At 42.2% G+C, this 288,358-nt stretch overlaps 4 protein-coding genes across 6 annotated transcripts; 1 reads left to right on the forward strand and 3 right to left on the reverse strand.

The window, feature by feature from the left end:
* Window positions 1-14,110: 14,110 nt before the first annotated feature.
* Window positions 14,111-200,165, forward strand: WDFY2 (WD repeat and FYVE domain containing 2). Its single transcript, XM_025364419.1, has 12 exons — window positions 14,111-14,899; window positions 88,492-88,559; window positions 105,296-105,369; window positions 132,715-132,769; window positions 152,385-152,535; window positions 160,836-160,948; window positions 172,131-172,257; window positions 184,655-184,760; window positions 188,690-188,791; window positions 189,679-189,809; window positions 191,548-191,656; window positions 193,089-200,165. Exons 1-12 carry the CDS (start codon window positions 14,298-14,300, stop codon window positions 193,116-193,118), a joined length of 1,668 nt encoding a protein of 555 aa, XP_025220204.1. The 5' UTR covers window positions 14,111-14,297; the 3' UTR covers window positions 193,119-200,165.
* Window positions 97,313-98,445, reverse strand: HNRNPA1L2 (heterogeneous nuclear ribonucleoprotein A1-like 2). Its single transcript, XM_025364420.1, is given in 1 exon segment — window positions 97,313-98,445. A coding segment is annotated over 1 exon segment (963 nt). The 3' UTR covers window positions 97,313-97,482.
* Window positions 200,166-201,368: 1,203 nt separating the features above from the next.
* Window positions 201,369-237,408, reverse strand: DHRS12 (dehydrogenase/reductase 12). The gene is given in 11 exon segments (XM_025364361.1): window positions 201,369-201,654; window positions 202,513-202,647; window positions 205,175-205,265; window positions 207,305-207,409; window positions 208,427-208,488; window positions 221,365-221,382; window positions 221,385-221,445; window positions 222,519-222,611; window positions 229,589-229,671; window positions 231,267-231,418; window positions 235,809-237,408. Coding segments are annotated over 11 exon segments (942 nt in total). The 5' UTR covers window positions 235,865-237,408; the 3' UTR covers window positions 201,369-201,568.
* An 8,043-nt stretch (window positions 237,409-245,451) lies between these two features.
* TMEM272 (transmembrane protein 272) lies at window positions 245,452-277,242 on the reverse strand. 3 transcript variants are annotated; one of them, XM_025364617.1, is made up of 5 exons: window positions 277,089-277,219; window positions 270,525-270,605; window positions 258,543-258,602; window positions 254,036-254,118; window positions 245,452-249,175 (listed from the first exon to the last, which is right to left on the reverse strand). In XM_025364617.1, the coding sequence occupies exons 2-5, from the start codon at window positions 270,580-270,582 to the stop codon at window positions 248,813-248,815; spliced, it is 564 nt and encodes a 187-aa protein (XP_025220402.1). In that variant the 5' UTR covers window positions 270,583-270,605; window positions 277,089-277,219; the 3' UTR covers window positions 245,452-248,812. The 3 variants fall into 3 exon arrangements, with proteins under 3 accessions (XP_025220402.1, XP_025220405.1, XP_025220403.1); XM_025364620.1 differs by lacking the exon at window positions 254,036-254,118 and having other exon boundaries at window positions 277,089-277,225; XM_025364618.1 differs by lacking the exons at window positions 254,036-254,118; window positions 258,543-258,602 and having other exon boundaries at window positions 277,089-277,242.
* Window positions 277,243-288,358: the final 11,116 nt, after the last annotated feature.

Genomic DNA, 288,358 nt, shown 5'->3' on the forward strand with positions numbered 1-288,358 from the left:
TGGAGGGGGTGTTGGCAGTGTGCTTGGGGAGTGGGCAGGAGGTGGCACATGGCAACTCTGCACTTTCTGCTTAATGGTGCTGTGAATCTAAATCTGCTCTTCGAATATAAAGTCCATTAAAAAGGATAGATAAATAAGCGTTAATTCAGCCCTTTATGTATTTGAAAACCTATTGTTAGCACACACTTGCCTAGGTTAAAGAGGAATGAGGAAGACTGGAAAGGTGGAGAAAGTATAGACGGAAGCCTTGCAAAAACCTTAGGTGGCTTCCAGCACAGGTGAGTAGGGGGAAAGCTGCAGCCTGTGTTGTGTTACTCAATGGTCAACGGGAAAGAGAAACTTGCTGCCAATAGTGGAAAAGCTGGTAGGCTGGCCAGTCCCTCATGCTGGGAAATAAAAGGAAATAAGAGATGTATCCTGTGGTTGGAGGCCTTGCCCTCCATACTGCTGGTCACTCTTCCTGCACACTTCCATTGGATTCCCAGGTCCACAGTTTCCACGTTAGATGAAGCATGGAGATGAAGCCATTTGCATTAGAATAATCTGGAAATACTTTATAAAAATTCAGGTTCTAAGGCCAAGCTCCTGCAAAACCAAATTCAGTCATTTGGAAGAGAGTCCAGGAGTCTGTATTTTCAAAAAGTTCCCAGGCATTCTGGTGTGCAGCCAGGCATCAGAACCACAAAACCTTATTGCTGAAGGAGCTACATGTCTGCTGCCAGAGAACCAGGAAAGGAAGAGGAAGACAAACTGGAAGATGTTTATCTGATCTTCCTGGTTGTAATTAAAAGACATTCTTCTCGAGAAGCATTATTCATCATGATAGTTAAATGCCAAGTGACCATTAGTTTTATACCGTAGGGATTCTGTGGGCACGTCTGAGAACTACCAAGGCATAATTAAGTCAGCAAGAATATTCACCTGAGTTCATTCTAAACACCTGACTTAAAAATGAAGGTGGAAGTTATCTGTAACTCTCTAGTCTCAGAATTTTGATCTTTGGAAGGTTGGGCCTTCCACAGCAAGATGGCCTGGCCTTGACCTATGACTCAGTTCTGATTATTAGATTTCTTCCTAGTTTTGTGACATCATCTCTACTCCCTTTCTTCTCTCTGTCTTCCCCATGGTTCCCTTCCAACTCTTTCTCATATTTCTCCTCTACCCTTGGAGTAGCTATTTGTAGCTATTTGCCAATACTGGGTTTATTCCCTCCAATGAATGATCATATTTATATTCACAATTCTGTAGGATTGGTGCTGTGATTATCCACATGCTACAGATGAAGAAAGGGCGAGGTTCCAATTGAATAAGTGATTTGCTACAGGACACCCTATTAAGTGGTTCTACTCCTACTTTGTTCCTAGTTCTGACCCCTAAGATCATGCCTAGGCCTCCTGCTCAGAACACCAGTTCCGTGAGCCCCAGGGCCCTGCATTGATTTCCTAAGCTATCATCACAGATTTGAATCTTGCCCTTGATCCTAGCCTGGAGGTTGGTGCACAGTCTGCTGACTGACTGCCTAACTGGGTCTCAGAACACTGTCTGCTCCTAGCTTCCTCTTGCTATGTGTGGTTTCATCTGATGAAGCCAGGAGTCCCAGATCCCAGCCCAGCCTTCTGTTGCCAGTTCGGGTTGCTGAGGATGTGCCAGAAAAATGCACGATCTTTACTAGCACCAAGGGCCTTTTACTCTGCTATGGGACTTCTTTTCTCCAGCCTCACACCATTTCCTAATTGGCCTTCCAAGGGCGAGGAGTCGATCCAAAAGCAATTACCTTAGTCCAGCTATTCAGAATAATCCCTTTAGTCTTCCCCCTACCAAAAAGCTCCAACCACCACTAGAACTGCGGCCCCACTTTCTGTTTCCTAGACTAGAGTTGTCCAAACTGTGGCCAGTGTAGTGTGACTCAGGTCTGTGAAAACTTGTCAAGTGGTCCACCAACAAGCCTCATTTTAAGAATATTCATTTCCAGTGCTCGCTTCGGCAGCACGTATTCTAAAATTGGGAAGACAGAAAATTAGCATGGTTTCTGTGCAAAAAAATAAATACAAGCAAATATAAATCTGTTTCCAGATCTTTAATCTTTTTATTTTTATTTTTTTAGACAGAGTTTCTCTCTGCTGCCCAGGCTGGAGTGAAGTGGCATGATCTCAGCTCACTCAACCTCCGCCCCCGGGTTCAAGTGATTCTCCTGCCTCAGCCTCCCGAGTAGCTGGGATTATAGGAGCCTGCCACTATGCCTGGCTAATTTTTGTATTTTTACTAAAGACAGACAGGGTTTCGCCATGTTGGCCAGGCTGGTCTCAAACTCCTGACCTCAGATGATCCACCCACCTTGGCCTCCCAAAGGGCTGGGATTACAGGTGTGAGCCACGTCGCCCAGCCGGATGTTTAATTTTTATCGGTACTTTTTCCTAAAACTAGTTTGCCTGAGGATGTGCTAACATTCACATCAGACATTCTCCCAATTTCATGGCCTTTATCCATCCTAGAATGTACTGTGATGCATTCATTGCCCTGGGTAAGAGAAAAAAAAACCTCTTGGGAAACAACAACAAATACCAAAATATTGATTTGCAGGAAACTGTGATGATTAATAAGCAAATTGAACCTATAGATCTTTCTGGTGTTCCTTGCCTTTTAAATATTTCTGTTAGGGGAGAAAAAAACAAGGATATTCTGACTCTTCCTTGGAGGTTCTGAATATAAGTATAAGGTAAGTAGAGTGGTGAGAATAAAGGCAGTTTTTGTTTAATGACTTTGTTTTCTATTGGTCTGCTGTTAAAAAAAAAAAAAAAATGCATCATTCCGGAAGGAGAGTGCTGTGAGGGTGAAGCTAAGTGACCTGCAGTAGTAAGACTGAATGACCCAAAGACTTTTTCTCAAGTATTTTAAACTAAGCAGCTCTTTTCAGATATTCTCAATACTACTCATCTCTAGCATGAGGAATTAGAAAAAAAAAACTTCACAAAAGCCAAATTAGACAAAATTAGTGATGCTGATTCTTTTCTGTGCAATGGGAAGATATTTTAATACTACCAAGTTTTCAAAATATATTGTAAACAGAACTTACTGTTAAACTTATTATTTTAGATTCAGTTATTTATTCGATAAGGTACAACCTATTTATCAAACCATATGAAATACTTATTTATGATCAATCACCAGCTTATTTTATTCTATAAAATGATTAATAGTTTCTACTTCCTATTAACAAAAAATTAAATTATATGCTACTCCCAGACCAATCACTTTTTTTTTTTGAGACAGAGTTTTGCTCTTGTTGCCCAGGCTGGAGTGCAATGGTGCCATCTTGGCTCACCACAACCTCTGCCTCCCGGGTTCAGGAGCCAATTACTTTTAGTGTATTTATTATTTGGTGAATATATTTATGTGTATATCTTTCCTTAAATATATAAGAAAAGTGTATATCTTTCCTTAAATATATAATAAATATTTATTATGATTTCTAACCAAATTAATGGAATCATTTATGATTTTTATATTTGATACTTATTTAATTATTCATAAAATTACAACACAAGAGTTCAACACACACACAGTTGCTAAAAGAATATCATATCGCGTCTTTTATTTTTCTTGTTTACCAAACATTTATAACTTAAGCCACACATTATATTATATTAAGTAATAAGAAAAGCATATTGGTTTACTATTTTAATAAATTATTAAAAATTGATAATTAATTATTATATATCATTGAAATCTTGACTACATTTAATAGTCCATCTTAAAAGATGCATTCTATTATATTTTTACAGTATTCTTCAAAATGATATTAATATTTTTTGGATGGAAAAAATAAAGTTGGAATTTTTATAACAGAAAATAAATCTGATTTACCTAGTTGGTTTGACAATAGCATTTTGGTAAGTAGGCTACACAGTGGATTTTTCCATAAAAATCTGCAGCTCTAAAATTTGGAGGAAAATATATAAGAATGTGATGCCACCAGGTGTGGTGGCTCACACCTGCAGTCCCAGCACTTAGAGAGACCAAGGCAGTAGTATCACTTGAGCCCACAAGCTCAGGACTAACCTGAGAATGAGACCCTATCTCTACAAAAAATTTTAAAAGTTAGTGGGGCATGATAGTGTGTGCCAGTAGGCCTAGCTACTTGGGAGGCTGAGGTGGGAAGATCGCTTTAACCAAGGAGTTTGAAGCTACAATAAACTATGATTGTGCCTCTGCACTTCAGTCTGGGTGACAGAGTGAGAATCTATCTCAAAAAAGAAAACAAAATTATTTTTATTGCTGAATAATATCACACTGTATGGATATATCACTTTTTTTTGTTTGTTTGTTTAGACAGAGTCTTGCTCTTGTTGCCCAGGCTAGAGTGCAATGGCACAATCTCAGCTCACTGCAACCTCCACCTCCAGGGGTTCGAGAGATTCTCCTGCCTCAGCCTCCTGAGTAGCTGGGATTACAGGCACCCACCACCACACCTGGCTAATTTTTGTATTTTTAGTAGAGACAGGGTTTTGCCATGTTGGCCAGGCGGATCTCGAACTCCTGACCTCGTGATCCACCCGCCTCAGCCTCTCAAAGTGCTGGGATTACAGGTGTGAGCCACCGTGCCCGGCCGGATATACCACATTTTATCCATGTATCAGTTGATGGACATTTGGGTTATTTCTACTTTTTGGCTATTACGAATAATGCTGCTTTGGACATTTACGTTCAGGCTTTTATATGAACCTAAGTTTTTACTTCTATTGGGTATATAGCTAGAAGTAGAATTGCTGGGTCATATGGTAACACTATGTTTAACATTTTGAAGAATTGCCAGACTGTTTTCCAAAGAGGCAGTACCATTTTACATTCCCACCAGCAGTGAAAGAAAGAAATTTCACCATATCCTTTCCAATATTTGTTGTTATGTATCTTTTTTATTATAGCCATTCTAGTAGTTGTAAAGTGCTATCTCATTGGTTTTGACTTGCATTTCCTTGATGGCTAATGATATTGAGCATTTTTTCACATGCTTATTGGCCATTTGTATATCTCCTCTGGAGACATGTCTACTCAGATCCTTTGCCCATTTAAAAACGGGGTTGTCTTTTTATTATTGAGTTGTAAGAGTTCTTTAGATATTCTAGATATAAGAACCTCATCAGATATATGATTTGCAAAAAGTATCTCCCAACTGTGTGATTTTTGACATTTAACTCAAAAAGAGTTCAAAGAACTGAGTGGTGGCCAGGTGCAGTGGCTCACACCTATAACCCCAGCACTTTGTGAGGCCAAGGTGGGTGGATCACCTGAGGTCAGGAATTCGAGACCAGCCTGGCCAACATAGTGAAATGCCATCTCTACTAAAACTACAAAATTAGCTCGGTGTGGTGGCATGTGCCTGTAATCCCATCTACTTGGGAGGCTGAGGCAGGAGAATTGCTTGAATCTGGGAGCCAGAGTTTGCAGTGGGCCAAGATCGGGCCATTGCACTCCACCCTGGGCAAAAAGAGTGAAACTCCGTATTAAAAAAAAAAAAAGAACTGAGTGACATTGCTACACCAAAACTCTCTCCATTCCCTCCATTTATATAAATGAGGTTGCTCAGTCCTTATATTTACAAAATAAAATGTGGGAATAGAATTGATCCTGAATCCTGCTTAATTCATTCTAACAATAAGTTATAATTTACTTTTGAATACAGGGAAATATAAAAACCCAGTCTTGTTCATCTCCAATAAAAATTTTTATTAAAAATTTACTTTTGGCCAGGCATGGTGGCTAATGCCTATAATTCCAGCACTTTGGGAGGTTGAGGTGAGTAGATCACCTGAAGTCAGGAGCTCGAAACTAGCCTGGCCAACATCGTGAAACACTGTCTCTACTAAAAAATACCAAAAATTTTGCCAGGTGCCACTGGTGGTGGATGCCTGTAGCCCTAGCTACTCAGGAGGCTGAGGCAGAAGAATCGATTGAACCAGGGAGGCAGAGGTTGCAATGAGCCGAGATCGCACCACTGCACTTCAGCCAGACTCTGTACCTGAAAAAAAAAAGAAAAAAGAAAAGAAAATTTACTTTTTTGTTTAATAGTTTTACATAAAACTGTAATATATTTTGGTTGTTTTAACTATTGTGAACTAACCATTGTAATGATTAATCTAGAAGAAACTTTGAAAAATTAGAGCTTATGGCCTTAGTATATTAAACAAATTATAGAATTTTAATTTATATATACATATTCACACGTATATATTTTATTTCAGATAGTATTACAAGGGGACTCAATAACATTCTCAAATGTAAAAATCTTTATAATAAATGTTAATATTTACAAGGTGCTAGAATTCAGACTCAAACATTTAAAATTATACTTAATTTCTGCAAGGGGTTAGCAGTTTTTCAAAATTATTTAAAGTGGTATATAAACAAAGAAATTTGAAAATCATTTTTCTAGAAGTCTACTCCTTTCTGTCCTTGATCCTCATCAGAATGCCATTTCTTGTGTGGTGGGGAGTGGGACTAAGTAGTCCTATATTTTCCCAGAGCAGGCAGGAATTCTCAGGCTGGATTTCTGATAGTTGTGTGCCTTCTGAAATTGCATGTAAAATTTAGTTTGTACATGAGTACATGCCTCCTCCTCTAGCAGATGTATAATGTTGATCTGATTTTTAATAAGGTCTGTGATCTAAAAGGTTAAGAACTACTAGGGTAGTCTTCCTCTATCAGGAAGGCCAGAAGCTCTAATTTTTCAAAGTTTCTCCTATCTGTCTATTAGGACACCTCATTTATTTCATGCTATGCGTTTCTCTCGGATACAAACTGCTAACCTGTTGCCTTTACCATACTGATGTTTTCCTATGCCTGTTGGACATACCTGCAGTTGTGTATTTTTTCCCAAAGTCAGCCCCATCCCACAAATTAGGGCAAATTCCAGATTCCAGTGTTTCCATTATGCCTTAATGGAATAGAGTTAAACAAATCTGAACCTGCCTCTGGCTAGTCATTCATTCAACAAATATTTAAAACATGCCTCCTAACATGCCAGGTGCTACTCTAGGGGCTAGGAATACAATGGTGCACAGGCTGTCAAGATCCTTTCTTTCCCGGTGCTTCTCTTCTAGAGAAGGGAGACTAACGAATATGTAAGAAACAAACAAGACGATTTTGGGCAGAGGTAAGTACTGTGAAGAAAATAAAACAGAGTGATATGACAGTGAGTGTTCTGAAGAGGTGGGGTACTTCAGAGGTGGTAGGTAAGGCTCTTTTTTTTCTTGAGATGGTGTCTCACTCACTCTGTCACCCAGGCTAGAGTGCAGTGGTGTAATCTTGGCTCACTGCAACCTCTATTGCCTGGGTTCAAGTGATTCTTATGCCTCAGCCTCTCAATAGCTGAGACTACAGGCGCATGCCACCACGCCCAGCTAATTTTTGTATTTTTAGTAGAGACAGGGTTTCGCCATATTGGCCAGGCTGGTCTCAATCTCTTGACCTCATGATCTACCTGCCTTGGCCTCCCAAAGTGCTGGGATTACAGGCATGAGCCAATGCACCCGACTAGGTAAGACTCTTTTAGGAGCTAACTTTGGAGCTGAAGCCTGAAGGGTGAGAAGAAAATAACTAGGAGGTGCACATAGCTGGTGCAAAGACCACCAGTAGGAAGGAAGTTTGTGTTTCTGTGGACTTTCTAGGCCATTACTGAGCAGGAGGAGAGGTGAGGTTGGTGAGGCATTTTATCCCAAGTGTAATGATAAGCACTGATGAATTGAAAGCACTGGAGGAATATAATATGGTTTACATTTTAAAACAAAAAACACTCTGGCTACTGTGATAAAAATGGATTGTATGGGGTTGATGAGAAGAGTTCAAGAGAAGAAGCAGAGAAACCAGTTGGCTACTGTGCTGGGGCCAGAGATTATGGCAACTTGGACCGAGGTAGAGACAGCATAAAGTAGGACAAGTCAAGATATACTTTGGAGGTGGAGCTGACAGGACTTGTTAATGGTTTGAATATGAGTAATGAGAAAAACAAGAGAATCAAGGATGACTCCTAGGAACTTACTTTTGAAGGATTGGGTGACAGATGCAGTAGATTTAAAGATACGGTTTGGGAACATTTAAAACATCTATTAAACAGTAAGTGACAAAGTGGAGAAGTCATTAGATATATTAGTCTGGAATTCAGGAGTGAGGTCAGAGCTGGAGATGAGAATTTGGGAGTAAGATACTTAAAACCTCGGTTGGCTGAATAACAATTCCCCAAATATGTCTACGGTCCAATCCTTGGAACTTACGAATACAGCAAAAGGGACTTTGCAAATGTGATTAAGTTAAGGATCTTGAGATGAGAAGATTATCCTGGAGAGCTGGGCAGGTCCCATGTAGTCACAACAGTCCTTATAAGAGGGAGGACTGGCCAGGTGCTGTGACTCATGCCTGTAATCCTAGCATTTTGAGAGGCCGAGGCAGGTGGATCACGAGATCAAGAGTTAAAGAACAGCCTGGCCAACATAGTGAAATCCTGTCTCTACTAAAAATACAAAAATTAGCCAGGCATAGTGGCGCAGGCCTGTAGTCTCAGGAGGCTGACACAGGAGAATCACTTGAACCCAAGAGGCAGGGGTTGCAGTGAGCTGAGATTGCGCCACTGCACTCCAGCTTGGGCAACAGAGTGAGACTTCATCTCAAAAACAAAAACAAAAAAAAAAAAAAAAAAAGAGGGAGGACAGAGAAGTTAGAATTGGAGAAGGTGATGTGGTAACAAAGGCAGAGACTGGAGTGACACAATTTAAAGAAGGAGGAAGGGGTTACAAACTAAAGAATACAGATGGCCACTAGAAGCTGAAGAAGGAAAGAAAATGGGTTTTCCCTCAGTGCCTCTAAGGAATTAGCCTTGTTGAAACCCTTGACTTTGGCCCAGAAAGACCCCTTTTGGATTTTTGAGCCCCAGAAATATGAGAGATAAATTTGTGTTGTTTTAAGCTACTAACTCTGTGGCAATTTGTTACAGCAGCAATAGGAAACAAATAGAGCCATTAAAATTAGATAAGATCACCTAGAAAGAGTGTGGATAAAGAAGAGAAGAGGACTGAAGACTGAGTCCTAGAGCACTGCAGAATTGAAGAGTGAAGCCCAGGAGGATAAGCCAGTGAGGAGTACCAACGTCCTAGGAGGAAAACTAAGAAAGTGTGAAGCCGTGAAAACCAAAGGAAGAGTGTCACGGCAGGAAGAGTGGTCAATTGTGCTGAATGCTTCTGAGAAGCAGATTAAGATGAGGCAGAAGAAATGGCCATTGCATTTGGCAAGACAGAGGTTGTTTGATCTTGTCAAGAGAAGTTCTAATAGTGTGTAGATTTAGGAAGGTTCTTAAGATAGTTGAAGAGAGAATGGGAAATGAGGATGTGGAAATTCTAAGTCCAAACAAACTGAGTAGTTTTTTGAGAAGAAGAATGAAGAAATGGAGGAGAATGTGCAGCTAGAAGAGTTTTGTGGGTTTTTTTTTTTTTTTTTTTTTGACCAGGGGGTCTCACTCTGTTGCCCAGGCTGGAGGGCAGTGGCACGATCTTGGTTCACTGCAACCTATGCCTCCAGGGTTCAAGCAATCTTCCCACCTCAGCCTCCTGAGTAGCTAGGCCCACAGTGGCATGCCACCACACCCTGCTAACTTTTGTATTTTTTGAAAAGACTGAGTTTCTTCATGTTGCCCAGGTTGGTCTCGAACGTCTGGGCTCAAGTGATCCACCCGCTTCAGCCTCCCAATGTGCTGGTATTACAGGCATGAGTTACCACACCTGGCCTGTGTTTATTTAAAAAATGGGAGACAGAGTAGTGCATGTTTATACTCCACTGGGAAAGATCCAATGGAGAAGGAAAAAGTGGCGCAACATAGAGTGAATAACTGCAGGAATCTTCAATGAGGAAAGAGAGGTTTACTCATGCTGGCCTCGAATGGGAGCAGACTCTTTTTCCATTGTTACAGAAGAAAGGCAGAGAGTATGGAAGAATATGGGTACAGATTGCAGGCAGGATGATAGATCTGATGACATGAAGATGAGACAGCTTCTGATTGCTCCTTCCTTCCTTCCTTCCTTCCTTCCTTCCTTCCTTCCTTCCTTCCTTCCTTCCTTCCTTCTTTTTTCTAAGACAGAGTCTTGCTCTGTCACCCAGGCTGGAGTGCAGTGGTACGATCTTGGCTCACTGCAACCTCTGCCTCCTGGGTTCAAGCAATTCTCCTGCCTCAGCCTCCCAAGTAGCTGGGATTACAGGCATGTACCATCACACCCAGCTAAGTTTTGTATTTTTAGTCGAGACGGGGTTTCACCATGTTGGCCAGGCTGGTCTCAAACTCCTAACCTCAAGTGATCCGCCTGCCTCGGCCTCCCAAAGTGCTGGGATTACAGGCGTGAGCCACCGCGCCTGGCCAACGTTCTAATTAAAGAGAGATAAGAGAATTACCAGAGACCTAGAGTTGTGAGTCTAGAGTGAGACCAATCAGAATGTTTGTGCAATTTTCTCCTGCCAAGTTCAAAGCAGATATGAAGCAAGTGAAAAGTTGGATTGGTCAGGATTGGGGTTTTGCCTGCCAAGTATGAAAGAGAGGCAAGGATGCTATGGGTGTTTGCAAGAGACTGCTAGGATAATGGGCAATGGGAATTAAGTAGTGAAAGGAGGGAAGTGAGAACATGAGGGGGATAATGGATAATAATAATATAATGGCAAACCCTACATGGTGGTTACTGGGTGGCAGGCACTGGTTTTAGCTTATTACATATAATAACATGTAATCTTATGACTACATTGGACAGTGAAAAAGTGCAATGGTCAGTGAATCAGAAGTCTCCTAGGAAGCCAAAGAATCAATGGGGTGGGAATATTTGAATAAATGAACCTGGAGGCGAAGGAGACAGACAGACTTGGGTGTGTGTAACCGCTGTCATCTGTTATAACTGTGTGACTGCAAGAAAGGCACTTTGCCTCTCTGACTTTCTATGGCATAAGCCAACAATAACCTATGCCTTTCAGTTTTCAGCCAGTTGTGTTTTTGTTACCTGCAACCAAGGGTTCTGACAATTATAATACAATTGTAATTACTCAATTATGAGGATAGAGTGCTGGAGTATGTGGCTCACAGTGAATTTCTACAGTCACTAGCTCTCTTCCTTTTCCCCTTCCAGCAATGACCTCCAAAAGCAGCAAATGTCTCTTGTATTATTCCAGGAGCTTGAACTTGTGCTGGTCACAGCAGAGACGTGCTCTGAGGACACAATAGTTCTCCATCACATAAAGGTTAAAACTCAAGTTCCTAAACAAGGACCTTGTCCACACCTGTCCATATTTCCAGTCCAATATCTTGACCTTCCTCCCTCCTCAAACTTTGCCCTCCAGCTACTAGAGATTCCCAGAAGAGACGACGCAATTCTCCCAACCTCTCACCTCTTGCACATGCTGTTTCCTCTGTCTGGATTTACTAGTTCCAAACTCAAGATGAGCTCTTTCTTCTCCAGAAAACTTCCCTATTTAACAGCCAGACACAGGTGAGGGTCTCCAGTTCTCACTGAACTTCATAGCACTTCCATTGTAGCAGCTGCCACATTGATAGTAATTGATAGTTTGAGTACCCATCCCACCTAAGGATGATGTGGCAGGTGCCCAGGGTGCATCCCTTCCAACCAAGAACAAGGTGCGTCAGGCCATGGTCCATACTCAGCTCCTCTGATGTCTTCACCTTCACCTCTCTCTTCATAAGCCTTTCATTTCCCTAACAAGCATGCGAGGACTGCCCCCACTTTACTCACCCCTCTCCCGAATACTCTTTGAGCTCATGTAACCAGACTACATCTGCTCACCCTTCAAGACTCTGTCTAGTCTCTACCTCCTCTATGCAGCTTTTCCTGCCCAACCCTCTCCACTGCAGGTCCTGTTAGGTATTTCTCCTGTGTTACCCCATCTTCCTGAGTCCCCTATTATAACTCTTGCCATCATCACTTCCCTGTCATGACCCGTTCTCTTATCTGTCTCTAATGATCTGTGAGATTCTTGAGAATGGAGAGGTTTGCATTCAAATCTGTGTTCTCCCTGCCTATCACTAGTAGTTATTAAATATTTCTTGAATGAATGACAAGATAGAGATTCTGGCTCTTTGGAATTGAGGGTCAGACTCAGGGTTATGGTGATGCTATTCAGGTTCTAATTCCCATAAAGCCTGGGGTGGGGGCAGCAGGTGCTACCTCCTTTGTAACTTTAAGAGGATAGGGGAAGGTATCTGGGTCATAACTGTAATTGCCACCAGAACCACCCGATGTAGGTGTTATGCCCTATTTAAATAGATGTGGAACCTGAGACTCAGAGAAGTGGAATGCCTGCAGTAGGTCCTACAGCTGGAAAATACCTCAAGCCTATTTCAAGGTTCTTACAGAATTTCTGCAAAACGGAAGGTGGTAAAGAGTTGCCCTGTGTGCTTTGAGACAGGTTCTTTGCACCTGTTCTCTTATGTCTCTAGTGATCTGTGAGATCCTTGAGCTGTCAAACACCTACCTTAGACATGCATTTCCACAAGGCCTGTCCCTTTCTTTTCCTAGCTATGGCATTATTTCTCTCTCACTTCCAGAGCCCTGCAACTCAATCACACCACATAGACCATGACTACTCTTTAGCTAACTTAATTCTGGGATTGCTCAGTGGAGGTTATCACATAATGACTATTGATGAAAAGAGTTAAACTTTGTAAAATATTTTAAGAAATTTATTCTGAGCCAAATATGAGTGACCATGGCCCGTGACACAGCCCTTAGGAGGTCCTGAGAACATGTGCCCAAGGTGGCCGGGGTACAGCTTAGTTTTATATATTTTAAGAAGGCATGAAACATCAATCAAATACATTTAAGAAATACATTGGTTTGGTTCAGAAAAGCGGGACAACTTAATGTGGGGGTTTCAAGGCTATAGGTACATTTAAACATCTTTTGGTTGACAATTGGTTGACTTTATCTGAAAACCTGGGATCAATGGAAAGGAATGTTCAGGTTAAGGTAAAGGATTGTGGACCAAGTTTTATTGTGCAGAGGAATCTTTTAGATAGCAGCGTTTAGAGAGAGCAGGTTGTAAAATGTTCCTTACCAGATTAAAAGCATGCCTGGTTCTTAGTTGGTTATCTCCCGGGTGTGGGAAGGAAGGAAAACAAAGGAGAAAGGGGATATAGAACGTGGATTTTTCCCACAAGAGACTTTGCAGGGCAATTTTAAGGTATGGCAATGAAATATCATTTGGGGTAAAACATTTTGATTTTCTTCTTTGTTATGCCAGAGACCGATTGGAAAGTAAGTCATGATATACACGGTCAAAACCCATCTGATGAGAATTTATGGTTTTTTTAGGCCATGACTCCCCAGACCCCTTAGATAGGAATTTGGGCAAGACAAAAAATCGGAGCTTAGTCTTCACGATCAACCCCACATGCCAGGCCTTGTGGTAGGCACCTAACATTCATTCAGTAACTACAGTAACTCTGTCCATTGTGTTCGGAGCAAGCTAAAAAGGCTGGATTGCTGGGGAAATGGAAAGAAGCCAGCACTAGGGGACTGGGTTCAAGTCTGGAAGGAAGGAGGGGTTGTTTAGCCCTAACTTTGCACTAAAGTAACCTTGGCTGAGTAATTTAGCCATCTAAGAAAACGAGGCGATAGACACCCCAGATGATCTCTGGGCTCCCTTGAAGATATCTGTATGAAAGATTCTCTCCTTTCCATGTCCCTTCCGTGCCACTATTCCGAGCATCAGCCTGATCCTAGGAGTGGTGACGTCCTGCTCAGCCGGGGGCTGCTCCTCAGTTCCCATAGAGGCAAGTCCGGGTCCTGACTTGGCCAATGGCTCTGGAGGCCGCTGAGCTCCCCAGGCCCACAGCCCAGAGAAGTGGGCGATAGGTCATTCCAGGACAAGGGGGCGGAGGCTCCAAGAAACTACGACTCCCAGGAGGCCACTGGGTGCCATCCGGCAGCTTGGGCCTGGTGCATGTTGGGAGCTGTAAGCGGCCTCCCGCCGCGCTTCATTGTTAAGACCGCTAGGCCAGGTACCCCGCGCGCATGCCCAGTCACGTCCCAACTAATTGTGCTTCTTTCCTTCCTGCAGGCCTCTTCTCTTTCCGGTCTTGCTGAGGCGCTCCTTTCCCCGCCCCGCCTCCGCCCTCTTTTCAGGGAATTTCGAAGGGGCGTGGCCTCCGGCAAGCGCGTCCCCAGGGGTGTGTATACGCGCGTTCACGGGAGGTTAAAGAGGGAGGGGACTAAACCTTGGGTGTGGGAGGCAGAGAGAAGACCGCGGGGAACGCAAAGCGCATGCGTCCTAGTGGTGCTGCAGCGCCCGGGGAGCCGCGGAGGGGGGGGGGGAAAAACGGGCGAGGGGGACTGACGCACGCGCACTGGGACACCAGATCCCCGCCTCCTGCTCCAGGTTTCCCCTCCTCCTTCACCACCCTCCCGGAAGTGGACCCGCCCTCGCGCCCACCAGCGGCCACCCCCCTGCGGCAGGCCCCGCCCACAAGGCTCCGCCCCTCCGGCTCTCCGCCCCCTCCTCTGGTAGTGGCGCCGGCTTGCATCCCGGTCGTGGCGGTTTTGGTGCCTGAAGCAGGGAGCGCGGAGTCGTTCCCGAGAGAGGAGGCCAGGCTATGCTCGCCGGTTTCCGGCGTTCCGCTCCGGCCAGCCAGAGTCTCTGTCTCAACCTGTGTCCGTGCCCCAGCAGTCTCCTCAGCCCGGCCCCGCGGCGCGATTGGCGGCGGCGCCCCAGGCGCGCCCCCTCCTCCGATGGCGGCGGAGATCCAGCCCAAGCCTCTGACCCGCAAGCCGATCCTGCTGCAGCGGATGGAGGGGTCCCAGGAGGTGGTGAATATGGCCGTGATCGTGCCCAAAGAGGAGGGCGTCATCAGCGTCTCGGAGGACAGGTATGGACTGCTGCCCTTCTGCCGCGAGGAGGGGCGGGACGGGCCGACGGTCCCCGAGCCCGCGTCAGGGGCTGTGCCTCCGCGTCGGCGCGAGTGTAGACTTGCTCCCCCAAGTTTTACTGTAATGCGCCTCTTGGCGGTGCCGGTGTCCAGCTGCGCGCAGCCTCCGCTGCGTGGCTCGGGGAGCTGGGACGGCGGAGTGCGCTCCGGCTTCACCCTTGCGGGAGCCAGGTGGCCCTCGGGGTAACGGTGCGCCGTCGGGACTTTGGTCCATCCCTGAGGACAGGAGGGAAAAAGGGAGAAGCCGCCCGGCCCTGCAGGTGTGTGCTTGGGAAACGATGCCCTGAGCCTCCTCTGCAAGATAACCAAGGGGTTGGGGTACTCTCTGCTACAGCTCCCAGGGTTTCAAACGGAGAAAGCAAATGCCACTCCCTTCTCCCAGACATTCCCACCGAATCCAGATAGCCCAGACATCTTAGGCTGAATTCAGTGAATATTCTAAGTTGTGCCAAGAGTAAGTTTAGGCTTCTGTGTGGTGCCTTCTCTCCTTTCCCCTCCTTATCTCTTGGAACTCAAGGAGAAGCACGTAGAACTTGTAACGGATCACTGCTGCAAATAGCTCTTGAGTTCCTTCCCTTTGCCTGTTTCCTTTATTTTTACTTAATTTTGCTTAATTTGCAGAAGTGGAACTAGTTGTTCTGCCTTCACGTATTCTCCCTGTTTTGCGTTTTCGCTTTAACTGAGTGTCCTTTAATAATTGCAGAAATAAAGCTGATGAAGCTAATTTCTAGAGGAATGTTGCTTGAAGATAGTGTTATGATAATGTCTGGAATTGTTTCTCTGCTAAAATCCATATAAGTATTCTTAAAAAAGAACACTGTAGAGGTACATAACACAGGGGTTTTACAGTAGGTAGGTTTTCTTAATATAAGTTCAAATCATGCAGAGGTAAAGTGTCCTTTCTTGGTGACTCTCAAAATTGAGAGGCTAAGCAACAAAGTGCTCATTGCTGTCTTTATAGTCGTTTCAGCACTTTGCATAGTGTGTGGCCTCAAAAATTGAGCTTGATAGGTTTGTTCATGTCTTATTCAGTGTAATTAGGATAAGTATATTAATGACATATTCTTGTCTACATCATGCTCGATACAAATGGCGCCTGATTAATTTCCAATGCAGATCCAATGGAAAACATTGTAAACATACACCAGCAAGCATTCTGCAATGAACAGAAGAAATTCATGGCTGAAATGGAGTACATGGATGTAGGACCCTTTTGAAATTCGCAGAGAAGCTTTACAAGAAAGTTTGATTTTTTTCCATAAAGGCAAAATTTTATTAAAAAGACTGCTTCTGGACCTAGAAATTCTTTGTCACAGTATTGTTTTTATGGGATATATTCCATAAAATATATTGAAGGAATATATTGGTAGATGTCACTTTCCCAGTCTGTAACTACTGGAGATGGAACTAATCAATTTCTAACTGCTGTGGAAAATTCATATGCAAGTTTATGGAATCAAGAAAAGGAGAAAGGTAGTTAAACCTAAGCTCCTTTAATATTTTATTTATTTATTTTTTTAAGACTAGTCAAGTATGGTAGTGAGAAGGGGAGAAGAATAGAACAAGGAGTTCAATCTGTAACTGACTGTGAACAATTGAGATAATAAAACTACCTTCAGACCAGCCTAAGCTCCTTTAATATTAAGTTGTTATTATAGTATTGAAACTTCTGATTCCCATTTCACTACATTTACCTTGAAGTAAACAGCTTTACTGGGGTATATTTTCAAGTGTTTGGAGACGCTGAAGTAGTGTATATGAATGAAACTGAAGAATAAATTTTATTTTATTATAGGATGAAAGAAATGCAATGTTTAGCTATATCTTAGCCTAATTTTCACTTTCCTAGTTTACAGTGTAAATAACAGGAATTATTTTGTCATGGAGTTACTGTTAAATAAGGTTTACCCATAAGCCTGGAATTATTATTATTATTATTTTTTTTTTTTTTTGAGACAGAGTCTCGCTCTGTCGCCCGGGCTGGAGTGCAGTGGCCGGATCTCAGCTCACTGCAAGCTCCGCCTCCCGGGTTTACGCCATTCTCCTGCCTCAGCCTCCCAAGTAACTGGGACTACAGGCGCCCGCCATCTCGCCCGGCTAGTTTTTTTTTTTTTTTTTTTTTGTATTTTTTAGTAGAGACGGGGTTTCACCGTGTTCGCCAGGATGGTCTCGATCTTCTGACCTCGTGATCCCCCCGTCTCGGCCTCCCAAAGTGCTGGGATTACAGGCTTGAGCCACCGCGCCCGGCCTGGAATTATTATTAATATACATTTTTTATTATTCAAGTTGACAAGTCTGCTTCTTTGGGTCATGTACTCAAACATGAACATAACTTTGTTATTTAGAGCTCAGTTTTGGTTATGGTTTTCATTAGAAGAATTGATCTATCTTCTTGCTTTCCAAAATTCAATGTTAATGTCACTTGATATAATGCTAAATATATGAAAATGGAATATTGATTTTCATCACAACCTACAAAGCCATTACCATTCACTGCTTTGGCTAGAAACTAGTAATCTCCATTCCTGAACTCTTAAGGTTAAAGCCGCAAGTAATGTCCCATACCTGAATGGCCGTGTTCCATAAATTCTTATGAAACCCTGGTTCATCTTTTTGACCTTTGACTTTTTCATTGCCTTTACGTGTGCCTTTGAAAACACATAACATTTTCCATTTTAAACAGTGTTATACAGTATATGCTTCATGTCCATTTTATTTTCTCGTCTGTGAGTTCCCTAAGGAGCTTTGTGTGTCTTATTCATTGTATCATCATTAGGGCCTGACATGGTACCTGGCATGCAATAGGTCCTTAATACACATTTGTTGTATCAGTGACTGATGTGTTTTGTTGCTGTTCCAGAAAGCACAGCATCTTAACTATTGTAGGCTTTTAGTTGATATTTGTTGAATTAATTATATGATGACCTATGAAAGCCTTACGTGGACAAATATACACTTGTAGGAAAAGTACTGGACAAGGTGGACTTTAGAGTGCTTCGAAACGCCGAAAGTCCATGAATTGCTTCATTTATTCTGTCAACAAACATTTGAGTACTTACTGTGTTCCAGTCACATGCGTACATGGTAATGATGAAAATGATAAGATCCTTTCAAGATGCTCACAATTTAGTGGAGGAATTTTAGAAGAACATTGCTTAATAAAAACAAAACTACTACTTCCAAGATTTAGTACTGGAAAGAGAATTTGCAGATGGGGAAGAATGGCTGGATTCCACAATCCATGTTGTCCCCTAAATTTTACCTCCCTTTGGAGAATTCTTTCACTCAAATTGCCCTCAATAGTGGCCTGATAATACTCATGTCTTCAAGCCCAAGAGTGGATAAAAACTCTTGCCTTCAAGTTCCTTTTACCTGAGTTCAAACAGCCTTGAACTTTACTCATTATCAATGGAGGAAATATAAAGGAATAGAAGAAATATAAATACAATCTGATTTACAAATATAGATTTCTGGTGCTACCATAGTACAGAGCCTGTTTCAGAAACTCTCCATCCTTGTCTGAGTCTATCTTTGCCTTAGTTGTAGTTGGGTTATATACCCAAAGGGCATACCAAACTTTGACACTTTGGATACCTCATTTCCCCACTTCTTTTTGGACTGTCTTTTCTGAGTGAATGCCATTTTAGCATTCCCTGCCTAGGAGCTTCCTTTCAGATATCTCCACTCTGTTTTGGTCAAGACTTATGTTTAGTCTACAGCTTAGCAGGGGCTCCTTTGTTTAGTGGCAGCCTCTTCAAGTGATGAAATCCAGGAGGGACCTCTCTCCTGGTGGGACCCAGTCCCATGCAGACCTTTGTATCTTCATAAGTTCTTTATAAGCATATCAACACAAGTCAGTAATCTTAGCATTCATACAGAGATTTTCAGTAACTAGGTAGTTTCTATTAGGCAATTATGGGAAATCATTCCCTCCCTAGGAGTTAACAGCAGGTACAAACATTGTCCTCTGGGGTTGCCAATGAACCTCCTGCTTGTGGTTAGAAAACACCAATAATCTCTTCTACGGATGGGTGTTGCAGGGTGAGTAGGAGTTCTTGTGAAAAAGCCTTTCCTGTGGAGGAAAGGGCATTTTAGATAGAGGAGGCAAGAAAACTCCCATTCATTAAGAAGCACTAGAATGTCCTGATTAAGAGTAGACAACGGAACCAATTGGCTTGAGTTCAGAACTCAGCACTCAGTGTCCTCACATTTTGAGGAATCTGGAAATTAGTGCCTGCAGGAAGAGTGACTCTGATAGCAAAAAGTACTGAACCCGTTGGATGAAAGATTTCAGGGTTCTTTTTCTGGATAAAAAGGCCTGTGTTGGTGGTAGGGTGTGGAGAAGGAGGCTGTGAGAGAGAGAACTATAGGGAAGAAAGGTACTGGCGAGGGCGATATGGGGAACTGCCTTTTTATATTATGACTTTATTCAGGGCCAATTTATACAACATAGTTAGCTGTGTTCTCTCTAAGTCCTGAGGGCAGAGCACAAACAATTGTTAAGAGGGGGGTGAGATTTTTATCCCAATATATAGAAATCTGACTCCCAATGCCTAGCACAAAGGAGATAGGCATTATATGTTCCTTGAATGAATTAAGCAATGATTGGTGATCACTTTTTGAATTGAAATGGACCTGAGGATGTTGTGCGATTCTGTCAGCAAAGGTATTTAAGTTGAGCCTGAGAAGCCGGGGTGACCAACAGTACAATATGGGATGGGAGTGGGAATGGGCTGGAACAAGGGGGTTGGATTTTTTTCTACTTCAAGGGCCTTTTTTTTCCAACTCTAAATTACTATGATTCGAAGTGGCCATGACTACTTGACTATTTCCTGAAAAAAAAAAGTTAAAATTTTATTTCGTCTTATGTATCCTCATAGTATTGGTTCATTTACCATTAATTCTTTGTATTATGAAATTGCACTATCTCAGTTCTCTGCTTCAACCATTAGTTTAACTGATAATTAGACCTTGGTGCAGTTCAGTTGAGCTCCTGATAGAGTTTTATGTACCATGTATTTTATAACATTTGCACAATTTTCATAAGAAATGCAAATCAAAGTTTTACAGTGCCAAGCACAGTTCTGAAAGTTGAGGACTCTTCAGAGTGAGGGAGTGAGGGCTCTGAAGTCAGCAAAATTAGAATCCATCTAAACTAATTTTTGAGTGTGTGAAGTCTCTAATAGCATAAAATTAATACACTTTCCACTGCGCACTTGAGACTCGTCACTTGGTGGTAATAATTGTGGATTTCAAGGTCCGGAAGAGGGAACTTGTCCTGTATAATTGTGGAAAATTAGACCTTTACTCCGAATTCAAAACATGAAGCACTCTCTTCATGCTAGCAAATCTTTCTGGAAACAGGCTGTCTCTGTGTCTCTAAAGGTCAGAAACAGACTGACTTTTTAAGGAAAGATCACTATGGGAAAGCTTATTTGAGGAGGCTTACTAGAGTAGGATTAGCTTCAAGTGATCCCAGAGCTCCTGACAGTTCTGAATTTCCTATTTTTATATTATCAAACCAGAGTCTGTCCAGGACTTCACAGATCTTAATCAGTATATATTCATCCAGATATTGCAACACTATGGGAAAGTTAGGGTGGCAATTCCGACACTCTTAAAATGAGTGATTTTTAAATCATGAAATCCTGACCATCTGTCTTACACCTCAAGTGTTACTAATCTTATTTTGAAAAAGAAATATAGGTAAAAAATCATAGGATTTAAGTAGCTAGAAGAAACTTTAGAGAGATGGCCTTTTCCAAACAAACAAAATCAAAACTTTAGAAAAGGAAATGTGAGTTTTTACTTGCGTAGCATCTTTCTCTGGCTGTCTGTTTTCACTTTGCATTTGGCTTTGAGAAAGCATGGAGAATCATCTTCATGTCATTAAAAATAACAGTTCGGGGGAAATTACAACACTTTGTGGCATTTAGAAATCAATAAGTAGATTGTGGTTTAAGACTACTGCAGTTGGTGATTTGTTGATATCTGTAACACTAAACTAAATTGTGTATAGTATATACTTATCTGAGAAGAGAATGACTACCTTACCAAGCTTTTCTTCTCAACTATTGTCAGAATAGAAAGAATTCAAAAAGAGATCACACTGCTTTATTTTTATATGAGTAGGTCTCCCAAGGAGAGTGTTACAATTAACCTAGAAATTCCCCGATAGAGAAACAAACAAAAACAAACAAACAAACAAAAAACCTCCCCTTGTGCAGCTTCAGCAAGCAGTCTTATTAACTCTTTAAAAACTTTTTTAAAATTTAAGGACAGGGGGCCTCTTCATCCAAATATTTTATTTAGTCCTTAGTAAAAATTAATTGAGAAGTATAATAAACTAACCAGTAAGACCAAAAAAGAAAAGAAAATGTTATCTGCTTGTCTCTTGGCAGGGAGTGTTGCTTTATGCTCTCCTGTGCCTTTAATTTAAGGATTCTCGGAAAAGAACTGGGACTGGGAGTCTGATCGCAGCTCTACTTGGCATTGACCTTGGCATTTCCTGGGGCATTTCATCACTCTAAGCCTCAGTTTGTCCATCTGGCAAAGGAGGGGGTTAGATTTCCTAGCTATGACTCTGGTACTGTAATGTGCTTCTGTAGTGACTAGATAAGTAGTCTCCGCAACCATATCATCCTAAAATCTCAAGTGGAGGAAAGCACGCATTAGGGAAAAAGCAGCATACTTGTGTGAAACTGTCAGCACCTCATGGTGCAACCGTAAAACGATGCTTTCTGGAGCCTTTGGTTGGCAGCGGGTATTTATTCCTGGATGAAATATTAAGAAGTATTTGTTTTGTGTTAGTGCCTAACACCCAGTTGAACTGGACTCACTACATTCCTACTTCTAGACCAGTCCTTTAGTTTCAAACAATTTATCTCTGGGTGGTTTTCTAGCACCCAAGTCAGGGTCTGGGTTATCTAAATGAATGCTTTGGAAATTTTTTTGACCACAAATCATAGTAAAAAATATAGTTAGCATTGCTACGCTGACATACTCTTTCACACATATACACACATATGATAGAAACAAAGGTTTTATGAAATGGTATCCTCTTAATGTGACATGCACACCATTTTCTGTTCTGTTGCAGCCCTTATAAGATCCTAGTTGTGACCCTTTCAATTTTGTGACTAACTAGAGGGTTGTGAACAACAGTTTGAATTACTACAGAGCTTTAGAAGGACTGGTAATGTTTCGTACCTTCTTTTTCTCCCGTTATGTAGTTTCGGTTTTTTAGAAGATGAAAATGTAATTCGACTTGGGGACCTTAACCCTACTAGCCTACCCCACCTCTGACCTGGCCTGCTTTTCTGAAATTCCCACTGACATTATAGAATTGACCCAGACTGACTGGAAGCCTTCAAATCGAGAGATAACTGTTCTAAAGCCTTTTAGCCCAGAGCCAGAGAGGGCTCAGAAAAAAAGTAGGAATGTACCAAATTGAGCATTTGCTATTGTTTGAGTGTCTTCATTTTGGCTTCCTGTTATTTATTACTGAGTTAGGACTCAGAAATGATACATCACATCTAAATTATGAATGTCACCGGGTGGGGTGGCTCACGCCTGTAATCCCAGCACTTTGGGAAGTTGAGGTGGGTGGATCACCTGAGGTCAGGAGTTCGAGACCAGCCTGGCCAACATGGCGAAACCCTGTCTCTACTAAAAATACAAAAATTAGCTGGGTATGGTGGTGGGCACCTGTAATCCCAGCTACTCGGGAGGCTAAGGCGGGAGAATCGCTTGAACCCGGGAGGCGGAAGTTGCAGTGAGCCGAGATTGTACCACCAGTGCACTCCAGCCTGGGCAACAGAGGGAGACTCCATCTCAAAAAAAACAAAAAACAAAAAACAAAACAACAACAAAAAAACCCAAAAATAAATAAAATAAAATAAAAATAAATAATAAATGTCAGTTGCTGACTTCTCTGTGTGACTATGCTTTTCTTTTTAGCTGGGCAGATTTACTTATAATACAGAGCTATTTAGAGATTTTATGTATTTTCCATTGGTTATTAAATTATCTTTTCTCTGATTTCTAAGGATCAACTTAAATTTTAAATAATTATCATAATAATCACTCTGGAGTGTGTTTACATTTTAAATAAAGATAATAGGCCAGACATGGTGATTCACACCTATAATCTCAGCACTTTGGGAGGCTGAGGTGGGAGCACTGGCTTGAGGCCAGGTGTTCAAGACCAGCCTGAGCAAGATAGCAAGATCCTGTCTCTACAACAAATAAATAAATAAAAGATAATAACCACAATAAAGAATTAGTGCTCATAAACCCCTTAGCACAATGACTGTTAGTATTTCATATATTTCCTTCTAGCAGTTTTTCTAATGCAGTTTTCAAAAATACGATTGTAACACACTTTTATGTTCTTGCCCTCACTTAAACTTTTGCCAGCACCTACCTAGATTTTAACCATCATTTTAAGTAGCCTTATATTTTTGCTTTCCTTCAGTATTCACTCATATTTATTTAATGATTATGCTGTATATACTTGGCCCCTGATCTCCCATCGTGAACAAGACATATCCTGCTCTCAAGGTACTGGTAATCTAGTCACTACATCATAATTTATCTTTTCCCTATTTATTTACATTATTTTCAGTTTTATAAATGTTACAATGAACATTGTTACATGTACAGGTGTCCCCTTCTATCCCCCACTCTGAGTTTTTTGATTATTTCTTTAGGAAAGATTGTAAGAAGATTGCCATATTATTTTCCAAAAAGTTTATGCCACTTTAAAATGCTTATAGTTATGTATGCATATGAGAATATTAGTTTTGCCATACCTGACCAGCCATGGATATTATTATTTTAAAATTCTTTTTCATGATTTGCTTGATAAATGGTGGCACTTTATTGATGTTTATTTGTATTTTTTTGGCTGACAGTCAGTGAATATTTTTCTGTTCATTTATTTCTAGTTATTTTTCCTTTTTGAGTTGTCTGTTTCTGTCCTTTGTCCATTTCTCAATTGAAGTCTTTTGGTTCTTCTTAATTTCTTTTACATGTGTTCTATAGCTATAGTAAGAATATTAACCCCAGGCCTGTTATATATCCAGATATACCTTACATTTTGTTGTTTGCCTTTTCATTTTTTATATAGAAAACATTTACTTTTAAGTTTAGCTCTCAAAATTTATTTATTTAAACAATTTTAAAATAAGAGACAGGGTCTCACCATGTTGTTCTGGCTGCAGTGCAGTGGCCATTCAGAAGCACATTCCCGCTACTGATCAGCAAGGGAGTTTTGACATGCTCTGTTTCTGACTTGGGCCAGTTAACCCCTTCTTAGGCAACCTGGTGGTCCCCAGCTCACATGAGGTCACTATATTGGCGTCTTACTTAGTGTGGACACCTGATTAGCATAGCGCACTATAGCCCAGAACTTCTGGGCTCGAGTGAACCTCCTGCCTCAGCTTGCTGAATAACTGGGACTACAGGTGTGTGCCACCACACACCTTTTTTTTAATAATTGAAATTTCTTCTGTAACTCCTAATTTTTGAAAGTAACACTTTGCCCGGAGAGCCAGTGATACTCATTTTTCTTTCATCTTAGTTATATAATTTGATGAAAAAATAACTTTTCGATTTGTTTGAAGTGTATTTCATTAAGTGGCATAATTTGGGAAGTATAAATTGATTTTCCTGAAACTTGCTGTTAATTATTTCAACATTACTTATTGAGTGGTCCTTATATTTTCTTTTGTATTTATTTGTGAAACTAATTTTGTCACAAACTTTAAGTTCTCATAATCAACAGGGCCTGCTGTGGCCTCTGCTGTGTCTTAGGGAATCTCTTTGCCTCTTTTAGTGCCAGTTCTACACTTTTAATTATTGTAGCTAATGAGTTTTTCTTGACTTCTTGCCATTATGTGTCTGCAATGATAGCCCTAATCTCTCTGGCCAGGTCATCTGGCTAATGGGAAAGGAATCAGATATTGGCTCTTTCCAAAGCCTTAGGATTTTACAGTCTCAGTTTCCGTGTCTGCAAATTGGGAATAATGACTCTTTCTAGTGTTGTTGGGAGATTTACATAAGATGATCTTCCTGCAGCACCTGCAGCACTTGGAGCATCGATGGTGCTCAGTCAAAGTTTGTTTTATTTTTTGTTTATAACACCAGCACACCTCTAAGCAGGTAAGCTTTTTCTGTTGCCGTGGTTCCATTAAGACTATTTTGAAACTCACTTTGGATATACAGAGTTTGGGCTGTTGAACTTGTTTTTTGTTTTTATAGAGTTCTGAGCCCCTTTTTTCTTCTCTAATATAGAAGGGTGAGGTTAACTCTGTCATCTTTGTACCACCACTTTCCAAATTTGCCCTGTGACAGCCAGTGGTAAGGAGAGGTGTGTGGTGGGTGGGTGCTGTGTTCTCCTTTGCAGGCTTCTCTCTCTCTCTTCATTTGCTATCTTGCCCTGAAATGGTGTGTCCTTTGTCCCCACTGGTCTCCTGGACAGCAAGGGTTTTATCTTCCATGGCTTCCATAAGGAATATATTTAGGGAAGGATAAAAGTTTAACTAAACTGTTCTTAACCAGAAGCTTAGGCATTATAAACTGGCAACTAGCAGACTGAAGTCCACCCTTGGACAGATTTAGAGTGGTCCACACACAGTGTTTTTAGAAGTTTTGAATTTGTCGGCAAGGTTTAAACATATGGACTTCACATAAACATCCAGATTGCCAGCTTCTCTTGACACATGGGAAGACGGAGCTGTGCCAAGCCATGAAATTACCTCCTGCGGACCCCTTGCTCCTGCTGTGCCTGCCGGGGCTAAGGTCCTCTGAGCTGGCTGTGAGAGGTGAAGGTATGCTGCCATGGCTGCCTGCCGGTGGGAAAGCAGCACGTGAGACCCAGAAAGCCTTCATCGAAAATCTGAAATGCTTCCCCTTTTTTGGACTAAGTAGTTAGAGCTTTTTTGATATTTAGAAGAAGAGAAAGAAAAAAGGAAATCAAAAGATAGCCAGAAAGCTCATGTTTCTAGAAACTTAGGTGTGGGCCAAGGGAGGAAGCATATACATAAAAAATCAAGACAGCTTTTATAACAGATGCTGATGTACCCAGTAAATATAAAAATAAAGGTGGGTATTGGTAAATTAAGGATGGCGTTTACCCTGATTCCCTGTCTGGAGGCATTTTTTGGGGGGCCAGGGACTGGAGTCAGAGAAGCCTGGGTTTGACTCTTTGCTCTGCCACTTCGTATTTAAATACATTTAAATTCTAGTTTTAGAAAAGCTTAAATTACATTGTTGCTTTTTATTTTGTGCATCTGGATTAATATTCCTGGAATCAGTTTACATGCCTTGTTAGAATCTCAGTAACCTGTTTCACTGTTCATTGGGGGAGAAGGAGTGTTGGAATGGCTAATTTATTTCATTATATTTTGATTTGGGGGATATTTTTGAATTTATATTTGAATGGTTTAATTAATTCTCTTTACATGTCAAAGCTTAGATTGTTAAACAGTTTTGAAGGATGAATATTTTTTATCTAGAAAATTAAATTAAGGAGGTTAATCTGCATACGTAGTTAGCTGAATTGGCATGCTGTTTGAATGGATTCAATTGGTTTGGAGTTTGGTTGCAGTGTGACTTTTCTGATTTATTTTTCTTATTGAGCTTCCATTTGGGAAATTTCTGTCACATCAGATGTGCAAAATATAAATCTTTGAGCTTGATGTGGATAGGATAGGGCAAAGTTTGAGAAAGTAAAGTTCACTCAGTCTGAAAAGGTTCTGTCAACCTTAAATAATGAGATTCAGAAAATATGATTTAAGTACAGTTTATTTGAGTGCAACGCTTGAGGATGATCACCTGGAAACACTGACTCCAAGTGAATGGGGTCAGTGTTCCAACGTGAAGTTAAGGTTTCACTTACATAGGTAGAGACAGAGAAGTTCCAGCAGGATTACATCGTTCATACAAGACCAGAACATACACCACAGCAATTTGATTGGTTACAGATTGCTACATTCCAGGGAAGATTCCTTACTCCGTGAGAAGGGACAAGGATCTGAGGGGGTCTTATCTCTGGTGCTGCTTGGCATTTTAATTATTTACAGAAAAAATGGCAGAAGTTGCAGCTGTATACCACGTGACTTGGGCTGCGTAGCCATATTCCTCTCAAGGCTCAGAATAAGTTAAAATTCCAACAGCTTTAAGTTGGAGTTATTTTAAGTTTGAACAATTTGATTTCACAGTTCAGTGTAGTATATGGAGAAGAATTGGTCCAGAAAAGTTCTCTTGAGACTCTGGGGGCTTGTGTGGGCTTGTCTACAGGTAGATTATATTTCTCCAGGGTGTGGTCCTCCTCTCACCTCACTTTAATTTTTTGTTTTCTTTTTTAAAATGTTCTACCTTACTCTTCACTAATTTCTTATTATTGAATTAGTGGAAGTATAGATCATTGTCAGGATTGAACCCAGAAGAACTGTATACTATATACCAAGTTGTTGCTTTATTGATCAGTGAACAAAAGATTGAGTTCTTGAGATTACTGTGATGAGATTTCCAGTGCTCATAGGCACTTTTCTAAGGGTCTTTGGCTATAATTGAAGTTCTTATATTTTGGTCATAAGAACTTCAATGATGTCCTTATCATTATATAATTATTGGGAAACTACATTCTTAAGCTTGAAGGACTGAACTTGAACTTGAAAGCTTTTGAAGCGGTGAACTGTGTTCACATTGCACAAGTAAGTTTGTCCTTTGAGAGATGCTGCTATAGTCACTATTTTCAGGACCCAGCATTGCTTATTTCTGCTTTTTCAAAATTTTTGCTTAAAAAGTTGATCCGTCTGTTGCTTTTGTTGCCTAGTAGTTCATGCTTATGTGTGTGGAAAAGTGAGGTTAATGATGGCAACAAATCCTGGATGGATTTGCAGAGAGAATGGGATCTAAATGACAGAAACATTTAGCTACTTGAAATGGAGTTTAGCTAGGAGATTGCAACAATTTGAAATTAAATAATCATAGTACAAAAGAAGTAAGGTTTTAAAAATATTACTTATTTGATAGTTTGTTTCCCTTGATGAAATTCTGAATATTTGAATGAAAAACAGCAGGTAGAAATAGATACTAGCATTTACATTTACAAAATAATCAACCTTGGTGGTTATTAGTTGATGGTACATGTATATGCAAAATTCAGAAGGCTGTGATGAGAAAAGTCTCCTTCCCACTCATGGGTTTTAAGATTTTGTGAAAGGAAAACTGGTAGAATTTGCACAAGCTGTAATGTATATGCCCTGATATGGATCTCTGGGCATTTCTGCTTCAGCTGTGTTAAACTTTTCACTTATAAAACTGCTTTGGTGGGGGCAGGTGCGGTGGCTCACGCCTGTAATCCCAGCACTTTGGGAGGCTGAGGTGGGCAGATCACCTGAGGTCAGGAGTTTGAGACCAGCCGGGCCAACATGGTGAAACCCTGTCTCTACTAAAAATACAAAAATTAGCTGGGTGTCCATCCTGGCTCACATGGTGAAACCCCGTCTCTACTAAAAAATAGAAAAAATTAGCCGGGCGTGGTGGTGGGGTGCCTGTAGTCCCAGCTACTCAGGAGGCTGAGGCAGGAGAATTGCTTGGGCTTGGGAGGCGGAGGTTGCAGTGAGCCGAGATCGCACCACTGCACTCCAGTCTGGGCAACAAAGCGAGACTCTGTCTCAAAAAAAAAAAAAAAAAAAAAGTTAGCTGGGTGTAGTGGCAGGCACCTGTAATCCCAGCTACTCGGGGTGCTGGGACAGGAGAATTGCTTGAACTCGGGAGGTGGAGGTTGCAGTGAGCCGAGATTGCGCCACTGCACTCTAGTCTGGACAAACAGAGTGAGACTCTGTCTCAAAAAAAGATAAAAATACAAATAAATAAAACTGCTTTGGGAGGTCAGGGTCACAGGGATGCTAAGACTGCTGCCTTGGTACTTTTCTGCTGATGCCACAGTGGCCCCCTCTCTGAAAAAAACAGCCCTCCTAGGTCCAGGAGGCATGCAACAAGGATCTTTCACACAGGGCAGCCAAGTCTTACCCCTCTACTATCTCTTCCTGAATATGGAGGAAAAGTTCTTGGCCTGATCCCTGAGGAATTCCTCATTTCTTTATCCTAAAACCACTGTAATAGGACTGTGTGTACTCAGAAATGGGTTTATTTTGTATTCTCTATCCAAAGAAATATATGTGGTTATCCTGGAGAACTTTTCTACTCTATCAGTGGTAGGGATACTTGTCTATGTAATTAAAAATATTCTCCTCTATTAGAGAATTTGCTGATGAACTCAGTGAACAAAAAATTGCCCAATTAGAAGAGGTGAAGCAGGCTTTTCTCAGACAAATTCAGCATGAGATTGATTTGGAGAAGTCACAGCAGGCACTGGTTCAGAAGTGTCATTTACTTTTTTTTTTTTTTTTTTTTGAGATAGAGTCTCGCTCTGTTGCCAGGCTAGAGTGCAGTGGTGTGATCTTGTCTCACTGCAACCTCCGCCTTCCAGGTTCAAGCGATTCTTCTGCCTCAGCCTCCCGAGTAGCTGGGACTACAGGCGTGCGCCACCATGCCCAACTAATTTTTGTATTTTTAGTAGAGACGGGGTTTCACCACGTTGACCAGGATGGTCTTGATCTCTTGACCTCATGATCTGTCCACCTCTGCCTCCCAAAGTGCTGGGAATATAGGCATGAGCCACCGCTCCCAGCCTTAGAGTTGCCATTTATTTTTTTGACACCCAGAGGAATAACATCGCTTTAACCTTGAAGGCTACTTACTGAGAATAGCTGCATAAAGTATAGAAGGCTATAAAGAATTGCCTGACTTTCATATCTCTGTGCAGAGAGATATTATGGGAGAAGCACAAAGTGCAGAGCATCTCTGCACAGCAAGAAAAGGAGACATTTGTCAAGCGCATTGCACAGTAAAGCTGCTCACAAAGAAGGCTCAAGCACAGCCAGCTCTATTAACGTATCTATCCCAATTGAGACAGCTGGAAACAGTTGACTGACTAAATGGAAACTGATCTATGTAACAACAGGTTTTTGTATCGCTGTCTACTGAAGTTACTGTATATGTTTCCTAAAAATGAAAAGTTTGCCTTTCGTGTGATGAGAGAACTAAGTCCACTGGCCAGGCAGATGTGTTTCACCCTTCTTACTCTGGACTTTGAGTTGTTCCAGGATCACTTTTGAATAAGGAGCTTACTTTTGTTAAAACTTGCTACCTTACTAAAGATTATAAGTTATAGTTTAAATTTGTAATTAATTCTGCCATCTTGCAATAAAGTGACAATTGAAACAAGGTGTTCCAAGTTGCGTAATGAAGTACTATTCGACTTTTGTGATGTGGGTGAAAGTTAAAGATGCCATTGAACTACAAAACAAAAACAAAAACAAAAACAAAAACAACAAAACTGCTCTGGGGCTTGCAGTGCTTGCATGTGGCCACCGTGACACAAAAACCTTCTTCCTTCCTCCTTCCCTACTTCTCCCTCCCTCATCTCCAGATAGCTGCATTCTCTTAGCACACTCTTCATGTATTTGTTAAAGCACTGCCTCACATTGAAATTATTCCTCTTCTGCCCTGTGGTCCTTATCATTGTATCTCTCAAGACCTCTAGATCAGGGCTGAGAACACAGTAGGTAAAATGGAAACAATACAGGTTTGCGTTATGTATTAGGTCACACTGTGGGAGAGTTACTTTGAAAATCAGTTGTCTCCTAATGATATATAGTAATGGAGCCCCTTAGGTTTCTTTGATACAGAAACCAGCTCTGGCATTTCCTGGTAGGAGACTCAAGTATCTTGCGGAATCCAAGGGATGCATTTGGTCCTTGGGAATAGAACTGAAGACTGAAGCACACGGACAGCCAGGAAATCTCTTCTCCCTGCTGCTCATCGGTTTCTCTGTATCTGCCTCATTCTCTCTTGCTCACACTGGCTTCCTCCGTTTCTTTCTTAGTCCACATGGCAGAACATGGCTGCCAGCTGCTCCTGAATTTTACATTACAGTCTAGATAAGCAGGGAGAGATTGATCTCAGGCTCCCAGAATTGCAGAATTCCTTGGGAAGGAACCCAGTGGTCTGGCCAGGGTCAGCTGTTCACGCTGGAATTATGGCCAGAAGTAGGGTCATGTTGCAGCGATATGGCAATCCCCGCTGCAGTCTGTGGATGGGGAGAGGACGGAAGGGAGGAGGGGCATGTCTCAGAAAGAGATGAAAGATAAACAATCCAGCAGGTGCCCACTACTGGACCCTATGGGCATGAGATGAGCCCATGCCCTTGTGGCTTGGAGTATCGTTGGTCATTGCTTTGGTGGCAGCAGAATAATGAACACTCACAGACTCTTGTGTTTCTCCTGACCTTCACTGCTATTTTCCTTGAAGTCTGCTCATATTGCAGGTGAAATGTTCAGATGGCCATTTTCTCATTGCTTTATTTGCTGATTTGATGTGTGGACTATTTTCCTGTAGTGGATATAAGATGAAGAATGGGTAGATATTTCAGTATGAGTGTTCTGAGCAAAAGCCATTGTTATGTGACAAATTTTAGCAATGGTGAGTGGACCCCATATGATAACCATATTTTATAAACTCCAAGTAAAAGCACATGGCTCAACAAAATATTTTTTCTTCTGATGGATGAAATTATTAAATTGCATTTTGTGATATATTTAACCAACTGAAATCCAAAAAATAACATGAAACTAGACTGCCAAGCATATATGGGCACAGTATATATCCTATCTCAGGGAGGAAGTGGAAAAGCCTCAAGTATATTAATAGTAATTAATACTAGGTTACTCTTTCTGAATATGTTCCATTGGCCAGACACTGGGTTACTCTGTTTATGTGCCTGTTCTTATTTAATTCTAAGAATGATTGTATGAAGTTAGTAGTTTACTGGGTTTTTTTGTTTTTTTTTGTTTTAGACAGAGTTTCGTTCTTGTTGCCCAGGCTGGAGTGCAGTGGTGCAATCTCAGCTCATTGCAACCTCTGCCTCCCGGGTTCAAGCGATTCTCCTGCCTCAGCGTCCCAAGTAGCTGGGATTACAGGCGCCCGCCACCATGCCCGGCTGATTTTTGTATTTTTAGTAGAGACAGGGGTTTTACCACGTTGGCCAGGCTTGTCTCCAATTTCTGACCTCAGGTGATCCACCCAACTTGGCCTCCCAATGAGTTTACTGTCATTTGAAAGATGTAGAAACTGATGCAGCTAGGAAGAGGCAGAGTGGGGAGGGGTACCCTGATTCATCGGACTCCACACCCCTTCTACTGCACCTTACAATGCCACCTCTCCATGAGGCGCTCTGGAAGAAGATGCAGAGGCACGAGTATGGAGCCTCCATGGAAATCGCAACAGGCTGAACTTGGTTTTTCAGAGGAAAGGCTAGCAAGTCAGCTAGCCAATCAACAAATGACAATACAAATTAAATAGAAGAGGGCAGATACCCCTAAGACATTCCTTTTAAACCCTTGCAACTCCCTTCTTTACTTGCTCTGAGTATTGGCATTATACAATTGTAGATATGACTTTGAGTTATATTAGGAAAAGCTATGCATTTGTTGTTGGAACAGGGTCTTTGAGGAAGTACTTAAGAGCTGGGTGGGGCTTTTTTCAGTGTGGCCTAACCAAGTGTAATTAATGTGTCACATAATAACATTTCTATCAACAACAGACTGCAAGTATGACAGTGGTCCCATAGATTATAATGGAGCTGAAAAATTCCTATTGCCTAATGACATTGTAGCCATCTTAACATTGTAGTGCAACTTTTTCAATGTTTAAATCCGTTCAGATACATAAGTACTTTCCATTGTGTTACAGTTGCCTATAGTATTCAATACAGTAACACGTTGTACAGGTTCATAGCCTAAGAGCAATAGGCCATACTGTACAGCCTGGATGTGTGGTAGGCTATGTACCATATAGGTTTGTATAGATACACTCTATGATGTTTGCACATTGATAGAATAGCAACTCTACTGGTTTATTTTTCTCACATAACAAAACGTCTGGAAATAGGTGCTCTTAATCTCTTTCTTCTCCATTATCCCCAATTTGTGGCTTTCATCCTGCCCCATGGTTGAAGATGACTCTTTGACCTTCAGCTTCGCATCTGCTTATAAATATGTCACAAGACCACCTAGCTACAAGGGATGATGAGGGCATTTATTCTTTAATTATTTTTAAGCAATTGTAGTTTTTTAGCTGAGCGCATTGATAATTGAACAAATTTGGATATTGGAGAGATAAATGACTAGTATGACCTCCCATGAGGCCTTTGGTTAGGGGAAATTCTTTGTACTCATCTGACCAGTGTTCATGCTTTAAGCTTAGGAGTAGCTTTTTCTCCAAATGGGTTCCGTTTGCATTTTGTACCCTGTAAAAGTATTTATAACTCTTCCCCCTACTCCCAGCTCTGCCCCTTCTGCTTATATTGCAGGATTGCCTTTGCTGCTTGGAACATGTTTCCAGATTGGACCGAATGCTGTGATCTAAATCCTTATGCCTGGGGACTTGTGGTTTCTTGAGTTCAAGCATATAGGCCTGGGACTTTTATTACTGATACAAAATGATTTGACCATGGACCACCATAAAGTTAATCCGTTAATATGGCAAATGGAAATACCAGAAAGATTCCCAATTTTTGACTGCCTTTAGGAACCACCAGGAATCATTATTTTGCCCTCTTGTTTAAATACCGCATATTGAACTGCTGGAGGAATTCGTAAGAGCCCAACCACTGCATGTTTCCTACCAAGGTTTTTATTCCAGAACATCTGTAGCAGAAGTTCTCTTGTGGGGGATTGGGTTACAGGTATAGTGAGGTAGTAATGCCTGGTGGGGCCTGGAGCAGCAGGAGCCTCAGGTTGTGTGTTTCCAGCTGTTAGAAGCCCTGGTTAGTTCCTTGGGGTGCTGTAAAAGGGTGAGAGGCTTGTCTCTGGAGATACTCATGACTTCTCACGTTCTGTATACATCAACCTGGCCGTACTTTCTCTGTGACATTTTCAGCAAAATATTGAAGGATGTTTTCTTTACATTCTAATGTAAGAAATTTGCCCGCAATTTAAACCATAGACTTTTTGTTGGGCTATTGTCAAGCATTGTCTTGTGGCAAAAAGAGCATGGAAGAAGGAGTTATAAGACCTGAGTTAAAACCATGCTTTTCCAATGTATACTTAATTTTTCTGAGGGCCACTTTTCTAATTTACAAATGGGAAGAATAATGCTTCCTTCTTCGTAGGATTTTGGTAAGAATTAAGCAAAATAATGGATATGAAAAAAAAATCTTTGTAAAGCTTTTTTATTAGGGGTTGCTGACTCATATGGCCTTAGGCACAAGGCAGGTAACATAAGTGAGTAAAGTGGCATGCTTTACCTGGGTGTCAGAAATACTAGGGGGATTGTGGCACACTGGAGTGTTTGCCTAATGAAAGAGGGCAGCAACTTCTTGGCACTAGCTGATGTTTGCCATCTGGGAATGCGGACCCAGTGTCTCCAGATCACTGGATTTTTGCAGAAGTGCTAGAAATCAATTTTTGTGTGAAATATTTACATTTTTAAAGTTAATGCAAAAACTTTTTTTTTTTTTAAACTTTACAGGAGCAAGCACAGTATTAATGCGCACTGGAGCCAGCCTTTTGTGCTGTAAAGATTAATTTCTTTAGAAAATAATACATGCCAGTTTATAATATTTATTGACAAGGTTTCCAACTAGAAAAGACATTTGTATCTGGGTGGCCTCCCTCATCTTGCCACCTCAGAAATTTCTGCTTCAGATTAGCCACTGAAAGGTTATTCCCCGAATGTGTTGAGAGAAACAGCTATGATTCTGCCTCTGCCAAACAGAAACTCAGAGAAGAGGCCATTTTCATAGGAATCAGACTATGTCTTCATTTTTAGACAAGAAACAGGAATGTCCCAAAAAACCTAAGGAAAGGGGAGTTTATTATGAGCCTACAGGGTAACTCCTGGAAGCCAAGTTCAGAAGGAAGGTCACTAGACATTATGAATGTCAAGGTTTGGGATAGAGAGACTTGAGGACTACGTAGGACAGTGCTGTCCAGTATGGTAGCCACTTGCTGCATGTGGCTATTTAAGTTTACATTTAAATTAATTAAAATTAAATAAAAAATCCTTAAGTGGCACTAGCTGCATTTCAGGTGCTCAGAAACCACTTGTAGCTAATGGCTACCGTACTGAATAGTGCAGATTGTAGAACATTTTCATCATCACAGGAAGTTCCATTGGACATTGTGGATAGAGGGTCGGGGGGCATAAAGTGGGAGATCTAGTTAAAGGTTAAACTCAATGATGGTGGTGCCTGAACTGAAGCATTGTCAGGAGGGCACATTGAGAAGGATTTCAGAGTTATTGAGAGGTAGTATAGTTCAGGGATTAAGAGCAAGGATTGGGTCAGATGGTCCCTGCTTTACCTTTACTTAGCTGTATGCTCTTAGGCAAGGTACTTAAGACTTACTTTCCTAGATGATAAGTGGGGATTATTGAAGCCTTGGGGATGGATGCAATATTGTGGGAAAATACGTAGAATGAAAAGGGAGGAGGGTGAGAGAGCAATCAAAGAGAATGCTGCAGAAGCTGGCACTGAGGAATGGCCATCAGGGAAGGCCTTGGAAGGAGATGGATGCTCACTGTGTTTCAAAAGATGAGTGGATTCTGGATCTCTAAGTTGGTCAGTGTCCACATATGGACAGCACATTGGATCAAGAGCGGGCAATGGAGTCAGACCTGGGTTCAACGTCACCATTTTCTAGCTGTAACTAGATATGCAGCAGTTAGCACACAACGCCCCATTACCTGGACCTTTGTTTTCTTAGGTACAAAATGAGGCTAGTAATAGAATTTATCTCAAAGGTTGTGAGGATTAAGGGATATAATTCATACGAAGTTGTAGTAAGGGGCCTGATAAGTGGTAAATAAATACTCAATAGATGTTAGTGTTTGTTGTTAGAATCCATCCTTGAAAGGTGAAAGTTCAATAGAGTATCATGGTAGACATGGGTTGTATAAATATGAAGAATTTTCACCAAATATATATTATGAAAACACCCTGTCAGAAATTTAGAATGTGAAAGAAATAATTTTGGTAAAAATGAAGAGTTTCACATTACATAATTATTACTCATGAAACTTATTACCCAGAACTTTGTAGAGAAATAAGTTTAAGTAAAGTTTAGAATTTTGAATTCATTGATGATAAAGCCACACTGGGTGATGAAGGAGAATGCAAAGGGTATTTGGTGCTTCTGAGAGAGCATATTAAGATTCAAGAGCCATTGTAAATGTTCTCCTTGGGAACGAATGGTCACATGCCTTACAGGGAATGGGAAGAGGACTTTGCCAGCATTTTATCATGATGAGTTGCTTCCAGGACAATTCCTCTTTCATTGTTACTCTATGAGATTTTCCTTCTCTTTCATTCTAATGTCAATCCCAGTTAGTCTCTACTCACTTTAAATAAAAAAGCACAATGTAGAGATAGCAAAAGGCAGTGTTGGATGGTGAAGAAAGCCAGTAAGATCTACTTGGACTATATCCCAGCTCCTCCACTTACTAGCTGTGGGACTTCCCTCAGAGAAATTAAATCATTTTAGAAATGTGTTCTGGTGTTGTGAGGATTAAAGGACAGAAGTTGTACGTAAAGCTCCTAGCACATGATAGGATTTTTAGATATTACACAAATGCTTTAATTCAGTTGGTATCTCTAATTCAAAAATTTCTATTTGATTTTTGGTGAGGATTTTGTGTCCCTGGTCCCAAGTACAGCGTCAGACATGTTGTAAGCACCTCAGTAACTGTGCATTAGATTAATAATCCAAGAATGTATGTAACTCTTTGTATATTTGGAGAAGAAATTACCTATGCTGTTATTTCTATTGCTTTTTTATCTAAAGTGATATATCCAGGTTAGATGTTTTTATAGCTAGGTATTTGGGAAACAAATACCGTAAATGGGAACTATTGTAATAATCCAGAACTTGGATTTTAAAAGCAACAGTGTGGAAAATTTACCTTTCACAATGAAACTGGCGTTTGACCTTTTATTGACAAATACATTTTGTTCATATCAATGGAATATGAACAGGAAGGTCACAACATGCCTAAACATGCAATATTGTAATAAGTAAATATTATTGTATTTAGAATTGTATTAGTTAAAACGTTGCAAATGTAATAAGTCCTGGAATACACAGTATATCACTGTATTTTCTGCTTTTTAATATAAATATATATTTTATATAGTAAAATGGAAAGACATTTTCCAGTGTTGTCACTCTTAATTTATGTTTCATACTGCCTACCTAAATAACAAAGTAATAATTTTTCACCATTTAATTCTAGAGGTTGCTAGTTTCTTTCCCATTGAATGGACAAGATAATTTATCTTGCTGTAATATTCTGTGGCAGAAAGCAGTATCCCTTCAGTACCAGCTGCCATTTGTTCAGTGACTTAAGCTATATGAAGTGTAACTGAAAACCAGAAAATAAACAAAAATAACCTTTAGCAGCCAAAATGTGGCATAAAAACTCTGTTCCCTAAAATTTGTATGCTTTTCTCCTCTTAGAAACACCCTTTAGATACTTACTTATGTACTGATTCCATAACATAGCATATTTCATTGATTCTAAGATCTATAGTTTTTCACCCTTAAGTATCTCTGAAATCAGGGTTAGTGACTTAAAACAGCAATCATAATTTGTGCAAGATTCAGTGAGTTGTTTAGGGGAGGTTGGGGTAGCTGGCATGGCCACATAGTCTCTTTCCTTTAGTAGACTTGCTTGGATGTGTTCACATGGTAGAAGGGCAGTAGCAAGAGGCCACTTTCGGTGCACCAGCACTTCTCCAGGCTCTGCTCAGATCATGTTTGCTGATATCCTGTTGAAGAAATAGACTGCCTCTTGATAAGAGGAGGACTCCAGTCATGTTGCCAAGGAGTGTATATTTTGGGATGGGAGAGATTTCTGAGAACATTTTTGCAAATAATCCACCATGATATTACAAGGAATATCAAAGTTGAGTGTTTTTTTTTCTTTCAGAGTCATACATAAAATAATGTATCTTATAATCGAGGGCATCTTAGAGTTGATAAAAATATAGTCTGTTGGGTTTTTAATTAAAACAACAAAACATTTGTTGCAGGAAGTCAGGGACCCCGAACAGAGGGACCGGCTGAAGCCATGGCAGAAGAACATAAATTGTGAAGATTTCATGGACATTATTAGTTACCCAAATTAATAGTTTTATAATTTCTTACACCTGTCTTTACTGCAAACTCTGAACATAAATTGTGAAGATTTCATGGACACTTATCACTTCCCCAATCAATACCCTTGTGATTTCCTATGCCTGTCTTTACTTTAATCTCTTAATCCCATCATCTTCTTCGTAAGCTGAGGAGGATGTACGTCACCTCAGGACCCTGTGATGATTGCGTTAACTGCACAAATTGTTTGTAGAGCATGTGTGTTTGAATGATATGAAATCTGGACACCTTGAAAAAAGAACAGGATAACAGCAATCTTCAGGGAACAAGGGAGATAAGACTTGGAGCCTGACTGCCAGTGAGCCGGATGGAACAGAGCTGTATTTCTCTTCTTTCAAAGGCAAATAGGAGAAATATCGCCGAATTCTTTTTCTCAGCAAGGAACATCCCTGAGAAAGAGAATGCGCCCTGAGGGTAGGTCTATAGATGGCCCTCTTGAGGTGGCCGCCTTTTATGGTCAAAGCCGAAGGGATGAAATAAGCCCTGGTCTCCTGTAGTGCTCCCAGGCTTATTAGGACAAGGAAATTCCCACCTAATAAATTTTGGTCAGACAGGTTGTCTGCTCTCAAACCCTGTCTCCTGATAAGGTGTTATCAATGACAATGTGTGCCCAGAACTTCATTAGCAATTCTAATTTCGCCCTATCCTGTGGTCCTGTGATCTCGCCCTGCCTCCACTTGCTTTGTGATATTTTATTACCTTGTGAAGTATGTGATCTCTGTGACTCACACCCTATTCGTGTACTCCCTCCCCTTTTGAAAATTGCTAATAGAAACTTGCTGGTTTTACGGCTCGGGGCGCATCATGGAACCTGCCGACATGTGATGTCTCCCCCCGGACACCCAGCTTTAAAATTTCTCTCTCTTGTACTCTTTCCCTTTATTTCTCAAACCAGCCGAGACGCTTAGGGAATAGAAAAGAACCCACATTAACCATTGGGGGCAGGTTCTCCCGATAAACATTCAATGTAAAAAATAAAAATAATATAGAAGTATCACAATGAAAGTACTCCCCTACTCCTGGATGCTGTGTCTCAGAACTTAGCTGCACGACAGTTCAGCAAATGCTGTTGTGATAGGCTGAATGATGAGGCCCCCCAACACGTCGAATGATGAGGCCCCTAACACATCTATGTCCTAGTCCCCAGACCCTGTGATTATATTACATGTAAAAGAGATTTTGTAGATATGATTAAGTTAAGGATCTTGAATGGGGAGATTTTCCTGGACTCTCAGGATGGGTCCAATGTAAACACAAAGGTCTTTGTAAGAGGGAGGCAGAAGGATTAGAATCAGAGAGGACAACGCAATGCGTAGATGAAAGCAGAGATTGGAGTGATGTGGCCACAAGCTAAGGAGTGCTGGAAGTCTTTAGAAGCTGGACTTCTAAAGGTGAGAAACAGATTCTCCCTAGCAACTCCAAAGGAACCAGCCCTGTTGACACCTTGATTTTACCCCCTTAACACTCGCTTTGGATTTCTGACCTTCAGAACTGTAAGATAATACATTTGTGTTGTTTTAAGCCACAAATTTGTAATAGTTTGTTATAGCAACAAATGGAAATGAATATATTTGTTTATTTAATTTTGATTACTTTAAAAGAAATACATGGTTATTGGCCAGGAATTCAAATAGAATCAAATGGTAGAAAGTAAAATCCCCTATTTTTCCTCATGAACTATTCCTGCATCCTCTAGGTTACCACTGTTAACATTTTCATATGCATTCATTTCTTCAAAAATAGTCATGTTTGGCTGGGCGTGGCGGCTCATGCCTGTAATCCCAACGCTTTGGGAGGCTGAGGTGGGCAGATCACCTGAGATCAGGAGTTTGAGACCAGCCTGACCAATATGGTAAAACCCTGTCTCTACTAAAAATACAAAAATTAGCCAGGTGTGGTGGCGCATGCCTGTAATCCCAGCTACTTGGGCGGCTGAGGCAAGAGAATTGCTTACACCTGGGACATGGAGGTTGCAGTGAGATGAGCTGGTACCACTGCACTCCAGCCTGGGTGACAGGGTGAGACTCTGTCTTAAAAAAATAAAAAGAAAAAGAAACAGTCACATTTTATTTTCTCATTTTTGGACAAGTAAGATTATATAGATATGCATATTTTGTTCTTCAACTTGCTTATTTAATTAAATATATTTTTGAACATATTTTCAATCAGAATAAATTGATCTACCTCATTCAGTACCATAATGTATTTTACCATTTCTCTATTGGGGGCCTTTAGGTTGTTTCCGGGGCATTTTTTTCTGTTTTTTCTTTTCCCCTTTTTCTGTTATCAACAATGCTTAAATGAACTCTCTTCTACAAATATCATTGGCTGTCATCTACAAATATAATTGCAGGCAGTGGAATTGCTACTTGAATGTTGCTCTGTTTGTGTGTGTGTGTGTCTGTGTGTCTGTGTGTCTGTGTGCATGTGCTAAGTGAGAGTAGGGGGAGGTGTATCTTCCTATTCAACTCTTTGCCTATATGTTATTTTTAACTTAAAAAAATTGTGAAATATACAGAAAAGCGCATATGACATAAATGTATGGTTCAATGCACTGTTGAAAAGCGAACACTCATATAATCACCATTCACATCAAGAAATTGAGTATTGTTAGCACCTTGTATACCCTGTACTGATCACAACTCCCAAGAGGGAAGCACGGTTCTGCCTTTTATATCCTGTTGTTATTTTGAGTAGAACTCTAACAAACTTGGTCAAGTGTCTTTTTAGTCCTCAAAAGATTAGACTTGTGAAAAGGGCTGATTAGGGTATTCATAATAATACAATCAAGCATTGATAGTTGACCTTGGAAAAAGTATAGAAAGTAGATACAAGAACTAAAAATAAAGTGAGAGTTTGAGACATTTAGTGTTGGTATAAGCAACCCTCTCTGCAGGACTGTAGCTCCTGGGACATCTGTATTTAAGGCATCACAAAAACAAACAAACAAACAAAATCCAAAAAAACCCAACCTCCCCGCCCCCTAAAAAAACCAGGTTCACATATGTTTAAGAACACAGGAGAATATTTTAGAAAGGAGACCATAAAAGTGATTAAAAGAAAAAAATAGTGTTTGAAAAGCTGTCTGCTTGTTACCTTGAAAATTCAGTCTGAGAGATTGCCTTAATGTACTGAGATGTCAAATATATGCATCTATTATATGGTGCATTAAGCAACCCCATCTTCATCATTAAAAGCTAAATTGATTCTAAGGGAAGTTCCTAGGAGATTTGATTTAGAGCAGCCTTGAAGGTCTAGTTCTTAAGTCTGTTCTGCTTTGTAAACTCCCTGGAGGAGTTCTTTCTGAGCAATGCTGATTGGTCAAAGATGGAACTGAATCCTCGACACATATGATTCTTGTCTTTCTTTTTCTTGATTTATACCTAAGTCCAGAGGGTAGCACTAAAAAAGGCAAGAATGAGCTCCTCCTCTATGAGAGACTTGGCTAGGTTCTGGGGTGAGGGTGGTGAATGTGTGGAGATGGGTGTGCATAGATGGAGAGGTCTCATCCCTCATCTGAAATGGCTTAGAGCTGGGATTGCCTTCTGAGTTGGACTCAGAGTTATCGTCTTTGCTAATTTTGCTCCCAAACTTATTTGACCTTTTTTTTTTTTTTTTTTTTTTTTTTTTTTGCCTAAAAGCCAACCATCTAATCCCTTTTCATTGATGATTTTTATGGATATAAAGTTTCAGGGATTTGGGAAGCATGAAAATAAGTAAAATGGAACGTTTAAAGGAATAGTAACAAGTGTTATGTATTTATAGTATGAAATTTGCTTTATTGTATGAATTTATTGTATGAAATTACTAGAGAAAATTCTTTTGACTAATACCCAGGTGATGAGTATTTGCTTAAGCATATAAATTTCATTCCCATTTTTAAGTTGTGTGACTCTAAGGTATCATTTAACTTCATTTGAAGAATAAGGCAACCAAACTCTCTTTGCATCCAATAATGTTACCTTGTTTAGTAAGGATTGGTAGGAATGTAACATTTACTTGTAAGACTCCCAGATAAGAATATAATGCCAAATCTACTATCTATTAATAGACAACAGTCATGAAAATCATCCATCGTAGTTTGCTCTTATGATTGATTCTCTAGTTGTCTGTATTTTGTGTGCATTTGGTTGTTTTTATACTGTAGATATTGCCGCTATTTCAGTTCTGCCCTTTGCAAGTATCATTTTCAGAAATGATAGCTGAAAGGTGGCCTTCCTTTTTGGCATTCATCTGGAATTGGAGGGAGAAACAGAGGAATTTGAGTAACTCATCCTTTGCTCTGTTGGTGAGCAGCTGTCAATTTCTTTCCCCTAGATTCATGATTTTATTTTTGGGTGCTATAGGGAAGTAAGAGAAGTAAACAAAAACTAAAAGTTATTGGAATTAATTAAAAATTACATGTGTTCTGGTAATTTGAGTTCAGCATATGCTATTAATTAAGAATGTTTGTCTCCAAAAGTATTTATGCAGTTAAGCGTACAGTGTAAGCACCAACAAGGCAGGGATTTTTCTCTGTTCACTGATATATCCCCAGTGCTTACATACTGCCTGGTACATAGTAGTTGCTCAGAAAACATTTGTTGAATGTAAAATGGAGGTATATATTAGCTGTAAAACCTATTGCTGATGCTTCATTTGGTCAGTCTGCATATACTTGAAGAATATATATATTCACAGTTTTTCAAAACCTCACATTTTACTGTGTTAGGAATGGTGGTCATTATAGTTTGCTATTTTGTGATTTTTTTTTTAAAAAAGGAATATCTTTTGTTTTCAATGAATTTATTTTATCATCGAGATTTTGCCTCAACATAAAACAGATCTCCTTAAATGAGTAATAATATCTTGCATCTATAAAGCATTTTATACTTTGCAGTTTTTTTTTTTTCTTTATCATTTGATCCTCACTACAGTACTGTGAAGTAAGAGGTTCACAACACTGTTGGTTATCTGTTCAGTTGTCAGTTTCATTCTTTCTTGCTAGTTGAACCTCAATTTTGTTTAGGTATTTACCCCTACCTCACATGACTCAGGACTGAGTCTTGATGACTCTAAATCTGTTATGGTAAATTCTTTCCCTTTGCCAGGAGTTTGGTTTAGGACAGGCATGAGATCCAACTCTGGCCAGTGATAGGAGCGGGTACGTCTGCTGGGCATAAAGAAGGAGATACCTCTGGGAGGGGAAAGTTCACTCCCTTCTGGGAAGAAATACACAGGAATGATCCCTGTTTTTCTTCTACCTGTTGTCATGACTGGATGTGACTACTTGGAGCTAAAGTCATGTGCCCATAAGGAGAGGTAGCCTGAAAATAAGTTGACTGACTAAATATGGCAGAAAAGAAATATGGAAAGAGCCAGCCATCAAATGAACCAACCTGGAGCTGCCCTGCTGCTTGAGTTCTTGTTACTAGACAATACATTTTCCTTATTGTAGTTGAGAGCATCCTAATTCATATTGGTATCATTATTAACTTTTACAGGCAAGGGAACTGAGAATTATAGAGCTTTACATGGAATGATCATCATTAGATGGTGAATGCACTAGTGAAGCTAGGAGAATTAAGACACATACTGATTTCTAGTCTATGGCCTGTTCCACTGTGTAGCTTCTCTGTAAAGCAGCCCTGCCTCCCTGTTTAGGAGGGAACTGGGTTACCAAATTTAGGTATTTATGTATGAAATCCATTTTAGACAGTTCCTAATTATTTGGTGATTGATTACCTATGACAGATACTGCTTTGGAATTTTTACTGATAATCTTGCTACCTACTTTTCTTAACTTGGCTGACATAAATTAGAACTTTGAACACTTTCAAACAGTGTTTCAAATTAACACTTTGAACAGAAACCTTTTTACAATTAATTTTTTTTTACTGTTTTGTAAATACACATTTCAAAAAGTTTGTTAAGTTCTGTCTATACTTGTAGATACATATGCCAAAAAGTGTATTAAACTCTGAGAAGTGATATGGTCCATTTGTAAAAGGAAGTATTAAAATAATAACTAACCAATGCACTGGATCGGAATAGAGGATTTATGTCTGGCTTTGGCAGCTGTATAGTTCTTTGTTAATGTGGAAAGTTTATGGTTGACCATATACATTATGTTCTGTGCATTGTCCTTCTTTGTTGACTTTCTTCTTTGTACTCTATTTTTTTCTCCACCTTCCTCCCCCTTACAGGTAGAGGGTACAGAGATTGTGATCAGTAGAATGTGGTACATTTCTTCTTATTACAGAGGCAAATCAGGACAGTGTTCAGTGTGAGTAAGGGAGTTTATTCACAGTTGAAGAATTCAATTAAAAAATATCTGATGCCATGTGAAAGACACTTTGATGGGGGAGGGTTAGGTGTTTTTGAAAAGAAAATTATTCTTGGTGGAGGCCGTGGTGGCTGATCATGAAGAAGCTACAGCCATGTGCGGCGGTGCATGCCTGTCGTCCCAGCTACCCAGAAGGCTGAGGTGGGAGGATCACTTAAGCCCAGGAGTTTGAGGCTGTAGTGTGTGATCATCTTGCCTGTGCATAGCCACTGCACTCCAGCCTGGGTGACATGATGAGACCCTGTCTCTAAAAAATAAAAAAGAAGAAGCTGCAAAGATGACAGTGCTAGTCCCCAGTCTTCTGGAGCTTACAGCATATGCCCCCCATCTCCCCTTCTTTCCCAAGCTGAAGTGACTGCTATCCTGGGAGGACCTCTGTCAAGGGCTAAATCTGCTCCTCCTGCGGGGCTTTTGCTCCTTCTTCGGTTCTGAAAGGCTGGCTAGCTGAAGTGAGGACTAAAACAGTAGTTCATTTTGAGTGTTCTCTCCAGTAGCAGAGTGGTTAAATAGTTCCATCAGCTTGTGCGTTTCCTTCCTTATCTAGTGAAATGCTTTGAAAAATGTGATTTTGGACAGTGGTGGGACTTTCCCTGGGCACATTCTGTAATATTTTCTTAATTCTTCATTTTAGGCTGCAAGTGAGCCCAAATTCTTGGGAATGGATTAATGACAAAAATACATACTCAGTCTTGTATAATTGTTAATAATTCCTTCTCAGCTGTGATTTTTTTTTTTCGTTGAAAAGTCCTACGTGCCTAAATTTTATGTCACAGCTAAAACAAGCCATGTAGTGTGCTGATAAGGGTAATTTAACACCAAGTTAGCACAGGTGACACCATATGTTGCTGATTACTGACTTCTCCTTAAGGGTGCTCTTGAATTTTGTACTTGAAGTGCTTAATGATTTGATTTCTCCTATTAAAATTATGTGTGTCTGTGAATAAGGCCGGGCACGATGTCTCATGCCTGTAATCCCAGCACTTCGGGAGGCCGAAGCGGGTGGATCATGAGGTCAGGAGTTTAAGACCAGGCTGGCTAACATATTGAAACCCCGTCTCTACTAAAAATACAAAAAATTAGCTGGGCGTGGTGGTGGGCGCCTGCAATCCCAGCTACTTGGGAGGCTGAGGCAGGAGAATCGCTTGAACCTGGGAGGCGGAGGTTGCAGTGAGCTGAGATCGCGCTCCAGCCTGGGTGACAGTGTGAGACTCGGTCTCCAAAAAAAAATACAAAGTGTATCTGTGAATAGGGAACTTGCCTTTCAAACCAGCATAGCTTTTCTTCAAGAGATTATCTCAAGCTATGAAAATGAAAGGGTTGTTTTAAAATTTATATGAAGATGTTGAGTGAACCCTGATATATAGTTTAGATTCTAGATTTTGCTGCAATGAACAGAAAACCTGACTCATTCATAATGTCTTAAACGAGTAAATGGTTATTTTCTTTTAATACCAAGAAGTCCAGAGGTGGGCATTCTAGGGTTGGTCAGTGGCTCAGAGAAGCTATCAGGGACCCATGCTGCTGCCGCCTTTCCATTCAGCCATCCTTAGTGATCTTGTCACTTTGAAGCCTCACGATGGCTGCTCTCCAGTCAGCATTGCATCTGCTTTCCAGGCAGGAAGGAGGAGAAGGGCAGATGGCAGAAGGCACATGCCAGCTGTGCTTGTTCTCTTTCAAAGAGCTTCCTGGAAGCTCAGTTCAGTGACTTCCGCTTACATGTCATTAACCAGAACTGTGTCACATTGCCACCCGTAGCTGCAGACGAGGCTGGGAAATGTAGTTTTGGCTGGGCACGTTGTCACCCTAAATACAATTGGAATTCTGTTGGAAAATATTTTAAAAAGAATTATGTGTCTGTTGTCTCTAAACTAATGGGACTCAGGAGGAATGAAATAAGTGAACATTTATTGAAAATCTACACACTGAGTGTTGTGCTGAGTTCTTTTGAGTGCTTCTGGGAGATCATATACACTTTGATGTAAAAGAATAAAGTAAGCTCAGAGTGCACATAAAGAGGTAAAAAATGGGATTAATTGTATCCTTTGTGGATGTGTTCTCTCAATTGATTTATTAAGCTTGGAATTAGTTTAAAAACTGTATCTTGAAACCCAGAAATTATAATGGGAAATTTTGACTAATTTAACCATATTCATTTAAAAAATCTATGTGTTGAAAGCCAGCATTCATAAATGAAGGGTTAGAGAGAATATTTGCAACACAAGTTGAAACATCTTAGTATTCATAATAGATTAAAAGCCTCAAATAGTATAAAAAAGCTAACCCTATTAAAAAATAAAAAATATGGGCAGGTAGATATTTCTCCAAAGACAACATACAGATAGTAAAAAAAAAAAAGTTGGAAACAAACAATTAAATCAGTGCAAATTAAAAAAAAAAACCAAACACTGAAACATCATATTTTGATTCCTAGATTGGTAAATATTTTTTAAAATGGATAATAAGGATCTAAGGAGAAAAGGCACTTTCATGTATTTTGATAGTACTGTTGATATCATCACTTTGAAGAACAGTTTGGCAGTACCTGTCGATGTGAAATATACATACCCTTTGATTGTTTAACAAAGGCCCTTTAAACAGGCCCACTTCTTGGGATAAATTTTACTTCTTGGGATAAATCATACATTGCAATTAAATAAAAATGTGGAATAAGCTGCAATGTCCGTCAGTAGAGACATGGTTAAATAAATGATGTTATGACCATACAATATAATTATTAACTGGAAAGCTGTTAAGGTCTTTGCAAAGTATACTCTTTTTGTGACACCGTGTCTCTTTCTTTTTAAAAAAATCTATGTATGCATATAAAGGAATCAAGATAAGAGGTTTGGTTATTTTTTTAATTTTTATACTTAGGAGTTTGACTTTTTTGCTAGGGTGAATTATTCTGTGTGTGTGTGTCTTGCAAGGATGGATTTCTATTTTTTAACCAGTAATGACTTTTTAAAAAGCAGAATATTTGAAAATAAAAGAATAGGCCATATGCGGTGGCTTTTACCTGTAATCCCAGCTCTTTGGGAGGCCCAGGCAGGAGGATCACTTGAGCCCAGAAGTTCGGGACCAGCCTAATCAACATAGTGAGACCTCATCTTTACAAAGACGGTAGTCGAGCACAGTGGTGCATGTTCCTAGTCCCAGCTACTGGAAGGCTGAGGTGGGAGGATTGCTTGAACCCAGGAGGTCAAGACTGCAGTCAGTTGTGATTGTGTCACTGTGCTCCAGCCTGGGCAACAGAACAAGACCCTGTCTTAATGTGAATCAATAAGACACTATGTAAATTCATGATTCTCATAATGCCAAAATTCAGATAGCTATTTTTATGACTTGTTTTCTGGGAGAGTTTGGGGAGCAAATGATATGGTGGGGAGAAAGTCTGGAATAACAAACAATCTGAATTCTAGAATATTGGAAAAGAAATGCTGTCTTCTTTTTCTCAATTACCTAGTACTCACCTGCATCAGTCAGGATAGGCTAGATTAAATTGCAGTAACAGGTAACTCCCAAATCTCAGAGGCTTTTAACCCAAAGATTTATTTCTCACTCATGGTCCCTGTCTCTTGAGAGTTCTGTATATCTCTTCTAACAGAGCTGATAGGCTAACTGAGGCTCTACCAACTTGAGCATTGCCACTCACCATGATAGGGGAAAAGATTTGGCAGATCCTGCACTGGCTTTTAAAAACTTCTGTCACCCAGAAGTGACGCACATCTCTTCCACTTATTCTTCATCAAAGTAAGTCGCATGGTCGTGGCTAAATTTAAGGAGGCTGGAAAATGCTGTCCTATCATGTGCTTAGGAGGAGGAGAATCAGAATATTTGGGGACACTTCAACAGGGTACTATAAGATGAGTTACCATATGTAAAGCTTTTAGAATAGTGCCTGGCACATAGTTTTAAGTGTTTTCATTTTTAGAGATACAGTCACTTACACCAAGCTAGAAGAGTTTCTTAAGAAATGGTTTTCTATTTATTAAATCAAAAGATATTTGTTGAGTTCATGTCATTGTGATAAACCTGTGAAAGATAAAGTGATTTGTATATATTTAGGTGAGATTTTGTGAAAACTTTTCTTAAATTCTTGAAAATCTTCCCCACCTCTCGAACATGTTTATTGCAATTTTATAAAGGAAACTTCTGTGGAATTTTGTTGTGCTTATACAAAACTCTTAGTGTTAACTCTAACAGAACTCTAACTTAATCTATTTAATAATAGCTATCAGATGTGTTTAACAGCAGTAACTCCTTAGGTCTGCTTCTAGGTTTGGCTGAGTGGGAAGGTTCATTCCATTATGAGAAAGGAAATCTTTTTAGATTCTTTATATATGAAGTCCAAGTACAGAATTTTTTGTTTTTTTGTTTTTTTTTGAGATGGAGTCTTGCTTTGTTGCCCAGGCTGGAGTGCAGTGGTGTGATCTCAGCTCACTGCAACCTTTGCCTCCCGGGTTCAAGCGAGAATTCTTATTATGCTGTTCATGGTTCAGTACAAAGTTGTCCTCATCTGGACATCATGAAGTTATTCTTCCCTCTCTGATCTTCTTTTCCCCCGTAATCCTCTGTCTTTTCATTCTTGCTGTCCTCAAGGACTCAGCTCTTGACTGTAAGTTTCATTCTGTTTTCCCATAAATGAGCAGATTTTTCAGGCCTTCAGATTCCTTAGGGTGGAACATCTATAAGACAAGCAAACCTTTCATCTGCAATCCAGGAGGAGGTGGAAAATTCCTCCTGACACTTTAATAAAATGGTGAGTTGTATGTCAAGAAATTTCAAGTCATATGTCCCAGCCTGCTTTGAGATGCAGGCTAACATTCTAGGCCTTGAATTTTCCACACTTGTTTGATTTATTGGTTATATTTTTCTTCTCTAGCCATTGACCACAAAAAGCTAAGTCATTGCCATATTTAAAGAAATTCATTTATAAAAGATAAAGCTGCCCATTTGTTTCTATTTGCTGTTAATTTCAGTCATCATTATTCAGCAGCCTTGGTCTAACTCTAGATACTAACATCTAGTTAAGAGAACCATCACAGCTTTTTTGATGTAGACGTACACATTAATGCCCAAATTTGGGATGCCTGTTAAGTACAGGTGACAAGCACTCTATTAATTCAATAGAATTTTATGTTATTGTCTTCAGGCCCCCTGTTGTTAGTGCTATATTTTGGCAGCACTTCCTGAAGCAAATTAGTATCAACACTTCTTTAAGAGAGGACAGGAAAGAGAATTAGTATTTTTTTGAGCACTGACTATGTGCCAGTGCCATGTTATTACATACCTTGTTAGAAGTTTGCTTTAGGCTCACAGCTGGCCTCATTTCTTCTACTAGTAGCAGTGATATTGATAATAAATGGAGAATTGACAGTTTGGTGCTTTGTCTTTCTCTGCTAGCTTCGGAGCCTGTTGAGTGCAGGGATTATATTTTGTTCTGTGTATCCACAGTGGTGTGGCACAATGTGTTATTAATAAAATTAGTTAATGAATGCCTGTGTATGTGGATGAATAAGTGGACAAATGAGTGGACATAGAATCAGTTATACCACCTGATCCCTAATCTGGATAACTTTATGATTTAGAAATAATTAATGAATCTTGAAAATGATTAGTGAATGTTAAAGGGCTTCCTAATTTATAGAGTGTAATGAAGCTTGCCTACCTTGCATAAGGTGAGTCTACCTCTTCCTGTCACTCATGACACCACAGCAAATCCTCATTGCTGTTACGTTACATCACGGCCTGGGGCTAATTAACCCATATTCTCACAGATTGTTGCTGGGAATTTCTCTGAGCACAGAACATCTCAGTTCTAGAAGATGGGAGGTCTGCCAATGCAAAACAATAAAGGCTTAGAGTCCTCCCTGCCTTTTGCCATTGTGAATAGTGGAGGAGGGTGTGTTGAAGAGAGAGTGGGCAGTACCACATACCTTTCATCAAGCAGCAATCACAAGACTGCTGGAGCTCATCCACCTTTGGTAAGGCTAGGGAAGTGAACCAAATGTGTGATCCCCTTTGCTGCTCTAAAAATGCTATTATTCTAATGGTGAGCTACAGAGCTCCAAGTAGGAAAAGCAAATTGTGTACCTCACTCTCTTTCTTTGATTTGCTCTCACATCTATGTCTTTTCTATTATTCTTCACAAGACCTGCTTCCTCCATCTTCAAAAATAGGCAAATAAAGAACTCAAGGCTGCATGTAGTGGCTCACGCCTGTAATCCCAATACTTTGGGAGGCTGAGGCGGGCAGACTGCTTGAGCCCAGGAGTTTGAGACCAGCTTGGGCAACATGGTAAGACCCCGTCTGTAACAAAAAATGCGACAACAACAAAAAATTAGCCAGGCATGGTGGTGCACGCCTGTGGTCCCAGCAAGGCAAGGCGATTGAGGTTGCAGTGAGCTGTGATCACACCACTGCACTCCAGCCTGGGCAACAGAGCCAGACACTATCTCCAAAAAAAACAAAAAACAAAAAGCCTCCAGAAGGTATCAGAAGATATTTCCATCCCCTATTTAAATTTAGATGATGAAAACTAGGTCTTTCAAATACAGTCGGGGACTATTTTCCTCCTTCTGTCTCATATGTGAACAATTAAAGTAAGGGTCAGAACAAACAATGGTTATTTATGGAGCATGCGGGCAAAGAAAATAAGTCCTGTTAAAAGAAAAACTTTAGACAAATTAAACAGAGCTTGATTGAGCAAGGAATGATTCATGAATTGGGTAGTCCCCAGAACCAGAATAGGTTCAGAATGACTCCAGAACTGCCACATGGTCAGATAACATTTATGGACAGAAAAAGGAAAGTGATGGGTAGAAACAGAAGTGAGGTACAGAAACAGCTGGATTGGTTACAGTTGGGCATTTGCCTTATTTGAACCTACCTTGCATAGTTGGCTGCCTGTAGTTGGCTGCGACTCGCCTACTCGTTCATCAGGTTAGGTTATTGTTCCCTGTGTATGGAGAGACCTTTAGGCCTAACTTAAAGTATGTATGGAGGCAGCTTTAGATCAAACTTAATTTAATAGTCCTTCTTTTCTAATAATCAGGGTTGATCCTCCTTACAAGCTCCTTGCCAGTATGGAAATACAGGAGAAGAGGCAGTGCCCAAATCTGGTTCCACCCAGTAAAATTAGTCTGATGTAACAATTTAATACCTTTTAGATAAATGTTCCTTTTAAAAAATGTAAAATGCTGTGCTTCTCATATTTCCTCACTAAGATGGCATCTGGGTGTGGGGTGGGTGGGTTGGGAGACTGTGTGGGTGGATGGAATCCATAGACCCCCACGGAGTGACCTCAGGTCCTTTTTGGCTCTGCCATGGAACAGCTGCTCTGGCCTGTTGCCTGGACTGGAGATGGCTGAGGATGGCATCTCTCCCTGGTGTCTTCTGTTGAAGACTCTGGCGGGTCCTTGCCTGTCTTTGCTTGGCCATGCCTGGTGGTGCTCTGGCGGGCTCCACTTCACTTCATCTCTTATGGCATGATTCCCTTCTGGGTCTCTGTCTTATCCTTCATCCTGCTCTTGCCCTAGAGGTCCCCTGTAGCCTTTGTAGTGGCATCATCTCTCCCATACTACTGTGGGCTCTCAACCCATCCCAGCCCATCTGCACCTGCTCACTCCCATCCCCTCTATCCAGACAGGATTTTTCTGGGTCTATGTAAACAAAAGTCAGGGCCACAGAAGAAGGATACACTCCAGCCATTGTTCTGTCTGACTTTGCTGTAGCACTGAGTTTTCTTTGATGTAGCTGAGCCGGGCGTGGTGTGGTGTGGCCTGTGAGGCAGTCTTTCCCCAGAATCCTAAATGGGAAGTGTGGCAGAAGCTCTCTCATGTCGATATTTCTCTTACCCGGTGAGCACTCCTTCCAAGAGGGAAGGTGGATGCGCTCATCTCATCCACTTCCTCTCCTGCGTCTGGCTCTCCTCCCCTCTCCCATTTTCCTCTGTGCCAGGCTTTCCCTCTGTCCTCATCCTGTCAGAATAGTACTGCCTGCCCGTACACACAATATATAAAACTCTACCATCAAGTCCTGTTATTTTTAATATGTTTATTGATGTGAAAGGGATTTAGAAGAAATTTTCTCTGAATAAAGCTTGAGGTAAACTTCCTGTCCTCTCCTCTCTTCCTCCTTCCTGCATTTCTGCTGCAGTACAAGCCTTACCTACACAAACGCATACCTTTAATAGATTGGAAGTGCTTATGTGCAGAACAAGTATATTAATAGCTTTTGAAAATACTTTTGGCTGGACGTGGTGGCTTACGCATATAATCCCAGCACTTTGGGAGGCCAAGGTGGGTAGATCACTTGAGGTCAGGAGTTCAAGACCAGCCTGGCCAACATGTTGAAACCCCGTCTCTACTGAAAATACAAAAATTAGCTGGGCATGGTGGTAGGCATCTGTAATCCCAGCTACTTGGGAGGCTGAGGCAGGAGAATTGCTTGAATCCAGGAGGCAGAGGTTGCAGTGAGCCAAGATCGCGCCACTGCACTCCAGCCTGGGTGACAAGAGTGAAACTTTGTCTCAAGAAAAAGAAAGAAAATACTCTCTTCATTAAATCTAGAGGAATTAAAGGGGCATTGGTTACCTGGGAAAGCAGACCTTGATGCAGTTGAGACTATTTTGAATTGAAGATTCTTATGGACTTCATGTCCTAAACAGAGTTGCAAATAATTAAGTGGCTGCTGCCTCACCTCTCTGAAAGTTTTAAAGAATGCAACATGATGCTGGCCAGATTCGTCCTTTTGGTTTCCCTCAGGCCTAAATGGCAGTCAGCATCAGAAAAAATGCAGTTAAGATTAAACTGGTTCTGGAACAGCCATGTGGTACTAATGACTCTACAAGTTGGGTGGAGGATTGAAAAAAAGAACTGAAGTATTATGAGAAACAGTTCCTGTTTCTCCCATTATTGCGATGGGACTTTCTGTCTTTAATTCAATTAAAAATCACGCCTCCATTCTTTTTTCTTTATTTTTTTTAAAACCTTTTTGCTCAATTTAGCTTGATGTAGAAAGATGGGTGTGTGTGTGTGAGACAAGGCGGGAAAGATGGACTGTTTAGCGTCGTCTTCAACATTATATTTTGGGTTTATAAAATTGCCCTGAAATTGGAGGTCATTATTAGTTCTCTTTTCACTAAAGCGCAAGATTAACCCAAAGTACATTTGTGCTGTGATTGTTGCAGGAGGCCTTGTGCCAACAGTGCTAAGCTTTGCAATATTTGTATTCCTGAAGATGGTTTTGAATTTTAAAAGAATGTTTAAGTGGAGCAGTTGACATTCCTCTCTCCCCCCGCCCACCCTTTTTTTTTGGAGTCCCTTCTCCTTTAGTTAATTTCTCTTTGTTTTTATTATTGTTTTTTATTTTAGCCTTGTGAATCTGTCCAAATATTTATAAGCCCACATACATTTCTTTGTAGCCACTGTCTCCTGTGGTTACCCACAGGTGAGTAAATGACTATTCTTTTTTTTTTTTTTTTTTTTTTGAGATGGAGTCTCGCTCTGTCGCCCAGGCTAGAGTGCAGTGGCCGGATCTCAGCTCACTGCAAGCTCCGCCTCCCGGGTTCACGCCATTCTCCTGCCTCAGCCTCCCGAGTAGCTGGGACTACAGGCGCCCGCCACCTCGCCCGGCTAGTTTTTTGTATTTTTTTTTTTAGTAGAGACGGGGTTTCACCGTGTTAGCCAGGATGGTCTCGATCTCCCGACCTCGTGATCTGCCCGTCTCGGCCTCCCAAAGTGCTGGGATTACAGGCTTGAGCCACCGCGCCCGGCCCCGTAAATGACTATTCTTTACTTGGGCAGCAACACACATTCACAGCATTTTCTAGTCCATTGGCTCTTTCTCCAATTTTATTAACCATCTCAGATACAGCTGAAGCAGTTTATAAGTTTCAAATTCTGAGCCTGGTGGATGGCAGATTTCCTCTGTGAAATGAAAATGAACCAGGAGGCAGTTTAGGATAACATTCATGCATTTGTTCATTTATTAAACATTTATTAACAGTATGCCTGACATTATGCCGGGTTGAAAGCATAAAAACACAGGATACACATAACTGTTCTCAAAAAGCTCACAATTCAGGGAGGCAGGTAAGTAAATAGTTACAGTAGAGTAGGGGAAAACAAGGATGATCATGTAATTATAGTTTGAACTGGAATACCTTTAAAAGTGAAGGTAGGTTTAACTGTACACTTTTATTTTATTTTTTTGAGATGGAGTCTAGCTCTGGCCACCCAGGCTGGAGTATGGTAGTACTATCTTGGCTCACTGCAACCTCCACCTCCCAGGTTCAAGCAATTCTCCTGCGTCAGCCTCCCGAGTAACTGGGATTACAAGCACGCACAACCATACCTGGCTAAGTTTTATATTTTTAATGGAGACGGGGTTTTGCCATATTGGCCAGGCTGGTCTTGAACTCCTGACCTCAAGTGATCTACCCTCCTCGGCCTCCCAAAGTGCTGGGATAATAGGCAAGTGCCACTGTGCATGGCCTTAACTGTACACTTTTAAAATGATACATTTTATCTTACGTGTATTTTTAAAGTGTAATTTTTCTAAAAAAAAAAATGGAGGTAGGTGCTATTAATATTCAGGCCAGGCCAAAAGACATAAACCAGGACAGTCCTGGGCAAATGAGATAAATGGAGAAGCTAAGTAAGAGCAATACTACTAGAAAGATGAAAAGGAGGCTGGAGGAGGAGTAGGGAGAACGACAGGGATGTGAAAGAACACTGTGCCTTACTTTCCTCCAGTATAAAATGGGCATGAGTATAGCACCTAATTCATAGCAGTTGTGAGGATTCAGTGAGTTAATTCAAGGTCCTGGATTACTGCCTAAGGTAAGAGTTCCATTAAAAAAAAAAATCTCCATTTTTTAATAACCACCTGTGACTTTCCTTGGTCATAGTTGCTGATTTTTTTTTTTTTTGAGACGGAGTCTTGCTGTGCTCCCAGGCTGGAGTGCAGTGGCGTGATCTCGGCTCACTGCAAGCTCCGCCTCCCGGGTTCACGCCATTCTCCTGCCTCAGCCTCCCAAGTAGCTGAGACTACAGGCGCCCGCCACCACGCCCGGCTAGTTTTTTGTATTTTTAGTAGAGACGGGGTTTCACCATGTTAGCCAGGATAGTCTCGATCTCCTGACCTCGTGATCCACCCGCCTCGGCCTCCCAAAGTGCTGGGATTACAGGCTTGAGCCACTGCGCCCGGCCTGATTTTTTGTGTTGTGTTTTTTACAAGTAGTCTCTCAACAGATGTTTGTGGTTTAATCTTTCAGACCTCATCGTTCTCCTATCAGTTGATACCACCCATCTCTCCAGTGCACCACGTGTCAGAATGCACATCTGTGAACATTGGGAAGCTACCTCGTTTCCAACTTTTTCTCATTCCCATAAGAAATTTTGGTTATTCTGTGGTTCCTGTCTTTCTAATTTTGTGGTCATTTCTATCTTTCCACAACAGGCAGTTTTTACAGACAGTTTTTTTTTTTTTTTTTTTTAAAGGAATAGGCCCTTTTTTAATCTACAGAAGTTATTTCTTCTGTATCTCCACACCATCCCTGCCCTGCACACCAAGCTGTTAAAACAAAGAGGCAGAATAAAGAAACATAACTAGCCGTATTCCCACTTTTGCTCAGCATTCCTTTAAAGAGATGTCTTGGAAGTGATTGACCCCTATTTTGAGATAATAAAGGATGACGAATTAGAGAAAGGACCAGGTTGGGATAAACCCACATACGGTGAAACTGATTCATTTAATCAGAGGCTACTCAAGGTATACACTTTTTCTTGAGGCAGTTTGGACAGATTACTGCTGGATTCTGATAGGGTCAGAACTTGCTGAAAGCAGGAGTTCAGATTTGATTCGATGTGTTCTAACTCTGTGTCTCAGGCCTTAACTGATTAGTTATAGTTCTGCCCCCAAGGACTGTGGTGCTAGCCATTGCTCCTGCACTTTTTCCACCCCTGATTTGCTTTTTCCTGTTCCATTCATTGCTAAAAGGGCAAGAGTTTGTGTGTTGAGTTCTTGATATGACTGTATTATCAGACCACTTTCCCTCTGCTAATTTTACTTTAATTCACCATGTGTTCAACAACTGTTAGTTGAGCTCTGACTCTGCACCAGGCACTATTCTAGTCAGGGGCTAATATTAGTAAACCAACAAAGATCCCTGCCACCATGGAGTTTATGTTCTTGGGGGGAAAAGACATAATAAGCAATGATCATGACTGATAAGCCTATGTTAGAAAGTGATAAGCACTGTGGACACAAATAGAGATCAGGGGTAAAGGACTGAGAATGTAGGTGTGAGTAGGGGAGGAGTGAAGTTTCTCCTTTTAAAAAAGGAATGGCTAGGGCACTTCTCACGGAGGCAACATCTGAGCAAAGATCTGAAGGAGGTGAGGGGGTTTCCTCTGGGGCTATCCGGACATGAGTCTTCTTGGCTGAGGGAACAGCCAGTGCAAAGACAGGAATATCGCTGGTTTTCAGCAGGCTAGTGTGTCTGGGAGGAAGTGAGAGAAAGGAGAGTATTAGGAGGCAAGATTAGGGCGATGTCACAAGACAGAAAGTGTTGTAGACCATGGTGAAGATTTAGTCTTTTGCTCTAGTAACATAGGGAGCCACTGCAGAGTTTTGGTCAGATCAAGATCGAGATTTCACTCATTTTGATAGTATCAACTGACTGTGTGTGACAGCCAACTAGGTGCAGGGTGGGGCGAGTGGGGCCAGAAGCTGGAGGACCAGTTAGGAGGACATTGCAGTAGGAGACGTAAAAGTGGCTGTGACCAAGATGATGTAATGGTGGCCTGGGTGGTAAGAGGTGTTAAGGTCTGGATATACTTTAATAGTTCTTTCATAATTCAGACTTGGCTTGGTATTTCTGGTTAAGTATATCTGATTGGACAGCACTTAAGCCAGACACATTTCTAGTATCTGCATGGTTTCCTTCTCACTTAAGAGTTCATGTGCCCAGCATTTGTGTGTGTTAATGTTTGCACTGTAAAGCTCCTGTTCACCAGTTTTAGTTTGTTCTGTTTTAAAGTGGGAAGGAATGTAGCTATCCTTTAGCCTTAACTAGTAATAAAAAGAGAAAAGGTAAATCTGTTTATCTTAAAAGTAGTATATCCTTTAAAAAACAAATTGATATTTTGCTTTGTTTCCTTGCATCCCAAGGCAACCATCACTAAAATGTGGTACCCATTCTTAATAAGAGTCCGTTAAAAATCCTCCTCAATTCAGAGGGTTTCAGAAATTCGATACAAAGGTGGCAGTCATGTATAGAATAAGTATCTCTGAACTTGAGAGCTAAGCAAAAATATTACTGAGGCCAACTGAAATCCTATGGAATTCAGCCAAGATTAGCCAGTCCAGAGCACTGCCAACACTGGCTGAGGGCGGAATGCTGACAGGGCAGGGATGAGGCACAGCCAGGACTTCGAAAAGGAAACTGCTATCAATGGAGGGAATTTTTCACCTGATGCAGCATTTCAAATACTTAGCACTCCAGTGAGTTCCTCCTGTTTGATTGTTTTAATGTCGTCATGCATTGTTTATATATTTATAAATAAGCCCAGGTAACAATTTTTCACACACCCTTTGGTCATAGTTGGGTGGCCCAGAGCACACTGGCAGCCAAGCATGGCCTGCTGGCTGGGACATCAGTGTCCTGACAGCACAGATCTGAGGGAGGACAGATGCAGAAGGGGAAAGAATATTTCAGATTTCACTTGAAATCCTGAACTCTTAAATAAGTGAGGGAATGAGGCCCAAGCTTGTCTTCAGAACATAAATTCTTCAACAATAAAACCTGGATCTCTTTCCATTTTTTATAAATACTTGAGGCAGCATTTGTACAACAGAAAGAAGATAAGGTTTGGAGTGAGACTGGGCTGGTTGAAATTCCAGTATCTCTTTCTGCTATCAGTGAGGCCTGAACAACTTAACCTCCTAAGCCCCCATTCCCTTCTCTGTAAAAGAGGGGTTTTAAATATCTGCTTACCAGAGGTGTTCTAAGGATCATACCAACATACACAAAAATACAGGAACATACACAAAATACAGGAAGCACCTTCCGTAGCACAAGGCTCAATAATAGCTCCTTTCTCTTTCTCCACCAGTGAGGTTCATTCCATAAATTTTGATGGATGGTTGACAGGTATTTATAGTTTGTTCAGTGTTGTATATCAAGTATAATTAATAAGTTGTGTGATTAATGTGGCAGGGGCTAAAAAAATGAAACACACCTAATATAAATTTTTATTTTAGCATGCTTTTGTTTACTGTTTGATGTTTATAAATTCCTCTCTTCAGTGTTTCATATCACATTTCTGGAGACAGCCACAATAATAAAAAAAGGCAAAGATTTATTTCCATTCCTTGTAGAAGTGTCATGGGATCCTTGGAGTGTTGCTTTGCCAGCCAGGAACCTCTGTGGCCAGTGGTGCCTTCTGCCTGAGTATTGCTCATGCCTGCTGGGCTCATTCCACCCATTCAGCCCGGCAGGCTGTGCTTGGCTCGTGCTGCCAACCCAGATCCCACACCTACCAAGTGCAAGCCAGGTGCAGAGCGATGATGGGGGTGTAAGACAGTGAGCGTGGGATCTGGCCACTGTGCACAGCCAGGCATGCTGGCTGCTGTGGAGGGCGGGCAGCTTCAGGTGTTGGCACGGGTGCTGGCTGCATGCCAGGGTGCGGCTGGAGCAGGTGTACTGCATGCAGCTTCCACTGCAGGCACCTGCATCCAGACGAGGGGAATATGGTGGCACCTGGAAGCTTGGAGACACCAGGAACTGCAGAGCCCCAAAGAGGATGTCACAGCCCTGGCTTGGGGAGCTCCTAGGCCTGGGATTCCAGAAGGGCTGAGGTCTCCTCTCCTTTTCACTGTCAGTATGGTGAGTGGGAAGGGGCAGGGAGTGGGGCATGTTTTAGCCCTGTTTGTTTTGCAGCTTTTTCAGCCCCACCATTCGACGGGTTCATAGTTTGGTTTTTTTTTTGAATGGAGTCTCGCTCTTGTCGCCCAGGCTGGAGTGCTATGGCATGATCTTGGCTCATTGCAGTTGCCACCTGCTGGGTTCAAGTGATTCTTCTGCCTTAGCCTCCCAAATAGCTGGGATTACGGACACGTGCCACCATGCCTGGCTAATTTTTTTTTTTTTTTTTTTTGTATTTTTAGTAGAGATGGGGTTTCACCATGTTGGCCAAGGCTGGTCTTGAACTCCTGACCTCAGGTGATCCACCCACCTCGGCCTCCCAAAGTGCTGGGATTACAGGTGTGAGCTACCATGCCCAGCTGGGTCTGTAGTTCTTGTCCCATGTCCAGGAAGAATGAGGCATGCAGACAACCGGAGGGTTAGCAAGGCAAAGAGGTGCTTTATGCAACAGAACAGCTCAGAGAAGACCTGCAGTAGGTAGCTCTTCTCCACTGGTGGGTCATCCCATTGTCTGCTTAACTCTCAACAGAGAGGAGACCCACAGTGGGTAGCTCCTCTCCACAGGCAGGTGGTCCAGTCATCTGCCGGAGTCTGGCTGAGTCCAGGGGGTTTTTATGGGCTTCAGAGGTGAGGAAGTGCTTGCTGATTGGTTCATGGGCAGCCATGGGCAGGCTCAGAAAAAGCACCATATGTTCTCATTCTGGGTCCCAGACTCTACCTGGAACTGGCAGCCTGGCCCCCAGACTTCAGGCCATCCCTGGCTTGAAGGTGGGGTTTCACTGGGGACCCACCCCTTTCTGCGAATCTGTCTGTGTCCTGGCATCAACACGCCATCCACGGTGCCCAGGCTGTTTGTGCTGAGAGGCACCTGCAGCCCTGCGCTGAGCCGCCCCTCAGCCCCCACTGGGCTCCCTCCCTGAGCTCCTTGGTGCCCATAGTTTCAGAGGGGGCTGAGGTGGCGTTGGGGGCGCTGGTGTGCAGTGCTGCCCCATGTGCATGCACACCCAACCATGTCATGGCAGTGCCCAGGCTTGGCTTCAACTTTGTTCTGAAATCAGAGTGGATGCCGGGAGCTGGGAGAGGCCAGGGTGTGGGGGCAGGCCCTTTTCAGCCTGTGGGGACAGGAGGGCTTCCCAGGCCCCTGAGAGTCCAGGAATGCTCGGGTCTGGAGCTTCAGCTGGGTGACTGCAGCTGCACCCAGGAGCACAGGGTTCCCACCCCATCAACTCGGTAGAAGGCAGGGTTTCCGCCTGTTCCCTGCTTCCGCTGGCCTCACAGAGCGAGCAAGCAACCCTGGTGGCATGGCCCCTGCTGCAGCCGGCCTCTTCCCAGTGGTCCCTCCAAAGGGCCACAGCTGCCATCAGAAGAAGAAAGGCAGGATGAGCTAATAGAGCCCTTGATGCATCACAGATGCCAGTTAGCTGCTTTACTCTGCAAGTCATGTTTAACTAAATGGAATTTTCTAACAGGTGGAATTGCAGTGTCTACAAAGGGCCTTAGAAAAACCCATTTAAAAAATGGTGTCATAACTTTAAGATTGAGTAGCAGACTAAATTCTTCCAGGGTTTAGACCTCTTCTGAAGACATATTTGTGTGCTCTGTGGGACTTTTCTGTTTCTGTGATCCATTTTGATGGTTTTAAACTGTACATTGACAGATTCCTTGTGTGTGGAATGAAGAGTTTGAATAGATTATTTCTCAGGTCCCCTTCAACTTTGAAATTGAAATTCTGACACCCAAATTTTTAGTTTGAAGCTATGGAGAAAACAGTCTTGGAAAATGCCTGTGAAACTAAGGGATAAGTGATACTCCACGTGGGAAGTCTCTCAAGCTGTTCTGTCTCTTCCAGTGAGGAAGGCTAACAGAGGAAGACCATGAAGCACACCAAATGGATAGTGTGGGTTTCTTGTAGCCTGCTTTGGTCTCTAAACGTTCATGTAGATAGATTACAGTAGATTTAGGAATGCAAATGGTTACTGGTATTAATTAGATACCTAAAAGAATTTTAAGTCTTTGGCAATTTATATAACCTTGTATTTGTTTTAATATTGTGTTTATGAAGTATGGTATATGAAAAGAGGATGTTACGTGGGTTGATTTTAAATTTCTCAATTTAATATGACTTTGGAAGAGGTTCCTCACTGCAAAATGGTCTATTTACCTATTTTTAAATTTTCTCTATTTATTTATAAGGGTTGTATTCAGTAATATAAATGAAATAAGGGTGTGTGAAATGCTCTGTGAACTGTTATATACGAGCATTGCACTCTACATAGAGGACAATATTAACAACATCATGAGCTTCCTTTTTGTACAAAACTACTGTGTGTGTGATGGAGAATTTAAAAACCTCATAAACAAATCAACTTGAGAGAATTCTAATTGGAAAACAAGGAGAAAGTACCTATGTCATTGCGGCCAAGGGGTGATTGAGCCTTTTTGTTTTCTTCAGTAACATTTCTCTAGTTCTTTGGGTTCTTTTCTTTTCTTTTCTTTCTTTCTTTCTTTCTTTCTTTCTTTCTTTCTTTCTTTCTTTCTTTCTTTCTGTCTGTCTGTCTGTCTGTCTTTCTTTCTGTCTTTCTTTCTCTCTCTCTTTCTTTCTTTCTTTCTTTCTTGATTTATACATGTATTACATCTGAAAATTATTGAAAGTACAAAAACAGTATATGAAACAGGAGGTATGCAACCACTCATGATCCCACAATCTTGGAGCAACCACCATTAATATGTTTCCTAACTTTGTTTTCTATGATCTTAGTATAGTTAAAATCATTTTATATACACAGTCTTCTAAACCTTGTGTTCACTTAACGTAAGTCACCAGCACATTGACGTGATAGAGCAGAAATATGGAGCCTTAGCCATTAAAGACGTTGAGTTACTGAATCAGCCTGGACCTACCTTCTGGTCCTTTTGTTTAAGTCAGACCCTTTTTTCTTTAAATCACGGAATTAGGTATTGTTATTTGCAGCCCAAATCATCTTAAACTGAGAAAACTGTCCTAAATGTCTTATTTATTCCCATAGTACGATTTCTTACTTTTATAGCATGTGAATGTAGAGTAAATTTCTGTAGTGGAATTTCTGAGTCACAGATTATATACTTTGTTTTTGATTTCTGATGATTTATTTTCCTGTCAGCTCATCATAAGACTTAAAAAATATTATTTTAGTTAATTTTTTTGGTGTTTTAAACTGGTAGAGTTTCTGTTCTTTTTTTTTTTTTTTTTTTTAAATGTTTGGGTCACCACAGTGCCTGCAACATTCTTTCTTTATGCATACTTTTTGAACAACTATATGTGTGGCACTTTTGCACACATTGCCTCATTTAATAACCAAGTAAGATGGGTGGTGTTTTGTTCTTTCATGCAGTTTATGAGGGTTTCTCTTTTAAATGCTTTTAATATAGTATTTAACCCACTTGCATTTACTGATTGTTTGGTCTTACCCTTGGCTTTTTGTGTTACGTTTTCAAATTATTATGCTTCCTGATTGTTTAGCTTTCACTGAATTTTTTTTTTCAAGTTTTTCTTTTTTTTTAGTTTCTCTTTTTTGAGATGGAGTTTTTTGCTCTTGTTGCCCAGGCTGGAGTGCAGTGGTGCGATCTCGGGTCACTGCAACCTCCGCCTCCCAGGTTCAAGTGATTCTCCTGCCTCAGCCTCCCAAGTAGCTGGGATTACAGGTGTGTGCCACCACGGCCAGCTAATTTTTGTATTTTTAGTAGAGACAGGGTTTCACCATGTTGGCCAGGCTGGTCTCGAACTCCTGACCTCAGGTGATCCACCCACCTCGGCCTCCCAAAGTGCTGGGATTACAGGCATGAATCACCGTGCCCGGCAAGCTTTTCTGTTTTTTAAGGAAAGAGAACAAGCTGGGCATGATGGCTTACACCTGTAATCCCAGCACTTTGGGAGGCCGAGGTGGGAGGATCACTTGAGCCCAGGAGTTTAAGACCAGCCTGGGCAAGATGGAGAAATCCGTCTCTACAAAAAATGTAAAAATTACCTGGGTGTGGTGGCTTGCACCTGTAGTCTCAAGTACTTGAGAGGCTGAGGTGGGAGGATCACTTGAGATCAGGAATTTCGGTCAGCAGTGAGCCAGGATGGTGTCACTGCACTGCAGCCTGGTAGGTGAAGCAAGACCCTGTCTCTTAAAAAAAAAAAAGAAATTAAAAAGAAGGAAAACAATTCTCTTTGTGATTTGGAAGTTATATGTCCAATTTTTGTTCTTGTTGTGGGTAATTTAAAATTTGAACTTACTTGTTTATCATTAGAACAGTATCTATGGAGTTCCCCTCAGCCATGTGATCACTTCAGCACATTTTCTTCTTTTCTTCTCCTTACCGTCTAAATTTTGTTGAAATAATGAGAAATATTTGTTCATTTTTTTTACATTATGCTCCTTTGAGCATGCTTACTGAATATTTACATTATAATTTCAACATTGACACACATTATTTAGATGACGATCTTGCCGTGTTGCCCAGGCTGGTTTTGAACTACGCGGCTCAAGGCTGAGCACCGTGGCTCACGCCTGTAATCCCAGCATTTCAGGAGGCCGAAGCAGGCTGATCACAAGGTCAGGAGTTCGAGACCAGCCTGACCAATATGGTGAACTACACGGCTCAAGCAGTCCTTCCATCTTAGCCTCCCAAAGTGCTGGGATTACAGGCATGAGCCACTGGGGCAAGCCTCACCTCTCTAGCTTTGTTAGCTTTATTGCTCACTGCTGTTTCTCTTATACTCCTATTTATCTTTTACTTTCTTGAGTTTTTTATTCTATTTTTTCAATTGATTATATATCCTTCCTTCCTTAAGAATATTTCTGCAGATAAGGTATGTGGAAAGTATACTTTTGATTCCTCTGTTTATTAATATGTTTCTTCTACTTTATAGTAATGATAATTATAGTATTGATAATTCATCTAAATTTAGAATTTGTGTGTCATAGACTATCCTTCCAGAGTCCTGTAAGTCTTACTCCATTGTCTTTTAACACTTAGTGTGGTAGATGAGAAACCCAGTGTTCATCTCATTCATGTTCCTTTTTATTTTTTTAATCCTGGTGGAGGAGCGGATGTCTATTGGATTGTTTTTCTCTCTGACATTCCAAAGCTCTCCTGGGATGAGCATGGTTCTTTTGTGATTAATTTTGCCAAGCTCTGAGTGAATAATTATTTTCTAAAAAACTCATTTTGAGTTCTGTTTTGTTTTTCCCATTATTATTACTTTTTCTTTACTTAAATATTATTTCTCTGTTCTCTCTTTCTGAAATACCTATTAGACACAGACATGGATCTTCTAGATCTATCATTCAGGCACTATCTTTTTCAGTCATAATTTTCCATTTTTCCTTGTTTTCTTGTGCGTTCTGGGAGATTTCATGGAGCAGATCTTTCAGGTTCCCGTTTGGTTTTCTGCAGGAGCCAGTCTGCAATTCAGTGCATCACTTTTTTAGGCTATCCGTTTTGCTTTTTTCTTTCATATGCTATGTCCTATTGCTCCTTTTTCATCTCTCTTCATAATAACTTTTTTATCAGTGATACAGATACAAAAGTTTAAATCTCACTGAGAAAATTTTACAATGTGCAATCTTAAAAATTTTTAAATGTGCAAACTTGTCTTGTTTCTGGCAGTTACCCTAATTATTCAAAAATTTTCACTTCACCTAAAATACTGGGTCTTTCCCCTGTCTAGTTTGCTAGCTTGTCTGTTCACTCATCTGCCAAATAGGTCTAATTTGTTCATTATTGGTAACTGAAATATGCTTTGTCAGAGGTTGTGTTTGTCATTATTCAGTTCTTTTCATTCCAGGCAAAAATAGGGAAAGACGTTAGATTTACTGTGATTTTTTTATCTGCAGCTTAAGAGTTCTAATAGTTTGTGTGGGGTAGGGTTGAAGCTGTAGGCAGTGGGAGACAACTGCAAGGCAGACTTGGTCTTTGTTCAGGAACAGTGTCCCTTTTGTGTCTGCCTTGGCAGCTCCTGGCCCACTGGGGTAGTTTCCCATCCCCCTGAATAGCTGCCTGGCCTAGGCATCCAGGCAGAAACTCCATCCAGCATGGCTGCTTCTCCAGCACTGGCCTGGCCTCCAGCCTCTGCTCCTATCCTAGAGCTGTCAGTAGGCTCTGAAGTGGGGATCCTGGTGGACTTGGCCACCCCGTGTGTAGCAGAGTGATTAAGAGTTTAAACTTGAGTCTGATCGCCTTTGTGTTCCAATCTTGGTTGTGCTACTTGAGAACTGTATAACATTGGTCATCTTGTTCAACTTCTGAGCCCCAGTTTACTCGTGTGTATAATAATATTGAAATTTGTTAACGGCTTAAGGCACTTAGTAGGGTATCTGGGTCTAAATAATTGATGAATGGCAGCAGTTTTGTTGTGGGTGTTCTGGGAACTGGCTGCTAATTGGCCTCTGCACTCACTCTGCTGTTTGCTAAATCATTCCCGTTAGCTCTTCTCAAGGGCTCACTTTTGTGGATGGGTCACTTAGGAAGTAGCCAGTGGTGGAGACTTTTTTTCTCTCGATTAGTTGGATCATTTTAGCAAGAAGTGATGAGGGAAGGGAGTCACAAACATCATCTTGGTTCTAGACCATCACAGGTAATTCTTTAAACCACCTGAAGTTTCTAGAACCAAATAAATAAATAGGGCAGCACCTTTTATTGTGTAATTCGTTTGTCCCCCCATGATTTGTAATACATTTTTAGTATGCTAATTAGTGTATATACTTCAGTAGGTTGCTGGGCTTTCAGTTCTTTTTCCTTGGTCATTCTGTTTAATCTGGTGCAGTGCCACACTCTTTTAGTCTTTCTTCAGTGACAGGAGAGAATCGTTGTTAAGAGCATGAGGTTTGGAGACAGGTTGCCCGGGTTTGAATTCTGGCTCCTTTGATTAATTTCTAAGAGGTTAAATTAATTACTTACCTTAATTACCTAACCTCTTTTTGCCTCAGTTCATCAGCTCCAAAGTGGACATGATGATAATCCCAATTTAGAGGACTATTGTAAAGATTAAATAATTCTCATAATGTCATTAAAACTGAGCTTGGCTTTATGAGAATTATTTGAATTATTACAGGCTTTAACAACCAAGAACTGATAGTGTAGTCTTGCAAAGCCCTAGGAGTGTTTTTTTCAGAGGTAGTGGATGAAAATCTTACTCTGTGGGTTCTGTGAGGGCCAGGAACCCATTTTTACCCTCTTTGTGTTCTTAGTACTAGACCTGATTCATGATTAGTACTCAGTATATATTTACCAAAACTAAGGAAAAGTAGTACTTCAGACTTTTAATACACAAAGATTTAAAAATATATCATGAATCCAGGTAAGAGTCAATTGAACTTTTGTAAATTTATAATACCTATTAGTACTTTAAGATTGAAAAAGGCGGCCAGGTGCAATGGCTGATGCCTGTAATCCCAGCACTTTGGGAGGCCGGGGTAGGTGGATCACCTGAGGTCAGGAGTTCAAGACCAGCCTGACCAACATGGTGAAACCCCGTCTCTACCAAAAGTGCAAAAATTAGCTGGGTGTGGTTGTGCATGTCTATAAGATTGGAAAAGGCTGTTTTTTTCCCCATATATTCACTACTGGGAAAGAACTATAGTAGAGCAAGGAAGACTTTTTTGTGAAGACATTTGTTTATTGATCAAAATAATAGAGTGCATCATGGTTGGGTTAAGTGGATTTATCCATAGGTCAGAGTTGGAGGAGAGAGAAGGGAAAAATGCAGAGTCCCCCCATAAGGAAGCCCTAAACATTTATTTATTTATTTTATTTTTTAATTTTATTTTTTTGAGATGGAGGCTTGCTCTGTTGCCCAGGCTGGAGTGCAGTGGCGCCATCGTGGCTCACTGCAACCTCCGCCTCCCAGGTTCAAGCGATTCTCCTGCCTCAGCCTCCCGAGTAGCTGGATTACAGGTGCCTGCCACCATGCCTGGCTACTTTTTTTTTTTTTTTTTTTTTTTCGTATTTTTAGTAGAGACGGGGTTTCACCATGTTGGCCAAGCTGGTCTTGAACTCCCGACCTTCAGTGATCCGCCCATCTTGGCCTCCCAAAGTCCTGAGATTACAGGCTTGAGCTACTGCACCCCCGCGGGAAGTCCTAAACCTTTTAAATGGCAAGAGTTGAGAGAGAAATTATGATGTGATCATCATTTTTCGTGCCAGCCTGTGAAGAACAGCAGCTTTGCGTAATTGAGAGAATTTCACAGAACAGCATGTATTTTGTCTCCTGTACTTTGAGACATAAATTAGATGTGATCAAATCCAGATCTAGTTAATACACTGTGCAAGGTGCTCTAAATGCCTGTAAGCCGTTTTCTTTGGCTTCCTGTCTTCTGTTTTCTAACTAGTGAAAACTTCACCAAACTTCTTCCATTTCACCTTTTGTCCTCCATGTCTGATTTCTTCTTCTCTCTGAGCATTCAGACAACTTCAGAAATAATCTCATGGTAAGGCTTAGGCTTTCGAGTCAAACTGCCAGAAGGAACTCCTGGTTCTTCTTCTCCATGGCTTGGGAACCACAGACAGGTGAGGGTCTCCACAGTACAGTTTCTCACTTCTAAAGGGAAAATGAAAACAGGATCTCTCTTCCTCCTAGTAGTTTTGTAAGGATTAAATGATATAAAGCAAATAAAGCACAATGTGTCTGAAAATAACAAATGCACAATATGTTATTAGTCCTTCTGCTACTATTATTTAATTTTTTCAACTAATGGAAGGAAAACTGACAGCTTTACTGTAACCATACCCTCATTCCCCATCTCTCTTCTGGTGTCCCTGTATCTCTGCAGTGCCAAAGTGTAATTCCCTTCTCAGATATGGAAGCACCTACATACACTTTAACCTGGCTTGACTCTCTTAATGGAAGCAATGCCCACCAGAAGTTTCATCATCTTTTTTTTCAACTTGCTGGGTGCACAACTTTATCTTCCCTTACATGTATCAGAAACGCCAACAATTGTCCGTTAGGTAATTGGTGGTATTTCTTGAAAGATTTTGGTTTTTGCTGAGTTTTGTTCGTTTTCAGGTCAATTAGTCTGTTAGCTTCAGCTACCTCTGTGACACACATTTATTTATACATGTACATTTACAGTTCACATGCTGGCACACACAGTCTGATTTGTAAACATGCTTTAGACTAAAAAATTCCTCATTTTACAATTTTCTTAGTTACCTTGGTCATGGTTAACTGGTTATTATCAAAATAGGCCTGTAGGCTATTATCAGCCCTCAGTTAACCTGGGAAGTGCCAGTTCTAGCAGAGAGGCAAAGAGGGAATTGACCTTGACCCATTGAGGCATGATGGAGAGCAGCCAGTCCTTGGGCTTCGTGATAAGAAAGGTCTTTTTAATGACAGAAAGCAGAATCACCGCAGCAATTACCCAGGGTCAGTTATGGAAAGTATTCACGAGATGCCACAAAGTATATTTACCTAAGGTTTTAATAAAGATAAAGGATACAGTACAGCGGGGGAAAGAAAACAAGGCAAACGTTCAGGAGGTCTGGGATATTCCAGGTCCTTTGTCATTTGACAGAATGCTCTTTGTCTTTGGATCATGATCCATCTAGATACATGTGAGTGAGATCACTTGACCTAGACAAATAGGTCAGTGGAACAGGATAGAGTCCAGAAAGAGACCCACATGTCTACGGTCACTTGATTTTTTACCAAAAAGCAAAGGCAACTCAGTGGAGAAAGTATAGTCTTTTCAACAAATGGTGCTGGAACAATTGGATACCCACATGTGAAAAAATGAACCCGATCCATACCTCATACCACATGCAAAAATGAATACAAAGCAGATCATAGACTGAAGTGTAAAACCTCAAATTATAAAACTTCTAGAAGAAACACCAGATAAAATATTTGTGGCTAGAATCTGCATTTTAACAAGATCCCTAGGTTATTCTTATGCACATTAAAATTTGAAAAGGACTGCCTGGCCCTGTAAGTTGTGTTAGTTTTGCAGGTGAAAACTGGGGATGGAGGAGGAACACTTGCTTCAGCAGGAGGCCAGCATGTGCAGGGACATAAAAGTATGATGAGTTAGGGAGGGGTTTCACTGAACAAGTTCATGCAAAAGGTTTTACCAGTGTGCAGTGAAATTTTTAAAAAAGGGAATAGGGCAGTGCAATGAGCATTTTATTTCTAGAATTAAGTGTCTTCGTGTTTTAAAATGATAAGATCATGTTTTTCTTCTTATAAAATGGAAGTGCTAGCAAATTATAGATTTTGTTTTCGTTTGAAATAATTTTTTTTTTTTTGGCAAATGAAAAGTTGGCAACCCCGTGTTTCACTCACTACCCTTTTAGTTGTTTTTGTTATTGTTTTTTTGACTTATGAAATCCAAATATTTGTCAGCTACCATGTTAGAGAACTAAGACTGTTACAGGAAAGAGGTCCCGATGCAGACCCCAAGAGAGGGTTCTTGGATCTCGTGCAAGAAAGAATTCAGGGTGAGTCCACAGTGCAAAGCAAAAGCAAGTTTATTAAGAAAGTAAAGTGGTGAAAGAATAACCACTCCATAGACAGAGTAGGGCATTCCTGAAAATAAGAGGAGGAACGCGTCCGCCCTAGGTACAGTGCTTGTATATATAGGATAAAAAAGATCATGGGGGAGATGTGCTCTGCTACAAGGATTTGTGATAAAGGATTGTCTTAATTGCTATATTTTGCAAGAACTGATATTATTCTCTTTAAAGCAAAATTAGGAATGCTTTTGTTCTCAAGATATTGGGATATTAGGACACTCCCAAGTCTGGGTCCGTTTAGTAAACATTATCAGTTTGTTCTCTTAACCGTGAACATCTAGAGGCTAGGAATACCTAACTTTCTGGGAATGCAGCCCAGCAGGTCCCAGCCTCATTTTCCTACCTTTACTGGAGCCTTTACTGGAGATGGAGTCACTCTGGTTTGAATGCCTCTGACAAGAGTAGTTTAGTAGAGGATGGGGCCAGCGTTGGGCAGCTAGGGTGGATAGGGCCAGAGAAGCAGACAGGTCAGATCCTGGAGGGCCTGGTAAACTATAGAGTTAAATATGGTCCTCAAATCTTTGAAGGTTCTGACATAATTAGATTTGGATTTTAGAAAGATGACTTCAGTGGCTGGGTGAAGAAGGGATCAGAGAAGGATGAAAAGGAATAAGGAAACCAGCTAGGATGCCCCTGGGGGTGGGGTATTAATGAGAGTGTGAACTAAGGCAGTACAGATAGTAGAGAAGACAGATTTAGTCACATTAAGGAGGTAGAATTTGACAGGGCTGAGCAACGTATTGGGTGGAAGAGATAACTTTATATTATTTAAATTATTCTCTGCGTTTAAATTTTGGTGAATTTAGTATTCCCAAATAAGTGCAAGTGAGTGCATTTCTTAAAACTCTTAAATGGATTGATTTAAATGACTCTAGAATGATTGAGCTTCCGTGCAGTGTAGTCCCTCAAAGACAGAAAGAAACTCATTAAAATGAGATCAGAGGGTTAATCCATTTGCACACAAAAGTACCCATTCATGAAAAGCTATGCTGTGTGAGTCAGAAAATACTGATTTCATTCATTTTATTACCTACATAACTCCTTGAGAGTATGGTGGCTAGTAAAAATATTAGGCGCTGCTAAGCTTTTTGGATTTTTATTTTTGCAGGGCTTAACTTGATACTGATGCATATTATGCAGAGCAATGATTTACATATTATGCTTCATTACAGAATGGCCTTTGGTGGAGGGACTATGTGGCTTGTCAGCCTTAACTCAAGCTCAAGATTCTTTTGAATTTCAGAATTTTTTTGCAGTTTGATAAATTCTTGAAGAAAATTTTAGAAAATAATTTAGTTGCAGCTATTGCTTCTACCCCACTTTCCCCGCAAAAACAAGGGCTAATAAACAGAAGGTTCTGTTTCTATGGCTTCTCTGTGCATTTAATGAGTTTCCATATATGCTTTTTTTATTGGCACAGTTTAAAATCAAGGGAGGTCAGGAATATAATGAATTGTCTCTGGCAAGAGACTTTTCTCCAACCGAAAATAAAGAAATTTTGCTATCGTGGGTTCATCTCCACTTTTGTACACCATGTACTTTGATGTATCAAGGAACATTGATGCACAATTCTATAGAAGCTTATGGGAAAGGCTCAATGTGGAAGAAAAGGTAATGTGATTTTGATTTATGGGATTTATTAACATTCATGAGTATACATTATGCATCACAAAAACCCACAGGAAGAAAGGTTGATTATGGGAGGAGGGGTTATCTGTATACTGTGGTTTTCCAAGATAACATGAGATTTTTTTCAGCCATTTATTCAAAATCATCACTTTATTCCAAGCAAAATTGTAAAGGGCAGTAGTTACTGTTGTTTGTTTATTTGACTTGGCAGAGGAAAGATATGTTATTGTCTTTTAGATTTTTTTGTGTTATACCTCCTTTGTATTCCTACAAAGCATGTCAGATGTATTTAAAGTTTGTGAGAAATGGTTAGTCTTATTTTTAAATATAGGCTGGATTATGAGGGCTTTTATTATTCCATCTGGAAACTCAGTACTTGCCTCTTTGTCATAAAGGAAAGTAGATGGATATTCGAAATAATGTAGGTTATGTAATGTGGAATCTGAATTATTTTATGCTATTTGGTGTTTTTCAGTAGTGAGGAGAATTTAATCTTCTAATGAAATACATTTAAGCACTGCAGAAGTAGGCATTTTCATCTACTCTGCTAACTTCAAAGACGCCCATATGCTATTATCTCCTTTCTCATTGACATATACTACCATAATATATATGGAGAATATTTGACATGAGAGCTTTTAAAAAATTTCTAGCAGGATTATTCTGATACTGTGTATCAGTTATTATTAGTTTTAACAATTGGGCAAATATGCTAGATAATTAGCCTCAGCTATTCAAATCTTTAAAAGCATAATTTATTCAAGGTGGTTCATTCATTTTAGAAGCACAGAATTTATTATCTAGAAATAAAGTGTTTTATCTGTGAACTTTTTATTAATACCAATAAAGGATATTAAATCAATTCAGATTGCTAAGTAAATGACAAAAGTGTTTAGTACTGCTTGAATTAATAATCACTACTATTTTTCTATTTACAATCTCTTTGTGCTCCCAGAAGAGGCTGTTATATATATTTATACAATTGTTGACATGAATCAAAAGCTGAAGATTTTTAAAAACAGTTTGTTCTGGGCAATTTCAAATATATACAACACACAAATATAGCAATATATCCATCACCCAGCTTTAGTTATCAACCTTTGTCAATCTTGTTTCGTGTTTCTACTCCTTCCACCCTTTGTTGAGTATGGATGTTGGGATTTGCTGTGAACAAATTTTAGATTATCCTTTTACCTGTTAATGCTACAGTACATATCTGTAAAGGATAATTGGTTCCACATACCCCAGTGCCTTTATCATACAGAAATAAAAGAATAAGCCGGGCGCAGTGACTCACACCTATAATCTCAGCACTTTAGGAGGCTTAGGCGGGTAGATTACCTGAGGTCAGGAGTTCAAGACCAGCCTGGCCAATATGGTAAAACCTGTCTCTACCAAAAATACAAAAAATTAGCTGGGCATGGTTGTGCGTACCTGCAGTCCCAGCTAGTCCTGAGTCTGAGGCAGGTGAATCGCTTGAACCTGGGAGGCGGAGGTTGCAGTGAGCTGAGATCACGCCATTGCACTCCAGCCTGGGCAACAAGAAACAAGAAGCCAAACAAATTCTGGACTTCTGAAACGAATGAACCACCTTGAATAAATTATGCTTTTAAAGATTTGAATAGCTGAGGCTATTTATCTAGCATATTTGCCCAATTATTTGGGCATATTTGTCAATTATTACCGACCCTTTCCCCATTTTCTTTCTCAAAAAAAAGGAAGAAACGAATAATAATTTCTTAATATCATTTAACATTTTCAAATTTTCCTAATTTGAACATATTTTTGCTCTTGATTTATTCAAACAAGTGGACAGTCAAAGCTCATGCACTTTATTTAAGGAAAATTTTGATGTGCCTTTCCCCACATTTTCCTATATAACATTTATCAAATCATTTAATTCCTCTACAGTCCTAGCTAGTACCTTCACACATCTGCTGGGGATGATTATATCTTTGTTCTGCTCACTGGGATGATTTCTAAAGGATAAAGAGAAAAAGACAGCACAGGCACAAGAGTTGGACTTTCTGTTTTCTGTTCTGCTCTATTTAATTTTGTTAGTGGAAGTTACTTTCTAAAACCACATTCTACCCAAGTTGGGTCCATCTTATTCATGGAGCATTTCTTTCTTTTTTTTTTTTTTTTATCTGAGATGGAGTCTCACTCTGTCGCCCAGGCTGGAGTGCAGTGGCATGATCTCGGCTCACTGCAAGCTCCGCACTCTGAGTTCGAGTGATTCTCCTGCCCTAGCCTCCCGAGTAGCTGGGATTATAGGTGCCTGCCACCGCGCCTGGCTAATTTTTTGTATTTTTAGTATAGACAGGGTTTCACCGTCTTGGCCAGGCTGGTCTTGAACTCCTGATCTCGTGATCACCTGCCTCGGCCTCCCAGAATGCTGGGATTACAGGCGTGAGCCACCGTGCCTGGCCTATTCATGGAGCATTTCTAGTCACCACTGAAATATAAGAGGTGGTATTGAAAAATGTGTTTGGCATGTTTCTTATGAGACTATAGCAAAGAAAAGTGGTTATAATCTAATGATGCATGATTGGATTCCTCTTTTCTCTGATGAGGTCTGCATGCATTCATAGAGAATATTTTGTCTCATGTTCCTGGATATCAGGAAAATGGGAGTGTAGTTGAGTTACAGTTATCATAATAATCTTATCATTTCATCTGGAAAAGGAAATAAATTTTGATCTGGTATTGAGCTAATTTCCTTGTCATTAGTTGTCTTCATTTTGGGACTGGCATTTCTCAAAATTTGTCTAAGAGTCTGAGATATTATCTCTCAATTATTGACCCTTTCCCCATTTTCTTAGTGGTCTTTCCAGTTATATATATCTTAGACCTTTTCATTCTAATCTTTTTTACCTTGTTTTTCATGTTCAACCTTTCACATTTTCCATATCTTTGTCTCTGTGAAGACCGTTTTCTATTAATAGATTGCTTTTCATTTATCTTACAGTTTATACATTCCTTCTTCACTTGTAGCTAATCTGATTTATTTGTCCATTAAGATTTTTATTTTATTTTATTTTATTTTATTTTATTTTATGTTTTGAGACAGAGTCTTGCTCTGTTGCCCAGGCTGGAGTGCAGTGGCATGATCTCGGCTCACTGCAACCTCCACCTCCTGGGCTCAAGTAATCCTCCCATCCCAGCCTCCAGAGTAGCTGGGACTACAGGTGGGCTCCACCACTCCTGGCTAATTTTATTATTTTTTGTGTGTTTTTGTAGAGATGGGATTTCACCATGTTGCCCAGGGTGATCTCGAACTCTTGAGCTCAAGTGATCCACCGTGGCCTCCCAATGTGCTATAATTAGAGACGTGAGCCACCGTGCCCAGCCAGAGATTTTTATTTCAATAATAACATTCTCAACCAGAATAACTTTTAAAGACCTGCTTCGTGATCAGCCCATGGGCATCTTTTTTTTTTTTTTGAGATGGAGGGAATCTTACTCTATCACCAGGCTGAAGTGCAGTGGCGCAATCTCAGCTTACTGCAACCTCCACCTCCCAGGTTCATGTGATTCTCCTGCCTCAGCCTTCTGAGTAGCTGGGACTACAAGTGCGTACCACCATGCCCAGCTAATTTTTGTATTTTTAGAGATGGGTTTCACCATGTTGGCCAGGATGGTCTCGATCTCTTGACCTTGTGATCCACTCACCTTGGCCTCCCAAAGTGCTGGGATTATAGGTGTGAGGCCCTGCGCCCAGCCATGTGGCCATCTGTAATTGCTGCACCGTTGGCAACTCTATGAACCCTACAGTTTTGGAGAGAGAGAGTCATTCTGCTATTTTCCTTTTTTTTTTTTAAATTGTTGTAAAATATATATAACATAAAGTGTACCATTTTAACTATTTGTAAGTGTTCAACTCAGTGTCATTAGGTATATTCACAATCTTGTGCAACCATCACCACTATCAATTTTTTCATCATCCCAAACAGAAATTCTGTATCCATTACACAATCACTCCCTGTTCCCCTTCCCCCAGGATCTGCTGCGTTTTTAAGATGGCTATCCTGGGAAGGCAGCAGTTAATCCATCTCAGATTCAGAACAGTAGCAGCCAGGGGCATCCTCTGAACCACTGCTCTTTCCAGTTACTATGTCATTATTTCTACTGAGCATTTTTCACATGCCTGCCACTGTAACTGACTGGAGGAATATAGTGGTGAGTAGGATGACACAGACCATGCCCTCCCACTGTGTATGGAGCCAAGAACAATATTTAAATCTATATTATTCCTCTAATGGTATCATCTCCATTTCTCCTGCAGGGTGGTATTGATGAACACTCTCATATTGTTGAATTGCTTAGGCTGCCAGTTCCGGGGTGGTACTCATGTTTCTCTTGCCTGTGAGGGACTCTGGCTGAAGAGCAGATGGCATGGCTGATGCTGATAACCAGGGCCCTGTCCAGCCTCCCTGATCTTCGGGCGCATTGCTGTTCCTGCTGCTTCCTTGTGGGTTCCTCCTCACCACTGCTTGGACAATGTTCATTTTTCTCTTTAATTTCCCTTTCTTTTTTTTTCCCTGTATTTATATGACCTTTTAAAAGCACTTCCTGTATGCTAAATACGGTATGTGATAAAAATGAAAGTATTGTAGGTACTTTAAAAAAATCAAAGATAAAAATGTTTGAATTTTTATTCAAATAAGGAATTATTGATTATTCAAGGAATTTCTTGTATTCCTTACAAGAAGGACTTGCTAACTAACATTGATTAATGTGATGTGTCCTAACACAGGCCTTTGCAAGGTACAGTGGGATTCTGGAGCTTAGTTTTGCCTGAGGAATTGCAAAGGCTTCATAGGGAAAGTGGAGATGTGTGTAACTCTGGGGAGAGACAGAGGGAGTCAGGGAAATATAAAACCCACAGCTATGCAAGGACAGGAAGTCGTGCTTAAGCATTAGTCAGTAAGAGTTAAATTACCGTGAAAACAAAAGCAAGTCTACAATGCAAGGGCACTATCTGCAGACACAAAATAGTGCTGTTTGTAAGAAAACTACTCAGAATGAAGACCTTGTGGCTCATCTTTTCCTTCCCTCTCTGAAGAGTCTTACTACTGACTAAGACAACCATTTCCAGGTATATTGTTTGTAATTTCTCACCTGGTATATATGGGTCCCATTAACCTCATGTTGAGACTTCATTTTATAGATTTTAAAAACGCTGAAAATGTTGTCACTTGACTGTGATTTTAAAAATTCTAAATTGTGAAGGTTTTCACAGCCTTTGGATTAAGAGAAATGACCCAACTGATAAAAACTCCAAGGGGAGATGGCTGGAATAAAGAATACACCTTGCTGATGCAAATGACTGCAAATGACCGGAATGGCGGTGTTTTTAAAGCAAGAGTGCCATTAGAAACCCAAGGTGTGATAATGTAAAATAGCCACACCTCTTCTCTGGCCGCTGACTGCTGAGTTGCTACAGCTGTGAGGAAAAAAAATCCAGGTGTATGATTCAGCAGTTATTTGGATCTGTGGTACCAAGGTCATTAACGTGAGAACTGAGCTCCTTGGCAAGAGGGGACCAGAGGCTGGACAATACTGGACAACACCCAGCTTGAGTCCCCGATTCTTGAAACCCCTGGCCACCTCAATTCACTTGCAATTTCCACACAGTAGCATCTGTCTATCACGGAGGAACCCTGGATACAAAAGATACACAGTGCATTGTGGAAGATTGGGTTTAGTTTATTTACTATATGTAGTTAGAATGCATTTGCTGGGAACCTCTCAGTTTGTTTTTATTACAAGTAACTAAAGAAATCTGATAATCATAGAGAAATCAACTTTTAAAAAATCTTTCAGCTATGTTTTCTAAGAATCTCTGCAACGTTTTCTGCATTTGAAGCGTGTTTTTTTTTTTTTCTCTCTCTCTTTAAACAAATGACTATAAAAACTACATCCTGTTGCTCAAAGTTTTTCTCTTAGTTTGCAGATCGCTGGGGGTTGCCTTCCTTCTGTTTGTATTGCTGTTGCAGGGTGTGATCTGTAGAAAAGTATTCCCTGGAAATTCAGGGTCTTCGAAACACAGTGGGCTTCACTTCTCCCAGCCCCTACCCCAAGTTACTTCAGTGGTGGCAAAAATAACAATTGTCCCCTGGGAAATGAAGCTCATTGCTATGGTAACTAATGAAGGTTGCATCATTCTAGGGCACATTTTTAAAAGCCTGATTTCAACATGGGTAGACGCCCCGTCTTATTTTATTCAGTAGCTTAGCAACCTGTGGTATACTGTTTGTTGCCACCCCCAGCCTTCCCTTTTCTCTCAGAAAAATGACCTATATAGATAGTATTTTATTGTAGGCACGTTTTCACTGTGAATATAGTTCAGCTCTTAGGTGTGCTTATGATGACCTTATTTTCTGGACAAAAATTCAGGACACATTTTGTGTCTGTAAGGTAAAGAAGGATTATTCTTCTGCCTCTCTGCTGGCGTTTTTCTCTTGACTACCCCTTAACTCTTGGTGTTTGTCTTTGTTGTTGGCCTTCTTTTCTTATTCTCTGGTAGCTACTCCTTATATGCTGATGTCTCCCAAATCTTAATTTTCAGCCCGGGTCTTACCCCTGAACTTCATGTAAACCGTTTTCTCTGCAACAGCCCTAACTGGATTTTCCCCACACTCAGTGTATTCAAGATGAACTCAACATTGACTTCCACAAAAATCACTTGTTAATGAATGATACCACCATTCATATGACACCCCACATCCAGCCAGCCCCCAATTCCTGATGCTTCTACTTCCTGACTGCTTTAAAATCTGTCATCCTCTCTCTTTTAGGCCTTCATCGTTTTTTACTTGGTTTGCGCCTACATCCTCCAAACTGGTTACTTCAGGGTAATCCCGCCTTTTCTAGGCTGCCCCCAAACAAAGAAAAACAAGCGTTGGTGGCCTTCTGCCTTTTCTTTGTCCAGGCCGGATTCTCACCACTCCCGCTCACCTTGCCTACCTGGGCGGCAGAGGCAATGCTCCTGCAGAACGTGCTCCTACACCCTCTCCACTTTCCTCTGCCAAATGCCTTTTCACCCTGCATTTCAGGCGCCATCATCTCTGAGAAGCTTTGTCTAGCCCTGCCTGAGCCCGGGCTCTGTAGTCAGAGTTAGATGCCCTCACGTGCTCCTATTACAGCATGGGCATCTCCATACCTTAGCTCTTATCTTGCTGTGTTGTAATGTTCTATGACCTGTCTCCCCCTGTGGACCGTGAGCTTCCTGACAATAGAGGTGGCACTTGTTTTTCTTTGTGGTTCCAGTGTGTTTCACATACTAGTACCAAGTAGGTGTTTGATAATGTTGGTCGAGTAAATTAATGAATCAACAAGTCAATGAATGAATGTATGTAAGTGCACTTGTGGGGCAGTGGGGGAGAATTCCTAACTTCTAGATTTTCATAGTCGTGGAAAATCCAAGTTGTTCCAGAAGCTGTTGTTCATTATCTGCATCACTATAAGCAGACTCCTAAAGATTGCTAGAATATAGCACAAAGGATATGTCTTTGCGGGCTAGGATGGTTAGGGGCATGAACCTGGTGTGGTGCTTCACCATATCCAGTTGGCCCTTCTTAACTGTGGGTTCTGCATCCATGGATTCAACCAAACTTGGATGGAAAATATTTGGGGGAAGTGGGGAGGAAGGTTGGTTGTATCTGCACTGAATATGTATAGACTTTTTTTCCTTGTCATTATTTCCCCAACAATGCAGTATAACAACTGTTTACATAGCATTTACATAGTGCTAGGTAATATAAGTAATTTAGAGATTAAAGCCTACGAGAGGATGTATGTAGGTCATATGCAAATACTGTGCCATTTTGTATTAGAGACTTGAGCATACAAAATCTGGGGGAGATCCTGGAACCAGTCCCCCATGGATATAGTCATGTGTCTCTTAACAGTGGGGATACATTCTGAGACATACGCCATTAGGCAATTCAGTCATTGTGTGATTGCCATAGCATGTACTAACACAAAACTATATGGTGTAGCCTACTACATACCTAGGCTGTATGATACATATAGCCTCTTACTCCTAGGGGACAGATTTGTATATCATGTAACTATACTGAATAATGTAGGCAACTGTAACACAAATGGTAAGTATGTGTGTATCTAAACATAGAAAGCATATGGTAAAAATATGGTATTAGAATCTTAGGGGGACCAGGTTCAGTGGCTCATGCCCGTAATCCCAGCGCTGTGGGAGGCCAAGGCGGGAGGATCACTTGAGGCCAGGAGTTCCATACCAGCTTGGGAAACATAGTGAGACCTCCGTCTCTCTAAAATTTTTTAAAAAATTAGCCATTTATGGTGGTGAGCATCTGTAGTTTAGCTACTTGGGATGCTGAGGTCGGAAGATCACTATTTGAGTTCAGTAGTTCAAGGTGACAGTGAGCTATGATCACATCACTGCCTTCCTGCCTGGGCAACAAAGTGAGACCCTGTCTCTATTAAAAAAAAAAAAAATTTATGGGACCACCATTTTATATGTGGTCCAATGTTGACTGAAACATTGTTATGTAGCCCGTGACTATATATGTATATGCATGTATACACACACACGCACACACACACATACACACACACGTCAGTTTAGCAACTGTGTCTGATAAAACTCTACTGCCAGCTTATGTGTGTCAGCACAGTTTAAAACAATAAAATACAAACTAAAAAATTGGGATCTCAAAAAGGGAATCAAAAACATATGATTCCCTGCTTAGTTGAACATGTGAGTCCCCCTCTGCGTGATCAGACTGGCTACTGTGCTGAGTGCTGTCCCTGAGGTCACACTTGTCTTAGTTGAGGTTGTAACTGAGGCAGGCACTGAATTTAGTCTGAGAGAGTTGGGGTGAGATGGGAGGCATGTGGGAATTCCCTGCCCATCAGTATTTCTTTAGGAAATAAGAGCTGGAGCTGTACAATTAAGGATTCATGGTTCTCTCCCATCATCTTACCCAGCACAATGTATAGACTTCTCAGTATCAACCTAGCTTCCTTGCTGCCATTTTGCACTACATGTCTGTCTAGGTGCAAATCAGAGGACTTCCTGACAGTGGACAAGTAGGTTGGGGTGGCCATGGCCATAGGGAGAGATTTTTGATTGATTCTTTTAATCTTTCACAAACAGTGAGCACCAGTTTTGGATCTGATATAGTGCTTGGCCTTGGGGCAGATATCAAGTATGGTAAAATGTGGCTCCTCCTCTGCTTGCATTTATAGCCCAGACAAGGAGCAAACCAGCACTGATCCTAGTAGAACTTTGATAAACACCACAATTTATCTAACATCTGCTTTAACCTTAAAGAAGCAATTTTGGGGTGAGGGGAGGGAATTTAGGATGGGTCAATAAGTACAGCAAACCACCATGGCACATGTATACCTATGTAACAAACCTGTACGTTCTGCACATGTATCCCGGAACTTAAAGTAAAATAAAAATAAAAGCAGTTTTGTTTTAGGTCTCAGCAATAGGGCTGATATTTAAAAGTAATTTTAACATGTTGAAATGTGATCAGCTATATCCAACATAGAATGAAATTATGCTGGCCGGGTGCGGTGGCTCAAGCCTGTAATCCCAGCACTTTGGGAGGCCGAGACGGGCGGATCACGAGGTCAGGAGATCGAGACCATCCTGGCTAACACGGTGAAACCCCGTCTCTACTAAAAAAATACAAAAAACTAGCCGGGCGAGGTGGCGGACGCCTGTAGTCCCAGCTACTCAGGAGGCTGAGGCAGGAGAATGGCGTAAACCCGGGAGGCGGAGCTTGCAGTGAGCCGAGATCCGGCCACTGCACTCCAGCCTGGGCGACAGAGCAAGACTCTGTCTCAAAAAAAAAAAAAAAAAAAAAAAGAATGAAATTATGCTGCTTTTAAATAGCTCAGGCCAGGCATAGTGGCTCACGCCTGTAATCTCAGCACTTTGGGAGGCCAAGGCAGGTGGATTGCTTGAGGTCAGAGGTTCAAGACCAGTCTGGCCACTATGGTGAAACCCTGTCTCTACTAAAAATACAAAAATTACCTGGGTGTGGTGGCATGCACCTGTAATCCCAGCTACTCGGGAGGCTGAGGCAGGAGAATCACTTGAACCTGGGAGATGGAGGTTACAGTGATCCAATGTCATGCCATTGCACTCCAACCTGGGCAACAGAGTGAGACTTGGTCTCAAAAAATAACAAATAAAAATAAATAGCCCAGTTGCTGAACTACTTGAGACCCACTATGGGCTACCTCATCTTGGTATTTTTTAGATGAGCATTGTCTGTCTCCCAGTGTTGGTTTATGCCTTGTGCTGGGAGCTTGGGAGAGAGGAAGAGGCAGGGAGAGAAGAAAACAGCACGTGCAAGATGGACTGTGCAATGCATTTGGCCCTGTCCTGTTCCTGCGAACTCAGGGCTTTGTGTGGGGGAGGTGAAAGGACACTTTATCTGCGTTTCAGCGGTCGGACATTTTTCCCCCCCAATACCCTGACCTCTGCTGGCTTAATATGACTCTTAATCACAGTTGTCATTTTCTGAAAATTTTCTTCAGGGAAAAATGTTTTTTGTGTTGCTCTTAAAATATAATTTTCAGAAAAATTAAAACTTACTTCTAAGGCTTTGTATAGTAAAATTTACATTTATTTAGGAAATTCCTAACCATCCAAATAGCACTTTTGATCTCTAAGATGCAGAACCTTTTTTTTCTTTTTAAAACTGCTCTTGTACCTGGAGAGAGAAGAGAACAGATATTTTTATATACTGTACTTTTATTTTTAGGTGTAAAGAGTTGATGTAAGGAGGGCAGTACGTTTAGTGAAGAGAGCTCTATTTAATAGGGTATTGTAAAGATTAAATATATATGTAAAGTGTTTTGGGGGCTGTAATTTCTTTAGAAATGTTTGTTATTAGAAACACAAATGGTTTCTGTTTGCTGATCTTGCACCTTGTAACTTTGCTTAATTTATTTAATTAGCTTTAGTCGTTTTTTTCTTGAGTGGATTATTTAGGATTTTCTGAAAGTAGAATTATGTCATCTTCCAATAAAATAGTTTTACATCTCCCTTTCCAGTGCGGATGCCTTTTATTTCTTTTATTTGCCTAATTACTCTGACTGGGACTTCCAATAATGTTGAATAACAGTGATGAAATTGAGCATCCTTATTTCTGATTTTAGGGAGTATGTTTTCACTTTTTATTGAGTATGATGTTAAGTGTGGATTTTTCATGAATATCCTTTATTAGGTTAAGGAAATTTTCTTCTATTCCCAGTATGCTATGTTTTTTTTTCACGAAAGATTGTTGAATTTTGTCAAAGGCATTTTCTGTGTCTATTGGGGGTGTGTGTGTGTGTGTGTGCGTGCACGCGCGCGCGCATTCATGCTATTAATGTGCCATATCACATTGATTGATTTTCTTATATTGAACTACGCTTGCATTTCTGGGATAAATGACACTCGGTCATGGTATATAATCCTTTTAATGTGCTGTTGAACTTGGCTTACTAGTATTTTGTTGTGGAATTTTGAATCTCTCTTCATGAAGTTTTAAGTCTGTAGTTTTCTTGTGTTATCTTTGTCCAGCTTTCATAGAATGTGTTATAAAGTATTTTCTCCTCTTCTATTTTTCTGAAGTTTGAATAGGATTGTTGTGCATTCTCCTTTAAATGTTTGATTGACCTCACCAGTGAAGCCGTCTGGCTTTGCACTTTTCTTTGTTGAGAAGTTTTTGATTATTGATTCAATCTCTACTTGTAATAGATTTGTTGAGATTATCCATTTCTTCTTGAGTCAGTACTGGTAGATTGTGTGTTTCTAGGAATTTGTTTATTTAATCTAGATTATCTAATTGGCTAGCATATGAAATTTTCTCGTATAATCCTTTAAATTTCTGTTCTGCTAAAGGTTTGTTACTTTTGCTGATCTTTTCAAGGAACTGACTTTTTGTTTCATTGATTCTCTATCTTTCTCTATCTTTTTTTTTTTTTTTCTGCTCTAATCTTTGTTATTTCCTTCCTTTGCTGGCTTTCGGTTTAGTTTGCTTTTCCTTAAGGTATAAAATTAGGTTATTGATTTGTGATCTTCTTTTTTAATATAGGCATTTACAGCTATACATTTCTTCCTGAGTACTGCTTTCACAGCCCCTAATACATTTTAATGTGTTGTGCTTTTGTTTTCATTCATCTGTAAGTATTTTCTAATTTTCTTAGTAACTTCTTCCCCAGTTTTTTTTTGTTCCTGATTTTAGCCTCATTCCCTTATAGTTGGGGAAGATCCTTTGTATGATTTCAATCTTAAAATTTATTAAGGATTGTTTTACAGCCTAACAGCTGATCAATCCTAGAGCATGTTCCATGTGTACTTCAGAAAAACATGTATGTTCTGTTGTTGTTGGTTGGAGTGTTGTTTATATATCATTAGATCTAGTTGGTTTGTAGTGTTGTTCAAGTCTTCTGTTTCCTTATATGTGTGAATGTTCTTTTATTGCAAGTGAAAGTCTTCAATTATTGTGGAACTCTCTCTTTCTCCCTTCAATTCTGTCAGTGCTTATTATTTTTTTTTTTTTATTTTTGTTGAGATGGAGTCTGGCTGTCACCCAGGCTGGAGTGCAGTGGCGCGATCTAGGCTTTGCCTCCCGGGTTCACACCGTTCTCCTGCCTCAGCGTCCCAAGTAGCTGGGACTACAGGTGCCTGCCATCAAGCCCACCTAATTTTTCTATTTTTAGTAGAGACAGGGTTTCACTGTGTTAGCCAGGATGGTCTCCGTCTCCTGACCTTGTGATCCACCCGCCTCAGCCTCCCAAAGTGCTGGGATTACAGGCGTGAGCCACTGTGCCCGGTTACTTTTCATATATTAATATTTTGGGGGCTCTATTCTTTGGAGTATATGTATTTGTAATTATTATTTTTTTGATGAATTGACCCTTGTGTCAAAACATAGTGTCCTTGTCTCTTGTAATAAACTTTGACTCAAAATCCATTTTATCTGTTATTAGTATACCCACCTAGCTCTCTTTTGGTTACTATTTGAATAGAATGTCTTTTTTATTGTTTCGTTTTCAACCTATTTGTGTCTTTGGGTTTAAAGTGAGTCTCATTTAAGTAGCAAAAAGTTAGACCGTATTTTTTTAAAATCCATTCTGCCAGTCTCTGTTTTTCAATTTGTGAGTTTAATCCATTTATATTGAAAGTGATTACTGATAAGGAAAGACTTCTGCCATTTCGCTGTTTTTTTTTTGTATTAAATCTCTTTGTTTTTTGTTTCTCAATTTCTCCACTATTGCCTTCCTTTATGTTTGAATTTCTCCACTATTCTTTTACGTTTGAATTTCTCACTATTGCCTTCTTTTTTTTTCTCATGTACCATTTTGATTCCCTTATTTTTCTCTTCTGTATGCCTAAATTTATATAATCTAGTTTGAATTGATATCAATTCATTTTTACTAGTGTACATTAACTCTGCTCCTAGTTAGCTCTGTTCCCACCCCTTTTGTTGCCCATTTACATAGATAGACTTAAAATTCTTGTTTTATGCATATGTCTTTTAATCCATTTAGGAAACAGAAAGAGGAGTTATAAACAAAACATACAGTGATACTTGCTTTTATATTTACTTGTGTAGTGACCTTTACCAGTAATCTTTAATTCTTGTATGGCTTCAGGTTACCATCTAGTGTCCTGTCGTTTCAGCCTGAAAAACTCCTTTTAACATTTCTTGTAAGGAAAATCTACTAGTAATGAATTTCATTCACTTTTGTTTATCTGAGAATGTCTTAATTTTCCCTGCATTTGGAAGGATAGTGTAGCTAGATAGAGAATTCATCTGTCATTCCATATTGCAGATGTTGGTACACTTGATGATGTCCCATAGGTCTCTTATGCTCTGTTTGTTAATCTTTTTTCTTTTTACTTTCTCCTCCTCAGACTGGGAAATTTCAATTGTCCCATCTTCAGGTTTGCTGGCTTTTCTGACTCTCAAACCTGCTGTTGAACCTCATTATGGAATTTTTCATTTCAGCTATTGTACTTTTCAGTTCCAGAATTTCGCTTTGATTCTGTTTTGAAATTTCTATCTCTTTATTGATATTCCCCATTCTTTCATACAAACCTTGCCCAAATTTCTTTTGTTCTTTATCTATTTAAAACTGTTAAAGTCTTGGTATAATAAGCCTGTTTTAGTTTCTTCATGGATGGTTTCTGTCAATTTCTTTTTTTTTTCTGTGAATTTCTGTCAATTTTCTGTAAAATTTTGTCAGTTTATTTGTTTTTCTTTTTCTTTTTCTTTGTATACTTTGCAACTTTTGTTAAGAACTGGACATTTTGAATATTATAATGCAGTAATTCTGGAAGTCATATAATTCTCCTTCTCCAGAGGTTGCTGTTCTTACTTGTTGAGTGCTGTAATGATCCATTTGTTTAGTGACTTTTCCAAACTATTTTGGCAAAGACTATATTCTTTGTTGTATGTGATCACTGAGGTCTCTGTTCTGTTATGTCTGTCAGCCAGTGATTTCCTTAAATGCCTGCATCCGACAAGGATAAAAAAGTTTCTGTCTCTAATTTCTTTTGAGAGACACTGCTTGGGAAGCCCTTCAGCCCTAAGGGTTTGAAACAATAGCCAGCCTTTGCTCCAATGTCTCAGTGAATTTCCAGGCAAATCAAAACACCTCCTACAAATTGTGGAGGACGATGTTCACTTCCTGGTACAAGCAGGCCACTCAAGGAATATGAGCTACAGTCTCCATGGCTGCCTGCCATAGGGATGGGGCTGACAGTTCTTGCCAGCTTAGTAGTTGATTTAGTGGAGGGACTGATTTTAGAGTGTCTTACTCCACTATCTTCTGTTACTCTGGTATTGATTCTTATTGAGGTAATAATCTCAATATAACAATGTTGTATTAACATGTACTATAAAAAGAACTTGTTTAAGAGAAGAGTGAATGCTGATACGCATATCGCTGTATTAGTATGTGTATGCATAGATTTAATTCTTATAGGTTATTTACCATTGTATCTATTCACTTCACAAATTAATATAATTGACCAAAAAGACTGAATTTTGCATGTATATGTAGTGGTGCCACTACATATCATTACATCGTAACTTCTGGCTGTGCAGAGAAAATGTTCTTTATTATATCTGTAGTTGGTTTAGTCTTTTTCCTACTACTTATTTATTTATTTATTTTTAAATTAATTTGTTGTTTTTGAGACAGAGTCTTGCTCTGTCACCCAGGCTGGAATGTAATAGCTCCATCTCAGCTCAGTGCAACCTCCGCCTCCCAGGTTCAAGTGATTCTCCTGCCTTAACCTCCCGAGTAGCTGGGATTATAGGCATCCACCACCACATCCTGCTAATTTTTGCATTTTTAGTAGAGACGGGGTTTTGTCATGTTGGCCAGGCTGGTTTCGAACTCCTGACCTGAGGTGATCCGCCCACCTTGGCCTCCCAAGGTGCTGGGATTACAGGCATGAGCCACTGGGCCCGGCCTACTTATTTATAGAAGACCTCTTGATTAGCTGGAGTGGCGCAGGTGGCAGATATCCAATATAATTTAAAACTCAGTCCAGTGTCTTTAGGAAGTATCCAGCTCTCTCTGAGATAAAAGTGCTCACTTTCTCACTCTGCTTTTAACCCTGGGATGGCTTAAGCGTGTGGGGTGAGATGTGTGACCTATGATCCCCTGGCAGTGGGACACTGACTTTTTCCAACTGTTTGATGTTCACTATCTCCTCTGGTCTCCGGAATAATACCTTTCAACCGCCTACTTGTGTTTGCCTTGCTGGCATATGCTGATGATGCTATGGCTAGTATAATTCATGGTCAGGCCTTTCTGTTTGGTCAGAACCTCATGATACTTCCCAGCTAGTTGAGTCTTTGGCGCCTGCTCTCTGACTTCTCCTGGGTGTCTGCATTGTCTCTCTACAGCTGCTGGCCTGGAACTTCATGTGCAGCCTTTGGTGCAGTATCACTCTGTTCCACAGCAAGCCCCACGGACACCACTAGCTCAGAAAATCTGCCTCAGAGCTTATAATTACTTGAGCATATTTGGAAAAACTCCCTTGAGACAATGGCTTGGCTTACAAGACCATGGACTGTATAATCCTCTTCATGTCAGATACTGCATATTTTTTCATTTGATCTCTTTGTAGTCCCTTCACTAATAAAACCAAATAGTTCCCCAGTCAGATGAATGCTTCCAGCCGTCAAGGGCAAAGGTCAGATGCTTGGAAAGGCAAAACAACAAGAATGAAAATAATAATTTCCAAACACTATCATGATTACACACGTGTGGCACATTTAAAGAGTTATATGTAATTCTAAATTTGTAGAAGCCTCAAGTTTAAGGAATATAGAATCTTTAGACAGGTATATATGGTGTTCATTTATATGTATTTATGGTTAAGATACATATGTATGTTAAGATATTCTCTCTCTCTCTTAATTTTTTTTAAGACGGAGTTTCTCTCTGTCACCCAGGCTGGAGTCCAGTGGTGTGATCTTGACTCACTGCAACCTCCACCTCCCAGGTTCAAGTGATTCTCCTGCCTCAGCCTCCCGAGTAGCTGGGATCACAGGCACACACCACTACTAACAGCTAATTTTTTTATTTTCAGTAGAGACAAGGTTTCACCATGTTGGCCAGGCTGGTCTCGAACTCCTGACCTCAAGTGATCCTCCTGCCTCGGCCTCTCAAAGTGCTGGGACAGGCGTGAGCCACCGCGCCTGGCCTCTCTCTATATATAATGTTAAGAGGTTTATTTTCTATGTATCAGCATTTTCCCATGGCTAAGAATAATGTGATTTCATGCACATATTTTCTTCTGTTGTAGGACAGTTCGTGTTTGGTTAAAGAGAGACAGTGGACAGTATTGGCCAAGCATATACCATGCAATGCCTTGTAAGTATCCAAATCTCTGTCTTGAAAAACCAGACATATATCCTAACTCCCCTTCCTTCCCAGATTGCCTTCTCTGTGTTTTCTTCTTAAGTGGAGAAGACTGAGGTTGGGATTCTCATTATAATGAAAAGTACCATATTAAATCATTTTAAATTTTCTAAGGCTTTCACTATGTAAAGTAAGAAAATTGTTCTGAAATTGACTCTATATTCATAGCTTCTGAATAAGATTAATGGAAGAAGGACTACAGCACATAGGCTTTCTGATTACAGCAGTCTCCCTCTCTTTTCCAACTTTTTGTTCAGCTATTTTATGAAGTATGTCCTTAGGCAATTCAGAATTTTGTCCAGTGATTACATTTGTGAAGTAAATTTGTCCTTGCCTTATTGTTATATCATTTATTCAAATTCAAGACATTCAGCATTGAGCATTCAGTTCTCAAAAGGATTTGCTTAGGATTGAAACATTCTAATTAGAAGTTGATTTCATTTCCCCAAGATCGTATCTGGGAATTATGTCCTTGCACTGATAAATAATGAATCTTCCAAGTGCACTTTTAAAAGAAAAGATATGTGTGATTCTTAGATTATTCCACTGGCAGAAGTTCCCCCACAGCTGAAGAAGAGCTGGCCCCCCAAAATAGGAATTTTCTTTTCAATCTAGTCTTTTGTCTTTAAAATTAATGAAGTTTGGGCATCCTATCCCATGTTTATTTTAGTGTAAAATAATTATTTAAATTTAATATTACTTGTATTAAACATTTCCCTTACTTCCCTCCCTTCAAACCTTAATTAAAATTGACATTGTAGAAAAATCCCCCAGGTTTGTTGTTTGGACTCCTATACCTTCTGGCTTGCTGCAGTGTACACCTCATCTCTTGATATAAGTATCCCAGTTTCAGAAGCACATGCTGAAATAAATTCATGCTAAATTGTAGATTTGCTTAAAATTCTGCTTCTGGCAAAAGGATATTGTAATAACTCAAACAACAATTTTGCTTGTTATAAACAAATGACTATTAATGATATAATAATTTTAAATTATTTTCAAATTATCTTTGAGGCTTTGCATGTCTTTAGAATTTTGTAGTAAATAGATGATAACAACCAAGCTGAACAAAGTATTCAACCCTTTTGTGGGAAGAAAAAACTTCTTGTAATTCTGAATACTATATCCTTCCTTTACCTGTTTTGCTTCTAGAAGATATTGTTGTACATTACGGGATCAAGCTGAACTTTCTTTTTAAGCCATGGCAGTGATGAGTGTTTAGATAAATGGAAAAGTAGAGAATTCTGTAGGATTTTTTTCTTGTTTTTTGTTTGTTTGTTTGTTTGTTTTTGAGATGCAGTCTCCCTCTGTTGCCTAGGCTGGAGTGCAGTAGTGAGATCTTGGCTCACTGCAAACTCCGCCTCCCGATTCAAATGATTCTCCTCCCTCAGCCTCCCAGGTAGCTGAGACTACTGGCACATGCCACCACACCCAGCTAATTTTTGTATTTTTAGTAGAGATGGGGTTTCACCATGTTGGCCAGGCTGGTCTCGAACTCCTAACCTCAGGTAATCCACCCGCCTTGGCCTCCCAAAGTGCTGGGATTACAGGCGTGAGCCACCGCGTCTAGCCTTTTTTCCTCTTTTTTTAAATGATATAACCAGTCTTTTTTCTGGTCTTGCTTCTTCATCAAACCTGCCACAGTATCTAACTGTAAGAGATAAGGGAGGGCTGTATGTAATCCAGCAAGTTGAAGTTGGCCTCAGAGATCAATAGCTCACATGACTCTGCAAATAGGAAAGGCTGACCTGGGCACAATGATGGGGATTTGGGGATGGCAAGCAAGGAATCTTCTTGAGATAAGCATTAATAGGAGCTTCATGAAGGCACAGGATCCTAAGCAATTGCTAACTCATTCTCTTCCCCCTATACAAATATATACACATTTTGGTGTCGTCCTGTAATGCTCTCTTTATTTGGATATCAGTGAGATACAGAGAAGCTTTTAGTTGTGTTTTCATCATTTATTAAGCTATATGCAAGAATGACTAAAGGTCACTATAGCTCTTACACCTGGCATAGGTGCTCAGTAAATACTTATTGAAGGATTTGGTCTGATAATAAAGATGTGTTTCCCTGAGAGGATTATCATCCAGTTTCCTTACGACTGAACATGAACTTTGAGAAAGAGGACCTTGTGATTATTTGTATACTTTGCCTTTGGTGTTCTACTAAATGAGTTAAGAAGGGATTACTTTGCTATTCAAAGTATGATCTGTGGGCCAGTAGCATCAGCATCACCTGAGAACTTATTAGAAATGCAGTCTTGGGTTCTATCCCAGAGCTACTCAATCAAAATTTGCATTTAACAAAATCCCTAGATAAGCTGGGCGGGTTAGATCATGTCCGTAATCCCAGTGTTTTGGGAGGCCAAGGCAGGAGGATTTTTTGAGGCCAGGAGTTCAAGACCAGCCCGGACAATATAGCAAGATGCCACCTCTCTCTCTTCCTGTCTCCAAAAAAACCCAAACAAACCCAAACCCTAGATAATTTGAATATACTTTAAGGTTTGAAAACATTGTCTTGTGACATTATAGCAAACATGTTGATGATCTATGTACATGTTTATATGAACACATGTAAAGCCACACATATATAGTGTTGATTGGTAACTATATGGATGTAAGCATACATGCTAGTCAATCAAATGTTTACTGTGCATCTACTGTGTACAGGCCACAAATCTAGATGCCAGGGATTTGCAGACAAACAAGATGTATATGGTCAAGATGATTTCAGTAATCTTTTGAATGGATTGAAAAGATTACTGCTGTGTAGAGGTGAAAAAGAAACTTATCTTCATCACAATTGGTTAGAAATTGGCTTTGGTGTTTCTAGGAATCTTATGCATTCAGATGACATAGTAATTGACCTGGGCAAAAATTTAAGATTTGTTTAACTTGAGAGAGGCAGAATCCTTATTGCATAAGGAAATAAGCTACATTTCAATCAGTTAGAGAACATGAAATAGATTTGAGTTTCCAAGGAATTGTTTTGTAGTCCTTCCTATTGAAAGCTGTTTTGTTGAGAGGTTACTCAGTATTATTTGTAAATAATGGTTATGTGATACTGGTTTCAGAATAGGTGAAAATGCACAATATATTCAGAGGCTATAAAATAAATATCACAAAGCAAATATTACCGTATTTTGTGTTTATTCTACTACATAATAAGTAGCATTCCAAGTATACAAGAATTTATTCTTGTGCATGTATTAAAATGACTTATTTGTTAATTTTGTCCATTAAAATACCTTTTTTTTTTTTTTTTTTCCTGAGACGGAGTCTCTCTCTGTCGCCAGGCTGGAGTGCAGTGGTGCATTCCTGGCTCACTGCAACCTCTGGCGCCCTGGTTCAAGTGATTCTCCTGCCTCAGTCTCCCGAGTAGCTAGGATTACAGGCATATGCCACCATGTCCAGCTAATTTTTGTATTTTTAGTAGAGCCAGGGTTTCACCATGTTGGCCAGGATGGTCTCGATCTCCTGACCTCGTGATCCGCCCGCTTCAGCCTCCCAAAGTGCTGGGATTACAGGCGTGAGCCACTGTGCCCGGCCTAAAATACCTTTTAAATACAGTGTTGTGATCCAGGTAAAAGAGTAAATGCATTATAGCTTTGAGAAGAATTTGAAGTTTAATGAAAGGAAGGAAGTGGGAAGGCATTGCATGAGAAAGAATAAATAGTGAAGGCCAAGTTTGATGACAGGAAACCAACTTGAAAGGCAGTGTGATGAGGCTGAGTGATCTTGGGGGAGTTGCAGACAAGAGAAAGAAGAGCAGACGCATCGTGGTCAAAAACACAAGCACTGCTATGGGGATGTGGGATGCTTCCTATCCAGTCTTTTCTGAGAAGCTCCTCCTCCGTAGAAGGGAGCCAGGAAAAACCAAGCTTGCCTGGTTAAGGCTATTTGTCCCTGGGCCAATCTGATTTTCCCAGGAATTTAGAATTTGGAGGCAGAAATGCTAGTCTCAGCCTGGGCAGGGCCTTTTTACTGGGAACATATAAACCTAAGAGCTGTGAGGTGTTTGTGTGCATGGAGAAAGAGGAAAAAAGCTGATCTGCAGGGAAGGAAGAATGTCTGGCTCCTGATGAAGAGAAAGCCCAAGCAAGTGATGCACAAGATTTTCCTCATCCTCCTAATCCCCTGAGAATCCTGGCTCTGTTCTGCCTATTTGAGCTCAAAAGATACCCCTCTCTCTTACTGGATATGCCCATTTGTTCCTAAATTCACCTGAGCAGATTTCTATTCCTTGTAACTGCAAGTATTTGACTAAGCCCGGGCCTCATTGTACACCTCCTAATTCCTACTCTTTCAGTTTTTCCTGGATCTCTGTGATCTTTAATGAGAAAGGACTGAGTCATGGCCCTGTTGGTGACACAGTAGAGTTAAGCTTAACATAGCCTGGGAAAGGTGAGGGCATGTAAAGAAGGAAAGCAGAAAGTAGTATTTGATCTTGTTTAATTTTTTTGGATAGTTCATTCAACAAATGTTAAGTGTTTCTTCCACATCCAACATTGTACGATGTACTAAGGATGTAGTAGTTAAATATGGCAGAGGGTTCCTGTCTTTGTGGTGTTTACAGTCTGGTGGGGAAGGCAGACATTAAATGAATACCAACCATCATGTGTGGTGAGCGTTGTAATGTGGAAAGCAGGCGTAATGGGGACACGGTCACAAAGTCTGCCTATGGAAAGTTCATTTTAAACCCTACTCTCTATAGAGAATGTGGGGATGACTGCTGACTTGTTTCGTAGTTTGCTATAAGCTAGCTGATTTTTATGGATGAATGAGACATCAGAGCTTTTCCTTATCAAATATTCTTTCAAAAAAGAATACGTGTATCTTATGTAGTAGCTGCACATTGCCTGTGACAGTATCAACTTACAGCACACCCATCTGGGACCCTGCATGAGCTTGTAAACCAGGCCCTCAGGGTAAGAGTGGAAGTTTCAGTTACAGCCATAAATGTGATTATTTGTTCCAGGCTTCTAATAGATATAATTACAACCACCATAGTTGGATCACACTGTAGAGAAAAATCATGTAAAAAGCACAAGCATTTCTATTTCTGTGGTTGATTTATTTCATATTTGCTTTACCAACTAGGTTTGCCATTCATGGGGTCAGACCTTTGTCCTTTGAGAGGTGACGGAGGAACCTCTTGCAGGAGGTGGTGGAAAGAGCTGGAGATTTTTCTTACTCTATCAGATAATTGGATGTCATGCCTGGCATTTATTGCCAACTTCTCCCTGGGTATGGAGAATAGATCGATCAACTTGGCTGCCAGAGATGTTGTGAATAGGAGGCTTGAGAGGACTGGAGCCTCAGGCCGGGTGTGTTGGAGAATTGGAAACCCTCTATGGGTTCTGTTCCTGCCAGGGCAGGCAAATGGAATTTACTTTGGCTCCTAAGTGTTTATAAATTTTTCCACAAAGCCAAAGAAGACTTTTTTTTTTTTTTCATTTTTTCAAAGGTAGTTACAAATAAAGAGGCACACCTGATGTAGCAATAAAATGACCTGCCTTGTGACCTTCCCAGTTCTCTGCCTTGGCCTGGTGGGATGGCATTTGCCCAGTCTGACGTGTGGTTGGGCCGCTCAGTTTTCACACAAGTATGGATGCCTACCATCTGTTCAGTTAATGTTTAAAGTATAGGAACTCAAGGCCTCTCTGAAACATGTGATTTTGAACTGCTCGCTTCCCAGTTTTTATCAAAAGCCTGTTTGAGAGAAAGGCTATTTGTAGTGAACAGCATGAACGATAGTCTGATTATTCCTCTAAATTTGGAGTTTTCCCACTTTGTGTCAGCCCTCTGCAGAAATGCCTTCATTCATTGTGCCCTCAGCTTACACTGATGTGTACATTATATGAAGTGCTTTATGCCTGTTTTTGAAGTAATCATCTACCATAATGTGCAGTGCCCCTTTTATGAAGGAGCAAAAAGGTGGAATATTTTTCAGAATGAGGGCCAGGAACTCTTTGCTGTCTCAAAGGCAGAACTTCCCAGCCTATGTGACACAGCCTACTGGTGTGGTCTAAATGGATTACATTAGAACATGAGAACTGATCCCCTTAGCTGAACAGGGGAGTGGAGAAGAGGATGGAGGGAGGGCTAGTCTCTTCTGTTTATTCCAGTGGCTTTACAAATATAATTTTCTGTGTGTATTATGAGGCAGAAAAGATTGGGAGCAATAGCCCTAGGACCTGGTACTTCGTCATTATCGATAATGTGAAACATGAAACCAAACTGAATCTCCTAACAGATCTTTATTTTAATTTTTTTTTCTGTTTACACACACACACACACACACACACACACACACTTTTAGTCATAACTTCTTTTTGCTTATTTCTATTGTTTGGTTTTATTGGTTTTATTGTATCTGCTTTTTAAGCCATTTTAAATGGTAGGGAATACATTAAGAATAATAAATAATCTTAGTTAAGAGTTCTATGGAAAGAATATTTGAATATAGTATATTACTTACATTAAATTCAACCTCCAAAAATGTATTGTTTCAATTGCAGTATTCAAAATGGCTTGTAGGTTAGATCCTATGCCTGGGTGGGAAACTGGAATTTGATTTTCATTTTTGCTATAATTTGCTGAATCACTTTGGGGAAGTCCTTCACATTTTCTCTGCTTTGAAGCCTAACAAATAAACTGTTATCTTTTTTCCTCAAATTTGCAAAGATATTTTGGTTATTAGATATACCAAATAACTATTTGTAAAATGCCTTCAGGTTCTTGATGTTTAACAATGTTACTGCCATTGTTGATATTAACCCAGAGTTATTAGGAAAAATTGGCTACTTTGTGGGGTTGTAGCTGGATTGGTTTATTTTTCTCATTTATTGGGACCATCATCTTAAGGTAACAGATAAGTTAAAATTGGGGATTTGGAAAATTAAGTTGATTAATGTGTGTATATGCTTTTATCTGGAGTGGAAATGAGTTATTTTGTAAGTGAGTTGAAAGTGTTAGTTTTCCCATTGGTGAGGAGGACTTTCGGTAACTTTAGACTGTGGAGGTGGTGTGTATGCTTATTCCACCGCCTCTGCTGGGTGTTTTGGAGTGGGGGAAAGTTCATGTGGGTATATTAGTGGTATTATAGAAAGGTATTTAGAATTATGAACTTGGCAATTCTGCTTTTGTGAGGTGGTGATTGTTTTCCTGACTTTTAAACATCTTTAACTCAGTTGAGAGAATTTCTTGGCAGATTGGGAGAATATGTATATACTTGGGATATGCTCATTCTGTTGTTTTAATTTATACCTTATTTCAAAAAAACCTCTGGGTTCCTGGTTGTGAAATGTATTGATCCATTTATTGCTTTCTTCTTGGTATAGGTTTTATTATGGAACCATGTGTAATTTGTTGTTTTTACTATTCGTATTCTTATAAACCATAATGTAATGTGATCTTTTAAATCTGTATTTACTAAGAAGACAAAGGTAGCTGAGGAACTTGTCATTTTTAATGGAAATGAAGGAAAACATAGATTATCCAAACTAAACATGCTAGATATTATTTAATCTGATTAAGTACAGCATTTATTTAGCATACTCTTCTTTGATTTTCATCTGAGGGGGCATTTTAAAATTTAGTGTAGTTAGATAACTTTACTGTAACTTAAAACTTGTCTGGGAGTGACCACTTCTAATTCAGTTTGCTGATATTACTGAGCCTAGATAAAAAGAGAACTAAATAGTTAATGTTAGTAGAGTAAATAAAATGTTGGATTTAAATGTAAAATGGTTTTTAGTGCTAGAAAATTGAAGTCCTAAGTATAGGTATGCTTAATAAAATAAAACATGTGTTGAGTACTGCAAATCTAATAATTATTATTCTATTATAAACAGGGCTGAATGAAATAGTGTCCATGAATTAAATTTTTGCTTTGTCAGGGTGTATTGCTCATTGGAAGCTCTATTGAAGACCCTCTTCTTGTGGAATCCTGACATTCAACTTCACCAGGATACTGTTAGCACCTGAAGTTTTATTTGCAGAAGTCACCATTGTTTATTTAGTTTTAAAGTTTGAACCAGAACCTCTCATGAGGAAGATTAGTGTCTCCTGCCAAATAATGCCCTTAGCATTGTAAAGCAGTGTGCTTGAAATCCACAGCTTAACCTTCAATGAAACTTGTGTTTATTTGAGCAAAGTTCAACTGGTCAGCAAAGGACAGAAAATACATTAGTCATAAAATGAAAGAATTATTGGTGTAAGTAACAGAAATTAGAAAACTTTCCTCCCAAATCGAAATATTTTGGGATTTCCTCCTCTTAAGTACATGTTTTTTGAATAAACAAGGACAATTTTAAAAATACCAATTTTGAGATAGAAGTATTAGAAATGCAAATAGTCACTTTCTCTCTAATCCATTTAATTATTGACTGCTGAGATTTTATGCTGATCTCTTGGGTCCCCTTTGTCTAGGGCTGTGTCTTCTGTGGTTTCCTCCCTTCAAATTATATGGCCATTAATTTAATCGCCCATACTGGAGCGTCTCTTTATTTTCATTTTCTTTTTTTTTTTTTTTTTAAAAAGACATTTATTCAGTGTCATGATCAGACTATTACATTGAGCAATCAACAGCATGGGTGCAAAAAAAAAAAATCTACATTAAAACTCTTTGTTGGAATGCTTTACACTTTCCACAGAACAGAAACTAAAATAACTTGTTATACAATTAGTCAGAAATACAGTCCTCGAGTTTTTTGCCCATACACATGAGTATTTGTCTAAAACATGTCTTCTTTGTAGCAGCTAGGCCCTGCCACCACTGTGCTTGGCTGAGTTCACAAATCTGTTGTAACCTGTAGCTTCCCTGTCACTTCTCTGGCTCTCCTCTCCTGCTAAACTTTGTTTCCTAATTAAAATCTTCTGCCACTGCCATAGCTACTGCTGCTGCTGGAACCGCCATAGCCACCTTGGTTTCATGGTTTTGCAAAGTATTGGCCTCCACCGCCACAGGGGCCAGAGCTTCTGCCTCCAAAATTTCCTCCCTTCATGGGTCCAAAATTTGAAGACTGATTGTTGTAATTGCCAAAATCATTGTAGCTTCCACCACCTCCAAAATTGCTTCCATCATTACCAAATCCATTATAGCCATCCCCGCTGCCACCATATCCACCACCACCATGGCTGCCACCAAAGCCACCACGACCACAGAAGTTTCCTCCACGACCGAAGTTGTCATTCCCACCGAAACCACCTCCACGACCACCACCAAAGTTTCCAGAACCACTTCGACCTCCTTGGCTGGAGGAAGCACTAGCCATCTCTTGCTTTGACAGGGCTTTCCTAACTTCACAGTTGTGGCCATTCACAGTATGGTATTTCTAAATGACAGTCTTATCCACGGAGTCATGGTCGTCAAAGGTTACAAAGGCAAAGCCCCTTTTCTTGCCACTGCCTCGGTCAGTCATGATTTCAGTCACTTCAGTTTTCCCATACTGTTCAAAATTATCTCTTAGGTGATGTTCTTCAGTGTCTTCTTTAATGCCACCAACAAATATTTTTTTCACAGTTAAGTGGGCACCTGGTCTTTGAGAATCTTCTCTTGAGACAGCTCTCTTTGGTTCCACAACTCTTCCGTCCACCTTGTGTGGCCTTGCATTCATAGCTGCATCCACCTCCTCCACAGTGGCATATGTGACAAACCCAAAGCCCCTGGAACGCTTGGTGTTTGGATCTGTCATTACCACACAGTCCGTGAGCGTTCCCCATTGCTTAAAGTGGCTCCTCAGGCTCTCATCGGTTGTTTCAAAGCTCAACCCTCCAATGAAGAGCTTCCTCAGCTGTTTGGGCTCTTTAGGAGACTCTGACTTTGACATGACAGCAGGGAGAAGAGAGGCTTTAACGATGCTTCTTTGGAGGCATCCACGGGCAGAAAGGAGCAAGCTGATGAACGTATCTCTATATTTTCGTTTTCACTGAATTTTAAGCTGAATATTTGTCTTAAGTTACAAAGACTTCATTTTACCAAACACACAGTGTTATGAAAGTGTTTACTTTTATTTTATTTCTTTTTCTTTCTTTATTATTTTACCAAATACCCAGAATTCAAGAAAAGAAAGTATCTAATTTTAAAGGTGAGACACTGACAGGCCAGTCAGAACCAAAGTCTTGATACTAATATAAGAGAATAAGAGGTTACATTACTCATAGACCTGCACAGTTTCTTCTTTATCTTATTTGTGCATTTCATTGCTTCCTAAAACTTTTCCATTATATTTCTTTTTTTTTTTTTTTTTTTTTTTTTTTTTTTTTTTTTTTTTTTTTTTTTTTTTTTTTTTTTTTTTTTGAGGCGGAGTCTCGCTCTGTCGCCCAGGCTGGAGTGCAGTGGCCAGATCTCAGCTCACTGCAAGCTCCGCCTCCTGGGTTTACGCCATTCTCCTGCCTCAGCCTCCCGAGTAGCTGGGACTACAAGCGCCCGCCACCTCGCCCGGCTAGTTTTTTGTATTTTTAGTAGAGACGGGGTTTCACCGTGTTAGCCAGGATGGTCTTGATCTCCTGACCTCGTGATCCGCCCGTCTCGGCCTCCCAAAGTGCTGGGATTACAGGCTTGAGCCACCGCGCCCGGCCCATTATATTTCTTTTGACTGTCATTAGTCTGAAACAGAAAAGGTAGATGGGAAATCTTATTCAGCTAACATGGAAAATGAGTCCTGTACTGTTTACCAAAAAAACAGTAATCATTTTTCCCCTAGATTTTAATTAAAATGTTGGGGAAAATATAGACTAGAATATAATGTCAACAAAACCAGTGGCAAGGCCTTGAATTTCAGTTATTGGGTTAGTAAAGAAGTCTCAGGCCACCTACATATACCATGATATATGTGATAAGTCTTGGCAAATGGCATCACCCTACACATTTCATTCTGTATGGTTATTCTCATGGGGAAACAGTTAAAAGTGGGGGTGATAAATATATCTTCACAATCTCTATCATGCTGTATTTATTTCATCTAGAGTTCAGGAATGCAGTTTTGATAGAGGAAGTCAGTAGAGGGCAGCTGTATTATAATTTTATGGTTCTGGTCAGGCACTTCATTCACCCTTTGGAGAAAGTAATTTTTTTTTTTTTTTTTTTTTTTTTTTTTTGAGGTGGAGTCTCGCTCTGTCACCCAGGCTGGAGTGCAGTGGCTCACTGCAAGCTCCGCCTCCCGGATTTACGCCATTCTCCTGCCTCAGCCTCCCGAGTAGCTGGGACTACAGGCGCCCGCCACCTCGCCCGGCTAGTTTTTTATTTTTTCTTTAGTAGAGATGGGGTTTCACTGTGTTAGCCAGGATGGTCTCGATCTCCTGACCTCGTGATCCGCCCGTCTCGGCCTCCCAAAGTGCTGGGATTACAGGCTTGAGCCACCGCGCCCGGCCATGGAGAAAGTAATTTTAAGGTGGGGAGTAGACCAGTCTCCAGCCAGTTTGCCTGTAATTTGCATATTCAGATTTCATAGAGACCAATTATTACTTTATTGTCTTATGAATTATTCGTTTTATAGCGTTTAAAGCAGAGCTCTCATTTGTGAGGCATCACAAATATTTGTAGCTATATTTCACAACTTAGCTACAAAAAATATTGTACTTAAATCATATTTTGTTTGTCGCTTCCCGTTATTCTTCCTGCCAAAGGATCCTCTTTGCCATTGGGTCATAGTTACCTTTACTTTAGTGTCTCTTCCTTCCCCAGACAGTTTTGCCCCTTTGATATTTGTCTTTCATGGCTGGGAGCCCATTTTGTATGGGCCATAGCACTAGTTTTTTTAGTTGCTTTTTTGTTAATTTCTGGTGAGTTGAAGTTAGAAGAATCTGTGTGTCAATCTGTTTACCTTTCTAATTCATAAAAGAAAAGGAAGACTTTATTGTAACAACAAATATGGGCATCAATATTCTTTTGAATCTGCTCTCTGCTTCTTTGGACCTACTGGGGTCAATCCAAGGCCTGTTCCTGTGGGAGTGTCACAGTTGGAAAATGGTTTGAGGAGTGTTGTACGTCTCACCTGCTGCGTGCACATGTGCGCGCGCGCACACACACACACACACACACACACACACAGAGGTTTGCCTGGTGTTTTCCCAAAATGCCTCTTTGAAGTGGTGATTATGCCTTTGGATGTGCCTGGGAGCTAATGCTCTCAAACTCTGACACTCCCCTATCTAGAACATCTTGGGTTCAGGCATATGGGTTGTAGAACAGTAAGATTTCTGCTCAGATTTCTTTTGTTTATGCTCATTTGTAGAAGCAGTCTTTTATTATTATTATTATTTCTGTAGGTTTTTGGGGAACAGGTGGTTCTTGGTTACATGAATAAGTTCTTTACTGGTGATTTCTGAGATTTTGATGCACCTATCACCCGACGAGCGTACCCTCTACCCAACCTGTAGTCTTTTATTCCTCACCCCACTCCCGCCCTTTCCTCGAGTCCCCAAAGTCCACTGTATTATTCTTATGCCTTTGCATCCTCATAGTTTAGCTCCCACTTATGAGTGAGAACATGTGATGTTTGCTTTTCCATTCCTGAATTACTTCAGTTAGAATAATGGTCTCCAATTCCATCTAGGGTGCTATGAATGGCATTATTTTGTTACTTTTTATGGCTGAGTAATATTCCATGGTTCATCACAATTTCTTTATCCACTTGTTGATTGGTGGGCATTTGGTCTGGTTCCATGTTTTTGCAGTTGTGAATTGTGCTGCTATAAACATGCGTGTGTGAGTATCTTTTTCGTATAATGACTTCTTTTTGCCTGGGTAGATATCTAGTAGTGGGATCTCTGGATCAAATGGTAGTTCTACTTCTAGTTCTTTAAGGAATCTCCACACTGTGTTCCATAGTGGTTGTACTAGTTTACATTTCCACCAGCAGCGCAGAGGTGTTCCCTTTTCACCCCATCCATGCCAACATCTCTTATATTTTGAATTTTGATTATGGCCATTATTGCAGGAATAAGGTGGTACTGCATTACAGTTTTGATTTGCATTTCCTTAATCATTAGTGATGTTGAGCATTTTTTCATGTTTTTTGGCCATTTTTATATCTTTTGAGAATTGTCTATTCATGTCCTTAGCCCACTTTTTGATGGAATTGTTTTTTTTCTTGCTAATTTGTTTGAGTTCTTTGTAGATTCTGGATATTAGTCCTTTGTTGGATGTATAAATTGCTAAGATTTTTTTTCCCACTCTTTGGGTTGTCTGTTTACTCTGCTGATTGTTTCTTTTGCTAGGCAGAAGATTTTTTAGTTTAATTAAATCTTATCTATTTATCTTTGTTTTTATCGGATTTGCTTTTTTTTTTTTTTTTTTTTTTTTGAGACAAGGTCTTGCTCTGTTGCCCAGGCTGGAGTGCAGTGGTGCCATCTCGGCTCACTGCAACTTCTGCCTCCTGGGTTCAAGCGATTCTCGTGCTGCAGCCTCCCGAGTAGCTAGAACTACAGGTGTGCACCACCACACCCACCTAATTTTTGTATTTTCAGTAGAGATGGGGTTTCGCCATGTTAGCCAGGCTGGTCTCAATCTCCTGACCTCAAGTGATCCGTCCATCTCAGCCTCCCAAAGTGCTGCGATTACAGGCGTGAGCCTCTGCAGCCAGCCTGCATTTGCTTTTGGGTTCTTGGTCATGAAGTCTTTGCCTAAGCCAATGCCTAGACAGGTTTTCCAGTGTTATCTTCTAGAATTTTTATGGTTTCAGGTCTTAGATTGAAGGCTTTGGTTCATCTTGAGTTGATTTTTGTGTAAGGTGAGAGATGGGGGTCCAGTTTCATTCTTCTACATGTTGCATGCCAACTATCCCAGCACCATTTGTTGAATAGGGTGTCCTTTCCCATTTTATGTTTTTGTTTGCTTTGTCAAAGATCAGTTGGCTGTGAGGATTTGGGTTTATTTCTGGGTTCTCTTTTCTGTTCTATTCATCTGTGTGCCTGTTTTTATACCAGTACCATGCTGTTTTGGTGACTATGGCCTTATATATAGTTTGAAGTCAGGTAATGTGATTCTTCCAGATTTGTTCTTTTTGCTTAGTCTTGCTTTGGCTATGTGGGCTCTTTTTTGGTTCCACATATGTTTTAGGATTGTTTTTTCTAGTTCTGTGAAGAATGATGGTGCTATTTTGATGGGAATTGCATTGAATTTGTAGATTGCTTTTGGCAATATGGTCATTTTCACAATATTGGTTTTACCCATCCATGAGCATGGGATGTGTTTCCATTTGTTTGTGTCGTCTGTGATTTCTTTCAGCAGTGTTTGTAGTTTTCTTTGTAGAGGTCTTTCACCTCCTAGGTTAGGAATCCCAAGTATTTTATTGTATTTTTCTACAGCTACTGTAAAAGGAGTTGAGTTCTTGATTTGATTCTCAGCTTGGTCACTGTTGGTGTATAGCAGAATTACTGATTTGTGTGCATTAACTTTGTATTCTGAAACTTTGCTTAATTCATTTATTATAGGAACAGTTCTTTGCTTTGAAATATGGTGGTGTTTCTTACTATGCATAAAATGATTTGAACAAATAGGGTGAAATTGTCTTACCGTTCCTATATACCATTGGTTTCACAATCTATAAATTCTTTTAATTCCTTGATGGCAGCAATAATACCTTATATATCATTGTAGGACTTGCCTTGAACATAGTAAAGATTATAAATTTTTCTCGAAAGAATAACAAGAAACATAGGAAATTGGGGAAAAAACAAGGAATAAGGGAATGGCAATGAAGATTTAAGAGTAGCCTGTGCAGTGTTGTAAAGAAGTATTTTAAATCACATTCAAAGTTCAGTGGGTTTTCTAATTATAGCATAACTGGATATGGACTTTGGAGGAAATCACACAGGAAATACTTTTGGATGGTCAAGTGGGCAGCTAAATGATAAGGTTATTCCTGGCTAGTCACTAGCCCCTTGGGGTTGCAGTTGAGTTTTGCTTCATATGATCATACTTACATCTTCATAAATTGTGAGATATTTAAAATTCATTTTAACAGGAATGGGAAAATAAGAGTAAAGACAGTGTTATAGAAATAATCTTGTCATTTGAACACAAGAATAGTCTTTCCCTGTATCCTGTGCTTATGTGCGTATGTACTTTACACAGTTGTAATCCCAGTGTATTTTTTCTTTAGATTTTTTTTCAGCTAACATGTTAATTTTCCATGAGATGATTTGATTTTAATTCTGCACACATGTTATGGGATTATGAGGCCTGGCATCTTAGTGTTGTATAGAAATTGTGCCAACATAGTTTACAAATCAAGGGCAATAAAACTGACTTTCTTAGGGCAGTGCATTAAATATCATTTGAATGCTGTTTTCCGCAGTGTGCTCTTGGGAATCTGGTTTTATTTTGTAGCTAAGTAGAAAGAAGATAGTCTGTTGTACTGGTGGAAGTTTTAGGGGGAAGTTCTTTTTAGTATGTTTTTATTTTCTGAATATATCATAGAAAATTAGAAAAAAGTAAATATGCACTTTAGAAGATCTTTTTGTTGTTTTATTCAGGGTCGTTTTATAGAGAATGAAAAATATGTTACAAGTGATATGTTTATGAAGTGACTGTCAGTAGAACTTGAAGTTCTTTTTTCGTTTAAAAATAATCTAAGTAGGTTGTTTGAAAATGGAACTGTATGTTTGAATGATGTCTTTGAACCTTCTCCAACTGTTTCCTGTGTGACCTTGGGTAAAACATCTAATCATAACTGTGAAAAGTAGGAATAAAAAATACTTGATGCTGATTGTGATTATGATAATAGGTAGTTCATGATCTACATGGCTTCTGTGAATATGAAGGGAGACATATAAAAACTGTGCTGGGCTCTTCAGAACAACTATTAAATATTTCAGTATTGGGTGAATTGTCAAAAGACCCCCTATTTAGTGGGAGCAGTTAGGAGCAAGCATAGGTAGAGAAGGCAGGGGCCTGGGAGCCGACTGTTTGGTAAGCACTTGTTGACCATATGTGGCTTCCAAGCATACTTAATTTACTTAGGCTCAGGTGTACTCAGGCAGTCAGTCCTGCGGAACAGGGAGACCCAGTCCAGGCCTGGGTTTACTGACTCACCTGGTTTCTTTCCTACAGTGCCTAGCCCTATGATGAGTTGGTTCTTTTTTAGATTGAGACAAATCCTTCTTAGTCATTTTCAATCAGCAGACTCCAGCACACCCCCAAAGGCCAACAGCAAAAAACTCCTGTTAATTCACACGCCCCAAATCAATTCTGAATCAAAAAATAGACTTCTATACTCATGTGTGTATGTGTCTGTATGTGGGTGGGGAGGGTGGAGGTATAATAAGATCTTTCTTTTGTTTGTCTAGTTCAGAAAGGATAGGTTATTTCTGTTTAAGATGGAATTGGAGTGGTACAGAGAGAGTGGTAACAGAAATCTTACACAGCACAAAGTATTGTTAATCTAGTCAAGCAAATTTAGACTCCATACTGACAGACCCAGCCAAGACCAAGCCCCTTGGAACTTGCCCAGTTTGAGAATATCTTATTTGTTATATTCATTAAAAGGATAACTGAACAACTATGGGGTAGCTGTAAAATTACTGTTTTTATTTTTTGGTGAGTGGGTGTTAAATGAAATGTTTTCCAGGAGATAGTGGGGAAAATACAACCCCACACTTTTAGCTAGTTAGGCACTCCTGAATCGATGAGAATCATGGTTTTGTTAATTTCATCAACATGTTCATTTCTTTCAGCTCCATGTTCATGCATGTCTTTTAACCCGGAAACAAGAAGACTGTCCATAGGTCTAGACAATGGTACAATCTCAGTAAGTACACATAAATAAGATTTCCAGTTGAAATACTTCCCTTCCTGTGGAGTATGTGTATGTATTTATTAGTTTTTTCAAGTTAACAGAATAATTTTCTTGCTAAGTAGCATAAAAGTTGTAGCGTAGCAAATTATGGTGAGGTAAGAGATTCTAATGTAGGGAGAGCTATCATCAGTATCCACTTAAATGCTGACAAGGTTCAGCTTGACCTACCCTGTCAGAGTGGCTAGGATGGGGGCAATTGGAGGCCAGTGAGTAAACTCCATGAATCTGCGTTAGTGAGAGCAAGCTGTGATGCTAGTGGCTTTAATCAGATGGTTAATCATGGTGCCTTAAACTTTGCCACATAAGCAACAGAACAGGAAGAAAATGCTTTCCCTTATGTCTGCATGTCTGATCTTGTCTTTGATACTCTGTGTTCTTTCTTTGTTCCTTCTGCTTCTTGTTTTTTCCAGCTCCCTCTAGCATCTGAATAGAATGCTGTAAATTTATATGAAATTGTGAAAAAAAGCACAGAATCTAGGTTTAGTCTGTAGATAGATCCACATAAATATTAGACCCTTTGATTGCAGATGTTTGGGGAACTGAAGTGATTAAAGATTGGAATTTTAACTTTTATTTACCTACTTAATCTTTCTACATATTAAATTTCAACTAGTATATTAACTAATAACAAGACTGATTTGGTAAATTCTCCATTTGGTAAATTATCCAGTGTTGCCTTTAGTCCTGGGCGAGAGAAACTCTGCTTCAGAACCTATGAATTAGAAGGCTCTGCTCTGCTCACACTTCCCCATAGGGTGAAGAATCTGAGGGCTCAGGGGGATATATGTGATCAGCCCAAGTCCTCCCTCTTCCCATTCCATCCTCCCTCTCTCCCACTCCATCCTCCCCCTACCAAGACCCTGGATTTTCCTGCCCCAAACTGCTCAGAACCTGCTTCCAGACTCTTCACTGACATTTTTCCTAAATGTGTCCTTAGGAAGATAAAACTAGTGAATATGCTCTTAGGCCCGAGAGGTGGCAAAGAGGTAGCAGTTTGCAGTAGACAGGATGTCCACACTTGAGTGCAAGGCCCCTCAAAGTCTTGACAAAACTGGGAATGGAAAGAGAAGGGGGTGGGCTGGCCCCCTGTGTCACCACAATATGGCATGGAACTTCAAGGAGACTAAGAACTTTGAGTTTGAACCTGTACCTCCAGCTGTTGGAGGGTGTATTTGTCAAGACTGGAGGATGAGACCATATTTTATTTAATAGTTCAACTGGACTTGTAACTTTTAAATATGTAAACATGGAGTGTGGGCCTCCATTTGTAATCCTGCCCCAGCCCCTACAAATGTTAGTGGACCTGAAGTTTTCTATTTGATCTCTAGTCAAAACATTTGCTTGGTGCCCTTTCTGGGACTATTAACAATATTGTTAAATATAAGTCAGCCTAGTGACAAGTATTTATGAAATTTCTGTAATATCTAATACATTTGATAGATCTGTAAACTCTGTTTCTTAGGTAGATAGAAGTTTATGATACAAAATTGTCTACTTTGAGGAGAGCTGTTTTTAAAGGGAGGGGAGTGTATGAGATAAATTTATTTTTAAAAGATAAAGGCAGATCATTAGATTTTTCAATGGACTTTTGAAGTGTTCATTACAAAGGAAATATGAGAAGATGAACAGAGATCCCTCCATTACCCAACAGTTATAGGATAGTTTGCGTTAACGCTTACTGTCCATGGAAAAACTTAGGTTTATTTAACATAGGAGTGGTTTGTTGCACTTTTGAGGTTAGTGTAGGTGCTTAATGGATACTGATTAATTTGGCTTTGAAGGCAAGAAAGATGAGCAAAGTAAGTTATGGAGAATTCTAGCTATTTATTGTATATAAGAGGAGAAACCATCTTAGCCATTATTCTTTTAGTAAATGAAACTGCCAGGGAAGCAGAGCATCAGTCAGGGTCCATCTTTCCAAGTATGTCAGTATAGGGCTGAGATATCAAACCTTAACTTACTCCAATCTTCTGAAAAAGATTGAAGACCCTGGCTTATATGAAATAATTTCCTTAAAAGTACTTCCTTTGTATTGTTGAGGAAGATGAATTGCACACCCTACCTCTTCTCATCTACAGAATTAGAAAGAGTTCTGACTTAGGGAAAGATACACTGAGAGAACAGCATGTTTAAGGTTCAGAATTCTCATTGATCAATACAGTAACAGGCTCTTTACTGAAAATACTTAGTCTCAGCTGTTTTAATAATTTACTTTTTAGACATGAGAAATCCTAATCAGAGAGTATATATTCTGTTTCCTGGTTATAGCCAATAAATTTTAAGAAGAAATAGTGGTTAACTTATTTTAAAACTAAGAAAGTGTAAAATCAGAAAGTAACATCATTATTTCACTTTATTTTACTGAATAAAAAGAACACATTGTATAAGATATAAGAGACAGTTAAACTTAGGCAGCTGAATAGCGAATTAGAGATGAAGTACAGATAAGACATAGAGACCATTCTTTCAAAAATGTGGCCACAAAGAGCAGGAGAGAGAGCATGAGTGCTGGAGCAAGATCTGGCAGGAGACAAGCAGCAAGAGGGTCCTGAACAGTTTGGAAAAGTTAGCTGTGGGAAAGAATGGGGACAGTTGAGAGAGCAGGAAAGGAGAGAGAAATGTCATTCAGTTTTGCGATATAGGAGAGGAATGCCTTTTATTTTTTCCTGGGAGTTAGCAGGCAAGGTCATCTGCTGAGAGAAGGTAAAGATATGGGGTGAGAGTAAATTTTCCTACCTATACCTTTTGCTCTTTCTGCATATAGCCCAGAATCCTGCTTTGCCATCTTGGTCTACAAAGTGGTAATTATCTTCCCCACCTCATTCAAGTGTTATCTTTTTGTTTGTATTTTTATTTTTGGCAGATGGTTCCTGAGCCCTACCAATTGAAATGAGTCACACACGGTACTCAGTGGGTTAGCTATGTTGTATTGCGTATTTAACTTTTGCTTCACACAATGTTTAAGTCTGTCTCTTCCGTTAAACTGTTAGGTGTTGAAGAGTTGGCTGGTCTTTTATTCATCTCTCCTCTGGTAGATCTTATTGTGGCTCCTTGTACAAATTGAGAACTCAATGAATAATTTGTTAGTTTATTGACTGAAGTACAAACGCTATTATTATTTAATATAGCTGATTGTAATAAGCAATTGCTTAAATTCTGAAGATAGTTTATTTGTACAGTATTATTACCATTCAAAATGTTTTTCAAAATAGAATGACCTTCTGTAGGGGAAAAATTTATGCCAATAGTTTAATTTGTCTTGACCTTCTTCAGAAATGTCTTCTGTTTTAATATTGAGAGAAGTTAGTCAGATTGTGCTAACTGCTATTCATGCTGAAGTGGCACTTTAAACTGTCCATTTTTATGTCACATGTATTCTAGCCAACTAACAAATATTTAAGTATCAGCTCTGTACAAAAGGTTATGCTCAATTCTAACATAGTGTGGCTTCTGGTCTCAGACACTTTATAATTCAGTTAGGGAGACATTTTTCATTTTTATGAAAAATGAAATCATGAAATAAGTAACACAGAGTAAACATAATAGCAGAAGTACCGGTACACCAGTGAGTGTGATGTTGGCAAAGCAGTGAGGTCAGAAGACAATGGGAGATAATGGTCTAGGACGGCTCCCTGGATATGAACTGGATTTAGAAGACTGGCTAGGATTGGATTAGCTAAAGATAGGAAAGTAAGGTATTTCAGACAAAATTAATGGAGTGGGGGGGAAAAAAAACGCCCAAACCATGGAGGTACCAAAGGACCAAACATGTTTGGAGAGAAATAAACCAATTTGGTAAGAGGATTAATGGGATAACGTGAAAGCCTTGATTCAAGATGAGTAGTAAGCATTATGTAACGTAAAGGTAGTGGATCCGTAACATGGAAGATTCTCCCCATCCCACTCCAAGACTTCATACCATATTTAAAGGGGATAAATGACTGATGAGTAAATGTCAACACAGAAGTAAAGCATTTCCATTAAACTAATTTTCACCAACCCTACTGAATAATTGCTATAGGATAGTATAGGGTGGAGATATGTATATATATATATCTTGCTAAGATAAATGCATGGTCATTGAAGATTTTTTGAAAAAGGCCTTAAAATGGTAAAATCTCGATTCTCTGAAGATGAATCTCATGTATGTGTTATGGGAAGTTTGATTGGGATGAGAAGATTGATCTATAAATGGTTAGCATTCAGAATAGTGATTATTGTCTAAAACTAACTGACATTGACTGTGTATGGATTTATTGTTGTTTTGGTAGTTCTTGTGATTGTGATTATTATACTCTTACGGTGTACATTACTGTTAGTTCATGTGGGTTACCTGGTATGTTAGTTTCCTGGGGCTGCCATCACAGTACCACAGATTGGGTAGCTTCAAACAGCAGTTTTTCTCTCACGATTCTGGAGCCTGGAAGCCTGAAATCAGGGTGTCAGGGGGGCCATGCTCCTTCTGAAAGCTGTAGAGCATTCTTCCTTGCTTTTTCCTAGCTTCTGGTGCTTGCTAGTAATCCTTGGCATTGCTTGGCTTGTGAATGTGTCTCTCCAGTCCTTGCCTGCATCTTCACATTGCCTTCCTTTCTGTGTGTCTATGTCTTCACATGGACTCCTTTAAAAACAAAACAAAACATGGAGTCTCGCTCTGTTGCCCACACCGAAGAGCAGTGGTGCAATCATAGCTCACTGCAGACTTGAGCTCCTGGACTCAAGTAATCTTCCCACCTCAGCCTCTGGAGTAGATGGGACTATAAGTGTGCACCACCATGCTTGGCTCATTTCACGGATGTTTATTTGTTTGTTTTAGGAAGGGGGTTTTGCTTTGTTGCCCAGGCTGGAGTGCTGCAGCATGATCATAGCTCACTACAGCCTCAAAGACCTGGGCTCATGTGATCCTCCTGCCTCTGCCTTCCAAGTAGCTGAGACTACAGATGTTCACCACCATACCTGGCTAATGTTTTGACTTTTTTCATAGATCACTTCTCACTGTGTTGCCTGGGCTAGTCTTGAATTCCTACGCTCATGGGATCCTCCCACCTCAGCCTCCCAAGTAGCTGGATTACAGGTGTGAGCCACTGTGCCCAGCTCCACGTGACCTTCTTATAAAGCCACCAGTCATTGGATTTAGGTCTCCCCCAATCCAGTATGATCCTGTCTTAGTTACATCTGCAAAGACCCTGTTTCCCAAATAAGGTCACATTCTGAGGTTCTGGGTGGACATGAATTTTGAGAGGATACTGTTTAACTCAGTACATCTGGTAATGTTGTATCTACTGTGTTTCTCTAACAGTGTTAGAGCAGTTGATTTGGAAACAGTTTTCTCAATGTGAGACATGATGTCTTCAGGAAGAAGTATCCAAGGATATTAAAAAAAAGATGATTCAAAATCCTCTTGTGGGAGGTAGGAAAATATAATTGAAAGGATCTTCTGCAGCTAATGCCACTCTCCTCTAGATTAAGTGATATCTTGAATAGGCCCCATGTCAGGATAATGGTGGCAGAGCTAGGACTTCCCTGAGCCCTAGACAAATTTTATTTATATTATACCAGGCCAATTTCTTCATACAAGTAGGACAGCCCAGCTGCAAGGAATTACCTTAGGGTATTCACTAGGGAATTAGGAGGGAGCTTGTGTTATTCTGTGCATCCAGCCACTGTTAAAAAATATGTGTTGGGTTGGGGGCAGGAATTTCACATTTAATCTAACAAGGAGTTTTGGATGAGTTGTTTATTCCCATGAATTATAATGAGCCTTTGGGGAACTGAACCCAAATGGTAAGGTCATGTTCTACAGCAATGACAAATGGCCCCTGAATAAAGCACTTCAGCTGTACCCAAGCAAGTTACTGTACACCTTAATCAGCTTCAAAACAGCAGTGTAATAGTAGACTCTCACTCATCAGTCATCATGATGCATTCCAAGTTTTGTACTTACAGGAGAAAGCTTCTGAAATTTTCTGTTTTCCAGGATTTCTAGTGTGATACCATTTATGAATAATATCCTAATAAAGAAGACATAGAAGGTGAATTTGAAGAAAATTTCAGGAAGCTCTGTGTCCAGAGAAATGTGCGCATGGAATCTATGGGGCCTCCTCCTTTTAAACTGTTACATAACCCTGCCGTTATTTACACTAGCTTGTGATTCTGTCATTATGCCATGGTTTCTACCATAGAAGACCAGCATTTCTGAGTCATTTTATCCTTCTGAGTCACTGGACTTCCTAATGTGAGGAGTTCATTTTACACAGTGTTAAGTAGGCATTTTCTTCTGAGCTTGTGCTAAGTTACAATGAATTTAAACATATATATTACATATATAATATATGAAAATATGTGCTAATTTTAATACTATAGGTGTGGAGCTATGCTTAGCAGGAAAATAGTCTTAGAGTGTTGACATTCCGGTTGCTTACTATTTATTCATTTAATACCATTTGCTGAAGGTGGTTTTATCAAAGAAAACTCTTGCTGTATTGTAGGACTTACTGTGCCCTTGGTATTTGTGTGGATCCAAGATCTCTCAAACACTCACCTTCTCCCTCAGTTATGTCATTGTACGTGTAGCCCTGTCATCTTTTGCTCAGCACCTACATGTTATCTAAAAACTTGGTCAAGCAGTCTTGAATGCAGATACCAAGAGCATTTTTTGACCTGAGATTAATTTTGTTGCACTTCCATTGCAGTTGTGAATTTTGAAAGGCCTTCTTGAACCAACTTTTAGACTAATTCTGTAGTGTGAATACCCGTAGGAGCACCCAGATTGCTCTGCATTTTGAGTTAGGTACTGAAGAGATTCAGTAGAGTGAGTGGTGGATTGAAATAATTTATATAGTATCTACAGAAGTTATCTTGGCCACATCAACACAGCACATCTACACTTCAGAAAGGCAATGGCTGGGAACTGATGAGGGTATTATGTTCCAAGTTACTTTACCTTTGTCCTAGGAACCTTATATCTAAATAATCTATCTCTCCTGGAATAATAACTGATGTAATTATTTTATTAATGGCATATATTCAGCATAAACTCCACAAGGCAGGGACTGTGTTTACTTGACTGAGTTACAATCTGGCACCCAGTACAATGTTCATGAATTTCTAAGTACTCTGTAAATATTTATAGACTGAATTAATGATCGAGTAAGTGAGTGAATATAGTTTATGGACTTGATATTATATAGAGGTTCAGAGCACAAGCCCTGGTATCAGACTGCCTCTACCCCCCTCAAGTTGTGTCACATTGGGCAAGTTGCTTTACTCTCTGTGTCTCGGTTTCCTTATCTGTAAAATGGGAATAATAGTTGTACCTATTTTATAGGGTTGTTATCAGGACTGTCTGATATATACATGGAAAGCTCTTAGAACAGTCCCTGTATGTATCAAATGCTCTGTAAATATTAGCTCCTGTCAGTGTCATTATCATCATCAGTGGCAGCATCCTCCATGTGCAGTAACTAGGAAGCCTTGGTTAAAGTCTGTGTCATGAGCATTTAGTGGGCCAGTTCCAAGGGGTAGAAATGTCTTAGTTATGGCATATTCCTTAGGACGATTCAACTTATTTCTGGCCCCATCTTTAGTCTTTGCTGTTGCATCACAGGAATTTACCAGTGATTTGCAAGACATGTACTGTCGTCTGATATGGACACCCTTTTTTCTGCAAAGGAGTTTCCTACCCAAGTTGTTGCCATTTTGATCTTCATCATCCTCAAGAAAACGGGTTGGGCTTGGAGAGATGTAGAGAGTACTCGAGATGCTCTGAATGGATGACTGGAGAAGATGGAGCAAATTTGTCATCACAAGTGACTCCCTTGTTTTCGTGGATTGAGAGTATGGAAGAAGGAAAAATTGCAAGCCATTAAGGGTTAAATTGCTTTCTATTGTTTTAGGAATTTGGATTTTATAGACCAATGTCCAGAGAGCCATCTGTGGTCCTACAACTTTTAAAATCAATGATTTAAAAATTCTTTTGGTATCAAAATTCTTTTCTTAACCATTTCCATCTACACATTTGAGAATATTCTCTGTATACACAAAGATTTTGCTGATTTTTACTTTGAGTTCATCTTTTATACAAACTAGAGGTGAACCATGGTTCCCATGTCACTGTCATTTTGTATTGCAAGGTTTCAAGCCCAGATGGACTGGTGTGTGGCATTTTACTGTTACTCACCTTTGAAGGCATTCCTCTCAAGAGTACCTTGACAACAGCAGACTCATGAAATATATCTTCCAGGGAACCATCTGACATTTATTCTTTTGCTGTAAAGCTTGAGAACTCACAAGAGCCAAAATGCATGAAGGAAGCAGTCATTCTTTTATAGCCCCTGTGGTTGCGGAACTGCTGTTACCTGGTGTTGCTCCACCTACTGTGTGATCTCAGGCAGTCTTGGCAAAAGCCTTCCCCCTTGCTGCCTTGATGCTTACATTAGCAGAGAGGGAAGTGGTATTAGGTATGTCCTAGTCTCTGGGGTTTAGTGCTGGGGTTAAATGCTGGACTTGTATGTCTTTGCTTAGCTGTAGTTGGATGCTACAGTGATCCAGGCTGGTGGAAACCTGAGTAGTTTTTCTTTCCAAGATGTGTGCCCTTCCCTGTGTATTTACTGCTCCTCCTGTACTAAGCTTTGAATGCAGGCATTACACCTCACTTTCCTGCAGCTTCACCTCATTACAGGTGGAGGAATAGCTCTTCTCTCAGTTACCAGTGAATGTTTTACATTTTTATAAATATGTATTCATTTAGTATAGGAAGACAACCATTAGTATTAGACCTTAAGCTCATTGGAACAAATTACATAGTTGCAAAAAGACTTCTAACCATATTGGCATAAAGAACAGAAGAGCTTTTCCATCTGCAGCAATTATGCAAGTGCAGCTTGTTTCCTGGATTGGAGAGAAGTGAAACATTAGGGTAGCTTCTTCAGCCCAGAGCTATTGTTATGGGTAGGAAAAGAAAGGAGCCAAAAAGATGCCTTCCAGTGGATTGAGTCATATCATGGTTGAGTATTTGGTGTGTGTGTGGTTTTTTTTTTAAGTGTAGTAAACCCTGAGTTACCTCCAGATTTTTCTGTTGGTTCTTTCTCAGTCAGAGCCTTTGATGTGAGGCTCCCGAAGGTTCTGCCCTCCTGCTGCTTACTCTTTTTTTTTTGGTGATCTACATCTGTGGTTTAATTATCCTATACCTACAGTTCTCAAGGCTGTGGCCCATAGACCGAGACTGCATTCCAGTTTAGCATATTCTAAATAGAAATAATTCTGTTTCCCCCGCAATATGCTCTTCTCTCTTCCTTCAGTAAATGACATCAATGAGTAACCCCAACCAGAAATAAGACCTGCATTTTCCCTTTAACCTTACGGTATCAGTGCCCATGGCCTGCTGACTTAGCTCAGACCTGTCTCCAGACTCTGGCCTTCTTTGTCTGTTCCCAAGAGTACTTTTGAAATTTCCATCTCTTGCAGGTTTACTTGGATTGTTGCAATAAGCCTTATATTGGTCAAACTGCCTGTTGTCTCTAGGTTCCTCCAGCTGCTCTGCCATCAGATATCCAAAGTTCTATACACATTCCCCAGTGTATAGACTCTCAACCACTTTTAGAAAAATGAAGCTCCAAGCCCATCATTCTCACCACTTGGTCAATCTCACCTGTCACAGCTTTCCAACCAAACATCAAACTTTTTGAATCAGACATCCATGCCTGTGTACATGCAGTCCTCTACCAAAAATAGATGTTCTCCTTCACTGAACTCCTGCTGCCCCTATGGAGCTTCTCTCCTACCTTCAAGAATTAGCTTTAAGCTCCAAACCCATTCTTACGAGAAGCCTGTCTTACTACAGGGCAGGGTTGAAAGACTCTTTGTAAGAATTCTCACAGCCCTCAGTTCAAATTTCTACTTTAGTATTTATGTATCATTAGATTACATGTACATTTCATTTATATAATTTTGTATTAAGTAAGATATATATACAGTTGACCTTTGAATGATGCGGGGGTTAGGGGCACTGACCCCACCTCCCCGTCCAGTTGAGAATTTGAGTATAACTTTTGATTGCCCAGAAACTTAACTACTAATAGCCTACTGTTGACTGGAAGCCTTACTGATAGGGTAAATAGTCGAGTAACACATACTTTGTATGTTATATTTATTGGATATAACATATACAATATGTTACATAACCGATCTAAATGAAAACACTAATAATGTCACACATATATATAAATATATATAACCATCACTGAAAAAATTATACTTAATTATTTTATAGTATATTATGTATTAATATTTTCATATATTTTAAAAGTATATTAATAGAGAGCTACTATGTAAATTAATATAACACTTAAAATAACACTTTTATTCAATTCACTAAACCCCCAATTGAGAAATCTAGTCTTACAATAAAGTAAGCTGAAGAAAAGAAAATGTGACTAAGAAAATCATAAGGAAGAAGAAGTATGTTTTCATTAGATGGAAGTGAATCATCATAAAGGCCTTCATCCTCATCCTATTGACGTTGAGTAGGCTGCTGAGGAAGAAGAGGGGTTGGTCTCAGGGGTGGCAGAGGTGGAAGAAAATCCATGTATAAGTAGATCTGTGCAATTCAAATCCGTGTTTCAAGGATCAATGTAGTCCCTAAACATGTCTAGTAAATAACACTTAATTAACTTATTTTCTTTATCTCCAGTAGCCAGAGCAACTTGGAGGCAGGAAACATATGCATTGGCATTTCCAATACCCAGTAGAGAGCCCTGCGCAAATTGGAATGGCAGTATTTTTTGAATGAATAAAAGCCAAACCAGTTTCCTTTGTGTTTCCATCCAGAAGTTCGTTCTCCTTTCACCTTCATTCCGATGATCTAGTCATTCTTACAGAAGCCCTTTCTTCCCAGCACTCTGATAGGGAAGCAATTGTTTTATTCTCTTCCCTCCCTTTATCAGGTAGAGCTTTCTCAGAGTTTGTGGGAGAAATGATTGTTAACATACCTTACCTTCATATAGCAAGGGCAGATGTGGTGGTGGTTGAGGTACGAACTTTGCTCCCATAAAGGTCTGTATCTGTATTCCAGCTCTTCCATCTTCTAGCTTGATAATCGTGAACAAGTTGGTTAACTTCACATACTCCTCAGTTTACTCATTGTTGATTGAGGGTGATCTGTGCCTCATGGGATTGCTGTGAGAATTACATGAGGTAACTTAAAGATCTTGGCACTCAGTAAGCCCTCAGAAAGTGGTAATTACTGTTTTCATGGCAGAAATTATATTCATTTCAGCAGTAGGTGAACTTTAATTTACTTTTAGGTAAGGTTAATTTTATCTGAAGTTAAAGAGTAGTATTTTTCACACAATTCTTTGCCACCTCAGGTTTAACAATAATGTTTAAAAACTCATCGTTTTTAAACTGGTTTCTTGTGTGTGCCATTTTTGACAAATAAGATTGGGTTTTACATGTAATATTGGCTTTCTTTTGGTGTTCATTACTTGCCAAATGTATATTTTTGTTTGAATAATGTTCAGGACTGAAAATATATGAAGTTAAATATAGAAAAAGAGATAATTATAACATTTTAGTATGGAGACCATGGTTATAAACAGCTTGAAAAAGCAACACATTATTGTGTTTTCTATTAATCTAAGAAGTAAAGCATTGGTTCTGAGATTTGAGATATACTGAGATTTGAGTCAAAAGTGTGTACTGTTCTATTTTTCAGTATTGATTAGGAAAAGTAATAGGTTAGTAATTAGGCTCTCTTTTTTTTCTTTTATTATTTGAATGTCTGGTAATTGCACATATTTTCATTCAAAATTACTGTGGGTAACACTGAACCCCCAATTGAGAAATCTAGTTCCTACTTCCAAGCCTACTATTGATGAGCAAACTGTTGAATCTTTCTTTGATGGCCTATCTAAATGAAAACACCAACAATGTCACACTTATATATATCTAACAATATATATAACCATCACTGAAAAAATTATGCTAAATTATTTTTATAGTATGTTATGTATTAATATTTTCATATATTTTAAAAGTATGTTAATAGAGAGCTACTATGTAAATTAATATAACACTTAACATAACACTTTTATTCCATTTTTAAAATACGTATTGGACACCTACTATGTGCCAGGCAGTGTTCTAGGTACTTGAGATACATCAAAATATACTTTCCCCTACTGAAAAACCCTTCCTCTTGTTTTTGTTGCATTTAGTAATTGCTGTATAAATAACATTATAATTTATATATGTTAGAAGGTCATAGAAGTGATACATGCTTTGGGGAAAAATAGAACAGAGTAAGGGGGATTGGGAATGTGAGCGTAAGGTAGAGGGAATAGATGCCAGTAGGTTAGGCTTCATTAAGAAGATAGCATCTGAGCCAGAAGCCTTGAAGGGTGGAGGACTGAGTCCATCATTTGTCTTGGGAAGAGTGTTTCAGGTAGAGTAACAGTCAGTACACAAGCCCCACAGCGGGAGTGTCTATAGTAGTAGTACAGCGAAAATCCTGACTTGATTTAAAAAAAAAAAAAAAAAAAAGGAGTATTATTTCTTTATTTTTAATATTTATTGAATACCTCTTATATATTGTATATTAAGAACAATGCTGGACACGTTGGGGAGACATGTTAGGAAAACCAGAACTCCATTCCTTAAACTCTATAAAGAAAGATCAAATGATCTGATCATTGATAGTTTTCATTTAATGCAGATTGTGATCAATAGTCTAAAAGAGCTACAGAGTCTCTTGAAATTCAGAACAGAAAGCTCCATCCTGCCTGAGGTGATTATATGAAAGCAGACCATTCGGAAGGATAGGTTTGAAAAATGATGAAGATTGAGGAAATGAGACACTAGATCAAAGGCTAGGAAATGGGGATATGCAGGTCATTATCAAAGATAAAAGTTTACTTGGAAATGCATTGGAAGGGGCTTGGATTCAAGAAGGATGTAAGGATCTGATGACTAAATGTGTAGGAGAAATTGAGTGGGGAGAAGGGGTAGTTGGCAAAAATAACTACCAACCAAGCTTGTGTTCAGTCAGTACACAGTTGCTGCTGTCTGCAGCTAGCATCTGTTCTGATTAGCCGGTGTCCTTGGCCAACCATTTGGTCCTGCTTCCAGGTGTCAGACTTGGGTAACAGGGCTCATGATGGAGGCATTAGTGGTGTGTGGTGCTTTCTGCTTATTTTTCTTTTGTGTTTGTTATAATGCATTGTCACCTGGATTTTCTAAAGAGTGTAGTGACTTCAGAATTTGCACTGTAATTTTTTTCTTTGCTCATAGAGATTCAATGAAATACTCTCCTGAGTTTTAATGTCATTTTGAGGGGGCTCTTTGAGGTTTGTGTGAGTCAAAGGATCAGTGGATAAAAAATCAAGAGACAGACCCACATTTTAAGTGTGGGCTATGCAACCTGCAACCAGGTAAGCCTCTGACCCTGAGACTTTTTCCTTAATATGTCTAGACTTTCTCCTTAGTATCTCTAGACTTTCGTTTCCTTATCTAAAAAATGAGTCATCGTGCTAGGTAATCTCTAAGACCCCTTACAAACTCTGAAACTCCACAAAATCCAAAACTTAACAACCAAAGATCCAGACTTCTTTCACCAGCAGCTTTCCTGAGTAGAGAAACAGTAATTATCAGCCTCTTAACCATTAGGCTAAATATTATGATGTTAGGTGTAAGCAGTTTTCAATTTCAGCAGGCAACCTTTTGGTTCAGAATAATTTTCTCAAAAGTTTTGAGCTGTTTTTTCTTTTTAAAAATAAATATCAGCAACTAGACTAAACTGATTTCATATCATTTGCTGTTTAATATTACAGCATAATTTTTATTGTGTATAAATGTTATTTAAAATATCCAATACCCTCTTTCACTGAAGGGAGGCACTGAATTCTTTAGCTAGTAGCTTCCTTTGTGTGATACATCAGTGTCTGGCTTCAGAGTTTGGCCATGAGCAGGATATTCCCCATTCACTGAATAGCTTCCAAGATCATCTGTCCTTAAGATTGTGAAATTGGCCAGAGGTGGTCTTGAAAGTGGTTACATCCAAACCTGTGTGTCTTTTCTCTTTTACCTTCTCCCTTCCATCCTCTTGGGAGGGATATTATTGAGAAGCCAACTGCATCTGCTTACTTGTAGTCAGTGTTGGGGGACTGGGGGTGGGAGGGCACAAAAACATGTTACCATCGGTGAGAAAAGATGATGACAGGTAAACCGTGAAGCATCCAGGCAGACTAGAGGGGCAGCAGCCAGACAATTAAACAGTTCATATGTGGAGAAACCTTGAAATTGCTTTGTTTTGTGTTTTATATGTGTAAACCTGAATTTGAGGAAGAATTTATAGGAAGAATTTGTAAACCTGAGTTTGTCTCTTTGTAGGTGATATTTGGAATCTGGAGAGGCAAGCAGCTGCTGTGGTTGCACAAACCCCAGTTATCTTTAGTTTTCTTGTTTCTGATGCTTCCATGTAGTGTGGCATATGCCTGTCTTAGAAATGTGACATGGAATTTCCTTATGGAGTTCGGAGCCTGGGTGGGGGATTTGCATTTGAAGCATCCCTTCCCCCGACTTTTTAAAATACATGTGGTCAGAAAAGATTAGGCTCATAGGCATTTGACCAGAGGGGAAAAAGGCACTTACTCTCTGGGTTCCTGGGTGAAACAATGTCCCATTGTTTGGTAGCCAGCGAAACCTCTTTTCATAATTATAAATAAACAAGAATAATCTTTGAACTCCGTAGGCACATTTGCAGAATCTGAAATGAAGATTAAGCAAAGCCTAACATCAAGTCAGTCACTGAAACCTGTAGTTTTCAAACTGTGATCTGTGAGATGAAAGCTATTTTCATAACAATACTATTATTTCCCCTTTTCACTCTCATTTTCTAAGAAATGTCCAAACTGTATGCAGAAGCAGGATGGGAATCTGTCTTCAGTTAAGCTACACATTAATGAGATTTGCTAAAATGGAAAACAGTGCCACTCTTGTTACTAAATTTTTTGTTTTGTAAAAAATAGTTGTTTTTTATAGATTGTTATTTATAGTAACATGTAATACATTTGCTATTGTTATTTTAATGAATTAATATTTAAAAATTTTTTCCATTTTAATTTGGAACATGATATATTTTAATCAGTACCACCCACATAAATAAAAGCTCATCAGACCCCTTAGTAGTTTAAGAGTAAAGGGAACCTAAGACCCAAAAGTTTGAGAACTGCTCATTTAAACAAAAAGACAACCAAAGGGTACAAGTTCTAGGCCACTGGTTGTTTAAGTGTGGAGATAGCCATAAGAAAGAGGCATTAAGTATCTTAAGGGTCTTTCGTAGAGCCATTCTTATGGGATTTGACAGTTTATGGGTTTTTTTTTTTTTAAAGAGCAGTTTTAGGTTCACAGCAAATTGAGAAGGTTCAGAGACTTCCCACACACCCCCTTCAACACACATGCATAGCCTTCCTCATCATCAACATCCCCTACCAGAGTGATGTGTTTGTTACAACTGATGAACCTACATCATTAATGCCTCATTACAGCACACAGTCCATAGGTTACAAGTAGGGTTCACTCTTGGTGATGTACATCCTATGGGTTTGGACAACTGTGTAATGACTTGTGTCTACCATTGTAGTATTGTACAGAGTAGTCTTAAGTACCCTAAAAATCCTCTGTGCTTTGTGATGGCCATGTGCAAACTCCAGTTATGAAAGAACAGAAACTGACTTATCAGAAGAGAACAGTTGATTGAGAAGGGATAATATGAACAGATTATTGCACTTACAGAAAAAAGCAGAGATACCAGGGAGAGGCCCTGAGCCTGCGAGATACAGAGGATAACTAGTACAGCTTCATTGGCTAGTACCTTTCCCATTATACTTTCTGTCTTTTTACAGTAAATCCTCTTTTCTAGTCGTCTGAGGTCCTTGCAACCAAAGGAGCCAAGTAAAACCTACAGTAACACAAGTATGGAGATTATAAGGACCAGCACAGTTTTTATGGTTAAGACTTGGTTTTGATTCTGAACTTCTTGGTAGTCGAGGCAAAAAGGAGACTGTTAATCTTGAAGCTATATAATTTTTAAAAAGGCAGTTTTAAAGGTAGTAATACTTTTCTAATACTGAAGTTAAATCAATCACTGTCTTATGCATAGAGGTTTTTTGAAATGTTAAAAATAGAATTACTGGCCGGGCGCGGTGGCTCACGCCTGTAATCCCAGCACTTTGGGAGGCCGAGGCGGGCAGATCACAAGGTCAGGAGTTCGAGACCACGGTGAAACCCCGTCTCTACTAAAAATACAAAAAAATTAGCCGGGCGCAGTGGCGGGCGCCTGTAGTCCCAGCTACTTGGGAGGCTGAGGCAGGAGAATGGCAGGAACCCGGGAGGCGGAGCTTGCAGTGAGCCGAGATCGCGCCACTGCACTCCAGCCAGGGGAACAGAGCGAGACTCCGTCTCAAAAAAAAAAAAAAAAAATAGAATTACTTAGCTGGGTATGGTGGCAAATGCCTGTAATCCCAGCTACTCAGGTGGCTGAGGCAGGAGAATCGCTTGACCCTGGGATGCAGAGGTTGCAGTGAGCCGAGATCGAGATCATGCCATTGCATTCCACCCTGGGCAACAAGAGCTAAACTCCATCTCAAAAACAAACAAACAAAATTACCATATTCTAGCAATCCCACTTTTGGGTATATACCCCAAAGAATTGAAAGCAAGATTTTGAAGAGATGTTTGCACACTCATGTTTCTTGCAGCATTATTCACAATAGCCAAGAGGTTAAAACAACCCAAGTGTCTATCAGCAGATGAATGGAGAAAGAAAAATGTGGTATATACATACAATGGGATATTATGCAGCCTTTAAAAAATAGGAAATCCTGTCACATACTATAAAGTGATGAACCTCAAGGACATTATACTAAGTGAAATAAGCCAGTCACAAAAGGACAAATACTCTCTAATTTCACTCATATGAAGTATCAAAAGTAGTTAAAATTATAGAAATAGAAAGAATAGAAAGGTGGTTACCACAGACTGGGGGTAGAGGAGAAGAAGAATTAGTGTTTAATGGATATAGAGTTTGTTCCACAAAATGAAAAAGTGGCAGAATTTGGTTGTACAACAATGTGAATATACTTAACATATCTAAAGTATACACTTAAAAATGATTAAGATCATTTTTAATGTTACAGGGTTTTTACCACAGTAAAAAAAAAATCAGTCACCCTCATTTCAATTAATAATCGAGACACTAAATATATTGGACAATATCCTGGGCATTTCTTTTTTTTTTATCCTGGGCATGTCTAAAGCAGATATAGAAATAAATTTTATATGGAAATGCAAATGAGAAGTTTACTAATATCAGGCTTCCCAACTAGATTTCGCCTTTAAACCAACTTCTCTTTTATGGAGGCAGATGTAGAAAGAAAACACCTTTATCCTCAACCAGAAACATAGTACCTCTGTGTTCATGAAAATTTTTATGTATATATCTCTTCTCTTCAGTAACGGCTTCACATAGGCACACAAATAATATTACTTCAAAGCCATGTAATTTCGTATGACACTTCTGCTGGGTAGTTAAACCAATGACATTATTCTTTCCTTCATTTTTTATCACATTTGGGCCAAGTTAAGAATTCCTGTTTATTTTTTTAGATGACCTCCCTGGATGGTTTGAAGTGTATTTTTCTGGAAGGAGAGAAAAATCTACATGGGAAATGTAACTACCATTTAGTTTTCTTCAAAAAATTGGATCTATCAAGTGTTACATCAGTTTTTATCTCTGATGTGCAACAAACATGACAAAGAATCAGTAGCAAATAACTGAATTTTAGATATTTCTATTCCTAAAGTAGTATTATATTTTAAGAAATGAGAGATCATTGGCAAAGTTTCAAATAAGGAAACTCACAATTGAATTTTTTTTAATGTGTAAGGTACTATGGTTGTATTATTGTAATTCTTGAGGATCTATTTCACTGAAATGTACTTAATGGGTGAGCAGGTGGGCAGTGCTTAGAACTGTATAGTATTCCTTTACCAGTGAAGATACAGCATGAAAAGTCAGGGTGACCATGGTAACAGCGAAAGAACCAAGCTTACTGCTTTCTAATTAAATTTTTTGCTGTTCAAAAGTTCTTTATTTATTTTTTATTTTTTTTAAGAAACAGAGGTCTCACTGTGTTGCCTAAGCTGACCTTGAACTCAAGTCATCAAGCCTCAGCCTCCCGAAGTGCTGGGATTACAGCCGTGAGCCACTATGTCCACCTGTTTAAAAGTTTTTATATTTTGCAATGGCTGAACATTACTTTTAAAAAGAAAGGAAAAGAGACACAAGGGTGGTGGTGGGGTGGGGAGGGGGAACAAAAACTGACCAGTAAAAGTACTTGGCCCAGGGTAGGGGCTGCTGCCTTAACATGTACATGAAATTGAAAGTATCTTTGTGTGGGGTACAGATACTTTAAATTTCTTCCTGCATGTCTTAGTCTGTTCCTTCTGCTATAATAAAACAACTAAAGGTGAGTAATTTGTAGACAACATAAATTTATTTCTCACTGTTCTGGAGGCTGGGAATTCTAAGATCAAGGCACTGGCAACTTTGCTCTCTGGTAAGGGCCCGGGCTCTGCTTCCAAGATAGCACTTGAAGGCTGTGTCCTCTGGAGGGGGCGAACACTGTCCTCACATGGCAGAATTGATGGAAGGGACAAAAGGGGTGAATGTTCCCTTGAAATTTTAAAATAAGGTCCCTAATCCTATTTAATAACCTCTTAAAAGTTGCACCTCTCAATAATATCATATTGGCAGTTAAGTTTCAACACATGAATTTTGGGAGGGACACAAACATTTAAACCATAGCATTGCATCTAGGCCTTACTGTGCCCTGCCATGCCCACTTCTGTGGATGGAACCAGAAGCCGCAGCACTTGTAGACCCCGTAGCCTCCTTTCCATTTCTTCCTGCTTTTCACAGAAAGATTGAAGACATCACTGAGAACTTGTGATGTGCAGGAAGAACCAAAGGATGACCAGAAAACAAAATTGTACCTTTCATTTAAAGAAAAAAATAAAGTCCTGCCTCTTGGCCTCTTACTTAGACTGACAGAAAGCTGAATAACAACTTGATTCAGATAAGGTGACCTCTGTTATCAAACAAGAGACATGGTATCTGTTTGGCAGGTGTATTTTTATAACCTAATAGAAAATAAGGACTGTTCTTGAGAAAAATGCCACAAGAGCGTTGTGAATGGCATGTGTGTACATAGGCATGGGCCTTGCCTTGTACATTCTTTAACAACAGGGCATGCTAGAACCTTTTAAAAAAAAAATACAGGGTTGCCCAAATACAGTAATATTACCATCCAATTGACTTATTCTGCCAGGCTTGGTTTTCATAGGAATTTAGAGAGACAAAGAGGAGTGGAAAAGGCATTGACAAATGTACAAACAAGCTTATATTATTAGTTTTCTCCATTTTTATTCTTTTTTCCACCCCCAGCCCAAAGCATTGGCTACGAATAATGTTGCAGCTTAGTCTTCTTAAATAGTCTTTTTCTCTTTTCTTCTCTTTCCGTAGTTTGTTCTAAAACATCAAAGAACTCTTCTTCCTTTCCTTCTAAATCTTGGGAGTTAGGAATGTAAGTGTCCCATGTAGCCAGGTACCCTATCTAAGATTGTTCAACTCACTCTGACTACCACATATCAAGATTTCAAATGGATTGGTAGTGAGCCTCCCGGGAGCTGTGAAATCAGTTTTTCAGTTTTGGTCCAAAGTTAGCACCTGTCAATCTACCTTTTTTTTTTTTTTTAAATTCAGAGTTTACCAAGTAATAGAAAAATGATCCCATTCACAGAAGTTACTATCACATAAATATAGAAATAATTTCAACGAATATGTAAAACAGTTGAAGAAAATTATAAAAATTGATTACTATACATAAAAGAAGACCTTTAAATCTCAAATCTTCCTGAATTTAAAGGTTTAATTCAATTCCAATCAAAATTGTTAATGTGATTTTTCTTTTTTGCTATTAAAAAGATTATTTATGTTCATCTAGCTACATTTTTCTTTAAGAAATTAGGAGACACATAGCCTTTATATTAACATATAAGTTGTATCTACTGTAATTAAATCATTTTGGTTCTGGCAAAGGAATAAAACAGGGTTAGAGAACTCCCAAACAGACTCAATTCAATGAAAGCAAATAAAAGATGGTAAAGCCCACAAGGCAGTGTGGATGGGAAAAGTTACTAAACAAATGGTGCTGGAGCAGCTGGTTTGCTTTTAAGAAAAAGATCGATTTTAATTCTCACCTCTTGTCTTATACCAAAATTAATTCCCGGAGCATGAAGCAGCATTACATGTAAGTAAAGCCTTAAAAAAGAAAAAGAATAACTAGAAGTCAGTTGACTAGACATTTATAAACAATCTATCAAGAAGAATGTTGTACGCTTAAACGAATAGAAGTCATAAATGAAAATATTATTATATTTAACTACATAAAATGCAGAACTTTCCAGCATTAAGAGAATCTACTTAAATACAGTTTTTTTTAAAAGCAACAAATAGTTACGTGGAATATGACAGAAAAGGGAAAATATCCTCAGTCCATGACAGGCGTATGCAAATAGATAAGAAAAACAATAAAATCCTGTAGATAGAAAAGTAATGAAAGAGGAAATACTAAGGGCCAGTAAACATTTTGAGGTGTTAAAATTTTTTTAATTCTATTTTTATCTAAGTTGTAGTAGTTTTAGAATATACATATCAGCTAGAATTAAATAAAGTAGGCACTTTAGAACACTAATGGAAAGGACATAAATTGGCACAAACTATTTAGAAAAAATATTGGTAATATTCAGAGCTTTAGAAATGTTTTTCCTTTGTGTCAATAATTTCATTTCTAGAAAACCATCCAAAGAAAATAATCGTAAAAATACACAAAGATTATTCATAAGGATATTCTTATTTTTGTAATAAAACATTGGTGTCTTAGAAATGTAACAGACCAAATGCAGTGACTCAACGCGTATAATCCCAGCACTTTGGGAAGGTTGAGGCAGGCAGATTGCTGGAGCACAGGAGTTTGAGACCAGCCTGGGTAACATGGCAAAACGCCATCTCTACAAAAAATACAAAAATTAGCCAGGTGTAGTGGCTCGTGCATGTAGTCCCAGCTACTCAGGAGGCTGAGGTGGGATGATATTTGAGCTTGGGAGGTTGTGAGGCTGCAGTGAACTGTGTTCACGTCACTGCACTCCAGCCTGGGTGAAAAAACAAGATCCTGCCTAAAAAAAAAAAAAAAAAAAAAAAGGAAATGTAACAGTTAAAGACTAATTAGGTAAAATCCTTTATTGCCTTCCAATGGGATATTATGTAGCCATTAAAATTCATTTTTTCAAAAAAATAGGTAGTGACATGAGAAATGCCCATGTAATAGTGTTAAGTTAACATCACATCATCAACAGTATTACTATTCCAATTGTATGTGTTTCTGTGTATACATGGGGAAAAGCTTGAGAACCTGAATTCGAATTCTTCAATTATAATTGTTCAATGTTTTCCAAAAGATTTAAAGAAAAGCTTCTTAATCCATTTTTTAAAAATTAACTCTCATGGAGTACTTACTATGTGACAGGCACTGCTTTAAAATGCTTTTTTATAATAACTCAGTCTCATACAGTCTTATGAGGCTAGTACACAGAAGGAAAGTGAAGCACAGAGCTCTTGAGCAACTTGTCAAGATCATTTAACAAGTATGTGTTTTAGCTCAGATTTAAACTGGACAATTTGGTTCCAGTGCCCAAGCTCTTAACCACCATCCTTTGCTATCTTTAAGCCAGAACCCAATGAAGATAGCACCAAAATGAAAAGCTATAGACCAATAATACTCTTACATGTAGATGTAAAAATTCTTATCAAATATTAGCATATCAAATCCAGTAGTGTATTAAAGGAAGAATACATCAGGGCAAATTTGGATTCTTTCCAGGAGTTAAGAATGGGTCAATATCCGAAAACTGTTTAACAATAATCAGTTACTTTAATGAATTGAAGGATTTTAACAAATTTCGTTTAATAGATATCAAAAACACATTCTGTTCAATTTAATTAAATTTGGCAGCTACTGTTAATAAAAATTCCAGATAAAACTAAAATAGCAGTGATTACCTAAACTTGGTCAGGGTTTAGGTAAGTCAACAACAAATACTGTGTTAAATGCTACAATAGCGTACTAAAACTTAATACATGTGTATCCCAAAACCAAGAGGAGTTTTCATTATGTGTGAGAAGTAATTCATTGGAAATTGAAATGGGGTTGGGGGAAATGCCATTTAAACTAGTAGAGAAAAATTGTATTTAAGTACTTGAGTATATTACAGTTAAAATATTATTCCTTCCCAAATTAAAACTTAAAAGATATAATGCAATTTTAACTCATAATGCCATGGTTGTTTGTTCATTAAAAAAAAAAAAACATTTCAATACTACAAAATATTTAATAAAATTCCAAGGCAGAATATTAGGAGAGAAAATACTGTCAATTCACATATTAAACAAAGGATAACTATCCCTAATGGTCAAAGAATTTCTACAATTTAGTAAGACAATTACAAATGTAATAGACAAAAAGAGCAAAGGGTATGCCTGGACCACATCATATATACTGCCTCAGATTTTCTTGATTGTACTTGTTTCCTGGGCTCTCTTGGCACCTTGTTCCACCCTGAGGCCTAAGCCCAGAGGATCTGGTTCCCCTGCTACTTCTGAATTATATGAAGCACAGCACTGCAGAGACACAGATACGACTTCCCCGGTGGCTGCAACAGGGCTAGGTGGTCCAACTTTCTACAAGCAGAGAGAAATTAGATTCATGTGGAGCTATGATTAAAATGCAAAAGGGTATGGGAGACATCTGGCAGATAAATTCCCTTTCCATCCCTCCCTTCAGTGGATTTTTCCAAAACCTGGTGTTTCACTTCTATCTGTCCAGAGACTTCCTGAATGCTGAGAAGCAGCTGGGCATCTTGTGAAACTCGGGCGAGCTTGGTAATGCACCACCATCTTTCTCCGCTTTGCTTTGCTTTACCCTCACTCACTGTTGCCGATACTGCACCTTCATATAAAGCATTAGGCTTAAGCTTTGCTTCACGCTGTTTTTCAGAGAACCAGGCTACAGCAGAATTTGAACAAAAAATTCGTAAAACAAGAAATGAATGAAAATAGCAAATAAACACAAAAAGTTCTGCAGCTCATAAATAGTGTAATGAACATAAACCACAATGAGATACCCTCTTGTTTCGCACATCAGTTTGGGAAAAATTGAAAAGATCAATAGCATTCAGTACTGATAAGATGTGGGAAAAAATGCTGTCAAATGAAGATGGGGGGTAGGTGACAGAGTGCATGGCTGCATGCTTCCTGGAAAATAATATGGCAGTGTTTATTAAGACAGTAAATGTACGTGATATTTGAGCCAGCGTCTCTTCTACATAGACATTAGTCATAGTTCATACGGATATACTTGCAAAGACCTTTCTCAAAGTATTGCTATAATTGCAAATTATAGCAGACAAATGGAGTGTCCACTTAAAATGTGAAGTACTTGAATAAAGTTTGGCATATCCATTTTATGGAATATTATACAGCCATCAGAAAGAATAAGTTAGAACTACGTGCTTCTGGAAAATAGGGCTCTGGTGTACTTTAGATGAAAACAGAAAGTTACAGAATAATATCTATAATGTGATCCTGTTTTTATACAACAAAAAAATGTATATATGTTCATATATGTTTGTATAAGGGTTTAACAAAAAGACATTTAAAAAATACGCCAGACTGTTAACACTGGTTGCCTCAAAAGGGTGAGATTGAAGGTGAAGACAATTGTTAGCTTTTTGCTTGTATATCCTATATTGTTTGATGTATTACAGTGAGCATTAAAAACAACTAAGTGATAGATGAGTGGACAGCTGAATGGAAAGAAGGAAGGATAGAAATAATAAAGAAGGAATAGAAACTATTTTATCCAAAATATTTCAAATGTGTATATCTTTGATCTAATTTGTTTTGAACTTTTATTGGTCAATCCTAAGAAAATAACTGCAGCCAAACCTTTACATTTTAATTGTTCATGAGTGTTAACAGACAAGATCTTTTAAAAACTCAATTTGGCCATATCTATCAAAATGTCAATGGTTATACTCTTTGATCCAATAATTCTACTTTTTGGACTTTTATTTTATAGAAGTACTGCTAGAGACATATAAAGATATAATACATTTAATGTAATATTTTCAATAAGGAAAACTGGAAACAAACATTCATCAATAAAGGAATATTAAAGGAATATTATGGCCAGGCCTGGTGGCTCACGCCTGTAATCCCAGCACTTTGGGAGGCCAAGACAGGCAGATCACCTGAGGTCGGGTGTTCAAGACCAGCCTGATCAACATGGAGAAACCCCATCTCTACTAAAAATACAATAAATTAGCCAGGCGTGGTGGCACGTGCCTGTAATCTCAACTACTTAGGAGGCTGAGGTAGGAGAATCGCTTGAACCCAGGAGGGCAGAGGTTGCAGTGAGCCGAGATCACACCGTTGCACTCTAGCCTGGGCAACAAGAGTGAAGCTCTGAAGTTCTCTCTCAAAAAAAAAAAGAATATTTACTGCATCCTATGCAGTCATCAAAAAGAATGAAGTTGATGAGTATGTGTACTCATGGAATTATATGCATGAACTGTAACAAGAAAACAGCATTGCCAAGTAGTTTTAATGTTTTGTTTTATTATACATTATTACAACTGTACTTTCCATAATACTTATGTTTGAGAAATGGTATCACAAGGGATTTTTAGTGTTTATTTTTCTTACATTTCTTAGAGTAGTATATTGTGTTTCTGTGATCAAAAAAGTAATAACAAAAGCTGACACAAAATCTGCATTTTCTCCATAATTATATGTTTTTATTATCATAGGAAAAATAAATGACCAAGAAATTAGGTTTACCAATGCATTGAACTGGTAATTTTATTTTTAATGTGTATATTAAATCCTAAATGCAAACCTCTATTAAGTTGTGTTATTTTATACCTTACGCTGTTTCGAAAGGAATTGTGGTATCTTTTGACCAGGCCAGAGAACCATTTCAGTATATTCAAAATAGCATGAACAATATGAATTCAGAAAACATTTGGCCAGATAACAATTGTCTTTAATAAATTTATTTGTGTATGTGTCACGATATTTGGGACCCTGTAAAATTGGGGGTCAGGGTTGAGGTCCTGTTGCCTGGGATTAAAAGTTGCTAGTGACTTGTGGCTTAGGCACCTCCCAGGTTTCCTTACCTACACTATAAGCACTTTATGGGCCAGCTACTTTACTTCTTTAAAATTAGTCTGCTCTGGCCGGGCACAGTGGTGCACACCTATAATCCCAGCACTTTAGGAGGCTGAGGTGAGCGGATCACCTGAGGTCAGGAGTTCAAGACCAGCCTGGCCAACATGGTGAAACCCCGTCTCTACTAAAAATACCAAAATTAGCCGGGCATGGTGGCATACACCTATAATCCCAGCTACTAGGGGGGCTGAGGCAGGAGAATTACTTGAACCTGGGAGGCAGAGGTTGCAGTGAGCCAAGATTGCACCACTGCACTCTAACCAGGCAACAGAGCTCAAGACTCTATCAAAAAAAAAGAAAAAAAAAAAAATTAGTCTGTTGTGTCCAGTTGTAGGTCTAACTCTTTCAAAACAAGAAGTGAATGTAGTGCCACTCCTTGAAGAAATAATGATATGAATTTTTAAAGTGACAAGTTGAATAATGTTATTACTGAGAAAATCATGAAGAAAATTCATTTGTAGATAAGCTTCTTAAAGGGGGCTGGGATAGAAAAATGAATAAGCAAAGTAACTTTATTGCCTTGTATGTTCTCTCACATCATCTCCTACTTTACCTTTGTGACATTTATCACAAAAACAATAAAATAATTATTTCCTTCTGAAAAATTACACAAACTACTAAACTCAGGAAGACCCAGATAGCAAGTAAGGCATTTCGGCATCTTTCTTCCCATTCCCCCTTTTTAAAGTTATGAAAGAAAAATCCTGGATGCTTCCAGATATTTTGAAAAGATTAATTGCCCTGTTTCTAAACTCAGATGAAGGTATCAATTTATTATACTTTGCAGCTTTCCTTATGTTTCACAATATACTCTTTAAGAATACCTGGATGTTGGCCGGGCGCGGTGGCTCAAGCCTGTAATCCCAGCACTTTGGGAGGCCGAGACGGGCGGATCACGAGGTCAGGAGATCGAGACCATCCTGGCTAACACGGTGAAACCCCGTCTCTACTAAAAAATACAAAAAACTAGCCGGGCGAGGTGGCGGGCGCCTGTAGTCCCAGCTACTCGGGAGCCTGAGGCAGGAGAATGGCGGGAACCCGGGAGGCGGAGCTTGCAGTGAGCTGAGATCCGGCCACAGCACTCCAGCCTGGGCGACAGAGCGAGACTCTGTCTCAAAAAAAAAAAAAAAAGAATACCTGGATGTTTTTCATTTGAATGAAGCCTAAGGACTCAAAACCTGGTTGGATCTCATAAACCCTCAATCAGCTTCTACATACAGGTCACTGTATACACAGATGCTTGGGCGAAACAGCACACACTTACGTGTCCCCACAAAGGGTATATATAATGTGCGATATAGAAACTGATATTTTCAGTAAATTTGACATTCAAGCTAATCTCGTTACATTGAGAAGTGTCTTTGTGTGACCGTTATTTATTAATTACCTACTGTGCCAAGGTACTGTGCCCGGTTCCCTGGGGGTACAGAGATGAGTAAGATGCAACCTTGAGATGCTTGTAGTAAGGGGAAATAAATTGCTAATCTTAGAAAAAGAATCTTTAAAATACCTAATTTATTTTTAGTAGAGAGTTGCCATCTATTTCCTTACTGGTTAGAGCCTTGAAAATTTTTAGCTTTGGCACCCTTGAAAGAAAAGTATTTTGAATTAGGTTTATCTTCAAAATTGACCAATATCAAGATGCTCAACTTGATCTGGTTTTCTTCTCGTGCATACACAAAAAGTCAACACTTACAAGGTAAAATTATGATAACTGCATTGGATCATAATTATGATTGTTACTTTTAAAGGGATACAAAAATTCTGAGTTGATGGGCAAAATACTAATGTTAGATGTATCTGTCATGATAATTTGCTTTATTCAATCTGGTTTTACCAAATATAGTCCTTCACTTAAAGAATTTATTTTTGTTTAATATTTTTCTTTTCTTTTACAGGAGTTTATATTGTCAGAAGATTATAACAAGATGACTTCTGTGAAAAACTATCAAGGTAGGGTGTGAGAAGAATACCTTCATTACCCAGATTCTAAAATACTTCTTGGTGCTTTTCACTGCCACAAGAGAATATGTACTTTACAATCATCAGGGAAAAAAAACAGAGCAACCTTTTGAGTGAATGTTATCCCTGTTTTTGAATTAAGAAACTGAGGCCCAATGAGGTTGGGTGGCTTGCCTGGGGTTCTAGTTAAGTGCAGAGCCATATCAGGTCAGTGTGACTCCAAACCCACAGCCTTTGTCTTCCTACTATAACACGCTGCCTTTCAACAGTACAGCAGGTTTAGAAAGTGGGTCCAGTAAAAAACCACCTTAATAGGACTTATCTTTAATGTGGTTAAATGTTTTAAAATGCTCAGAGTGTGTTGTCCAAGGGGAAGAATTGTGGTTTTATCATGTCTTCAACATTGACAGGCCATCTGCCAACAATTTTTGGAAGGGATTTCTTTACTCAGACTAACAGTGTTGTGGAACCAGAAAGTTGTTAACACTTAGAGTCACGAGAATTCTCTTGACTCGCCTTTAATGAGAGGATGATCATCCAGCCTCTCCTTTAGTACTGTCAGAGACATAGGAACCATTATGATTTTGGAAAATTCTAAGCATTAAGTTCTTTAAGATTTGGGGCTAAAATTTATTTCTCTTTATTCTTTAATTTTCTCACATATCATTCATCAAATATTTATTGAGTGTCTATTATGTTCTGATAACAGAATTGCAATAGTGAACCAGACATGTATAGTATCTATGTATAAGCAGTTTATAATCATGGAGAGGATGCAGATGGCCATTAAAACATTGTGTGATAAGTGATATTGGTGTTTGCTTAGCCTGTTGGACCTATAGAAACTGAATACAATCTCTCTTACACATGACAACCTTTCAATTATTTTAAAACAACAGTGAAAGTTTCTACCCCTTCCCTTCTGTCTCCTGTTTCAATCTGCAGTGTTTTGCTCTCACTTCTCTTTTCCAGGCTATATATTTTATATCTCTAATTTTTATTTTACGTTATGTGAGTCTTTATTCTTTAAAACAGTTTTTACATGTATTCTGTAAATATGGACAATTGTTTTTTATCAAGTTTTAAAAATACATTACTTAACAAAAAATTTTTTTAATTGGCTTGATCACATATTTGGGATATCATTTGGTACCTTTAGGACCATTTAAAAATACAATACCTTATGGTAGGTAACCTTTAAGATGGTTCCTAATGATCATTGCCTCCTGGAATCTACCCTGTACCTCCAGTGTGGGCTTGACCTAGAATATGGCAAGTGATGAACATCACTTCTGAGATTAGGTTACAAAGATACCAAAACTTCCACCTTGCTTGCCCACTCTGCACTTTTGTGTGCTTGCTCTGATGAAAGCCAGCTGCCATGTTGTGAGCTGCCCTGTGGAGAAGCCCATGTGCTGAGGAACTGAGAGAGGCCTTCTCAACAGCCAGTAAGGAACTGATATCCTAATTTAATAGCCCACAAGGAACTGAATCCAGCCAGTACTAGGTGAGAGAGTTTGGAAGCAGATTCTCCCCCGTCAAGCTTTCAGATGAGACCACAGTTCCATTCCACACCTTGATTTCATTCTGTGAGAGACTTTATGACAGAGGCATGCAGCTAAACTGCACCAATATTTCAGACTCTGAGATAATTAACATTTACTGTTTTAAGGCACTAAGTTTTGGGGTACTCTGTTACACAGCAGTAGGTAACTAATACATGCATGTAATCTGATAAGTACAAAATTATATTCTCTCTTTTCCTCAGCACTGTTCTTATATAGGGTGAATTTCTGGCAGCCATTTTACACTGTGGGCTCATGTGGAGCAGTCAACTCAAGCTCCTCCACAGTTCTCACTTGAATTGTTGTTGTTGTTGTTTTAGTTCTTTAATTTTTAATTTTTATGGGTAGATAGTAGGTGTATATATTTATGGGGTACATGTGACATTTTGATACAGGCATGCAATGCATAATCACATAAGTGTAGGTGGGGTATCTGTTGCCTCAAGTATTTATCCTTCATGTTACAAACAATCCAATTATACTCTTTTCGTTATTTTAAATTGTATTGAGTTATTTTTAAGCTGTATCTTCAGTACTTTTGAAGCTGTTTCTTGTTTTTATTTTTGTTTTTAAAATAAAAACTAAATGCTGCACTTAACATCCTGTTATTCACAATCTGATTTTATTTAGCCTATCACCTCAACTTACCAAGATACTTAGAAATCCCAGTTGTCATTAAATATATTAATTTCTGCTTAATTTTGTGTTTTTCTTAAATGCATAAGCATAACATGCCATTTCCTATGTCTTTGTTAAAATAATGATTGGCCTCACAGGTATATGTATAATGAGCATATCAATAGAAACTTCTCTTCATATGCCATTATTCTTTGAGTCTCTTAATATTTCATAAAGTTCATTTTATCTACAGAGGATTACAAAAAAATTGATAACTAGAATACTATGGAAACCTATTCTCCACAAATACCTGGAGATAATGTTAAAATTACACTTCTTGTTGGTTTTGTCATTTTTCTTAATACAATACTAGACTCATGGGAGATACAAATAAAAAAATTTCTATGAGCCAGAACCAAAGAGAGAACTAAAACTCAGAGTGATATACATACAATCTGTCATTGTTGCTGTCTTGGGGAGATGGAGAACCAGTAAGAGATAGATACTTGTGTATGAACACGCACTTGGGGACAAGAAATAAGGCCCAGGGCCTGAGTGAGATGAAAAATTGGAACTGAGATTTCCATAAAAGTCTGAATCTCATAAAGGACTGTACCCCATAAAAAGAGGAACAAGACTTTCCACTAATTGGCCCTGAAGACCACAGGGAAATTTATTCCTGACCCCAGCTCTGGATAGAGGATGGAATTTTACCTTGATAAATCAAAACCTGAAATGAAAACTTTTGAGTTTGGAATATAAATTTTAACCGATTGTAACATGCTGGAACTCCGTGTTAAGAAATTAACATAAAGTGGGTCCTTGGCCAATAAGATACCACAGTTACTTTCTAGAAACAAATGCAGGCTCTTTTCAGTAAGACAAATTGCACAAAGGCCTTGCAACAAAAACAAGCACTGCTTAAGATGAATTCTTCATTTTTTTTTTAATTGTAAAACTAACAAGCAATCAATCTACTATGAGTAAATATTAGCAGATATCACAAACAGGATGATTAGAGTACCAAGAATCTTAGATAATAATCAGCAAAGCAAAAGAAGCCATAACACAGTATGTTAAATGATTGAAGAAAAAAGTTTCAGAAACAACAAGGAAATAAAATGATTATGGAAAAAACAGGGAGATTTTTAAGAGAACCAAATAGAACTTTTGGATAGGAAAAATATAGTCATTGAAATAAAAAATCAGTGGGTAGATTAGATTTATTAGACACAGACAAATTAGTGGAGTGGCAGATGGATTCGATGTCCACAGAACAACATTTTTAAAGCTTTTCTTTTTTTTTTTTTGGTGACAGGGCCTCACTCAGTCGCCCAGGATAGAGTGCAGTGGTGTGATCTCAACTGACTGCAACCTCTGCCTCCTGGTCTCAAGCAGTCCTCCCACCTCACCTCCCAAGTAGCTGGGACTACAGGTGTATGCCACCACACCTGGCCAAGTTCTATATTTTTTGTAGAGATGAGGTTTTGCCATATTGCCCAGGCTGGTCTCAAACTCCTAAGCTCAAGCAATCCACCAACCTTGGCCTCCAAAAGTGCTGTGATTACAGGCAAGAACCGCTGTGCCCAGCCCATTTTTAAAGTTCTAAAAGAAGAAAAAACTTCCAACATAGACTTATATACCCAGAGAAAATATCTTTCAAAAACTTAAGTAAAATAAACATTTTTTTGGACACACAAAAACAGAAAAAAATCATCATTCATAGACCTTCACTAAAAGAAATGTTAAAGGAAGTCTTTCAGGGAAAAAGAAAATGATGCCAAAAGAAACTATGTGTCTACTCAAAAGAAAGAACAGTTTTAAAAATGGGAACTGAAAGGTTTTTTTTCATATCTTATATGAATCTCTTTAAAAGACAATTGACTTTTAAGTTAAAGACAAAGTAGCAAGGGGTTAATAATATATGTAAATTAAAATGTGCAACAATAGTACAAAGGCCAGAGAAATGGAAGTATACTATTGTAGGTTCTAGAATACTATACATGAAGAAGTATAATAGCACTTGGAGGAAGACTGTGGTAAGTTAAAGATATATACTATTAACCCTAAAATGACTTTTTTTTTTTTTTTTTTTTTTTTTTTTTGGAGACAGAGTCTTGCTCTGTCACCCAGGTGGGAGTGTGAAGTGGCACAAGCAATTGTGGGCACCCCCCAGGTTCAAGCGATTCTCCTGCCTCAGCCTCCCAAGTATCTGAGATTACAGGCACCTGCCACCACACCCAGCTAATATTTGCATTTTTAGTAAGACAGGGTTTCACCATGTTGGCCAGGCTGGTCTCGAGCTCCTGACCTCAGGTGACCCAGCTGCCTTGGCCTCCCAAAGTGCTGGGACAGGTGTGAGCCACCGCTCCTGGCCCAAAACAACTATTAAAATAACAAATTGAGGACCAGGGACAGCAGCTGACACCTGTGATCCCAGCACTTTGGGAAGCTGAGGTGGAGGATCCTTTGAGCCCAGGAGTTTGAGACCAGCCTGGGCAACACAGCAAGACTCCATCTCAAAAAACAAAAGATTAATTAGCCTGTAGTCTTAGCTACTAGGGAGGCTGAGGTGGGAGGGTTTTTTCAATCCAGGGGTTCGAAGTTACAGTGAGCTGTGCCTGCACCATTGTACTCTAGCCTGGGTAACAGAGCAAGACCCTGTCTCTAAATAATAAAATAAATAGCAAATCAAAAAATGACAGCTAATAGGCAAACCAAGGAGATAAAGTAGAATCATATAGTAATTCCCAATTAAAAAAAAAAAAGCAGACTAAGAGGAAAAAGGGTGTAAAGAACAGGTGGAAAAATATAAAACAACACTGTAGTAGATTTAAACCTAACAATGTCAGTAATCAGATTAAAAATAAATGATCTAAAGGCAATTAAAAGGCAGTTAACGTCAGATTGAGTGAAAGATGAGACCCAACTATAAACTATAAGAAGTGTGTTTTACATATAAAGACACAAATAGGTTAAAAGTAAAAGGATGGAAGATGATATACAATGAGAATACTAGTCAAAAGAAAACTGGAGTGACTTTTTAAATATCAAAGTAGATTTCAGAGCAAAGAACATTACCAGGGTTAAAGAAGGTATCATGAGGGCCAGTCCACCAGAAGACCATAGCAATCTTAAATGTTTGTGCATCTCATAACATGGTTTTGAGATATGTGACCCAAAAGCTGATGAAACTTTAGGGAGAAATAGGTACAAATTATAGTTAGAAATTTTAATACTTTCAATAATTTATTGAAGATATTAATTGGTAGAATAGTAGGCAGAGAATCAGTAAAGTACAGCAGACTTGAACAAAACAGTCAACAAACTTGCTCTCATTGACATCTGTAGAACATTCTGTCCAACTAAAGTCTGTTTTATTTATATATTATTTTTAAGTACATGGAGAATATTTATCAAGACAGACACTATTCTAGGCCATAAAATAAATCTCAGCAAATTTGGAAGGATTTAAGTCATGCAAAGTATGTTCTCTGATCAAAATGGAATTGAAGTAGGAATCAATAACAGAAAAATCTCTGAGACAGGTGCAGTGGTTCACATCTGTTAACCCAATGCTTCTGGAGAGGGGAAGATCACTTGGGGCCAGGAGTTGAAGACTGGGCAACATACCAAGACACTGTTTCTATAAAAAAAAAATGAAAAAGCCTGGGCGCGGTGGCTCACGCCTGTAATCCCAGCACTTTGGGAGGCCGAGGCAGGTGGATCACCAGAGGCTGGGAATTCGAGACCAGCCTGACCAACATGGAAAAATCCCGTCTCTACTAAAAATGCACAAAATTAGGCGGACGTGGTGGCACATGCCTGTAATCCTAGCTACTCAGGAGGCTGAGGCAGGAGAAATGCTTGAACCCCGGAGGCAGAGGTTGTGGTGAGCCAAGATGCGTCATTGCCCTCCAGCCTAGACAACAAAAGCAAAACTCGGTCTCTGAAAAAAAAAATTGAAACAAGGCAGTGACTCATGCCTGTAAACCCAGCACTTTGGGAGGCCAAGGCGGGTAGATCACCTGAGGTCAGGAGTTCAAGACCAGCCTGACCAACATGGAGAAACCCCATTTCTACTAAAAATACAAAATTAGCCAGGCATGGTGGCACATGCCTGTAATCCTAGCTAGTTGGGAGGCTGAGACAGGAGAGTTGCTTGAACCTGGGAGGCGTAGGTTGCAGTGAGCCGAGATTGCGCCATTGCACTCCAGCCTGGGCAACAAGAGCAACACTCCATCTAAAAAAAAGAAAAAACTTAGCTGAGCACAGTGATGCACACCTGTAGTGTTAGCTACTCAGGAGGCAGAGGCTGGAGGATTGCTTGAGCCCAGGGCTTCAAGATTGCAGTGAGCTGTCACAGTGCTACCATACTCTACCCTGGGCAACAGAGCAAGACCCTGTCTCTTAAAAAAAAAAAAAAAAAAAAAAGGAAAGAAAAAAGAAAGGAAAGACCAATCTCTGGAAAATCCCTAAATATTTGGAAGCTAAATGACACACTTCTAAATCACTCATGAGTCAAAGAAGAAGTCAAAATAGCCGGGCGCGGTGGCTCAAGCCTGTAATCCCAGCACTTTGGGAGGCCGAGATGAGCAGATCACGAGGTCAGGAGATCAAGACCATCCTGGCTAACAAGGTGAAACCCCATCTCTACTAAAAAAATACAAAAAAAAAAACTAGCCAGGCAAGGTGGTGGGCGCCTGTAGTCCCAGCTACTCGGGAGGCTGAGGCAGGAGAATGGCGTAAAACCCGGGAGGTGGAGCTTGCATTGAGCTGAGATCCAACCACTGCGCTCCGGCCTGGGTGACAGAATGAGACTCCGTCTCAAAAAAAAAAAAAAAAAAAGAAGTCAAAATAGAAATTGGAAAGTATTTTGAACTGAATAAAAATGCAAACAAGATGGCCAAATCAGAACAGCTCCAGTCTACAGCTCCCAGCGTGAACGACGCAGAAAACGGGTGATTTCTGCATTTCCGACTGAGGTACCAGGTCATCTCATTGTGGCTTGTTGTACAGTGCGTGCAGCCCACGGAGTGTGAGCCGAAGCAGGGTGGGGCATCACCTCACCCGGGAAGTGCAAGGGGTCGGGGAATTCCCTTTCCTAGCCACGGGAAGCCATGACAGACAGGACCTGGAAAATTGAGACACTTCCACCCTAATACTGTGCTTTTCCAATGTTCTTAGCAAACAGCACACCAGGACATTATATCCCATGCCTGGCTCGGAGGGTCCCACACCCACAGAGCCCCACTCACTGCTAGCACAGCAGTCCAAGATCGAACTGCCAGGCGGCAGGGAGGCTAGGGGAGGGGCATCTGCCATTGCTGAGACTTGAGTAGGTAAACAAAGCAGCCGGGAAGCTCAAACTGGGTGGAGTCCACCCTAGCTCAAGGAGGCCTGCCCACCTCTGTAGACTGCACCGCTGGGGGCAGGGCATAGCTGAACAAAAGGCAGCAGAAACTTCTGCAGACTTAAACATCCCTGTCTGACAGCTTTGAAGAGAGTAGTGGTTCTCCCAGCATGGAGTTCGAGATCTGAGAATGGACAGACTGCCTCCTCAAGTGGGTCCCTGACCCCTGAGTAGCCTAACTGGGAGACACCTCACAGTAGGGGCCAACTGACACCTCACACGGCTGGGTGCCCCTCTGAGATGAAGCTTTCAGAGGAAGGATCAGGCAGCCACATTTGCCATTCTGCAATATTTGCTGTTCTGCCGCCTCCACTGGTGATACCCAGGCAAACGGGATCTGGAGTGGACCTCCAGCAAACTCCAACAGACCTGCAGCTGAGGGTCCTGACTGTTAGAAGGAAAACTAACAAACATAAAGAACATCCACACCAAAACCCCATCTCTAGCTCTAGCATCTCTAGCATCATCAAAGACCAAAGGTAGATAAAACACCAAAAATGGGGAGAAACTAGAGCAGAAAAGATGAAAATTCCAAAAATCAGAGTGGCTCTTCTCCTCCAAAGGAACGCTGCTCCTTACTAGCAATGGAACAAAGCTGGACAGAGAATGACTTTGATGAATTGACAGAAGTAGGCCTCAGAAGATCAGTAATAACAAACTTCTCTGAGCTAAAGGAGTATGTTCGAACCCATCACAAAGAAGCTAAAAACCTTGAAAAAAGATTAGATGAATGGCTAGCTAGAATAAACAGTGTAGAGAAGACCTCAAATAACCTGATGAAGCTGAAAACCATGGGATGAGAACTACGTGACGCATGCACAAGCTTCAGTAGCTGATTCAAGCAAGTGGAAGAAAAGAGTATCAGTGACTGAAGATCAAATGAATGAAATGAAGTGAGAAGAGAAGCTTAGAGAAAAAAAGAGTAAAAAGAAATGAACAAAGCCTCCAAGAAATATGGGACTATGTGAAAAGACCAAATCTACGTCTGATTGGTGTACCTGAAAGTGACAGGAAGAATGGAACCAAGTTGGAAAACACTCTTCAGGATATTATCCAGGAGAACTTCCCTAACCTAGCGAGTCAGGCCAACATTCAAATTCAGGAAATACAGAGAACGCTACAAAGATACTCCTCGAGAAGAGTAACTCCAAGACACATAATTGTCAGATTCACCCAAGTTGAAATGAAGGAAAAAAATGTTAAGGGCAGCCAGAGAGAAAGGTGGAGTTACCCACAAAGGGAAGCCAATCAGACTAACAGCGGATCTCTTGTCAGAAACTCTACAAACCAGAAGAGAGTGAGGGCCAATATTCAACATTCTTAAAGAAAAGAATTTTCAACCCAGAATTTCGTATCTAGCCAAACTAAGCTTCATAAGTGAAGGAGAAATAAAATCATTTACAGACAAGCAAATGCTGAGAGATTTTGTCATCACCAGGCCTGCCCTACAGGAGCTCCTGAAGGAAGCGCTAAACATAGAAAGGAACAACTGGTACCAGCCGCTGCAAAAAGATGCCAAATGGTAAAGACCATCCATGCTAGGAAGAAACTGCATCAACTAACGAGCAAAATAACCAGCTAACATCATAATGACAGGATCAAATTCACACATAATAATATTAACCTTAAATGTAAATGGGCTAAATGCTCCAATAAAAGACACAGACTGGCAAATTGGATAAAAAGTCAAGACCCATCAATATGCTGTATTCAGGAGACCCATCTCACGTGCAGAGACACACATAGGCTCAAAATAAAGGGATGGAGGAAGTTCTGCCAATCAAATGGAAAACAAAAAAAAGCAGAGTTTGCAATCCTAGTCTCTAATAAAACAGACTTTAAACCAACAAAGATCAAAAGAGACAAAGAAGGCCATTACATAATGGTAAAGGGAACAATTCAACAAGAAGAGCTAACTATCCTAAATATATATGAACCTGATACAGGAGCACCCAGATTCATAAAGCCAAGTCCTTAGAGACCTACAAAGAGACTTAGACTCCCACACAATAATAATGGGAGACTTTAACACCCTACTGTCAACATTAGACAGATCAACGAATCAGAAAGTTAACAAGGATATCCAGGACTTGAACTCAGCTCTCCACGAAGCGGACCTAATAGACATCTACAAAACTCTCCACCCCAAATCAACAGAATATATATTCTTCTCAGCACCACATCACACTTGTTCCAAAATTGACCACATAGTTGGAAGTAAAGCACTTCTCAGCAAATGTAAAAGAACAGAAACTGTAACAAACTGTCTCTGAGACCACAGTGCAATCAAATTAGAACTCAGGATTAAGAAACTCACTCAAAACCGCACAACTACATGGAAACTGAACAACCTGCTCCTGAGTGACTACTGGGTACATAACAAAATGAAGGCAGAAATAAAGATATTCTTTAAAACCAATGAGAACAAAGACAAAAACATACCAGAATCTCTGGGACACATTTAAAGCAGTGTGTAAAGGAAAATTTACAGCACTAAATGCCCAGAAGAGAAAGCAAGAAAGATCTAAAATCAACACCCTAACATCACAATTAAAAGAACTAGAGAAGCAAGAGCAAACACATTCAAAACCTAGCAGTAGACAAGAAATAACTAAGATCAGAGCAGAACTGAAGGAGACAGAGGCACAGAATACCCTTCAAAAAAAGCAATGAATCCAGGAGCTGTTTCTTTGAAAAGATCAACAAAATTGATAGACTGCTAGCAAGACTAATAAAGAAGAAAAGGGAGAAGAATCAAATAGACACAATAAAAATGATAAAGGGGATATCATCAACGATTCCACAGAAATACAAACTACCATCAGAGAATACTATAAACATCTCTATGCAAATAAACTAGAAAATCTAGAAGAAATGGATAAATTCCTGGACACATACACCCTCCCAAGACTAAACCAGGAAGAAGTTGAATCCCTGAATAGACCAATAACAGGTTCTGAAATTGAGACAATAATGAATAGGCTACCAACCAAAAGAAGTCCAGGACCAGACGGATTCACAGCCGAATTTTACCAGAGGTACAAAGAGGAGCTGGTACCATTCCTTTTGAAACTCTTCCAATCAATAGAAAAAGAGGGAATCCTCCCTAATTCATTTTATGAGGCCAACATCATCCTGATACCAAAGCCTGGCAGAGACACAGCAAAACAAGAGAATTTTAGACCAATAGCCCTGATGAACATCAATACAAAAATCCTCAATAAAATACTGGCAAACCGAATCCAGTAGCACATCAAAAAGCTTGTCCACCATGATCAAGTAGGCTTCATCCCTGGGATGCAAGGCTGGTTCGACATATGCAAATCAATAAATGTAATCCATCATATGAACAGAACCAAAGACAAAAACTACATGATTATCTCAATAGATGTAGAAAAGGCCTTCGTCGAAATTCAGCAGCCCTTCATGCTAAAAACTCTCAATAAACTGGGTATTGATGGCACGTATCTCAATAAGAGCTATTTATGACAAACCCACAGCCAATATCACACTGAATGGGCAGAAACTGGAAGCATTCCCCTTAAAAACTGGCACAAGACAGGGATGCCCTCTCTCACCACTCCTATTCAACATAGTGTTGGAAATTCTGGCCAGGGCAGTCAGGCAAGAGAAAGAAATACAGGGTATTCAATTAGTAAAAGAAGAAGTCAGATTGTCCCTGTTTGCAGATGACATGATTGGATATTTAGAAAACCCCATCGTCTCAGCCCAGAATCTCCTTAAGCTGATAAGAAACTTCACCAAAGTCTCAGGATACAAAATCAATGTGCAAAAATCACAAGCATTCTTATACACCAGTAACAGACAAACAGAGAGCAAAATCATGAATGAACTCCCATTCACAATTGCCTCAAAGAGAATAAAATACCTAGGAATCCAACTTATAAGGGATGTGAAGAACCTCTTCAAGGAGAACTACAAACCACCATGCAATGAAATAAAAGAGGACACAAACAAATAGAAGAACATTCCATGCTCATGGACAGGAAGAATCAATATCATGAAAATGGCCATACTGCCCAAGGTAATTTACAGATTCAGTGCCATCCCCATTAAGCTACCAATGACTTTCTACACAGAATTGGAAAAAACTACTTTAAAGTTCATATGGAACCAAAAAAGAGCCCGCATTGCCAAGACAATCCTAAATCAAAAGAACAAAGCTGGAGGCATCACGCTATCTGACGTCAAACTATACTACAAGTCTACAGTAACTAAAACAGCATGGTACTGGTAACAAAACAGAGCTATAGACCAATGGAACAGAATAGAGCCCTCAGAAATAATACCACACATCTACAACCATCTGATCTTTGACAAACCTGACAAAAAACAAGAAATAGAGAAAGGATTCCCTATTTAATAAATGGTGCTGGGAAAACTGGCTAGCCATATGTAGAAAGCTGAAACTGGATCCCTTCCTTACATCTTATACAAAAATTAATTCAAGATGGATTAAAGACTTAAATGTTAGACCTAAAACCATAAAAACCCTAGAAGAAAACCTAGGCAATACCATTCAGGCCATAGGCATGGGCAAGGACTTCATGACTAAAACACCAAAAGCAATGGCAACAAAAGCCAAAATTGACAAATGGGATCTAATTAAACTAAAGAGCTTCTGCACAGCAAAAGAAACTATCATCAGAGTGAACAGGCAACCTACAGAATGGGGGAAACCTTATACAATCTACCCATCTGACAAAGGGCTAATACCCAGAACCTACAAAGACCTTAAACAAATTTACAAGAAAAAATCAAACAACCCCATCAAAAAGTGGGTGGAGGATATGAACAGACACTTCTCAAAAGAAGACATTTATGCAGCCAAGAGACACATGAAAAAATGCTCATCATCACTGGCCATCAGAGAAATGCAAATCAAAACCACAATGAGATAACACCTCACACCAGTTAGAATGGTGATCATTAAATGTCAGGAAACTACAGGTGCTGGATACGATGTGGAGAAATACGAACACTTTTACACTGTTGGTGGGACTGTAAACTAGTTCAACCATTGTGGAAAACAGTGTGGCGATTCCTCAAGGATCTAGAACTAGAAATACTATTTGACCCAGCCATCCCATTACTGGGTATATATCAAAAGGATTATAAATCATGCTGCTATAAAGACACATGCACGTGTATGTTTATTGCAGCACTATTCACAATAGCAAAGACTTGGAACCAACCCAAATGTCCATCAATGATAGACTGAATTAAGAAAATGTGGCACATGTACACTATGAAATACTATGCAACCATAAAAAAGGATGAGTTCATGTCCTTTGTAGAGACATGGATGCAGCTGGAAACCATCATTCTGAGCAAACTATCACAAGACAGAAAACCAAGCACCACATGTTCTCACTCATAGGTGGGAACTGAAAATGAGAACACTTGGACACAGGTTGGGGAACATCACACACCAGGACCTGTCATGGGTGCGGGGAGTGGGGAGTGATAACATTAGGAGAAATACCTAATATAAATGACAAGTTAATGGGTGCAGCACACCAACCTGGCACAAGTATACATACGTAACAAACCTGCACATTGTGCACATGTACCCTAGAACTTAAAGTATAATAATAATAATAAAAATGAAAACACAATATACCAGAATTTATGGTATGATGCCATAGCATTATTTAAGGAGAAATTTACAGAACTAAACATCTATATTAGAAAACAAGAAAGGACTCAAATCAGTGACTTTGACTTTGATGTTAGAATACCAGAGAAAGAAGAACAAAGGAGACCTAAGCTAAGCAGAAGAAAGGAAAGATCAGTAGAAGTTCATGAAATAGAAAACAGAAAATAGAGAAAAGTCAGTGAAATCCCAAAGCAAGTTTTTTGATAAGCTCAATAAAATTTATAAATCTTTAGCCAGAGTTAACAGGGAAAAAAAAAAAAGAGAAAATGCAAATTATCAATATCAGGAATGAGTGAAGTGACATTGCTACAGAGTCTAGGTATATTTAAAGGATAATAAGTAATATTATGAACAACTTTATGCTAGTAAATTTGAAAACAAATTTTAAAAATCTTTGAAAGATACAAATTGTGAAGATTACTAAAAAGACATGGATAATCCTAATAGTTCTATGTCTACTAATGAAATTGAATTTAATGTATAGTCAAAACCTTCCCACAAAGAAAGCTCTAGGCACACATGCCTTTACTGATGAATTTTATGAAACATCAAAAGAAGAGGCATTGCAAGCTTTACACAGACTCTTTCAGAAGTTGCACAAGTGAAAGACTTTCCAACCCATTCTGAGATCAACATTACCTCTTGTTAAAACTAGACCAAAATGATACAAGTAAGGAAAACTATAGGCCATCATTCTTTATGATAATGGGTACAAAAAATCTAAACAAAATTTCAGTGGATGAAATTCAGCAATATATAAAAAAGATAACACATTATGATCAAGTGAAGTTTTTCTTAGTAATACAGTGTTGGATTAACATTCAAAATTTAATTAGTGGTGTATGCCCAGAAGAAATGAAAGCAGAGGCTCAAGCAGATATATGTACACCCATGTTCATAGCAACATTATTTACAATAGCCCAAAGGTGGAGGCAACCTAAATGCCCATCAACAGATGCATGTATAAACAAGTTTGGTGTATACATACAGTGGAATATTATTCAGCCTTAAAAAAGAAGGAAGTCCTGACACATGCAAATGAACTTTGAAGACATAGTGAAATAAGCCAATCAAAAAAGGACAAGGCCAGGTGTAGTGGCTCACACCTATAATCCAGCACTTTAGGAGGCCAAGGCTGATGGATCATCTGAGGCCAGGAGTTTGAGACCAGCCTGGCCAACATGGTGAAACCTCCTCTCTACTAAAAATACAAAAATTAGCTGGGCGTGGTGGTGTGCACATATCATCCCAGCTACCTGGGAGGCTGAGGCAAGAGAATCGCTTGAACCCGGGAGGTGGAGGTTGCAGTGAGCTGAGATTGTGCCATTGCACTCCAGCCTGGGTGACAGAGCAAGATTCCATGTCAAAAAAAAAAAAAAAGAAGAAATACTGAAAGATTTCCCTTATAAATGAGGTACTTATTGTAATCAAATTCATAGAGACAGAAAGGAGAATGGTGATTGCCAAGGGCCAGGAGAGGGGGAAATGGCGAGTTAGTGGGTAAAGAGTTTCAGTTTGGGAAGATGAGAAAGTTCTAGAGAGTGAAAGGTGGTGATGGTTACACAACAGTGTGAATGTACTTAATGCCACAGAATGGTATGCTTAAAATGGTTTCAGTTGTAAATTTTTTGTTGTGTATATTTTAATACAATAAAAATATTAAAAGATTACATATGTGGATTACTTAGTGAAGTATCTGAAACATAGTTTAATGGTCCAATAAATATTAATTCCTTTCAAAAAAAAAAAAAGAAAGCAGTGTTGACAAGAATGTGGAGAAATTGGAACCCTCTTTTTGTTTTTGTTTTTTTGTTTTGTTTTGTTTTGTTTTTTGATACAGAGTTTCGTTCTTGTCGCCCAGGCTGGAGTGCAGTGACGTGATCTCGGCTCGCTACAACCTCTGCCTCCCGGGTTCAAGTGATTCTCCTGCCTCAGTCTTTTAAGTAGCCGGAATTACAAGTGCTCGCCACTGATGCCTGGCTAATTTTTGTATTTTTTAGTAGAGACAGGGTTTCACCATGTTGGCCAGGCTAGTCTTGAACTCCTGACCTCAGGTGATCCACCTGCCTCAGCCTCGCAAAGTGCTGGGATTACAGGCGTGAGCCACCGCACCCAGACCTGGAACACTGTGGGTGGGAATGTAAAATGGTGTAGCCACTTTGAAAAACAGTTTGGCAGTTCCTCAAAGAGTTAAATATAAAGTTACCTTGTGACACAACATTTTTACTTCTAGTTAGGTACCCAGGAGAACTGAAAGCATAGTCATGTGTTGCTTAATGACGGTGACATATTCTGAGAAATGCATTGCTAGGCGATTTCAATGCTGTGTGAACATGAGAGAGTGTACTTACAGCCCTAGATGGGATTGCCTGCTACATGCCTGGGCTAGAGGGTATAACCTGTTGCTCCCTAGGCTTGCACACCTGTACAGCATGTTACTGTTATGAATACTGTAGGCAGTTGTAGCACAATGGTATTTGTTACAATAAACATATCTAAAAATAGAAAAGGTGCAGTAAAAATTTGATGCAAAAGATTTAAAAAATGGTATGGTTTGCCTGGATAGGGCACTTACCATGAATGGAGCTTGGAGAACTGGAAATTGCTCTCTGTGAGTCAGTGAGTGAGTAGTGAGTGAATGTGAAGGCCTTGGACATTACTGTACACTGCTGTAGACTTCATAAACATTGTACACTTAGGCTACACTACATTTGCTTAAAAATGTTTTTTCAATAATAAACCTAGTGAACTCTATTTTTACTTTATAAACTTTTTAATCTTTTTCAACTTTTCAGCTTTTTTGTAATAACAGAGCTTAAAACACAAACACAACTGTACAAAATATTTTTTCTTCATACCTTTATTCTCTAGGTTTTTTGTTTTTTTAATTTTTAATATTTGTTTTATTTTTTAAACATTTTTGTTAAAAGCTAAGACACAAACACACTCATTAGCCTAGGCCTACTTAGGGTGAGAATCACCAATATCACTGTCTTCCACTTCCACAGCTCGTCCCACTGGAAGGTCTTCAGGGGGCATAACACCCATGGAGCTGTCACCTCCTATCACAACAATGCCTTCTTCTGGATACCTCCTGCGGGACCTGCATGAGGCTGTTTTACAGTTAACATTTTAAAAATATATATAAAAAGAAGGAGTACACTCTAAAATGCTGATTTTAAAAGTATAGTATAGTAAATACATAAACCAGTAACATGGTCATTTAGTATCATTATCAAGTAACATTATTGCAGGTGCTATACTTTTATATGACTGGCAGCACAATAGGTTTGTTTTCACCAGGATCACCACAGATAGGTGAGTAATGCATTGTGCTAGAACAGCCACGCCCTTTCAGCTGCATTATACTCTTATGGTGCCACAGTTGACTGAAGCATCGTTAGGTGGAGCATGACAGTATTCACACAAAAACTCATACATATCTCTTCATAACAACGTTATTCATAATGGCCAAAAAAATGGAAGTAACCTCAATGTCCATCAGTGATGAATGGATAAACAAAATGTGGTATATATATGCATTGACTTATTTAGCCATTTAGGAATGAAGTACAGGCTACAAAATGGTTGAACCTTGGAAACTTATGCTAAGAGAAAAAAGCCACACACAAAAGGCCACGTGTTGTATGATTACACTTATATGAAGTGTCAGGAATAAGAGGTAATTCATAGAGAAAGATAATAGATTAGTGTTTTCCAAGGATGAGGGAAGTAGGAGTTGGGGCTATAGAGTTTCATTTTGGGATGATGGAAATGTTCTGGAAATAGATAATAGTGATGATGCACAACATTGTGAGTAACTAATAACCAGTGAATTACATACTCTAAAATGTTTAAAGTGGTGAATTTTGTGTTATGTGAATTTTACCTCAATACAAAATTTTAAAAATCAATAAATGATCCCAAAACCAAAGACATTACAAGAAAGAAAACTGCAGACCAGTATGTCTCCTTAAAAAAAAAAAAAAAAAACTAGCAAATTGACCCCAACCATATATAAAAAGAATTACACAGCATGACCTAGTGGGATTTATTCCAGATAGGCAAAGCAGGTTCAGCATTCAAAAATCAATGTAATCCATTACGTCAGCAGGTTAAAGAAGAAAAATCATATTGTTAATTTAATGTGGCAAAGCATTTGGTAAAATCCAGTTCATTATAAAATATTCTCAGCAAACTTGGACTAGAGGGGAGCTTCTTCAATAAATATCTACAGAAACCCTGCAGCTAACATCGTCCTTAATGGTGATAAAAGAGATGCTTTCCCTCTAAGATCAGGATCAAGGCAAGGAAGAGGTCCCTCTCACCACTCCTATTCAAACCCACGTTTTGTCTTAGGAGTTTCTGAAGCTTAGTGATAAGTTATCTATCTTTGAATTTTTTTTCAATAAAAGAATCTTTTTCACCTTAAACAAAAGTATGTGATCTGAGTTTTGGGGTTTTTTTGTTCGTTTTTGTTTTCTGGTAATCATAGGTAGCCTGACACTGAGAGAGAGGACCAACTTTGACATCAGGGAGAACAGGATTTTTATTCTATCTTTGTCATTCGTTGGTTTTGTAGCTTTGAGCAAGCCACTTAACATTTCTAGCCTCTGCCTTCTCTGGCACAGGAAGGCCGCTCAGAGGGCTAAAGCCCCTTATCATCTAGGGCTGCTGTCATCCCCTTGGACTCGAATATGATAGATAGAAGGCTAAAGGCCCCCTCAGTGAAAAGAGGGGTGAGGTGCTAGGGGCCACTTTCTGCTTGAAATAGACTTGAGTATACTTGAACTCATTAGAGAGTTCACTTTTTATTCCCTCACTGATAGAACTTGAATTGAACATTTGATGATAGAGACATAAAAAGATCTTCACGAGTTTCTCCAAGAAGACACATCTTTTAGTTAAAGCCTGTGTTTTGATCTTGATGGTAGCTGGTACTCTGAAAGCAGATATGTGTTGTAGAGACATCACAGTGTCACTGCTTCCCTACTCCCTTAGATTCTCCAAGCTTCAAATACCAGCTCTTAAAACATCAGGCATTTGTTGAATGACTGCCCTGTGGCTGTTCACTCTGGTTCTGACTGTATTGTATGGTAGCAGTCCCAAAGGGCCATCTTGCTAAGGTTGTATTTGTTGTAAAATGATGAAATCATCCACTTTGCAGGGTCATTACAATGATTAAGCTAGAGAATGTATTTAAGTGCCTGGCACTTGTTAGACATTCAAAAATTGGCAGATGATATTATTGTCAGTAGAGCCACATTTCTCCATCCATACTGTCTAACTCTGTGTTCATGATCAAAATGTGAAACCAGTGTCTTCTCTGTGACCTCACCACAGTCATGATGAGTGTGTTCATGCCCCATCAGACTGCCAGCCCTTGGGAGCAGGGCCCGGTGAGGTCCAGGTTGTAGGATGTCAGTCTTTGTTCATTCCAGTCAGCTCTGTTCAGTGACTGCAGATGCCCTCCACCTTACTGCCTGGAATATATAATAAGGCAAAAATCCTTCCACCTGATTTCATTTGGTAACTGAGAAGCTCTAAGACCTCAGTCAAGCTACTCCACCTCATTGTGCCTCACTTTTCCCATGTGTAAAATAGGGAGATAGGTTAACTGATATGAATAGCCTCTTCTAATTCTGGAATTGTGTGATGTGGTAACTGTGATCATGTTACTCTTGTTTATTAACAACTCTAGAAAATTTGCTCTTATTATCATTTGTACAAACACACACACTTTGGCATAAGGGATACTTCACTTTCTTCTATATGGTTCTTAGGAATAATTCTGTCCTCCTTCCATGCATTTAATTTCTGAAAGAAAGTGTTCATCTAGAACTTTTGTATGACTTTATAAGACAGACTTCATTAAAAGAATAACGGTATGCTCCAGTTTTTTTATAAGTGCACATAAACTGACGGTAGTGATATATATGAACATCGCTCCTAATGTGTTTTGTGGTCACACTGGATGTGGCTCTCTCCAGTCCAGCAGCCCTAGCTTGTCTGAGGAAGTGGCCCAGGCCCTTTGGTAACAGGAGCTATGTGTGGCAATAATCCTTGTGTTGGCACAAATAGGGCAGAGGGGGAACATTGGGAAGAGATGGATAGTTTTATTTTAATCACCAAAAACACTCAGACACACCGGTCTACAGGGGAATACCCCCACCCCCGACGAGAACCACTGTTCTACCTTGTCCTTAAAATGGTTCTGCCGTTCAGCTTATTCTGGGGTGGAGAGAAGAGAATGGTGAATCTCTGTGGGCCGTGTTCTTCCAACCTCCTTAGGATGCTTTATAGGTTGTTTTCTTTTCTCTTGGGTTTCAGCGCATCAGAGCAGAGTGACGATGATCCTGTTTGTCCTGGAGCTGGAGTGGGTGCTGAGCACAGGACAGGACAAGCAATTTGCCTGGCACTGCTCTGAGAGTGGGCAGCGCCTGGGAGGTTATCGTACCAGTGCCGTGGCCTCAGGTCTGCAGTATCCTTTGCTGGACAAAAATCTCTTAGTAGGAACTTAACTCTGATTCATGAAATTTTGGGATGTGTGCAACTTGAAAGTTTTGTTAATGACTGAGTTGCCCAGTATAGATTACAATGCTCATAGAATTTCCTAAGGCACAAATCATCAAGAGTTCCCATGTAAGTAGAGTGAAGTGCGATCACTTGACCTGAAATAATAGACTGCTGAGCCATTTGTGAGTCTACTGTAACACAAGGTCTGACATCTAGACAGAACACAGTGCAGATTCATGAACCTCAGCTGTCAGAAATAATTATGGTACATGAAGATGAAATCATCACCAAAATGTAATCTTTGCTCTTCGTACAGAAGTAATTTACACATAGATACCAAGGTTGTGAACATTCCTATTGGTGCCTGGGAAAAGAACCACAGGATTCCTGTTCAGTTTTAAATAGTTATTGCCAGGTTACCAAGCTAGGACCAGAGTGGGTGAGCTGGTATCTACATGGTGATGTTAAAAGCTTTGTTCCAGGAATGAGACATTTTCAGGATATGTAGAGTGATATTTTTGTTTCCCAAATTGCCAGGGTCCTCATGCTCATGGTGAATCCTTGCTGATGCTGGGTAATGCTCACATCTGCCCAACTAGGCTCCAGCAAGCACAGTAATGACTAGTGTGTAGCACGTGTGGATGCGGCTACCACTGTAGGGAGTAAAGGACCCTGGGTTCTTAGTTTTAAAAGCATATGGTCTCTTTATCTTCTGACAAATTAAGAAGTAGGTAGAAACAGGCCACTAGTCAGGGAAAGCAGGAAGAAACAGTAAGTCCTGCTTTCTAATTTCATCTCCATATTTATAAAATGCCTATTCAGTGATTCTCAACATCTGACAAAGTACATTGCTGTTTCTGTGAAACTGTGTGGCATTCAAAGGTATATTTTTGTGTATATATAGGCTAATATCACTCTTATTTTTCTCACTAGAAGAGCAAGGTGAAGAAACTAAGAATGACCATTGTGGAAAGTTGTAAAAGTAGCAAGTTGCTGAGAAGACCAAAGGCAAGGATGATAAGGAATGGCAGGCAGGATCAGCTCATCTTTGAGAGGGTAGTACTGCCGGTTAATAAAAGAAACGCCATACGTTACTTTCTAAAAGCCAATTCAGATGAGCATAATACGTAAGTTGAAATATATGAACTCTCTTGCCAATACATAAATGACGTCTTAGTGTTAGAGCTGGAAGGACACTTAGAGATCACCTAGTCCAACCCTCTGTCTTCGTCCATTTGGGCTGCTATCATAAATTACTGTAAACTGGGTGTCCTTTAAACACCAGCAATTTATTGCTCACAATTCTGGAGGCTGGGAATTCTCAGATCAAGGCACCAGCAGGTTCAGTGTCTAGTAAGGGTGCTTGCTTCCTGCTTCATAGACAACATCTTGCTGTGTCCTCACATGGTGAAAGGGCAGAGGACCTTTCTGTGGCCTTTTTTTATAAGGGCACTAATCCCGTTCATGAGGATTCATCTCCAAACACCATCACATTGGGAATTAGGTTTTAACATATGAATTTTGGGGAGACATAATCATTCTGTCTTCCTTATCTCTTTCTCTCTGTTTCTTACACACACACACACACACACACACACACACACAGAGTAACTGGGTGGTGATGGATGTGTTAATCAATTTGACCATGATTATTACACAGTGTATATGTATATCACATCATCACATTCAACATTTTGAATATATACAATCTTTGTCAATTAAATACTTTTTTAGAATTCAGTCTATACTACCTTCATTTTACAGATGAGCTGGCTGAAGCCCAGAAAGAGTCCTGTGTCTTATCTGAGGCCACCCAGCTAGTAAGTAGGAAAATCGTCACAAGAACCCAGGCCTTCTGCCTTGGACTTCTATTTTTTTCCCATTGTACTGCATTGCTCCTTCAAAAAGGAACTAATGGCATCAATATAATTTGGTCTTATTCTGGTTTCTGTATCACTTAGCCAAGCCCAGCAAGTATGGAAAAAAATACAGATCTTGCCCTCAGGAAGCTAACTTTTTAAACTATTTGAAAATAAAAAACAAATGGATAGTGTCCAACTTTCCCTGACTGATGTAGTCTTTGATGTAGGATTATAACCACCACAGCTTCTCCCTTCGGGCATCTCCAGGAGTCATCCTCATTTGGTGACTATTCCCTTTTCCCACATCATGTGGTTTACCAAGCAGAAAGTCGTGTGATTGGGTATGAGAAGCCTGTGTGTGTGAGTCTCTGGTTTCAGTTCCATCCAGCCAGCCTCACTGTTCAGGTGGTGGAGAGGTGCAATACTACAGACAGGCCCTCCCAGAAGATTCCCTGACCTCTGCCAGCTCTGCCTTGCCAACTATGATTTTGGAGCCATGGTTTCAACCTTTGCTCTTGAGTATTTTTCCATTGCTAAACACTGATGGCATGACAGCTCTGTGCTTTTGCCAGAGGGTCTCAGCCAATAACCATGTGACTTTTCTAAGGCTGGAAGGTTTTTCTGGGAGCTGGCTGATAGATTAATAGGCAAGCCATACAGTATTAGGGGTTCACATTTAAATTTAGCTTTTAAAAACATTTCCTTCTGAGAACCTCCCACCGCCTCCCCTCTCTTCCTTCTTTTTGTCACCCTCCACACTTACAGGGGTTTTGGTTTCGTCATTGTTTGTTTTAGTGATGAAGGGAGGAGGAAGATCTGATGAATCAACATAAAATATTATGAATAATATCATTAATCCTATTTATCTTCATAGTAGACAGCTAATGGTTGATAAGAGACCTCCACAGATGAACTCATTCTCTTCTATCACCACCTCAAACAGTCATTCAGCCAAGGCAACAAGTGACAGACTAAATCAGATTGAATTCAGCCTTTATTCCTCTTCTTTCAGGCATCTTAGTGGAGAAGTAAATATGCAATGAAAATGACCAAAATTCAAGTAGAAAAATAAAGGAAGACAAAGAGACTGGTTCATAAATTGAATTGTCAATTTATGAGTAACCTCAAATTTTTTGATTGTTTTGACTGAAGATCTGAAACTTCAAATATAAATTACCTGTAATAGGAACAACAAGAATGACAATAATAATAGAGAAGGAGAGGAAAGGAAAAGGACAAAGAAAGAAATATCTTAGATTTGCAGGCCCTGAAAATATCTTAGATTTTCAGGCTTTTACATATTACTTTGTTCACTGTCAAAACAATAATGTGAAGTAAAAACAAAAGACCTAATTCTCAGTTTTCACAGTGTAGAAACCAAGGCTCAGGGAGTAGGTGACTTGCTCAAGGTCACGTGACTGTTGGCTAGCAGAACCAGGATTAGAATTTGGGGATTATAATTTTTCAGCCAGCCCTCTGCACAACTGGGTACAGCAGAATAGGGTTACTTCCCAAACGCCCCATGGAAGGTAGATGATAGTAAATAGAAATGTGTTCCTTCCCCACTTCACTTGTTAGTCTTTAAATTTGTGAATACTTTATCCAACGTCATTTGTCAGTGTCTTGTTATTTGACCATGTTTTTATCATATTTTTCATGTTTTCACAAAAATAATTCAAATACTCTATTTTAGGATTTTGTTCATGTCAGAGATATTTCCAAAATGTCACCATGTGTAGTGGAATGTTTCCCACCTAATGTAATCTCTTAGATTTATTTCTGTTCAGGTGAAGAGTTCTGAAAAGCTGTTAAGATTATGTCAGTTTCTTCCTATCATACTTAATGCCAGTCATTCACATCCACTGTTGGTTCTTCTATCCCTTTTTGCTTTCTCTCAATTTTTGCTGGAGTATTTTAAAGCAAATTCTACACCTTATATCATTTTATCCTTATATACTTCATTGAAAATATATGGGTTACTTTTTCGGTAATCACAATGCTATTGTTACATCTAAAAATTAACAATCTTTGATCTCGTTGATATTGTTGAATTTCAGATTTCACTGATTATTTTGAAAATGATTTTTGTGCAGTAGGTTTGTTGGAAATTGGATCTGGACAAGATCCACACATTGCATGTGGTTGTCACATCTTGTAAATCTCTTTATCCAGAGCAGTGCCCCGTTCACTTTTTTTAATGCCACTGCCTCGTTGAAGATACTGAATCAGTTCTCCTGCACACAGTCCCACATTCTAAATTGATGTCATTTAACTTGCTCCTGTACCTACCTTCCTCACATATTTTCAGTAAACTGAAAAACTGCCCTATAATCTTGATTTCATTCAGATTCAGCCTTTTAGTGAGAGCATTTGGTTCTCACCAAGCGTGCTTCATAGAGCTTCCCATTATAAGGCACATGGTATTGCATTGTCGCCCTTTCAGTTATGCTGAGATTGATCGGCAGTTCAGGTGGTGACAGCCGGATCCCTGCAGCGCCGTCCTCCATACCAGCCTTTTAATGGTTTCATATATTGTTGAGCTTTGCCGGAACACTTTTTCGTTAAGGTTGCAAAATGGTGATTTTCTAATCCTATCGTATTTTTCCCATGTATTTGTTGGAATACTTCTAAAGCATAACTTCCCCCCCTCACTAACTAGGGCTGTTTGGTTACCCTGAAATACAATTATTAAAAAAAGCAAGATAAATTCTTATATCTTTCTTTCTAGTCCTAATTTTCAGAGTACAAATTTGGTGCCCTGGTTACCTTTAATAGGAATCTTTTTTTTTTCTTTTTGAGCACTATTACGAAATCTTAGGTTGATTGGTTGTTTTTAAATAATAATATGTTCAGTATATTTCAATAAACTGCCATCTTTTTATTTTATGTTCCAGTTATTCTATCTTTGGCCAGTAACAGCTCCATTAAATGGGCTCCAATGTCTTTTTTAAAATTTTTTTTTTTTTTTTTGAGATGGAGTTTCACTGTTGTCATCCAGGCTGGAGTGCAATGGCACGATCTCAGCTCACTGCAACCTCTGCCTCCTGGATTCAAGCGATTCTCCTGCATCAGCCTCCCGAGTAGCTGAAATTACAGGCACCGACCACCACGCCCAGCTAATTTTTTGTATTTTTAGTAGAGACGGGGTTTCACTATGTTGGCCACGCTGATCTTGAACTCCTGACCTCATGATCCGCCCGCCTTGGCCTCCCAAAGTGCTGGGATTACAGGCATGAGCCATCGCACCCAGCCCAATTTTTATGTTTTAAAGACTATTTTTTAGAGCAATTTTAGGTTCACAGCAAAATTGAGCAGAAAGTATAGAGATTGCCTATGTGCCTCATGAGCTCAACATGCATGGCCTCCCCATTACCAGCGTCCCCCACCAGAGTAGTACGCTTGTTACAGTCAGTGAACCTACACTGGCACGTCATTATCACCCGAAGTCCATAGTTTAGGGTTCACTCTTGGTGGTGTGCGTTCTGTGGATTTGGACAAATATATAAAGACAAGCTACAATTACAATGGTAATTGTAGCATCATATGGAATAGTTTTACTGCTCTAAATAGCCTCTCTACTCTACCTGTTCATCCCTTACCACCGTGTCTGAAATAAGCCCACTTAGCCTTGGGTAGCTTCCTTGCCTTCTGACTCAACATGTCTCAAGTTCCTCTTGTACTTTTCCTATCCCAATCCTGGAATCAGCCATTTTTTTAGTGAGGAACAATATTCAGAGATAGCTGAGAAGTATATATAAATGTGTGTGTGTTTTTTAAAAGAGAATAAATCATCAGTTAATATAATATTTCTTATTCAAATTTCACATTACGGGATTTTTACTTTTTGGTTTTTGTACTTGATTCTTTTATCTGAGGCTGAAAATCTTGGTTGTTAAAACACTGGCATAGTTCCTCGTTTGCTTTATCCTGCGTTTTATTTAAATGGTTCCAAAATAATGAGCAATACTAAATAACAATAAGACTACTGAATGAGATTTTAGATTTCTTTGCAACTCTCTTTGTCCTTAGAATATATTCTACCAGTGATGGAGGTGAGACTTCCCCCTTGTCATAGTTCCCATTTTGGAATCCTGTAATATTTTTACATATTAAAAAATACATAAAATTTTTGCTCAGGCACGGTGGCTCACACCTGTAATCCCAGCACTTTGGGAGGCCAAGGTGGAAGGATCACTTGAGCCTAGGAGTTTGAGACCAGCCTGGACAACAAAATGAGACACTGAAACATTGAAAATGTTGTGTTTTAAAGGCACTTGAAGTCGTTCTAATTATGTGATTATGTCACCAATTTGATAGTTAGGTTCATTCATTTTACTTTGTTTTCAATTTGGGGGATTTTAAAAAAATATATTTGAGATATATATGTATATATATATTACATATATATATTCTTTTTTTCTTTTTTTTTTTTTAAGACAGGGTCTCACTGTGTCACCCAAGCTGGAGTGTAGTGGCTTGAACATGGCTGACTGCAGCTTCGACTTCCCGGACTCAAGCAATCCTCCTGTCTCAGCCTCCCATGTAGCTGGAATCACAGGCATGTGCCACCATGCCCAGCTAATTATTTTAATTTTTGTAGAGGTGAGGTCTCACTTTGTTGCCCAGGCTGGTCTCAAATTCCTGGGCTCAAGTGATCCTCCCTTCTTGGCCTCCCAAAGTGGCTCCCATGAGCCACTGTGCCTGGTCACAAATTTTATGTACCTTTTAATATGTAAAAATATTACAAAATTCTAAAATAGGAGCTATGACAGGGGAGAAGTCTCATTCCCATCACTGTCCCCTCACCTTGCCACTTTTGTTAGATCTTAATCCTTCTAGTGCTTCCCTTTCTAAATATGAGTGCACACATGCAAATGCACACACATACATATATACACTTTTGTATTTCTCTCCATTTCTCACACAAAGGTAGTATAGCTTATAAACTCTGATATGCCTTGGCTGCCCCCCACACACACACTTGATAATATATCCTGGTGTTTGTGTATACAGATCTCCATTTTTCCCCCAGCTGCATAATATTCTATTGTGTGGATGTAGCATAGTTAATTCAGTAAGTCTCCTGTTGATAGACGTTTGGGTTATTTTCAAACTTTAGCTATTAAAATAACATGGAGTGACTAGCCTTGGGCATGTGTCATTTTGTATTTTTGCCTGTGTATCTCTGGGTAGATCTTTAGAAATAGGGTTGCTAGGCTTTGTCAACCAGAGAAGCTTGTTAGAGACTCCATGCCTAGAGCTTTTACTGGTCATGTAGGCAGGTCTGCCTGGGACATTCCAAAATTCCAGATTCCCAGAAGGAAAGCAGGTATTCAGTGTAAGCCACAATGTTTGAACGGTTAAGGCACAGTGAACCACTCTTATCAGTTAATGGTGGGAACCTTCCCAAAATCCAGATTCCCAGACACTACGCCAACTTCATAAGCTGGCTTTCAGAGGATCACAGTCAGAGCTGCTGTGTTAACTCTTTTTGCACAGCACCATTTTGATTTATTCTTGAACTATCTATTAATAGCTCCATTCAGATTTTGCCCATTTTTCTATTAGGTTTGGGATCTTTTTCTTCTTGATTGCTCTTTTTATATTAGAGATTTGGGCCCTTTGTGACATAAATTGCAAATATTTTTTTCCAGTTTATCTTTTGGCTTTGCTCATAATATTTGTTGTGTTTTTGAGTCATAGCTTTTCCCACTCCAAGGTTACAAAGAAACTTTCCTATCTAAAGCTTATGTTTTCATTTTCTACATTTAGATCCCTAATTCATTTGGAATCTGTCCTGGTATACATTGTGAAATACAGATTCTATTTTCTTTTTCCAAATGGCTATCCAGTTTGTGCCAACATCATTTTTTTAAATTCATCTTTTCCTTATTCATTTGTAAAGCTACCTTCATCAGACATTTACTAAATTTCAATGTGCTTTTGGGTTTATTTCGCAACTTTGTATTCTGTTAGTCTGTTTATGCACCAATACCACACTTTTAATTAAAGAAACTTTATAACATTTTTTAATATCTGGTAGGGCTAACCTCCCTATCACATACCATATTGTTCTTATTTTCAGAGTATTCTTGGCTCTTTTTGCTTATTTATTTTTCCATATGAACACTTCTAGCTGTAGAAAACAACATGTGGTGATATTTTTAAAATATATAGATTTATGTTATTAATTTAGGAGCAAGAAGTGACATTTTTAAGTCTTACTGTCCAATAATACAGTATGTCCTTCATTTGGTTAAGTTCACTTTTGTGTCGTTCAGCACTGTCTTCAAGTTTTCCTCAGATGGGATTTGCGTATTTCTTGTTACATTTATGCCCTGTTTCTTCATTGTAAATTCCCCCATTTAATTTTGAGAAACAATCCTTAATGCTTACATGATAGATTTGATGTTGAAACCCGGCATGTGTTTATTGGTGACCACTCAGGCCAAGTAACAATCCTCAAACTGGAGCAAGAAAACTGCACCCTGGTCACAACATTCAGAGGACACACAGGTAGGATTAACAGCAAAATCATCATATGCTGATAGCACAGTGAGATATCGCCTGCTGCATCTCCTGATGTTCAGATATGTTTTGAAAGTGGCAAAGTACAGTCCATGCTTGTGCAAAGATACACATGATACGCTTAACTGATTTCAAAATGGTTCAGTAAAATATAACGTCAAACATTTTTCTGTATAATCCAAACAAAAGAGAAACCAATCTATTTTGAAAATGTTGATAATTTGGTTCTCTGTCATATTGCACCAGAGAAAGCCAGTGTTGGCATACATTAATGAGGCATTGTTTGAGAGCATGTGGCCTCAGACGGCTGAAACCCCAGAAGGCCAAAAAGACAGCTGCCTTGGTCTGACCTTGCCTTTCCTGGAGTTAGAAGATGGTGTACAAGAAAGATTCCCACTTCCAAGTCAAATGAAAAGACAGATATATTCTTCATGAGTAGCTAGACTTTGTGAAAAGGCTCAAGTTCCTCTCCAACTTTACTTCCTTCATATCCTTTTCAGGTTAAAACCTAAGGTCCCCTTTACGTTATTGCTCTGCTCAGGGTCATTTAAGCAAGGTAGTATAAAATATTCATGCTTAGCCTTTGAAAGACTTGATCAATGATGATGATTAATTTTTTACTAGTAGTTTTAACATGTACTATTGACTGTAGAACATGTCGACCCTAGAAAATGAGTCATTGCCAGTTTTCATGGTTCTTAAAGGGCCTTTCCGTTTTCTACCAGCTACCAACCCATGATTTTGTGTAAAATGAGATAATACTGAGTTTAGATGTCGATAAGAAAAAAAGTAGGGGAAAGAGGATATAAAATTGGATAATACCTAGATCATAAGTGGCTTCCTAAAGGGAAAAAATGGAATGCTAGAATAAGAAACATATAGTAAGGAGAAAATTGAATACAAGGAAGAAGATTCATAAAAGATCATCTGAATTATTTATGCCTTTGGGAGGAAGAACACATGGAAATATCCCCTATGGATAGGACCCTGGTCTTCCCTGACTGAATTTCTGTTTTAGCCACTTACACCCTCACCTACACTTTGGCCAAGACTGGGCCTGGGGTTCTGTGGGGGACCCAGAACTGTCCCACCTCAGAAGTCTTAAACTTCTGTGCTTTACGCAGACTTCAGCCTCCTCATCCTCCAATTCCCTACACCCTTTCTTCATTCCACTTACTGTTTCCCCTTGTGGCGCATTCCAGCCTGTGGTCCCTCCATTTTTCCAGCGTCTCAGCCCCTGCATCACCTTTCCTCCCAGTGGTGCATCGCTTCACCCATGCCTTCCCAGCATTCTCAGTTCTGTGAATGTAAATATTCTGCCTTCTTGGCAAGCCTGTCTGATTCAGACTAACTCTCCACCTTTTCTTGTTGTGCAGCCAGCTGCTGGGTCTATAGTAGTCACACTGCCTTGAGGTTTAGACCATCATTACCATTGCACACTCAGGATTTCCTGTGTAGACTTATGAAGTTGCCTAATAATCACTCTCCCTGTCCTCAGTTCGCTCCTTCTTCCAGGCCCCTAAACAGAGACCTTCACCATCCTTCCCAAGCCCCCATCCCCATCTCATTCCTTGCCTCTTCCTTCAAAAGCTATCAGATAGAAGCTTAAAAAGAAAAAAAAAAAAGTATTTCTTGCCCACTGTATATCCCCCCAACCCCAACAAACAAACTTTTTCTCTCCCCAGTTCTCCTCTTCTCAGTGCAGGAGAGCTGCCTTCCTCTGGCCCATTCTCCTCTTCTCAGTGCAGGAGAGCTGCCTTCCTCTGGCCCCAGGCTATTCGCAGGGTGTCCCTACCAAAATGGATTGCCTTGGTCTCTCTTTTGACTAACTCTTTTCAATTTATTAACATGCTTATGTTTTTTGTCTCTGGTAGAAAAACAAACCAACACCCTCTCAATCCCGTGTCTTATAGCAAGTTCCTTCTTATTCTCTTAATAGCAATGCTTTAAAAATTGTGGTAAAATGTATAAAACATAAAATTTACCATTTTAACCATTTTTAAATGTACTATTCAATGACATTAACTACATTCACACTGTTGTGCAATCATCAACACCATCCATCCCAGAACCTTTTCCATCTTGTGAAACTGAAACTCTGTTCCCTTGGACATGAACTCCCCATCCTCTCCCCCTACCCTCCCAGTCCCTGGAAACTGTTACTCTGCTTTCTGTTTCTATGAATTTCACTAGTCTAGGTGACTCATAAGAGTGGAATCATGCAGTATTTGTCCTTTTGTGACTGGTTTATTTCACTCAGCATAATGTCCTCAAGGTTCATCCAAGTTGTAGCAAACAGCCGTGTTTCTTAGAAGAATATAATTTTCCCAGCTGCTTCGCATTTTTCACTTCCAATTTGCCTTCCAGCTCCCTGCAATCTGGTTTGTCGTTACTATGCCACTGAAACTGCTGTCCCTGAGGTGACCAGTGGCCTGCTGCGACACGTTGTAAACCTTGTCGTACTTAACTTTTCAGCAGCATTTTACGTTGTGGCCATTCCTTCTGGTTGTAACTGCCTTCCTTTGGCTTTTCTTCTATGATGCTGCTGGCTTTCTCGGGCTCCCCTGTGGTCGGTTGTGTCCCCAGGATCTTCCCTGGATCCTCTTCTCTTTATGCTCTGTGCTGTCCCTTGTCATCTCAGCCATTCCTCCCAGTCACAGAGTAAAATTGTCATTATCCTCAAATTCTTCACAACCCAGTGAGAGACAAAAACTAAAGCACAGTTCTAGTGCATGCTGGCAGGGGCTGGTGGGAGCGAGCACCTTGCGCTTCTGGGAACACAGAAGGGCAGCCCACTCGAAGGAGGTGGAGGCGGTTAGGAACGGCCTCCTCGGGAGTCTGCCTGACCTCAGATCTTTGGGGATGAGTAAGTATTGAGTTCATGGAAAACAACTGAGAAGAGCATCTCAGGCAGAGAAAACCAGCGTGTTCAAGGCAAGGAGATGTGCAAGAGCATGGCTCTCTTGAGAACTGCTAGTCACTCTTTTATGGCGGAAGCACTGGGTATGAGGGAGGGAGAGGGGAGGTCAGGGTGGAGGGGCAGCCAGAAAGCAAGAGTCACTTCCCATCACTGAGACCGTGCTGGGCATTATCCTGATGTCACTGAGAGACCATTAAAGAGTTTGAAGCAAAGAAGGTAACCTGATTGGATTTTAAAAGGTTGTCTGGCAGTAGAGAGTGGAATTGGAAAGCTAGTAGGGAAGTGTCCCTTGAGAGGGGACTGTGACAGTGGGAAAACAAGGAGTGGGTGGATTCAAGGTAGAATTCAGAGGTGCATTCCGCAGGCCTAGTGATGGACCTGATGGTTCCCAGGTTCGCTTTAGGCAGAGGTGGCTTTCAGCCTGACCTCTTGACTCTTCAGTAATCAGGCACGCACCCACTCACAGTATGGTGGCTGATAGGAGCCCTCTGAGTTTTGTATTGTTGCCTCCAGGTCAGAAAAGGACAGTAGCGGCTTCTAAGCACTCTTGTCAGCCACATGTGGTTCAAGGGTCCCATGTTTTGCAGGCTTGTTCTGATATGAAATATGACCTTGGTATTGTGTCTTATCTTTCCTAAAGAGTTTAAAGCATTTTCACTTTATTTGTATCAAGAAATACATGTGAGAAAAACAGGAAATGGCTCAGGAAGGTCGCTAACTAACAGGAAGGCAAATGTAGCAGGTCAGATGTTACCTTATTATTGTTCCTAAACAGTGGTATCTGCCCATCACTAATGTGGCTGCAATACAGCTCATTCCTGTAAAGCTAGAGTGAGGACCTGTAAGAGAGTCCATGGTGATTTAGACATATTGTTGAGCTCTTCCTAAGTGGTGGGCTCATTCTGGGCCCTGGGAGGTCCCAAACACAGCAAGTCTCAGTTCTGGGAAAGAGATTTTTGTAAGGACAAAATGAACACCCTAAAGTTAATCCAGTTCCATTAAAGGGCAGCTTTGGAGGTCCCATCACTCCAGATGCAAACTCAGAAGCAGGTCTTCAGTATGCGTCCAGAGTCATAGCCCTTCACCCCATCATTCTCTCTTACAGTACAGAAGGTCATACAAAAATGTGGGTTAATGAGGGAATCGACCTAGTAGTCATGCCCAGAGGCCAAAGCATAACATTTTTCTAATCTCTAGGGATTTAGGAAACTAGTTTTATGTTCTTATGCTCCCTCTACTGGTTTTCTTTCTGGAGCTAAATGCCAAATATCACAGTTCTTTGCTATTTCTGCAGAAAGTAGAATGTATTTCTATGAAAAAGTCAAAAACTAACTTAGAGGAGTTGCTTTTGTTTTTCTTGTTTTGTTTTGTTTTGTTTTGAGACATAATCTCGCTCTGTCGTCCAAGCCGGAGTGCAGTGGCATGATCTTGGCTCACTGCAACCTCCACCTCCCAGGTTCAAGCAATTCTCCTGCCTCAGCCTCCCAAGTAGCTGGGACTACAGGTGCCCGCCATCATGGCCGGCTAATTTTTGTATTTTTAGTAGAGGCAGGGTTTTACCATGTTGACCAGGCTGGTCTTAACCTCCTGACCTCAAATGATCCACCTTCCTCAGCCTCCCAGAGTATTGGGATTACAGGCATGAGCCACCGCACCCGGCCAAAAATCATATTTTGACCATTGGAAATTAATTGTGTTAATACAATCTTTTTTCTTTTATTTCTAAGAAATTATTTTATTAGCATGAACATATTTGAAACAGGAGGGCTTGAATGTAAATCTGCCAAAGCAAACTAATTAATGAATAATTAAATGCAGACTTGTTCATGAGCTGTTAGGGGAATCATTGAAGGGAACAGTGTAACTATAACAAAAGAAACTAAACAAACTAAGAAAGTCACAGTTCAATGTAAAGAGGCAAGTTCATATAATTTAGAACTTCAATTTTTGTTTACAGTGGAGACTCACACAGATCCAGTGTATATAAAGTGCAGGTCAAGAGATGTGAATTGTCATCCATAGTCAGTCATCCACTCTCTCTATATACGATGGTGCCAGGATATGTGGGTGAATAAAACAAGCATAATCTTTGCCCTTATCCATCTTCCAGCCGGCATGGAATGCATGCATTAGACCAATGGTTACAGAGAATTCATCCAAACCTTGTGAGTAGCAGGTGCTGCGGAGCCGTGATGCGCACAGAGGCTTCTTTAGAAGCAGATAACAGAAGGTCCTCTCCTCTTGCAGATAATTAAAGGGAGGCTTCCCAAAGAAGTGTTTTGTTTTTGTTTTTGTTTTTTTGAGACAGAGTCTCGCTTTGTCACCCAGGCTGGAGTGTAGTGGCACGATCTCAGCTCACTGCAACCTCCATCTCTTGGGCTCAAGCAATTTTCCTGCCTCAGCCCCCTGAGTAGCTGGGATTACAGGTGCACACCACCACACCCATCACATTTTTTTATTTTTAGTAAAGATGGTGTTTCACTATGTTAGTCAGGCTGGTCTTGAACTCCTGACTTCAGGTGGATTCGCCCATCTCAGCCTCCCAAAGTTCTGGGATTACAGGCGTGAGCCACCGTGCCCAGCCAGAAGGTGTTTAAAGGAGAAAAAGGAGTTACGTAGGTGGTGGGAACATTCCAGACCCGGAACAGCAGCCTAGAGTGGGAAAATGTTAGCAACCACCCAAAGGCAGGTGACCTTACAAGTAGTGGTAGGAGCTTCAGGCATTATTCTCAGGTGGGAAACCAGTGATGAAGTTAAACAGAGTAGTGACATGGTTTGCATTTTAAAAAGCCACTGTGGCAGCAGTAGGTGGTAGATTGACTTGGGAACAGAATGGATGGAGGGAGACTGTTTAGGAGGCTACTGCTGGAGGCTACTGCTGGAGACCCTTAGAACGCTGACTTTGTTTGGACTGGGGGACAGCAGTGTGTGTGGAGACAAGTGGAGGAGATTTAAGATCTGTTTGGAGAGCAGGGGTCAGCAGCATTTGGTAACTAGGGTAGCAGTGACTCCCAAGGCTTCTGTGTGGAGCATGTATTGACTGGTGATGGCATTTCCTGAAACCTGGAGCACTGCTGGGAGAGCAGGTCTGGGAGAGAATAGCACTGTGATGCGTCCCTGGGGTGGCAGCAAAGAGACAGCCGGCTGAAGAGTTACGGATCTCAGGAAGAAGATGTAGTCAAGAGACGGAGGGTATTTAGCTTGACAAAAACCCTTGTCACTTCACCCTAGAGCAAAATGGAGCAATCAAAAGATCAGATATTGTATTCAACAGGCTCTTAGTCTCCTTTAGCCTCATGTTGGCCTGCAGATATTACCCTTGAGGGTGTGGTGTGACACTCCCTCTGCTGACTTACCAGATCATACTCTGGGAAAGACAGACCCAGCAGTTTCCAACCCTGATTTTGTAACACTTCACGTGATCATTCACTTTTGCAAGGTATGTGGTAAAAGTCTCAAAAAAATTAGTTCCCTAAGCATTTTGGTAATATATATTAAATTTCTAAAAATATTTATACTCTCAGATTCGTTTCTATGTTTGGGATTCTCTTCTAACTAATTGGAAATGTGAACAAAGTTGTGTGTGTAAAAATGTTCATCTTGGAAAAATTTATACTTAAAAGTTGAGAAAAATCTAAAACTAGTTTAAATAAGATACATACGTGGGAGATATTAGCCAGCCACTAACAGTTATATTTATGAGAGTATATAATAGTATACATTGTATAATTATGAAAACTTTTATTTTAAAAGTATTTTGGAAATTTTTTATTTTGATAAAATACATATAACCTGAACTTTACCGTTTCAGCCTTCTAAGTGTACAAGTAATGCACAAGTCAGTGACATAAAGTACATTCACAGTGTTGTACAGCCATCACCACTATCCATTTACAGAACTTTTTCATCATCCTTAATAGAAGACCTGTACCCACTAAAGAATAACTAGAAAACTTTATTTTTAAGAATTAAAGCATTTTAATTTAAAAATTATTCTGTAGGTCATATTAGGGAGATCAAAGGAAGGGGGAAGCGTAAAATGAAATGCTGAAAGGGACTAGAAAGATGGATTAACTTGAAATGAAGTCAGATGAAATGGAAGAAATGCTTTTTGTCATTTAAAATAGAAACACTGGAAAACCACAAGCATTGAAGCCCTGGGCTCTGCCCCCAGTGTGGGTTGGGGTATGAGGTGGGTGTCTGCACTGCCTGGAATGCAGGCTGGCTGAAGGTGGTTGACTTCCTCTGCTGCCAGAAGTGTTAGGAGAAAGAACTATACAGTTCATCAGGAAGGCCTATGTGCAGAGAGATGCAGGAAAAATTCCCTCAGAAGGGAGAGGCCATTTCTGTCAGCACCTCTCCTCACTGCATCTCCGACCCTTGGTGTCTTGCACAGCCTTCCCACCAGCCCCCATCCCAGGCTGTCCTGGATGCCTCCTGCTTATTGTCCTCCTATTCCTCTGTCATTCAATGCAGCAGATCAGTTGAGTAAACATTTATTGAGCACCTCCTGCATACCAGTCACTGTGTGCTGTGCTGGAATACAAAGATACATAACCCAACTTATAATCCAACCAAGTTCAATATAGTGGGGTCTGTGTAACAATAGAGATATGCACAGAGACTGGAACCTCACCTGGATTGAAGGTGTTGGGAAGGCTTCCTGGAGGGAGAAAAAGTTACTTGGGTGATAAAAGGCAGGACAGGCATTCCAGACAGGGGAAGCAGTCACATATCCCGTAAGAGAGTGGCTCAACCAAACATAATGTGCATGCCCTTCTTGTTCTCAAAAGTAATCCATCATCTTATTGCTTTTTGGTGGGTAGAGTCTAAGTCTTATTTCATTGTGTCTGCTGAGCCTAGCACAGTTCCTCCACATAGAAGAGGCTCAATACATGCTTGTTGAACTGATTTGAAATGAATGCTGTGATTTATCATTTATGGGCCAACTCTCAAATGACCTCATTGTTAGGACATTTACATAGAGCAGGCATAGGACCCCAGAGTTATTTACCCCCTACACCATCCTAAACTTCTCCTTGTCTTGCAGCTTTTCCTTCTGTCTCTTCCACTCTGGGCCCTGGGAGGGCCTGATGAATATACCCTGACTTGCTTTAACCACATTATCTATTCCCCTTCCTAACTCTCTGTGTTACCAAAAACTCCCCTTCCTAGCCCTGGCCCCTTCTGGCCTGATATAATGTGGCAAAGCTAGAGACTGGTCTTGTTTTTAAAACCTTAATTGATCTCATGATGGCTGGGATAGCATAGAATAAGCTGGTCACTGCCTTAAGGCTGACTCAACAAAGGACATTGTCACAGAGATTGTATAGATGAGGTCTCCTGTACTGTAATCATAGCTGACATTTGTTGAGTGGTGCTTCCTATGTGCTAGGCACTGTTTTGTGTGCTTATATATATTAACCCGTTTAATCTCAACAACACTGTGGGTTAGGTACTGTTATCATCCCTGTTTTACAGATGAGACTTACGAGGCACATAAACATTAAATAACTTGCCCAAGGTCCTATACCTAATAAAGATAGAGCTGGGATTTAAGACTAGATTCTGGTTCCAGAGCCTGTACACTTATAATACCATATCCAAACTTTCTTTTCTGTCCCCATAAACCATCCTCATCCCATATTCCCAACAAAGAAGGCAGAGAGGTGGATCTTCATGGTGCAGTGTTTTTTGTTTTTCATTTTTTTTGTTTTGAGATGGAGTCTCACTCTGTTGTCCAGGCTGGAGTGCAGTGGCGTGATCTCGGCTCACTGCAACCTCTGCCTCCTGGGTTCAAGCAATTCTTCTGCCTCAGCCTCCCAAGGAGCTGGAACTACAGGCGCGCACCACCACGTCTGGGTAATTTTTGTATTTTTAGTAGAGACGGGGTTTCATCATATTGGCCAGGCTGGTCTCAAACTCCTGACCTCATGATCCGCCTGCCTCAGCCTCCCAAAGTGCTGGGATTACAGGCGTGAGCTACTGCACCCGGCCCCATGGTGCAGTGTTCTTAGATGTGTTCTTAGATGTGTAGGTGTATATTGGTCAGGGAAGTCTAAAGATATCTGTCACCTGGGTCATGGTAAACCCTATTTCAATATTTCCATGTTGATTCTGACAGGATGAACAACCCTTACAATTAAGTCTTTCTAACTGAGTCTAGTAAACCTTTCTAATCATTATTTTTACCAGTGCCCACCATTATTAAATCTGATCATGATGCCTTAAAGAACCTGAGCTACCCATTTCACATGTTATATAGGAGAAATCAAACACTTGCCACTTTTCTCTTATCTATCCCCCCAGTTGGAGTGGCTTAGTCAGTCAAGCAAGACCATCTCAGAGATTGTCCTTGACATGGATATTCCATGACCGAAAGACGTGAGCAGTCGAACAGATGAAGGCATCACATTAACAATAGTAGTCAGCGAGGCACATTCTTCCCATGCGCTAGGGACTGTTTTGTGTGCTTATATATTAACCCATTTAGTCTTAACTCATTTAACCTAATTAACCCATTTAATCTAATATTAACCCATTAATAGATGTCATATGCCTGTTTAATCTGCCAAGAACAAAGCCAAGGGCATTTCTTTCATATTCTCACTCCTTCATTCAATCATTTGCCCATTTGTCGGGGCTTATTGAGTGCTTGCTGTAGGTAAGCCAGGCAGAATTCTAGGTTTTGGTGATCTCGTGGTGAACAAGCCACAGCTCCAGCCCTCCTAGAGCTTCTGTCCTACTGGGGCAGGAGACAATCAATTTAAAATAAAAAAAAAAAAACAATAAGCAGGAGAGTGATGCGTGTAGTCAAGGAAGGTGTTTCTGAGGAGGTGACCTTTAAGCAAGAACTTGTGTGAAGTGGAGAAATGATCTTTATGTTTGCATTCATCTGCTCCTTCATTCATTCAGCTGACAATGCAGTTTAACAGACAACACAGTGAGCGGCCTCACTGTGTTTGGTTGCTGCTGTGGGGAATGTTGGTGGTCAGGGGTGAGGGCTGGGCTGCTTGTGGTGGCTAACCACATAGGCACTGGGGGAAGCCATGTTTGTTCTTACACGGGCAGGAGTGTATACCAGCAGCATAGGGTGCAGGTTTAGGAAAACGCTAGGAAGCATAATCCAGAATAGTAGAGTTTGGGGTTCCTCCTCCCTTTTTGATCTTAAAAAAAATCTTACTAAGAAGAGTCATATGACAAATAAGAAAATATTCTCCTGAAACAAATGTATGAGAGAAACTTCCCTGAAAGCTCTTAAAGTATAGCACTTCATTAGAACAAATGGATAATCTAAATAAGAAAAATATCAGATTCCAACAAATGAGAAGCTATTTTATGTTCTTTTCAGAATACAGTATGTTTTAATAATGTAAAAAAATGAGTATTTCTGACATTCTTAAGTATTTGCAGGCTTTGTGCTCATCTTATGTGGAAAAAATTATTATTGTTCTCAGTACATAAGGGTTTGATTTGCAAAGGGACTACCATAAAGAATCTATTATAATGTTTTATAGCCATACCACTAGAGTAATCCTAATAACCCACATCTGTACTGCACACTACAGTTTAGAGTGGTAGAGTGGTCCTATGTAATTGATCGAATTCTCACCACAACCCTATGAAGGTAGGTAATGGCTGGGTTGATGTTATCATTCTTAGTAATAGTCCTAGTGGTCATGGTGTTACCATCATCTGCATTTTACAGTTGAGGAAACTGACATTTAAGAACATAAGTAGTTTTCCCAGAATCTGTAAATTAAAATTCCCAAAGAGCAAACATAATTTTAAATTCTGATAGTGTGGCCTAATTAAATCTGATATTCAAGAATAAAAAATCTAATTGAGCATTTGTAAACCCCATTTCCTTCTCATCTGTCATTGTCAGGGGTGGGAGGTAGGCAGCAGTTAAGAAAATGTGTTTAATATTTCCAAACGGTGCAATGTTTTCCATTCTTCTTAGAATTATGTCTCCCTTTTGAAGGTCAATTTATTGTCTTTTTTATTTTCTTTTGGTCTTTATAGTAATTGATTTTATGGTATATGAAATGTTGGTGAAAAATGCTTAAAGGGTGGGAATTTCCTTGGAGCCAAGTTTTTTCTCTTTGGGTACTTATTTGTTTGTTCTTGCCACAAGAATTTATTGTGTGCCAGGAACTGCACTAGATCCTGTCTCCGCTGCATTCACATTTATTTGGTGGGCAAGAGTCTTACCTTGTGACTGACGTCTGGTTGTGTCTGTCCTCTCAGGTGGGGTGACTGCTCTCTGTTGGGACCCAGTCCAGCGGGTGTTGTTCTCAGGCAGTTCAGATCACTCTGTCATCATGTGGGACATCGGTGGGAGAAAAGGAACAGCCATCGAACTCCAAGGACACAAGTAAGGCTGCTGGTGCTTTCAAAAGACTCTCAGCTGACAACTAGAACAAAGGAGTGCAGCTCAGTCTCTATGGCAGGGTCTTAGCATGGGAAGGAACATGGCGGGAACACAAATACTGGCCACTTTGATTTATAACTGTGTAAAACTGTGTTTATATACTTATACCCCATTTTATTCCACAGAGCGTCTGAGAGTGCTTACAAAAACCATAAAATAAAGTAACGGCAGTGAATAAATAAAAGGTAAAAATTAGAACTGGGAAGAATATAGCAGTAAAACTGAGTGAGGAAAAAAAGAGCTTAAAAATACAAGCTGTGAAGGCTTAGAAAATTTATATAATTGAGTTCAAATGTGGCTTCAGGCTCCTTGGCAGCATACAGAAAAGAGAAGAGGTAAGATCCTTCACAGTACATTTTGTACTTGACCAAATATTTATTGAGTGCTTGCCTTGATTCATGTCAGGCTCTTCTTCCTTAAGGGATAGGTTTTAGGGGGCTGAGAGGAAGTACAGAGAAAGCCTTGCATTTCCTTGGAGCAGTTCTCAAACTTTGCTGGGCACAGAGAATCTCTGAGGAATTTGTGAAAAGATGCCCGGTCCCTGTCTGCTGAGATTCTGGTTGCCATCCAGAGCTGTGTGGATCTGTGCTTTGACAAGTTTCCCAGGCACCTCCCCAGTGGTGACCCTCAGCCCACACCCAGAGACGCCCTGCTGTCCCTGGGGGCAAAGCCTAATCTTGTTGCATAAAAGAATGTTAGATCTGCTTTACAACTCTAGTGCTTATCTGAATTGTTTTTTGCTTGTTAAGTTTTCAAAACGATCTTGAACAACCCTTGAGAGCCATAAACAATTGTTTGTAATGCTCCTATGAATTAACCAGTTTTAAGCAACATTAGCTTTTCCTGTAAATCTGCTTGGAAACCCTAGTTTTAAAATATTCTCCTAAATAGTTAAATCTAGTTTGGAATTGTTGGACATAAACTAATTAAATTTTGGAGGACCCATGTACAAATAACTGTTTTAGTTTTAGAATTTAGTGTTAGAGAAATAGCTATTAAGCCCTTCTTTCTCATAGTGGAGAACAGAACAGCTGTCTGGGGTCACTCGTGGCTTGTGGGGCCACTCAGACCTTGTCATCAGTTCATTAGAGGAATCATTCCCGTATGTTTATCTTTATGACAAGAGAACACACATCCGTGTCCTGTAGAAAGAGTTCACATCATCCATGTAAGAGAAGGAAAAAGGAAACCAGAGCCAGGTGCGGTGGCTCACACCTGTAATCCCAGCACTTTGGGAGGCTGAGGCAGGTGGATCACGAGGTCAAGAGTTCAAGACCAGCCTGGCCAACATGGTGAAACCCTGTCTCTACTAAGAATACAGAAAGTAGCCAGGCGTAGTGGCCCATGCCTGTAATCTCAGCTACTCGGGAGGCTGAGGCAGGACAATCACTTGAACCCGGGAGGTGGAGGTTGCGGTGAGCTGAGATTGCACCATTGCACTCCAGCCTGGGCAACAGAGCAAGACTCCGTCTCAAAAAAAAAGAAAAAAGAAAGAAGCCAAAGCACAGTTGTGTTTAATAACACTATTATCATCCAATCTACCACATAATTCCTGCCAACTTGGACTTTCTCAGAGAAGCAAAATGCAGGTTTTGAATGAAGATGACTAATATTTACTGGACTCATTCAGTTTAACTCCTAACTGGTTTTATGTGTACACAGTGGTTAATGAAGACTGCAAGCACTCTTGCACGATTTCATGCACCAGATGCTGAACTGCAGCAGTGCTTAACACTAGCATCACTGTGTGCAGAGGGCCCTTGACCTGAATGGAAAATGTGGGTCTGGGAAACTTACCCCTATAGTTTGTTAAGAAAGGAAAAACTATAAAGTTTAGAGAAGTCTCTCAGTTCCAGAAAAACAAAACTTTAACAAATAGGTCTTCCAGTTTCTAAGTACAGACTTGTCCTTTTAGAAAATGGAATAAACCCTGCTTGGAGTTATGCTGATAGAATCGTGCCCTTAGAACTTGCACAGGTAAGCAGGCAGGCTGCTGAGATCAGGAGCCACTAGGCAGAAGTGGCTTTACACAGGATGGAGGGCAGAAGGCCTTTGCCTGGTGCTTTATTCAATTCAAGCTTAGTAATACGTAAAGTAAGCTCTATGAGGGACTTCTTGTCATCAGGTTTTAACCCCGGGGAGTGGTGGCTCTGGTGTCACAGAGCCAGGAGAGGAAACTTCCTCAGCATCAATCGGTGTCACTCTGTTAAGAGTGATCTGAATGCCAGGGTGGGGATAGAGAAGCCTCTGGAGCCGCCGGAAGTAGTGAGATGGCATGGAAAGAAGGTTTCGGGATCATCTGGCAGAAAAGGAGACCACTTTCAGGCATGCAGGGAACAACTTTCGCAGCCACCATTCCTTTATCCTGAAAGCCAGCTGCTGGCATCCAGTGATTCTCGTATTTGAGTAGCACCTAATATTTTGTGAAAGAACTTTCAAAACACACAGACTCCATTTAATCTTGGCAGTAACACTATAAAAGAGAGAGCTCAGATACCATTTTTAGAAGAGAATAGTGAAGTATTCAATATTAATATTCAATATTAAGCCCCAGCTGATAGCTTAGATCTCTAAACCTTAACTGAGTCCAGCAGGGAGCTGCTTAGCACCTTTGATATATCCAGCCCTCAGTAAGGCACTGGGGATACTAAAGTGAACATTTATTGACTAACACATGGTCCCCAACATGCCCGGTGATGTTTGCTGATGCTTAGGCCTCAAGGCTGCCCTTTGCTTTCCTACAGTTCCTGGTTTTCCTTCCACCCCCAGAGTGACTGATGGTGGCCCGAGTTCCAAATCGGGGACATAACTGGTGAGCCTGGAAACCGGGGAGAGCAGACTGGCCTCCCCAGGATAGGGAGACTGCCTTTCCTTGGTATGGAAATGTCCAGCCATTCTGTTGAGGGACAGCTGCACATGTCTTCTGTTCTGAGTTCCACAGCTTCTTACCATCCTTCAGCAACAGAAAATGTGACATTTTTATAACTAGCTCGATTTGGTGTGTAAAAATCCCATAAAGCAGAGAACGCTTTAGCACCAAAGAAAGTGATTGATGACAGTGAAACTGTTTCCAAGTCCAAGGGAAAAAAGCTAAGAAAGTATTCTTTTATATGGTATTATCTGCATTGGAAGCATTCTGGTGTATTTATTCCCTGTAGCAAGTGGATCGTGATTGTGTGCTGTGCTAGCTCTGTGGGAGGAAGGGCAAAAAAAAAAAAAAAAAAAGGCTCCAGATTCCGGGACCAGTTATGTTTGCAAGCACCAGTTACTAGTTGGATGATTGTTACCGAAACATAAACCTGGACACTTATTGTCCCATGCCTACCTTGTCATAGCTAATAACGGTACTTGGTCTTTTTAGATCCCTTTTAAATTCTTATATAATACTGTCATTTCATGACCAACTTCATGCCCATAATTTTTCTTTCTAGTAGTGTTTTCCTATCCTTCTAAGACTTGATGGTGATTTAATATAACCTGACTTGAAGCACCAATAAAGATCTTTGCTGCTCCTCATATTGGAACCCTCTACCAAGACTGGATTCAGCGGCTTATGTGAGGCTAGGTCACAGTCAGGGCCCCTGGCACTTCCAGTCTGTGGATTTGCTTTTTCCTTCCAAAATCCAAGCTCTTGATTTCTCTCTTACTGCTCTTACCACGCATGAGAATTTTGTTATAAGAGTTCTCAAAACCTTTTGGTAAAGAAATAGGCCACTTGTAAATAAATATACATTGAGAGAATTTGTGCTTTTTCCCCTTGTATCGAGTAAATTGCATTGAAAGTTATAAAAGGAGTAGTATTCTTGCATTCAGCTTCTGGGTTAGGGGACAGGAGGACAAGGATCAGTACAAATGACAGCTTTCTTTCTGCTCAAATCTGTGAGATTTAAGAGCATTTCCCACTGTGGTGCTAGGGAACTGTTAGGATAGAGGGAAAGAGATGTCTTTTTTATTTCTAACTATTTAGCTAAACACATAATAGATCAAAATACCAGCCATGAGAGTTTTCATAGAAGGTAGAATCTTCTCAAAGACAGAAGGGCTGGAAAATGTGGTCATTAGTGTGCAGGCCTCTGAGTCGGGTCAAACTGTATTTGAACTGGCCCTTCTGCCAATGGCCTGCAGCCTCAGGCAAGGCACTGCACCTCTCTGATGTTCAGTTTTCTCATCTCTAAAATAAAGACAAAATTGGAAGGAAAAACCCTCACAAGGTTGTCAAAAAATATAAATGATGTAATGCATGTAAAATAATCAGCCCAGGAGTACAGGCCTGGTAAATGGCGGTTGTTAAGATTACTCTTGTTAATAAAAATTCCAAGTCAAAAATCCTGCCTTGGGATCTGACTACTGTTTCTCTTTGTAGAATTTCCTAAGGAAATATTAACATATATTCAAAACTCAGTCAACACATGTTTACTGAGCTCCAGCTACATACCAGACTTTGTGTTAGATACTCAGGACACAAAAGTGAGTTAGGAAATAGCCCTGCCTTTGTGGAGATGTGCTACCAGTATGAAAACAGGCAAAGGTGGCACCGTTCACCAATTTTACTGGAAAGTGGGAGGCCTCAGTGCGGGGGGGTCACGCTTGGTTTGGATGTTAGATGAAGAGATTCTCATAGTTCTCAGGATTAGGAGGTTACCCAGAACAGAGAATAGCATGAACTAAAATACAGTGGGTTCAGGAAATACAAGTGGACAGAGGACGAGAGCCTAATCTAAACCTTCACCCTGCCACCAAACAGCAGAACATCACTGGTGCTCAAACCAGTGCCCCCAAACAGGGGTCCCTGAGTTCAGGTTTAGCCTGGCAGTGGGCCAAGGATCCCTGAGAAAGCAGATCCCTTTTAGCGTGCTTTGGCTTGGGATGACCCTACCTAGTACTGTCTGGGAGACCTCACTCGCGTGGATTGCTCACACCCTTCTCTGGTCCTTGGAGCTTGGAAGACCTATGCGTATAGGAGAGTGAGATCTCTGGTAGTAGAAGCATAATTAGATGCCCACTAAAAAACCTAAACTTTTCATCAAAGAAATGAACAATGTTATACATTTGAGTTCCCCTTACTCTTGAGGGATGAAGAAAGGCTTAAGTTGACTGTTGGGCAGATGTTAGCTTGTGTCTGAGATCTGTTTCTCTAAAAACGTAAGGCCTTCTCTACCCTCTCCCTTAATCATCAGACACAGGACTGGCTTCATGGGCATGTGACCTGTGCAGTCACACAAGGCCCCATTCTTAGAAGGGCCTCACACTTGGTTTAATGAGCTGCTGCCACCATCTTGTAATTCTTAATCAAGTTTTTTAAAGGGACTCTGTATTTTCATTTTGCACTAGTCCCTCCAATTATATAGCTGGACCTGACAGACATATGTTGCTGCTAGGACTGGTGAGAAAGGAAATGAGGCCATCCCACTAACTGTAGTATTTATAGATGGCAGATCCTGGTGGTTGTGAAAAGTGGGGGTTTTGTGCACTTGTAAGAGCATTTGCAGTGCAGTACATGGTAGCACTTGTCCATGAAATAATGACCAGTTTTGAAATGCTTTCTAGTATAAATGCTACAGTGATGTCAGCTGAAACACAAATGTTAGAAGGTATCTTTTCATTCTTCATAACCCTTAACCTGTAAACCTGGGATGTTCCCTCACCTAGCTTTTAACTGCAAGGTGGTTATATTTTGAATCCCTAAATCAAGAAGTCTAGAGCAGCTTTATTGTCAAACTTGGAATCCAGCATTCATCACTGTGTTTCACTCTTCTGTGTTGGAATATTAACAGTACTGGAGTCCCATAAATTATGTATTTGTTGCTGAATGTTGCTGCCAGCTATGAGTGGCAAAGCAGTTCCTTATGTAGCTTATTTTGGTTTTACAAGATCTTTGATGTGTATCAAGATGCCTCAACAAATGAAATGTAGTTCAAATCATACAATTACGAGTCTGTGCAACTAGACAGATTTTTCTTGCCCTTGAGTGTCACAGTGGTGGCATTCTATACTTTAAAAAGTGTGAAAAAACAACCAGGAGAGATAGGGAAAACCCAATTGGCTTTTTACAAAATGAATACATGTCAAAGATTTTATATTAGGCATTAATTAATAATTAACTAACTGGCAGAGTAAAAGGTTACAGTCAGTCCAAAGGAAAATCCAAAGAGTAGACACATACATAGGCAACAGAGAATGTGAAAATGAATTTGTTAGCAGACGCACAGCTGGCTTCTCCCATGGGCAGGGTGGGGTGTGGGATTAGGTGTGTCTTCACTGGACAAGATTTGTTTGCAATAATATCAGTATTCTTTATAGAGTTGTAAGTAGATTAGTAAAAATACTAAAAGATGTAGTCCCCTGTAGAATCAGATAGCCCAGAAGAGTGTGCTAGACAACACCTGAAGTTCCGCTGAAAAGATGACCAGTGATCTCTTTTTACCCATTTCAAGTCTTTCTGAGTTTACCTGATTGTGCTTCCCCCCTCCTCCCCTGTGATCATAATAATCTCAGTGATTATCCTTCATCACAAAAAAAAAAAAAAAAAACCAGGCTGGTCTCAGGAGGTTAGTCCTGATTATTTATATTGGTAGAGTAAAGAGTCTTAATGAACCATATAGGCCACTCATATTTGCTTTGCAAATCCAGAGCCACACAGTATCCAACAATTTTGTGTTAAGCCCACAAAATTCACTCCTACCTGGAAGTTTTTATAAAGAATCTTGCACTGGACTTTTCTTTTCTTTCTTTCCTTTCTTTCTTTCTTTCTTTCTTTCTCTTTCTTTCTTTCTTTCTTTCTTTCTTTCTTTCTTTCTTTCTTTCTTTCTCTTTCTTTCTTTCTTTCTTTCTTTCTTTCTCTCTTTCTTTCTCTCTTTCTTTCTCTCTCTCTTTCTCTCTTTCTCTCTCTCTTTCTCTTTCTCTCTCTCTCTTTCTCTCTCTCTTTCTCTCTCTCTCTTTCTTTCTCTCTCTCTCTCTCTTTCTCTCTCTCTCTTTCTCTCTCTCTTTCTCTCTCTCTTTCTCTCTCTCTTTCTTTCTTTCTTTCTTTTTTTTGAGACAGAGTCTCGCTGTGTCACCTAGGCTGGAGTGCAGTGGTGTGATCTTGGCTCACTGCCATCTCCACCTCCAGGTTCAAGCCATTCTCCTGCCTCAGCCTCCCAAGTAGCTGGGATTACAGGCATGCACCACCATGCCCAGCTAATTTTTGTATTTTCAGTAGAGATGGGGTTTCTTCACATTGACCAGGCTGGTCTTGAACTCCCAAAGTGCTGAGATTACAGGTGTGAGCCACCGCTGGACTGGACTTTTCAGAGCCTCTAAAATTTGCCATACCAAGGCTAGAAAACTAAGCTCAAGAAACTCTACTGTATTTCACCTACAGTACTTGCAACAGTTGAATTCCTCAAAGTTTCCACCATTTGCTAGGTTCTTGGCCTGGTACCTTCCTTACCAGTTGTAAGGCCAGGACCCTGCAAATCAGATACCAGGCCAGTTTTCCTGGGAAGGCTTTGTAAGTTGGCTCTATGAGTTCTTAAAGTGGCTAGTCATATCTGATTCAGTGAGCATCATTCTCACACATGACACTCCAGGTTATACAGTTGATTTGCCCAGTTATATCTTGCCAATAGATTCTCATTGAATCAATGCAAATAACTGTGTTTCCATGAAAATTAAGGAGTCTCTGTAACAGTTTTCTTAAATTCTGGGCAGTCAGTGAGAATTGGGTATCATTTCTTAAATGTTTTGATTTAACTTATAATAACAGAGTTTACGAAATTGTGGGTTAGAGATAGCTTTAAAATAAGAGAAAAGGCATCCTCATATATCCAGAAAATAGAACATTAAAACAACATCAACAGTATTCCAGACAAATAACCACAATAGAATTTCCCTGTTCTGTTCATTCAGTTCTATGAATGAACTGTAATTAATTCTTGTTCTGATGGTTCTTGGTTTAGCCGTTCACATTCATGAAGCCATCTGCATTCAGACTAAAAAGGGTCCAGAAATCCAAGGAAATCCTGACTCAATCCACTGGCACAGCTTAAAAATTATCTAAGCAATGTCAGCTCAGCGGCCTGTGCCAAAGAGTCTGTTCTTTGAAATATCAATATTTTAAAATACCTAGTACAAATAGTTCTTTTCCATGAAACTCTGAGGCTATCCTTTATTGAAGTCACAAACTCTATGGCAGGGCCTTCAGGCAAAGATCAGAATAATACAGAAATTATCTACAGATTATAGAGATTTTGTAACTTAAGGGTTAATTTGTAATTGTGACCAATGATATCAGAATGAGGGAAAGTAAAATTCCCCATTGGGATATGCTATATAACTATTTCCTAAGAATTGTGATCAGTATTTCCCCATGGGTAAAAACATATAGACAATAATGACATCAGGAAATCTCCAGTCTTCCAATAAAACATATAATTTCTGAAATACTAAGAAAATTTTTTACTTACTGACACTTAACCTAGGGCCGGCTGAGCATCTCTTCTGATCTGACAATTATTCCCATTTACTCTTAAAATAGTAACACATCAAACAAATGCAATTATTTATAGCATTTCTTTTTTAAATTTTTTTTCCTTTTTCAGACAAGATCTCACTGTGTCACCCAGGCTGGAGTGCAGTGGTATGATCACAGCTTGCTGCAGCCTCAACCTTTCAGGCTCAAGTGATCCTCTGATCTCAGCCTCCCTAGTAGCTAGGACTATAGGCGTGTACCACCACATCTGACTATTTTTTAAATTTTTGTAGAGACAGGGTCTCACCATGCTGCCCAGGCTGCTCTCAAATTCCTTGGCTCAAGCAGTCCTTCTGCCCCAGCTTCCCAAAGTGCTGAGATTACAGACATGAGCCACTGCACCTCACCACATTTCTCTTTTTGTAAGACAAGGGAGCAAGTCTTTATGATTTTCTAGGACCTCCTTGGGAAATCTTCAGGCATAAAACACATCCTAAAAATTTTATTTTTTCAAAACAGAGGTTCAGTTTGGAAAGGCAAAACCAGGGTTGTATATAGTAAGACATTCTTCTTCAAAGGGGTTAACGTGTTTAAGTTCCCTTGTCCGTTGTTCCCTGCTCTCAAGGCCAGACTTCCTTACTCTCTGTGTTCCCTTGCCCTGGGAAACAACCTTCCTCTCAGTCTTTACCTATAGAGCCCACATTCCACATCTGCTACTCCCTCTGTAAATCACCCCTCCCGTTGCAATGCCCCCTACCCCCACCGCCAAAACTGTTTTCCCACCAGTGTAACCGCATCCCTGCACTTCTCAAGTTAGCCAACCGAGTTCAGCTTAGATTGTGCAGTCCAACTGTAGCCAGTGGAGACTGGACACAGCAGTAGGAGCCAATGCGTTAGGGATAAAGCCACTGTTTTCCTTTGTTCGGTGTGCTCTTGTGGTGACCAGACTAACGAGCAGCACCCTTCTGCAGAAGTAAACTTTGCCTTGCTGAGAAATCAACTGTCAGAGTGTTCATTTTATTTGTTACTTCAGGCTTTATTTCTAACAAGAGTTGTCAAGGGAATTTTAAGTGGGGTAAGATACGAGCACGGCTGCTTAAGAAGCAATACCTGGTTATCTGTATAATTAAAGCAGTAAAACATTTAAAAATAAGCATAGATGATAACACAATTTTAAATAATTTAAAATTCTTTTCACACGTGAGTACTTCTTGTTCTCTCTCTCTTTTTTTCTTAAGAGCATTAATCGAGTCAACATTAAAGTACTGAAAATAATTCTGGTGAGACACAGAATCTCTGCTAGCTAGGCAGATTCCACAGAAGGTAAAGAATATCCTTTCACATTGTAGGCATTAATCAGTAAACTAACGAAGCAAGCCATCAAAACTGAGGGAACTTAGCCAAAATTGTAATGCATCTTACAGCTTTTTTTCAGACTAAAGTATTATAAGCCAAAGCAAGTAAAACTCGCTTTCCAAGTTTTGTCCTTCATTTTTCTCTTTCATATTCCAGAACAGATTGACACTTTAGTATTGCCCTTTTCATCTTCATTCTCTCAAAAGTATACAGTGGAGTTTTCCAGAAGCTATAAGAAGTGATATTATGATTATGATATATACAGAAAGATGATTATCCAGCTCTCCTATTAAGTCAGATATTAGAAAGACTTGCAAAAATATTAAAGAATGTCATTTTTCTCATCATAATTTTTTGTTTTGGAAAATGTCTTTTTTTTTTTTTTTACAAAATATGTGACATGTTAAAATGAAATGGATTCATCATTGCTGTTTTCAAATGAATTAATGTTTTTAAAATTTCTCAGTTTTATTTCCAAATACAGTAAACATTGATCATTGTCACTTATTAAACCAAAGCTCTTTGGTGTCCTCAAATAAGTTTTAAGAGTATAAAGGGATTGTGAGACCAAAAAGTTCAAGAACCACTGCTTTGATACAAAGCTAACCTGTTTTTCTTCGAAAAACAAAAACCATCGTATTTCTTTTTCATTAATGCTCCTGGCATAATCTCAACCACCCATTTAAATTATAATAATTAACCAAAGAAACTAATTTATATTTCACAGAGAAAATTAGGAGGAGGGAGGATATGGATAAATCATCCCATATAATCATTTTAGCAGACTAGCAGAACTCATGAACACGCATTACTGAAATTTCCATAGTGACATAAGGCACTTTTACATTCCCTTAAAGTGGCAAAAAATGAACTCATGTATTGACACAACTCAAAGGTATAGCCTCGCTATAGCATAGAAAAATAAGAAGCAAACATATGTAAACTTAATATTATGCTTTATACAAAATCACAGTATTCTTACTTATGTAGACATTATCTAAGTATCCAATGGTTATTGATTAGCTCAGGTTAACATGAGTCCATTTTGTTACCTAAGGATCTTGGAAATTATCTTTAAGTTGATATGCTACAAAATATTGCTATTCATATAAAAAAGTTTGTCAGAATAATTCTTCAATTCAGCTGAACACAATTTATATTTTTAATAATCTTAAACATTATGTATGAGCTCATTTGACCAGCTATCCTGAATAAATTTAGGGTAAATAAAAATAAAATGCACACTTGTATTCTGTTCAACACTAATAAATCAGAGAAAGATGTAACATTTTAAAACCTATGTTACTAGTCTCATTTGCCAAATGAAACTTAATTTTATGAACTTGGATTCTTAAAATATTACTGAATTGGCTAGCAGTTTCTGTTAAAAGAATTTGTATGTTTAAGTCTAGCAGGTTCACAATATTAGAGGTTTGATGTTCTGTGATTTTAGGAGGACTCAATTTAGAAAAGCACTTGTTTATCTCTATCAGACAATCAGAACAAGTTCTTTTAATTTAAAAGGTATCATAATCCCATTTATTGACACCCTCTGGAAATAGGAAAGCATTCCACACACAGCAAGAGGTGAAGGCTCTTCTGGATTATAAACACATAGACAGAGCTTAATAGCTTTAGGTTTTCAACTTCAGCCACAGATCAAGAATAAACAGAAACACACAAAAAATCACCAGTCCAGATACCAAAGAGCTGTTCTCCTTCCCAGTAGAAACAAAATTCTTCATTGATTTGAGCTCAAAATAGACAACCATACCAAAAAAAAAAAAAACCCCAAGAAACTATATACCCTATTCTCTCACCCAACAAAGACAGATCTCTGTAATCCATTGTTAACAATCACTCAGACCATAAAACTAAATTCTCCATCATCTTTGCTGCCAAGAAGGAATAACTTGTCAGCCCTGCACAAACTAGAAAGAAAAATAAAACAGAATCAGGAGAGAGAGAGTAAAAACTAGAGAAATGGAGAGCCTGTGAAATTCAGGTCTGTTACTACTATGGTTTCACTCTGGGAGCCAAGAAAACGCACGGCTGGTCCTAAGCCACTTGTGAGGTACACACCTGAGGCAACACAGTTTACCTGGCTGTGTCAGGTAAATCCGGTGGGCATCTCAACGGATGACCTCCAAAACTCTTCAAGGATAATTTTGTAAAAGGGAAAATCATGACTCTTGAACAAATATAAAATGAACATATGCTATAGATTTTAATTACTTGAGGAAGGAGGGAACCAGTAAGAAGTTAGTCCATTCAACAATCAGCTTTTTTCCTTAAGTGTTGTAACTGACAGATTACCTCTTCCTGGGGCCTGAACGTGTCAAGGAGCATTCAGACTTATTTTAAATCCCGGATACTCTTCTGACCTTTAGCATGCTGAAAATTCCATCAGGTTTCTAAGATCTACACTTGGGGCTCAGAGTGAGTGAGCACATTGGCTGACTTTGCCGAGGTTTCTGCAGCAAGGCCTTGCATTTGTTCTCCTAAACTGTCACTAACCCTTGGTTTCTTTCACAGCGACAAAGTCCAGGCCCTCTCCTATGCGCAGCACACACGACAGCTGATTTCCTGTGGTGGTGATGGTGGGATTGTCGTCTGGAACATGGACGTGGAGAGGCAGGAGGTAGGTGGCACAGCAGGGTGGGGTGGGCCTTGTGGTTCTGGCCCTCCTCCCTTCCTGCTTATTTCTTATTCCTTTATGATTAAACTATGAAATAAGGCATGTAACGTCAAAGAATTATAGCATAAAAGGAGTTGTTTGGGTTGAGTTTCTTTTTCCCCCCCTCACAAGTTGGCATGTAACATTCCTGTGATGGAGATTTCATAAGAATTTTGACTGAGACTAAGCTGTTTAAATCTGTTACACCATTCACAGCAAAAGTACAGGTTAGGAAAAGAAATCATCTACTTCCTGGTGATTAGTCCTTTGGTATACAATGCCCTACAAAAACAGGACTCACGTGATTTATGTCATGGAAGAAAATAGTGGCTAAGATGAAGCAAGAATCCTTAGTTTGGTATTAATAGAAATACTAGAAATAATTATTTTGTACTTTGTAAGTCATGTTCTAAATAGTTCTCCAGATATAAATATATCCTTAGTTTTTTAGCACATATTTACATGTTATCAGAACATTCTTTTTTATGAGCTTTCACTTTAATCTTTGAGCATCTTAACAAATATGTTTCCTGCATATCTCCTTTGACAAGTACTTTGAAGTTAACCATTTTCCCATTACATTAGAATTATTCTGGGTAGACTTTCCCTTTGACAATGCATATTCTTATAATTAATTTCTTGCAGGATACAAGAATTACATAGAAAAGAAACACTTTAAAAAGACAAAAGTCTCCTACCTTCTTTCCATGCCCTCACCCCAGTCTCATTTCAAGAGAGTAGTTGCTATTACCCACAATGTAATGCCTTTTTCAAATGCCAGTAATTATATGCTTAAGAAGATTAAAGCTTTATTTGCTCAGATCTTAAGTCCATGGGAATTCTATTAGTAACTAATCAAAATGATCATTACTGTTAGAAGGTGGGGAATTGTAGAACATTGCTTTTGAAAACTATACTTGGCACCATTAATACGAAGGCTGGAGATGTTTGCAATGAGTGCCAGTCATGCTAACCATGTTCCCGCATGGCTGGTGATTATGTCCTGGGTTGGGTTCTGCATGGCAGCCTGCTTTGGGTTAGGGACAGTCACACCTGGTCTTTCCTGACTTCTTTCTGGACCCACCTAACCAAACCAGGGGAGGGGAGAAGGACCCGATTCTTTTCCCTTGGCGCATGCAGCCTGGACCCTTTATGGACAGAGGCCAAAGGAGGATAACAGTGTGGTGTCCAGAGATGAAACCAAGTGGTTGATGGGCAGTTCTTTGAGCAACCTTGTTTATGAGCCTCTTGATGTGCAGATATAAAGGCACCCAATACTATTGACTAATTTAAAATCTTAGTGAGTCAACACTCTAAATAAGCAATGGAGATTGTTCCATTCATTTTTTTTGCAAGTATCATTTTTATAAACATAAATTTCCTGAGATTTTTGTTTTAATCTTAGCCTCTATGGAGCTGCTTCCTAGTTACGATAAGTGCTGTGTGATGCTCACCTTGGGAGGTCTGCGACATATAATGAAATCGTCTCTAACCTGAAGTACTGACAGACTTTCCGAAAGAAAAGGCTTGTAGGAGGAAACTTCAGAATTCTATTAAATGGTATAAATCGTGAAATTATAGTTGATATATGCTAGAGCATCAGTGCTGGGTATTTTAGAAGGAATGGAGTCATCATTAGCTAATGTTCTCAGTGAAGGATTGATGGAGGAACATTGTGCTGAAGGATCAACAGGGTCTGGATATGCTCTGAGCAGGAGCACCTGGGCTTTGTAGGCCAAGAAACAGCAAGAGTAAGGACAAGGTGAACACGATAGGTTGATGCGGTGCATTCGTGCTCATGAGCAGTTTAGAGCAGCAGTCAGATGAGAGGATGGCAGCTAGCTGAAAGATAAGGGCAGACAATGGAAGACCTTGAGTAGCTGGATGTAGATCGAGCGACATCTCATAGGTTGAACAGGTGTCTTACACAGTTAAGAAAATCCATTTTTGTTTTGTTAACTTTTAGCATTTTTTAAATGTATATATTGTATATAATATTCTTGGTAGAAAAGTTACAAAGTGCTCATTAGTAAATAGAAAAGATGTCAGTTACTCATACTACCACCACCCAGAAATAGCACTCTGAACATGTTGGCATACATCCTTCCTAACATTTTTCTCTACACATAACACGTATGTAAGACTTTTTTCTTTTTTTTAACAAAAAATAGAATCACAAACATGCTGATTTATTTTTTTTCCGCTTTATCGGTCCTTAACTCCCAAATGCCTCCTCATGGATACCCACTGTGATGCATTTAATGTGTGTCCTGAACACACATGCTTCCTTATAAAAGGTGTGTGTGTGTGTGTGTGTGTGTGTGTGTGTTTTAAAGTTTACATAACTCAGCCGGGCACGGTGGCTCACGCCTGTAATCCCAGCTTTTGGGAGGCCGAGGCGGGTGGATCACTTGAGGTCAGGAGTTCGAGACCAGCCTGGCCAACATGGCGAAACCCTGTTTCTACTAACAATACCAAAAAAATTAGCCAGGCATGGTGGCAGACGCCTGTAATCTCAGCTTCTCAGGAGGCTGAGGCACGAGAATTGCATGAACCTGGGAGGCGAAGGTTGCAGTGAGCCAAGATCACACCACTGTATTCCAGCCTGGGCAACACAGCAAGACTGTTTCAAAAAAAAAAAAAAAAAAGTTTATGTAACTGATGTACTGTAAGTCTAGTTCTAGTTCCAACTTTTGCCATTGAACCCTTTTGAGCTCTACCATCGTGCTGTTTCTTGTGGTGCTTCTGCACAGGACCCCATCATGTGTACCGGTCACATTTTACTTCTCTGTTTCCCAAGCAAAGGGCATGTAGACTGGCACAGACTCCCTGGTACCACACACAATGCCCAGATGACCTTCTTGTATGTGTCCCCTCACAGACCTGCACTGTGTGAGACTCTCAGGGCCATAAACCCATGAGTGGGATCAGTTGAAGGTATATTCTTGATTTTGCTAAATGCAACCAAACAGCTGTACTCATTTATACTTCTAAAGGAGAACAGGGACTTTTCTGGCACTGCACATCCTCACCAGTAGCAATTGTTCCCTCCCTTTCTGGTTTTGCCCTTTTGGAGACAGAGGTAAAATAGTATCTCATTTTTATTTGCATTCTCTGCTTAACAGTAAATTTGAGCCTCTCTTCATATATGTTAGCCATTCAGACTTCCCTGACTGTGAACTGCATGCTCGTATCTTTTGTATCTTCTGCCCATTTCTCAACTGTTTCTTGTGATTTCCATACTGATTTTACAGGGGTTCTTTGTATACAGTAATTTGCAGGAGTTGTTAGTTACAAACTTTATAAATATCTTCTCCTAGTCTGTCTTAACTCTGTGCTATGATACTGTTCAATAACCCGGGGGTTTTGTGTTAGTTTGTTATATATTGAACATGTTCCATGTCTTTAAATATTTATTTGTTTTTACTACATAATTTTAATGGTGATAAGTTGGTATTCGAGAAATTGTTTCACAAATAAACATTAATCCTGCCCCCTCCAGCCTCATCCCTCATTTTCCCCATCTGCGCTCCATCCATCCCCAGGTCTCAGTTGTCTTATTTGTCTGAGAACCTCAGCCTGGGTCAGAGGCTCCTGTGATCCCTCTGCCAAAGCACTCTGTGCTTCTCCCTCTTGGGCCTTCACACACTTATGCTTATGTAAATAATTATTAATCATATTTTCATGATGGTGGAGATTCTTATTCACCACTACATCCCATCCCCAGGGCCTGCCACAGAATAGACATTCGGTAAATATTTTTTGAATGATTGACTGAGAAATCACACCTCTTACAAACACATCCTGATTGCTCCGTAAGTTTCATCAGGGTCAGTGGTTCCATTGTCCTCACTGCTGGCCACACTGACCTGTTCTGTGCTTTATTTGACAAGACCCCTGAATGGTTGGACAGTGATTCCTGCCAAAAGTGTGATCAGCCTTTCTTCTGGAACTTCAAGCAAATGTGGGACAGTAAGAAAATTGGTCTAAGACAGGTGAGTGATATGGATGCTTCATCAAAATGTAATTGTGTGGAAATAGCTCAGCCATGTGACCTTAGAAGAAATAACAGCCCTGGGCGGGAGTGGTGAGGGTAAATGATGATCCTGGAGTCACCTTGTGATTGCACAGTAATTCACTCTGTCTGTCTACCGTAGCTCATTCCTGCTGGATTCAGTTTCTGTAGTGGCTGGTTCCCAGTAAGCAGTTAGGGATGTGATGTTAGAATTCTAGTGGCCTCTATTGCAATACACCTTACAGTTAGAGGTGTCATGCTTAGTTCGTATGGATACCAGACCATGAAATTATATAAATTATATAAATGGTGTTTCTCTCTCCTTATTTTACTTTCCCTCCTTCTGATTACGTTTGGTTATGTAGATCTACTTATAATACAGCATTCTCAATCTGAGTCCATGGTTCAGTTTGGTCTTCCCCAAGGAAATAAAATGTTAGGTCACCTAGGCTTATACCATGGCCAAAGTCAGCAGATTGAATCAGGTTTCCTGCATGTTCTCCTTCATCCAGCAGCATAATCTCCTGAGATGTCAGTTTCTCAGATACCTTGCTTTAAGATCACCTGGCCCCTGGGTGGTTCCTCTGTAGTTCCTAGTATGATCATTGGAAAGGACCAAGAGTAGGGAAAAGCAAGAGAGTGGGGAGGTGTCCCTGTCAGGTGTGTTACCCAACAGTCCTTGTTGAATAAACAGAGCCCCCAAAAAGAACACATCTAGTGTGTTCCCTTTAGTTCTGAGGCACTCTTGTTCAGCATCCTCACCTGGATGCAGTTGATCACACCTCCCTCTGCCAGGAGGGGTGAGGTGCGGGGGCCTCAGGAGCTAAGGGAGCCATGATGAGTATCTATTTTCTCTCCCTCCTCCAGCACCACTGCCGCAAGTGTGGGAAGGCTGTCTGCGGCAAATGCAGCTCCAAGCGCTCCTCCATCCCCCTGATGGGCTTCGAGTTTGAAGTGAGGGTCTGTGACAGCTGCCACGAGGCCATCACAGATGAAGAGTAAGTTCCTGCAGCCTGAGGACCGCTTCAGGTTAAAGCGAGAGTCTAATCTGAGCCCTGCACTCAGTGCCGCAGCCATCACTCGGGTTGCTCTAGTTTCTGCTGGTTTAGAATATAGTCCATGACGAGTAGTAAAAGCTCTCCTTTGCCACCGAGAGATTTGTGTTATCCTGTGAGACAGGAGAAGAGAAAATACACACAAAGAATTCATCTCTGTGTTCTTTCTAATTTCTAGGTTATGTGCCTTTAAAATAGGTGCTCTCAGAACAAACCTTCTGTCTGCTCATTTACTTGAGACTTACCCAGGAGTATAAGGGCTCAGGATCCACTTTCTGTCCCAAGCTGGTATATTCACAGGAGTTGAGTGAGTCCATGGCAGAAGGTTTCATTTTCCGGGAAGAGCCAAGTCACTTTACCCAATAGGCAGATATTCCCAGTTGCCCAGTTGCTCAGCTGGCTGCTCGTCAGACCTGCCCAATAACCCAGGATATAGGTTACTACCCCTCAGTGTGCTGTGGAGGTGTGGGGGCAAATCTATGTTATCTCTTTAGTGTTGGCTCATTGAAAGCTGCCCCCAGATGTAAACACAGTGCTCTGCAGCATTTCGCTAATTTTAGTGACTTACAGGAGGATCTGCGGGTTAGCTTGTCTTCCCAATCCTCCCAGCACCTTGTATTACAGTAAAATCATAAGTAGTCTTATTTATCCATATCAAATATAAAATAAGATGCCCTTGCATAAGTATGCATTTATATTCATTCATTATTTTCCACTCATCATACATGATGAAATTAGTAGGAGGGTTTTCTCATTGAATTAGAGAGTACAAGAGACCTTAGAGATAGTCTACTTTAATTCTTCATTTTCTAGCTAAAGACATAGACTTTAAGAGTCTAAAGGGCTTACAGTTAAGCCTAAATCTTCTAAAAATTTAAAGTAACCATTTTAAGTTACTGAAGATCTATCCTGCCGATTTAACTGTAGAAAAAAAAAGAAGAAAATTGTCCTGAGAGAGCCCACTGCAGTGAAGCGGGCCCCTTGAAGCATGATAAGAGGGCTGTTTCCTAGACTGCACCCTGCACCTTTTCCCACCTCTGTTTCTTCTGCCTCTTCTCTGTGGGAGCACTTGCATTGCCTCTAGAGCACCTAGGCAGTTGACAAGCCTTCTGACTTAAAAAAAAAAAGTGTATGTTAAAAATCCAAAAATAATGATGTTTGTTTGTTATTTTGTTTTGCTTGTTACAGCTTTAGAATACTACATAAAAACCAAGTCTGCAGTCATACCAGTGAAAAAGGAAAAATGAATGGAGGGGGATAGTTCTCCAATTAGAACGACACTTAGTAATATCATGGGACACTTAGTACTATCTTGGTCCTTTTTTTTTTTTAATTAAATAGACTATTTTACTGGCAAGCCCTTCTGAGCTCAAACTTAGCAAAAGCACTATGGTTTTTAAAAGCTCGGGTGGAGATGATCGCAGACACCATCAGAGCAACATTCTCCAGAAGGACTTTTAGAAATTTTCATCTCTTTCCCATTTTAAAGACTAAAAGAATTCTTGTAATTTTTTTTAATCATAACTGGTCACTAGGGAATAAAGTCAGATCTGAGGAACATTCCTATCGGTGAAGCAGTTTTACCCATGAGGCCAAAATTTAGAGCCTAATGTCATCCTAGATCTCTCTCATTCATATGTCACCACCTTTTCTTCTCAGAAGCTTTCTTTGCTCCTTCCAGACGTGCACCCACAGCCACCTTCCATGACAGTAAACATAACATTGTGCATGTGCATTTCGATGCAACCAGAGGATGGTTACTGACTTCTGGAACTGACAAGGTTATTAAGGTAAGACGCCATCTTATTAAGAAGCTTTCCGTCTTTGGCCTCATATAAATATACAGGAACACCAAGAATATGGGAGGCACTGCTCTAAAGGTTATCGTTGGGTGGCCAGCCATGATGTGTCTGTAGTCCCAGGTGCTCAGGAGATTGGGAGGGAGGATTGCTTGAGTCCAGGAGTTGAAGGCTACAGTGAGCTTTGATCACATCACTGCACCCTAGCCTGCGCAACAAAGCAAGACCTCATCTCTTTAAAAAAAAAAAAAAAAAAAAAGTTAACCGTTGAACGTGAGTGTTTTTGAGAACCTATTACAAATGTGATACATGCACAGCCTCATCCCAGGCACTGGCTCTACACAAAGAAATAAGAGCTCCAGCCTGCAAGGAATAGATAGTCTACTTGGGACAGACTAAAAAGACTATAATAGGTCACATATGTAGCAGTCAAAACAGTAATACAGATGAGAATTTATAGCGCACTGAGTTCTACCTCCCTGACCCATTCTTGGAGGTCACAGCAGGATGAGATAGCTAAAATAACCCACTTTGGAAGCTACCAGATCTCCATGACTTTGAGAGGAAGTTTAAAATAAACTCTGGGGCTGGGTGTGATGGCTCATGCCTATACTCCCAGCACTTTGGGAGGTGAGACTGAGGATCGCTTGACCCCCGGAGTTCAAGACCAGCCTGGCCACCATAGTGAGACCCTGTCTTAACAAAAAATTTAAAAATTAGCCAGATGTGATGGTGCCTGCCTGTAGTCCCAGCTACTCGGGAGGCTGAGGTGCAAGAATTACTTGAGTCCAGTAAGAGGCTGCGGTGAGCCTTGATTGTGCCACTGCAGTCCAGCCTGGATGACAGAGCAAGACCCTGTCTCAAAATAATTAATTAATTAATTAAAATAAGATAAACTCTGGCAGCCTCAGGTCCTTTATTTTTGAAAACGAGGTATCTTGTAAAATGGTTTGGAAGTTTAAATGGAAAGGACACAGAATGTGCTTAGCGTCCTGTTAATGGATTGAGTTATTTAATGGATTCAATCTATTTGGAGGGTGGGACAGATCTATATTGTCTCTTTCATGTTGGCTCATCGAAAGCTGCCTCAGATGTCAACACAGTGCTCTGCAGCGTTTCCCTTTTAGTGACTCACAGGAGGATCTGCAGGGTAGCTTGTCTTCCCAGTCCTCTCAGCCATTAATAGTTGAATCTGCCATTATTCTTCATTAGCTACATCAAAATTTCAAGCTGTCATTGTCATGTTTTTGAGCTTTATTTGAACTTTTTTGATGAAAAAAATTTATAGATTTAGAAATCATGTTAGTATAGTATGTGGTTGGTTGTTAAATGAAAAGAATTTCCTTGAAGAATTCAGTTCTAAGGACTGTTATCCTCAACACAATTTAATTTTAGTTCATTCTGTATCTTTTCCTATTTGCAGTTGTGGGATATGACCCCAGTCGTGTCTTGATGACTCTCCCAGGAATCAGAAAGATAGTATTTACTAAAGAAATGGTTGTTTTAATCCAAATCATTACCAGAGTGGTAAAGCAGACATGTGAGAAGTAAGAAAGAAACTAAAGACCCTGGATGAATTTGCAGATGACCCATGCGCACAGTGGGGACCCGGCGAGTGAGAACTTGCAAGGGGACTCTTCCAACTTGTTCATACAATATAAAAGAAGCTATTTTTTTAACAAATGGTTTATACAGTCTGGCTGTGCTGCATTGTTTTGAGTATACCGAAAAATCTGTGTGGGGTGTTTAATTTTATACTTTCCACACCCCATTTTATGTGTTGCTTTGTGTGTCAGAGAAATAAGGGAAGTATCCACTCAGAGTATTTTGGTCATTATAGTTTCTGTATTTTCTTTACTTCAACATGTGTCACATGGCCAGCGGCTTTTTGTTCTCTTCCCTCTGCACCTACCTGCACCTCTCTGCCTTTCCTGAAGGGGATGTATTTACATTATTTATTCCCAGTGTTTCTGCTTTCATGTCCTCCTCAGTGGAGAGATTTGGAAACTCATCATGTGGATTCACCAGCCAGCTGCTGGAATCGCCTGAAGAGCGATTTGTTTGTAATGTCTGCCTCATTCACGTTCTTATTGAGTAGAAAAGACTGTGTTTCTGCCTCAGTTGCCTCTGTCTTTCCCACATTTAAAAAAAAAAAATGCTGTGAGAAAGCTGCTCCCAACCATGGTTATCACAGAAGTAGATTATTTTAACTCAGAGCTTCAACGATTAGTGCCTGATCATTTAGAATTCAATTGGAGCCTCCCGAGCCTCATGTTTTAGCTTTTTGGACACAGCTCTCCCTCACTCATAACAATGAAAACAAACGACACACACACACAAAATCCTACATCAGCGGTCCTCAGCCTTGTTGGCAGCAGGGACCGGTTTCAAAATGAAACTGTTCCACCTCAGATCAGCAGGCACTAGCCTCTCACAAGGAGCATGCAACCTAGATCCCTCGCATGCGCCGTTCACAATAGGGTTCGTGCTCCTATGAGAATCTAACGCCACCGCTGATCTGATGGGAGGCGGAGCCCAGGCAGTAGTGCTTGCTTGCCCGCTGCTCACTTCTGATGGGTGCCCCCCCATTCTTCACAGGCCGTGGATGGGTACCCACCTGCAGCCCGGGGTTGGGGAGCCCCACCATACATGCTCTGAAAATAAGTGTCTTTAAATCGTGTGTTTCTCTGTGACATCATCTCTGAACTTGAACATGTTCATTACAGCAGGATTGTAATCCTGCTGTATTCCTCACCCTCTGTATTCTATCCCTTTAAAAACTAGATATTTAAACATTTTATCTTAATGTGTTTCATCAGAACACTTTGCACACTTTCTTACTAAAACGGTATGTGGTTGATCCGAGACAGAATGGTACCTACAGTGCAGGCTGTGTTCCTATGGGAATGGAAAAGAGGACTTTAGAAAGCGAACCTGAAGAACTCTTATTTCTAAGGGAAGCCAATCAAGCTTGAGAAAATGAAATATTCTTGTGTGTAGTGACTCAACTCAGGATACTGAAGTCCCTTATTTTCCCCTGTAAAAATAGAATAAAAATTAATGGCATCTTATTTTCCCCTGTAAAAATAGAATAAAAATTAATGGCAAGCCTGTGCCAGGTGCCTACCCCTCCTAAGCACTTTACACGCACAGTTCATTCAACCTCACATGTCGGGAGCATCAGGGAGCTCACCAGTCTCTTGAGGATCACAGGCCAATTGCTTGTCCTTCCCGACCCAAGCCCCACCCCACAGTGTCTTGCTCTCTTCTGATTCTACAGGTTTTTTTGGTGGTGATACATACGGGAGTGAAATCGAAATCCTCCCTATTATTTTCCCTCTTTTCCTGGAAAGCCGTTTTTTGCCCTCACAATCATTCATTACTTCTCTAACTAGGGGGAAGTACTACAAGCCATCCTCGGGCACTGCCCCTTTGTGTGCTTCCCGGGGGTGGGGCCTTGCTAGAGGTGATTCTGCTGCCCTAGCATTGGGAAGCAGGACCAGTGCATGTGTCCCATGCAGCCATGGTACATGGAAGCTGTCACCTGAGCCATCAGACCAGCGCAGCCCATGTGACCAGAGCTCTGAAGAGGCACACGCATGCCCTGCACAGGCTATTAGCACTTGTCGCTTCGCTGCCCTGCTCCACACTACCCTTGCTTGCATCAGTCAAAACTGTTATAACTACTTGGACTCTTTTCTGCATGATTGCTCTGTGAGAGAGCTTTAACAAGGGAATTAAATTTAAAATACTCAAATATCTATTTTGTAGTTTATTACTAGAACCTGCAGCCACTTACTAAGTTGTATGTAATAGAGGACTGTGTGTTGGAAATGAGTAATAGACATGAGTCACTCCATTTTCCCTTCCTAAACTTTGAGCTTGGCCTGCCTACAGAGAGAGGAACACAGTATTAGGGCAGCAAAAGCCCAGGCGCCCAGCAAGCTGTGTGGGTTCTGAGATAGGTCTAGATGCCTTCAGACCTCATTCGGGAAGCAGAGTGTCCCCGTCAGATCACATATGTCCTCTACAGTCGCTCTGGCCTGTGGCCTTGCATGCCACTCTACTGTCTTCCTCCCAGCCCACAGAGCCACTAGAGGCTGAAGCCACTTCACATCTCACTGGTGTTGAGAATCATGATCAGAAAACCACAGATATGTCAAGGTATCCATTGCTCTTCCCTTTTCTCTCATCTGTATGGGTGCTTGAATTTGATGAAATGTGTTTAGCACACCAACTGTGTGTTTGTAATACTGTGAATTCTTGAGTTTTGCATTAAGTGTCTCCCCCATTTTTGTAATTTGTAGAGAAATATGTGCTGGTGTTGGGTGTCTTCCAAGCATTTTAGGGAAATGGAGGCTCCATTCCTTAGGAGTGAAAGCTGGCGCCAGCACTTGGCTTTTGTTCTGCCTAGGTGAACTCTCATAATTCTTGTTTTACCCTGTTGGATTTGCACTTTACATATATTTTAGCTCTGTTGCTTAAACATACAGCAGCTCTTGCAAATAATGCCTAACTTGCCTGCGTTGAGAAAGTGGGAGATCTACACATACCATATGCAGAGTTGTTCTCTAGCTGGTGGGACAAAACCAACCACATGCTCTTAGTTCCTCCAAACGAATGACATTACTTGACATTACTGCCTGAGTGTGTCTTCACAATAGCAAAATGGTTTGAGATTAAACATTTGGAATCTTAATGTCATTTTGTATGAGGTCAATCCACCATAACGTGTTTCTCATTTGATTGTTTTAATTATTCCAGAAATCATGAAGTCACAAAACTGGAAGGCATCTTCAGAGATCTAGAGTGTTCCAAGCAGAAAACACATTAGTTATACGGGGCAGTTAGATATGACTGAGACGTAAACAAGAGAAAAGAATGTTTAAGGAGTAGCTATTCTTGAACATTACTTAGTAATGGCATGAGTGGGAGGAGAGACTTTCAGCGCCTTGAGACAGGGCGCTGTCTGGAACCAGCTTTGTTCCTCTTATCAGAAGCATATATGACACTTTTTTTGGCTACAGCCCTGTGGTGGGGGAGGTAATTATTGCCTTCATCCACATAAATTCCTTCCTATACATTCCCCTCAAACCACCCCAGAGGCAAAACTGAAATGGAAATCCAGGGGCACTTAAAATTCACCCTACCCCATTTGGCTGTGATTCCCAGGCTTACAGCACTGCCCTTACGGAATATCACATTTTCATTTTCTGAGATTCATTTTATAAAAGTATAGGCCAGGTGCCATGGCTCACACCTATAATCTGAACACTTTGGGAGGACGAGGCGGGAGGATTGCTGAGCCCAAGAGTTCAAGACCAGCCTGGGCAACACAGCAAGACCTGTCGCTACCAAAAATGTAAAACTTAGTTGGGTCTGGTGGCACACACCTGTATTCCCAGCTACTCAGGAAGCTGAGGCAGGAAGATCACTTGAGCCCAGGAATTCAAGGATGCAGTGAGCTGTGATTGCACTACTGCAGTCTAGCCTGGGCAACAGAGCAAGGCCCTGAATAAATAAAGTATAATTTATTTTTGACTGATATTAATCACTTCTTAAGGCCCAAATTTTTGTTTTTAAGCAAAAGGATAGCTCTAAGCGTGGGTCACAGTTACTGGACACAAATATTCACTAAATGAGATTCCTCTGGTTGTGGCTATTCATAGAATTTTAATTCTAGGTAAGTGTTCTTGTTCACTAAGATACTTCGAAGTGAAAGAAAGCATTTTACCAATACATTCTTATTTTTTCTCCTTTAAAATACTACTGAATTTTTCCTGGTATGAAGACAGATATTTATTAACTGGATTGGAAAACACAGAAATTAAGTTCCTGTTGAACACTGAGTTCTCTAGATGATCCCTGAGATTTGAATGTTCATGTCAACGTGTTGAGCGCTCACCAGCCACCAGGCTTTAGGCACTGGCGGTGCAAGCTGTCTGCAGCCCATTCTCAGGCTGGGCAGAGGTCACACAGTGAGTAAATGGGTCTTTTCAGTGCAATGTGGTCATAATAGAGGCATGCCAGGGTGCCACTAACCCAGCAGGTGTGGCAGGAGGGGCTTTACAGAGGAAAGGACTTTGAGCTCAGTGTTAAAGGATGAGGAGTGAGTCATAAGGGGGAAAAATGGAAATGACTTTCCAGGCTTCGGAAACAGCATAAACAAAGGCCTGAGAGCTGGAGTCAGTGTGGTGTGTCCAGGGATCACAAGTGGGCTGGAGCTGCCGGAGAACAGCCAAGTAGCTCAGCTGCATCCCGGAACCGAGCTTGTTGCTATCAGATGCTGTTGCTCCCTGGCCTCAGAGGAAAGCAGCACACGGCTCACTGCGAGGGGTTTCCCCAGAGGCTCCTCCTGCAGCCAATGCTACTATTAGTTTATATTACAATAGTATCAGTTTCTTTTTCTTTGGAAATCCCTAGAACTGTTATCTGGAAGTGACCCAGGGTAACTAATTCTGGATCTTTGGGTGCACAGCCTCTCACTGGAGTCTGGGAGGAGGAGGTGGAGCCTATGAGTGCACGGCCTGCTACCAGGAAGGACTCACAGACTAACACCAAAGGTGTGCTGGGCTCAGCTGCTCCACCCTGGAAAAGGAAAGCCCTGGACCTGTGGCAGGAGGGGATTGTTCTAGTCCAGTGTGGCATTGCACAGATAGGCGGGGCCAAGTGTTTGGGTGCAGACGCAGGCAGCTGCTGCCCTCCACTTTCTGCTCTTGCAAGTCACAGATGATTCCAGTACAATGTGGGGGATCCTCCTTACAGGGGCACTTGCAAGGGGAAGGCAGAGTTTTGTCAATTCAGCTACAGGTCTGTCTGGGAGACCTGGCCCTGTGGAGGCAGGAACACCACGCAGGGGGATGGCAGCGCCTGTCTTTGCTATCACATCATTTGCCTTTTCCTTGTAGGACCCAAAGATCTATGTCCAAAACTGAGTCCAGAAACATCTGTGTTCCTGTTAAAACTTCAGCTCAGCTTCTTAACCAGGAATCACATGTCAGCCCTCCAGGGTTGTGGTTTGGATTTTTGCCTTTAAACATTATCTCCTTTCCACCAAGAAGCCTACTTAGCTTTAGCACGTGAAAGCAGTGTCTATACATTAGACCAGTCCCAAATTGGAATGGGATATCTTCCTTGCACGTCCCATACCAGGGAATTTTTTTAAGAGCGTAGAGCCTTTGCCAGAGATGTTGAAAGGGAGATTAAAGGCTTGAGTGAGGGATGAATTTGATCATCATGCTTAAGGTCCCTTCCAATCCTGTGATTCTACGATTCCACGAGTCTCGTTTATTATTGGGCATGCCTAACCCATCACCAGTGAGCTGCCCATGTGGCTTCCCTTGGATACAGGAGGGTCTATCACCACATGCCTTTGTTGTCTTCCATCATATCAAGTGAGTTACTTTCTGGACTTTTTCCATCTACAGCCTACTAGGTTTGGTTTTGGGAAAAGATGGTAAAGTTTCTTTTCATGAGGTTGTAGGGGAAAAATGTTTTTTAAGATGGTAAGTGTGGAAATTAATTATGGTACCACCTCACTAAAAATAGATACCTCAAAATGTGTACCTTTACCAGTCAGGAAGAGTATCTGACTTTCTTGGAAGTATCAGGAATTACAGGTTGGCTGAAAAGTTAGATTGAGAATCTGACCTTGATACTTATGATTCTTTTTTCCCTTGGTTCTCGGGGATGCATGAAAAGGTGAGCTGTCACTCACACAAAAGGGAAAAATGCTTTGAAAAATATGTTTCACATATGCACTCTCTTTTATCATTTTAGTGGATGGCAGCCTTACATCAGCAGTGTATGCCAGTATGACATATGGACCAAAACACTAGTGTCACTTGAAACCATTGTACTCTTATGGATTTGTGTCTTATACCATTTGCCTTGCTTTTTACATGACTTTGTTTTTCAAGGTACTGTCATTTTGCAAAAGGAAATCTTTACATGAAATGTACAAAAACTGTTACTAACTGGACAACAGGGAAGGTGCTGGCCCCACATTAGTGCCTGCCTACCACTCTACTTCTAACCAGGGACACGGATCTTCCATTCTCTACATCCACCGGGCTGCAGCCCACATCTGGACCTGGCTGCAGTGGGCATGTTGCCGTATGGCTTTTTCTTTCTTTTTCTGAAGTGAGGAGATTATTCGGGGGGGGATCAGGCTGAGAATGTAATAAGCCCGATGTTGGAACAGATTTCTCCCGTGTGGTCTAGCTGGACCCCTCCGGCATTTACCACGCTCCCTGCCGGTCCTGACACTGACTTCCTGAATGGGATTAGGTGGTAATGAGCAAGAATTTCCTAGGATGTTGAAATGTCTGTATCCAGGCCTCCATTCAAATGCTGCTGAATATTGTGAATGTTTTTTTACTCCGCTCACTTTCCCACTGTGCTTCCCTCTAACCAAAATATACGTGTATACATTACCAATGTACAACTCTCAATGCAGAGTTGCCTCCATGGTTTAAAATAAATCTCTGTGAAAACCTTTCTGCAGCTGTGGTCCCATCACTGTTACATGTGGCCACACACACGCACCCCGACAGCCTTGCTGTGCTGTTTAGCCCTGTGGGTTCTGTCCAGTTGGTGGGAGGGGGAGGTTCCAGACCACTCCACCTGCTGTCTAGACGCCAGGGAGAGCTGCTGTTTGGAGGTGACGATGAGCCCCGTTCACCACAGTCTAAGTACAGCACACAGGCTCAGGCCATGGAGCTCTTTTTCTTTATCATGTAAGTCGGCTTTTTCCTGTGTTTAGTAAACTTTCCAAATGAGGAGAAATGACTTCGGGGCAAACACTGCCAGGGAAAGCCTCTTTTAAAACTTGTGAGGTTCATTTTATGGAGAAGAAAAATCGGTGCAAAGACCGAGTGACCTGCATGCTATGGAATCAGGGTTGAAGGAGTGGCTGGGCTGTCCCGTCCCGGTGTTCGCCCAGCACAGCCTCGCCCACACCCAGCATTGCTGAGGCCCCTCATCCTCCTGCAGAAAAGGAGGCATGAGTTAAATGGAGCTGGTGCTTGCTTGATGGTGCCTCCTTTTGTCAGAAAGATGCTGATGTTTCAGGCTGGCACACCCAGAAAAATCCCTTCCTTGTGGCCCTTGGCTGATGAGCCCTGGATCAGTGTCTCAAGGACCACTGAGAAGCTGCAGCCGTCTGGGTTCTCCTCTGCTGTGGGGCCTGAGTTAATGCTGATTCCACCATGGACACGAAGAATGTACGTAGATGTATTCTAAATCTGCTCATTGGTTTTATTGCAACTTTTCCTGGAGTCACTAAGAGGTAAAATGGTGTAAATTAGAGGTTTCATCAAAGTGTAGTACCAGAATGCCACATGCATTACTGAAGCCACTCCTAATCTTAAGCAAATGCAAACTAGGCCTCATTCAATTGTGTATGTAAATATGCAGCATCCGTTGGTTACACTTGTGCTCCTGGGACCATGCACAGCAAAGGCCGTGTCCAGCCCTCTCCTGGGGTGGGGGGTGGGGGGTGGGGGGTGGGGGGGCCCAGCACCAGCCTCAGCCTCTGACACTGGAGGAGCTGAGAAAGGGAGGGGAAGTGGAGTCCACAGCGGGGCATTCCTGCTGCCTCCAACCCTGAGTCCCCTCAGACTGGCAATGGTGGTTCATCTCGAACTTCGAATTCTTTAGAAAACCACATTCTGGAATAAATGAGAGACTTAAGAAAAGAATCTGCTGCAGGAGTCAAGGCCAGCCTGATCACAGCCCCGGTAGTATTTACTTTGAAATAAAAGTTCCCAGCCCTTGTAGGCCCCTCACTGTAAGGCACAACGTCTTCGAGGGGAAGTTGAAGTGAGGTCTTGTTCACTGGCCCCTAGACCACACCTGGTATTTTCTAAGGCAATTCTGGTACCACACTGTGCCTCAGTTGGTCTATTTAAATGTCTGAGCCAGCTGCTCTTCGGCCGGTGAGGAGGACGTTCTAGTGAGAGGCAAGTGTGTGGAAACTGGCTTCCGATCTAAAAGTGAGAGGGAACAGCAGAGAGGTGTGAGCTGCCGCAGCATGGCTGGGTCCATGTCCCTGTGCTGCTCAGGCCTTGAACTGATGCCTGCTGGCGTGGCGGCGCCCCACGGGTGTTAGACCCCATCCCTGCCTTCAGAGGTCCCCCACGGATTAGGCAGCATGGATTGATATGTAAAGTGCAGTTGTAACTGGGAGGCTGCAGCCAGGGCTGGACGGGAGACCACATTTGGGTGATCAGCGGGAATGGGCACGGCTATCCTCCTGGATATCCCAGGGGTCACCAGCACTTCAGAATTCCTCAAGCAAAGGTGGTTCTCATCAAGAACAGAGGAAAGAGAAGCAGAGCAAAGAGCCTGGCTTCCACCCAAGGTAAAGTGCTGTCTTCGGATGGCATCCACTCACACGCCTGCCCCCTTAGGCGCCCACTGGGAAGAGACGTGAACAGATCACTGCTTCCAAAAATAGAAAAACCAAGTCCGTCACTCCCTGTGCAGTGCAGAGAAGCAGAGTCCGTTACTCCCTTTGCACTGCCGCTTTGAATAGCGCCCCTCCCTGGCCTCAGGAAACCGCAGAGAAAATCTCCCATTCCCAAGGTAGGAACTGCCTCTCCCCTGTTCCCATGGGACCTTGATGACAGGGTTATCACAAGTCTTCAAAGAAGCTACCAACCCAGGGTGAAGCACTTCCCAAAACTAACCTCAGCAGGCAAAGCAATCATCTCGCCAAAGAAGCCCAGGCACCGCCCAGGGGACAGTCCCATCCCAGGTTTCACGGAAGGGAAGGTGCACCTCGAAAGCCCAGCTGCTGCCCCCAGCCCTGTGTCAGCTGCCTTCACAGCCAGGGAGGAAGTCACCTTGAAAGAAGCGGCTGCTGGGCTGCGCGGCTGCGGCAGAGGAGAGGGCCAACCACAGCACCCTGTCGGCGCCCTGGGCCTCGGAGCGCAGGCGGTCCCTGAACCTGGCGTGGAATCCCAGCATGCATCGCGTGCCTCACACCTGGGAGAAGGAAGGGGCAGGCAGATTAGGACAACATTCTCCAGCAAATGTGGTTGACTTCCCTTAATACAAAAAAAAAAAAAAAGTGTAAAAATGAAATGGAATCATAAACTGCTATATTTGACAATAGCACTCACCCAAGCCACTCGGAACCAATTCCAAAGAACCTCGTTACAAAGCCCCCAAGGTGTCATCTGATGGAAAGTGCTGCTCACCGGAGCCTGATTGAGTCCCCATGTCCCCGGGGCACCAGCACCCAGCCCAGCCCCGAGAGCACAGTCGCCCGCACAGCCCCCCTTTCCATCCTGAGAGGATTCTAATGAGCTGCGAGGCTCACCGTGAGGCTGGGCCGAGCAAACCACTCAGCCTCCTGGGTTCAGGAGCCCTCTCAAATCATCCTAGGCTCGAGGATCCTGACTGTTGGTTCCTTGGACTGTTTTAGTATTTTCCCCTTTCTAGGGAGGAGTAGATAAGAGGAAAGAATTGTTCACTTCCTCTGCCAAGCCCCTCGAGGTGTCCCACCCTCTGCATCCCAGGGCTACAGGGAGGTGTTTGCCTGGAGTAGCCTCCGTGGCCTGTGCCGCTGGTGGCCCTGCATCGGCCGCTCTACCTGCCCACGCCTTCGAGGACCCAGCCACACGCTCTGGCTCCAGTCCACACCCCATTTTCCCACAGACCTCAGGGAACACAGTGTCTCCACAGTGAGCACATTGGGAAACAAAATAGTTCTCTCTCGAAGCCAAGGAAAGAAAATAAACCACAGAAAACAACAATTAAGAGCTGTGCCGAGATCCTGGAATTGTAGAGCTAGAAAGATCACCTAAGCAAAAGCACTCCTTTTTTAAATTAAAAATAAACATCTTTTTTTCTTTTCACAGAAGCAATACTTGTTTATTGTAGAAAAATCAGGATAAACTGATAGGCAAAAAGAAAAAATTTGAAAACCTTGTGGTGTGTCACTCAGAGGTGACAAATGTCCGTATGCTCAGCCCTCTCAGGCCCCTGTGGCCACAGACAGGTCATGTGCACCTGAGAGCTGCTCTATATATGACCTCTGAACAACACATGGTAAACCGCACCTTGACGCAGATGATAGAGCCCAGTAGTGGGCTTGCCAGGCAGATTTTAAACATCTGAGCTGATGTTGGGATTGTCAGAATGGTATCCTTGGAGGGTAAGAGGCTGGGGTCCCCCACAGCCTCCTAGAATTCACCCTGGACAGGCAGAACCAAGTATGTCTCCCATTAGGCAGTAAGAAGAATCGAGAGCTGAGCACTCCCAGCCTGAGTCTCCCCTGGTATACTTTGCTGAGACCATCCTTTTTGTATTTAAGATAGGAGCCTCAGATCTATACAGCAGAGGACTAATTTCTGCCAAATCTCCAAGCTGGTCTCCATGAGATGCCACAAAGCACCAACATACACCTTTTTCTATAGGGGTGTGGTAGTTACAAAAATAAGATCACGAGGCATGTACTATTCAGGAACTCAGTATCTTTATTTAATGATATAGTGCACACAGGGTTTTTCCATAGGCATGATTGACAGCAGAGTCTTCAGCCCGGAACAGATTTTGCACAGGTGTTCCATAATTTATTAACTTCATCTCCTACCACCAGCACTGTGATAAGCAACCTTGTTTTCCCTATCTTTATTTCTTAGGATGAATTCCAAGGCTTCTGATAAATAGTGGTTTTCAGAAAGGCCATGCCAGCGGTGTGTGAGAGCCTGATTCCCAAAACCCCATGGCCAGGACCAGCTGGGAGGTCTTAGCTTCTCTGGGCCTCAGTTCCCTCATCTGTAAATGGGTGTGATAATAGACAGTAGTGGCCACCCCACAGGGGCTTGAGGACAAATGAGTTAATCCGCAGACAGCGCTGAGACCAGCTCTTAGCGCCGCGGGTGCACCCTGGGGTGTGTGCTGTGGCTGCTGCTGCTTTCAGTTCCCTTGTTCGTGGAGGAGGAAAGAGCTGCAGAGAGCCCAGGTGAGCAGCATGAGGTCACAGAGTTGGTGAGGCAGATCTGGAAGAGAATTCTGCTACCCTCCACTGCTGCTCCAACACGCTTCCAGATCATTCGAGCTGTGTCCTTGTGGCTGTCATTTACCTTCATGCATCATTATTTCCAAAAACCTGGGGAGTGGTGAGGCACCCTGGGCCTCTCCCACTCCCTTCCTCAGCCCCTGCTCATTCCTCTCTGATGTGGAAATGACAGTGGTCACCAGCTCCCTCTCTCACCAGGATACACTGTAGTTAGGAGGGTGCCCCAGCCGCACCCGCTCCCGTTCCCACCATCCCCTTCCCTGACTTGCACAGGGCAAGCTGGAAGCAAAAGCTCTGTGTCTGCATGAGGCTTCCCCCAGCTGCAGTCCCAGCGCGCCCCTGCCTAAATGGAAATGAAGCTACTCCCCAGTCCTCATTACGCTGGTTTTAGGTCATTCCTAGGGAGAGTCAATCCTGCGGCTGCTCAGGTATTTTTAGATGAAACATAAGTGGCTCAGCAATTAAAGGCTATGACATACCTGAGGTGTCGGCCCAGCCAGGATGCATGGAAGAAAAATGGATGGCCGGGTGCCCTTGGGCCCACCGCTCCGTCAGAACCACTTGCTGTCTCTGGACAGAAGCGAGGGGGTGAACAGGAGAGAGGAGGCGCCATTAGGTAAAGGGCAGGAGAAAAGCCCTGCCCAGCCTGGCTTATCTTACACTGGACTCTGCAGCATGTACAGCCGCTTGATGTCACCCTCCTCCAGAATCAGTCTTTACCCAGCATCCCTGAGTAGGACCTAGCAGGTCCTGCCCACTCCAAAGGAGGCGAGAACAAGCAATGAGCGAACCCAGCAAAACGCTGAGAGAGAAGGAACAGCAGACCCTCCCCCATGAAATGACACCACTCAGCACCCAGGTGTTCCTCGTCCACAAGGTGCCTGGGTGACTGTTCTTTGCTGCTCACTGAGGGCAGGGATGGTACCTGTTCTGTTCACTGCTGGACCTCAGGCCCCCAGCACAGACTGGCATAGAGTGTGTGTTCAGCTAATATGGGAATTAAGGCGCGGTGCGGTGGCTCAAGTCTGTAATCCCAGCACTTTGGGAGGCGGGCGGATCACCTGAGGTCAGGAGTTCGAGACCAGCCTGGCCAACATGGTGAAACCCAGTCTCTACTAAAAATGAAAAATTAGCTGGGTGTAGCGGCGGGCACCTGTAATCCCAGCTACTCGGGAGGCTGAGGTAGGAGAATTGCTTAAACCCAGAGACACAGGTTGCAGTGAGCCTATATATGTGTGTGTGTGTGTGTGTGTGTGTGTATGTGTATATATATATATTAATTAACTCCTTCCTTAGGCAGACTGTAGCAAATGTCCTGGACACAGAGAATACATCAGTTATAGACAATAAAAATCTTTAAATCCTCCCCTTTCCCAGCTGCAGTCACGCTATTGCCCCATCCCAGGGTAGTTTGATCATGCTTGGCAAAGAACTCCATCTCTGGGCCTCATTTACAAGTGGATGGTTTATTCCCATGTCCTCTGGGAAAACTGTAAAGAAGTGCCGGTCTTTCAAATGTCAGGATTTGGAGTCGTGAGATGTCATTCACCAGGATTTGGTCCGGGGTCAGGGAGCAAAACTGGGGCACACCCGGGACATACAAGTGGAAGAAGTGGAGGTGCAGAGAGTCTCAGACAGGGCCACCTTCGGAAGGCACACAGCACCGACAAGGAAGGCGGAGGGTGCTGGCAGCCTTACAGACAATGTGGGCGCCCTACCGGGTGAATTTAAGGGCAAGAACTGTAAATATGGAAGTTATATATATCCGGCTTTTAAACGTAGCTGTAATAAGCAGAGATACAGCAGTACAGGTTGAGCATCCTTCATCTGAAATGCTGAGGCCCAGAAGTGTTTCAAGTTTCAGATTTTTTCAGATTTTGTAATATCTGCATATACATAAGGAGATATCTTGGGGATAGAACTCAAGTCTAAACACAAAATTCATTTATGTGTCATATATGCCTTCACAAATAGTCTGAAGGGAATTTCATACAATATTTTTAAAATAATGTGCATGAAACAAAATGTGTGTTCATGAAAAGCATCAGAAAGCAAAGGTGTGGGATTTTCCACTCGTGACATCATGTCGGCACTCAAAATGATTTGGATTTTGGAGCGTTTTGGGTTTGGGATTTTCAGATGAAGGATGCTCCATCTGGAGAAATCTACTTTCTGTTCAGAGTAGTCAAGGGTTCTGGACTGTGGCCCCTTCCCTCCCTCAGAATCCAATGTGCAGCCCCTCCCAGTGGGCCTCCAGGGAGCCAAGAGCTGCCCAGAGGAGAGAGGAGGGACCACTCGCCGCCCTCATTCCCTCTGAGCAGCACAGGGTAATGGATCCCCCTGCTGGGATCCTGTTCTGTGTGGGTCTGAGAAACACCGAGAGGAGATGTCGCAGCTTTGCGGCTCCTCCCAGGATGCTGCTGAAAGCCCACGTGGGTCTGAGCAGAGCTGTGCTCCCCAAAGGGGAGCCCTCTTGGTGAGGGAACATTTTCAGGTGCTGCATGAACTACTACGGTCCAATTAATGTGCATCCCAGAGCAAGCATCCCTTGGAAAGGGCCCACGCAGCCCGTGGGTAAAATGCAGTCTCGGGAAACCCATCTCACTGACCTTGTTTTGTGCATAGACCGTAGTTCCATCAAATGCTGTTCTTTCGCACTGAAGATCATTGGTGTTCAGTTTCTGAACCAACATTCCTCCTGAGGAGACGGTTATCTGCAATAAAGGTAACAGAGATTTACAAACTAAAGCCTGTGACCCCTTCCACTCTTCACCCTCTGTGGAGCAGTGCTTCTTGCTGTTGTGACCAATGACCACAAAATTAGTGGCCTGAAGAAACACATGTATTCTCCTACAGTATTCTCCTACATGTATTCTCGTATAGTTCTGGAGCCCAGAAGTCTGAGGTGGGGCTCATGGGCTAAAATCCAAGTGTCAGCAGAGCCGCGTCCCCTCTGCCGGTTTCAGAGGAGACTCCATTCCTTGCCTTCAATTTCTAGAGGCTGCGCCAGCACTCCTCGGCTCACAGCCACGTCCTCCACCCTCTGCTTCCACAGTCAGTTTTCCTCTGAGTCCCGCCCTCCTCCTTTTCCCCATAAGGACCCTTGGAACTCCATCGAGCCCACCTGGATACTCCAGGACATGCTCCTCATCCCAAGACCCTGAACTGAACTGCAGCTGCCAAGTCCCTTCTGCTATATAAAGGTGACACAGTCACAGGTTCTAGGATTAGAATATGAACTTTGGGGTGGGGGGTGGCAGGGATCATTATTCTGCCCACCACAGCAGAGAGAAGGCAGCCTACATTAACTGTCTTCTTCTTGCTTTCTCCCAGTTTATGATATTTCAACCCGCTGGGGGAGAACAGGCTCCAGTAGCCAGTCCCCTCCCCTCTGAGCAGGACAGTCCTCAGAAATAGCAGCACCACCCTGACCTGAGCGCCCCACAAGCCGCCCCGGCCGTTCGGAGGCCTCCCTCCCCAGTGCTTTGCCGACGCCCATGTGACAGCCAGAGTGGGGGTCATGGGTTGGGGGAGTTCAGAGAGGGCTGGGGTCTGAATGTGCTCTTGGCATGCCTCTGCCTCCCTCTCGGCCCCCTGACAGAACTGGGGTTTTGCCGTGGATGTGGACAGAATGGCCCCCGTAGGGCAGCCTGGCAGCAAACCTAGGCCCACTGACTTCCTATCCGGAGCAAAGTCCATTACTATCAAAACATCCCACAAGGTCACCTCACCACTCGGGGGTCGTGTTCTTTCTCCAGCTCAGAGATCAGGCCGGTCGTGAGAATGTACACACCTGAGGCAACACACAGCATCCCGTGAGGGGGCAGCAGGAAGCCCCACTCAGGGGGTCCTGCAGGACTGATGCGGGGCCCATTGGCCCGCACCTGCGCCCTACAAAAGGGCAAGTGGCCACCTGAGGGGCAGTCCCTCCTTCCAAGGATCCTCCAAGCCAAATGTTCCTTTTCCCAGGACTGGAAGAAAGATGACTTAGAGCCTCATGTACCGACAGGAAAAGATGGCCACGCTACAGGAATACAGGAAGGGAAAAAGAACACTGCCAAACAGTAGGTGGGTCCACTTTGCAGAAGGAAAAATGCATCTATATGTCCAGTCTGTGCATAGAAAAACGTGAAGATGAAATTCAGCAATACCGCTAAATTAGGTCTCAAGGGTGGAATTCAGTGAAACTTTTCCTTCCTTTGCTATACATTTCTGCACTGTTTGGATTTGAGTATTTTTACAGTGAGCATATAACTTTATGGTTATTTCTTCAAGAAATATACATATAACATTTCTAATGGAATGAGAAAAACATTGAAGTGTATTTGACATGGAAAGACATTCCTAATATATATGGAATGAGAAGTTACAAAACAGTGGGAACAATACCATTCCATTTTGGTGAGGAAAGATGTGTCAAGATGAAGAGAAAATGTCTGCAAGGATGAGTGATGCCCTGAAAGGTTAAAAATGCTCATCTCTGAATGGTGAGATTATCGTTTCTATATTCTTCTTATACATGCCTGTATTTTTTTAAACAATGAATGTTTATTACTCTGTGTTTGCAAAAAAGGGAGAGTTTAAAGCCCCTCACCCCAAAGTGAGGCAGGAATCAAGTTAGGGGCTTCAAGTGACGAGCCCTGGGCTCTTTTCTGGGCTATGCCACGGAGTGTCTGTGTGACCAGCTCTCACCACAACTTCCTGCACCACCTGCGACGTGGCCTGCATCCAGCTCGCAGAAGCTGCCTGGCATCATGGGAAGGGTCCTGGAGGCGGATCCAGGGGCCTCCCTCTGAACCCTGGTTCTGGCACTTACCAGCGGTGTGACCGTAGGCAAGTGCGGTGGCATTTTCAGGAGATAATAGCTGACCAGCCCACCCCACAGCATCAGAGGGGCTTGTGGTGAAATAAAAATGTATGCATGTCCTGTGAGGACTGGAAAGTTCTCTGGGCAGGCCTCCTTTGTCCTGCTCTTGCTGTATTATCATTTGTGATTCTGAGTTGTGACATTCATCCCAGACAGCATTCTTAGTTGTTCACAGCCCAATTTATTTGGAGGAGCCTGCCTTGTTCGTATTTGTGGATTTGTGAAGTCTCCTGAACCCTGGGTCACTAACAGCTGTTAACCTCCAGCCAGTGGTCTTGGACTTCCTTTGTATTCGCCGCCGGTGGCTTTCTCTGTGATTTAATTTATGACAAGTAGAAAGGACTTCTGCCAGAAGCGATCTGCTGCATCGGCCTGCCCTGACGGATTGTCATCAATGGCTCTTGTGAGGAAGGGAAATGAAAGCTGGCAGCCGGGCTGGCTCTGCTGCCTGCCGAGGGCACCTCCTCTCTCCTCTCAGGACGGTGAGAGCTTGGGTGAGCCCCTTGGCACCTGTCCTCCCTGCCTGGGAGGTGCTCAGCTCTCATTCCCAGTCACCTGCGGGAGGGCTGGCTGGGTCCCTTGTCCCTGCCAAGTACTGTCTCATCTAGGGGACCACCGAGTAGCAGGTGCTTTTTAAAAAACTCCCAGAGAAACACAATAATAATCTGCTAAAATAATACACAATATGTAAGTATGTATGTGCATACACATATGTGTAAACACATATACGTGGGGGTATGTGTGCATATAGATAACCTCTTATTGAAAGAATTAGTTATAGAATCCCAGTGAGGTTCAGTGACTTATCCAAAGTCCCAGCAAGTTCATACAATGTGGACAACAGATGGCGCATCTCCCTTTTCTTGAGTCACGCAGCCATGCTGCATGCCAACCAATGCCAGGGAGAAGGAAGGTACCCATTCTGCAAGTCATTCTTTCCTCAGTGAACATGGCACCAGTTGCTCCTTGCCCAGCTCACACAGATCCAAACGGGCCTGTCATTAACACGTGAGCCAATGTCAGTTTCCTGCCCGCAAAGTCCTTCAACACTCTGGTCCCCACTGAATTAAGCAAACAACTCCTCAGCCTGGTGCAGTGGACTTCTTTGGGAAACATGCCCCATTCCGTCTTTTTAGGGGTAGGCCCCAAACACATCCTGTTCATAACAACAACACACACAGAACTGAGTCTTCGCCCTGGGCCAGGCGCTGTGTTTGTCCCATGTGGCCTTGACCCCATGGGCAGATGGACTGGGCCAGGGGGGTGACACCTGGTCCAAGCTGTCCCAGCCAAACTCTCCCTACAAGAGTGTAAAAATGGGATGCTGACCGGAGGACAGGTGACTCAGTGGCAGCCGTATGTGACCCAGATGCAAGGAAAAGCAGAGACGGACAGTGAACGAAGCACTTGTGATAAGAGTCCATGGACAACAGTCCCCGGGAAGCAGAAGGTCACCTCAGCGGCTGACAGGTTCTCCTGTCCTGTCTCTGGCCCTCCCAAAGCCCAGCTGTGCCTCTGCCATTAAGTTCTGTGAGGGCTGCCCTTGTAGCCTATTGATAAATTATTTTTTTGTTTAGTCTTCCTATGTGGGTTCCTGTTACTTGTGACCACACAAACCCTAAGACACTTGGCTTACCTCAGTTAGGAAGTCCACCAGTTCTCCCAGGATAACCAGCTACCCTTTAAAATAAGAATGTTTCCTGGGCGCGGTGGCTCACGCCTGTAATCCCAGCACTTTGGGAGGGTGAGGCGGGCAGATCACTTGAGGTCAGAAGTTTGAGACCAGCCTGGCCAACATGGTGAGACCCCATCTCTACTAAAAATACAAAAATTAGCCAGGCATGGTGGCCCACAACTGTAGTCCCAGCTACTCGGGAGGCTGAGGCAGGAGAATCGCTTGAACCCGGGAGGCAGAGGTTGCCGTGAGCTGAGATTGTGCCACTGTACTCCAGCCTGGGCAACAGAGTGAGACTCCGTCTCAAAAATAAATAAATAAGAATGTCTCTGGATAGACACAGGTAGGGCATTGTTATAAATGGTTAATGGGTGCTTTTAGTCATTCATATCTTCTTGTGAACCAGGTCAACAACTTCCTTTCCTCTAAGACTTCCTATTAATATCAGGGACATTTGGGTGATTTAAGGTTTTGATGAGAGAAAAAGAGATATTTTAAAGTACAGAATCCCATGGGAGGGCAGGCCTGGGAGGAGGGAAGGCACCTTCAGCTACTGCAAAAGTTGCCCAAGGTTAGTCCTGCTCCCAGTAATAAGGAAACTAATTCATTATCATTATGACTCATTAGTATTTTTAATTTACACAATGCCTTTCTTCCAAGGAACTCATTATGTCGGTGGAGATTCATTACGGGAAAGAGATCTGGGAGTGGAATTCATGTTGGACATAGTCTTCTAAATATGGCAACAAGAACTTTTATGACATGGGTACATGACTCGAAGCAAATCTATCAACTAATTAAGAAGGGAGGTAAAACTGTGTCGAGCTCAGGTGATGCTGAAGGAGATGCCGTGTGTTCTCAGAGCACTGTGAAACTCACGTCTGCATCCTCCAAATACTAAATTCACAGTGTTTCTGAAATTATGATATCTTGAGTATGACATTTTAATAGCATTAAAGGTAATCATTTTTAATGAGAAAAATATATCTCAATTTGTAAATTTAGCAGAGGAAAACTGATTGGCATTTCTATTAAGAAACCTTCAAAGCCACCTTGAATTAAAGCTACTTTGGTTACTAGCCAATGGGTTATGTGCTTCCATCCATGCTACTATTTGCCAGAGAAAATCATTGTCCTGCTGTCCCTGGGAAGTTTCTGGTGTTAATTTTAAAGGAGCAGACAGCTGCACTGGTGAACACCATTTGGTACTTCTTTTGTACGGTAACAAAAACACCCCATAGTGAGCCTGGAGGGCTCACACACTAATTTCACACATTATATAAAGATGATTTCAAAGATCACATTACCTGCAGAAGACTGCAGAACAGAGTCCCAGAGGAAATGAGCTATTAGAAGACATTCAAGGCACTGGCTTCTTATGGGGTATTCTCAGTTTGGGCTCAGAGAGTCGTTAGCATGAGTCAGGCCTTCCCCTTTGCCCCCTACCTCAACTCATCCCCGCCACCTTATCCAGTTCCATGCACTGAACAAGTATTTATCAAGGGCCTGCTGAGTGCCAGACCCAGCGCTAAGTACTCAGGATACAGACTGAGGGCGCCCTGCCCTCTCAGTGCCCACCAGGCATTCCCAGGCATTATACTATGTGACAAACCTAACTCATGGTCAAGTGCTAGACTGCTGTGGGTACATGGGGGTGGGGCGGGGGAGGTGTCAGGTTCTGCATGAACTATGAAGGGACATTTCAGCTAAGACCTGGAGAAGAGGAGGGAACAGGCAGGTAGGGGGCTGGGGATGGGAAGGAGGGCTGCAGGTATGGAGCACAGCCTGTGCAAAGAGGCCCTGAGGCTGGAGAGTGCAACCAGGGCAGCTGCAGCCGACTGAGCACAGTAGAGGGTAGGGCAATGTGAGGCTGCAGCCTCCAAGGGAAATGCCAGAGACACTCACCTCATACGAAACCAAGGGGTGACTTTAAGCAGAAGGAAACAGATTTGCATGCATAAGGACCACTCTGTCAGCCTTATGGAGGAGCCTTATGTCAGCCTGTTGGGGAGGTAGGTATAGGAGGGCACATAGGGCCCCATATTACTCCACTGCATCACAGTGACCTCAGTGGCTTGGGCAGAGTGGTCGCAGTGGAGCTGAAGAGCAGGAGACAGACTGGGGACAAGTTGTGCAGGGAGTCCAAAGGCATGATCACTGCTTGGATATGAGAAGTGAGGGGGTGTCAAGGACGAGCGGTGATGGACACGATGCTGGCCACTGGGGTGGGGCCCATTACAGGAGCAGACCAGTGAGGGACTAAGGGTTCAGTTTTGGACACGCTGGGTCTGAGGTGTTTGAGATCTGGACCTGGAATTCAGAACAGAGATCTGGGCTGGAAGGGGGCCCTTGGGAGCCAGGCACATGATGGCATTGGGGCAAGGAAGAGATCCCAACAGAGAGTGTGGGAGGAGGAGAAAGGAGGGCACAGGATTGGTCTAGGAGGGATGCCAACATTTAAAGTCCCCGCTGACATGCTGCAGCTGGCTAAGGAGGCTGAGAAGGAGCGAACCTCCGAGGGTGGAATCACAGGCGGCTCAGAAGCCATTGCGCCACGGGAGCGTGGACAGCTGCGCCCAGTGCTGCCGATGGATGTCGTAGAGGTGCGCTCTCCAGACCAGGAATATCAGGGTCACAGGTGACCTCAGCACAAGAGTGGTCAAAGGTCAGGGAGATAAGCCGACTGGAGTGAGCTGCAGGATGCCCGGGACTCGGGAAGCATGAGAGGCTGGTGGAGGAAGTGCTGTGGAGACTTTTCTCCAGGGCCTAGCCAGGTGACTGATGTCACCCCCTGCTGTCACAGCCACAGTGTGGGGGGTCCTGTGTGCTTCACTGAGATGTATGAAAGAAGCTGCTTTACCGCAGGGAGAACCCGAGTGTGGGCACTTGGGCCTCAGCTCATTAAAAGGACAAAGGTGCTTATTTGGGATTTTGTTTCTAAAACTCCCCAAATGAATGCTTGTTACCAGCATGCCTTTAAAACACTCACCAAATCCCAGCCAGGTAATTAGATACGGTCCTGGCCCACAGGAGGACTTGGATTTGGAGCCGGTACTCCTAGGCCAGGAGACCTAGAAGGGCAGACACCACAGAGCCTCGAGAGGGCTCTACATCGCCATGGAGCTGCCAGAACGGGGTACATGGCGTGGCCCAGGAGGCTCAGCTCTGGGAAGCTTTTGTGTCCCGTCAAAAGCATCTTCCATGGCTGGCAGAAAACCAAAAATCAATGGGAAAATGATCTCTAACTTCTGAGTGTGTCCATTCTCTCTCCTTAGGAGGGCTCCCCGGTGCAGCTGAAACCAAGAGTCTCACCTGGGGCCCTTCTAGGGGTCCAGGGGAAAGGGGGTTTCTAGGAGCTCCAGACTCCACCAGCCTCGCCTGTGGCCTGAAATCTGCCCCCACCTCAAGCTGAGGACACAGCCTCCCCAACAGCAGCTCCCTTGGTACTGAGGACGAGCACCAAGAAAGAATCATAATGAATAACATGCTTCTTATGATGGAAGACTCACTACATGCCAGGCGTTGAGCTGAAAGTTACAATGCTTTCTTTTTTCTTGTTCACGTATATATATAATTTGCTTAAACATAAAGTAAAATGTCTGTGCGTGTGTGTGTGTGTATCCACAGTTCTGAACTGTGACAGATGCAGAGTTGTGTAACTATGCATTAGACTGTGGTGTGATTCAGAACTCTATCACCCCAGATGTTCCCTCACAGTCACTCACACTCCCTTTGTAGTCACACCCTCCTCCTGCCCCTAATCACGCCCTAATCCCACCCCTTCAGCCTCTGACCTCTTCTTAGCCCCCTAGGTTGCCTTTTCCAGAATGTCCTGTAAATGGAATCATACACTCTGCACCCCTTGGGGTCTGGTGTGACTTTGGCTGGTGCATCTAAGAGTCACTCACATTGTTTTGTACATTGACATTTTGTGCCTTTTTTTTTTTCCTGAGACGGAGTCTCGCTCTGTCGCCCAGGCTGGAGTGCAGTGGCGCGATCTTGACTCACTGCAAGCTCCGCCTCCCGGGTTCACACCATTCTCCTGCCTCAGCCTCCAGAGTAGCTGGGACTACAGGCGCCCACCACCACGCCGGGCTAATTTTTTGTATTTTTAGTAAAGATGGGGTTTCACCGTGTTAGCCAGGATGGTCTCAATCTCCTGACCTCACGATCTGCCCACCTCAGCCTCCCAAAGTGCTGGGATTGCGGGTGTGAGCTACCGCACCCGGCCCATTTTGTGCCTTTTTATTGCTGAATCACATGCCGTTGAATGGGAGTGCCAGTTTTTCTATTCACCATATAACTGGGCTGACTCCTGTTTGGGGCAATTAGGAATAAGCTGCTATAAACATTCGTGTGCATATTTTTGTGTGCACACAGGTTATTTCTCTTTGGTTAAATAATTACAAGTCTTTTTATAAATCTTATAAACCTATAAAAGCAGCACCATCCCCATTTTACAGAACGGGAAAGGAAGGCGTGGGGAGGTTGAGGACGTTCATACAGAGTCAGGTCACTGGAGGAGCTGGACTACTACCCTGCTCAGTATAGCCAGTGTGACTGAGCGCCTCCTGAGAGCCAGGTGGATTCCGCCCTCAGGGATCCATCTCTGTGCAAGAAACCCACCCATGAGCAGGTGGCTTCACTGAGCCATGACAGGCACACAGAGGGGGCCGTGGTGGCCCAGAGGGGAGCATCTGACCAGGCTCAGGGGGAGGAATGTGTCCAGCAGAGTCACAGAGGAGCAGTACAAGTTAGCCAGGTAGGGGACACTCCAGGCAGGGGAGCAGCAGGACAAAAGCATGGAGGTAGCACTGCCAGTGACAAGTTCCAAAACAAGAGGCTGACTCCTACAGAGTCCATGTAGGAAAATAATGGGAAATACATTTGGACAGGAGGTAGGGTCTGCTAACAAAGGACTTTAATTCCAGGTTAAGGAATCTGCATGTTAAAACAACATTAGCTGCTGTTTCTACAGTGCTATTTCCCAGGCTCGGTGCCTCTCTGGGAGCCTTGAAGGTTTGTGAGCTGGAATGAGGTCTTAGGAACAAAACGGTGCATGAGGATAGCTCAGGTAAAGGTTATTGACAAGTAAGAATGCCTGGCACCAAACGCATGTCCTGTCTAAGGAAGCATTCTGCCTTGGAAGCACTGTTCTCTGTTTTCCTCCGAGTCTCCGTACCAATCTCCCTTCATGGATGAAAAGAGAGCTTTACCACATGATTACTGAAATTGTGTATGTGTCTAATTCCCCCACTAGGCCAGCAGTCCCTTCCATTTCTCAATCCCCATAACTGGCCACAGCATCTGGCATAAAATGGGCCCTTTATAAATGTTTACGTAACAAGCCAGGCGCGGTGGCTCATGCCTGTAATCCCAGCAATTTGGGAGGCAGGTGGATCACCTGAAGTCAGGAGTTCGACGACCAGCCTGACCAAAATAGTGAAACCCCATCTCTACTAAAAATAAAAAAATTAGATGGGCGTGGTGGCATGCACCTGTAATCCCAGCTACTCAGGAGGCTGAGGCGGGAGAATTGCTCGACCCCAAGAGATGGAGGTTGCAGTGAGCTGAGATCATACCACTACACTCCAGCCTGGGTGACAGAGCGAGACTCCATCTCAAAGAAAAAAAAAAGTTTATGGAACAAATAAGGTGCCTTTATTCATTAGGTATTTTGATTAGTAAGTAGTTATCGTATTAAACTCAGGTGACCCATTTTCAAAGAATTAGAATGTTAAAAAAAAAAAAAAAAAACCCTGTGGCAAATTATTGTTCAATATTCATTCCCTGCTCGCCACCTCTGTGGGAGAAGTATACTTCTCTGATGCTTGATTTGGAGCTCTGTGAAATGATCTGCTTTGATTAACTGGATTATCTGCTGATTTCTGGATTGGTTAACTGGATATCATATCCAGTTAATCAAAGGGGCTTGGATGCAAGCGGAGGCTTGGAATTGCTTGCACACCTGGGCCTCTGCCATTGCCCTGAGAATATACCTTGGCCAGAAGACGCCTTGGTCCAAGGAGGATGCAAGATATTTGGCACATACTCCATACCAAACCTGCAGCTTGGAGACACACAGCTGAGCCCAGCTGAGATCAGCCCGCCCAACAGATCTGCAGAAAGTCAGCAAAAATGCATGCTTATCATTGTACACCCTGAGATTTTGGAGTTGTTTCATAGCAATAGCCGCCCATACAACCCTACGCTAAAAAATGCCCCCACCATAATTTTGTTGTCCTTTGTTTAGGAAGTGAGTCACAGACTGGTTTTACACTACCTCTGAGCCTCAGTTTCCTCATTTGTAAAATCTGTAACATGGTTACGAGACTGAATGAGAGAATCCAAGAAAAGCCTTCAGTGCAGGCTGCAGCACGGGGACTGTGCTCAGTATGTGCTATTGCTATGAAGGCATCTCTGGACCTGGGGTCCCTGTGTCGAACAGCAGCTCTCACTAGGTACTGGGATGTGCCTGAGGAGGGTGCCACGTAACAGAATGTCAAGCAAAAACACTCTCTGTCTCCCGACGTACATCCTTCCAAAGTGACCTCAGGCGAACTTCCTCGCCTCCTGCCAAAGAGCTAAGGCACCACTGCCTGTTTATCACAGTCAATTAACTGGTGACGCAGCTGTCCTGGTGGAGACAGAATCAGTGTCCTCGTCTTGTGTCCTGTGGTGAGAGAGGCTAAGATGCGGGTGAGAGTTTTAATCTGCTAACGCTAGGCTGTGGCAGGCTGCCAGCAGGGCACTTAGCTCGGCCTCCCCGCCCTCCCCCTCCCATCTGTCTTCACTCCTCATGGACTCTTAATGCCACTGAATGCTAACAGGCAAAACGTATGTGACTGGAGGAGACCCGAAACAAAGGGGTGAGAACAGCCACCCAACAGAAGCTGTCTCCTGCGACGTCTTCCCCTCCATGGCTCAACTGCGCATCAGCCGACCCAGGGCAGCTCGCCTTTGTCCCTCAGTAAAATAAACTATGAAAATCTCTCCAGGCCCCACCCGCCTCTGCAAAAGGTTCAGAATTATTCTTTCCAAACTATCTAATTCATACACTGTGATGTCTCAACAAAGCCGTGTGCAGGCGTGGACGCTGAAGGCATTTTGCATTTAACTATTCGACCAGTTTCAAAACCCTTAGGATCCGGTGATAAATCCTGCGAATGCGGAGGTTTACGCTCTCCTCACAGTATCAGGAACCTACTGGTGTTTGGCTGGAGACTGCAAATGTTTCTGACAGCTCATATGAATCTTAGAAAATAGAAAACAACCTATCCCACATTACATAATCAGGCCAGGAAAACATGTTTCCTATTAGAAAGGCAGCCAGCAATTTCCCAGGACTCAGACAGGGGTCCAGGTTTTTTGTCTGGCCTGCTCCTGCTGAGGAATGACAGCACTTGAACCTCTCTGTATCTCCTTCTCTCTCAAGCAAAGACCCACAGAGCCGCCCCTCTGTGCTGGCATAGCCCCTTCATCTATTGTACTATTTCTTTCACTGGAGAGAGGATGAGTAAATATCAAAGCCCGAGAATTATTACGCTTCTCAGAGAGGTTGGAATGATCAATAAGATGCTTCTAACACAAACAGGAAATGAAAATTCAGAGATAGCAAGGTCTTTAGAAGCAGGCTGGATCCTTACAAAGGTGCAACATAACCAGCTGCATAATCAAATAGTCCCTTTAGAGTCTCTCAAGCCTGTCCACATTCCCAAGCAAGGCCAAGGTCCCCAGATTACCCTCCTTTTCATCTTCCAAAACCTTTGGACTTCTCTGAGAGGTGCCCCCAACCCCAGCCCAGCCTCCCCTGGCATAGCTGGTCACCCCCTCCCAGTACTTCTTAGCACTTATTTGTGATAACACAGTGATGGGGTGAGGGAGGACATGCCGGCATGGGTGGAACTGTGCACTGGTAATGAACATGGGTCGTGGAGGAAGTCAGACCGAGGTTCACATTGTGGCTCCTCCACTTGACCTGAGGCAAGTGAAACAATCTCTCTCAGCCTCAGTTTCCTCATCTGTGATGCAAGAATACCTCCATCATAGCACTAAATTTTATATATATATATATATATATGCAACTCTCACTCATGGCCAGGCCACAGTGAGCACTTAGCAGAATTTTGTCAGATGGCGGGTGGATGGATGAGCAAAAGAGCTGGCTTCATCCTGTGAGGTCGCACAAAACCCAGTACTTGGAAGGACCCTGCACCTGGTTTAATGCTCTGTGGTCGCTGCATTGAAATCCTTAATAATTTTTGAACGTGGAGCCTCGCACTTCCATTTGGTGCTGGACTCTGCAAATTACGTAACCAGTGCTACGGAACAGTGACTCGGGGGCCAGCTGTGACACTCTGGGAGTCTCAGCGGTCCCACTGAGTTATGAGCCAAACTCTAGCATGACCCCACATTTTGGTACTTTTGGTAATGGCAGCAAGGATACCACATTTGGAACAAAGTCAGTGATGAAAATATTTTGTACTAAACCTGTGCCATTTCACACAAGCTTCCAGGTATTTGTTTTGAAAAATGCAACCTCATCACTGGGGAGAAGGCATCTTACCACTCCTAGCCTTTCTTTCCTTGAGAAGAGAGTGCAATTAGGGTGAGTTCTTTCTCTCTTGGACCTTCTTCCATCTGCCAGGGAGATGGAGCACGTTTCAACAGTAAATTTAGGCTGGGTGCAGTGACTCACACCTGCAGTCCCAACAATTTGGGAGGCTGAGGCAGGAGGATCACTAGAGGCCAGGAGTTTGAGACCAGCCTGGACAACATAGTGAGACCCCCACCTTAACAACAACAAAAAATTTTTAATTAAAAAAAAATTAGTAAGGCATGGTGGTACATGCCTGTAGTCCTAGCTACTTGGGAGGCTGAGCTGGGAGGATTGCTTGAGCCCACGAGTTCGAGGTTGCAATGAGCCATGATCACATCACTGCACTCTAGCCAGGGCAACAGAGCAAGATCCTGTCTCAAAAAAAAAAACCAGTAAATTTAGTAAATTTGGGGACAATGAGCGGGGCTTGCTCAGTTCTGCTCCTCCCTTTCTCCCCTTTCTGGGGAAGAAGAGAAGGGAAGTTCCAGGTGACTAGGTAGGTGAATCCTTCTAATTCTTGGGTTCCAGATGAGGAAACCCATTTGGCTCTTGCAGTGAGCCATGCCTTTCGACCAGCCTTATCAGTAACAATAGTGATATGTTGGCTTTCAACTGTTATTCCATCGGCTGACTCAATCTGTTCAGTTCTTGGTTCGGAATAGGGTTGCTATATATTGGACACACTCAATGACTCCAACAACCACCCAAACCCTGCCATCCATCTTGTGACCTAGAACAATACTTAATTAAAACATCCCCCTCACTACAAGGAAGTAGGATAGGTCCAGGGAAGGGTGTTAGATTCATTGCATCTCAAAATTGAAAGGTCCCTTGGCTCGAGAAGGAGAAACTCCAAGGAGACTAAAAGCATGGTACATTAGTTGTCAATCTCTAGTGTGCACCAGAATCATCCAGAAGGCGTGTCAAAATGGATTTCACTCTTGGCCTCATTCCAGAGTTTCAGATTCTGTAGATCTGGGTGAGAAATCTAAGAATGTGCATGTCTATCAAGTTCCCAGGTGATGCTGAGGCTGCTGGTCTGGGAACCCCACTTTGAGAGCCACTGGCCTGATATAAAATGACTTCACTCTGCTATTACAGAGCAGCAGCCAGAGTCCAGGTATCCTGTGCTCTAGCCAATGCCCTTCTCGGTCCATCTTCTTGCCCATTGGTTGCACCTTCCTCAGCCCTAGCTGGAAGTTCCCTTGGCTGCAGTTTTTAGATTTGCACTCAACACTTAAGGTGAACTTGCTCTCCTCTTCAAAATAATGTCTATAAAGAGCCTAGAGCTTCCTAGGAAAAAAACACTTCAATACTAAGTATTTCTGGCACCAAAACCTATTATAAGAAACATGAAAACAGAAAGTGTTTTATGAAGAAAAATAAGTACAATTCAGGATAAACTTAAAGCAAATGTCATCAGCCCAGGACCAAAAACCCAAAAAGTTGGTCAATTTTTTTTTATCCTTTTATGGTACATTCTATGTTTATTTTGCTAAAACCAAATAAGAAAACTTCTTGTACTTACCCAGAGTATTGATAGCAAGTTTTTTTCAAGTCCATCTTCTGTGAGTTCTCTTTTATTGACCATGCAACCTGCATTATTGATCTAAAAATTATAGTTCCCATTTCAAAATAAAGAAAAACAGGGCCAAAAGACCTACTTCCATCCCCACACCTCCACTACCCCAGCCCTAGCTCCTTCTCAACTTTCAAGTGACACTAACAATTTGCTCAACTGATTCTGCACTCCAAAGCCCTTGCAGGAAAATACCACTTGTGCAGAGGACTCAGCCACAGAACTGTGCAAAGATCGCCAAGCGAGACAGCTGGGCCAGGCAACCTAATTCATGAGAGAGTGCTCTGGAAATTCATCTAGTTCAGAACCGTCCAACAGAAATATCTAATCTTAAGATTTCTAGTAGCCACATTGAAAAGGTAACAAGAAACTGGTAAAATTAATTTAATAAGATTTTAAACCAAATGTATCCAAAGTAGCATCATTTTAACATGCAATCAATATAGAATATTAATGAGATGGCATACATAATTTTTTTTTAAGGCTTTGAAACCTGCTAATTTATACACTTACAGCACATCTCAGTTTGGACTAGCTACATTTCAAATGCTTCACAGCCATACTGGATAGCACAATTCCAGACTCTGGAACAACATTTTAGAGCACATCAGAAAGTCTTTGGATAGAAAAGCAACTTAGCTCAAAGTGGAATATCTGGGAAGAGCATACTGGGACTCTTTCTATCTGAGTCCACCCAGGCTCTCTGTGGAGTTTTGTGCTAATTATGTTACTAAAAGATTTGCTTGTCTGTAGGAGGTATTCTTTTGGATGAAAAGAGCTTCTAATTTCAATACACCAATCCCCAAATCTACAGAACTGAGAAATATTTATATACAAATCATCATTTTATAAAACATGGAACATGTCTATCCTCCCACAATACCTACCCAGTGGATGGCCCCTACCTTTCCCCACTAATCTAACCACACGGGTCTCCTCTTAAATCCAATGAGTAAAGTTGATTCCATGAACAGGCCCAAGCATAAAAGAGTCTTACTAAGATTATTCCATAAAGACACGCAAACATACATATCCGTCCACATCCACAGACGGAAACAATGGCCAACATGACTTTATTCTCCACTTATGTTTACAAAGCTCACTAGAACATGGAGTTTATGTTCCTGCTTGAAATTTTCAACAAATTTCCAGATTTTCTTGGGATCAGACAAGTCCACAATGTGCAGAAAAATGTTCTAAATTAGAAAGCAAAATAAATAAATAAATAAACCCTTTTTAAAAAGATATAAACTAGCACTTTTAATTTTTAAAAAGTACATGATTTTTTAAAAGCAAATACTTGAAATGATATAAAACGGAAAATACCAGTCCCACTCCTCAAAAATAAACCATTGTTCACAGTTTTTTGTGAATCATCCAGAAATATTTTAAGCATATACTATATATACTATATATATTTTAAGATATATATATATATATATATATATATATATATATATATATATATATATTCCACACAAATAGGATCAGACTATGCATTGTTCTACATCCATCTTTCGCACTTAACAATATGTATTTCAGTTTTTGGTGGTAAAAACAATTTTTACCTATTTATTTTATTGTGATAAGAATACTTAATATGAGATCTAGCCTCCTAACAAATTTTCCAGCACGCCGACTAGGTACAATGCTGTACAGGGCACCTCTAGAGTTTATTCACCTTGCCTAACTGAAACTTTGTACCCTTTGATAGTAACTCCACACTTCTCCTTTCCCCAGTCCCTGGCAACCACCATTCCACCCTTTGGTTCTATGAATTGTGAGTACTATGGATACCTCACATAAGTGAAATTGTACAGTCTCTGTCTTTCTGTGCCTGGTTTATTGAACTTAGGTTAGGTCCTCCAGGTTCATCCATGTCATTGCAGGATTTCTTTTCTTTTAAGGCTGAATGATATTCCAATGTGTGTATGTATGGACCACATTTTCTTTGTCCATTCATCTGTCGATGGACATTTAAGCTGTTTCCACATCTTGGCTATTGTGAATAATGCTGCAATGAATGTGGCAGTGCTAATGGCTCTTCAGGATCCTGATTTCAATTCCCTTGGATTAGTACCCAGAAGGGCAATTGCTGGGTCAGACGGTAGCTCTATTTTGAATTTTTTTTGAGGAACCTCCATACTGTTTTCCACAGTGGCTCCACCATTTTGCATTCCCACAAATGGTGTGCAAGGGTTCCAACTTCTCCACAACCTAACAAACATTTTTTGTCTTTTGTTTTTTTAACAATAGCCATCCTGAGAGGTGTAAGGTGATATTTCACTCTGGTTTTGATTTGCATGTCCCTGATGACTACTGACATTAAAAGTATTTTTTCTTTTTTTTTTTTTTTTTTTTTTTTTTTGAGACGGAGTCTCGCTCTGTAGCCCAGGCTGGAGTGCAGTGGCCGGATCTCAGCTCACTGCAAGCTCCGCCTCCCGGGTTCATGCCATTCTCCGGCCTCAGCCTCCCGAGTAGCTGGGACTACAGGCGCCCGCCATCTCGCCCGGCTATTTTTTTTTGTATTTCTTAGTAGAGACGGGGTTTCACTGTGTTCGCCAGGATGGTCTCGATCTCCTGACCTCGTGATCCGCCCATCTCGGCCTCCCAAAGTGCTGGGATTACAGGCTTGAGCCACCGCGCCCGGCCCAAAAGTATTTTTTCATATATATATTGGCCATTTTTTTTTTTTCTTGAGAAAAAGAGTGCCAATGCGCTCTGTCACCCAGGCTGGAGTACAGTGGCGCAATTTTGGCTCACTGCAACCTCCGCCTCCCAGGTTCAAGCGATTCTCCTGCCTCAGCCTCCCAAGTAGGTGGGACTAGAGGTGCATGCCACCATGCCCAGCTAATTTTTATATTTTTAGGAGAGACGGTGTTTCACCACGTTGGCCAGGGTGGTCTTGAACTCCTGACCTCAAGTGACCTGCCTGCTTTGGCCTCCCAAAGTTCTGGGATTACAGGCATGAGCCACCGTGGTCAGCTTGTGTTGACCATTTGTATATCTTCTTTGGAGAAATGTCTATTCAAGTCCTTACACCATTTTCAAATCGGGTTATAAGTTACGTCGCTGTTTGTTTGTTTTGCTATTGAGTTGTAGGACTTGCAAGAGGTCTTGGAGATGATTTTGTTATATATAACTCCACCCTATTCCTTTTAATGACTACATAACATACCTTTGCATGGATATGTCAGAGTTCCCTGCCGCTGATCTTTTTTTTTTTTGTCAAAATTTTGCTCTTAAGACAGTATCTTAGGCACATCATAAATAAGATGGTAAGTTCTGCTGTGACCCTTAGTCCTTGGTCATGACACTTTTCAATCTCTGCCTTGTATCATGGTTATCACTGGACACAGCCACCTCCCCAGGAGACTTAGAACTCCGTGAGCAAGGGACACTGTCTAATGCGCCCTTTCTCCTTATGGTATTACACAGTCACAGCCATGGTAGTTGAATAACGGACCTTGGCTGTTTAAACCTTTTTCTCTGTACCCAGTACCAAAGTCCAAATTTGCATTCTTGGCATCCAGTGAATGCAACGGTGCCCTCTCTGAGCATCAGTGGACATATGTGACCTATCACTAACCCAAGGCAGAAATTCCTGCTGCTGCAGGCATGTAAGCGCTGAACCTGCAGACGACAATCAGAGCAAGAGCCACAACTCCTTTGACAAAGTGGGGAAGTTCCGTGCCCTGCCTGAGTTTCCCCATTAATTGAGCTATAAACCCCAAAGCTGTAGTCAGAATTTCTTTCTACTCATCTTAAAACATATTGTTTTTTCACCTGAGACAAACGAGACAGAAGCAACTCCACATTTTCATGACTCAGAAAGTCGAGTCAGGTTGAACACCACATTCAGCTTAAGCCTGGCCCAACTGGATATTCCTCTGCCTTCAAAGGATAGGAAAAACGTTGTCTGTACAGAGCTATTCTCTTTGAAAATGCCTGTGAAGGCCCTCACCCAGCCAGAGCGTACAAGGCTGCTGAGTCATGTCTGAGTCAGCCGGGAGCCTGTACCAACGACTGCAAACTGAGTCTAGACACCTAATCCTTCCATTTTGAGGCCTTGTCTGCAACCACCCTAAAATTCCCTCCTACCAGAAAGCGATGTGTTAACATATATACAAACTCCAGGTTAAAACAGCAACAAAACTCAAGTGAACTAAAACCAATTCTGCTTGAAACATTCCACAAGTTCTCTGAGCTTCCTGGAAGTGCTTGAGATGTCTCAGAGTGAAAAGGAGGTAGCAGCAGGGAAGAGACAATCACTGTCCTAGACAGATCAGCCACGGGGCTGGTGACATGAAGCACTATGAAAAGAGGAAGGAAATCATCTGTGTCCCTCTGAGGCAAAACAGGAGGCCACAAAGCACCCAGAAGGAAAGGCCAGCAGTCTGTTGTGGCCAGGAGAAGGAACTGGAAACAGGTGCATGTGTGTAAAAGTCCCAATCTGCAGAGCCACACAACGAGAAGGCTCACCTTAGCAGCCACTGGTCCCCACTGTGACAAAGCATGGTTACTGAAACTGAACAAAACAAAACAAAAAAGCTGGGACCCTTTCTGCAGATGAGCCACCATCTATAGCAGCTGTGTGGCCCAGGACTCATGAGGTGACATCATGAGGACTGATCCCCCAATCAGAGCAGTTCCCGCAATGAGCACGGTAAACAGTGCATGGAGGTGCTTTGTTAAGTAGAAATCATTCTGGAGAAATGAGGCGGTATTTCATAAAACCACGGAGGTCTTGGGAAGCTAAACCAACCATTCTCAAGAAGCTAGAAATCACATTGGCCTGGAAGAGCTGGAGTAGAAACCCGTTTTTTATCGTGGCGTGTGACGTTGGTGGAGTTAATCCCCCACAAGACATAAGTGCTTTCACAGAACCTTCCAGCCACATCAGGAAGCCTGCAGGACTGAAACACGTTGCGCAGGCACCTGTACCTCTGTGATCGTTCCCTGTAAAACCCGTAACTCCAGTGTAATCATGAGAAAGACATCAGACAAATCCCAACTGCGAGAGCCTATCTCAAAAATCCCAAGTGAGAGCCTATCTCAAAAAACAATAAATAAAATAGAAGGGTTTTTGTTTGTTTGTTTGTTTTGAATGTTGCCCCTGGGGATAACTGCTAGACAAAAGTCTGGAGCCAGGCAGTAAGGCCCGGCTGAACTGCAACTAGAAGCCTGGGGAGAAAGGTCCAGCCTGTTTCTCCCTTAGGCCCTTTGGGAGCATCATGTCCAGTGGACTGGTGAGCCGGAAGTCTGCCCTACAGTAACCAGTACTCCTTTCCCCAAGGTTAGGCCACACATAACCTCTCTGAAAGATCACTTCGGCATGATATTCACCTCTCTATATGGCCAAACGCCTGATATTACCAAGCCAGCGTGTACAAGCAGCTGAGATCCCTACATCACCCTGAGTCTTACCTGGTGCCTGTACTCCCTGGCTAAGCTGCCCTGCTGCACACCTCACCCTGACCCTCCTGCCCAAGGGACCTTCTTTCTTTGATGTTCACCCAACCATGCAGGCAGGACCAGCTGCTCCAGTGCCCTCACAGCTTTACCACACATCTCTTCTGCTTCTGGGGGCTTGCAGGCTTCCACCTCCCACTAAGCAGGGCCTAAGCACTGATTAAACAGAACAAACTTGAAGCAGAGAATGTAAGGTTGAGAGTGGTAATAATCCTAGTATAAACAATAATGATAATAGCAACAACAATAACAGTAGCTACTTCTATTGATCGAGAGCTGTTTGTTCTTAGGATACCCTGAGCTTCCCATCTTGTAGCCCTTATCATGTTATTTCAGTAGCATCTAACAGACACCTCTTTCAACAGAGGGAATTGAATGCAGGGATTGATTTCCCAGGTGATTAAGGAAGGTGAGAACTCAACCACGATTGGTGAAGTAACGCAGAGATTAGTAACAACAGGAAACTACCACCAGCCCTAGGCTCAAGGAACAAAGGGAGAATGCAGTGTGGCCTGAGCCCAGGAACCAGAAGGAAGAACCAGAGAGGAGATTCAGCCATCACCAGGGAAGCCAGTATCTCTCAATTCCCCACTTCCTTCCACCTACCAACCTTCCTCTAATACCTGCCATTGGCCAAACCCAGCCAAAAGCTATCTGGTTGTAGGAACTGAAGAAACACATACCTTGGGGTTCATACTATTTGTCCCCCAATGCACCCCCACTGTGACAAAGAGCACAGAGGCCAGGCCCAGGGCAGGCACACACACTTCAAAGAAACCGCTTGTTAATCACTTGTACCCTGCACAAGACTGTCAGGGGCTGGGTCTGTCCAAATCACTGTGTCTCCAGCACCCAGCATGCTGCTTGGCATACGGTTCACCCTTAAATACACGTTAAAAAACGAATTAAAAAAGTCAAGTTACCCCTATTTTTTAATGAGGAAGTGAAGGTTCAGGGAAGCTAAGAACATTGCCCAAGCTCACAGGCCAGAAAGTGCAAAACCAGGACTCGTATCAGTGCCCAACTCCGTCCTGCATACCATGCTTTTGTGTGTGGGTTGCCTACCAAAGGCGGACCAGAAGCAGCTGTGAAGTGGGGCCTCTTCATAAGCAGGGAGGCGCAGCTGATCCCTGGCAGAGCCTGGAGGAGACACTGAGTCAGGGAAACCAGACACTGGCATAAGCAGACAGGTACCCTCATCCTGGACGCTCTACCTGTGAGTGCTGGAGGCCACTTATAAACCCAAGAGAGCAGTGAATGTCCTGTGTGTGCGTTCAAATCCCACCAAGTGTGTCTGTATGGAGGTGAGGGGGGCAGCAGGCAAGGGCTCGCTTTCTCCCCAGCGCAGGAACATGCTTGCTCCCCTTGTCAGCTCTCTACCCCTCCTAAAGATGGTGGCATTGGATATAAGCCTGGCTGGATATTACAAACAGATCCATATTATCATCGTTTTCCATTTAAATATACTTTTTAAAGCCTGTGGCCCACACCACAGAGGGCTGGAATCCAGGCAAACCTCCTCCTGCCCGCGGCCTGAGATTAGTATTCTTGTTGCATCCTGCAGCAGCACCACTGAAAGTTATCAGCAGGCAGACAGCCAGCTTTCAATCTCGAGAACCGCAGCCCGCAGATCGCAGCAGCACTTGCAGACATTAGAGGAAGATTTAGAGACCCTCACACTCGCCGCCAGCACTAAGCCTCTGTAAGGCACCTGATGGCACGAGACTGGGGATTTCCACGAGAAAGGGAAAGGAACAGACACTTGGTGTGAAAATGTTATTTCAAAGTTGATGCAAAATATTCCATCCTAGACAGGGGCATGCTTCTCTTTGGCTAGGGTCCATGCCTGAGGGTGGGTACCGTCTGTCCCTCCCTGGCTCCCCTCCTACGGGCTCTCCAATTGTGGGGTCTCCTAGAGAAGAGGTGGGAATGGAATGAAAATGGAATGAGGGCATTCTTCAGTGACAGTGAGCGACCAGCCATGGTGACTGAGGGTCCTTTCTGGGGTCAGGGTTTTCCATCCAGGGCCAGCCTCATGGCTGCACGATGTATCACGGGAATACGATCTATACAGCTGCACAGGCCCTGCGACTGGAAAGGCCTCAAGCTTGGTTTGATGTTCTGCCTTTGTTGTGTAGAAATTCTAAATAACTTTTACACAAGGGTCGCGCATTTTCATTTTGCACCGAGCCCCACTAATTATGTAGCCAATTGTGGTTCCAGCTCTTTCGGAAGAGAAAGATCACAAAATGTGAGGCAGCTCTGAAAGCCCATGTCAGAAAGTAGCTCTCATCAAGACCCAAACACTGCTGGTGCTTCTCTTAATTAGAAGACATCGGGTCAACGCATGGCTCCATGGCACCCCGGTGACCCTTGCTGTGTGTCACTGATGTGGGCTCCCTCTGGGGTGAGGAGCCTGGAATTATCACTGTCCACTGTAATGGGCCTCTGCCTGCTGGCCTCTGCTGGTTTCACAGGCAGCTCAGGACCATGCAGTCAAGCCTCAGTGCCCCACTTATCCTCTTGTCAAACCTAGCCACTCAAAAGCAGGGCCCAGCTCTCTGCTGGCTGAGGCTGCTTCCAATGCAGAAGCACAAACACAGGCCATCGTCAACCCAGGGAACGTGGGCAGGAGTCCAGCCTCCTCACAGCTGACCGTGGAGGCGAGGAAACCCAGCAGGAGGGTTGAGGAGCTGCTCACCTGGTTACCGCTCTCCCGGATGATCTCACCCCTGGCATCTTCTGCTCGGGCTTGATCTCGACAAACCAGGTGAACTGTGCCATCTGGTGGAATTCAATGAAACCATCTGTGAGTTACAGCGAGAGCTACAGAAACCAGGTCTTCCGAATGAAAAATGAAGACATATGAGCTCACAATTGACACTCCTCTGTTAAACCTAGATGGGTGGTTCCCAGAGTTAGAGCAGCAAGGGCGATCGTGAGGGAGGTACTGGAACCTTCCTGTCTGTCTGTGCTGACAGTGCCTCTGGGATAACATCCTGATTTTTTGAGGGCCTGAACACATCAAGGATAAGAAACATTGATCTGGGTCACATCTGCCTCCCTAGCATCTAGCATAGTAGCTGACCCAGAGGTGTTAACCCTGGCTGCACTTTACACTCACCTAGGGAGCTTTTAAAGATCTAGGCGATGGGCCCAGGCCTGGGTAAGTTTTACGAGCTCCCTTGGTGATGTAACGTTCAGTCAAAGTAGAGAACCACTTGCCTAGCATGTAGTAGGGACTCACGTATTGACTGAATGTTGAATCCATCAGCAGCCCTCATATTATCCCAGCCAATGCCACACCGTCATCAATCAAGATCAATTTAAAGCAGAATGCCTTCGCCGTGGCAGCTAAGAAGAAATCATTATGGAGTCTGCTTTCTTTACTAAAAATCACCCACTTGATTAAATGGGGTCTGTTTCATGGGAGGCTACAGGCTAACCACAACACCAGCCCCTCTTCTCTCTCCTCCTCTCCACACTTCAGAGTGCTTCCCAGCTGCTAAGATGCAATTAATCCTCTCCCTGACTTGGCAGATAATTAAATAAAGCTTCAAATGATATAACAGTCCCCTGAAAAATGCCTAACTTGGATTTAAAGAGAGGAAAAAAGAAAACATCTTCGGCATCTTAAAAAGCGATAAATTCACAACCTAGTTCCCCATCTTCTGCTGGAACATCCATTTTTCCAGAAGAGGCTCTGGACAGATGCAGCAAACTCTTCCAGCCACTGCAGAGCCATTTGGTGACCCAGGATCATGGAGCTCATGCAGGAGATTCTGGCATTTACCATGAGGAAGACTTCTGCTGACTGAAGACTCCACAGGGCACCTGAAGCGCCTCTTTATAGTCAAGGTTAGGGGAGGGAAGCGGGAGGCTGCCCTAGCCCTGGAGGCTGGACCCCAGCAAGGAGGAAGGTCAGTTCAATGCACTCTTCTCTCCAGGTATTTTGGGGGCATTGGTTCATAACTACCATCCATGTCCAAATTGTGGTGGACTCCGAGGCTCCCCCTCCCTGTCTCTAACCCCAGAAGAGTCTCATTGAGAAGACATGAGAGACCAGGTGTCCACGTTTTTTTTTTAAATTAAATTCCACTGGGAATTCTGACGTCCAGGGTTTGCTTGAGCCCCTCACTGTTCTTAATCAGAAAACACTGGGACATGTGGGCAGGGCCCAAGCTCTCCTGTGAATTAATTAAGTGTTGAGGAAAGGGCTCCTGTTGCTTTAGCCACCTCTAGCTCAAAGCTCAGAAAGCTGGCAGCTGTGCCCAGAACCATGGGATCGTCGTCCAGGACTTCCTGACCTGCCTGTGACACAGGGTACCCTCCTCCGTGTGGACTGGCCACAGTCTGGCCGTGGGGCTCAGTGGACACACGTGTTAGCAGCTGCTTATCTCGCTTGGCTATTTCAAGGGCAGTTGCTTTGCCAATGCTGCTGTTTCCTCCAGTGACCAAAAAGACTATTCCAGGAACCTGGACCTCCAAGTCATGAGGGACAAAGTCTTTGGACGCAGATTCACAGCCACTCCTAGAAACAGCAGACCCACGGGAAGACCAGCTATAAGGAGAGGGGAACATAAACCCCTGAAGGAGAAGGCCTAATTCTAGGGTGGCATTATTGCTGTCTCTGCCTCTCCCAACACATCACGAAACTCCTTTCTCCCTCGCCCTCCCTGCTCTCATGAACACCACCATCGCAGGGCCTGCATTTCCTGGACCATGATCTTCCCAAACTTTTGAAAATATTGGAGATTCCAACATTTTGGCATCCAAATTGTCTTCCTCTGACTGCCCCAATCCTGGGGAGTGTCAAAAAGAAAAAAATCCCTTCACAGATGAATTGCTCTTTTCCCTTTTGTGGGGGGCAGGTTTCGGGAAGTTTAGGAGACCATCTGCATTATGCTTATTGCACTGCAGGACAGATATCCTTGCCTACTTGGAGAAATGGGGGAGATTTGCAAGTAGGGAATAAAGGAGGAGGACGGTGGAGTTATTTAAGCTCCGCACCCATCAGAGGAAGCCAAGGCTCCTTCAGGGACACAGGGTGTGCACTGAACAGCTCTAGGGAGTGCCATTTGGATCAGAATGATGGGAGATTTGTATCTGCATTATGATAATGTTCTGGCAGGTGGCAGAAAAGCATATTGCAGAAGAGGTATTTTTTCTGATTGGCACAAAGACATCATATTGGATAGATGCAACCGTGAGTTCCTTAACTGTTTCTTTCTCCCATTCCTTTTGCGATACTTCCCTACCTTTACCCTTCCAGTATTTCCCGGCTATGAAATTGGCTGAGGGCAGTGGTGGCAGAATGGTGAGTTTGGCAGGAGGAGGCCCAGAGGGCAGACTCTGCCCACGTACAGGCAGGCTGGGGTCTCAGAGCTTACTTATATCTCTCACGCATGGAGTCAAGAGATTTTTCCCCTGCAATGCAGAACAGGACTCTGATCGCAAGGCTCCACACATGCTGAGAGCCCTCCCACAGGACCTGTTTACAAACGGGTAGCTAACAGCTGGCCTCCTGCCCCATTCCCTGGTACAGCACAACTGCCAGTTACATGCTCTGGAACTCGGGGAAGTGGCCAAAGGATGTTTATGAGCTTGGGTTTGGTTTGAAAGTCATTGCCACAGGGCAGGCATTGCCACTTGTTTCAGTCAAGCCAGATGTTCTTAAGAGAACAAGAAAAATGTTCCTGTTTTCACCATCTGTAACTCACCAGAACACGCAGGGCAGCTTAGAGAACACCCTACCCACTGCTTCTGCTGCGAGTGGCAAACAAGACTTCTTCTTCCAAAGCCTTCCTGAAAGGTTGACTTGAAACTAAAAAATATCAGTAACAAGGGCTTGGACTGAACAACCTGAATTTAAGTCACAGCTCAGCCTCTTACTAGCTGTGCAAACTTCTGTTGACTTAATCTTTCTGAGCTCTTATCTCCTCATCTGCAGAGAGGGAATAATATGAGATACCTCTTGGGCAGCCTAAATGCGATGCTGTGTGTAAGGCACTTATGACAGCACTTGGAACATATTAGGAGCTCAATAATTAGCAGTTGACATTATTATTATTATTATTTGAGACTAAGTCCCACACTGTCGCCCAGGATGGAGTGCAGTGGCGCAATCTCGTCTCACTGCAACCTCCGCCTCCCAGGTTCAAGTGATTCTCCTGCTTCAGCCTGCTGAGTAGCTGGGGTTATAAGCGCCTGTCACCACGCCCAGCTGATTTTTGTATTTTTTAGTAGAGATAGGGTTTCACCATGTTGGCCACGCTGATCTTGAACACCTGACCTCAGGTGATCCACCCGCCTCGGCTTCCCAAAGTGCTGGGATTACAAGTGTGAGCCACCACGCCCAGACGACATGATTATTATCACTATTAATGACAGCACCTTCCCTGTTCAAACTTGAGCCCATTTGGCCCCCAAGTCTTCAAATCAGTAGGGACTTTGAGAGCATTTTAAACTACAAAGAGGAAACTGGAAGATTTTTTTCCCCCCATACACAGACGTGAGCCCTGGAATCTCTGTGAAAGACTTTTCCGGTAGAGGCAAGGGCCTGAGTCATTGAATAGGGGCTTAGCTAAGAGGAGGCATTGTGGGGAATGAGTGAGAACTTTGCAAATACAATAGAGCCAGAAAAAAAGCAGTCCACAGGGAATAGGCCTGAAAAGCCCTTCTCCAGGGGCAGGAAGCTGACAGGCTTTTCTCTGTGATACCCAGCCAGAGGGGCCATTAGCCTCTGGGTTCCACGTTGATCCGAATGTTTGCTGAGCGTGGCTCCTCTGGGTTAAACCTCTTCCTCAAACTCCATGCCGGGAGTGCTGCCAGGCGGGCAGTTATCAGCCTGGCCTGCAGGACATGTCCCCGCCCTCTGTCCTCTGCCTTGGATCTTGTCTTAATACAAGAATTCCATCCTGGTCTGATCTGTTGTTAAAAAGACTTGTCTTTTATGTACTCTGCCCCTTACTGGGGAAGCAGTTTATTTTCACAAACTCTAGATATCAGTCTCTCTTTTTCAAACACACACATACATGACTTTCCCAAAGTCACCAGAAGGTAGGTGATGAAGCCAAAGGCTGGGTGTTCCATTCTTCAACACCCAGCCTCGGTGCCAAAGGGCAGTCCCCAGACAAGCTGCATCAGCATCACCTGGAAACCTGTTGGAAATGCCCTGCCTACTGACTCAGAACTGCTTGCTTGGCAACCTGCGGTTTCATGTGCCTTGCCCATGATTTTGATTCAAGCTGAGAGGGCATTTGTACTTACTGTTTCCTGAACCTGAGGTGACAGGGATGGGGAGGGGGAAGCTGGCAGGTATCCGTGTCTCCCCACACCCTCAATTTACCCAAATATGGAATTTGCTTAGGACCCATCCACACTTGCCCAGGGTTTAGAAGTCTGTTTAAAACTGCCCCAGGGAATTATTAGGTTCAGCAAAGTTGAGGAAACAGTGATTAGATCCTCCTGCCTAGGAGCCCAATAAAGGGAGGCTTTATAAAAATCCTTGTGCCAAGAGAAACGCTGTAAACTCTAACTCTGCGCTCTCACACTGAAGTCAAAATAAGGTTGTTGTTTTTCTATCCCATTCACTAAATCCACAAGAGCAGGAAAACCCATCTAACTTTGCCAGCCGCCTTCCCCTCCCCTCCCTTCCCCCACCAATGTGTGGTGAATTGGGCCCCTTGGCCTCACTTCTACCTTCCCTCAAGGTGGGGTAACAGAGAGAAAGAGTCCTCAGAGAGATTTTTACAGCCTGCTTTCCTTGGGGCCCACCCCGGCTTGGAAACTGACGCAAGCTTTCATGCTGTGTAATGTGGAAAGATCCAGCAATTAATGGTCATTGCCAGAGGACACCCCTTTGAAAGAAAGAGGCTGCCACTGTACTCCCCTAAAAACAGTGGGACAGGGCGCACGGCTACACTCCCCACCATTCTCTGCAGCAGGGGCTCCTGAGGCAGAGCTGAACTTTCCCCAAAACGATGTGGGGTGAAGAGAAGGGAGTTGCAACTCCTACCTCCCCTAGGAATGCTGGCCAGGTTGCCGTGGGAACTGATAACGCCTCAGTGACGGGAGAAGCCTCTCAGAGGTGAGAATCACCTGGGGGATTTGGATGAAACGCCAGTCCAGGCACCTGTGCAGACCCACTCACTCAGAATCTGTAGGGACGGGGGCCTGAAAACTGGGTACTTTTAATTCTCGCCCAGTGATTCTGATGTGCAGACAGGGTTGAGAACCAACGGTTAGCCTAATCAATTCCAAGAGAAAACCTCCATCTGTCCTCCGTCACAGGAACCTGTCACCTCTTAAAACAACAATGAGGTGGAGAGCCAACTAGGGCACACTGAGCGTGATCACGGGGCGACAAAAGCACCACGCACTGTTCCCCAGAAGCACACACTGGGTGCACGGCCACACTGGCTGGAGACCCAGGCTGGAAAGTTCCAGCTGGAGCCAAAGGTCGCAGTCCAGGTGCCGCATCTTCTTAAAGGAAACACACCCAAAGGTACGAGGACAGAGCCTGGGCTAGCGACTTAGATCCAGCCCTATCTGACGCCGCCAGCAGCACCACGAAGACATTTCCAGGAGCACACCCCGCAGGGCGCCGAGGTGACGCCCAGGAGTCTCGTTGGCTCCAGGGCCGCCTGACGTCAGTGGGACGGCCCTGGGCCTGGGCGCGCCACAGTCCCGCCCCTCGGGCGCCAGTCTCGGTCGCGGGCGTTGAGGGGCTGGAGTCTGGCGACCGCCCCACGCCCAGCCGCGGACCAGTAGAGGGCAGGCGCCCCAGTCGTTCTGGACTCGCTTAGTCGGCCCAGCGAGACGGCGAAGGAGCCGCGGGCGCGTCCCCGCCAACCCCGCTAGCCCGCGCCGAGGCGGGCCACGTGACAGCCCGGGGCCCGCGCCCCGCCGCGCCGCCTTACTTGGTGTCCTCGCGCAGCCCCTTGGTGAACCACACGACGCTGCGGTACAGGGACATGGCGGGCGCGCCGCACGCCGAGCCCCGCCGCGCTCCCGGCGCGGCCTCCGCCCCGGTCCCGCCCCGCGGGAGTGGCCCGCCCTTACATCATCCCGGTTATGTAAGAGCCGCGGCTTCCGGGACCTTGCTCCACAAGGAAGGCTTGGGGTCTCGGGGCCGGCCGGTCGACTCCGCCCCAGCCTCAGAGGGTGGAGTGAGGGCGGACCGGCCCTCGTGGGGGCCACAGTCGAGGTCCGCAGTCTCCTCGGGGTTGAAATCGGGCATCAGTGCCGTTTAGAGAACACCGTCCTGCTGGGCATGGCCGGGATGCGAAGATGGCCCTGTAACGCACCTCCGAGAATTTGGTTACCTAGAAAACCATGTGGAATAAAACGACGAGGCTTACGATATTTAAAAGACTTCTGCATCGAATTGGTGTTAAGGGTTATTGTAATAACTGGCATTCTCTAAGTTCCTACATGTGTTGGGGGATGCAGTGCCCTGCCACATATCCCGTCTCCAGCAAGCGCAGTCAGATTGGCGACATCGCAGGCAAGAGGCAGGGCTGGGGCTCCCACCCGAGAAGTAATTGTCTCCAAAGTCTGAACTTTTGCCACTGGTTCTGCGACTTCATGCAGTGCCAGGGAGAGCCCCTTGATTTCCCCCAAATCCTCATCAGCCTCCTTCCACCCAAGCCCAAATGAACAGTGTGAGTAAAAAAGTGTGGTTGCTGCGTGAACCCAGATCTCAGACTAGTAATCCAGCCCCCTTCCAGCCCCGCTATGTAGGACTCAGACACCCCTGTCCACATCTAATCTCCAGCCCTAACGCCACATTAGAAATGGGGGTCTTACTGCTGCTGTCACTGCTAGTCACCCTGTTAAATTCTATACCGGTTTACCCAAGTCGCCCAGAGACTGGGTCCCACTTACATAAGCTGAACAGAGACTAGCTGCTTTCATAGCCTCATTACCTAGGATATAGGATCACTGTCCAACCTCACCCCTCAGTGGGCAAGTTTTACTTCAGAATAACTTTTGAAATAAATTTCCCCAGAACAGCTCGCCCCTCTGAACAGGACTCTGAGGCTCCACTACGTTGCTGTTATTCCTGACAGAGTGATGAAATTTAAACAAGTGGCGTTTTGTAAAACCACCCAGCCTCGTGTGACGTTCAATGCCTGTCCGATTTGGCTCGGAAAAGCCAAATTTTAGATCCCCAGGGCTACATATTGTTTTTAATACACTCCTCTTTGTGTCAGTGATGGAAAAGGTGTCAGTCTGCTCTGAATCTCTCTGACCACCTCAGGAAATAGGCTTTTGGCTCACAGAGCGGGGATGAGAAATAGTTTTGAACCACCACGTCTCTTGGAGGGTGTCAGCGGCCCCTTGAAGTAAAAGTGTGGCTGGAAACCCAGCTCTCTGCATTAGCCAGGTGAACCTGAGCATGCTGCATACGCCCTCAGTCTTGGTTTTTTCATGTGTAAAATGGGAATGAATATGCGCACCGCGTGGGGTGGTTGTGATGATTAAAGGCATTCATTATAAAGAGCTTAGTTTCATACGAAGTGATCAGAAGTGTTCATTTCCCTCAAGTTTTCTTCTCATTCCTTTCTCCCCTATGCTTACAGCCACACAGTGTACATTCAAGAAAGGTTCCAATGAGGGCATGAGGTGTCCAGTGTTAGCCTCCAATCAAGCATCCATGAGGTAGTTCGTGTATACATTATACACATTTAAAGAGGAGGTCTTAGGAAAAGCCAACCCCAGTCTCAAAATGAGCTTCCGCTCTCACTTGGATGCCAAGTAACACACACAAAGAAACAAAGGGCAGTATGGAGTTCATAGAGGAATCTTCCGGTTTAACTGGAGTCAGCTGAGCTGGATTCTAATCCAATTTCTGCCAGTTATTCCCTGTGTGACCCGTGTGATAAAATGTATAGAAGGCTTAAAGTGTGCCAAGCATTGTGGATTATAGCACTTAATTCTCACACTGATCCATATGGTTACTCTTGCTATCATCCCCATTTTATAGATGAACAAACAGAGAGAGGTTACATGACTTGACTCAGGTCACAGTAAATACACGGTGGAGCCAGGCTTTGAGGCCAGGTAGTACGATTCGAGAGTCCACACCTTCCCTGCTGCACCATACTAAATGGGGGCAAGTCAGCCGCTGGGCCTCACTTTTTCTCATCTGAACAAAAAAAGGGCCAGACTAGGTGACATCCGGGGCTCCTTTTAGCTCCAACTTTCTATACATCTAATAAGAAAATTACGGATGTTAAGTAAGTTAGGCCCAGGGTGCTTTTAAGAGAAACGTCAAAGTGGGTAGGATTGCTTCATTTCCCATGGGTGGAAAGCCACTAAAATATTTCTTCTGTGTTCCTGGTTCCAATTTGCCACTCAAAAAGCCAAACAAAGAAATCATCCTCCAGAGTTCCCTTCCAATTGATTTAGATCCCTGAGGCTAATTTTGACCACATTGGAAGGAGAAGCAGAAGGTGTGGAAATCCATGGCTTTCTGCACAACAGATATACATGATGAGAAGTCTGTATCCTCTCTCTCTCTCTCTCTCACACACACACACACACACACACACACCAGTGTTCATATCGCCTTCCACTGAAGCTCATACCAGTTCCTCTAGCCAAGTTGTCATGGCAACACCAGCTGCCAATGAGATCATGGAAGACAAGGTCATAATGGTAATGGTACCTTAATATTTTACCTGGCAAAGCCACTTAGTTAATAAGATGAATAACTATAAATTGTAAACTCATAGGAAGTCAGGCACCATTCATGTACATGTTTAGTGGGCAATTGGGGGTGGGGAATGGAAATGACAGCAAAGGGAAAGGAACAAAAAGGAAGAGAGGATGAGGCAGAGAGTGGGGAAGAAGGTCTCTGATGCTGATCCTTATTTTTCAGTGTGAACCATGCACAGGTGCTGACCCTGCCTGTACATGGATTAAGGAACTGAGCTCTTCCTAATGACAAGAAGTGGGGGGCGGGTCATGGCATCCCAGCCTCTATCACAAAAGCCTTATCAGAAACCCAAGGCGACTGCTTTCTGGCATTCACTTCTAGCAGAGGAGAGCAGCAGCCCAGGGAAGAGTTACGTGGTAGACACCAGTCTGCCCTCCTCCCCACTCCACAGCTGACACACTCACCGTGTAGAAAGGTCCTTCCGGCTGCCTCCCGGTGTCCCTTGGTGCCCATCATCCTTTACAGACTGGCTCGCCCCAGGGCTGTCTGTTGCCCATCTGAACCAACTTCCTACCGAACAAATCAATTTGATTTAGGGGTTTCCTTCCTTTCACAAGAAACTAATCACAGCGTGGGCCTCTGGCCAGAACTTTGGCAGTGGGGAGCCGAGGCGGGAGACAGACCCAGCTTACATTGAATGCCTTCTGTGCCATTGAGTTTTGTACCATGTGCGTGAATCACTTACTTAGATTGAAAACACGCAGAGAAGACCCTTCTTTCCCCAGCCCTGTGCACCCTCCAAGGACTGCAGACATTGGCAGTGAGATGGGTCCAAAGTGGGGCAGTAGTGAAGCCAGGGTGGTTAGCCTTCATATAGCCAAGTTGATGGGGAAAGTGATTTTCCACAAACGGGACTCGTGTTCGTCTTAAACTCTCATGCAGCCTGCTTCCAGGGCTTCCGTTTTACGATAAGCAGGTTCTGTTTTGAGTGCAAAAGCCGTGGGCTTTCTCTAGTGGTGCCTGGGGCAGGAGTAGCGCAAGAGCATGCAGGCTGCTTGGTGAGGTGGTTGTAGCTCGCCTTACCCACGCTCTCTGTACTACCTCACACCCACTGCTGGCCTCAGGAGAAGGGCCACCTATAGAGGCGGGAGAGGGATGCAGACACAAGGTGAGAACTGGGATAGAGTGTCAGAAGGCCCACGTTCAGCTCTGAGGCATCTTCAGAAAAGACACTTTACCTCCGTGAGCCTCAGTTTCCCCTCTACAGAGGAGCATAACTATATAGTCCTCATAGCATTGTAACGAGGGTGAAATAAAGAATATTTTCTTTTAACAAATACTTATGCTTCACCTACTATGTGCCAAGCATTGTTTTAATCTCCTTACAAATGAAAACAAGGCACAGAGAGTTTCAGTGGCACATCCAAGATCACATGCATCTGGAAAGGGGCACAGCCAGGATCCCAGCCTGACAGTCTGGGTTCAGACGCCACACGCTTAACCTCTTCTCTGGAAGGGTGAGGGATGTGTCCCATGGTGGCGTCTCCTTGTTTCTTCTTTTAGTAACTTTTGTGGGACTAGAAATTTCCACTACTGTCCCCTCCCCTTTTTTGGTTGGTTGATTTGTTCTTGGGTGTGACGGGGTAGCTTATAATTCCCACAGTTTTTCTACCAGCATTGCTCCCACTCCCAAACCCGCTAAGCCTGTGGCACTCAGAGCTGGGTGCTGAGCACTGCAGTCACTAAGAGTGAGACTGGGTTTGCAGCATGGCCCTGCGTATGCATAGAATGACCAAATGACCCCACACTGGCCAGCTATTTAATATAGAGCAACTGTGGAGGCTTGGGAGGACTGAGGAATACTTATTTTTATTTTTGACTATGGTAAAATACACACAACATAAAATTTACCATTTTAACCATTTTTAAGGGTATCGTTCAATAGTACATTTACATTGCCACGCAACAATCCATCTTCAGAACTTTTTCATCTTACCAAAGTCAAACTCTGTACCCATTAAACAAGAACTCCTCGTTGACCCCTTCCCCAGCCCCTGGCAACCACCATTCTACTTTCTGTCCCTATGAATTTGACTACTCTAGGGACCTTATCTAAGTAGAATCACACTTTGCCTTTTTGTGGCTGGCTCATTTCAGTTAGCGTCATGTCCTCCAGGTTCATCCATGTTGTAGCAAGTTTCAGAATTTCTCTCTTTTTCAGGGCTGTATAGTGTTCCATTGCGTGTATACACCACATTTTGTTTATCCATTCATCCATAGATGGACACTTGGATTGCTTCAATTTCTTAGCTATTGTGAATAATATTACTATGAACATCAGTGTGCAAATACCTCTTTAAGACTCTGATTTCAGTTCTTTTGTGTGTATACCCAGAAGTGGAATTGCTGGGTTATATGGCAATTCTATTTTTAATTCTAGGGGGACCTGTCATACTGTTTTCCATTAGCTGCTGTTTCATGTTATGTTCCCTCCAGTATTGCACAAAGGCTCCGACTCACCATATTCTCACCAACTTGTTATCTTCGGAGTTCGTTCCTTTTTTTATTTAATGGCATCCATCCTGATGGGTATGAGATGGTACCTCATTGTGGTACATTATTAATTTTTGTTATGTAACTTAAAATACATGTTATAATTTCTGCAATATTCAGGTATTGCTTCCGTCTTGTATCTGTTGCTGAATATATCTCAGCTGTAGGTATTCACACAATCACATGATATTGGAAGGATAATTTGGTCCTTAAGTAGGCGGCTTTGATTTTTTTTTTTTTTTTTTTTTTTTTTTTTTTGGAGACGGAGTCTTGCTCTGTCGCACAGGCTGGAGTGCAGTGGTGCGATCTGGGTTCACTGCAAGCTCTGCCTTCCAGGTTCACGCCATTCTCCTGCCTCAGTCTCCCGAGTAGCTGGGACTACAGGCACCCACCACCACGCCCAGCTAATTTTTTGTGTTTTTAGTAGAGACAGGGTTTCACTGTGTTAGCCAGGATCATCTCCATCTCCTGACCTCATGATCCACCTGCCTTGGCCTCTCAAAGTGCTGGGATTTTTTAATGGTTTCGTTGGTGATGATGGGATTTTGTTGACTCTCACATTCCTGAGGAGCACAGAGAAGAGCATTTACCCTAATCAACCTCTCTCCTCTCAGGAGCTCAATGCGTCATCGCGTCCAGGTGAGTCTCCCTCAGGTGCGTCATGTGCCTAATCCAAAGGCCCTGCAATGAACTTCCCCAGGAGCCCGGTTCAGCCAGGGCCCTACTTAGGTACATGATGGGAGGAATAATGGCAAACGGTTTCTCAAACTGACCTCTCAGCTGTTCATTTGTCAAAACACAATTTCACATTACTGCTCTTCCCATTTTGGTTCACAGAAGTGACAGACCAGGCCAGTTACAGAGGATGTGCCTCTTAAAATGAGTCCTATGAATATGTATTAGTCATGTCTGAGGCTCTGCACTGATAATGGAAAGAAATCCATGATCCAGGAAGTAGCAAAATGCAGGTTGCCAAATAATATGAATAGTTTGACATAATTTTTTTTCTTTTCTTTTTTTTTTTTTTTTGAGATGGAGTCTCGCTCTATCGCCCAGGCTGGAGTGCAGTGGCATGATCTCGGCTGACTGCAACCTCTACCTCCCGGGTTCACGCGATTCTCCTGCCTCAGCCTCCCGAGTAGCTGGGACTACAGGTGCCTGCTACCACGCTCGGCTAACTTTTGTATTTTTAGTAGACACAGGGTTTCACCATGTTGGCCAGGATGGTCTCAATCTCTTGACCTCGTGACCCACCCGCCTTGGCCTCCCTAAATGCTGGGGTTACAGGGGTGAGCCACCATGCCCAGCCTAGTCTGACATAATTTATGTAAAAAGTGCATATATTTATGCTTAACGATACATAGACATTCCATAAGGATACTACAGAATTAACACTGGGTACCTTTTTGGGGACCGGGAGTTGGGTGTGGGGGCTTCAAATCTTTTAACTTTTTATTTCATACTCTTTGACATGATTTGAATTTCCAGCCATAGCATGTATCACTTTTATAATAAAAATAAAGCTTTAAAATGGTCATTTTAGGAAAATAAAAAGGGTTGTAAAAGGGGACATACTAGTAATTTATGTCACGCCTCCAGCTGCGGAGAAATAATCCAGGCTTAGGCCAGCTTCCCTGAAGCAGAAGAGATGAAGCTCTGGAATAAGGGATGTGTTGAGGGTGTGGTCTCGGGAGAAACGAACTAGGGTGAGGGAGGAAGCACTGGGAAAAGGGAAGCGCTGGGAAAGGATGTGGCTTTCCATGAAGCCCTGCTTTCACCTGATCCCACGGGCAGCTCTGGAGCATAAACGCCTCAAGTTTGACCTGCCCTGAAACAAGCTGGGCTTTTCCTCCCTCTTCCCCAACTCAGTCCTTAGCTATGGTTGTCGGTGGGGTGAACTGCGAGGGGGCGGAGGGACTCTCAGCAGCTGGCTCCAGTCAACCAAGGCGGCCCCCACAAAAGGGTGCAGGTGTGCACCATTAGCACCAGCACCTGCTGCTGGGGGTGGGCGGGGACGCTGGGCTGACAGAAGGGATCCCAAGGGAATCTGGGTTTCAACCCCTTTCCCCAGTGACTTGGGAATCGAACCCAAACTGGTTTCCTTACAAACAAATGTATAAACTGTAAATTGATGTAGGAAATGTTTTTCTTCTGTTTTCTTTTTGATGGCCATGGAAAGGTACAGGCTATAGGACATTGTATTAAATAGCAGCTGAAATACTCAAAAAAAGATACAAAGAGTGAAAAACATCAGTTTGCATGAGTCCGATCAGACGGCAAGAGTTTTGCAACGGTGGGAAAAGTCCCTGGAAGGCTGGAGAAGAGGACGTGCCGGCCTGCTCTCGGTAAGCAGGCGGCGAGGCTTCTGATCTGCTCCTGATGGTGGTCAAGAAGACTTTTTCATTTTTTTACTTCATGGACAATGTATATCTCATCACTGATTACATCTCCCTTCCTGCATTGAGAATTTGAGAAAATTCAAAGACAGATTTGAACCCAGGACTAGATAACCCAGGCAATAAGGCACAAGAAAGGCAGAGGTGGCTCTAGGAGGCTGTATTCCAAGGCCTACAATTCTATGGGCGGCCTTGACATCTCTGAGCATCACAGAGGCCCAAGGGCTTAACTGTGAGTTCCCCTGCCCTCACCAGGCATGCCCCTTACCCAGCAGGCAAGGTCTCCCACCTGACCAGTCCCCTGTCAGTCACCGCCCCTCACCCAGGCACCAGCCTAATGGGTTTCACCTCACTGCCCATCTGTGAAATTACTCAAGCAAGACAGGAAACTCCTCCCATGGGAACACAGGGTTACCTGGTCCTCCTGTTACTACAAGGCATGACCGTCATGGCCCCTGCAGGTCCACTCTGTTCCCAAGTGCAAGCCCCATGTGGCCCTACATAACATGCTGTGTCCGCCTCGCCCAGGCAGTGAGTCTAGTGACTAATAAGCTGCTGTCCATCTCATCTGTCCAGTGGGGGAAGGGGTGCATTTGGGCTTCTCCCACTATTTGGGACAGAGCCCCTCCCCCACCAATAGGGTAAGTAGGAAGTGATCAGAACAGAGGGATGTTTTGAGTCACAAGGCTTTTTGGGAACATGCTGTGTGTGCAAACTCTTAATGCCAGCAGCAAGCCCCAGTTGCTTTTCCCTTGCCTATGAAACAGAGCTTACTTCTCTTAACAATGCAGTAAGTTTTAAAAGCTGACCGGTATAACAAAGGAAGGAAGTGTCTTAGAGGAAACAACAGGGCTGGGTGAGGTGGCTCATGCCTGTAATCATAGCACTTTGGGAGGCTGAGGCAAGAGGATTACTTGAGGCTGAGTTTGAGACCAGCCTGGGCAACATAGTGAGACCCCATCTCTTAAAAAAAAAAAAAAAGGAACCCACAAAAAACAAAAAAACCTGACTGGGCATGGTGGCATGCCTATAGTCCCAGTTACTCAAGAGGCTGAGGTGAGAAAATTACCCCAGTCCAGGAGGTCAAGGCTGCAGTGGGCATTTTTTTTTTTTTTTTTTTTTTGAGACGGAGTCTCGCTTAGTCGCCCAGGCTGGAGTGCAGTGGCCGGATCTCAGCTCACTGCAAGCTCTGCCTGCTGGGTTTATGCCATTCTCCTGCCTCAGCCTCCCGAGTAGCTGGGATTACAGGCGCCCGCCACCTCGCCCCACTAGTTTTTTGTATTTTTTTTAATAGAGACGGGGTTTCACCGTGTTAGCCAGGATGGTCTCGATCTCCTGACCTCATGATCCGCCCGTCTCGGCCTCCCAAAGTGCTGGGACTACAGGCTTGAGTCACCGCGCCCAGCCTGCAGTGGGCTTTGATTGTGCCACTGTACTCCAGCCTGAGTGACAGAGCAAGACCCTATCTCTTAAAAAAAAAAAAAAAAAGAGAGAGAGAGATTGAGAGAGAGAGATAAAACAACAGATGTATTTGGAAACACTCCTCTCTTATTTCTCTTCTGCTTGCAATGGCAAAATGCTGTCTCCTGGGATATCCAAGATAACTTAGCTGCTGTGATGCTAGGCTAACCTGAAAGTGAACTACTGAAATTCTGTCTCTAGAAAAGACAGATTAGTTGTCTTATTAGTTCTATACTTATAAAAGATAAATTATCACTAGGATTACTAAGAAGAATTTTGTGTTAGATCGTTTTTCTCAAATCTCCACTATAGACTCATCTGCTCACCTGAGGGTTTTGAGTTTTATGGAGCAAAATTTGCTAGAGAGAAAAATTTGCTTCTGTGGACACAGTCTACTCTCGGGAATCCCACTGGAAGAAAGAACAAATGAAGCATCCCAAAGACTGGAGGATTCTCTTCCCCCGGGGTATTCAAGGAAGACACCAGGGAACAAATTGAACAAAGTTTATTTCATCAACAATGAAAAATGCCCAGAAGGAAATGAAGCACAAGATTCAGTTACACAAAAATGAAAGCTATTGACCACTTGGCCACTTCTCATACTAAAAGAGAAGGAAATAATACGAAGTACTGGAAACATTATATTGTCCTCATGGTGACAACCAAGATGGGCCTGACATAAGCCAGTCCAGGCTGTATGTGTGGCCCAAGTGCACACATGTGGTTCTCCGGTCAGGAGAATCAGAACCAGCCAGGCCCCACGAGTCAGAGTCTCTGGGGGCTGTGATTCTGCATTGCAAACAAGTCCTTGGGTAGCTCTGAGGGTTCACCAAGGTTTGCGAACCACTGGTGTGGCTGACTTCCGTGAAACAGTCCCACTTTTACAGCTTTCAACTGTCATTTATACAAATTCAGGCAAAGAATGGTTTTTAGCATGATGCCCGATGTAGCAGATAAAATGACCTCAACATAGAGTTGATCTTTGCTGCAGTCTTTTCTCAGATGGGAAGAACTGATCATCCCTCTCTGCCACATAATTTGTTCCCTTGAGGTTTCATAGCCTCCGGAAGGTTCAGGTGCTCCCATGTCCACTTCCCATTGCCTTGCCGGGTTCCCATGGAGGAAGGCTGCCCAGGTCTTGGGCCAGTCTTAGATGGGCATTTTCATTCTGCAGGTATACACAGCACATTTCACATCAGTGTGGAATGCCTACTTCAGGCCATGCCAAGGATTCTAACTTCTTCTATAACCAGGAACTTCTTACACTCACCTCCAGCTGAGTGAAATTATACTAACAGGTGATCACTTAAAGGGCACGCAGCTCAGCCCTTCCTAGACAGTCTGGATGTCATCCCTGGATTAAGCCAGACTTCAAAGAACCATGGTTATAGACCATTTGCCTTGGCCCCAGAGCCTCTTTCTTGAAATGTGCCTTATCATAACCATCTCACCATCTCCTGAGGGAGGTCTTAGTCAGTTATCATTCAAAGCCTGCTGCGCTGAAGATGTCACCCACTGAACCACTCAGTGTCCCCTCTATGAATGAATGCACATGAACATTTTCTTTCGGATCTAACCTGTTTCTCCAGAAGGGGGTAATTTTGTTTTTTAGAGATAGGGTCTCATTTTGTCACCCAGAATAGAGTGCAATGGCGCAATCATAGCTCACTGTAACCTCAAACCAGGGAAGATGTGTGACTTATGGGAAGAGATCATCACCTCTTCCTTACTGCTTTGGTGACAAGGAAACTGAAAGCCAAAAATATAGTCCAGATTTTAGCAATTATTTAGGACCTATGACTAATATTCTCCATTGCAACTGGGGGTGGGCTGGGGGGGTGCATATGAGAATGAGCTCACTCCATCCACTACGCCCTCTGGGAAGGATTTCTGCAACACTCTGGTGATACTCATGCCTACCAGAAACTGGGAATGTCCAACTTTTGAGACCTAGCTAATGATGTATCCAAAGCACTAACCAGTACCTGCCATCTGCTAACAGAAATCCTCATGCTTATGGTTGTCCACAGCTCTTTCCGCCTTCGCCAAGGCCCTCGCAACAGAAGCCTCAGAGGCTTTCATGTGGGAGTCATGCAGGCGTCCCTGGGCCCAGATCTTTGCTGCTCAAGATGTCCAAGCATTGGCTAAGTGACTGGGAGTGGCTGAAGAGTCATGGACTGGGGAAAGGAGGGTGGGAGGGGAGCCCATGGAACCCCTGTCCACCCCAGTATCGTAGCCCACAGACTCTCCCCAGACACGGAGAGGGCAACATGGGACACAGTGAGGATAGAATCGGGCATCATAGGTGAGGTGGGATCTGCAAACTGCACACCCGCTGGTCTTCTGTCATGGCTCAAGTGAAAATGAAAACAGAAACTGCCCTTAGAGACAGGGGCAAAAAAACGGCTGTTCCTCCTTTGTCCAGCAGATGGCACACCAAGCACTTTCTTCTCACCTGGGAGGAAAGGGGGACCAATGGTGACTGCCCGGGGAGAGCTTCTAAACTGAAATGGGAAGACCCCATGGGATTCACAGGGCCTTTCTCTTAAAGCCATGGAGAAGAATGAGCCTCTTGGTTTGAGCTGACACTTCTGATGAAGGGAGGTGCCTCCATTCATGGCCACTCAGGGATTGGTTTGATGAGAAAGAACGAAAAAATTAAAAAATTAAAAAATAAACACAGTTCAGCGGTGTGTAAATATACAGAAAGGCTATGCATGTGGCTGAGAGAAGCACAGTTAAGCAGGTGCCACGCACCCCTGGGCATTGCCCTAGAAACATTCATGACAGCGTCTTCATACAAAATTCTAAGTGTGGGACTTTGCTCATAAAGAGGCTCCCCGGCAAGCACTGACAACAGACCTGGACTTCACCTCTCCACAGCGGCAGCCAGAGGGAAGGTTAGTGGTCACTGTTTGGTGTCATCCTGGACTTCCAGACATCTCAATTTACAAAAGGCTTCCAAAGCCTAACTGGTCATTAGGTTGAGGAGCTATTATTTGATAGTTAAGCTCAGAAACCAAAAACAGCTACACTGACGGCAACCCAACTCATGCAACCTGTCCAGAAACATACAAAACTGGTTTATGCCACCCAGCCAGCCGCAGATCATAGAGAGGTACACAAATAGCCAGGGGCAGAGACAGACTCAAGGCCAAGCAAAGAACCTGCAGCAGCGGCACACGGTGCACACAGCGCTGCACTCCGCAATGCCTGGCTAGCAGGCCAGCCCGCCCCCTAGGTGGAAGCGACTGCTTTGACATTGGCAGATTTTACAGCTGACCTTGGGATGTTCCACCCATCACATCAAACCCATCTGATATATGGCTGGAAGAGACTGCACCTTCACTTTCCCAAAAGGCAGCTAGAGTCACTAAAAGAGTGTCTTTTTCCTTTTAATAACAAAAGTCATCATAGTGAGTGAAGTTAAGATATATCTTGTTTGAAAGTCTGTGCACTTCAAGGTGACCATGACTGAATGACAGCAGCAGTAGCAACAACCAACCATGTTCTTGCACCAGTCATTGAAATGGCACTATGATTTGAAAAGGTCTCCCATTCTTTGCCTCTCACACTTCATCCCCTCAAAAACAATGATCACTTTGAAAACTCTTGTGAGAACAAAATTCCTACTCCGAAAAGAGCAGAAGTGATTTCCCCATGTCTAGGAAGGCAAGAGTTTCTTTAGTCCACTATCATATTCAGTGCGTTTGGGTGGCTTTTTAAATGCCTTCAGGGAAGATTTTATTACCTTTATGCCCTTCTCCTGAACCTGTGTGTGTGTGTGTGTGTGTGTGTGTGCGCGCGCACGTGTGCACATGCATACATGGTATGCTGGACAAGGCAGCTGTCAGTCTTCGTCGGCAGCAAGTCTCCACCTGGAGCACAGGTAGACACAGCCGCTGCACAGCAGGAGCAAGCCCAGCACGGTGTGACTGAGTGCCAGGACTCCAACTGCAAAGAGGTACAGGGTTTTGTCACAGTAGTCCTGAGGCTGCTGGAAAGGGGGAAGAAAATCAGGCAGGTACACAGAAAAGACCCAGTAGTTTCCCAGGATGAACCAGAGGAAGAGGAAGAGGCTCAGCAGGAGGTGGATGTAGTATCTGTGCGCATTCTGCCTCCAGGGGTATTCGTCATCGTCGTCATCATCGATCACCACCGCCTTGGACAGCAGCCGCCTCATCCTGGTGGAGTCGTACAACAGGAGAGACACCTGGGGCGTGGTGGGGAGCCGGGTGGCAGGGCAGAGCAGCAAAGTAGAGGGGAAGAGAGGGGAGAGAAGGTAGCGGTGGCAGGGGTGTTGGGGAGAGAGAAAGAGGAGAGAGAGGAAGGTGTCATGAAAAGTGCACACACTGAGTTAGAAATGCCACCAAGCAGCAAAATTTAATTTGAAGAATGAGAATTAAAACTGGCAAGAATGAAGGCATTAATTCGTCGCCAGCATCCTCAGTGGCGTCTTCCTTTTAGATGTGTGAGTTGGTTTGGACAAGGGGTTAGTTGGGGTGACTTGTCTCCGCATCAAGGTTCAGACTGACTCTCCCCTGTATTGTGCTAGCACATTTGCACCCACACATAACGTAAAAATGACACCTGGTCCGCATGCTAGAGGCCTTGAAATAGATCCCTCTCTCTTGGCAGAAACCCCCAGCAGACTTTTCCCTGGTACTTCCAGGCCATGTAACAGGCTTGGCCAAATCCAGGTACTGTGAGCCGTTTCCTCCCCACCCCAGCCCCGCCCAGCCTGCTTTCTCTCTTCTTGGAAGTTTGCACCACTCCCCATCTCAGGCATCTGGAATTCCCAAGTGGGGCTGTGGACTGAGAGTGTTGTCTCTCTTGTCCTTATACGCCTTTCAAGTCAAGAGCACAGACCCTTGTCCTTGGAGTGATACTCTTGGGGGACAAAGACCATCTGGGCCCCTGGCAGATGATCCCTGACTCCAGCCTGACACACCTTTGAAATTCTGCTCCCACTTGGTTACACAAAGCACCACAACCCACCCAACTCTAACTGGCCACAGATGCCTTTGTCACAGGGGAGCACACTTCCCCTGGAAATGCAGCGGTGGAAGGACACAGGTGGTCTTTGCTAAGGAATCCCTTAGCAGCTCCCCGTCTTCTCTGCCTAGCAACTTGATCTGCGATGTTTTTGAAAGCCTGGCCTGTGTATATGCTCTCTCCGGCTTCCTAAGCTGCCTACCTCTCCCGAGGCCACGCTCATGGCACCCCTAACCCTGGAGAGCAGGGCATTAGAAAGAATCCTTGGATGACGGAGGATGTAGCTGACTGGCAGAGGCGGGGAGAGATTCTGAGCTTGAGTGAAATGGAAGGGCAAGCAGGAGCCAAGAGATGCAGCTAAGTGGGCTCCAAACTGTGAAGAGAAGCAAGGATAAAATAAAGAGACAGAGAGATGGGAATAGCGAACCCCAAGCCATGCCTTTGGGTGGGTGATGACTCCAGGTTTGGACTTGTTCCATTTAAAATTCTGGATGGAAATGCAGGTGCTAGTGGCCCGCAGGGGGCGGAGTCAGAGACTGGAGGTGAACAGAGACAGGTGAGGACTCCTGGCGGAGATCTGGGAGCTACCCGTGAGGAGGTGATAGTGACTCTGGGAATGGGTGTTGTACAAAAATAGACCCCATTACTGAGCAAAGTGCTTGACATACATTATCTCAATGAATTCTCCCAGCCTGAGGCAAGAGGTACTAAATAAACATGGGCGCAGGACCAAAACTGGAGCCATTGGGCCAAAATGTCAATAGCGATTTTCTCTGGGTGATGAAATTTACAGATGATTTTGATTTTTTTTCTTTGCCCTTATCTGCATTCTCTGATTTTCCACAATGGAGAGTTATTATGTAAAGCTACAAACCTAAAGAGGGTGGTTAGTTCAATGCTTGGTATATGTGATCTTTAATGTCCATCCTCGCCTGGGGCTGCATATTATCCCTGTTGCCCAAATGAGGAAACTAAGGCTCAGAGAAGTTAAGTCACTTCAGTGAGATCCACAGTGAGTAAGAGAATGAGAAAGGCAGTGATCCACACCTCTTTGACCACTGTCTACACCACAGTACACCGATGATTAAATCAGAGGAAATTAAATTGGAGGGTTCACTCCTAAGACTTGCAGCCTGGCTAGGAGGCAGAACATCTCCATAAGAAAAGGAAAGTGAGACCTTAGGGGACTTCAGAGAGACACCCACAGTAGAGCTGACTCATCCTGGAAGAAGGGGCATACTTGGGACCCCTATGCACAAGGAGAGGTGCGAGGGTCCTCTCTGAGGGGGAGTGGTGTGGCAAAGGTGAAGGGTGGTGGGTTTAGGGTAGGGGGAAAAAACCAACTGACGGTAGTAGGTTGGCTGACCGTGGCTGTGTGGTTGGGAAAGCCCAGGTTGAACACCAGCTCTGCTGTTGCCTCACTGTAAGCTGGAACTGAGAATCCAGCTCAAGTCTCTATCACTCAGATGCATTTCCCTTCCTTGCAGGGCCCCATTCCTTGGAGGAATTCCCCCACCCACCACATGTCCACAGATCTGGCTGCCCTCCCAGGACTGGTTCTCGGCTACAATGATGCCAGGAGAAAGGAACCAGCCCCAGGAGAGAGCCGTGGCAAGTGGGTCCCACTGCCCAGACCTTCTGGAGCCACCTGGCCCCCTTCTCTCCCACTAACCTTTGAGGTTGTGAGCTCTTCCAATCAATGACCTTTTAAGTTAGCCAGGGCTGATTTTTTGTTCCTTGTAGTCAAAGAATCCTTCCTGAAGCAAGTACCTGCCTCAAAGGGGCACGGTGAGGACTGAATGAGCTCCAAATAGGGCAGAGTCATCAGCATGGCATTAGCAAAAAGCACACGCTCACCAGGGTAGCAATTGCCACTAGGAAGGGTGATGTGCGAAGATGAGGGGAGTGCAGGGTAGGCGATGGTCACTGAATCCATGTTTTGGAAACTGTCTTTTAACACGACCCTCAGTAACGAATACATTTTATGCCAAGTCCTAGGCACTGGGTAACTGCATGTCCTTGTTGGCTTAGAGAAGTCCTGGTTTATGCTGTTGTTCTGGCAGGATGATTACTAGGGCTGCTTTGTACTCTCAAAAGTGTCCCAGTTAGGATGATAAATTATACGGTCAACTCACCCAAATACACATGTTCATATGTAAGTATCACACAATACTTAACTTACTAGGCACTCTAATTTTCTATTTTATTTTTTAAAAAGCAGGTCACAGCCTACTTAATTCATTTCCTGATCTTCATAACCCTCAGTTCTTTTTGGTAGCTCCATGAAATGTCAGCTCACATCTCTTCGTTTCTCTCCATAGAGTGCAATACTGTGAAGCTATCTGATGCATTTCAGGAAGGATGTTGGGGCCCCCTCAGCAGGTTTGAGGTTGAATACGAACCATCATCATTACAGGTAAACTTCTGCCTCTGGGGACTCTAATCGTGTTTGCCGCTGCTCTAATGGTTATGGACTCACTGTATATTACCTTGCCATCATGAGCACAAAAATTTAATTTGGCTTCAAACGGTTTTAGATTGCCAGGGCAAAAAAATCAATGCTGCTTATTAGGGCCTTAGTTTGTTCATTAAAATAAATTACCTTTGGGTCCTGGGTTGGCTTTCAGAAAGGAAAAGTTTGCTGTTATTAAGAGGAACAGACCCCACGGACAGTAGCATCTCTAAAGGAAAGCTCCACTGGGCAGCTTCACGATGAGGTAGTCGAATGAGAACAGGAGAGGCAGAGGTAATTACTGCTAAAAACGCTGCCCTTGTTTTAAGCATCTCTGTGGCACTCAAACCGTCAGAGCCTTCCCTTAACACTGTGGGGGCCATGGGGAAAATGTGGCCCCGCTGAGCCAAGAGCCTTTGGGTTTTCTTGGAGCTGAACAGCGTCCCAGGTAGATCCCATGGGGATACTGTGATGGGGACCATCGTGTGTATTTGTACATTTTAGGACACTGCCCACCAGACTGCTATTAGGAGATAGGGGCATTTATCAGGGAGGTTACCTCAGACACAAAAGCCTCCAAAGGTTTGCCCCAAATCAGACGTCTCCCACAACAGAGTGGAGCTTGTGGCTACCAGTTGCATATAAGAACAATTTTCAAGACATTCCTTTGATGTCTTAGATCAACAGCATGACCAGCTCCACTGGCCGGGATCGCTCCAAAGATCCCAGCACCAGAAGGCAGCTGGCAAAGAAACCCAACGGTGGTTCCGAATAAAAGTTCACACTTGGCACTCTTAACTCACTTTTCTCTTGTGTTACGGCTTTGTTTTTATGGAACCATCTTGGGGAAATGGATGCTTGTGTTTCTGGCTTTGACACAGAAAGTGGTGAGGTGGGCTTGGAAGGCTGGGAAGAGTTGTTGATAGATGGAGGCTGACCGAAACTTCTCTTGGTAGGTGTAACATTGCTGTGGGCTAGGGATCTTGAAAACAACTGCACGCTATGCATGCCCCTGATATTTCTTCTTCAGTTGCTTTTTCTGTTTAAACAAATGTCAATACAGCCCAGGAGCAGATTAACTACATAACCTACAGAGTCACAGAGAAGCACTCCTACCCCAGGCATAAGAATACTTTAATTGTTGATTGATAACTGCAGCCAATTAATCCTATGTTAGTCAATTGAGAACTAGGAGGTATAGTTAAAAGCAGAAATAGGAACTGCTAAATCAAAGATATTTTAACCAAATGCAAACCCTGCCTGAACAGGAAGCTTTTTAAAAGCAGCAGTGCAGAGAAAGACCATGATTTCACTGGCTGAATTCAATGGCATAACTGGCAGTCAGGGACTCCTCTGCATCAACTCTTGTCAGACCAAAGCCACAGCTTAGCACACTGAACTCGACAGCAAGAAGGAAGCTCTTGCAAAGAAGCGCAGCCCTGGGTAAATGCCCTGCATCTGGAAAAATCTGTGTCTCTGGAGCCAGCCCCATCACTTCAGCAACCACGCTTAGGGGGAAGTTGTTTTGGCTCCCCTGTGAATGGCAGGCAAATAACAGGTGCATTCCAGGATGGCTGTGAGTTAAATTTCTACAAGGACTACAAACAACAGATAAAGATACTTTACCTTTAAGGTGCCGACAATGCCACCCACTAGCAAATATAAAGGTATGAGGGGCTGTATAGGGCAGTCCTCCAAAAATTTCATTCCTGCATAGGGCAAACAGAAGATGATTGAGAGAAATACATTCAAGAGCACAAAGCCTGGTTCTGAAGATGAGTGGAACACCTTCAAAAGCCAACATGTTAAACATGCAAACCATATGCTTGTGGGATCTGCTCAGCCTCACCAGTCACCTGATCCCCAGGATGCTCAGTGGATTGACACTGCAGAACTCACTCTCACAGCGGAGTGGCGATAAATACTCCCGTGGACAGGGCAGGGACCAGGTGTCAGTACACCTTTTTTCTGGGTATTAACTGGCTATGGGTTGCACTCTGCTTTTCTGAATAGCCAGTGTATGAGAACTCAAGTTTTCAAGGATTCAGAATTCAAAGGATCCCTTTAAATATACAGTTTTCTTGATATGCTTAAAATAAGATTTAATTTATGAGTCACATTTCCAAAATGTGACTCTGTGAATGAGGTTCTCATCTACTCTGTTTCCAGGGACCAGGTGGCAGGGAGGAGCCGCTCTTCCTCCTTGTGTAGCGAGCCCTCTGCTGTGTTAGTCACAGTCACCATATGATCACCATTGACCATGTCACTCACTGGACCCCACGCTGGGAAACACGCGTGTGCTCACATATCCTTAGCTACCAGATACAGAGTACTACCAAGCCAGCCTGCCCAGACGCCTACCCTTTCTTAACGGTAATTTTTCTCCCCAAAGCAATGCTCTGTCTACTTTTCTCAGGTCTTTGTTCTCTAGACCTATTATTAACCAATGATATAATGTGTCTATTTAAAATATAAAGAAGAAATGCCCATTTCCCTCAAGGACCAGTCTGGCTCAAATGACCAAGCTCCAGATGAATTCTAACAGACACCTTTGCTATGGGAGACACCGACTGCCCAGCATGTGCCCCCCCACATTGCCCATCTCCCTTGTTGAGTGGCAAGGCAGTGTGACCAGTTCTGACCAGTGGGCTGTGGGACACTTTGGGGCCAAAGCATGTGTTTATTTTTTTTGAGACAGAGTCTTGCTCTGTTGCCCAGGCTGGAGTGCAGTAGCATGATTCAGTTGCAACCCACTGCAGCCTCAACCTCCCAGGCTCAAGCGATTCTCCCACCTCAGCCTCTGAGTATCTAGGATCACAGGGATGTGCCACTATGCACAGCTAATTCTTTTTTCCTTGTAGAGAAGGGGGCTCGCTATGTTGCCCAGGTTGTTCTCAAACTCCTGGGCTCAAGTGATCCTCCTGCCTGGGCCTCCCAAAGTGTGGGATTACAGGCATGAGCCATTGTGCCCAGCCCAGGCCAAAGCATTTAAAAACTGATACATGATTCGTTGTTTGCTTCCTTTGCTTTGATCACCTGGAAGCCATGGGTGGAGATGGATTGTTCTCAAGATTGAAGCAGCTTGGAATATTATGTCATCACATTGCCTGGGAAGTCCCCATGCCCACTGACCCATGATGGAATTTGCATAAGCAAGAAATAAACCCTTATAGTGTTAAACCACTGGGATTCCAGGGTTAATTTGTGACTGCAGCACAGTTAAGTTACCCTGGCTAATACATTTGTCAACAGATTCCAAGAAAGGGAATTCTTACTGTAGAACCAAAGCCTCCTGTTTAAATGGCATTTAGACTTTTAGCTTTGATTTGACATTTTATTCCCTATAAATGCCTGATACTTAAGCAGAGGGAGTAAACTGTTTTTCTATGACTACACCATATTCCACTGAAATGAACAAAATTCTCTAGGTATACAGAGAGCTATAAATTCAGAGCCCAAACAGAATTTAGTCAAATATACACATTGATCCAATCATCAACCTATGGAGGCTTGTCTTTTAGTTATGTCTGATGTGTAGCCGAATTTGTTATTAAATGGAAATACTTTCCAAGTCTCAACACAGCCTTTTCACACAAAGACCTTTAAGTACTTGGTGCCAAATTTGTTGGACATGGACCGCCTTTCAATTCAAAAGCCAGCTGTGAAATGAACACTGAGTAATGGCTTAGATATCTGCTCATTCCCAGTGAATAAAAACAGCTGCTGTTCACAGGAGAGTCAATCAGTGCACAGATGGCTTAAAACAATCCTAATAAATTTAATAAAAGCCGTCTTTCCCCCTTGGTTCTCACGTACTGCTTAGGACCTTTCTAAACTCTAGATTTTCTTTCTTGTCTGATCTGCAGTATCGCGATTATTCTTTTTGGCTTTAGATCTCTCCCTAGTTCAGTTGATAACAACTACCAGATGTAGTGATTTTTAAAATATTTGTTATTGTGATAAAATATCTGAACAAAAATTGCCATTTTAACCATTTTTATGTGTACAATTCATCGGCATAATTACATGCATCATCTTGTGCAACTATCCCCACTATCTATTTCCAAAATGTTTTCATCACCCCAAACACAAACTCTATAACCAATATTGCTCTAGAAGCAACAAGACCTCCAAAACCCTCTTTCTGCAGTGGATGTGGTGATTTTAATATAATATCCATGGGAATTGGCTTGTGAGGTCTTTTCTCTTTTATGCAGCCTTGTTGGTGGATGAATTGTTGCAGTTAAGTTCATTTGAAAGATAACTGGCTGGGTGCGGTGGCTCATGCCTGTAATCCCAGCGCTTTGGGAGGCCGAGGTGGGCAGATCATTTGAGATCAGGAGTTCAAGACCACCCTGGCCAACGTGGTGAAACCCTGTCTCTACTAAAAATACATAAATTAGCCAGGCGTGGTGGCGGGCGCCTGTAATCCCAGCTACTTGGGAGGCTGAGGCACAAGAATCGCTTGAGCCGGGTAGGCAGAGGTTGCAGTGAGCCGAGATCGTTCCACTGCATGCCAGCCTGGGTGACAGAGTGAGACCCTGTCTCAAAAGAAAAGAAAAAGAAAGATAACTAACCTGAGGGTCCAAAGGCTAGGGTTCTCCTCCCTTACAGGTTTTGCATAGAATGCCCTCTGGAGAGTATTCTTGACTTCCTAAGCTGGGTACGCCTAACATCTTGTGAACTCTTCTTGGAAGAACAGAGCCACATGATAAATGTTAATTTTTGAATTGCACTGTAATAATCACAGCACCAGGGCCTACTGAAGTGACTGAATTGTTCACTCTTACACTAAATGGCCCCAGACTACTTAGCTGTTTTAGTTCTCTGCAAACCTTAAAATCTTATCTTCTTTTTTATTTCCTGTCAGGCTGTTAGCTTTCATGTCTTACAGATCTAAGGATACTGTTTTTGTTTCCATTTTTAGTACTGTGGCTTCAGCAGGAGTGGCAGGGTGAAACTTACATAACAAAATAAACCATTTTAAAGTGAATAATTCAGTGGCATTAAGTGGATTCACAATGTTGTGCAACTACCACCTCCATCTAGTTCAAAAACATTTTCATCACCTTGGAAGGAAGGCTCCTACCCATTAGGCAATTAGGGTACTGGGTGTTTCGTTGTTGTTTTGCAACAACTGCTCCAATATGCTGTGAGCTTGGACCTAGAACACTGGGCCTGCTGAGCTTCTTTTCTGTTTTGTTGTTTGGTTTTTGTGTTTTTTGGAGACGGGGTCTCACTCTTGTTGGAGTTGGCTGGAGGTACAGTGGCACCATCATTCCACCTCAATCTCCCGAGTAGCTGGGGCTACAGGCGCACGCCACCACACCCAGCTAATTTTTAAGTCAAGACTTGAATGTTTTTGGTAGAAACAAGGTCTCACTATGTTGCCCAGGCTAGTCTCAAACGCCTGGGCTCAAGCATTCGGCCTGCCTCAGCCCCATAAGTTCTGGGATTATAGGCGTGAGCCACTGTGCCAGGCCATGCTGGGCTTCTAGGTAAATAGGGGTAGCTAGGTCCTGTACGCGGGCCTCAGGGGCTCCCATTAGCAGTGTTCAGGAGCATGAGATTAATTTCACTGACACGTGATAACAATTCTTAGCTACTCAAGGAGCTTCCCCCATCCTGCCCCTCCCCTGACCTCTGCTAGACATCACACTTCTGAATTATGAGGTTGTTTAATATACGTGATTTATGGAAATATTCATTCATTCAGCAAAAAAATGTATAGAGTACCCATATGTCACCTAGCGCCAGGTGCATTTTTTTGTATTGCTCGCATCCTGCTTCCACAAGGGAACATAGGAACTGGGAAAGGACTTTGGGAAACCTCTAGCCCAGTCACTCCCAAACTTGGGCTACAGGGATCAGAATCATCTGGGGACAGATTTCTAAAAGAGGGTGTCTGTTCCCACCCACATATACTGCACTGATATCTCCCAGCGTGGGGCCCAGGAATGTGTGTTTTTTAAATCTTCACCAAGTCATTCTGAGATGGCACATAGGTGTCTAGGAATCATCGGGCTGGCCAGTTCTTCTTAAGCACATATTTAATGTTTAGAGATTACACGCCTTGGGTCCATGCCCCAACCTGGCTGACCTGTGGTGTCCAGCAGCTCGGCAGGCAGCTTACCTATGAAGGCCATGGACAGAGGTAGAGCCAGGAAAGCGCAGAGCACAAAAACGAAGCAGGCTGCAAGGAGAAGAAGGGGCAGGCACTGAGTTAGAAACACACAGACCCTTGCATTTCCTCTTTACTGCAGTTTCTTAAGCATCCTGTGAAACCTGACTTTCTCTCCAGAGGCAAGTCAGCAGACAGGAGGAGAAGGTCGCAGCTCGCCTGGGGCTCCCACACAGTGGATGCAAGCCAAGACTTGCATTTCTCAGAGAGCTGAACATCTCTTGTGATCACTCTGCTGATGCCAAGGCCCAGATTTCCTGCAGGACCTCTCCAAGTCTGACAGCTTATAGAAAAGGAGTTTATAAACTGCCACTGTGCCTGTGCCAGGACGCCAGAAGCTGCCGGCATCCACTGAGCCGGGCAGGATTCACCCTGTGCTTCCTGGGCTCCTGTACCCAGGGCAGATGGTTCTTCTCTTCCCTGGATAAAATTCACTGACAACTCACTTTATCACTTTAAGTATTTGCTTCACAAAATCTTTTTCCCTTTCCATTCATTTGGTTATATATTCCATAGCCCATGACATTAGGTGGGCTCCTAAAACTTCTTGCTGACACAGTATAATAGAGCTTTGAACTGACTTTGGGTTTTTCTTTCTGTTAATGCCACCAATTCAACTTTTAGACATTGGGAAAGAACAAAGGAATGGGGGCTACACAGGCTTGGGTCCAAATCCTGGCCCTGTCACTCACTGGCCATGTGGCTTTGGGTAAATTCGTTGACATCCTGAAACCATTTTCCTCTTCTGTAAAAGGTGGTGACAGATATATGCATGAGGACCTCAGTGTATGGGGCAACTTTTATGATTAGGCAATTACTTCCCCACTTTGCTTCTTGGTTTTCTCATCTGTTCAACGGACTGCAGATATAAGTTTTGCTTGGCCAGTAATTTTTTTTTTGAAAGTGTGAATTTGAATGCTTCTTGGGTAGGCCTGCCCCCCAGTTCCCACTGTCAGAGTGTTGACAGTATCAAACATCTGTGTTTTCTGCTGAGTCCCGTTGTCATGCTGAGAGCTGACAGAGGATCTCTGAGTGAACGTCATGGTAGCTTCTGCAGCATCTGCTTCTTCCTCTCTAGGTCATCACCTCAATTATTTTCAGGTACCACCACCTCCCAACCTCCCCATTCTCCTGTGCCATTTATGTGCTCTAGCAGAAGCTGACCCCACCCTGGCCATGGAAAAGGGCATTAAGTTTCACCCTCAATTAACCAGAAGAGCCCCACTTACCAGATATGTTATTAGTAGGTGGGCTCATGACTTATATTGGGAAATTTACTGAGAGTCAGGAAAAAGCTTTCTCACTCTGCTGACAAAACTTCCGGAAACAAGGTTTCTCCCTTCCTGGCCACTGGTGAGGAACTGAATCACTCCAGGGGTGGCTGGCAGCCTTCCTGCCACCATGAGGGGAAGCCAGCCTGCGAATGAGACCAATGCCAAGAGGCAAGAGGAGAGGTGAAAAGAAACTGGGTTCTCAGTGACATTCGTCACCCATGGAATCATACTACCCTTAATGCTAAACTACTTCTGGACTTGTCATGTATAGGAGCCAATAAATCCCCTTTATTACTTTAGCCAGCTTGAGTTGGGTTTTCTATACTATACAGCGTCCACTGTACCTGGCTTCATCTGCAAGGTCCTTTGCGGTTCTGAATTGTCAAAGATCTAGGATTTATCTGGGAATCTGTCTTCTCTAGAGAAGAGATCTAAGGCTGCAAGTGCCTCCAGCTGGGAGCCTCACGTGCACACCACCAAATGCCAGCTCTGATCTTGCTACCCACAGCAGGTAGGGTGCACAGGGCAGGGTCTGCCCCTCTCTCAAAGAGACCCCAGAAGTTGCCCTCCATGCCCATCCTGACCTTCACCTCCAGGAAATGTTGATGCGGGCAGGCACGCAGAGTGATTTGCCCCAATTTCACTCCTCCCCTCAAAACATCCCTGAGTTGGATACAATGCTATCACCAGAGCCAGCTTCACAGGCATGCAACTTAACGGCCCCATGCTTGGGAGGACCCAGCATCTGGTTTGACGCTCTTCTGTTGCCATCTTGAAATTCTAAATAAATTTCTCTCGAAATCGTGTATTGTAAGTGAAGTTGGACAGGACAGTGAGGCATACGTGTGAGCAGAGGGAGCCTGTGAAATGCTCGCGTCTGCTGCTCTTCACCGGCAATATTCACATTTACTCTGCGAGACTCGGAGCCAATACGAGGGAAGCGTGTTGTGTCTTCAACCAAGTAAGCAGGGGGCTGACAGTCCTGAGAAGATATACTTTCATTTGAACCAGAACTTGCTTCAGATGCAGACAGAAGGCAATGATGTTCTAAGAAACAGGAATCACCAAGGAACCCCACCAACCCCTTTCTGACCCCTAAATTAGTCTACTTTTTCCTCTCAGACCTTCCTCACCCATCTGTGAGCAGAAGGTGGAGAATGGGGGCAGAATGCGCCCATATCAAGAAGCAAATGAAGACTTGTTAGTTTTGTACAATGTTTCCAATGTTCCAGTAAAAACAAAATACGTATAAGAGCGATGAAACACAAGTTGTGTCACTTCAGTGACTCAACATATGAGTTAAATGCTCTTACAGTTGCATTTAAACCTGGCATTACACAAAATTAAGATGAATGATAAAATATATACTAATAATTACACATTTTGATTTCCCCCTACTTAAAAATGACATTAAATAGCAAATAAAAAGGCCAAAAGAGAGACTGCAAAAGAAAGGAAAAAGCTTTTTATATTTTAGTCCCTTGAACAGTGCTTCTTTCCTGCTTTTTGAACAAGGTACTTTGCATTTTTGTTTTGCTCTGGGGCCCTGCTGGTCACGGGTGACACAGTGCTGCTGGCAGGTGTGGTGAATTAGAGAGAATTTCAGTTAATCTACTCTAGCCACATCTGTTTTAATTTTCAACTTAGAGTAGGGGTCAAGGAAGAAATTTCTTGCTGGCAAAGGACAGACAGTCAAGGGGTTGCTGAATCCCATTCTGTATTTCTGACCTTGGAGCTTGTTATAAGGATGATAAAAAGTGATTGGGATTCCAGAAAATCCTTCCCTGTGCTGCAAGCTTAAGGCAGATGGTGCCACCTGGCCACATATATAATCCAGGCAGTGAGTGATACAAAGAAATGGAGCAGTCCCCAAGAAGGCACCTGTCACCCAAGCTCCCTACTGAAGCGTGGCAGAATATGCCACCCCAAACTATGCAGCTGTGGCATAAAGGCTATTTGGAGCTAAAGGCACTTAAAAAAATAGCAGATGGAAGAAAGGTGCCCTGACCCTCCCCTTTTCCTTCTTAAAAGTGGGAAATAAAAGCCCCACATAGAGGATGTCCTCCCTATACCAGAGAAAAGCACCATTCTTATCATCAAGGATGGGACATTGAGACCACGAGAATTCTGTACAAACAGATCTTGTCAAAATCATTCTTATCTTCCCTTAGCCTCCCCACATAGTTTGGTTCCTTTCCTGCAATTACCTCTCTTTGTTCAGCCAAGTATAAAAGCATTTGGGTTTTGCTATTTCTTTGGGTTTCCACTTCTTATAAAGGCTCTTGTGTCACGTAAAACTTGCACTGAATTAGTGTGCTTTTCTCCTGTTAATCTGTCTTATGTGAGTTTAATTCTCAGGCCCAGCTGAAAAGCCCTAAGAGTGGAGAAGCAAAACGTTACCTCCCCTTCACTACCTCCCACCAGGGCTGAGAGAGATGGCCAGGGCCAGAACATTCTTAATGACCACCTGGAGGAGGCTGTAAAGACTCACCACCTGCAGCCAGGCCACCTGAGACACAGCCCACTCCGCTTCTCACCACCTGCAGCATGGACTGCAGGACTCTTAACCTCTGAGGTTTCAATGTCCTCATTGCAAACATGGGCATGATTACAAGACTTTCCTAACAGACTTACCAAAATCATCAAATGTCATAATCCGCATAATCTGTGTAGGGCACTAAACGCAGGGTCTGCCACATAATAAACACTGATAAATGCTGGCCATTATCATTACTATTATTATTTTCCATTCCTGAGGGAAGGAGACCCAGGCTTCCCCTTTATTTCAGCCCCTACTTTGGAATCAAATGAAGAATCGAGAAAACAACAGGTGAGGTATACACTGTGGTTCTCATGGTCTCTGAACAGAGATCAGACTGTTCTACACCTTAACTCCCATGTGGATGCAGCCTTACTCCCTGGCCCTGTTCTCAGGCTGCACCCTGGCTTCATCCAGTGAGTTCACTTCTCTAGATCACCACTCGAGGTCTAAAGAGGCTCACTCCTGCTCGAGGTCTAAAGAGGCTCACTCTTGCTCAAGATCTAAAGAGGCTCACTCTTGCTCGAGGTCTAATGAGGCTCACTCTTGCTCGAGGTCTAATGAGGCTCACTCTCACTCGAGGTCTAATGAGGCTCACTCTCGCTCGAGGTCTAATGAGGCTCACTCTTGCTCAAGGTCTAATGAAGTTCACTCTTGCTCAAAGTCTAATGAAGTTCACTCTTGCTTGAGGTCTAGGTCTAAAGAGGCTCACTCTTGCTCGAGGTCTAATGAGGCTCACTCTTACTCAAGATCTAAAGAGGCTCACTCTTACTCAAGGTCTAAAGAGGCTCACTCTTGCTCAAGGTCTAATGAGGCTCACTCTTATCAAGGTCTAAAGAGGCTCACTCTTGCTCGAGGTCTAATGAGGCTCACTCTTGCTCGAGGTCTAATGAAGTTCACTCTTGCTCAAAGTCTAATGAAGTTCACTCTTGCCCGAGGTCTAGGTCTAAAGAGGCTCACTCTTGCTCGGGGTCTAGGTCTAATGCGGCTCACTCTTGCCCGAGGTCTAGGTCTAAAGAGGCTCACTCTTGCCTGAGGTCTAGGTCTAATGAGGCTCACTCTTGCTCAAGGTCTAATGAGGCTCACTCTTGTTTGAGGTCTAGGTCTAAAGAGGCTCACTCTTGCTTGAGGTCTAGCTCTAAAGAGGCTCACTCTTGCTCGAGATCTAGGTCTAATGAGGCTCACTCTTGCTCAAGGTCTAATGAGACTCACTCTTGCTTGAGGTCTAGGGCTAAAGAGGCTCACTCTTGCTCGAAGTCTAATGAGGCTCACTTTTGCTCACTGCACCTCAGAGCCATGACTCTCAGGGTCTCAATGGCCGCTCTAGATCTCACAAACCAGGATCAGACAAATGGCACCTGGGAATCTGCATTTAAAAGCAACTCCCACCCTGGCATGGTTGCTCACACCTGTCTGGCATTTTTGAAGGCTGAGGCAGGTGGATCTCTTGAGACCAGAAGTTTCAAACCCACCTGGGCAGCATTACAAAACCTTGTCTCTACAAAAAATACAAAAATTAGCCAGGTGTGGTGGTGCGTCTGTGGTCCTAGCTACTGGGGAGGCTGGCTGAGATGGAAGGATCGCCTGAACCCAGGAGTTCAAGTCTGTAGTGAACCATGATCCCGCCTCTGCACTCCAGCCTGGGCAACAATGCAAGACCCCATCTAAATAAAATAAAATAAAAGCAACTCCCAGGTGATCGTGAAGTAGCCTGTTTCTGTAAGCTGGCTAGAGAATCTTCAGGGGCTTCCTAAAGTCGTCTGCTCAACGTGGTGTGAGGTGCTGGGGTTGGGCTAGGTTGTAGGATCCACTGGGATGGAAGTCATCAGCAGTTACTGGCATGAGGCCTTCTTTACCCCTCGGTCCTAATAAGGACACCCAAGCTACCGTCAGGAATCGGGGAGCCCCACTCTCACCTGATCTCCCTGCCTCCTGGGGCATCTGGTTACCCACCCTCAGTCTTTGGAGCTCTCCGGAACAGAGGCTGAGCTTTCGGGTGATGCCACTGTTGCGATGGCAGCAGCTTGACAGCAGTGACCACCACTAGTTAATACTGTACTGCCTCTGGTCTACTGAGCACCAATTCCAGTGCAACTCAGAGTGCGACATTCTGGCTTCTGATACCATGAGAGTCTCCATCTAGAAAGTCAGTTTGAAAGAGCTGAGTGAAAAAAAAACTCAACTTGAGGGTCCCAAAGGAGAAAATAATTCAAAATTAGAGCAATAGTGGGAGGATATTAGAATGAAAACGCTGGAGTCAAGTCATTATTTATGCCAAGAACACAGATAAGCTGATTCCTGATTTACTGAAGGTTGGGAAAAGACAGAACTTTGGGAAGGGTGCCCTCCTCAGGGTGGCTTTTGGGTTGCTGGCTCCAGATCCTCACTCCCCTCTTGCAGTGCATTTCAGGGTGGGCTGCTCTCACGACTGTTGACTGCTGCTGCCCATGATTGTTGGAGGGAGTGGCATGGTAGCAGGTGTTAAAGATACGCTGCCATCCAGTTATCAGTCAAAATAGGAAGCTGGGAGAATTCAATGCATTTTTAAATGGGTAATCTTGGTAGGAAAAGTGGGTAGCTTTTCATCTGTTCTCAAGGATCTCTAGAGTCTGTTTCCTATGAATAGCAAGTATTAATGTATCCCCAGATCTTTTGCTTAGACAGTTTAGTGCAGAAACTGAGACCAGGACCCAGCAGTTTTTCTCTGCCAACACCACCCTTCGGGGTTCCACTGAGTTATCAAATACCTAGAAGGCAACTGGCAAAGAGCGCAGGAAGAGAAACTCCAACTAAACTCCTCTTTCCAAACTGCCTGCTCCACCTCCCTGTATCTGTAATGGTGCCCGAACCCCAGTCACCCAGACCACTTCTGCCCTCTCCTGGTATGTTCAGTCATTCTGTCTCTGCCTCATGTTTCCACCCACTCCTCTTCTCCAGCCCTGCACCAGCACCCTGCATTGCCACAGCCACCCGCTAATCCCCAGCAGTCACAGCTAATAGCAATTTGCATGAGGGGGTATTTTTATTAGCACTTCATCTACTTTGAACAGAGATGAACTTCTTTATAGATATTCAGCTATTCATTCTTGCATTTGACTAAGGTTTGGGTAGATGCAAAGTGAGCATGAGAAGCCTCGGCAATGAGGACTTCACGACCTCTTAAGGGAGATGAGATGTGCACCCAAGGGACAGTACAAATCAGTGTGTGGAATGGACCAGCAGGGGCAGCGCATGAAGCAGTGAGGAAGCCTGGAGGAGGAAAGAGTCCCCAGGAAATCAAGGAAGGCCTCAAGGAGAAGGTGATATTGGTACTGGGTGTTGATGGATGGGTAGGATTTTTGACGGACTGAGTTATGGGAAGATGGCTTTTCAGTCAAAGGAAAAAAACCCAGAGGAAACAAAAGATTTGAGAGACAGAGACACTCAGAGTGGTTTGGGGGAGTGGCAAATCATGAAATGGAACTGAGCGTCCATCATCCATCAAAACAGAGAGAGATCAGATGGAAACTGGATATTGAGAAGAGAGGGCGTTTCTGTTTTGCATATGGTTATTTGGATTTTATTAGGAAGATAAAGAGAGTTGTAGGGTTTGGAATTGGAAAGCGGCATAATCAAAGCTGAACCTTTGGAGAAAGTGGGGACTATAGGGGGTGGCTCTGGGGGTGAAGAGACCAGCGAAGTGGCTGTTGTATAACTCAGCCTGGAGAGCAACTGTGAGGCTCTGGCAGGGCCTTGAGCACCCACTAGGTGTGGGAATGAAGGGAAGAAAGGAGAAAAGAATGACTGAAGTGCTGTGCTTGGGTGACAAGCATGGTGGAGGCACTGAGAGAAATGTGAGGGACAGAAAGAGGAGGGGCTTTAGGAAAAGGATGTATTTGGTTCAGAATTCACTGCATTTAATGTGCCAGGGGAATGAACTGGAGTATGGGTTTCTAAAACCACCTCCACTGCCTGCTTTTGAGATTTTTCAGCTGTTCACATAACAGGACGAGTTAGTAAGAAATATCGGACACTTCTGCAATACTGATGCTGCCATCTCCTTCTCTAATCCCTGAAAACAGAGGGCAACCTTGTGTTTCTTGAAGCCCACGAAGAGTAATTCTATGGGATTGTCCCAATAAAAAGGGATGCAGGGAAGTCCCCCAAAGAGGAGGAGCAATGAAGAGGGGGCTGCTGAGGGTGGAACCTGGGGTTGGTGGCCCCTTCCTTGCAATATTCAAAAGGAATTGCTATTAGAAGCACCTAGGGAGGTGGCACCAGGTCCCCAGGCTCGTAAAGACCCCGACATCTCAAGCTTGACACCGGTGCTGGGCTGATAGCAAGGACAGAGCGTGCTGCTGTGTGGTTTGTGCAGAGAAGAGAGGGCCTGTGTGAGGCTCTGGGCTGAGTGAAGGTTGGAAATCCTCTCGCTTGGAAGAGGGGTGCACTTTTCTTCCGACATAAGCACGATCTACTCCTAAACTGTGTCCTGGAAGCTACCACTGCTGGGGGCCACCTTTTAAACATTGCACAAAGGGTCTGTAGAGGAAATAATGGCTCATCACAGAGCAGGAGCACACCCTGCCCCAGACCCCCAAAAGAGGAAAACGTGGTTCCTCCTCTCCAACTCCCACACTTGAATTCTTGTGTGACCCACAAAGCCCAGGACTGATTTTCCTGGTACTCTGGCAAGTAGGAGTTCAGAGTCAAATTAATTTTATTTAGAGAGGAAGAAGTTTTAAAGTTTTAAAAGTACCTTAAAAATAAATTAATGTGCTATTTCTCCTGGCCAGTGTTGTAAAATAAAATCTGCCACTGTCTGTTTGGTATGTTGAGTTGTGTAAATTTCTCTCATAGCTGGGGGGCTGCAAACACCACCTAGAGTCACGATTCCTTCATCCAGGCCTGAGCAGAAGGTCTTTCTCCTGGTGTCCCCCTTGAACATGGACTTTGCTGGGCCCTTCTCTGCTGTTGTCTCTAAGTGGAGTTGAAGGGGACTTCCCAGGACCCCCTGACAGGTGCAATGACCTGGATTCACTGCACTTGTCTGTTTAATTGAGTTATCCTGTGAGGGCTGGAGGCCGCTGCCCACGCTGCACACATATTCATCAAGATTTCACTGCTGCCCGGGGATGGAAGTGATCCTCCAGGGTGGCAGCAGGCCGCAGGGAAGCAAACGTCCCGCAGCAGAGAGCTTGACAGAGAGAGTGCCAGATGGTGGGGCTGAGAGCCAGGGCTGCACAGTGGCCCAGGAGAGCTCCAGAGAGCTCCCGCAGGTGGCTTGCTGGGGTCTGAGAGCACGGAGACCACCCTGCTCCCTGGATGAACGACCAGATAAACAAGCCATTCCTTTGAGGCCGCCACCACTTAGCAAACTCCACATGTGGATAGGGACAGCACCAACCAATCTAAGGGGGATATCTGGAGATTGTTCTTAAAGCATAAGATAAAGTAAAAATAAAACTTTAATTTTCTTTTTTTCGTTTTTGGGGACGGAGTCTCACTCTGTCACCAGGCTGGAGCGTGCAGTGGCACGATCTCGGATCACTGCAACCTCCACCTCCCGGGTTCAAGCGATTCTCCTGTCCCAGCCTCCCAAATAGCTGGGACTACAGGCGCACGCCAATACACCCAGCTAATTTTTTTGTGTATTTTTACTAGAGACAAGGTTTCATCATGTTGCAGGATGGTCTCGATCTCTTGACATCGTGATCTGCCTGCCTTGGTCTCCCAAAGTGTTGGGATTACAGGCATGAGCCACTGCACCCGGCCAAAACTTTTATTTTCTAATTACATAAGTATGTAGCTTTATAGGAAATGTGGAAAATGTAGAAAACCAGACAGAAGAAAAATTAGAAGCCACTTGAAAGGAAAACACTACGGTACATGCATTTGCATCTATGTACTATTTTATCAGGTCTGGGATCAGGCCAAGGAGGCCAATTTTTCCCAGCCTAAATTCTAAAAGACATATTAATTATAAAAATTCTTAAACATTCATACAAATACAGAGAGTAATAGAGCAAACATTCAGATACTTGCCACTCAGGTTTCCATCTGCATGCTTTTTAAGTTTTTAAATTTTTTAGTTGGAAATAATCCCAGTTTGCATTTCCTGGGGATAGGGATATTCTCTTATTAATATAGTACCTTAGTACAGTCGCAGCTTCTTAAATTTACATTGACACAATGTTTACTTTGCCATCCATATTCCAACGTTCATGACCTAATAAAGCCCTTGGCTTCAATCTAGGGTGAAGTACTGCATTCTGTTGTCATATCTCCTTTGTGTGCTATGGTTTGAATGTGTCCCCCAAAGTTCATGTGTTGGAAACTCAATCCCCAATGCAAAAGTGTTGGGAAGTGGAGCCTAAATGAGAAGTGATCAGGCCCTAGGAGCAGAGTAAGTGTGTCCATGTCATCATTGGAGTGGGTTCATTATAAAAGGGGGAGTTCAGCCCTTTTTCTCTCACCCACATGATGGAAGGCCCACGGGGAAAACAGAAGCTAGTATTTTTAGGAAACCTAAAATGTTTTTGTCTGGCTGGATTTTCCAGAGTGAGAAGGGAAGGAGTGATTCAAGAGGTAAACAGGCACCCAATCACAAAGGGTTTTGCAAGAGAGCAGAAGCTTCTGTTTCATTCTGCAGGAATGGGGAGTCACTGTGCAGTGAAGGACCTCTCCAGAGGAGGTGCTGCGGGGATGGGCGAGAGGCAGTGAGAGCAGTTAGGAGGCCTTGCCATTGTGCTGACTGAAGATGCAGTTATTCATACAACGAGGGCAGAAATCTCAACAATCAAGGAGGCCATCATTAGACCAAGCTTGGCCTAGACCTTGACCTGCAGATTTACAGTGCAGTCAGGAAACATCCCTTTTTCTGGGAAACCCTGAGCATGATACTTCCTCTCTTGCCAACCTGCTGTTGCCATCAGCACTTCTGTTGCATAAACAGGTAGGATGTGTGTTGGGGGAGGTGGTGGTGGTTAATTTCCGGAAGATATAGAGCAACAATATAGCTGATGGTGTCTCCTTTCCCTGCCAGCAGTAAACCTATGAGTTTTCATCCTGCCAGAGCAGCAGAGGCCCTGGGCAGAGGCTCCAGCACTACTGTCCCACTTTGGCCCCCACAGCAGTAGGTGTGCTCCAGGGGTGAAAGAGGGGTGGCCCTTAGAGCTGTCCCTGGGAGTAAAATGTCAGGGCTGTGCCTTAGGAGAATGAGGTGGGCACCGGGCCCACTGGCGAATGGAGAAGGCCAGTTGTATCTGGGAGCCGGCGCTTCACTCATTTACCTGCTTAGTCAGTCAGTGCCTATTTATTGAGCTCCTACTGTGTGTCAGGCACTGCTGGAGGTGCTGGCATGCAGCAGTGCAGGAAACGTCATGGGAGGAGAGGTGGGAGGTGGACAGTGTGTGCTAGGACATGGTAAGTACAGGTAAGGAAAGGTGTCAGCCCCTTGGCTGCTGACCCCCCACCTTAGTCCAACATTATCCACTGACTGCTGCTTCCGGACATTAGTGCTTGGAGATGAGCTGCTTAAGGCTTCCCACAATGTTCCCTTTATTCACATTTCATCTGTAAAAGACCATACATCTCACCATGATATAAAAGCTTTCATCCCAGGGACCCCCAAGGCCTGGGATCTGATTTTGGGATCACTTTCGGGATATTCCAAACACAAGAGAGACTGGGCCTTCTGAAATATGGTCCAGTCCTTCTGGACACAAAGGCCCCAGCAGGTGATAGTGGGGGAAAGTCCAATTTAGTAAGAGGACAGGTTGAGGTAGGAGTAAGGGAAAGCTACCCAGGTCCAAAGCATCACATTGCCCTGCCACGTTGCCCAGCACAGCTGCCATCACACATTGGTTGTAGCAGTGACTCCATTCACACACATATTTTTCAAACACATATTACACGGAAAACACATACAGTGAACTATGGAAAGCTAGAGGTGAATAGGTAAGGAATGGAAGGAGAAGGCAGCCAACCGAAGGCCGGACACTGTCTTCCCCAGTTCTACCACCCTGGGGCCACCCCAAACCAAGCGCAGCCCACCCATATGATCCACTCCAGCTTTAGCTCACCAGGTGATCCCAGAGCTCCCAATCCTACAAAACCAGGGCATTTCTCAGAGCTGTGACTCACCATTGCTGGCGATTTTAGAAATGCACTGATGACACGTTTTCTCCAGACCTCCTGGCATTGCTCTTGCTCGCTGACAAAGTTCTGAGGATCAAAAACAATTCATTAGAAAGGATGGTGGAAGGATTTACTCAGCACCAATAACCAACCCGCTCTGTGCATGTCAGTGGTGGCCTGCAGGGTGGTCTCAGTCAGCCCGGGGGGCTGGGTGCCAGTGTCAGGTGTGGCCTTGTTAGTGGTTAGTGGGGCTGAGGAAAAGACCCCCTATTCCACAGACAAGGGAACCAAGCTCAGGGAGGTTAAGAGGCTTGCCCAGTGATACCAGCCAGGAAGACTGGCTAGAGAAAGGCCTGGAGGGGGAGATGGTAAGAGCTCTCACTTGCTGAGCAATGGCTGCACCAGGCATTGTGTTAACTCTTTAAATAGGCCATCTCATATTGAATCCCACAACAATCCTATCTGAGAAGTGTTATTGACTGTGTTTTACAGATGGCACCTTAGAGACCCCGAGAGCTTAAGATTCACCCTAAGACCACAGCTGGCAACTGGCAGAGCCCAAACTTGATCCAGGTACGGATCCAGATACGGAGCAAGGGGCCCCTCACTTCCTGATGCAGCTGCTGCACTCTCCCAGGGTCCAAGCGGAAGGGGAACCATGGCCTTGACCAGAGCAGCCTGGGTCGAGACCTGAGTGGCCTGGAGCGCCACCCCGGCTCCCCTGTGGACCTGCTGTGGTCTGGGCAAATTGGTTGACACGGAGAGAAAGGACTTTCCTTCCTTGGAAGAAATAGTCAAACACATTTTAAATCTACAGAAAAACTCCAGCTCATCGACAGCAAAGTTTCCTGTCCGGTAAAATGAGGTAGCCCTGTAAAGACATTAGGAGAGGAAGGGAGTCACTTTGTCCCTGAGGCTGGGTGTGCGTAGTTCTACCACTTCCCACCATTTCGGTGCTTGGGAGTAGGGCCTCCATGGTGGCTGGCTGATCCAGGCAGGATCTGGGGCAGACATCCTTACTTCACACACACAGTCTCCCCAGGAACCTGTCCAGAGTAGCCGTGGCTCCATTTAAAAGCACGATTTAACAGGGTCCTTTTTTCTCATATTGCAGGGGTTTGCAAATCAGGGGACCACAGCATTTTAGCAGCACTACCTGCAGGCCCTCCTGGGTGAACTAGAGCTTAGGGCAGGGGGAACAGGCTGTGATGAGGAAGATTTGTAGTCTGAGGACAGAGGTGGTCATGATGACAGAAGGAGAGCTTGTCTTGATCAGAGTTGTGGCTCATAGCAGGCGAGTCATTCCACCGCCAGTGTCAGCATGGGCCTGCAGGCAGGAGCCACGCAGCCCGCAGCTTCTCTCTGTGGCTGGTCCACTGCTAGCGCACAGGCAGGGTGGTTCGGCTGAGATTCGGGGTTCTCATTGCCCATCACTGTCCTTCTAGGACATGTCATGCTCAAAATCTGGCTTTGTGTCAGCAGAACCTTTACAGCAGGAGGCAGTGTGGCCAGAGATAGTCAGTCCCCAACCAGAGGCACATCACCAGCGCCCTGCCAAGGTCTTCCACGTTACCTCATTTAGTTTTCCTAGTTCTTCCAGAGGCAAGTATGCCCCATTTTACAGAGAAAACCAAGATTCAAATCAATTTGTTTGCTCAAAGTCACCCAGCTAGTAAGTGGTAGAACTGGGGTTGAAACGAGGTCTCAGAGACTCTATCTGAAACCTGGACTCTGTGCCTTCAAAGCCCACAATCTCTCCACTTTCACCCCAGAGCAAGAATATAAAGGGGAAGAAACCTGGAAAGGAGAGGCTTCCCAAAGTGAGTCAGGGACTAAGCAAGGAGATCATGGTGGTCAGTCCTGTCATGCTTGATCCTATTTAACCAGGCAAAGATTCTTATCCCCATTTTACAGATGAAGAAACTGAGGGTCAGAAAAGTGAAGGACTTGCCCAAGATCCAGGTGTTTTGGGCAGATTGGAATCCAGGTGTTTTGAGATCTGCCAAACTTGAGGTGCCTACTCTCTGTTAACCAGAATGGACTTTGACAGTCTTGACTGCAGTGAGATGATGGGACACAGACTGGCAGGGCTGAGCACCCAGGGTTTTCTGACCCCCCAAACCCTGGGAATCCCAAATGCAGCGCTTGGGATTCACGCGGTCCCTCTGCTGTTTCTGCCTCCTGACACAGGCTCCCCCGCCCACTCTTCTCCTGGAAGCAACTGTGGAGAATGCACATGTGTCCTTGTCTCCCTGGCACGCAGTAGGTCTTCAGTAGGTCTTCAGTATGTTTAATGAATAATTCCATTAACTACTATTCAACTGTCTCTTCAAAAGGCTCCATTTTCCCCCACAATGTCCTTGCAAAAACTGTGGCTGTGGTGTCCTTATACACAGAAAATCCAGGAACACCGCAGCCCTGAGTAAACCACAGCCTCCTTCCGCATCCTTTGACTCTGACATTCTACCGATCAAGGTGAAATGAGACCAGCTCTCTGGCCTAATGGGGTTTGCCAGGTGCACATCCTTTTGTTACACAGCAAGTAGGCCCCAAGCCATGGACAAATGGCTACTGTATGAATTACAGATTTATTGCTGATGTCCACACTTCATCAGGTTGATTGCCACAGGGGTGTCACAGAAGCTAAGCCACTTAAAACCGTGCCTGGAAGAACAACCTTCCTGGACCCAATGATAAGCCCAGTTATCTAAAGGGGCCATGGCCCATCATGGGCTCCTAAAGGCCTGGAAGGTCGGCTCCTTTCCTCACCCTTCTTAGGGAACACAGAGGGTGCACTTCACATAACAGGGAGAGTGTGCACTTCACGAACCGCAGCATTTTTCTCCTGGATCACAGAAGGGATAAAACAGAGGGAGGAGACATAGGAGCCATCTCTTTATACTTGCATGGTGGAGTTGCCACTGATTTAGAAAATTCCTTTGAAATGTGTTGAACAGTTTCTATCAGTGCCTACAAACCAAGACATTCCAGTCTTCAACTCCACAGCAGCTTTGCAGAAGCTAACGAGATTTGTCTGTGTCACATTATAACAACACATTTCTATCTTGGGCCATTCCCTGGGGTAAGAGGCACACACGTTAGCCTCCTGTGAATCCTGAAGAACAATGTTTCACCACAAAAAGTAATATAGAGCTGCATATACTTTTTTTAAAATTCAAATATCCTAAATTGGCTGATCCCTTTAGCCACTAACTGCGAATAAGGTAGAAACATCAATCTGAAAAACAGTGATATCTTCATTGATAATAATATCAGACCACATGAGGTGGGAGCCAATAGAACACACCAACACAAGGTGCAGGTATTAGATCCATTTTATAAATGAGGAGACTCTTACTCCTTCAAGCTTGTTATTTTCATAAACTGGCAAGACGGATGAGAACTAAAAAAAGAATGATGTGCTGTTAATTCTGTCACACCTTAAAGAATGTTCCCTAAGAGACAGGTAGCAGTGGCAGTAGAACTCAGCTTTGGCAACCAGCCAGAAAGGGAAGACAGAATTCCCAGGTACAGTCCCAAATGCTGGCCGACAAACTTTGCATATTGTGTTCAACTTCCCTTACAAGGAATACAGTGTTACACACACACACACACACACACACACACAATCATATGACCTCATGCATGTAATAATGTCTGAAGATCTATGTAAACACACAGAAAAAGGTCAGAAGCATAAACAGTAAACCACTGTGAATAACTGTTCCCTATGAAGGCAGGTACAGGGATATGGGGCCACTGGGGCTGGGGTAGGGGTAGGTAGGAATGTGCCGCAGGCAGGCGTGGGAAGTATGTTCATTTCCACTTTATACTCAAATATTGCCTTGCCTTTTCCCCCATTAGCAAGTTTTACCATTATAATTTTAGACTTCTTTTTAAAACTTCTTAAAATTCAAGAAGTATTATTTGAAATGAAAAGCAGTTTGCTCTCCAGAAGTCCAGAGATTTATAAAAAGTAGCATGTAGGGGATAGATGAGCAGGAAGGAGTAAGTCCACCAGGGAGCAGAAACAAAAAGGACAGAGATGATGTGATGGTGGTAGGCAATATTTTTCTCTTTTGGAATATTTTCTTTAAAAATTACAAAAGCGAATTCACAGAAAAATTAGATCACGGAGAAAAGAAAATCATTAGTCATTATAAACAACGGCAGAACTTCTAGCCCAACAACTGCTAGTATTTTGGAGCTTTTCTTTTAAGTATATGCATATATACATATGCATATGTGCATGTACACAAATTTTACATGGTTGCAATAATCAGGCACATTAAGTGAACACATCACATTTTGACATAAGCATTCTTTCTGTCACCATTTGGTCTTCAGAACTCTCATTTTCACAGCTGAATTATAATCCACAGAGTAGGTTATATCCAACTATATTTCTCTACATCTTGTTGGATATTTACTTTCCACTCATAACTAATCCTAAGACACATGTCTCTCCATGAAAAGTGCTTTGTTTTATGCACATATAGATCTCTTGGAATAGTTATTTAATTAAAAAGCATAAGCAACTTTTTGGCTTTGAGGTAAAATTGACTTCTAAATGAGTTGTATCCATTTCCAGTGCCACCAGCAATGTGAGAGTGGCAGTTTCACCACACCTAACCAGCACTGGGTGGCTGAAAGACTAATGCATTTTTATTACTCTCATAGGCAAAAGTGGAAATTAATTATTTTAATTTACATATTTGATTGCCAGTGATATTGCCAATTCTTTCTAGACTCATTTCCCAGTTGTATGTTCCCCTTTGTGATTTGGTTTTTATGACCCATGATACGGATGTATTTCAATTCCGAGGAAGCCCACAAAGAAAGCTGCAATTTGAGAAAATAGCCGTGAATCTGCTTTTTGATTCACAGAATTCACTGTGTGAATTTGCAGATTCAGATATGCTACAAAAGACCTATTCACTACTATGGTGGGGACTTGAACAACTCACAAAAAATTGCATGTTCCTTGGAGCCCTTTGAAGTGGTAGCTCTTCCAGGAGAGGGTCCCTCCACAGCAGGAGATGCCCAATAGAGCAAATACATACTAACGATGGATTCACGTCAATGCAATTCATTTAATGCATCTGTGTCATTACAGATTTTAGTCAATTTCTATACCTTCTACTAAGAAAATGTACATTTTTTTCTTATTTGATAGAAAGTTTTCTTATTTGTTAGAAATCTGAAACAGGAAGAGATTGGGGTAACAGGCTGGGCAGTACCTTCTCTCCAGTGTGAACAAGCAGTGACTTAAAAGTCCATCCTTGTGCATGCTGTCATAGGACTGTGTGTCTCACACCTGCCTCTGCACCTAGAAGGGCAGTGATAATAGCTCCTGCTGCTTCCTATCCTAGCAGCTGAGTGATAATAAAGGGCACGATGGGAATTAATCAATAATATTTGCCAAATGACATGCTCAATGCATTTTCAATTTTCAATCCAATTGATATATCTCAGTGGTTCTCAACCAGAGGTGATCTGACCCCCAAGGCACATTTGGCAATATGTGGAGACATTTTTAATAGTCATGGCTGGGGCAGGGCTGTCGATAAAGAGACCAGACATGCTGAAAAACATCCTGCAAGGAGCAGGGCAGTCCCCAACAACACAGTTATCTGCTCCAAAATGCCAATAGGACTAGATCTGAGAAACTTTCTATGTCTGTCTAATGTTCCCAGTTTTACAGTTCAAATTTGTAAAATTCTACCTTTTTTTAACCTCTGAGTTGTGTCATGAACCAACAGTAAACATATACATATGTGTGCGTGTACACACACACACACACATATATATGATTGTGTTTTTACTGATTGGCTTGGTAAATTAAACTATTTATTCCTAAATCAACTGTGAGGACCGACTCACTCTTGGTTTTGAATAACATTGAATATTAGACATTAACCATCCCCATACCTGTTCCTTCAAAGCAGATGTTAACTAGTATTGTTGAATATTTCCAACAAACATTTTGGGTGCTCAGGGCACAGTCCTTTCTTATTTGTAGCTCTCTATGTAACCTGTGCTGTTTTCTCTCCTAACTATGCCCGAATGCATGAATTCAGTGGAGGTTACTGCACACCTACTGTGTATCAGAGTCATTCCACAACCTCCCTAGGATGCCTTCATTGTTTGGCTCCTAGGAAATGAAAAATGCACTTCCTTTGAGCTCTACCACCCCTTTAAAATGACCAAGTCAAAGCCACTTGCTCAGAGCCCCAACAGGTAAGACATGGAGGTGACGTCTGTGGTCCCCACTCGCTATCCTGCAGCCGGCAGGTTGTTTCTAAGAGTCCCCACACAACGTGCCTTCGCCCTGCAGTCATTATTCCTTTACAATTGTTCTCTTCTCCAGAAAACCCACTTGCCTTAGACTCAGTGAAGATTGTTTTCTTTCCCGCCACACATTTAAGAAAAGCACTTCCAAAATGCAGTCATTTTCTTTCCAGGAAGCATAAATCAGCACATTGGCATCTTCCTGAGAATGATTTCAAGAAACCCTCTGCTAGGACTCTCTCCCCAACTTCACAGGCTGTCCAGGGCTGCCGGACTCACCTGAGCTGAGCAGGGTGGGATCCAGAACTGGGCAGCACTCAGCACCTCTGTGGTCCCGGTGTCCAGGCCTGACTCTGTGGGGTTCCTCTTCACTTGGGGCTCCCACTCCCTGTCGCACGCTTTCTTTCTCCCTTTCTCTCCTGCAGCACAACAGCAACTCGTGGCTTTTCCTCTAAGGGGCGGGTTCTCTCCATTTCCCACTCCCACGTGTGGGGAGAGCAGCCCCACCGCCGGCTCATACCCCTGCAGTGTTCCCTAGGCCCGCAGGGGGGCAGCAGAGCGACCCCGGGAGCTGTGGAAAGATGGCCGACCCCTTGGAGTTAGGAATTCCCACAGGAAACATTTCATTTCAGTCCCTTAGGCACTAAACATAGGGACTTAGTTCTGGTGCGAGCCCCTTCTCACCCCTTGCTCTTCCTGCATGTTGGTGGCACACAAGGACGAGAGGACCAAACAGCGGCTGCTTAGGAAATAGGGTGAAGGTACTCAAAGTGGACTGAGGATGTGAGAGGTGCCGTATGGACTCGAGGACTGCCACCTAGAAAAGGGATTAAATTGATTCCCAGTATTTGCCAGCGACAGATCTGAGGCAGAATGAAGTTACAGGGAGGCCGAATTGTGCCCCATGTCATAAACTTTGTAACAGTGGCCTTCTTACACCTGAAGCAGGCTGCTTTGTGAGGCTGTTGTGTGTTGGTGTTGTAAGCAATCACCTAGCAGAAGTTCTCAACTGCTGATGTGTAAGAGTGCCAGGGATTCTTTATTGAAATGCAGATTCCTGTACCACCTCCCAAAGATTCTGAATCTGTAGATCTGGGCCTAGGCCCAGGAATCTGCAGTTTAGACTCTGCTAAGTTTCCTGTAGGTGCTCCATGGACCACACTTTGAGAAACTGGCATCACATGACATTAAAGGCATTCTCCAACCCTGACATTCCAGGTTTTTTGTTGTCATTTGGTGGAAAAGGCCAGTCTACTGGGGAGGGACTGGGGTGAGGCAAGAGAAAAGCCTATTATGCAAAATGTAAGGAGCTGCTCCCTCTGAAGCTACCCCTGCATTGCACGCCCCCTGGGAGGGCACCTCTCTGGGCTCACTCTAGGGCTGGCCCTGCCACTCTCCCAGTCCTGAATTCAAGCTGACCACTTCACACTACAGGACAGGGTGAGGCAGAGAAGCAAGGGGAGGAGACCTGCTGAAGGAAAGGACACACAGTCACAGTCACAGTCACCAGCCACATAACAGCGTTTCAGTCAATGATGGACCACACAGATGGTAGTTCCTTAAGACTATAATGGAACTAAAAAATTCCTATCACCTAGTGATGTCGTAGCAGTCTTAATGTTGTAGTGCAACACATTACTCATGTGTTTGTGGTGATGTTGGTGTAAACAAACCTACTGCACTGCTAGTCACATAAAAGTATAGCACACACAATTATGGACAGCACATGATACTTTACAGTAATAAAAAACAACCAAGTCACTGCTTTATGTATTAACTACACTATACTTTTTATCATTATTTTAGAGTGTACTCCTTCTACTTATTTAAAAAAAAAAAAAAAAAAAGGTTCACTGTAAAAACACCTCAGGCAGGTCTTTCAGGCGGTATCCAGAAGAAGGAATTGTTATCATAGGAGATGACAGCTGCTACCTGTTACTGCCCCTGAAGACCTTCCAGTGGGACAAGATGTGGAGGTGGAAGATAGTGATACTGTTGGTCCTGACCCTGTGTAAGCCTAGGTTAATGTAATGTATGTATAATGTATGGGCTAATGTATGAGTCAAATTTTAAAAAAAATTATAAAGTAAAAAAGGTACAGTAAGCTAAGGTTACTTTATGATTAAAGAAAAATATTTTTAATAAATGTAGTGTAGCCTAAGTGTACAGTGTTTATGAAGTCTATAGTAGTGTGTAGTAATGTCTTAGGCTTTCACATTCACTAATCACTCACTCACTGCACCTAGAGCAACTTCCAGTCCTGCAAGCTCCATTCATGGTAAATGCCCTATACAGGTGCACCATTTTTTAATCCTTCATATTTTTACTGTACACAATGTTTAGATACACAAATACTATGTGTAGTATTTTCTATGTTTAAATACACAAATACTGTAGTGTTACAACTGCCTACATTATTCAATACAATAACATGCCATGGTCTCTGGCCTTTTAGGAACAGTACTAGTCCCTAGCCTTTTAGGAACTGGGCCCCACAGCAGCAGATGAGTGGCAGGTGAATAATCATTACCACCTGAGCTCCACTTCCTGTCAGATCAGCAGTGGCATTTGATTCTCACAGGGCCACAAATCCTATTGTGAACTATGCATGCCAGAAATCTAGGTTGCACACTCCTTATGAGAATCTAATACCTGATGATCTGAGGTTGAATGGTTTCATGCCAAAACCTTCCCCATCCCCACCCTCATGAAACCGGTCTCTGGTGCCAAAAAGACTGGGGACCACTGGGTGTGTAGTAGGCTATACTATGTGAGTTTGTGTGAGTACATTCTATGACGTTCACACAATGGCAAAATTGCCTAATGTCACATTTCTCAGAACATATCCCCATTGTTCAGTGATGCATGACGGTACTTGAATCTTCTCTTATCTCACATTGAGTGAGTGGAAGCAGAGTGACTGTGAGCAGCGAGGTCAGAGCCTTAAGGCTTCCCTGCTACAATGGTGGGGGTCTGGGAGCACAGAGTGACCATGAGCCTGGCGTGGACGTGGCCAAAGGGACAGTAGTCCTTTTTGAGCACATTTTAGCCCAGACATCAAAACAAAATTTCGGGTGATGAGGCAGTCTTCCTGGGAGTTCAGGAAGGGAGAAAATAATGGCAGGTCACTCAGGAGCTTTCCCACATGTCCCTGAAGATGCAGCAAAACATCAAAGAATATTTTTCCGCCAAACCAGACAACTGTATTTGTGAGTATAGAAATAGGAGATTTTTGTCGGGGAGAAAGTAGGAGTCGTCTTTGGAAAGTGATTATGAGACTCCAAAGCTAATGATAAATGATAGTAATAATAATAGCTGTATCAGTTAGGAAAACAGGGGGAATTTGATATGGGGATACAAGAGCCACAGAAGAGCTGAAAAATCGTGCACAATGTTATGGTGGAGTAACCCAGAGATTAGCAACTGAGAGTGGAAGCAGATGCTAACCCTAGAGATGTGAGTGGAAGACCACCACTGGAAATGCTGCCCAAAGCAAAGTAGGTGTGATTAATACCCCCACTTCAGAGATGAGAAGCATGAGGTACAGAGAGATTAAAGGCACATGGCTACTAAGTGTGTAATGAACTTAAACTCAGACCATGTGATAAGAGTCCACATATAGCACCACTACACTACTGCCATATGAATAAAGGGCACATGGGGGGAGATGACAGTAGAATTGAGTGAAAGCTGAATTCAGAGTATAATTTTTTTTTTTTTTTTTGAGATGGAGTCGCTGTGTCGCCCAGGCTGGAGTGCAGTGGCGCCATCTCAGCTCACTGCAAGCTCCACCTCCCAGGTTCACGTCATTCTCCTGCCTCAGCCTCCCGAGTAGCTGGGACTATAGGCGCCCGCCACCTCGCCTGGCTCATTTTTTGTATTTTTTAGTAGAGACGGGGTTTCACCGTGTTAGCCAGGAGGGTCTCTACCTCCTGACCTCGTGATCCGCCCATCTCGGCTTCCCAAAGTGCTGGGATTACAGGGGTGAGCCACCGCGCCCGACCCAGAGTATAAATTTTTAAATGCTTGTTTTTAGTTGAGGTGGTTCTCCTGGTAAAAGCGAGTTCATTCATTCATTGAATGAATACTGCTGACTCCAAGCCAGATACTGTAAGTAAAAAGATTACTTAATAAAATTCAATGTATCCCATAAGGAATTTTGATGCAAAAGAGTAGTGAGTGAATGAGCATGTGCCTGAGTTTAATTACAAAGGCAACTGTGAGTTAATGAAGGTAGGCCTGACTTCTTGATGGAAGCTGTAGAAATGAAGGGAGATACTAAAGTTGCCCAAAGACCAGGTTGTGCACCCCATAAGGAGCAATCAGAAAGCCGAGGGACACTGATGAGTGTTCACACTCACTTTTTCCCAAGATTGCACAAAAGGTTGTCTTTGTCTTCATCTTTGCTTGTGTGTTATTCCTCAACAAATTAATTCTATGTAAACATCCTAATTCTTTTCATGCTTTCTTTGGAAGTTTTCCATTCTGATGTCACTCTTCTATTTGAGTCACCTTTTCTATATTTACCATCTATTCATCCTGACGGCTTCCTAATTTGGGAGAAAACCTTCAGGGTTCCTCACTTTGACTTCTACCTGAGTCAAAAAGCATTTCAATAGAAGTTTTCATTTTCTTTTTGACTTTTCCCAGCATTTTAATTTTCCGGAGGACAATTTAAGAAAAAGAGAAACAGAATGTGTGGTCCCAAAAGTAGTTCACAGTCCAGAAGAAGAATAATTAAACGACAGGCAACGCCTGACCCATGCTGCAATCTTGAGGCCATTATGCTAAGAAATAAGCCAGCCACAGAAAGACGAATGCTGTATGACTCCACTCACGTGAAGCACATCGAATAGTCTACACTCATAGAAATGGAAGTAGACTGGTGGTCACCAGGGGCTGGAGGAAGGGGAGCAGGAAGAGCTGCTGTTTACGGGGTGTGGCATTTCAGTTTTGCAAGAAGAAAAAGAGATTGGTTGCACAACAATATGAATATTCTTAACACTACTGAACTGTACATTTTTCAGTGGTTAAGATGTTGAGTTTTATGTTATGTGTATTTTAGCACAATTTAATAAGCAAACAAATTCCTGGATCTGAGAGGCTGGGGGAGTCAAGCCCTAACATTCTAAGGGCGCTGTGGAACCGGATAGTTGTCCAAGCTGCTCCGGAAAATCCCAGGGTCTCTTCAGCCCCAATTTCAGCGGTCACAGAGGCACTGTGGGAGGATGCGCGGACACGCCACTGTGAGGTTTCCCGCCTCAACCCTTTTACTCAGGTCTAAAGTGGCGCCTTGGAGTAGGCGTGAGGAAAGGAATAACTCCGGTCTTCGTGTCCCTAACCTAAACTCCAAGCCCGAGGGTCTAAGTTCCCAGGGGCGAGTGTCGGGGTTGGGAAAATTCACAGCGCCACCTGCTGGCACCTCTTTGCCCTCCTTCCCTGCCGCCTCCTGCTGTCTGTGGCCTCTCGGTGGGACCTGGGCAGTCTCTTTCAGAAACAGGATGGATGCGGTGGCTCAGGCCTGTGATGGAGCACTTTGGAAGGCCGAGGCAGGAGGATCGCTTGAGCCCAGGAGTTTGAGACCAGCTCAGGCAACGTATTGAGACTAAAGAACAAAATAAAAAATTAGCTGGGCATGGGGGTGAGTGCCTGTAGTCCCAGCTACTTGAAATGTTCCCCTGGAGAAAGAAAAACTCTTCTGTAATTTTGTTTGAGATTGCATTAAGTTTATACATAAATTTGGGGAGAACTGGCATTCTACTATTATCAACTACAATTTTAAGTTGTTTCTCTCTCCTCTTATTAGGTATTCAGCCAAATCACCTATAAGTAATAATGATTTCCTTCTAATATTTATACTTGTTTTATTTCTTTGCCTGATTAATTGGCTATTATTTACAAAACGGTGAGTGCTATCCACTTTGTCTTGTTCTTTATTTTAATAATGTCTTCTGGGCTGTTTTTAAAGAATGTAAAAACTAGACAAGTGCCCTGTCCAGTCAGAATGGAGGCACCAGTCAGCTGGTACACTTACATCAACGTGCAATTATGGGCACACAGTAAGCCCTGAGTCTTTTGTCATCAAGCATAATGTTTGCTGATTTGTAATAAATTTTAAATACTATTTTAATTCTTATTTTACCAATGATTTTTTCTCAGGATAGAGTCAAAGGTCTTTATAACTTGGTTTGGACCTATCTTTCCAGTCTGGTATTTCTCAACATGGCTCAGCAGGCACCTAGCCCCACTAAGTCCTTCAGCCACTGTCCAGCATTTAAAATGCCCAGTTATGTGAAACAAGAGTTTCCAGATCTGATCCCCGCAGCTCCCATGCCCTTCTCGTGGGCTGTTCTCTGTCTGAGAAACCCTTCCCACTAATAACTTGGAAAAGCCCCCAGTTTTCAGGACGTGGCCTGGTCCATATCTTCTCTGAAGTCTTCTTTGGCTATCTCCTGCTTTCTGTGCAATCAGTTGAACTCCAATCAAGAAAGAGTTGGTCCCTTTCTCCTTTGCACACCCTCAGTGTATCCTGGATACACTTCTAGTATGGTGTTTTTTACACTATATTTGCATTTGTTTCCATTTCTTCTGCATTTGTGGACTGTGAGAGCTTCTTAACACTGAGCACAAGGTTTGATGCTTAATTAGCACTTGACCAACATTTGTTGAGTGAATTCATAAATGAATGAATGAAAAAGTAAATGACTGTCACTCTTAGCACAAAGATTTATCATGTAAAACTAATATTTTTTAAAATGTTAAATGGTTGCATTTTCATTTGCCTTAACTTTTGATGCCATGGTAAAGAAAAGAGCAAATATCACTGTTCCGATGATCTATTGGAGCATAACGGCGCCAAACAAAGGAGTATGAAAAATTATGACCATTAATTATTATACTGTCTCTCAGTTCCAGGGGTTGGCAGGGCTCCACTGGGAGGTTTTCACTTGGGTCTCTCATACGAATGCAGACAGATAATGGCTGGGGTTGCAGTCATCTGAAGGCATCCTCACTCACATGCATAGTGGCAGCTGATGCTGGCTGTGGCTAGAACCTCAGCTGGGGCTGTGGGCCAGAACACTACATGTAGCCTCTTCATGTACCCTGGGCTTCTTCCCAGCACAGGGGCTGGGATTTAAGAGCTAGTGTACTAAGAGAGATCCACAGGAAACCATTCACCTTTTATGATTTAGCTTCAGAAACAGTGGTGCGCTTTTATTTATCAACCGGGGTGTGTGTGTGTGTGTGTGAGAGAGAGAAAGAGAGAGAGAGAGAGAGATTTGCTGGACCCCATGATATAGATAATCTCTCTTCGGTTGTTTTCAGGCTGTGAGCATAGAGCTGCGAGAAGATTAGCATTCTCTGATTAGCCGGTAGAAAGGGCTCCAGCACCTGGCTGCCCTCAGCAGTTACACAACATCAATTTCCCTGCACTCTGTGGGTTGAAGCAACAGAAGGCTCACCTGGGTTCAAGTGGAGGGGATGACTCTGCCTCTTGATGGTGGGTTGGACAGGTCACAGTGTAAGAAGAGCATATGGATGGGAGATGTTAAAGCCGGCATTGGAAAATCCAATCTGCCACAATCACCAAGAACAAAGATCCAAAGGAATGCACAGAAGAAAATGGAATGTAGAGAAAGTCCCCTGAAATTGGCAAGGTGAGGAAAAATTCTTCCTTCACTGGAGAAGAAAATGGGAGGAGAAGGCAAGGATGAAACCTCTGCTGGGATAAAAAGTATGATGGGGAGAGGCAAAAGAATAGAAACCAGGTATATATAGAGAAAATCTGAAAGTAGAGCTCTTTCCCCCTGCTTTTTACTTGAAACTCTAGAAATAGAACATTCATTCATTCGTTCGTTCGTTCGTTCATTCATTCATTCAGTAACTGTGTATTATGTACCAGACACTGTTCATTCATTCATTCATTCATTCATTCATTCATTCATTCAGTAACTATGTGTATTATGTACCAGACACTGTTCCAAGTTCTGGGAACAGTAGACAAAATAAAAATCTCTGCTACATTCATTTGCTGCACTCATTTGCTCCCCTAACAAAGTAACAAAGACGAGGTGGCTCAAATAACAGCAATTAATTTTCTCATGGTTCTGGAGGCTAGAAGTCTAGAAGTCTAACATTAAGGCGTCAGTGGGATTGGTTTCCTATGAGGCCTCTCTCCAGGCTTGCAGGTGGCTGCCTTCCCTGTGTCTTCACCCTGCGTGTTTCCATGTCCTGATTTCCTCTTCTTGTAAAGATACCACTCAGATTGGATTAAGGTTCACTCTAATGACCTCATTTTAACTTCATTACCTCCTTTGCAGTGAGCGGAGATCATGCCATTGCACTCCAGCCTGGGCAACAAAGCGAGACTCTGTCTTGGAAAATAATAGTAACTTCATTACCTCTTAAAGGCTCTATCTCCAAATACAGTTAGTACATTCTGAGGGACTGGGGGTTAGGGCTTCAGCATATGAGTTTTGGGGGCCACAACTCAGCCCCCATCACCTGCCTCCATGAAGCTTATATTCCAGCACCTCACAGGATGCCCTTCTACCAACATCACGTGGCTGAAGCAGAAGGGAAATGGGGGGGAATGGCGCACCCAGAGGGAAGCCTGCAGGCAGTAGCATGCTCCTTGAGGGGGGCAGACTCTGTGGAGCAGGTCATGCTCCTGAGCTACCCATGGGATTGGGGTGTTGCTCTTCTGCAGCTGGGACCCAGCCTCACATAGCTTTTCCCCTGCCGTCTCCTGCTTCCTTCATTCCCCTGCTCCAGAGAGCCTTCCTCATCCCCCAGTAAATCACAGGTGCTGCTTTGAGAGACTTGTAAAAACAGTCACATTGCGTTACATCAAGAGGCACTGATACCTGGCTGACCCATACTTCCTGGTGTTAAATTAACCATTATATAGATAATAGCCCAATCCCTCTATCATACAGTGATACATTCCACTTAGAGACAGAGCATAATCTATGTGGTGTTATTTTGAGACACTATGTGGTTTCCCATCAACCATTTTTCTAGTGCTTTCAAAACCAATGAACCAACTTGCCAAACTAATCACTGAAGTAGGAATGTGAAATGGCAGTTTCTTTCTGATTCTATCACTCCTTCTACAGAGATCCATCAGCATTCTTCTCCAAAGCTTTCCCACACCAACTGGGGCTTTGGCGTCATGGTGTACAGTTTCTAAAGAAAAGGCAGGATACATTATTCATTCTGTTTCATTTAATTTTCAAAGAAACTGACTTAATAGCCTTAATTGTCACCTTAAATGGTGACAAATGAGTTTTTTCTTTATCGTTTTTTAGTATCATGAATTGTTAGAGATTCCATGGATTTTAAGCAATTATAAACATTATTCTTTTTCTTTTATTTTCTTTTTAGACAGAGTCTTTCTCTGTCACACAGTGCAGTGGCATGATCTCAGCTCACTGCAACCCCTGCCTCCCAGGTTCAAGTGATTCTCATGCCTCAGCCTCCCAAGAAGCTGGGACTACACACACTAAGTTTTATATTTTTGTAGAGACAGGTTTTGCTATGTTGGCTAGGCTGGTCTGGAATTCTTTGCCTCAAGTGATCCGCCTGCCTTGGCCTCCCAAAGTTCTGGGATTGCAGGCATGAGCCACCATGCCCGGCCCCCTGTGTCCTTTTGATGTGACATAAAAGTTTCCTTGCCTTCTAAAAAAATATATCACAAGTTCACTTTATACTTTCCAACCCCTGTGCCTAGAAAATAGTCACTTATCGGTGGAGTCCTGGCTCCTCTTCGTGGGGAATAGTATTAGAGACTAAGATCTGTGGATAGGGGTATGCATTGCTTCTGTGATACTGTTGCTACCAGTCCATTTCAATAAACAAACTATACCATATCTATTTTTAAAATCACGAGTACTTTTTGATATTTAAAATTTAAATCCAATACTATACTCTTTTGTGTAATTTATTTGATTTTTATCATTGTATCTTTTCTTTTATACTGAAAATCTTGATTCCTAACATTAACATAATTATTTATATGTTTTGTCATACAATAAAAAGAAATGTTTCAAAGTAACAGTACAGCACTTCCACAAAAATAAAATGACTGAGTTGAAGTTTCAAATATATTTGAAGTTCTTTTCCTCTTTAGAATATATCCCGCTAAGGAGGGTGAGTCAAAGAAGTGTGCCCTAGGATCATGGGAAATAATCCTTCCTTTGTAGGGGTATGGTATATATTTGATGTATGACTATGTTTATGTGTTCGTTTCCAATTTTAAGATTTGTTTAAAAGAAGAGGTACTACAGCACTTTGGGAGCCCAAGGCAGGCAGATCATTTGGGCCCAGGAGTTTGAGACCAGCTGGGCAACATAGCAAGACCCTGTCTCTACAAAAAGTCCCTGTCTCTACAAAAAGTACAAAGATTAGCTGGGTGTGGTGGCATGCACTCGTAGTCCCAGCTACTCGGGGGACTGAGGTGGGAGGATCACTTGAGCTTGAGATGTGGAGGGTGCAGTGAGCCATGATCATGTCACTGGACTCCAACCTGAGCTACAGAGTGACATCTTGCCTCCCCTGCAACCAAAAAAAAAAAAAAAAAAAAAAAGAAGAAGAAGAGGAAGAAGAGGAAGAAAAGGAATAATAATAAGAAGAAGAACTACATTTGTAGTCTTTTTTTTTTTTTTTCACTTAATAATGTATCCTGGGAATCTCCCCAAATCAGCACGAAAAGACCTTTGTTATACTTTTTTTTTTTGAGACGGAGTCTTGTTCTGTCACCCAGGCTGGAGTGCAGTGGCATGACCTCGGCTCACCACAGCCTCCACCTCCCGGGTTCAAGCGATTCTCCTGCCTCAGCCTCCCGAGTAACTGGGACTACAGGCGCATGCCACCATGCCCAACTAATATTTGTATTTTTAGTAGAGACGGGGTTTCATTATGTTGGCCAGGCTGGTCTCAAACTCCTGACCTCATGATCCGCCCGCCTCGACCTCCCAAAGCACTGGGATTACAGGCGTGAGCCACCGCACTCAGCCTGTTATACTTTTTTTTTTTTGCAGCTGCACAGTACTCTGCTCTGTGGATGTGCCACAGTTTATGTAAGTGGTTCACTATTGCTACAAAATTGAGTTACGTCCAATCTTTTGGAATTACAAACAATACTCTGATGAATCATCTATACAAGTATCTTTCTGTAATTGTGTAGATGTACCTGCTGGATAAATTTCTAGAAATGGAATTGCTGGGTGAAAAGGCAAATTCATGTGTAATTTTCTTAGTTTCTGACAAATCCCCACACATGGGGGTTATAACAGTTTGTATTCCTAGCAGCACTGTATAGCAGGGCCTATTTCCTTCCAACTCTGCTAACAGAGTGTATTGTCAAACTTTTGGATTTCTGCCAGTTTGACAGATGAGAAATGCAATGGTTTTCTTAATCAAGTGCATTTCTCTAATTATAAGTATGGTTGAAATTTTTTTTTCATACATTTAAGAGACATTTGCATTTGTCTGCAACCAATTTATTCGCATCCTTTGGCCATTTATCTGTTGTGTTGGTCTTTTTC

Source organism: Theropithecus gelada, chromosome 17, assembly GCF_003255815.1.
Source record: "Theropithecus gelada isolate Dixy chromosome 17, Tgel_1.0, whole genome shotgun sequence".
Classification (NCBI taxonomy): Eukaryota; Metazoa; Chordata; class Mammalia; order Primates; family Cercopithecidae; genus Theropithecus; species Theropithecus gelada.

Excerpts from the sequence above, each read along its gene's own strand:
- WDFY2 (XM_025364419.1), top strand. The coding sequence starts at position 14,298 with ATGCGTCCTAGTGGTGCTGCAGCGCCCGGGGAGCCGCGGAGGGGGGGG. Across the intron at positions 152,536-160,835 it reads GCCGTGGCCTCAGGTCTGCA|ATTTGATGTTGAAACCCGGC; the intron begins GTATCCTTTGCT and ends CTTACATGATAG. Across the intron at positions 184,761-188,689 it reads TGGACGTGGAGAGGCAGGAG|ACCCCTGAATGGTTGGACAG; the intron begins GTAGGTGGCACA and ends TTATTTGACAAG.
- TMEM272 (XM_025364617.1), bottom strand. The coding sequence starts at position 270,582 with ATGCCAGGAGGTCTGGAGAAAACGTGTCATCAGTGCATTTCTAAAATC. Across the intron at positions 258,603-270,524 it reads TTCTAAAATCGCCAGCAATG|CCTGCTTCGTTTTTGTGCTC; the intron begins GTGAGTCACAGC and ends TTCTCCTTGCAG. Across the intron at positions 254,119-258,542 it reads TCTGTCCATGGCCTTCATAG|GAATGAAATTTTTGGAGGAC; the intron begins GTAAGCTGCCTG and ends TGCCCTATGCAG.